The 288,358-nt window shown below is 43.7% G+C and overlaps 1 protein-coding gene, 2 long non-coding RNA genes and 1 pseudogene across 5 annotated transcripts; 2 read left to right on the forward strand and 2 right to left on the reverse strand.

The window, feature by feature from the left end:
• Positions 1–15,491: 15,491 nt before the first annotated feature.
• On the reverse strand, positions 15,492–59,713 carry LOC148477056 (uncharacterized). Its single transcript, XR_015872568.1, has 4 exons — positions 59,631–59,713; positions 32,412–32,478; positions 16,476–16,598; positions 15,492–15,632 (listed from the first exon to the last, which is right to left on the reverse strand). It is a non-coding gene; the product is annotated as an uncharacterized LOC148477056 (long non-coding RNA).
• Positions 59,578–199,429, forward strand: AHCYL1 (adenosylhomocysteinase like 1). 2 transcript variants are annotated; one of them, XM_088457307.1, is made up of 17 exons: positions 59,578–59,746; positions 84,762–84,873; positions 93,028–93,171; positions 93,310–93,410; positions 103,962–104,064; positions 112,220–112,317; positions 112,406–112,512; positions 122,073–122,189; positions 123,503–123,566; positions 139,607–139,695; positions 158,709–158,779; positions 164,148–164,242; positions 164,527–164,625; positions 172,906–172,974; positions 192,923–193,001; positions 195,029–195,149; positions 196,532–199,429. In XM_088457307.1, the coding sequence occupies exons 1-17, from the start codon at positions 59,657–59,659 to the stop codon at positions 196,536–196,538; spliced, it is 1,566 nt and encodes a 521-aa protein (XP_088313433.1). In that variant the 5' UTR covers positions 59,578–59,656; the 3' UTR covers positions 196,539–199,429. The 2 variants fall into 2 exon arrangements, with proteins under 2 accessions (XP_088313433.1, XP_088313434.1); XM_088457308.1 differs by having other exon boundaries at positions 84,765–84,873.
• LOC148477058 (5S ribosomal RNA) lies at positions 187,872–187,990 on the reverse strand (annotated as a pseudogene).
• Positions 199,430–219,988: 20,559 nt separating the features above from the next.
• Positions 219,989–222,256, forward strand: LOC148477059 (uncharacterized). 2 transcript variants are annotated; one of them, XR_015872565.1, is made up of 3 exons: positions 219,989–220,340; positions 220,417–220,541; positions 221,327–222,256. It is a non-coding gene; the product is annotated as an uncharacterized LOC148477059 (long non-coding RNA). The 2 variants fall into 2 exon arrangements; XR_015872566.1 differs by having other exon boundaries at positions 219,989–220,336.
• The last annotated feature ends 66,102 nt before the right edge of the window (positions 222,257–288,358 follow it).

A 288,358-nucleotide genomic window follows, 5' to 3' on the forward strand; every position in this document is an offset into this window, starting at 1 on the left:
TTCATTTTTATGAACATCATCTTCTCCACATTTTGTGGAAGCAACCTCCTACGCCTTTCGCTGACAAGGTTCCCAGCTGCACTAAACACTCTTTCGGAGTACACACTGGAGGGGGGGCAGCTCAGGTAAAATAGAGCCAGTTTGTACAGGGGCCTCCAAATTGCCTCTTTTTCCTGCCAGTACATGTACAGACTGTCTGACATGCCTACTTGGATGCTGTCACCGATGTAATCCTTTAACAGACAGACGCACGCTTGTCTCTGCTGCTTTGAGGATGCAGGTGCGTCTACAGCCCACACATTTCACAAAGACAGAAAAAAAAAGAATTTTTTATTTTTTGTGGAGTGCACTTTGGGGGTTACACCACCCTTTAACAGAAAGACGCATGCTTGTCGCTGCTGCTTTGAGGATGCAGGTGCGGCTACAGCCCACACAATTCACAAAGACAGAAAAAAAAAGAAGAATTTTTTTTATTGTTTGTGGAGTGCACTTTAAGGGTTACACCACCCTTTAACAGGCAGATGCACGCTTGTCGCTGCTGCTTTGAGGATGCAGGTGGAATCTAGATGGGATTTGGAACCGGGGACACACTACCTCCATCAATTGTCTAAATCCCACTGCACTAATGGCGGATACTGGATGCACGTCTAACACCAACATAGCAGTCAAGGCCTCAGTTATACGTTTTGCTTCAGGATGACTGCTGTCATACTTCATCCTCCTTCGCTAAGGACTGTTGGAGGGTCAATTGTTTAGTAAAAGTAGTGGTGTTCCTACTTCCTCTCTGGGATGATGAACAACTCCCAGCAACAACAACAGCACTAGGAGGAAGTGGTTCTTGATCTTTCCCTATTTTGTTTTTATCGGAGAAAGTTTGGTCCTCCATTTATTTTATATTGATATATACGTGCGGCTAAGGCGCACACAAACACAGAAAATTATTTTTTATTTTTGTTGGAGACTAGTGCACTTTGTGGGTTACACCACCCTTTAAGAAATGAGCCACCCGGCCCTTTACTTATGGGACACAGGCGTAAGCTTGGCGATGCTCCTTTGTTGATGCACGTGCAGCCACAATGCACACAATTCACAAACACAGAAAATATTTTTTTATTTTGTTTGGAGTGCCCTTTGGGGGTTACAACACCCTTTAACGAACAAGCCAGCTGGCCCTTTACTTATGGGACACAGGCGCACACTTGGCGCTGCTCCTTTGTTGATGCACGTGCAGCCACAGTGGACACAATTTACAAACACAGAAAATATTTTTTTATTTGGTTTGGAGTGCACTTTGGGGGTTACAGCACCCTTTAATGGTCATGCCAGCCGGCCCTTTACTTATGACACAGGCGCATGCTTGGCACTACTTTGTTGATGCACGTGCGGCTACTGCGCACACAATTCACAAACACAGAAAAAATATTTATTTTTTTGCACTTGGGGGAGCACCCCTGATGGGCAGAGCACCCCCTGGACAACACTACAGCACCCCTTTAGGACTGGGACACTGCACAGGACTTTGGAGTGGACACAGCCCCTATGGACAACTGACTGCACAACACAGTACAGCCAGCCCCTATGGACATTGGAGGACTGGACACAGCCCCTATGGACAACAGCAGCACAGCTCAACACAGCCAGCCCCTATGGACTTTGGAGGAGTGGACACAGCCCCTATGGACAACAGCAGCACAGCACAACACAGCCAGCCCCTATGGACTTTGGAGGAGTGGACACAGCCCCTATGGACAACAGCAGCACAGCGCAGCACAACACTACACTGCACTACACTACACTACACAGCCCAGCCAGCCCTAACTCCCACCCTCCATCTTCACTGTGCACAGCCGAGTGAGAAAATGGCGCTGATGCGGGTACCTTATATAGAATCCAAAACCCGCGAGACCAGGAAGGCGGGATGATGACGTTTTGCCTCGATTTCAGATCCGAGTCTGGTGGGAAAAGTCGAGCCTGACTTGGATCGACCTCGGATCGGGGGGGCTTGGGGGGGTTCGGATTTCAGAAATCCGAACCTGCTCACCCCTAATATATATATATATATATATATAGTGTTATGGTGGGTTATATTAATTATAGGAACCACGTATTTGTGTTTGCCACCCTGTCTTCCCTCCCATATGAACATTTGATATGGAGGTTGGGTATAAAATGCTGACTTTGGTGATCCCCAGTACACCCGGAGGGAGGACAAAGGTCAGAAATGCATTGGTGGTATAGGGGAACCTCTTGTGATTGTGGACTGTGCGCATTCCATCTATTTAGACACCTCTAAACCCACTTATTTCAGACAAGAGGGTAGAGTTTTGTTTATGTAACCACACTCCACTAAAGGCTCTCTAGTGGCAAACACAGGATTTTGAAAGGGGGGTTTCCAAACCAATGGCAAAAATCTAAACACATACAGGCAGCACTCCTCCTCCTCCTCCTCCTCAATAATCCAAGCTTGTTAATTCATTACTGTGCAACCTTTCAGATGCCTTGACAAAATATGTCATAAATGCATCTGAAAAGTGGCACAGAAATGGATTAATAAGCCAACACCTATGGGGGTACTAAGAAGGAGGAAATGATTATTAATGGGATAAAAAAACCTATTGATGATTTTATTACCTGTAATACCAAAAATGTGGTCTATATGATAGAATGTTCTTGTAATTTGGTTTATATAGGCCGTACCTCCAGACCTTTAAAGAATCGATTAGGTGAACATATACGTAATATTAAAAAAGGTCTGGAGAGTCATGCTCTGTCTCATCATTTTAAGCTAATACATAATTGTTCGGTTTCTCATATTATAAGATTTGCAGGGTTATTTTTGGTTAAAGGCAATTGGAGAAGGGATATAGCCTGACAACTTGCCAAAAAAGAGATGCAGTGTATCTATGATTATAATACCCTGAAACCAGGTGGGCTCAATATTGATTTTGAGCGGAAATGGTTTATGATATTTTAACCTACTATTACTGATAATTATGGTTTTATATAGTTTTATAATCATCAATCTTTTAATATTATTGCTTTTTTAATATTATTGTTTATATATTATTATTGTTATTTATCATGATCCACTATTTATAATGTTGTTTTTATTTTTCTTATGAGAGCATGTGCTAATATGGAACTCCCGCTTTGAAGATTTTAACCATCCCCGTTTAGTGTGCTTGAAGAATAGTATAATATCAGCCTTATTCTGAACACGCTGCTAAACCAAGCTCTATATAAACGAAGAATCCCTTTAACAAGGAGACCGCTGTGCTGATGCCGCAGGTCACGTGATCGGGGAAGTTCCCTTGACAACATAGATGCTAAGATTGCTTTGCCGGATGCAATCTTGACGGTCGCCTAGACGATGTGGGCGATGTGGACGCACGTGACCGCTGTGCTTATGCCGCAGCTCACGTGATCGGGGAAGTTCCCTTGACAACATAGATGCTAAGATAGCTTTGCCGGATGTAACCTTGACGGTTGCCTAGACGGTGTGGACGCTGAAGGAGAGCCTTGACGCTGGAGATACTTTCGGAGTCTATGACGTCGGGGAACACGTGATCGGAGCTAAACATAAGCCTATTGGCTTAAATGACATTACCCTGTCTCAATACATGAACATACACATGGAGGGAGGGATAAGACTGATACACCTGTTCTTTATTGGAATTGATTGTCTGTTACTTTTTATTGGTGAATTGCAGTATTTAAGAGAGGAAACCTCCATGACTGCATTCACTTACTCACTTTGCCTTGATAAAGACCCCAGGAAGGGGTAGAAATGCGTTGGATTATTTTCCTGGATCCTGTCACAGTGCTGGCTTGATTCCTTATTGCTGATTGGAATCTGTGGACATCTAAGGATTCCTTCCATACATACCTTTCCAGAACTTTTGCATAGTTCTGAAAGCCTTTATGGTAATTGTATTTTTTTCTTCTAATTAAGGATTTTATATGTCATGTGTGTTTATATGTTTTATGTGTCTATTCATTATTAAAAAGGAGATTATGCTATGTATTGCTTTCTCTCCAGTTTTTTGAGAGACACATCTTCACCCTTGTCCACCGATGACATGATTAAGAAGATCTGAAGTTTTTGAACAAGTTTTTTCTGAACAGAGGATTCGCAATCATTTAAGGATAAGACATTTGAATATATAGAAATTGTGCAATAGGAATTGACTTTCCACCTTTTATTGCTTTATCATTAGAGCGCCGACATGATATCAGTCACCTAATTTGCATATAGATAGTATTTAATCTGAGGTTGTGGGAACAACGTCATAGGTCATTTGATCTGTTGGCTGCTTTAGCACATTGGTATACACTCCACGACTTTTCTTGTTTCTGACTTGGAGGAACCAGACCGAGACCGTCAGGAAGACTTGCTGAACTGGACAGGATATCAGTAGGTGACTTGGAGGAACCGGACTGGGACGGGCTGGAAGATTAGCTGAATAGACTGAAGGAAGGAGTCTTCCAACAATCGCTGAACCTGGAATAGAAACTGTAGATTTGAAACTTAAGTGAACTGGTACTGGATTTCCAGACAGGAGTAACGAGGTTTGAACTTGAAGGATTTCGAACTTGACTCTGGACTGGAATAATGTGCATCGGACTGAAGAACTTGGACTTGGACTCCGGACTGGAGTAATGAGAATTGAACTGGTGAACTTGGAACTTGACTCTGGACTGGAGTAGTGTGAATTGACTTGGAATATCACTCCGGACTGGAGTATCATGGAATGGATTTGAAATATCACTCTGGACTGGAGAATCATGGAATGGACTTGGAATATCACTCCAGACTGGAGTATCGTGGAATGGACTTGCAATATCACTCCGGACTGGAATATCCTCGAATGGATTTGGAATATCACTACGGACTGGAGTATTGTTCGCTGTGCTAGGAAGCACTGGTAATACACAGGGAACTTAGGATCATAAGTCATGCAACAGCAATGGACATTATGCACTGGCCTGGGAACTAGTAGGATTTCTGGATGCTCCAGGTATATTCGTGTAGCAGGGTTACTGATAGAACTAATCTGGGAACCAGCAGGATTTCCGGACGCGCCAGGTATAGCTATCGGCCGGATTGCCAAATGAACTGATCAGGAACCAGCAGGATTTCTGGACAGCCAGATATAGCAATCAGCAGGAGCCTGGAATACACTTGTACATGGATGAAGCACAAACAATATACCACGAGAAGTAACGAGATTTTCAGGCACTGAGTGCTATCAGAGGAGGATCTTTATACTCTGGGTCTAGCAGGAATTGGTGGATACAGTCATGTGGTCTGCCAGTAGCATTCAGAGTAGTGGAGGGCAAACATATCTGCAGCACTGAGAGTCAGAACTACACCTGCAATTTCAATCAAGCCTAGCAGTGTTCACAGACAGAGGAGAGCCCAGGTGAATAATCAATGTGGAAAGGAGCTCAGTCCAAATGCAATCACAGAAGTGTTACAGCCAGTATGATATAGAGCAGATTTCCCAGGTGAATTGCACACACAGATCCATGGAGCAGCTGGCAGAGGTAAGTCTCAAGGCAAAAGGTAAAAACTAGCCAGGGTTGTGACAATCATGTTGACTGCTGTTTATATTCTATCACCTGTATCTTGTTATCTTCAATAAAACCTACTCTGGTTTGGAATCAACATGTGGTATAACCTCCTTGCTCACATCCACTATGCAATTACCAACTTATAGGCAACTGCCAATAAAATTGCAGTCCATAATTCACTCTCAAATATCAGCCATGCCCACAGAAAACTTTCATACAATAATTGTTAATCCATGTGCTACTAAATTTTTTTCATATATAATAGCACAGGGACACAAAAACATATAGGGGCCCATTTACCAATAATCAAATGTCACGAATGGTGTCTGTGAGTTACCTGTCTCAGGTAATGAGTGGGATTCAACGGAGACCAGCATGACTGGAACCACAGATGACATAGATAGCTCTATTGCAAGATTTATATAGCAGTGAGAACTGCCTTTGATGATGAATGACAGGAACTTGGAGGAACCGGACTTGGACCGGCAGGAAGGCTTGTTGAGTTGAACTGGTTTACTTGGAACTTGACTCTGGACTGGAATAACATGGATTGAACTGATGAACTTGGAACTTGACTCTGGACTGGAATAACGTGGATTGAACTGATGAACTTGGAACTTGACTCTGGACTGGAATAACGTGACTATGGCTGAAGGGAAATCAGGTACTGCTGAGATGAGGCCTAAACAGGGTAATCCGGAAATGGTGTGACAAAGGGCAGGAACTCAGGTGCAGGCTGGATTGGGTAATTAGGAATAACAGGTTCAGGAAGGAATGGGTAGGTCTGGGAGTTTAGGTTCAGGGAAGGAGTGAGTAGGTAGAAGGAGCAGGAGTTGATCCACAGCAGGAAGCACGATGCATGTTTGCAAGGGTGCCAGGGACCAGCCAGGAGTAGGTCTTGCAGCAGAACACAGGACTACGGTCAGAAGCACAGGAACTCACTTATAGCTGAAGCTGAAAACACAGGAGTTGCACTGGCCTGAGAACTAGCAGGAATACTGGATTGCCAGGTATTGCTGTAGCAGGACAACTGGATTGCCAGGTATTGCTGTAGCAGGACAACTGGATTGCCAGGTATTGCTGTAGCTGGTTTTCTGGATTGCCAGGTATTGCTGTAGCAGGTTTTCTGGATTGCCAGGTATTGCTGTAGCAGGTTTTCTGGATTGCCAGGGGAGATGAACTGGTCTGGGAACCAGCAGGTTTTCTGAATGCACCAGGGGTTGCTGTCAGCAGGAGCCAGGGATACACTTGTACACAGAAACAGCACAAACCATACACCATGGGAAGTAACGAGATGTTCAGGTCCAGAATGCTATCAGGGGAGGATATATATACCCTGGGTCTGGCTGCAATTGGTGGATATGGACAGGTGATCTGGCAGTAGCATTCTGAGTGGTGGAAGGCACAACATGTATTCATCTCTGCAGCACTGAGTCAGAACTTCATCTGTGATTCCAATCAGGGCTAGCAGTGTTCACAGACAGGAAAGGACCCAGGTGAAATAATCACTGTGGAAGGAATGCATAGAGAAGTGCTGCAGCAGCAAGATCAGAACAGGTTCTTCAGGCAAATTACACATACAGATCCATGGAGACAGCTGGCAGTGGTAAGTCAACAGGCAAAAGGTGAAAACTAGACAGGTTCATGACAAATGTGATCTGGGCACGATATTAACACCCATGAACTAATCACAGTATGTGTTTATACCACCTGGATGTATTAAAGAGCACCTGCATGTACAGGGGAGCCCATGCCTGTGATGTGCTGGGAGTGCAGTGACTGCATCAGCGGTCTCTTCACTCCTGCGTTGGGACTCCTGTGCATGCAAGGACCACGCATGCACAAACCATGCATGCGCGGTTGCCATTACCATGGAGGGCTCCTCTGGAGCTCTCTCCTGGCTAGTATTCCAATATATAGCCCATAGGCTACAGGGGGCAATCTCCGGAAAGCGAAGCAGCCCGAAAGAAACCTATAGGGATTGTGGCTGCTGTCAGAAATGGAGGGGCATATCTGCTGCGGTCTCTCCATAATACATACTTAATATTTGTGGCTATCTCCCAAAAACAGGTGCTTTCAGGGAATATGCCACAAATAGTTAATGACAATGGGCCCCATAAACATGTAATATTATTAGAAGTTTAGAACAATTTTAGCTGTTCTTAATTTGGCCAAAATCTGGGATATTCAAAATTCTTGAGTACATAAGAAGGAAAAAAAGACATACATGGTGCACTAGACTTTTTATCAAACAGTAAATAATAAATACTTATCAACTATATGCAGGAAAGTGATTAGATGTGAAAGCCTTCAGCCACCAGCAGATAAGCCTTTTCTTGTAGTTTGCTTACTTCTGCTTAATCAATAAGCCACCTTCAAACAATGCTTATGTACAGAAAGCTTCCTCCCCTATCTTAGCTTCTTACTATGTGGTTTTGAAAATATTTATATTGGCCATTATATATGTGACAGAGAAACAAATAAAAGACAGAACTTGCATAATACATTTTAAAAGATAGTTATTGACATTGCACTTACAACATCTACAATAAAAAACAATGATATAATAATAATAATTAGACCAAAAGCTGTCTCAAGTATAGTTTGGAGGTTCCTCCTCCCAGAAATGGTAGAATATGAAGGTGCAGGAAACGGATCCACTGATGCCCCTCTCTGTTGCTCCTTTCTAATGATGGAATTGCTCTGGTCACTAAAGGAAATAGTTCCCAATGCTGTCAATGGGCCTGATTCAGAGATGTACACAAACCTCATGGTTTGCTCACATCTCCAATGGTTACTGATCAGCGCATGCGCAGGATCTGTACTGCTCATATGTCGATTAGTCTCTACAGGATGGCTTGCAGGGCCCCCTAAGCTGCAGCATGATTGATGGGGTACGGGGCAGGGGTGGCAACATGGTCCGTTTTTACAAACTGGGGGTGTCATCCATGTTTTCTAGGCATTTTAAGGCCAGGGCCTGCGTCTTCCGACTCAGATTTCCTGCCCCTGGCAGAAGTGTTCTGGTGGCCATTCTGAGTAAGCTTAGGCTTATGCAGATGGTCGATGACTGCCGATTGGTGATTGCCTCTTGCAACATTAGCATATGTTTGTTACTGCATCAATAGACACAGCAGTGATGGTAAAATTTAACAACTCTGAATCAGGCCCAATGTGTTTCAACTCATATACGTTGAAGGCAATGTTCCACCCCTAGTTAGACAAATGAATCAAACTTGGAATAGTCCATTTCAAAATTAATATCTTTATTCTACTGTTTGCAAATATTTAGATAATGATTTAATCATTGAAAGGGGTATTTTAAAAGTTTCCATTTATTTGCCAATGTTATGTTGTTTGGAATGATCAGACATACTCAATAAGTTACCAAACACACAAAATAAATATGTACAGTAGCTGTCTGGCAAAAGTATTTACTAAGCCATTTCTACAACTATTTATATACACAATCAATATGGACTTTTACTTTTCATTAACTTGCCTGTTAACAATAATTAACTTCACTAAACATTATTAGGACACGGGTGGAAATGGAGACTTATTGCATATGCTGAGTACCCACCACCAAAACATGTTTGGTCAATAATTAACATGTCAAACAAGTGGGTCTTGATAGTATTCTATGGTACAGTAAGTTAAGGCCAAGAAATATTCCTTTATATATAATGTGACAGTGCTCATCTATGCCAGCCCTGCCCCCTGAATGCATGATGCCATTATGTAGTGCAGAAGGGACAGGGCTGCCAGCACCCAGTAAGTGCAGCACTGACCCGATCATCCTCAGGACACTCCAATCGACTGTTCAGACTGCAGGGTGCCAGTCTGGAGTAGCCAAAGAATGGGCAGCACTGCAGCAGCAATCCTGGTTGCAGGGTGTCAGAAGCAAGGGCCGTGGGGTAGGGATGGTGCTGCACCCAGAGCCCTGTGCCCTGTCACGACCAGCATTTCTCGGCATGGTGGTCGGCGGGTGATACCTGTGAGGATGCTGTGGCAGGGGGCATCTGGTGGTGGTGCTGGTCCTGGTGGGGAGCATTGGCTGTACGTAGTCCTGTTTGGGCATATTGTCACTCTGTGCTGTTTAGGCCTGGCAGTGCTTCCATTCCGTTCTGGCATGGGCGCCGCCATCTTGCCTCTGGTCACGTGACTTAGTTGCCCTATCCTGGTGGGTCACATGCTCTCTCTGGCCTCTCACAGTGCAGCACTGGGTATTTAAGGGAGTGCCAAGCTTCCTCTCATTGCCAGTGCAACGTATTTCTCAGCGTGAGCTGAGAGAGAGTTCCTGAGCTAGTCTGCCTGCCTGTTGGATTCTGCCAAGTCTGCTATACCTGAACCTGCTCCTAATTCCTGCTAGATACCCCTGCCTCCTCCTATTGCCTCTCCCACTGCCTGAGTACCTGTCAGTCAATTACCTTGCACCCTTCCTCCACTTGCATTTCCTATGGACATTATTGTTTCTACCAGCAATCACTTCAAGTCTGCTAATTCACTTCAGCCTGCCACTCACCTCAATCAGCAATTCACTCCAACCTGCAGTTCTTTTCAGCCTCACAAACCCCGGAATACTGGATTACCTTCTGTTGTCACTACCTGGACTTTTTCCCATTTGCATCACTACAGTTCCCAAGTGCACTTAGTGCTAAACCTGGACTTTCTGTTTTGCCACTTTTATGTCTGTCAAACCACTTATTAAAAATTACACATTTAATTTTAAATCAGCTCCAGTGTCTGCTCCCTATACCACCCTGGGTCCACAACAAAACCAGAACCTCACATGCCCTGTGTGGTGGCACTGCTCGCACACCCCTAATTACAACCCTCAATGTGACAATATTCCTCTTCTAATATATAGCTAGTCAATGGCTCACTAGCAGAGCCAAGATTCAGGTCCTGCTTCAGCAATTATGGATTGACCATGAGCACTTGGTCCTAAAGCTGTAAAGGCAGCCAGAGCAGTGATTTGTTATGTTTTTTTGTTTTTAATGGCACAAGTTGTGTTGTTTATTGTTTACTATACATCAGTGATGTGCGGTGAGGTCAATGGCTGGGAAGGCACTGGCTAGTATCAGAGCCAGATTTACACAGATATATGAACCCAATAGGAGGATCATGTCAGGGAGAGCTGCGCTATGTTGTGCATGTTTTGTTGTAGTGGAGAATGGGACCTTTGCGTGCACCCAGAAAAGGTGACGTGGCCTCACATGAACATGCCAGCGAGCCACTCCCCTACTGTTTTCGTCACTCTGGGGGCATGCCCCCTGTCCCTCTCATCAATGAACAGAAGCTGCGCGCATGTGAACGAGTCTTTTCTTACCTATATGATTTATCTATAATCGGGAACCTTCAGAAGAGATTAATCCTTCCTGGACAGGCAGTGTCTTGAGTCAGTATTCACTATTCATGTAAGAGCTCACATGGTCCGGAAGCCACCTGTTTGCGTATTAATAAAGGAAATGTCATCACCAGACATAGTAACAGAAGTTTTGGGCAGGGCAAAATGTGAGTTTCCCTGATCAAACAATTTTATATTAATAAAATACATTTGCTAATTTGGAATCATTTGTACCAGTAATATGGATTCTTTAGAATTGGTGTCTTACTAAATATTACTGTCCCCCAGCCTTTTCTTCTAATCCTATCAGTGATCCTACTCGTGTGTCTTCTAGAGATGTGCGGTTTGGTTTTCCTGAAAGACGAACACACCTGAACTTAGGGGTTTCAAGTCAAATCAAGTCCCAGTTTGGAATCACTTTGGGCTTCCAAGTGGAACAAATTACCAGTTCAGGTCTGTTGTCAGTTCAGAACTCGACCTTAAAAATCATACTCTGGTTTTGGTTTTCATGTAAACCGGTCCAAACTACATGATTTTAGTTGTTTTTATCATAGTAATTTTTTTTAAAGACTCTAAAACCAAATCCGAACCAAAACACTTAAAGTTGGTTTGATCTCTAGTGTCTTCAGTGCCCTCTCCTCTGTGTCCCCCTAGCGCCATCTCCTATGTATCCCCCTAGCGCCATCTCTTCTGTGTCCCCAGCGCCATCTCCTGACACAAACTGTAGACCTCTAAATCTACTATTAAATACAGCATCTCCAGGATATAGGAGTACCACAGTTTACTGAGGGTGGAGAGACTAAGATGAGGCTACCCACATGATCCATGAGAGCAGATGGATAGGGGGGACCCTGTAATGTTAGTGGAGGGGTCTTTCCTAATGATGGGGGGGTTCAGTGGTGACTGCATTGAGGAGGCAGTGACATGAGTGTGCGGATACTGGGCTGGATGAGGGGGTAAAGCTGGAAGAGAGTGATATGTGGGGGACACTTGGCTGGATGGAAGGAACAGTGATTCTGCAGGGAGCACTGGGCTGGATGGGTGGCAGTAAGATGGGGTGGGAGGGGAGGAATACTAGGCTCATCAAGTGGATACACTGGGATGAATGGGGGGCACTGTGATTGGGCTGGCTGGAGGGTTCTAGGTGGGGGGGCACAGGCAGTCGGCTTGTTAGGGAGGAGACACTGGGATGGGGGTCTAAAATGGTAGGGGACACTGGGCTTGAGAAGGGGGAGACACTGGGATGGAAAGGTCAGTGAGATCAGGGAGGCCACTGCGCTGTAAGGAGAGGGGGGCACTGAGTTAAGGGAATGGGAGCACTACCTGGTGTTGCTGCTGCAGTAGACAGCAAGCCTCCTTTGCACCCCCACAGTGTCCATATCTCTGCTCCTGCTGCTGCTGGGATCTGGTCATGTGTCTGGAAGAGGTGGCTGGCTGCCAGGGAAAGCAGGGGTGTGGCCAGTTTGGTGGGCGGAGACTGGTGTTGTTGTACCCAGCCCCCATACTCCAGCAGCCAGCAGCAGTGGGAAGAACTGTGATTGGAAGTTTGAGCGTCTCTCCTGCCCTCTGGCTGGATCAGTGAAGCAGATTGACAGTTTCCCCCTCTAGTCGTTAATCTCTGCAGTATCATTGGCCCACTCCAGTAAGGCAGTTTGTGAACATCAGAGGAGGCTCTGCTCATTGCTGCCTTACCTCTCTCTCATCTCTCCATATATATGCAGAGGAGCGCCGCAAATGCAGTGAGTTTTGACTGTAAAAAATTATATTAAAATAATACAAACAAGATATGGATAAGTTACAAATATCTTCTTTGTATTATTCTAATCATTGGAATATGGCAGATGAGGATCAGCCTCCCCTGACTGCAAGTCCCTGCAATAAATATGTTATTATACAATTACAGTTTTCTTTTACATATCTTAGATTATCTTTTAATGACTTTCTGACAAATTAACATTACAAAACTGCAATGGTGTCTCCCAGTTGTGTATAGCTATAACAAATACAAACAACAATCTTGCGCGATTGCAAAAAATGCAATAGTGTTCCATGGGTGTGTATCATTTTAAGAAATACAAACATTTATCTTGTGAGATTGCAAAACATCAACATTAACAAACAAGAACAAAAATGCAATAGTGTTCCCCAGGTGTATAGATACAGTAACTTTAAGAACTACAAATATTTGTCTTGTATCTTACACGATGAAACAGTTATGCAAACAAGTGAAAGTAGCGCGGACCCTGGAGTCACACTGTGAATCTGTTTTTTTCTCTTGGCAATCTGCCAATTATTCTGATACCTACAGCTGTAATTGCATCATTGGTGGGTTCTTCCCTGTGCAAGCTAAGTCTGTCTATTGAACCTGTATTGTGCATTCATCCAAACATGTTTGTTGATATAATAATCACTTTCTTATGCATTTTAGCTGACCAAGTTGGACACTTTTAATTGTGTTATTGTCCTTTATATGTGTCATTCATCTTCTATCTTATCTGGCCCCACTTACCCTATCACCCCCTTATTTACTACAATCTGCCTTTCAAATGCGGACATAGTGTGATATTTTCACCTAAATTTGCATCGTGAATTTAGGAAATATCACAGCAAATGTACAGGTATAAAGATTTGCATGCAGGGACAAAGCTTGTGAGAAATTTTTGTCCCTGTGACACCACTTCACACACTTCTCACTGCATTTTTCACAAGAATTACAGTGAGAAGGTGTTCGTGCATGCGCTGCCGCTAGCTAGGGCTACGCCTTCTCACTCTCCCACACCTCCACCCACCTTGCCCCTCCGTTTACACTTACCTGCCAGTCAGCTGGTCTCTGGGATCCTGGTCTGTGACACCAGTCAGCTGATGTGTGCTGTAAACTAAGATGCTGGTTTACAGCACAGCTGATTGGGGTCACAGTGCAGGAGCTCGGCGACCAGCTAACCGGAGGAGAGAGCTCGCCGATCACCAGACCACTGGATGCAGGTACTGTAAGTGTTGTTTTTTTTTTTTTAACCAATTTCTCTTTTTACAGTGATCAGCTTTTTGTCTATTTAGAGCACAAACCTGATCACAGGGGTTGGCTCCCGGCTCTCCAGACCAGGAGTCAGGGAAACGGGGGGGGAGATGAGGGAACCTGGTTCCGAAAGCCCTTTAATACATTCAGTGAATCTAAAAATTGTGAAAATATTTTTTTATGTTTAAATAAATGTGTAAATAGGGCCCTTGATACCTTCTTTATAGTTAATGTGTTATGCATAAAGCATCATTTTTAATGCAGATTATAAAAGTTATGTTTTAGTAGTAGAATGGTAGTGTGCCCCTTTAGCTAGCCTTTTTGTTTACTCATGACATCTATACAAGGAAAATTTAACTAGAGGGCTGCACCTACTTTTACTGAGTATACTATTAACAACAATCATTAGGGGTGATTCAATTCAGCGTAATGTTGAATAGCCCCAGGAAGGAGTTCCAGGACCTATTCAATTGACCGTGCTGTAAACTCACAACCAGATATTCCCAGGATATTCCTGAGTCAGCGCCGTTCACATCGGAGCCAGGTCTGCAGTGACCCGACTCTTCCGGTGTTGCAGTGGACGCTTGGAGATTATGTAATCTCTAAGTGCCACTGAAGCCGGCCAACCGGGTAGTATACAGCACAATCCGTGTCATCATGACCCGGATCACGCCGTTTACACTGCAGGGTGCCACGGGAATGACCCATGGCCAACCTTGCAAAGTCCCAAGTTGGATCCCCGTATCCCTGGACCGGGGTCGATCCATTTACACTGACAAAAAACCCCGGTTTATGCGCATCAACCCAGGATTTTAAGGTCGGTGTAAAAGTGGTACAAGTGCAGGGTGCAATAGGGACAATTGAATAGCTCTGGGAACTCCTTCCCATCGCTATTCAAATCAGTGAATCGCCCCCAATGTAGTAGTTGCATTCATTATTTCTATTAATCAAGCAATCCAGTGCAGGAGATCATCTCTTATCTGTATATCATGATGAAACGTTTGTCTTTGCATATGAATAATTGGCTGATTAAAGTGTTATCATTGAGAAATATGCCAAATGATTGACACCGTGCACTCTGTATTCAACTCTGCATCAGATCCAAAGTGTACACAAAACATATGGTGTATGAATTAATTATGGTTACTGTATAAATTATGGTTAATGACTCAAGACAGGAATCCAGTGGTGTGTAGAAACAGTGTCATAAAAAGTAAAGTAAATTAAAAACAAAAAAACAAATCACAGAATTAATACAATTAAAAATTAATAATACAAGAGTGATATCAGAGAAAATTTAAAATATTAAGGCTAAATAAAAAATAAATATAAAATAATGATAAAGTGATAGGGGCATGTATCACATGAAAGTAACGGGAGACAGAAAAAAAAAAGCATACATGTGTATAGACCCTATCTATCACAATCCGCATCTCAGACACAGGTAGGATGTGATAAATTTGCCCAGAGCTGAGAACTTGCGAGAATAGAATCCACAAGAATACCATTTCCTACAGCTCTTAGTGAAAGGACAGCTCCAACCCCAAACGTAGAGGAATCAACTTCCAGGAAGAAAGTCTGGTTGTCTGAGTATGGGTGCTGAGGTGAAACACTGCTTTAACCGGCAGAACACTTCTTTAGTTTCAGTAAGACAAACTCTGGTATCTTGCAGTTTTTTGTTGAGCGCCGTGATGGGGGCTGCAATAGATGAGTAAGTTTTAATGAACTTTCTGTAGAAATGACAGAACCCCAGATAACACTGTATGGCTAGCAATGAATGATGACAAACTTCTCAAGATACATCATGAGGGCATGATTTAGTACGGATCGCAACTGCGATTGTGGCTGCAACTACACACGCAGTCTCACTGCGATTATATGCTAATTCATTGCAATCGTTATGCCATCGTAGCACAACATGAGGATGCCCACCTTACCTTAAACACATCCATAATATTTAGCAAGATTGCGAAACCATCGGTAACATCGGGTACAATCTCAGCCTCATGCACACTTACACAAGGTTTGACCTTACTCAGGAATTGCTAACCCCATTGCATGTAGTGAGAGCCCAATCTGCGTTTGACATTGCAGTGGCTAATTTATGCACACACCTGTAACAGCATTCAAATGCACTGGCATGCCTGCATTTTTTGCCAAGCACACCCCTGTCGCTTCCTGTCAATCATTCTGCGATGGGTCTGCATAGTGTCTGCGATCGTAATCCCCGGTCATAGTGGCTAGTTCGCACATGCACACTGCGATGCATCGCATGCACAAAACGCAACAATCAGCCAATAGCGTGCATAATCGCAGTTGCGATCCTTGCTAAATAAGGCCTTGAGTCCCTTGTTTCAGACGCAGAATAGCTGATGCAGCCATCCAGTATCATTGAACACTTTTTGAATGCCTCCAGGCAGTGGCGTAACTAGGGTTTTTGGAGCCCAGGGCAAGTTGAAGAATGGTGACCCCCACCCACACACATATAAAAACCTGTTTGTGTATGAATACTTACAAGGTTAATAAATTTGACAAAAGTACCTCTAGTGGAGGATCCGTATGTCCTGATAGATTGTAATTAATCTTCTGTGGGTAATCACCAGCCCAAGCTCATTATTGTGTGTCAGACCTCCTGATCGAGATATCTCTTTCAAGATTTACCAGCTGATAGACAGAGAAATAACACTAAGACCAAACCCTGTCAGTGTTCAAGTATCTCTGTTGTATTATTCAAAAGGTACACAAATTTTGTAGCGTTTCTTACAAGAAGGTTGTTCTCAAAAATGTAACATGCATAGTATCAGTAAGTACAAACATCTATTGTTCTCCAAGGTTAGGGGAGTCTTAGGATGGGAGTTATAGGAGACAGGCATAACAGTTGAGAATACATATTCTATTCATAAGCTTATTTTAGTTAGAAGTAGAACACATCTGCTGAAGCCAAGGTCTTCTGAAACTCAATGACTAGCAAAGATCACTTTCTATAATCTTCCATTCAAAGCTTATGAATAACTTTACAGGCACAGATCATCCATCTTGTTACAAAATGGAGTCTTATGTGGATAGCTTAATAAAAGATTTATCATTTTCCCATCTTTTGAAACCTGCAAAAGCAGGATTCAACCATTATTATAAGGGTTAAGAAGTATCCTAACACTACATCAGCACTTTACAGGGACTAGGTGACAAGAGTTTCCATGTGTTTGTTCAAGGACCCCTTGAGCAAGTGAGTTAGACTCATGACAAAACAGTATAACAGCTTACTATAATTAGGTAAAACCAATTCTGATGCATTAATAATATCTTGTTTTACAACATGATAAACTTCAATTTATTCATATGTTAATGCAAGGGGATCCTGTTGTATCAATCCCTTGTTTGCATTATACAAAAGTTATAATTTATTTGTATGGAATGCAATTTATCTTTAAATACTTTATAATTTTGCTTTACTTGTGCAGAATATTCAATAACACTACTGTTTCATACTACTAATCTTGTTATAAGTTATATATAACTGTAGATAGTCTACATATCGTATAACGATCTGATTGCACTGGCAAAAAGCCAATCCTTTTAATATTAGGACTTATAGTACCACCCCCTTTTGGCAGTTTAGTCTAAACATACTGCTTCTTTTGTTAGGGACTAAAGGGCAGTAAAATATATGAGGTGGGTTGTATGCCATTCAACAAGGTGTGCAGATTAGGTACAATCGATGTATTAAACTTGTATCCTTTTTATAATCTCTATTAAATCATGAATCATCTTAAAGTAGGGTGATCCATCTGTAATTGGGGTTTTCTGTTTAATAAGGAATAAAGGCAAGTTTCAACTGGAACAGTGTTCCCTAGATACCCCTGCTTTCATGTAACCTTCTACCTATTTGGTTACTTGATCTGATCTTAAAGGGTATTGTTTAAATGGCTGCAAATTTTAGTTTTAAGTTTATTTTAAATGGGCAGTAGCCTTCTATCTAATTTACTCTGTGCCCATAACATATCAGGAACTTTAGCAAACATCTCATTTCAGTACAGACTTTCAGTGTTAACAACATTAATGAGATCTATTGATGCATGTTACTTATATCAAAGGCTATATTTCTACAATGTCCTGGCCGGCAGTGCCCTCCTCTGCTGGGCTTGACATGGCGCCCAGAGTATATGCCCCGTTCGCCCTGCCCTAGTTATGCCACTGCCTCCAGGAAGTGTGTACAGTTATCTACTAATGGGTCACTATTTCCCGCAAGGGGGAGGCCCCATGCTAAAGCCAGTTCAGACAATAAAGAGATCAAACAACCACTTTGGTTCTTTTGGAGGAAAAACTATCCACCTGTACCTTAAACTGAATTGAGCACTGCTTTAGGAACCCCCGACAACTTTTGGGGACCCCATAAAATTTTTAGGGTTGGGGCTTTCTAGTGGAGAAAATACCCATGCAGCTTGATTAGGCTCTGCAGCAAGCAGTGTATGTTGTACTTGAGGAGGCTGTAATGCATCAACCCATTGCATAAGTGCCTGCAGGCACTGCATTGTCTGGGACTGGGACTGTTCCTGTTTCTCCACTCTGGTGAAGAGATAGTCCAGAAGCTCCTTTGATCAAGGTTTACCAGCGGAATTCATAGGCCAGAGTATACTGTCACATCTCGAGGATAGATAATGGATGCTGACCTGTACTAGTGGATTGATTAATACACAGAATAGTGGGGAAGAGTATTAAGTGCAGGGTTTTTAACCAAGGATCCCCCACAAGGCCCTCTGCCTAGGTTCCCTGTATGTAGCAGGTAGGCCAGGACTAAGAGGCTGAATGGAACTGGAAAGGTGCAGTAGTCATGGTGATAGCACATTACAAAAACTAATGCAGAATGCTAAGGTCAGGACCAGGTCAAATAGAATCAGCAAAATAGCTGAGAGGCAGGAACGCTGTACCTAATGCTCTGGCATTTGTTTGTGCTCAGTCTCCCATTTATAGGTTGATTGAATTTGGTGCCGAACATGACGTCATGTCCAGAACATGCTTTCACTTTAAATTCCAAGCAGGTTGACGTGTGTGCTCTTAGGGATCTGCAGCTGCCTGCTTGTCACAGGGGGAGCCCAGGGCTGCTGGACTCGGTAAGTGAGCTCTGGGCTTTGACGCACTGCTACAATTATGGTGTCAACATTTTTAATGTAGACACTGTCCCTATTGACATTTTGTACAAGACCCAGCCTATCTTAGTCCTGTCAGATACTAACAGCTTTTGCCACAATGTATGTAGTCATACAGCAGTCATGAAAGGTTAAGAGAGAAGGCAATAGCATAGAATTATTCTCCTCAAACTAGACCTCTATTGTCCTACACTTCTTTCAACTATGTTTAATCCTCACAAGACTTTTCAGTACACTGCCTACATTTGGGTGGGTTGAGTACATGAAGTTTAAGTTGTACAAGAAAAGAGTTTAATAGGGCTGAATAAACTGAACAGCAGCACACCTCTGGGATACACATCTGCAAATGAATTTGAATTTCATAATAAAGCCATTTAAGTTTGAATTATTATTAATTTCTCTTCTGTAATGGCTGGCTACGAAGTGCAAATGACAGCTCAACAGTGAAAAAGTAGTTTTGCATCCAAAGTGCACCCAAATATGCTCAAGGATGCTTAGATTTGTACCAGGGAGTATAGATTTTTGGAGCAACATGGTGACTTTTGCAGATGAGGATAGGTTAGCATATTCAGTGGGGATTAGTGCTGAGTGATGGTGTCTCCTGCAAAGATGGAGTAAGTGTATCCAATTTTGCGAAGCGGAACATAAATAAAATTATTGAAATACGATAAAGTAGAGTTGGCACATTTTTCATTGTAAGTATAAATACAAAAATTATTCAGGCGCTGTTTTTACCTTTTTAGTAGAAAGAGGTCAGAGGCAACATTAATTAATACAGCTGCAGATGCACTTGTGTGCTTACGGATTCACACTAAACTAAAAATGCCTTTACACAGGCACCTACACACAGATTATATTGGTGTGAGTTTTCACTCATAAACCAAAGGTCTGATATGAATGAAAACACCACACATCAATTAACCTTTAGTAACCCTGCGGCTCTCACTATTGACTTAAATGGTGGGAGCCGTTCATTGGCTGAGAGAGCCAATGAACACTCAGCCACGGCACTTCAAAGGGAAATGCCACGTCTGAGCCCATCAGTCGGGAGGTACCATCCTTTGAGGATGGTACTGAGTACGTAGGTCTGTATTTTAATTTTTTTTATTTTTAAGAAGGATGCCTACATGGAGAAGTGGACCTGTCCAGGTATTGTAGGTGAGTATGTGTGAGTGTATGTATATATTAAACGTATACTGTCACGGTGTGTGTATCTTGTCTTTCTTTTAACATTTCTTTACAGGTGAACTACAGGTACCAGCGGGCCCTTAAAGCCCTGCATGGTGGTACTTGTGGTTCTCTAAGTACCAGCATGTGGGGGAGGCTTGCTGGGACCTGCAGTTCTACTGGTAAAGACAATGTTGACACTTGTAATTTTACACTATGCTATTACACTATCAACCCAGCACACACCACCCACGGGTACCGGGCATAGCCCCGGGCTACCAGCCTAGTCCTGGGGTGACCTGAAGAGTCGTACCCCTTTATGGGGGATCCCCAACTCCCCAGGGATCCCCGGCCTGGGCTGACTAGTGGTCAGGGGTAATTGTCAGGGTCGTGGGATTCTGCGACTGTGTTCCCGGGCTGGGCCTTGGACCTGTATTACTCAGCTCGGATGCTCGCTGGAGGAGACTAGGTTTGATGAAGTTCCTCCGCATGAGAGGATGCAGAAGACTGGTAGAGGATTGATATAGCACAGGAGTTGCTTGATGCGGTTGGAAAGCTGTGTAGTGGATGGTGGAAGCACGGACTGCTAGGTGCGGCTAAGGAGCCGTATGGTAAAGATGGCAGGACGGGCTGCTGGATGCGGCTAAGGAGCTGTAGAGTGACGGTGGTAGGTCGGGCACTACTTGGAGCGGCTGAGTAGCCGAATAGAGATGGTGGTAGTGTGGAAGCTACTTGGAGTGGCTGGGTAGCCGTATGGAGATGGTGGTAGTGTGGAAGCTACTTGGAGTGGCTGGGTAGCCGTATGGAGACAGTGGTAGCTCGGACGCTACTTGGAGCGGCTGGGTAGACACCATATGGAGATGGTGGTAGTGTGGAAGCTACTTGGAGCGGATGGGTAGCCGTATGGAGATGGTGGCAGTGTGGAAGCTACTTGGAGTGGCTGGGTAGCCGTGTGGAGATTGTGGTAGTGTGGAAGCTACTTGGAGTGGCTGGGTAGCCGTGTGGAGATGGTGGTAGCGTGGAAGCTACTTGGAGTGGCTTGGTAGCCATATGGAGACGGTGGTAGCTCGGACACTACTTGGAGTGGCTGGGTAGCCATATGCAGATGGTGGTAGCATGGAAGCTACTTGGAGCAGCAACAACACCTATGGAGCACAGTGGTGAGGCTCATTAGTTAACCTAGGGCACTTGTTGCACTGGCAACTTACTGGGAGAAGTGAAGATCCTTTTATAGGGAGCGCTGGATGTTCATTGGAGGAGATCGCGTCACATGGGCACTCGGTACTCGGAGTCTGAGGTTTCGAGTGGAAAGCCAGACCATATCTCCAGTTTCAAGACTTGGAATGGCTCATCTTCTGTGGTCAGCAAATTTCTTATACCGGGCTGATGCTTTAGTGAGAGCGGAGTGAATCCTTCTCCAAATGTTAGAGAATTGTTGAAGGGATGCTTTGGCAGCAGGCACATCCAGAGCCAGGAGTAAAGGGAAGTCGGGAATCCGAGGATGAAGGCCAAAGACTGTAAGAAACAGAGTTGAATCTGTGGATGTATGATACTGATTGTTGTGAGCGAATTCAGCCCAAGGGAGAAGCTCAATCCAATCATCTTGGGAGGAGGAGATGAAGGTGCGAAGGAACTGTTCCAAATACTGATTGACCCTTTCGGTCTGTCCATTAGTCTGAGGATAATAAGCGGTGGAGAACTCGAGTTTCACCCAAAGGGCTGAACAGAGTGACCTCCAAAATTTTGCCACGAACTGTACACCTCTGTCAGAGATGATTTCTTGTGGTAGACCATGAAGTTGAAAGATCTCCTTTATGATGCAGACAGAAGCCCAGTAAGGGGTACAAAGTGGGCCATTTTAGAAAACCTGTCCACAATAACCCAGATTGTGATGTGACCCCGAGATGGAGCAAGGTCAGTGATGAAATCCATCGACAAGTGTGTCCATGGCTGGAAAGGGACGGCCAATGGTTGGAGTTGTCCGGAAGGAGCCTGCCGAGGTACTTTGTGCTGGGCACACTTCACACATGAAGAAATATAGGAGACAATGTCCGCTTTCATTGAAGGCCACCAATAAGATCGCTGAACGAATTCAAGAGTTTTCTCAATACCATAGTGTCCAGAGAAATGAGACACATGTGCCCACTGTAACAACTTTTTGCGGAGATGAGATGCAATGAACGTTTTTCCGACAGTAGCAAAGGACGTTGGGTCCAGGATGGGATGACACTGCTCAGGAAGCTGCTTGGAATCACTTTCCATGGAACGAGAAAGAGCGTCAGCTTTACAATTTTGTGATCCGGGATGATAGGAGAGGTTGTAGTTGAACCTAGAGAAGAACATCGCCCATCTGGCCTGCCGAGGATTCAAACAGTTAGCAGATTTTAAATAAAGTAAATTCTTGTGGTCTGTGTATAGAGCCCCTTCCAGAAGATATCGCCATTCCTCGAGAGCCAATTTCAAGGTGAGTAACTCTTGGTCACCGATGGAATAATTCCTCTCCGCTGGTAGAAATTTCCGGGAATAAAATCCACAAGGATGGAGTTTTCCATCTTCAAAACGTTGAGAGATGACAGCTCCAACTCCCTCAGAAGAGGCATCGACCTCCAGAATGAAGGGTCATGTTAAATCCGGCTGTTTCAATACAGGGGCAGAGATGAACGCCTGTTTCAGAAGTTGAAAGGCCGAGGCAGCTTCCACAGACCAAATGGTTGGAAAGTGATAAGTTTGTGATAAGTTGCCAGCCAATCCGCTCCCAACTGCCATCTCACAGGCTGTGTTTGAAAAATGACAGTTGGGAGCTGATTTGCTGGCACCTTATAACAGACGTATCACTTTTCACTCTGTCTCCTAACACTGCTTAGTAAATAGACGTCTTAAGCTTTTTACACTAAGATACATGCATGCATCTCACTGATGTATGCATGTATCGGTGTCATATAGAACTGCTCATGCTGAAAATGAAACCATGAAGCTCTTCTATTCATTTGGGGATTTGAAGTTCATTTTGGAGTTGAATTTGGTGTTCAATTTGCACATGAACATGCAAAATCGAACATCAAATCCCTTCTTAAACTGAAACAAGATCGAATTCAATTTGAAAATCGAATGCAAAATAGAATCTTAGTAAATTTGAGATTTACTAAGGAATTTTGCTGTTCGATTTCAAGGCCTAATTCAGACTCATTCCCTAGGCTGTGTTCGCACGTAGCCTGCCGATGTTTGCAATCTGCGCATGCGTATAAGCAATCGCCCCTTGTACACAGACACCTCGCTAGATTGAGTGACAGGACGAGCCATTTGTGGGTGGTAACAGGGGTTGGTCAAAAGAAACGGGGGAGTGGTGGTACGAACGCAGGTGTGTCTGATCATCTTAACGCTGTTTCAGAGGCGTGCATAATTAAGATGCAGCGTCATAATACTTGCGGTAGGGTATGGTCAGCCACAAGTGCTGCATATGGTTCCAATGGTACTCGATGTTACAGATTGCATACACTTCCTGGAGATGACATGTTTAACTAAGGGATAGCGGGCGTCTTAAGACAGGTTGGTGGACGTCTAAATACACACCGTGATCGCACGCCAAGACATAGCGGGCGTGCTAATGCCTTTCCTTGTGATCGTGGGATTTGCATACTTTGGCAGCTAATGGCTGTGTGCGAACATATCCAGCGAGCAAGTCTGAATCAGGCCCTCAGGAGATTAAAGAGATTCATAAAAATGTATCTCAAATTGAACTTTAGAAAATTTTCCCCCAGATGTTGCTTTTCCTAAACTGCACTGCGCATGCGACACAGTCAGTCAGTCAGTTTATACAGTATTACTGAACTGTGTTTTGTCATGAATCCAGAGCTGCAGTTGACTGTTATAAAGGATAAATTTTTTTTGTGTGAGTCCTGTGATTTATAAGAATATATATCTGCATTGGTGTGAAGATGCACGCTCATCATTTCATAAAGACGGATCAATTCAAGTGCAACATTTTTAAGGTACTTTGCAGTACTTAACACATTGTACTCATTACGGGCCATCTGTACTGTATACTGTTGGTACAGTATTTCATAAAGAGAAACCATTTCAGGTTCAATACTCTTAAAGTACTCTGCTCAACTTTATGTATTGCTCCACACTTTCCTCATACCTTCATTTCTATTTTGTGCCACGCAGCTGCAATAGACTCTAAACCGCTATTGTCTTTGTATTGTTCACGTTACTTGGTGTAAAGACGCACGCTTAACGTGACATACACAATAGGTGTAACAGTTGCTATGGCTGGGTTGCATGGTGGAGTGGGTAAGGTGAGTGCTTTCTATAGCTGGTGCTGTGGGTTTGAAGCCCGGAAAGGGACAATGGTATTTTGTAAATCAGTATTTAATTTTTTTTAATCTATAATACAGGATTAAATAAATGATTAAAACATTTGCTGTGTGAGGCTCGTGTTTTATAAGAATACACATCTGCAGGGCCGGATTAAGGACTATGGGGGCCCCTGGGCAACAAACGTGTGGGGGTCCCCTTCGATAAAAGTTGTGTATGTATATATAAATAAATATATATACATATATACACAACTTTTATCATACATACACACATGCATATATATACACATCTATGTACGTATATATTTTAACACATATATATATATATATATATATTATATATATATATTATATATATACACATGCAAACATACATCAGGCAGCCTGCCTGATGTGTGTGTGTCTATATACATATATACATACATACATTATATATATTGTGATAGGAACACTGGTAAAGTGGTCAGTGGTAGATAAATTTCTCCTAGGTTTCTGACCTGTGTGTTCTAAAAAACCCCAAGAGAAAAGTCTGCAGATTCGAGTGTCGACTTTTTGAAAACCGGTTTGGGTCTTGGGGGTGTGGATGTGAGGAGGAGAGGGAGGGCTCCATCCACAGGCCACTCCAGGTTTTGGCCTTTTTGGCCTGTTAGCAGGCTCATTAGGGTCAGGAGCTGGAACTGATTGATATAGGCTGTGTGTAATTGTAAGCTAGTGTCTCATACCTGGGAGAGCAAGCAGACTGGCTGGTTCAGAGACACTTGGTGAAAACTACCTGTAAGTGTTGTGCATACGCTTATGTTGATGGTGGAGGCAGTAGGCCCCACATTTCTTTAGAGAGGGAACCTCTTGTCTAGTTAGCGCCCAGACGGGCTGGCGTTTATTTTTATGTTTTGTTTTCCTTTTACGTTGCACAATAAAGACTGTTACCGACCAGCTAGTACAAGACCCCAGACTGGTGTACTAATCATTCTGGCTGCTGTGTGTGTGAAGAGGGAGTCCATCTACCCCAGGAGAAGGACCCCTAATCCGGTTGTGTTACAATTGGTGGAGAATGCAGGCACACACTGAAAAGTGCAGCAAGGAAAATTTGTCCTTTAAAATTTAAAGGGGCAGACACGTGATTATTGAATCCCTGTAGGTGCAGCCAATGCTCAGAGAGGGAAGGTTCAGCTTCCAAACAGCACCTGGAGATAAAATGGAGGACGTTGTAAAAGCCTTGCTTCAAGCTACGGCCGATCAGCAGGAAGCTACCAGAGCTCAGCAAGAGTCCACCCGGGTGCAACTGTTGGCCTTGGAGACAGCCCAGAGGCAGCAACAAGTTACCCTCGAGGAAACCCGCCAGGCTTTTAAGGAGGTGGTACAGCACCTGGCCTCCCGGTCTGGAGATGCCCCACACTGGTCCTCCCACCACCACTCACTCCATACGAGCCAGTCACTTCCTACAAAAGATGACTTTGGGCGATGATGTGGAGGCATATCTCACCGCATTTGAGAGAACAGCCAAAAGGGAGAGTTGGCCCAAGGAGCAATGGGCAAGTCTGGTGGCACCTTTCCTGTCTGGGGAGCCACAAAAGGCCTATTACAATGTATGCCTGGCTGATGCTAAGGACTATGTGAAATAAAAACAGGAGATCCGAACTCGCTTGGGAGTGACCACCTTTTGTTCGTGCCCAACAAGTCCACCACTGGGAGTTCCAAATGGACAGACCTCTGCGCTCACAGATGCACGACCTCATCAATCTATCCACCAAGTGGCTACAGCCCGAGATGCTGACAGGACCACAAATCGTCGGACAAGTCGTGATGGATCGGTATCTGCGATCCCTACCTGCATCCTTGCGCAAGTGGGTGAGCCATGCCGACCCTAAGTCCGCAGACCAGTTAGTTGAACTGGTGGAGAGGTACGTGAGGGCTGAGGAGCTGATGAGTCTGCCCCACCAAGCCCCAATGGTGCATCAGCAAACTCCCATCAACAATGGTAAGACTGTTCCTGGGGAGAAGGGTGCTGGGCGGTGGAATGTGCCTAAGACTGAGGGTGTGGAACTTTAAGACAGGCCTGCCAGTCCAGGAAGGTTTCTACCCCACAACAGACTAGACATTAATATGACTCAATGTTTCCGATGTGGTGGCTTTGGCCATATTGCAGCTAATTGTTCACTTACCTCTGAGCCCATGCAATGTGATACTGCTTCTGTCAACCGCAGGGTGTCTTTCTTTGCACAGCCAGCCTGTACTGCTGACCGGCAGACTGAGACAGATAAACACCTGTGTGTACTCACTGTGGAAGGCAACCGAGTAGAGGCTCTGTTAGACTCTGGTAGCCTGGTTACACTTTTGAGAACTGAGCTGGTGAACCCTTTGAAGCAAAAAAATATGGTAGTTGCTCAAATCAGCTTAATTGCATAACACAGGTATACAAATAGATTTGCCCCCCAGCACACTGCAGCAAAAACAATACTTAAATCCTACATGATAATAGCAATTCAGAGGTATTAGTTAAATACATTTTCAAATATATGAATAAGTGCCAGGCCAATCGTCAAGGCTCCTCTATACTGGTGTCCCTAACATTAAGGGGTTCACGTCTGAGAAGCAAGGCACCCCAAAAAAATTCCAGCCAAGGGTCATCCTCAGGGCATCACATGAAAAAGGGAAAAAGGTGATAGTGAAGTGTAAAGAAAAGATGTGTAAGGATAAATCAATAAGTGTTAATGAAATGAGAAAGAATTAAAATTACATTAATAATATACAAACAAATAGAGAAGTGATAAAAGTAATCTATGTGAATTAAGTGGTGATGCCATGTGAAAGGCCCAGTCAGAACCCCCCCGGGGGCCCCACTCCCAAACGCTCACCCCAAAATAATTATTGCTACATAATGGTAGCACCCACTCTGGGTTATATAATTACAATTGGTGTACTGCATGATAACAGTACATATATAAGCTGAGAGCTAACTTACCTTGGAGGTACCCCAAAAAACCTCCACATGGCACTATAAGGATCAGAACATCCTACTAATGCTGACTCCCTTCATGCCTCTCCAAACTGCAAAAAAATATGGTAGTTGCTCAAATCAGCTTAATTGCATAACACAGGTGCTTGTAAAGGGCAGGGTTTACACTGAACACAGAAAAAAAGAGATTTGCCCCCCAGCACACTGCAGCAAAAACAATACTTAAATCCAACATGATAATAGAGATTTAGAGGTATTAGTTACATACATTTGCAAATATATGAATAAGCGCCAGGCCAATTGTCAAGGCTCCTCTATACTGGCATCCCTAACATTAAGGGGTTCACGTCCGAGAAGCAAGGCACCCCAAAAAAATTCCAGCCAGGGGCCATCCCCAGGGGTTCACACGAAAAAGGGAAAAAGGGGATAGTGAAGTGTAAAGAAAAGATGTGTAAGGATAAATCAATAAGTGTTAATGAAATGACGATTGGCCTGGTGCTTATTCATATATTTGCAAATGTATGTAACTAATACCTCTAAATCTCTATTATCATGTAGGATTTAAGTATTGTTTTTGCTGCAGTGTGCTGGGGGGCAAATCTCTTTTTTTCTGTGAACCCTTCGAAGCATAAGGGAAAAACTGTTGGTTTTACATGCATACATGGGGATACTCGGTATTATATTACTGCTGAAGTGAACATCGAGACGCCATGTGGTTCTGCAGTAGTCTCTGTGGGTTTGGTACCGGGCTTAATGTATGATGTGATATTGGGAAGACACATTGCTCACTTCTGGAAGTTGTGGGAAAGCCAGTTTTGCACAGTGGTAAATCACAATGCCTCATCTGAAAGGGTGACTGATGTAGTGGCAGAGTCAGAGATGTTCCCATTTTCTAGCATGATTGGCGAACTAGAGAATACGGAGCGTGATAGTGGCTCGCCAAGTGATTGTCTACCGGATTTAGAGGCCAGAAGAGAGCAGTAGAGCAGTTAAATGACCCTACTCTGGTGAAAGCCAGGGAGAATGTCAAGGTGGTCAATGGTAAACCCATAGCTCCCGATAGTCCCTTGACGTATCCTCACATGGTAATATGTCAGGATCTGTTGTATCAGATGACTAAGAAAGGGGAGGAGATTGTGGAACAATTAATAGTCCCCAAAGCTTACAGGAGAACGGTGTTAGATCTGGCCCATGGTCATATAACGACAGGCCACCTAGGGGTAGAGAAAACCACTGAGCGAATCGTGCAGAGGTTTTTTTGGCCCGGTGCCCATAAAGACGTATCTGACTTTTGCGCCTCCTGCCCTGAATGCCAATATCATGCTCCCAGACCACATTTCAAAAGTCCTCTAGTCCCACTACCAATTATAGAGGTGCCATTTGAAAGAATAGCTATGGACTTGGTGGGACCCTTGTTGAAGTCTGCTTGGGGACATCAATATATTCTGGTAATTCTGGATTATGCTACCAGATACCCGGAAGCGATACCACTATGCAATATGTCAACCAAGTCCATTGCTAGAGAGCTGGTCCATGTTTTTAGCAGGTTGGGAATACCTAAAAAGATACTAACTGACCAGGGTACCCCGTTCATGTCAAAAGTTATGAAGGAGTTGTGCCTCTTTTTTAAGGTTAACCAGTTAAGGACCTCGGTTTATCACCCCCAAACCGATGGTTTAGTCGAGAGGTTTAACAAGACCTTAAAGCATATGTTAAGGAAAGTAGTCGACAAAGATGGTAAAGGTTGGGTTTATTTGTTGCCTTATCGGCTGTTGGCCATAAGAGAGGTTCCCCAATCCTTCACCAGGTTTTCACCTTTCGACTTGTTATATGGGAGACATCCAAGAGGGTTACTAGACATTGCCAAGGAGACGTGGGAAGGGCAGTCCAGTCCTTATAAAACAGTGATTGAACATGTTTCCCAGATGCAAGAGAGAATTGTGGCTGTAGTGCCGATAGTTAAGGAGCACTTGGAACAGGCCCAACTAGCACAGCAGAGGGTATATAACCGCAATGCATGGTTAAGAAACTTTGCTCCTGGGGACAGAGTGTTGGTGTTCGTTCCCATGGTAGAAAGTAAACTGTTGGCTACTGTAAGTGGCAAGGGCCCTTTGAGATCTTAGAAAAAGTGGGACAGGTCAACTATAAAGTTTACCAGCCAGGGAAAAGAAAACCAGAATAGATATATCATGTGAACCTGATAAAACCCTGGAAGGATAGAGCAGCACTGTCAGCCATCCAAGCCCCTCCTGTAAACCCAGGTCCCGTGGTACCCGAAGTGACAGTGACAAAAATCCTGTCAGCCAGTCAACAGCAGGAGGTCAAGGAAGTTTTGATCAGAAATAGGGTACTGTTTTCTGACCTGCCAGGAAAAACCACGGACATCAAACATGACATAGTCACTGACCCAGGGGGTTAAAGTTAATCTAAAGCCCTAAAGGTTGCCTGAAGCGTATACTGTCGGTACATGAAGACGCACTGGCAGTTTTTCATAAAGAGAGATAATTTCAGGCTAAATACTCTTAAAGTACTCTGCTCAACTTTTTGTATTACCAGTTAATTTATATAGCACACACATATTCCACAGCAGTTTACAAAGAAATCTGGACATTGACATCAGTCTCTGCCCAGTGGTGCTTACAATCTACAGTATATATTAAAGAAAACAAAAGAAAGATAGGATTTACATTGTGCACTGATGGGGTCTAAGTATTTTCAGTTGCAAATGTTTCTCTGAAATCTATTAAAACATCACTTTTATTGAGTATGATTAAAATAGTAATCGTTAGGTCCGAAAAGTTGGCGAAATATTATTAAAACAAATAGATACAGTAAGAATGTGTATACATATGTAGAAAATTGAAAGAAGGTGATTAAAATTCCACCTGACGCCGGACTGCTACACGTTGTTAAGTCTAATGTTTATCCGGTACTAGGATAGGATGACTTATAATGTATTAATAAAATTAAATTGTATCAATGTTAAATTGTAAAGTTGGTCACAAGTGGGGGATGTATTCTTTTTTGTCAGTGTTCTTAAGTTGTTCGCATCCAGAGCTTGTCAGTACCTGGATTACATATATATTATGCTTTAAGTATGTGGCATTCATAGATCGCTTAATACATACTGTGAGATTAATCACAAGTGGGAGATGTATTCTTTTTGTCAGTGTTTATAAGCTGTTCACATCCAGAGCTCGTCAGCATCTGGATTACATATATATTACACTTTGAGTATATGGCATTCATAGATCGCTTAATACATACTGTGAGGTGTGACCGACTACTAATTTTATAATTATACAATAATGGTTCTCATTGGATTTTAAATGGTTAATCCTATAATATAATAGCCTTATGTTGGCAAATAAATCTGCTTTCATATATTTGTCTCTCACAATCACAAATCTTCAAGTCAGTGATAGTATAATGATAGTATCACTATTATGTTGCCAGTGACTTAATACTTATTAACACTTATTAACACTGTACATCCTCTTGCAGTTCAATATTATGTGCACTTGAATGTAGCAATGTTGTAGCAAACACTCTAGGTTGACAAAGCAATGTGCACCAGAGTATTTAAACGGAACAGTCTGGGTAGACTTTAATCACAATGTCCACTCTCCCCACATTAGCGGTACTATAAAACAGTATGACCGCTTTCAGCATCACTCCTTGTTTAGCATACAAGTCCCCTAGTACTCGGTATGAATATGTATAATATTTGGATCAATAACGTGTCTAGCATATGATAGTACTACAGTCCGGCGGCAGCGTGCTTGCCGACGCGCATTTCGCTGATAGCTGCTTTATCGAGGCAGTGCAACCAGAGTATCTGCCGTGTTCTGCTTATATCCCCCCTAACTGAATCTTATAGGTCAGTTTGAATCTGCCTCTCTCTGGTGCCATTCTGATTGGTTCTCCTGCGGGCTCTATGATGTAATGCTCCGTCCAGTTAATTAATTAAAAACGAAGGTGTTTCACAATAGCGTATGATGTTATCAATATTTACAAAGTTTAAATATGATCTCAACATAATAGTTATTATCTTAAGATAATATCGCTATATACAAGCATTAACCATAAGAACGGTTTAAAGGCTGTTAAATACTTCCTGAATATGAGAGAAGATAGAGAATTGGATGGTTTCATTTTACAACTTTTGGAATTTATTCTAACGAAAAAAAATTTCACTTTTAACGAGAGATACTATCTACAAACCCGAGGTACAGCGATGGGCACAACTTGTGCACCAACGTATGCCAATCTATACCTCGGGTGGTGGGAAAAAGAAATGGTTTTCTCATGGAGGAACGAAGGATATACCGACCACATAACATCTTCATTTCAATATATCGATGATATTTTGATTATATGGGAAGGCACGAAAGAGAAACTGATGGAATTTATCACCACTCTAAATCATAATGAAATCAATCTGAAACTTACCAGTGAAATAAGCCAAGAAATGGTAACCTTCCTAGATTTAAAAATTAAAATAACAGAGGAAGGACAGATAATTACGGATATGTTCCGTAAAAAAAACAGTGACCAACAGCATTCTCCATGCCAGTAGTTCCCATTTCCCGGCTACCATCAAGGGCATACCCAAAGGAGAGTTTTTAAGAACCCAACGAAACTGTACTGAGATAACAACGTTTGAAGAAAGATCAAAAGAACTAACAAGAAGATTACAGAGAAGAGGGTACAGCAAGAAGACCATTAAATCAGGATATTATGAAGCAAAAAAGAAAAATAGAGAAACACTCATTTTCCCGAATAAACAAGCAAAAACAAGTGATAATAAAGTTAGATTCATCAGTACATTTTGGAATGAATGGAAACAGATAAAAGATATTCTACAAAAACATTGGAATATACTTACCACGGACAGGGATCTGGAGAAGGTACTTGGGAATAGGACTGATGTCAGTTGGCGGAGATCTGCTAACCTACAAAAAAGATTGGTACATAATCACTTAAATAAACAAAAGTACCATGAAACCATTCTAACAGGATGTCATAAATGTGGAAATTGTACCACATGCAAATATATAACACCTAAGAATAAAATAATTGACAGATTTGGACAAGAAATCGAGATAAAAGACTATATTAACTGTAAAACGATAGGTGTGATTTATTGTCTATTCTGTACATGTGGCTTGAATTATATTGGCATGACCAAAAGACAAATGAGACAAAGAATATCAGAACATGTTCGGAATATAAAGAATGCCAGAACAGATGTAACAAAATTCAAGCCACTTACCAGTGTAGCCAAACATTTTTTAAAAAAACATGATAGTGATCCGAACCATCTGAAAGCTTATGGTATAGAAAGAATCAAATTAGAAATAAGAGGAGGGGATATCAATAAAGAATCCAGGATGATATTCCTCATGAACTGTGTGGACGGCTTGAACGAACAGAATCATTTTGGAGCCTTTTATAAATAATTAGACTATATACTACTATTGACATCAAAACATGGTCTTTAATGTACTAGAAATATCTAACCTTTTGTCTGGGAATCTATTAGAATAATACACAATAGATATTATGACCCATCTTTACAAACGTATTAAGCACAGGAGCATGTCTATACTATATTAAAGAGACTGTATTAACACACACAAATTTATTATTTTCACTCTATAAATTAGGTTGACACCCATTCACACATAACACACTTTTTTCTAAGTTTGATATATATTTTATATTGCTGTTATTGTTTTAAGTTTTTTGTTTTTGTTTTTGTGGTTGTATTCATCACATTAATAGATTACTTTAATGCAAATCTAATAAGACTAGGTATGATTGCACTAACATCTTATTTTTAATATATATATATATATATATTAATGTATTATTGTCACTATACTTTATTACACAGGTCTATTACTCACTTACACTTTTTTCACTAACAATATATTTAATAAGCCTTTTTGAATTTTTATATAGATCCATGTATTTATTATCTAAATAGATTCAATATATTAATGTAATAACTAGGAATTTGGATAGTTAGGAAGGTAGATTTTCTTTAATGGTAACACTAATTTATTAGGTCAATCCATTCTAATTTGCATAGACTTTATTTGGATAACTTTATAATATTAATATTTTTAACACCATAAATATTTATTTGATATTTTTGATCCAAATCCTTCCCCTCCTTAATGTTTTTCACTTCTGAATACCCCACTCCTTTCTTCATTTTCTTTAGTCCTTTTTGGCTATAATAAATATGTAGTACTAATGATAATGTGGGTTTAATCATTATAATATCATGAAATCTATAAATTCATTTTTCCACATCATGGATAAAATATGTTCATTGATATATATAAGTAAATATATATATATATTTGAACTTAAATGACATCATCACTATAAAATGTCACGAATATTCCCTTAGTGACAACAGAGATTTGGGGTTTAAATAAGACTTAAAGATGTCAATTAGGGGATTAATATATGTAAGAGAGTGTATGGAAAGGCAATATAGATCTAGATACACATTAATAAAACCACAGATACTTATATCTGTCATATAATAGACATATGACTGCTTTAATAAAGATTGAATAGATATTTAACAAACATTTCAGATGAATCAGGCTTTTATTCAATTAATAAGGGCATTATGTTTAATATACCTCTATATCTCACCATCCTAAAGAGATATAAAAAGAAAGTAACATCGCGATTATCTTAAGATAATAACTATTATGTTGAGATCATATTTAAACTTTGTAAATATTGATAACATCATACGCTATTGTGAAACACCTTCGTTTTTAATTAATTAACTGGATGGAGCATTACATCATAGAGCCCGCAGGAGAACCAATCAGAACGGCACCAGAAAGAGGCAGATTCAAACTGACCTATAAGATTCAGTTAGGGGGGATATAAGCAGAACACAGCAGATACTCTGGTTGCACTGCCTCGATAAAGCAGCTATCGGCGAAACGCGCGTCGGCAAGCACGCTGCCGCCGGACTGTAGTACTATCATATGCTAGACACGTTATTGATCCAAATATTATACATATTCATACCGAGTACTAGGGGACTTGTATGCTAAACAAGGAGTGATGCTGAAAGCGGTCATACTGTTTAATAGTACCGCTAATGTGGGGAGAGTGGACATTGTGATTAAAGTCTACCCAGACTGTAATCCAGATGCTGATGAGCTCTGGATGTGAACAGCTTATAAACACTGACAAAAAGAATACATCTCCCACTTGTGATTAATCTCACAGTATGTATTAAGCGATCTATGAATGCCACATACTTAAAGCATAATATATATGTAATCCAGGTACTGACAAGCTCTGGATGCGAACAACTTAAGAACACTGACAAAAAAGAATACATCCCCCACTTGTGATCAACTTTACAATTTAATATTGATACCATTTAATTTTATTAATACATTATAAGTCATCCTATCCTAGTACCGGATATACATTAGACTTAACAACGTGTAGCAGTCCGGCGTCAGGTGGAATTTTAATCACCTTCTTTCAATTTTCTACATATGTATACACATTCTTACTGTATCTATTTGTTTTAATAATATTTCGCCAACTTTTCGGACCTAACAATTACTATTTTAATCATACTCAATAAAAGTGATGTTTTAATAGAATTCAGAGAAACATTTGCAACTGAAAATACTTAGACCCCATCAGTGCACAATGTAATTCCTATCTTTTCTTTTGTTTTCTTTAATCTATGTTGATTATAGGATTCCAAGGTAGCACTTTCATATTTATATAAGTATCATATAAGTAATATAATATATATGGAGTTGGGCTTAGAAATAATAAGAAATATATTTGATTTCTCTTGATATAACATATTTATATATATATTGGTGCGAGATCTTTTTTCTGTTAGTTTCAATCTACAGCATATCCCTATCACATGCATACACACACAACATAGGATTAATTTTTGTTGGGAGCCAATTAACCTACCAGTATATTTTTGTAATGAGGGGGGAAATCAGAGTACCTGGAGGAAACCCATGCAAGTACAGGGAGAATATACAAACTCCACACAGGTAAGACTATAGTGGGAATCGAACCCACGACCTCAGTGCTGTGAGGCAGTAATGCTAACCATTACACCATCTGTGCTTTATGTATTGTTCCGCACTTTCCTCATCCCTTCATCTTTATGTTATGCCATCCAGCTGCATTAGACTCTAAACCACTATTGAATTGTATTGTACACGTTACTTGGTGTAAGGACGCACACTTAACATGACATACAGAATAGGTATGGCTACTGCTATGGATGGTTTGCGAGGGCGATTGGGTAAAGTGAGCACTTTCCATAGCTGGCGCCTTGGGTTCAAGGCCCGGAAAGGGATAATATCATTTTGTAAATCTATATTTTAATAATTTTTTTTTTAAAGCTACTATACAGGTTTAAATGAAGGATTAAGGCCCTGATTCAGAGCCGGACGCTCTGACAGAGCGCTCGCTCTGAATCAGGGCCATCCCTCTGAATTTTGGAGCGGCCTCCTGGCCGCTCGCATAGCTGTGGGTGACCCCCACAGCTATAGCGAGCGGCTAGGAAGATGGTCGCGATGGTCAAGACCATCGCGACCATTGGGCTTGCGACGAGACCCTTGTGGTAGGGTCTCGTTGCCGCAAGCCCTGGAGTACTTTCAGCTCTATCAGAGCCGAGAGCACTCCCACTGACATCACTTGTGATGTCAGTGGGGCCTGCCCCAGATGGTAGGCATTCCCATGGGACCGCCTCCATCTGGGCAGCCACGCCCCCAGCACGCCCACCAAAGGGGACGTGCTGTCACTCACCATCGACAGCACGCCCCCTTTGTAGCGAGACCTATAGCGACGGCTTGCCTGTCGCTATCCGGGTCTCGCGCATGCGCACGACAGAGCCGGCTCCCTCGTGCGCATGCGCACTTGGCCAACATCGACCCGCTTGCTAGCTCTCAGCGCTCACGAGCAGGTCTGAATTAGGCCCTAAGTCATTTGGTTTGTGAGTCCTGTGTTTTAAAATAATACATATTGTTGTTCACAGACATATTGTGTCAGCCAGGTCCCTTGTCGCATCAACACATTTCACAAGAATGCTGCTACTAGCTCTGTGGGACTCTACTGCACTGCTGCACGCTGCTGCTGCCTTTGTAGGGCATGGCTACGCCACTGCCAGCTCCAGGGGACATGGCTATGCTGCTGCTAGCTCTGGCAGACTCAGCTGCTTTGTGGCGAGTCTCACTGCTCAGCAGCCATTTTGTGTAAGCGCTTATGTCCCTAGTCACAGCGGCACATCTTTCACTAGTACACTGCTACTAGCTCCGTCGGACTCTGCTCGCCACTGCTACCTCTGAGGTTTCAGCTACACTGCTGCTAGCTCCAGGTGGTTCGGCTGCTTTGTGCCAGGTCTCACCGCTCAGAGGCGATTTTGTCTAAGCAGCCATCTTGTCGTATCCCAAGACACACGCCCATGTATTTAGTTGCACAACACATGTAAACTTGATTGCTACTTATTCCTCTCTTGCAAAGACTATGGCCCTCATTCAGACCCACTCGCAAGTGCTATGCGCTCGCAAACGGGTCGTTGGTGAGGGCCTGCGCACGTGCACCGCTCGCAGTGCACGTGTGCAAGCCCCGGAGCGAGTGACAAATTCACTCACTCCGGGGCCCACTACAAACGCGGCGGCTGTCGATGTTGGTCGACAGCTCACCCCATTATGTAGGTGGGGTGGGGGGGTGGCCGGACAAACGGAGGCATTCCTGAAGGAATGCCTGCTGTTTGTAGGCAGTCCTACTGACATCACCAGTGATGTCAGTAGGGAGCTTCCTGCTCTGTTAGAGCAGGAAGCTACCTGGGGCTTGCGGTAGATGAGACCCTACCGCAAGGGTCTCGTCGCAAGCCCCAATGGTCGCGATGGTCTCGACCATTGCGACTATCACCTGGTCACTCACTAAAGCTGTGGGTGGTCACCCACAGCTTAGCGAGTGGCCAGGAGGCCGGCTTTTTAAACAAAAGCGGCTCCCTCATTCAGAGCGAGCGCTCGCTTTTTGAATGAGGGCCAATGTTCCTAGTCATAGCCCATGTACTCACATTTGTGGAGTAACAGCATATTCAGTCATGTACTTTTGTCTCCCTACATGATCCATTCCAGAAAAATGCTCTTTTCCCTGGACTTCTCTTTCAATTTATGATATCTGTCACTTGTGGTGAAACACCTTTCTTATCAATTAAGTACAGTACTGTAGTTCACAACACAGATGATGGCATTCTGAAATTAAGAGGGATGTCCATGAACACAGCATTTTGTCCCTCCTGGAATGGGTCATGTTGGGAGGTACAGTATGACTTAGTAGCATAGAGCTGTGGCACCCGATCGTGCAATGCAATTATTGCTCCATTCATGGTTTAGTGTTGTGGGGGCAAAGATTCTGGACACAGCCTCCATATGTGCTGGGCAGAAATCTGCCATAACTACTGTACATGGTTTGGGCACCTTTACGTGTTTAGCATCTAAAAGTGGTATATTGGGTGGGAGAAGTACATGAATTTATGTCTGTCCAGAAAATTAGAATTTCTCTAAGGGCATCCATTAATTATAGTGTATCACGGGTGTTAGAACGGAATCGGTATGGAATCCCGGCTGTCACATGGCCAGCAGTTCGATTCTCTGCAGCAGCAGCCCGACAGATCAGCAGAGCACAGCAGCGGAAGCCTGACAGTGCTGGAAATCCTGATCGTCCCTAAGGTAAGTATAAACTAACCTAACCTAACCCCCTAACACTAACCCTCCTTAGGGGTGCCTAACCCTAACCTCCCCCCCGAGTGCCTAACCCTAATCCCCCCTCTAAGTGCCTAACCCTAACCCCCCTTCCCCGCTGCCTGTCTCTCAGGGGGGGTGCCTAACCCTAACCTTCCCCTAGCCTAACCCTAACCCTCCCAGGGGGGTACCTAACGCTAAGTACCCCCCGGGTGCCCTAAACCTAACCCTCCCCCCCTGCATGGCTGTCCGCTCGTGGCGCCTGGCATACCTTCCATTGGGATGCCGGCTGCCGGTCTCCCGGCGTCGGGTAAATGACAGGCATATAGATATAGGCGCCAGTCATTTATCCCACGCCGCTATACAGCTGCCGGGAAGCCGGCTGTCGTATTAAGGCAGCCGGTTTCCCGACTGCATACCGTTAGAACAATTGAATATCACCCTGTGTGTTGTTAAATATAGTATGTGAAACAGTATTCATTGTTTTCAGATACTGGACAGTACAGTAAATATACAGTACTTAATAACAGTATTATTCTTGTTCTCTTCATATTTCCTGCCAACAAATATCATCAAATCCATGAGCAAGATAATTGCAAACATGAAAAAAGAAAACAAGACAACATGACAGATCCAGGCGTGGCTGAAAGAGAGTGGTGTTGTCACTTTACAAACAGTGAGCCTGATTCAGACCTGGACGCTATTTGCAGACGGTCTTTCCAAAAAAGGGGCCGGCTTTTTAAATTGAGCGCTCGCTCTTTGCGGTTTCTTGATGCCTCTATGTCTGAGCGAGCATCCGAAAAATGCGCTCGCTATTTTGTAAAGACGCCCCTTTGCCGTTCGCATCACACGTCATCTCCGGTATTTATTAGATTAATCAGGAACATCGAAAGGCATCTGAACTGCTCGCAGTGCTTGTGGTAGGTTTTTCTTACCGCTATCACTGCGAGCAGTTCAGGCTAAAAGATAACCAAGTGACGTGGTCGATGACACTCCTTTACTAATTATGCACTCCCATTAAACGCCCTTTTGAGCGTTAGGCACGCCTGCGTTCGGATCTCCACTCCCCCGTTTTCAAGCACCTTCCCCTGTTACCACCCACAAACGGTATATTCTGTCAATCAAATTAGCAGCCCCTCGCTGTTTTGCAAGCGCACGATTTCCGACTGCAATGACTGGTTTGCGCATGCGCATTACGACCCATACACATGCGCAGTTGTGCGAACATCGCTCAGAGCGAACGAGCGGCCACTTGCGAGTGTCTCTGAATCAGGCCCAGTGCGCTATCATGCATTTGAGAGGACGTGGTGTAAATATAGAACTCCTTCCAAATGCACATGGTAAATAATTTACTTTTACGTTACTTTGAATACTGTTTACAGTACTGTACATTACAGTATTTTAGATTGCCACAGTATTGTGTTACAATTTCAACAGACTCTAAGGGGTATATTTACTAAAGTGAGAGTTTTAAGAAATGGAGATGTTTCCCATAGCAACCAATCAGACTCTACTAAACATTCAACTAGCACCTTCTAGAAGTTAATAGCTAGAATCTGATTGGTTGCTATGGGCAACATCTCCACTTCTAAAAACTCTCACTTTAGTAAATTTACCCCTAACTGTATAATAATTTCTTATACTGTACTGTAGACAGAGTCAAAAAGATTGTGGAGGAATTAACTTGTGAGCATGATAAGCATACTGCTGGACAAAAAAGACGTATTCTCCATTCAGAATGTGACCTGGACATATCCTGTTCCAGCATCAAATGTATGCATAGGGAGCTGGGATGGAGTTTTGGCCCTGCAAGGTAAAATACTGTATAGTAACCAGTAGAGATGAACGGGTTCGGATCTCAGAGATCTGAACCCACCCAAATTTTGAGATCCAGTGCAAGAACCGAACGTACGTTCGGTTCCTCCACCGGCCCCGGATCTCAAGCTGAGGCAAAACCATTGAGTCGAAAATCTTGCGGCGCACGAGCTTCCGTCTCTATGATCTATGTTGTTTATAAGGGACCATGCGGCGGACGCCATTTCACTCTGGCTAGGGAGGGTGGTTAGTGTAGGGCATACATGCCTACCCTCCCGGTTTTCGCGGGAGGCTCACGATTTTTCGGGTAACCCCCTGCACCCCCGGAAAGGTAGGCATTTCTCCCGCATTCTGCCCACTTCCTAGTGAAGTGGGCAGAATTAGGAGAATACCCGCGGCAATCACGGGTCTCCGTGAAGGGGGCGGGGCTTAAGCTGTGATTCTGCATGAATCACAGCATTTGGCCCCGCCCCCTATGTAAATTGTGCCCAATCGCGGCAATTTTACCACGAGGGGGCGGGGCTTAATGACGTGAATCATCAAGCCCCGCCCCGTCGGCCCCCTGCTGCTTCTCTTACCCGGGCTTCTCCCGGGAAGAGAATATTAAAGGTAGGCAACCCTGGTGTAGGGTTGGGAGAGGTGCTGGTGCTGTGCTGTCTGCTGTGTCCTGGGCTGGTGCACAGCTGATCCATCTGGTGCTGTCACTGCTGTGTTGTCTGCTGTGTCCATCTGGGCTTTTGCATCCTCTGCATGGTGATGTCAGTGGGGCTGCCCACAAACGGCAGGCGTTCGCTTAGGAACGCATCCGTTTGTGAGGCCACCCCCCGGGCCACGCCTACCAAATGGGGCGAGCTGTCAATCACCATCGACAGCTCGCCCCCCTTGGGGCGAGACCCGGAGCGACGGAGCACCCATCGCTAGCCGGGTCTCGCGCATGCGCACAACGGAGTCGGCTCCGTTGTGTGCATGCCCAGTGGGCAAACATCGCTTGCGACCAGGTCTGAATCAGGCCCACAATACTCTGCTGCTGGACTTCCCACTGAATTTATGATTGCCACCACCTGTGCTGAACTAGTTAATTAATAAGACAAGTGTTTCAGCACAGGTGATTGCAATCATAAATTAGGAATATAGACAGGAGCACTGAGTTATGGGCCCCATCCATCTGAGATGGATTGCCACGATCCCGCGATGCTGCAACCCAGCATCGCAGGATCGCAGAAATCCAACATGTTGGATTTAGACGATCGCAATCAAAAAATTATCGCGATCGTCAAATCGGCGATATTTAACATGGCAAATATCTGCGATCCGGCAACGGATCGCAGAACATCGATGGTGGGTGATCAGAAGTTTCTGATGGGCGATCGGCGATTTCTGATCGCTTCCCTGTATCGCGACGATCCGTCGCAGATGTATGGCATCCTTTATACCCCTTTTCACCAAAAACCCAGGTCCGACCTGGTTTTTTGGACATGGTTCCAAACCAAGTCAGATCCCGTTTACACTGCAGCTTCAATCTGGGTTATTCCTAGGTCAGCCCTGTTCACACTGAACCCGGGTCAGAACTGCTAAACTTGTGAGGTCATAAAAAGTGGGAGATGACTGCTCCTCAACCACCGATCAGCTCAATTTCGGAAATGCCCCAGGTCGAATAACCCGGGTCGCGTCATTTACATTGCCCCATTACACGGGTCCATCCTGGGTCCAACCCTGGAAGTTACCTGGGTTGGATTCCTGGGTCACTTGACACAGGATATTTTTCAGGGACCCTTTTCCACTGAGCCGTGACCCTGGTAGACCCGACAATAACCCAGGTTATTGCAGCAGTGGAAAAGGGGTATTAGTAATGGAAGGAGTGAGAAGTGGGTAAGAACTGAAAGGGAAAAACAGAAGCAGTTAGGCACAGACTAGAAAAGGTAGAGAGGTCACTGTGCCAATGACAAAGATAGAGGTACATGGGGACAGTGGACAAAGGAAATAGACAAGATTGGCTCAGAGCAGCCGCTGCCATGGAAACCTTTGATGCTCTCAGCCAATAAACTGTTCTCCTTTGAAGTGAATGGAGTGACCATAAATTACTTTTCTTTGGGTGTGATACAAAAGGTCGACAATAAAAAGGTCGACACTAATTTGGTCGACACCAAAAAGGACATGGAAAATGGTTGATATAAAAAAGTTAAGACAGTATAGAAGGTTGACATGGAAATGGTCGACTCTTTTTTTTATAACCCTAATGTTCACCCTAATGCCTCCTTGGTGTCTAACCCTAACCATCCCTCCTCCTAATTCCTAACCGTAACCGTCGGCGACAGTGCCTAACCCTAACTGTATCTTCTAGTGCCTAACCCTAACCCTTCAATAACCTTAACAAATCATTGTCAACCATTTAATTGTAGGCCTTTTGTATGGATGTCCGCATTTTTTATTTTAGGACTCCTCCAGGGAGTAGGTAAGAATGTAGTGTGACAGGGGGTGAGTGAGTGAATGAATGTGTAATAAAGGAATGTTGTTTAATCTTTTTTTCACAGTGGGGGTACAGGTGCCACGGGCCTGCTGGCACTTGTGGTCCTGGTTTCCCCATGTAGTGTGACACCACCCCTAAACACGAGCAGAAGGGCATCTGAAGCCCAAATCTTTCTGATGGCTCACAGGTGGCCGAAGTGTGTGTACAGCAACTTGCAGACCTCTTAATAGTTCAATATTAGGGACCATTAAAACTTGCAGCATGAACCCCTTAAGTGGAGCTCCTGCTGTCTTACAGTTCTTTTCTAGGTGACAGATGCTCACAGGATGCAGAAAGCAGGGGATGGTTCAATTAGCCACAACTTTGGAGCAGTTGTAGCCGCAGTTCTTTTGTTCATGGGAACCAAATAGCATGTGTTTCTAGTGGGTTGGGTACAGAATACCGGCATTTGGGATCCCGGCGGTCAAAATACAGATGCTGGAATCTCGACAAGGTTAGGATACTGATACCTGTCAGCAGAACCAACGAGAGCCATGCCGGGCCCAGGTGACAGGGGATGTGGCCTAATTGAGAGAGGTGTGGCCATGTCCCCTTAGAAAAAAAGTGGCACTGCGCGCTGGGGAGGGGGTGATTTGTGCCCCTCAGCCCGGCGCACAGCCATTGGGGGGCATGATCAGAGTGATCGCTCCCCCCATAGGCACAGGAGACTGCTCCAGCTGCTGCTTTAGCAGCTGTGAGCAGTCTCCCAGCGCAGCCCAGCACACAGCAGCATGTTCTGGGCTGCTATGACTTAAGAGAGAGGGGGAGTGGTGCTGGGCCCCTGCAGCAAGCCCGGGCCCGGGTAATTTGTACCTGCTCCCCCCCTCTCGGTGCCAGTGCCTCTTGGTGGGTATCCAAACTCTCCCCCTCTCCTTACCTCTAACTGTAACCCTCTATCCCTGATGCCTAAACCTAACCTCCCCCTCCCCACACCTAACCCACCCCTCTTTGTGCCTAATCCTAACCCCCCCAGTGCCTAACCCTAACATTAACCCCACTTAACCTTGATAATTACCTTCGGGATGCGAGCGGTCAGGATGCCGGCGTTTGAGATGCTGGCGTTGGGATTTTGATAGGAGTCTGGATTCTGGCACGGGTATTTTAAGCGCTAGCATCCCCATTTCTAGCCCCTGTGGTTACAAAGTAGTCCTCCCTTGAACTTAACAGCTTGCTGTTCTGGTCCACGTATTCAAACATTTATTTTTGCAGGCCCGTAAAATTCTCTGTTAGGCTTGTGTCAAATTGAGTGTTGCCGACCATCTATATGGGATGCAGTCAGGAAGCCAACGGCCGAAATGCATAGAGATCCCGACGCCTGTCATTTTATCTACGCCGGGAGCCTGATGACCGGCATACCGATCGAAGGTAAGCCAGGTGCGGACAATCGCGAGGGGGGAGGGCTATGGTCTCCTGGGGTTGACCTAGGGTTAGGAACCCCCCAGGGATGGTTAGGGTTAGGCACCCCCATGGGAAGGATACGGTTAGGCACCCCCCTGGGAGACTTAGGTTTAGCCTGCGGGGAAGGGGGGGTTCGTTTTAGGCACTTACAGAGGGAGTTAGGGTTAGGAACTTGGGGGGGTGGTTAGGGTTAGGCACCCCTAAGGGAGGGTAGGTTAGTAAATAGAAAAAATACTTACCTGTCTGGATCTTCACTGCCGGTGTTCCAGCTTCAGGATTCGAACTGTGGTATTTCATGCCGATCCCGTCTGTACAGGGGCTGCAGGGACCGCGAACACTTACATCACACCTAGGCGAACAAATTTAAATGCCTGTCCAGTTGTGATGTCAGCCCAGACATATCGAGCATTGATTGGTAAGTGTGTATAGCTTCCAAATAAGCCGCTCAGATGGCGGACCAGTCTCCTAACTGATCAGTCATTTAAGTGTGTACCCAGCATAAGGATCTGGACAGACTCCATAGTAGTTGTCTGTTGTACACTTATGATCTGATCGCTGTTCAATTTTGAGTAGGACATTGTAGATTGTTAGGACATAGATTGAATGATCCCCTTTCTGGCTATGCATTTAACAAAAAGAAAAAATAACCACTTTTGTATAATTATTGTCGATGCTGGATAATTGGCTGAGACAAGATCAGCTTAAAATTAGATTGAAACGATGCCATCTTGCGACTGGCTGCAAGACACCATCTTGAAAATGAGATCTGCAAGACGCCATTTTGCGAATGTCCGCCCAGCGCCATTTTAGCTAAACTCACACTTAAGTACATATGGCGATGCTATTATTAGCATCAGGCGATCACATATTTTACCATACCACATACACACATTAATACACACAGTTGCGCTGTTAACATGTCGCACATTAGTGAATGCATAATACCCCGCATGCGAACGCTGTTTATTAGCTTCGTGTGTACGCATCTGCCCCAAGTTAACCACCATCTTTTCCCAAACCCCTAACTCTCACACACTGCACATTCACGTAAAAGGTTCCATAGTTTAAAGGTATAAGATTCAAGTTTTATTCATTTATTATAAATGTTGTGAAATAAAGGTTATAATGTATCTTAGGTTTAATACATGATAAGTAAACCGTGTTTGGGGTTATCCTGATATGCACTTTCTCAACAGCTTCCTGGTATAATCGGTGTGAAGATCGCAACATGCATTCTCAACTTATGGACCATAGAAAGTTAAAGCACCAAAATGTACTTTGTAAAACCAACAGCCTAGATTTGAATGAGGCGGGAAAACGGAGATAACCAGCTGTCGGTGGGTGGTCTGTGTCCATTTGAATCAACCTGTTAAATGCCCTGTAACAGAAGCACCGTGATGGGGAACCAATGGGATCGCAACGAACCTCTCTATTGCGTAGTCTATTTCTGTTGGGGTATAAATATGTGTGTTCTGACCCCAGTCTTCAGTCTTCATGCTGATGCTGTTGATGGAGGTTTCTTGCTGATGCTGGAATCTGGTCCCAGAGCGCGTGCGTATGTATAACTGTATCTTGGGTCTGTATAATTTCTTTGCGCTAAATTGTACTTAGATCACAGCGTGTAACTAACAGTACTTTGCTTGAAATAATACTTTGTGCTTTGGAAACACATGTTCAAGGTCTAATGTCTTTATTTTACTGTATGACTGCGTACGCAAATAGCGTCAATGTTAGAAGGTATAGGCAGGTTTTTAGAAGGTATAGGCAGGAGCGTATAGAGGTTTAAAGTCAGTATCCTTATTATAATAATACATTTAGTTATGCTACCACATACAACTGGAATAAGCATTGAATAAATGGAACAGAGCAAGTGTTGTACTAAGGGGGAGCGCTGTGACATTGAAAATATAAGCTGTATTTCATTTTATTAAAATTAATTGTATTCCCTTAATATCATCAGCATGTTTGCAATAATAAAATATGGAGAAGTGTACAAAAACAAATGTATTCATCTTTGTCTTTGTAGGTGTCTGGTATCTAATAAGGTTGATGCTAGAATGTGTGTTAAGCTGTATAAATTACTCTATTAGCAACTGAGAAGTGTGAGTTTCAATTAGGATATACAAGATGTGGGAGTTGAGTAGTTAAAAAGGTATTGTCAGGATGCAGCCTGGGATCGGCCGCTACTCACAGCTGCGCCGGCGGCCTTGAAATTAAGTGTTCATTCACCAGGGGTGGAGGTGAATGGTGGGTTGAGTATTCCCCCCGGGGTCTGATAAGGCTTCCATGCATGTGTCCTGGTTCATGGGCGCAGCCATGTTAGTCTGTATCACCTATGTCTCTCCCAATTGTAGTTCTGTGGTCACTCAGCTGATCTTCTGATCCAGTGACCAACTACATAAGGGTATTTAGTCTGACTACAGGATCAGGAAGCTGCTGTTCAACTTCATTTTCCAGTGACTCTGATTTTGTTATATTGCTCCAGCTTCATGCTATTTATTTCCAGTCATTCTTTCAAGTGCTAATCAGCATCTGGTTCTCCAGTGATTACTTCAGAACCTGCCTGTGTGCTAAACTCCAGTTATAAGACTTCAGCACTATCCTGCGTCTGGATCACCAGCGTGTACTTAGTACAGCATCCGTGTACTGACACCTAGTGCTATTCTCCTGTGTCTATCCTGTGTTCTGATCACCAGTGCGTGTACTCAGTACATCTGAGTACTGACTCCTAGTGCCATTCTCCATGTATACATTCTATCATCCTGCGTTTGGATTTTCAGTGCAGACCAGTGCACAAACTCAGTATTCTTTGCACTCATTATTCTGCGTACTCATCTCCGCTCCATATCATTACACTGCATACGCAGTCTCCTAGTCATCTTACTTATAGTGTCAGCTCCTGGTCCTCGTCACTCCCAGGTACCAAACCACAGGGCCACAACCTGCTCACTCGGTGCGGTGAAACCCAAATCCCAATAGGAGTGGTCACCGGTGAAGACCACAGAGTGGGTAAGACTCCACGCCTCTGGTTAGGTTTAGCCAACAACTGGATTTAACCTTTAAAGGAGGACATTATTACTATAATCCCAGCTGTTGCTTCCTAACTGCCCTAACCCCCAGCTCCTAGTCCTCCAAATGATAGCAGATAGTGACAGGTATGCTTAGTAGTAGATATCTAGTTGCAAGAATCCTAAACCTAGTAATGGCTGAAATGTGTCCTGGGTGTGTGATCATCATACATAACCACATATATAAGAAATAAACATATAGAGACAGTAAATGGAATTAAACTGGTCAGCTATTTATTTAAAGAAATTTATTTTAAAAGATTGTATGGTGGCAAGAAAAGACGGCCCCTAACAGTGCAGCCCAACAATGTGAACTAAACAACCAAACACTGCATTGTGGGCGGTATCTGCCCAGTGGATGCAAAACCAATCACAAGGGTATTGAGCATGAACCTTGAACTCTCCCAATCCCATCCGAAGATGGCCATACTGCCCCTGTAAAGGTGGCATAGCATTCCTCCAGTTACTAGAAGGTGAGTGCACTCAATGCACCAACTGCACCAGGGCTGATAATAAGCTGTACTTTCATGCCAATGCCAGATTCTGCCTAACAGAAATGCAGCACACCACCATACAAAACCTAGACCACCTGACCTATGCTAGTGAACAAACTATCCACAAACAAGACCAGACCCTCATTCGTCAAATGCACCCCAATTGGGCCTATAGAGTTGTTTATCACAGAAATGGATTAAGGGATGCTGCACCACAAAACCACCATGCATCAACACGAATTTAGCCACAGCAGCATTAATCTTTTTTCTAGCCTTGTCTAAAGCACTCAGACAATGTGAACCATGCCAATGCTTCCGAGGAGTAATGCAAGACCACAGAATGGTACAAAAAGGCCAAGCACCCATTATGAGAAAGAGATCTGACACTATCCTAACGCCAAGGAAATTCCCACTGTAGCGGGTAAGTTCAGACGACCAATGGGAGACTGAGATGCTGCAAACAAGTAAGCTTTTTATTACAGACTTGAAAAGGCATAGCCAGTGTAATGGCTTCTTACATATGGCAAACAGTTCAGGAACAATAAATCAGCTTACATGAGGCAGCAGTTTAAACAAGCAGAGTATTCAGAGCAGTCATGGTTTAGATTGTCCAGCATAGATAGAGCTGCTGAAGGTGCAATCTCTTCCTCACATTTCAATGACTAACTAAACTTACCAGGTTTTATACCTTAGCGGGTCTTAATTGAGGTAAGGGTGTGGTTCCTCCCTGGCTACAGAGAGGTTAACCCTTTCCTTAGAATGTGGTAGAGACCCACTCTGTCACATACCTTGCCTGTTAAAGGGCTGTACTGTACTTCAAAAGAAAAAGGCTGGAGAGCCAGGTACCACCTTGTCAGTCTTGCGTTAGAATTTTTCATAGACTGTAACCATGTTAATAGAGTATGATCAATAACCACAGCAAACCTGGCCCCACAAAGATAATATCTCAGTGACTCAAGAGCCCATTTTATAGCGAGCCTTTATTTTTCTATTACATAATACCTAGTATCTCGTGGGATATAGAATCAGATGTTCAATGCCATCAAACTCCTGAAACAAAACTATCAAAAAGAATTAAGGTCCTTCTTGGGTTTAGCAGAACACCCCTGTAATAGCCTGCTAAACCCAAGAAGGACCTTAATTATTTTTGGTAGTCAGAACTGGGGCATCAGCTAGTGCCTGTACCTTACTCACAAGGGGCTTTAGGCACCCACTGCCCCTAAATGTTTCATTTTGACCTAGAACACATTTCTTCAAATTAGCAGTTAAACCTGCCTCTCTCAAAAACTGAAGAACATCCCTAAGCCTATTAACATGGGCATTCAAATGCTGACTATATCGTCCAAGTATGCTGCAACATAATTCTGATGAGGATTAAGCACCCGTTCCATTGCCATCTGAAAAGAGGCCGGGTACCATTTAAGCCAAAAGGCCTTGTTTTCCACTGAAAGAGGCCCAACAGAGTAGAAAAAGCAGTTTTCTTCCTAGCTTACTCTGTCAGCTCAATTTGCCAATATCCCTTCTTAAGATCGAGGGTAGAAATATATCTGGCTGAACCTTACCTATCAAGCAGGTCATCGATCCTTGGCATTGGGTAGGCATCAAGTTTGGACAATGCATTAACTTTGCAGAAGTCTATGCAGAATCTTGTAGAACCATCTGGTTTCAGGACCAAAACAATGGGGCCACACCAGTCACAAGACTACTTCTCAATTACCCCTAACTTTAACATTTATTGTATTTCCTTGATTACCTCTGCTTGTTTTTCCCTTGGAAGCCTATAGGGTCTTTGTTGAACTACTACTCCAGGTGGGGTTAAAATGTCATGTTAGACTAAATTGGACCTCCCTTGGTTATCAGAGAAAACATCTGAGAATTCATTAACAAGGTTCCCCAAGGGAGGCTTCACCTTGTCTGAATTCAAAGGTTCAAGGAGTGGAGAGACACCAATGGACTGAGGAATCTATGGACCAAGGTCAGTATGGCCATTACCATGTTCTACAAAAAACACCTCTGGATCCTTCCATGCTTTCAACAGGTTAACATGTTAAATCTGCCTACCTCTACGGGAGTTAGGTTGAGAGACTTTATAATTTACTTCGTCAACCTTTCTAATTACTTCAAATGGTCCTTTCCACTATGCTAGTAATTTACTTCCCTGAGTAGGTAACAACAAAAGGACTTTATAGAGAAGTTTTCATGCCTCCAGTGCATTGGCCAAATCTTCCCGGGCCAATTGACCTAGTAATTCTATATACGATTACACATCTGGACCGAATTTAAAAAATTGCTTTCACCCTCTATTGGTTGTTCTTCCCATGCTTCCTGCAGAAGGTTGAGAACACCTTGTGGATTCCTCGCATAAAGAAGCTCAAAAGGGACAACGCTACTCTGATTGCAAACAACAGAGAAAAAAGGTGGGATGAGCTTTTACCTTGTCTCTGTAAACTTCTTTAACATAGACTTATTAGAATTTGCGGTTAGCAAATCATATTGGTGGCAGTTCCCAGTCATAGTTATTACTGGGATACTGCATCATGTCTTGTCCTTTTCTGGCTTTTTGCAGGAAGCAGGAAATCCTGTCTTGTATGTTCAAACCATAGCTTGTCATTCATGTCTGTCTGTGTGTTTTGTATCATGTGATCACTAATTACTAGCTGTCTGTGTGCAGAGCTCAGGTGGACACATGCCTTTGATTAGGAAGTGCTCTCTCCAGGAATTGGTTCTGATTGGACCCTGCTTCCTTTAAGTTTCAGCCAGCCTTTCACTCCATGCCGGTTCAACTGTCTGACAACCAGTGTACGCATGTCTCTTTGAAGTCTGATCTTTTGCCAGTCTCCCCAAGTTCCACAGTTCCAGTGTCCTGCACCTATATGTCTGTTTGGTATTAGCCTGTGAAATATACCCTGCTGCTGCCTGTGGCACTTTCATGCCAGAGTTCAGCCAAGCCGTTTCAGTCTGCTTCCTGCCTGTGTTACTGTCGTGCCAGAGTTTACCCGTCTGCCATATTGCTCCAGACACATCATAGCCTGAATCTCATCTCAGCTGTTACAGCCACACCAAGTAGCTTCCGTGCTATCACCATTCTCCAAACGGCTTCCCAGCCACACCAAGTAGCTCCCATGCTACCACCATTCTCCATACGGCTTCCCAGCCACACCAAGTAGTTTCCGTGCTACCACCATTCTCCATACGGCTTCCCAGCCACACCAAGTAGTTCCCGTGCTACCACTATTCGTCATACGGCTTCCCAGCCACACCAAGTAGCTCCTGTGCTACCACTATTCTTCATATGGCTTCCCAGCTGCACCAAGTAGCTCCCGTGTTACCACCATTCTCCATACAGCTTGCCAGCCCCACCAAGTAGCTCCCGTGCTACCACCATTCTTCATACGGCTACCCAGCTGCACCACTGTCCCTGGACATTCCTGAGACCCATTATCTGTCACTGCTGGTGTATCCTGTCCATTACGCCTGTTTCAATATCATTACCTACAGCCTCACTCCAGTTAGCCAGTTGTGGAAGGACTGCCACATCACTGTCCTGTCTTGTCCTAGTCAGCAGTCCTGCGGTCTCTCACCAGTTGTGTAAGCCTCCACTGCTTGAGACGTAAATCCAGGCAGCCACCTAAGTACTGGTACGTAAATAATTCAATAAGGGAACAACGGGTGGCTGTTATTGGTGGAAGATCATCTCCCTGGCCCTAGAGGTCTTACACAACCGTGTGTGCACTGTAACAAGACTTTAGTGTAAGGTTGAATCTTTTGACTAAGCCATCCATTTGGGGATGACATATGGAGGTTCTGACAGATTTAAATTTTTAACAACTTTAACTTAGACAATAAGATTGTCCCTTGGTCGGTAAGAATTTCTTTAGGTAATCCAACCCTGGAAAACAGCTCTAATAACTTAGTCGCTACCTGTTTGGCTATAGCGACTCATAAGGGAAATGCCTCCGGACAACGGGTGGCATAGTTAGCCACAACTAAAATGAATTTATAGCCTTTAGACGGTGGTTCAATTGGATCAACTAGATCAGCCCCTATTTCAGACCACTACAATTGGGAGAAGGATCAGCAAGGCAGGAGACTGTCAATTTACTGTTGTCTTTTGACACTCTGAACAAGCGGAACAGAACCGCAAAACCTCAGCATTAACACCTGGCCAATAGAACCGGGAGGTTATTCTCTCCACCATCTTGTACCATCCCAAATGACCACCCCAAGGAACAGCATGGGCTAAAACCAGAAACTGCTTTCTGAAAGGGCCCAGGACCACCAACTGTTATATCACCTCCCCCGTTTGTTTGTGCTTGTCTAGTTGATATAAAACCTCTTTAAGTAACACAAAATGGGGATATTTTACTTGTTACATATGACAAGAGGACACCATCCACTGAAATAACCTGTTCAAAGGCCCTTTTTAAAGCAGGATCTTCCCCTTGGGCCTTTCATAAATCAGGTTGAGGCACAAAGGTGTTAAGACCTCTTCATGTCACAAGCCGCAGCCATGTTCCGTTGAATGGTGGTTCTATCAGGCCGGTTGCTGGGAGACAGAGATGCCACACTGTCAGCGCATGAAGTCCTCCCTTTAGGCAGTACGTCAACCCTGCTGGAGTGGGATTGGTGTTTCCTCCTTTTTATGTCCTGCTGGAGCGTTGCCCAGGTGCCGGTGATCGTATTTCCGGTTCCAGTTTTTGCATTGTGTTGGTCGAGTGTCCAGTACCTCAGCCTGTCTGTCTCCAGCATCATGCAAGCTTGAGTCATCTTGCGACATAAGCCGCACTCTAGGCTCCTGTGTCAACTTGGCGGCACAGGTCACATTCCACCGACATCTACTGCTAGTGTCAACTTGGCAACATTAGCCGCACTCCTGCTTCCTGCCACTTGTGTCAACTGGGTTGCACAGGTCGCTCTCCAGCGACATCCACCACTAGTGTCAAACCGCTTGTGTCATCTTGGTGGCACTAGCCGCACCATGGCATCAACTGCTACACAGCCCAGTGGCTGAATCCGCTACCAGCATAGAAATACATAAAGTATAAAAGTTCTTGTGCCAAACTTGTCCCAATGGAATAATGTCTGTATATGACCGTCCTTATAGGTGAGTGATGATTAATACTCCTCATTGTAAAAAATCCTCAGTGGATAATATGAAAAAAAAACACATAAAATCTCTGTGTCAATAGGCAGAGATATACTGAACAACATGTGCTGTTAACCCAAAATTGGGTAAAAACTGCCCAAAATATGGAAGATACCAAAACGTGTCTAATTAATGGAACAACATCAAGTCCATGGGACCATAGTACAAGAACACCTCCTTGGTTAAATGGGTGTAATGACACTCATATGGAAGCTAAATATTCGATTTAGTGGTGACTTCATATATAAAAGGTATCTTTATATGACACACGTGTAGATAAATAGCATGCAGGAACCTACATAAAAGTAGATGCTCACGTTTGTAGCTTACATGGATAAATTCAATTGACGCATATCAAGGTATCTTTTGATCTTGAAATAAATCCCTCAAAGAAAATTCCACTGTACAGTGACTTCATATAACGATATCTTAATGTGTCACCCGTGAGAGCAGATGGCATGCAATAACATACATAGAGTATGCAATAACATACATATTGTATTTACTGCAAAATGTATTTATTTATATATAATCAGTTAATTTGGAGTTGTGCACCTGCATTTCTTCTTTGTGTATATATCAATGGTCTCCACAGGTAGCACCTCCAATTATATATATTTATGTCCAGAATGTGCAGTCTGAGATCTATTTTCTTTGTTCCCATGGGAACGCCTACCGTCTGAAGCCGGCCCCACTGACATCAGTAGTGATGTCACTGGGAGTGATTTTGGCTCTGATAGAGCAAAATCACTCCAGGGCTTGCGGCAGCGAGACCCTACCGCAGGGTCTCCGTCGCAAGCCCGATGGTCGCGATGGTCTTGACCATCGCGACCATCATCATGGACGCTCGCTATAGCTGTGGGTGGTCACCCACAGCTATACGAGCGTCCAAGAGGCCGCTCCATTTTCATGTAGGAGGGCCCTGATTCAGAGCGAGCGCTCTGGTCAGAGCGTCCGGCTCTGAATCAGGCCCAGTGTCAGCACGTGACACAGGACAGGTGCTACTCAAAATCCTGGAGAATGATTTATATGCAAAACCAGAGAAATAGGAATTAGAGATCCAAGAGGTGTCATTTTTTGGATTCATCATATCATCCCAGGGCTACTCAATGGATCCAGGCAAAGTCAAGGCCATCTTGGATTGGGTCCAACCAACCAATTTGAAAGCTGTACAATGCTTCCTTTGCTTTTCCAATTATTACAGAAGATTTAGAAGATCCTTCTCGTCCTTTGTCACTCAGATTTTGGAACTTACCAAGAAAGGAGCTTATGTTACAAACTGGTCAGCCCAAGCTCTTCAAGCTTTCAGTACCTTGAAATCCGCCTTTACTTCTGATCTGGTTCGCCATCATCCCAATCCGGATCTTCCATTTATTGTAAAGGTGGTTGCTTCCGAGATCAGTGTGGGTGCTATCGTGTCACAGAAAGATCCTGAGAGTGGCAAATTGCATCCCTGCGCTTTTTTCTCCTGGAAATTCGCCTCAGCCGAGAGGAATTATGATGTATGGAACCGTGAGCTTATGGCCATCAAGTGGGCATTTGAGGATTGGAGGCACTGGCTGGAAGGAGCGAATCATGTTATCACGGTGCTCAATGACCATAAGAACTTGTCTTATATCGAAACCGCCAAGAGGTTGAATGCCGGACAGGCTCGGTGGGCATTGTTCTTCACCTGCTTGAATTACATCATTTTGTTCCAGCCTGGCTCCAAGAACAAAAAGGCAGATGCATTGTAGTTTCAGCCTATGTAACCACTCACTGTTTTGGATGAAATCATTGTTCCTGCTTTCAGCATCCATTTTGCTGTGACAAGAAGTCTTGCGGATCTCGTGTGCCTGTCAATCTGAAGGTCCAGCAGGGATGCCACAAGGGGTCTTGTTTGTCCTGGAGAGATTTCGGAGGGATGTTTTGTTGGATATCGCTAACAGCCGAGTTACTGTCTCATTCAGTTTGGTGGCAGTCCAGGAGTCAAGATGTTCGTGCGTTTGTGTTAGCCTGTGACACCTGTGCTCAAAACAAATCTCCTTGCACCGCTCCTCCTGGTCTCCTGCTTCCTCTTCCTACTCCTTCTAAGACCTGGACCCATATTGCCATGGACTTTATTGTGGACCTTCCATCTTCCAGCCGTTGTTCCTTTATTTGGACTATTGTTGATCGTTTTAGTAAACTGGTTAATTTCGTACCACTCACCAAACTACCGTCTACTAAAGAATTATCTTCCCCGTTTTTTCTACATATCTTCAGACTCCATGGCTTGCCGGTCAACATTGTGTCCAACTGAGGGACTCAGTTTGTGCCACGGTTTTGGAGGAATTTTTGCTCTACCTTGGGTATCAACATCAGCCTTTCTTCCAGGTATCATTCACAGTCAAACGGAGAGATGGAATGAGTGAACTAGTCTCTTGAGCAGTACCTCCGATGTTTTGTCTCCAAGTAACAGAATGACTGGGTGTCTCATCTCCCCATTGCAGAGTTTGCTTTCAACAATTCCTGCCACTCATCGTCTTCTGTTCAGCCTTTCTTCTGCAACTCTAGGCTGCACCCTAGAGTAAACTACTTTGAGGTAGTCTCTACCGGTATTCCATCCTCTTCATCAGTTTTGAGTCTGTCACAATCCCCAAGGTTTGTGTATGTGCGTGTGTGCATGAAGTACTCAAAATACTTGAATAAGGTTAATCACTGCTGTCAGGTGAAATTAAATAATAATTTATTAGCAAACAAGGGTTACTCATGAATGCAGGAATTATTGATTTAAACAGAACAGTACAGGAGTAATACAGATGGATGATCACTGAACATAGACAAAGTTCTGTTTGCTTATGTAGATGAGCAATCACTGAATTCTGAATGGGGATATTAACAGGCAATGTGAATACAGGCTGGACCCGGACTGGGTACACACACTAAAGTCCAAGGTAGCAAATGCGGTGCAAAACAGGTACAGATGGAGTGTGGTAAATGTAGTAATTGCTGATAACAAGTCCAGCGGAATTGGAATACAAATAAACATAGTCCCGGTCAGTTGGTGCAAGGTAATAAATAATAATGTCCTTGAGTACAGATGGAGTGAGGTAGACTTAGCAATTGCTGATAACAGGATCAGAGGAATTGGAATACAAATAAACAAAGTCCTGGTCAGTTGGTGCAAGGTAAGAAATAATAATGTCCTTGAGTACTCACACAGGGAAGCAGGAGAAAACTTTGGTTGCAGTGAGCCAGGATCCAAAGTGATAACAGGCAGAGATAATATGGCAATGGTAAACCTGGAGCACAGTCACAGAGGTAGACTAGATGACCTGGCACTGATTGCTCAGTTCTGAGAAGATATAAAGCTAGTTCCCAGGTGCAACCCACAGCTGCTTGATTTAGGCAATCAGGTCTGCAATCAAAGACTAGCCAGGGTGGAATGGGCTAGACAGGCAAAGAGTGACACCAGAGGCAAGGAGGAAGAACTTTACAGATCGTGACAGAGGCTACAGTTGGTTTGGACGAAGGTTCAACAATGTCTTATTAGGGCATCCTGTCACTCCAAGACTTGGGCAGATAAGCGTCGGAGATCGTGTAATTTTAAAGTGGGAGATCTAGTTTGGTTGTCCTCCAAGAATATTAACATTCCCAGCTGTCTCAGAAACTGGATCCCAGATTTATTGGGCCTTTTAGGATTATCTCCCTGGTCAATCCAGTGGCCTTAGTATTAGGTTACTTACTACTCTCAGGATCAATAATACATTTCACGGTTCATTGTTCAAGCCTGTGTCTTCATCCCTCAGGTTCAGCTCTAGATGGCCAGTAAGACCTTCACCTGTCCTTATCCAAGGACATCAAGAATTTGTAGTTGCAAGAATCCTGGATTCCAGAGTCTCACGAAGAGGTCTTCAGGTATGGGCCAGAAGAGCGATCCTGGGTTCCTGTGAGATCTTTGAATGCTCCTTCCATAATGAGAAGTTTTTTCCAGAAGTTTCTTGAGAAACCTGGAGTTAGGGGTTTCTTAACCCCTCGTCAAGGGGGGGTACTGTCACAAGCCGCAGCTGTGTTCCATTGGATGGTGGTTCTATCAGGCCGGTTGCTGGGAGACAGAGACATTATGCTGTCAGTGCATGAAGTCCTCCCTTTAGGCAGTATGTCATCCCTGCTGAAGTGGGATTGGTGCTTCCTCTATTTTTCTGTCCTGCTGGAGCGTTGCACAGATGCCGGTGATATTGTTTCACGTGTTTCAAGTTCCGGTTTCTACATCGTGTTGGTCGAGTGTCCAATACCTCAGCCTGTCTGTCTCCAGTCTTGCAAGCTTGTGTCATCTCTGCGACATTAGCCACGCTCCAGCGTCCTGCCGATTGTGTCATCCCGGTGGCACAGGTCACAACCCAGTGACATCTTCCGCTAGTGTCAACTCAGCAACATTAGCCGCACTCCAGCATCCTGCCGCTTGTGTCACCTGGGTGGCACAGGTCACACTCCAGTGACATCCACTGCTAGTGTCAACCCAGTGACATTAGCCGCACTGCAGCATCCTGCCGCTTATGTAATCTCGGTGGCACTAGGTGCATCACGGCATCAACTGCTGCACAGCCCAGAGGCTGAATCCGCTACCAGCCCTCAAGGCTGCTATACCAAAGACTTTAAACCACTTTCAGCCCCTAAGGCTGCTACACAACCCAGTTGCTGCATCTTCCATAAGCCCTCAGGACTGCTACCCAGCCCAGTGGCTACATTTTCTACCAGCCCTCAGGGTGCTACACAGCACAATGGCTGCTGCACTATCTAGTATCTGCATCTGCTACGAGCCCTCAAGGCGGTATAAAATCGGGAAACTGGCTGCCTTAATACCGACAGCCGGCTTCCCGACTGTCATATCCCGGCGAGGGTGAAATGCCGGGCATCTAGATGTAGATGCCTGACATTTCCCCGATGCCGGGAGACCGGCGCCCGGCATCCCGATCGGAGGGTTGCCGGGCGCCGTGAGCGGACAGCCACGGGAGGGAGGGTTAGGTTTAAGGCACCCTGGGCGGACTTAGGGTTAGGCACCCCCCGGGAGGGTTAGGATAGGGGGAGGAAGGGTTAGGCTTAGGCACCCCCGGGGGGGACTTAGGGTTAGGCACCCCCCGGGGGACTTAGGTTTAGGCAGCGGGGAAGGGGGGGTTAGGGTTAGGCACTTAGTGGGGGATTAGGGTTAGGCACTTGGGGGGAGGTTAGGGTTTGGCACCCATAAGGAGGGTTAGGTGGTTAGGTTAGTTTATACTTACCCTAGCGACGATCGGGATTTCCAGTGCTGTCGGGCTTCCACTGCCGGGAACTCTGCTTTTGTCGGCCTGCCGATGCCGGGAATCGAATCTCCGGCCATGTGGCCTGGTGGTATTTCATACCGATTCCCTCAAGGCTGCTACAAAGCCCAGTGGTTGGACCATCATCCAGCCCTCAAGGCTGCTACACTACCCAGAGGCTGCACAGAGGCTGAATCCGCTACCAGCCCTCAAGGATGCTATACCAAAGACTTTAAACCACTTTCAGCCCCTAAGGCTGCTACACAGCCCAGTTGCTGCATCTTCCATCAGGTCTCAGGACTACTACCCAGCCCAGTGGCTACATCTTCTACCAGCCCCCAGGCTGCTACACAGCCCAATGGCTGCATCCTCTACCAGCCCTCAAGGACCAAAGAGGACCTGATGCCAGTATGGTGTTATAAATTGGAAAGAGAGGGATGTGTGGAAGTCTTTATTAAATGTATACAACAGTCGGTGTCCGTGTACTGTCTTTATTTTAATTTAGATTACAGGTGCTAGCCACTAGCACACATGAGGGGGGGGGGGGGGGGTCTGAGTACCCAGAAATCCTTCCTGACACACTGGAGAGCAGGCACCATCTTCTTAAGCCGTGCCGCGTTGCATAAAAATGCTGCGATTCGTAGGTCAATCAGGAGGAGGCGGAGCCAATGTGATGTGATTCCATTGAAATCAACATTTGGCTACGCCCCCTCCTTATTCACCAGCGAATCGCAGCATTTTCTCACTAGACAGCCAGGCCTAATGACATGGTGCCTTCCTGCCAGGTCCCATCCTCATCACAAGTCTACAACCCGCAGCTGCTGCAAGGTAAGTGTGTGTGTAATGTATGTGTGACATACAGTAGATGTGTGATGTGTGATGTGTGTGTGTAAGGTATGTGTGACATATATATGTGTATGTATATATATTGGTATGTGTGTGTATATCTGTGTGTGCATTATATATATATATATATGTACATACATACATACATACACGCACACAGTATATATGTGTGTGTGAACCCCCTTGGAAAATTCCTGCGTTTGCCCCTGCCAGCAGTCCCTTAATGTTCGGACATCCTGACACAGCCAGCCACCCTGCTACAGCTTCACATATAGTATGGCAGCATTGGCTACGATCTCATGTTGGTGCTATTACATGTAAAAAAACATTTTCAGGCTAATCTAGCCTAAAACAGTAGAAACAAGGTCATCTGTCCCTTTAACTTTAAGGGACAGTCTCAAGTTTGAAAATATCAGTTTGAAAAAATAACTCCTTTCTATTTAAATTTAGAAATACCCTATATTATTCACATTAACAGATGTAAAAAACAGATAGCTATAAAAGTATCTCCTAAGAATAAGTATTTTTCTAAGAATAATGATTGTCTTTCATACTTACCTCACAATCACTAAACTAATTTATATAATAAATGTATCAATTTGTAGTTTAGTAAGCGCGTCTTACTAGCGCCCTCTAGTGGTTACCTCGCCATAGGACGTCAGTGCGTTGCCAGCACTGAGCGCTCAGATCCCTTTGCCAGTATGTGACGTAAATACGTAGCACGCAGTAGTGACGTACTTTCGACCCGGCCGGTGTACCGATACAGTCATACAATTCAGAATCTAGAATTACCTGGCCGACTCGGAGCTGCTACCACCATGTCTACCCCAGACGTAGCTGCAACAGATGAACCAGAGGCGTCAAACAGATTCACCTTTATGGCTTCCGTCAGCAAGACCCCGAAGAAGGTAATGACGTCACTTGTGCACACCCACACTCTAATCACGCCATTCAACCGTGCCTGTCAGGTGTTTGGGGCTGTATAGTCCAAGCCCCTTTCCCGTGTCCTGTCAGGGAAGGTGGTGTGTTCCCTCAAATAAGGGGCATTTACTAGAGAAAAGAAAAAGGCTGGGGTATTTACTAACAGATGCATACAGTACTTGCTCAGTACAATAGCCCATTGCATCAAGGGTTATTCTTCACTTATCCACTTCTCATAAATTGACACTTCAATAATGCATTCAAGTTAGGGTGTAAGGGTTTTTTTATGATTATGGGCCCACGGACACCGCTGATTTCTAAAACCGTAACACTGCGCTTCAAATTTGAGGACTCGTCACATTGTATTTCTCCTGCGCTAAACACGCTACCAGTATAATGGAGGTACTGGTAATAGAGCAAAGCATTTTAAGTATATGATAAACTCATGTGGTTTTTCCAAAAATGTCACCCCATATGGATGTACCCAGGTCCGTACACCCTGAGCTAGACTGAGCAGTTTGCAGAGTGATTGTTGTTTAGAGTACTGTATAAAACAAGATATACACAAGAGTGTGTAGTATGGGAAATGTTACACTTCCTACTGCTGTTATTCCTGAACAGTCCTGTTTGGAATTCTGCACCTGCTATAATAGACTACATCATCCCTTTATACCCTGTTCACCTCCACACACCACACTACTTGGTTGAGGTTCTCTATTATAGCGGCCGCACTGCGCGTGCGCAAGCTCCGGAGCGAGAGAATTTACTACAAAGGGGCGGCTGTCGATGGTGATCGACAGCTCGCACCGTTTTGTAGGCGGAGCGGGGGGGGTGGCTTGGAAAACGGAGCCATTCGAGGACGGCCCCAACTGACATCACTCGTGATGTCAGTGGTGAGCTTCCGGCTCTAATAGAGCCGAAAGCTCACTGGGGCTTTCGGCAGACGAGACCCTACCACAAGGGTCTCGTCGCAAGCCCCGATGGTTGTGATGGTCTTGACCATCAACCTGGACGCTCGCTAAAGCTGTGGATGGTCACCCACAGCCTAGCGAGCAGCCAGGAGGCCGGGCCGGAAAATAGATGTGGCCGCCCTCATTCAGAGCGAGCGCTCTCATTTTGTGAGCGCCTCTGAATGAGGTCCCTAGGTTGGGAATCACTGGTCTAGTTGATAGGGGCCATAACTGTACACAGACAAACCATGTTGCAATGCAAGAGTTGTAAATACATTTATTATTTTTGCATGCAGGGTAAATATTGGCTGCTTCTGCATGTAGCCCACAAATACTGGACAGCTTTATTTTTACAATCCAATTTAGATTTCAGTTTGGACACACCCCTCCCAAATCTGAAGCTGGGTACACACTAAACGATGCGTGTACCTAGCGATGCGACACATGAAACCCCCCACCCTGCAGACGGCATACCCACACATAACTTATAAGCATACTCATGCACAGCATATACACAGACAAATACATACATCTATGTACACACACACACAAGAATACTTACACACAGGATACATACGTGCATACAGACATACATACACACAGCACACACAAGAATACTTACACACAGGTAACATATATACATACATATACACACACACACACTTATACATACATACATACGGGATCGGTATGAATTCCCACCGGCCGTGAGCCCGGCAGATGTAATACCGACGCCGGAAGCTCGACAGGACTAGATCCCGACACTGTAAGTATCTTATCTATCCCTAACCTTTCTCACCCCCCTAACCTCCCTCCAGTGGTGCCTAAACCTAACACCCCCTCCCCGCACCCTAAACCTAAGCCTCCCCTGGGGGTGCCTAAACCTAAGCCTCCCCTGGGAGTGCCTAAACCTAACACCCCCTTCCCTAACCCTAAGTCCCCCCCAGGAGCCCCTAACCTAACCCCCCCCTCCCCCCCCCCCCGACTGTCCGCTGTCACCGCCCGGCCTACCTTCGTTTGGTATGCTGGGCACCAGTCTCTCAGCGTAGGTCTAATGATAGGCATCGGGATTTTGACACCTATCATTTGTACCTTTCCGCTGTATGACAGTCGAGCTTCCTGACTGCATAACACACACGCGCACACACACACCAGTATTCTTGCTGAGGAGGGAGGCGGGTCACCGCCAGAACCCATGTGAGCAGAGCTGCTGCTGCTCGGCATGCGTAGCAGCTCCCTTGGCAATACCTGTATCCTTTGCAGAGAGCTCTACCAATCAGAGCTCTCTGTCTGTGGAGCTACGGCGGCGATATGTTGGCCGTCGCAGCATAGCGCTGCATGTGATCGTCAACTGTATCGCCTTGTTGGACTGAATGTACAAAAGATCAGGCGATGCGGCTGATGACCCCACGGGAGCGTGCACTCACAATGTAGTGCATACACACACACGATATTAACAATTTGTCGCTACGATGCGTCACCCTATGCAACTTCATAGGTTCCTCTAGTGTTGGCATCAGCTCTGTACTTAGATTGTGCACAGTGTTTACTTTCTAAGCTTCCCTTTGTGTATGTATGTTTGTGGAAGGCCAATCAACTGTGTCGGCTAAACTCTTTAAAAAAAATTACTTTGTCCTTGAGTTTGTCTGCGTTACATCTACCCACAAAGATTTTGAGAAATTTAATAATTGAATTAAATCTCGGGGAACAGCTTCTGCAGCTGAAGTAGACAAAGAGATGTGTTTAGAGTTTAAACTCATTTACCAATCTTATGGAAGCAAACCAGCCCTTAAAGTGGGTACACACTATAGCGATATACAGTGGCGGAACTACCAGAGACAATGGAGTCATTTGCCGCCGGGCACCAGCCCTGAAGGGCGGCACCTGGCTCCATTGCCACCCGGAGCTGCATGGATAAGGAGCGCCGCTGATCGGCGCTCTACCTCCAGTGGTGTAACTACGGAGGGTGCAGGGGGTGCAGTCGCACCCCCTGCACCCTTCATTTGCCGGGCGCCCGCTGAGTGTGTTGCCAGCGGGCGCCCGGCTCCTTCTCTCCCCCCGGCGGTAGCTGGAGGACGGAGCTCACTCCTGAGCTCCGGCTTCCGGGTCCCACAGTGCACTATGGGAGTGACGTCATGACGTCACTACCATAGTACCGAGGAGTGGACGCCAGGAAAGGACGGCAGCAGGCCCTGGAGCGGGGTTTAAGGGAAGTAGATTTTTTTTTTTTTTTTTATGTATGTATGTGTGCGTGCGCGGGGGGGCATTACAGGGGGTTTACTACTGGCAGGGCTTATTGCAGGGGGCACTTCAGGGGGCTTACTACTGGGGGCCCTACAGGGGGCTTACTAATGGGGCACTACAGGGGACTTACTAATGGGGCACTACAGGGAGCTTACTACTGGGGGCATTACAGGGGGCGCACTACTGGGGGCTTATTACAGGGGTCTCTACAGGGGCCTTACTACAGGGGGCATTACATGACAGGGGCCTTACTACTGAGGGCATCATATGGGGGCACTACAGCAGCATTACTACAGGGGCCTTACTATTGGGGGCACTACAGGGGCCTTGCTATTGGGGGCACTACAGGGGCCTTGCTACTGGGGGCACTGCATAGGGGGACCACTACTGGCGGTACTGCATAGGGGGACCTCTACTGAGGGCACTGCATAGGAGAACCACTACTGGGGGCTTTGTATAAAAGGAACTGCATAGGGGGGCGACGGCAGCTGGGGCTGGCATAGGTGCTGGGGGGTGGTATATTTTAATTTGGGGGGGGCACCAACATTTATCTTGCCTACGGGCACCTGGGATGAGGTTTCTCCACTGGCGATATATCTGCAGATCGAGTGATCTGCAGATGATGGTTGTTTATACACACTGAACGACCATCATCTGCAGGCTGCAACGGGTCGGGGCGGGTAGGGGGCATGGCCTAATCTCGGAATTCGTGGTCACGCCCCCTTCAAAAAAAAAACCAGTCGCAGTGCTGGGGAGCGGTGTGCTGTGTGCCCCTCAGCCCGGCGCATGACCAATGTGCTGGGCTGCTGTGACCAAAGAGCGATGGGTACCAAAGAGCCCCCCTCCTCTCGGCACCCCTGTTCATTGCCTGTGCAGCACAGCCAATGCGGTATGTCTAACAGACATATCGTCTGTACACACTGGACGACGGGGGCACGATATATTAGCCGATCAATTGACTGGCCAATATATTGGTCAGTGTGTACCCAGCATTAGTTATACTGGCAAAACTTGGCATGTAAGGGAGAGTAAAGAGGGCAAAAAGTTATTTCTACTTCAGGGTCCATAGGGTATCCACAGGATACCTTGGGGTATAGGTGATGACTTCAGTCTTCAGGCACCACAGAGTTAAAGTTTTCAGCCTCCCAGGATGCATCTGGGTCCCTCTCCTATACCCCGCCCCCGGGCCAAGGCATCTCAGTTTCGTCGGTGCCTGGCCGGAGTCGGAGGCACTGTGCAGAGGGGGGCTGTGAAGAGCCCCTGAAGTTTCTTTTAAAGGCAGCGCTGGCTGCACATCTGGGAGTACAGCATGGACAGTCAGTACTGACGTCCATGCCGTCTCCCCTACACCCCGCCGGTACCAGAACGCCGGTACTGATCCGGGGATGCTGGTAGACATCTGGGGTCACGGCTAGCGGTGTCCCCAGATGTTTTGGACCATGGCCGGATCCAAGGGGATAGCAGGTAAGCAGCGGGGTCCCGCGGTGGGTCCCCGCTGGTCACATGGTCCTGAGTCCCCAGGCAGGGGGCTCCCTGGGGACTGGCTGCAGCGTGGAGCCAGGCGACCAACCTGCGCTTCCACTACCCCCTGGGACAGCGGGCCGCTGCTGAGCGGCATGCGCTGCGGCATCCCAGGGGTTAAATGCATGCCAGGGGAGCGCGCTTTCCCTGTCTCACGGACGGCGCCTCCCCTGCTGCACACAGCCTCTCTGCTCTGCCTGATTGGCCACAGTGTGTCAGCTGTCCTCCCCAGGCCGGCCTCCTTCATCTTCTGCTCCTCGGTGGCCATCTTTAAAGCATGGTGAACGCTGCTGGAAGCCTGTGAGCGGTGGCATTGCGGTCTGGGTCCCCCAGCATACCTCTCCTCTGTTTGTTACAGGTCAGTGTATGCAGCGCTGAGTCCTACCAGCCTGAGGGTCTGAGTAGTTGAGAACCAGCGCTAATAGTGCAGGGATTTGTTTCTTCTGCATTGTATGTGACTGAACTGCTAGTCTGCTGTCTGTACTTTCACTTTCTACTGTCAGCTTTATTACTGTCCCTGATCTTGCTCTGCTCAAAGCCCTTGCGGTGCGCGGTGTGCAGGGTGTTATTCACACTATACCAATACGTATAGGTGTGAGTGTCACATACTTACCATCATGTCTGAGACTGATTTTCCTCTCCAGCTCATGTGTACTAAATGTAAGGTACCAATAGCGGAGGGGGAGGGTAACGCGGAGGGGTTATGTCCCCAGTGCCTGGCACTGTCACGGCCGATTATGGTCCCGGTACAGGAACCTCCCTGGGCTTGTTTCGCTAAGGCGCTTACAACCCTTGTGGGCCAGCTAGCTCCGCCACCTGCGTTTACCCAGACGTGTTTGTCCCAGCAGTCAGTGGTGTCGTCACCCATGCGGGAGTTCCTGAGACAATTGATGGTACCCCACAGTCTCCCTGTCCCTTCCCAGGTTTCTCCGGAGCCTGCGTGGGTTAATACTCTAACTACATCGGTTCTGCATTTGTCCGATGTTTTACAGGGGGAGTCTGTGTTGCGGCCTCATAACGGCCGGTGGCGTCTTTATCTGCTCCTTATGGGGATGACGATGAGACGTCAGATCATGGGGAGATTCTGGATCTATCTGACCAAGAACCTCTCCGTACCAAAGAGCCGGACGCTAAGTCCAGGGTGTATATCCCTGGTCTTATTCGAGCGGTCCGCTCGGCTTTAGTTATTGAGGATATTGATCCTTTGGTGGCCACATTCATATATGCCTTTTTAAGGATATTAAGGGTGAGGCTACGGTGTTCCCTCTTTCTGATCAATTAGTGGATCATTTAGAGGAGGCGTGGAAAAATCCAGGTAAACGGTTTCAGCCCCAGAGACGCTTAGCCGTGGCTTATCCGTTTGCGGTCAATTATTTTTCTAAGCGGGAATCCCCTACGCAAGTGGATTCACATGTCACACGCCTAGTCAAAGGTGCCACGTTGCCTATGCCTTCGATGTCATCCTTGAAGGATGTCACTGACCGCAAGGTGGAGATATGCCTCAAATCCGTTTATTCCCTTGCAGGGAAGCATCCAGACCGGCTCTGGCCGTGTGTTGGGTAGCCAGAGCTATGGAGTGCTGGGCGGATAATTTGGAGGCGTCTTTGGACTCTGACTGTTCGGCTGAACAGACCGAGTTGGTGGTCAATCTCCGAGACTCGGCCACTTACATTAATGAAGCGGCCTTAGATATTTGTATGCTCACCTCTAGGATCTCCTCTGCAGCCGTGGCTGCTCGTCGCACCTTATGGTTGCGTTCTTGGAAAGCGGACGCGGATTCCAAAAAGTGATTAGAAGGTCTGGACAGGTACTATTTGGTCCAGATCTGGACAAAATTGTAGTTACGTTGGCAGCAGCAAAATCTGCATGTCTTCCGTCTGCTACGATTCCTTCTAGTGCTGGTGGGTCGTCCTTTCGGCCTCACAGGGCCCAAGGTAGGCCTAAAGTACAGTCCTTTCCACGGCAGGCTGGGACCAAGAAATTGTCCAAGCCCAAGAAACAGGTCTGGAGTACCAGACGTCCGGCTCCTAGGTCAGATAACAAACCTGCGGCCTGACGGTCCAGGCCTCCTTTTGGGGGACACCAAAGTGGGGGGCGCCTGCTTCAGTTCGCCCGGTGCTGGTCGAGGACTACGACAGACACTTGGGTTCAGGAGGTGGTCTCTCACGGGTATGCCCTCTCCTTTCGGGACAGGCCTTCCGCTAGACCAGAGCAAAGCCTCGGAACTGCAGAAGGTTTTGCACATTATGCTCCAGGCCGGAGTTTCAGTGCATGTTCCAATTTCCCAGAGGGGCCTGGGTTTCTATTCCATTCTATTTTTGGTGCAGAAACCCAATGGGTTTTACCGTTCAATACTAAACCTAAAGGCCCTCAACAAGTCCTTGAAGGTGCCTCTGTTTCGGATGGAGACCCTGCGGTCCATTATTCTGGCACTGGAACCTGGGGACTACATGGTGTCATTGGACATCCAGGACGCTTACCTGCATGTCCCTATTCTTTTGCGCCATCAGCAGTTCCTCAGATTGGCAATCTGCAATGAACATTTCCAGTTCCGGGCACTGCCTTTTGGCCTGGTGACTGCTCCACGGGTATTCACCAGGGTCATGGCGGTCATGGCGGCTCTCCTGCGGACGCAGGGAGTCCGACTGTTGCCTTATCTGGACGACCTCCTGTTGATAGCGGGGTCTCCAGAGCTTCTTTTACACCATCTGGATCTGACGATTGCGATACTGCAACGTCACGGCTGGTTGACAAACTGGCAGAGGTCCACTCTCACCCCGTCTCAGAGGATCCTGCACCTCGGGGCATTATTGGACTCCAGGCAGCAGTGGATCTTTGTAACGGAGGAAAAGATTCTTGCTTTGTAGTTGAGGGTGCGCAGTTGTCTGCAGTGTCGTCGAGTGTCGATACACTTGGCAAAGAGGTTATTGGGCTCAATGGTGTCGGTATTCGACATGGTGGAGTATGCCCAATTTCACTCCAAACCTCTGCTGCTATTGATCCGGTCCAGATGGAATGGATTGCCTCAGTGTCTCAAGTCCCAGACGATGGGGCTCACTCCGGATGTTCGCCTGTCTCTAACCTGGTGTTTGCAGACGACCCACCTCAACAAGGGTCGCCCGTTCTGGGTGGCGAACTGGGTACTGTTAACAACGGACGCCAGTCTCCGGTGCTGGGGACCTGTCACGGGTCCACACTTGTTTCAGGGCAGGTGGACTTGGGCGGTAGCGGAGCTTCCAATAAACATTTTGGAGCTCCATGCGGTGTCAAGAGCTCTCCAGCGGGCACAGCCGGTTCTCCAGGGTCACCCTGTGCAGGTCCCGTCGGACAACGCCACCATGGTGGCCTATTTAAACCAGCAAGGAGGAACCGGGAGAGTGGTCTGTACACCAGGACGTCTTTTGGAGTCTGGTGGACAAGTGGGGTCTTCCAGAGATAGACCTCATGGCGTCCCGGCACAACAACAAGTTGCCGGTGTACGGGTCTCGAACATGAGACGAAAAGGCGTCTCTGGTGTATGCCCTGTCCGTCTAGTAGACGTTCCAGTTTGCCTACCTTTTCCCTCCGTTTTCCCTTCTTCCGCGGGTATTACGGAAATTCAAATCAAGAAGGAGGTACGCTACTGTTGATAGCTTCCGAGTGGCCCAGACGGCACTGGTTCTCCGACCTCCAGAGTCTGTCAGTAGACGTTCCTCTGAGGTTACCATTACGACCGAATCTGCTGTCACAGGGTCCTTGTCTTCACCCGGACCTAACTCGGTGTGGCTGTTGAAACAGTCATGCTAAGGTCCAGAGGGTTTTTCTAGCTCCGTGGTGCAAACCATAATAAGAGCTCGTAAACCTTCCTCGGCAAGAATCTACCATCGTGTGTGGCATACTTTCTTCCGGTGGTGTAGACCTAGAGGGTATTCCCTTAGGGAGTTCCGCCTGTCTAGGGTGTTGGCTTTCCTACAGGCTGGACTGGATCATGGGCTTCGCCTGGCTTCTCTGAAAGTGCAGGTGTCTGCCCTGTCAGTCTGGTTTCATCGTAGGATTGCTGCGCTCTCTGATGTGCACACCTTTATGCGAGGTGTTCTTCGCATTCAGCCACCTTTTGTTCCACCGGTGGCGCCTTGGAATTGGGCTGTGGTCCTGAGAGTTCTCTAGGGACCGCCGTTTGAACCACTGGACTCAGTGGACTTTAAATGGCTTACAGCTAAAACCATATTCCTTCTGGCCATTGCCTCGGCCAGAAGGATTTCGGATTTAGGGGTTCTCTCTTGTAGACCCCCTTTTCTGATTTTTCATAGGAATAGGGCGGTGCTTCGCACTCGTCCGGGATTCCTTCCCGAAGTGGTATCCAGTTTTCACATCAATGAAGAAATTGTTGTGCCGGCTTTCAATTCACCTGGACTTTCAGTGGGTGACGCCACTTGGGATGTTGTGCGGGCATTGAGAATTTATGTTGACTGCACTTCTTCTTTTAGGAAGTCGGACGCCTTGTTTGTCCTCTATGGCTTCCGTAAAAAGGGTTGGCCTGCTTCAAAGTAGACTTTGGCAGGCTGGATTCGTATGGCAATTTCAGAAGCTTATCTTCATGAAGGTCTTCCAGTTTCCTCCTTGGTGAGGGCTCATTCCACTAGGTCTGTGGGTCCTTCGTTTGCAGCTAGACGTGGTGCCTCTGCAGTTCAGATCTGCAAGGCTGCTACGTAGTCTTCTGTCTATACCTTTGTGAGGTATTACGCTTTTGACATCTTTGCCTCTCAGGATGCTTCCTTCGGGCGGCGGATTCTCCTCTCAGCACAGAAGTGTCCCCACCCTTAAAGGATACTGCTTTGGGACATCCCCAAGGTATCCTGTGGATACCCTATGGACCCTGAAGTAGAAAATATGAGATATGGTAAGAACTTACCCTTGTTATCTCTATTTCTACGAAGTCCATAGGGTTCCACAGGACTCCCGCCCTGTCGCACCTGTACTGTACTGCAGATGGGCTTTATTCTGGTCACCGGTTTTTCCGTCTCCCTATGGTGAGAATGTGATTCTTGTGAGTGTCCAGATTTTTTCTTCTCTCTCTTTCTTCTCCTCCTCCGGCCTATGGCTTGTGATGTAACTGAGATGCCTTGGCCCGGGGGCGGGGTATAGGAGAGGGACCCAGATGCATCCTGGGAGGCTGAAAACTTTAACTCTGTGGTGCCTGAAAACTGACGTCATCACCTATACTCCAAGGTATCCTGTGGAACCCTATGGACTTCGTAGAAATAAAGATAACAAGGGTAAGTTCTTACCATATCTCATATTTTACTTAGGTTAGAGAGAGCATAAAAGTGAATAGTGCCACTGTCAAATTTATTTGCGACATCATATTGACTGTTTTTCAATAAAAACTTACTTTCCCTTTAGAATCTAACAGTGTCACTTCCTGCTAGGAGTGATAAACCTCTGTATCCTTCCTTTTTATAACCTTAAAATAGTGGTTTTACTCTATCTAATAAAGGTTACCTATATATATATATATATATATATATATATATATATATATAGTGTTCCCTCTAGCTCCGGCGGGAGGCAGGCCGCCGGAGCTAGAGAGGGCGAAGGCGCGCGACCGAGAAGGGGGCGTGGTCATCGAAAAGGGGGCGTGTCTATAAGACGCGGCCCCTTTTCGTCACTCTTGGGGGCGTGCCTGGCACTTACGGACACGCCGGGCAGCCCCCAAGCCCTGCAGACAGGGAGAATAGATGCCGGGCGCATGCACATTTCTTCACCCACGGGACACTGCGACCCACTGGTGAAGACGGTTCCCGCAGGCTGTTAGGGCAGGGCGCTTTTTTCCCTCCAGAAAGAGGGCAGGGCGCCACGCCCCGCTAAAACAGCCTAGCTGGAACCCTGTATATATATATTTTTTTTTTATGGAATATGCATTTATTGTTTATCTTACTGCATATCTTAGGGAAAACAAAGCATACTTGTTTTACTATAGTAGTGAGTGGTCTGTCTGACTACTGAAGGATAGATATGCTAATGATTGGAATGCCATACACAGTCTAAAATAAGGGCACCCCCCTTACGTAAAGGCCCCCATACATCAGTAATTGATTGCAGCAATTCTGCTATTTGCAATCGATTGTGTATAAAAATCTTTCCCTTTTTCAATCGATTGTGGAAATTCTGCAATCGTTTGAAAAAGGGAAAGATTTTTATACACAATCGATTGCAAATTGCAGAATTCCTGCAATCAATTGCTGATGTATGGGGGCATTTACACACATCCGTAATACTTAGCAAGACTGCGAAACCATCGATAACATCGAGTAACCTCGGAGCCTCACGCACACTTACACAAGGTCTGACCTTGCTCAGAAATTGCTAACCTCATCACACGCAGTGGAAGCCCAAGCTGTGTATGGCATCGCAATGGGTAATTTATGCACTCCACTGTAACAGCGTTCAAACACACTGACATGCCTGCATTTCGCCGACCCCTCATCCCCCGTCACCTCCCCCAAATGGTACTTCCTGTCAATCACTCTGCGATGGGTCTGCGTAGTCACTGAGATCGCAGTCCCGATCGCAGTGGTGTGTACGCGCACTGCGATGCATGCACAGAACACAACAATTGGCCGATTTCATGTGTAATAGCGATCCTTGCTGAATCAGGCCCTCTGTTCTCCTATTTCATTTACAGTATTCTTTTCCTTCTTGACACCCTTGCTTTAATTTATCTTTATTTCCTTTCTTTATTTCTGTGTCTGACAGCTAAGTAGACACACATTTAAATACCCTTCCTGAAAGAAGAACACTTCAGTAAATCATTGGTTGTGTGTAAGTAGTACTCTGGCACAGCTATGCAGATAGCAGAAACCTTTTACAGACGGCCCTGCCCCCATGTTTGGATTTTAAGGACTTGTTCTATAATCTGCAAGACGCTCTGCTGCTCCCCCCTTTGTTCAAATCTCTGACTGATGCTGGTTTAACTGCTGAACCTACTTAAGCTGCTTTGAATATATTTAATATTTTTAGAATTTGTAAAGCATTGCTGAGACCCATGCAGCGGGTAGGGATTACGGTTACACTGTCATAATCCACAACTCCCCCTTGTGTGCCAGTGTGTTGATTCCTGTACTGCAGTGCTGATGCATGACCACGTGGACCTGATACTGACTTTTAATTTTTTTAAGTCAGAGCGTCATTCTTAGCATGCTTTAAAAAGACAGTACTTCTTGTGTTCTTAACACGTCTCATTACAGCATACTGAATAAGTCCTCAGTGTACTGAAGCACCTGGTATTGTGCCCATAAACACAAAGACAAGTTTTTTTTATTTTACTGCACAAAATATTTAAATATGAACAATTAGCTCCTCCTCCTCCTCCTCCTCCTCCTCCTCCTCCCCATAGGGCTTGGAGCTTCTACATGCATCTGATCAGTGGAAACCGGCATCGTATGACACTGGGGGAGTAGGAGGTGTTAGTGAGAGGAACAATCCAAACCCGCAGTCATGGAGGTTCTATTTGGTCCTCTTACACATCCCCTACTGCAGCCATTTCAAAGCGGTGAAAGAAAATAGTGGACATAGGGCCTGAATCAGAGTCGTACGCTAATGCAAACGCATTTGTGAATTTTGCTGCTTAACAATTGCTAAAATATGCTAATGCATCAGCCAACAGATTTTGTATTGAGTCACCCACCGGAGCCCTCGCAGCTGCCCGCAACCGTAGCATTGGACGCAGATCTTCAAAACATCGACTCCTCCAGTGAGTCTATGGTCACTCAGAATGGACGTGGTAATTGAGACGCTGGAGCTTTGTTTTCTGCATGCGCAATTGCAGACACTGGCTAGTACACGCCCAGGAATCAGTCACAACATGCCCGTGTTTTGGTCGGAACGCCCGTTAACCACCCACATGAGGCCTTTTTCTGTCAATCAATTGCGTGTGAACTCTCACAGCGCGCTCGATCGCAATTCATTTGCAGTGCATCCGCGGCTGTGATGCATGTGCAGGCCTCTTATAATCGCTAAACTGCGTGAACTTCGGTATAGCATTCAACTTTGAATCAGGCCCATAGCTCATTAGCAGAGGTTTTTCTGAGTTAGTGGAGAGCCAAAAACAGATTTATCTTTACATGACTTCAGAGATGTTGGCAATTAACGTTTCCTCCTGTACTTTCAATGGAATGCATTGTGGCTCATACTACAGTAAAGCACATTTTTAGGCATATTTCTACTAATGCAATAAAAACATTTACTTCTAATATAGTGACATAAATGAAAGCAGCTCAGATGTCTCATCAAGCAAAGCAAGTATTTGTCATTAATATATACAAACAACTGAATATGTCCACAATGCTCTGTTACATTAATGGGAGGGTGGTGCTTCTTTCTAAACAAAGTGATTGGTGCAGACTTTTGTTTTTCAGAAATGCAGTGGGGGTTGACTGATTTATACACTGGACAAGATCATCACTGTCACAGCAACGTAAGCTGGGTACACACTTAACGACGTGTGTACCCAGCGAGGTGACCCCCCTACCGATGGGCCGACATATCGGGCAGTCCGTAAACACTTGGCGATCCGGTGCATGACCGCCTGATATGGCGCCCCCCGCCTCATAGTGCTGTATGGGATCGTCAGCCACATTGCCTTATTTTACTTCATGTACAAAAGATCAGGTGATGCAGCTTACGACCCCATGGGAGCGTGCACTGCACGATGTAGTGCATACATACTGCACGATATTAACGGTTTGTCGTTTCGATGCATCGGAATTGGACAAATCGTTAACAGTATTGTGTAGTGGGCTTAAGTCTCTGCTTTGTTACCTGTATCAGATTTAGACATCATCAGAGCTAGGGATGGACATCTCATAACATGTTTTGATGTCGGGGCCCGGCAACCATTCATTACCAGGCTTTCGATATCCATCCCTAATAAGAACATGCAAGAAAGATGTGAGAGGAGCTATAGCTGTGTGTAATGGATTGCCAGTTTCATGGTGCACCTTATTCGTTGTAAAACTATGGTTCCTAGCATCGTTTATCTGAATGGATCACTTATCTTTGTCAAATATGTATACAATTCCATGGTGGTTCTTGAATTTATTTTGTGTAACGGAGAACTGGGTTTTATAATCTCTAAACATAGTCACTGAAATTAACACATAATAATGGCTCATATATTGACAAATTCTAATGAATGTTGCATATACTGTATGAAGATACTTGAATGAAGTTTAATCACATTGTTGGATTATGTTGGTGTTTGTTGTGTTTTGAATTACATTATACATTTATTTGCAAATGGTTTTTATGAAGGAAACTAATATGGAATTGCTAATGTTTCATTCATTGATTCTGCAAAGTACATTCTTTACAATAATATGATATATCTATGGAACGACTACCCATTTTACTCCTGACACATACCTGTCCTATCTCTGTCCCACTATCGAGACTTACATTGTTGGTGTCAGGACTGAGTTTTTAGTGGAAGCTAGTTTGGAATGTGAAGAAAAGTAGATCGCTTACGTTAATCGTATGGAGTAAGAACTGAGGAGAAGACTTGGCACTGGATAGGAAATGGCAAGGTGTGAATCCTAGGAGATAACTAATATACACTGATGTGCCAAAAGTCATTGGATAGCAGTATGTAAAGGTAATGGTAGGTGGCGTCACCATACATTGATGTCTTGGAAATGCTCAGACCTGCATCAGTTGTAATCTGGCATCTTGTGAGTCAGTTTGAACACCTGCTAGGCTGCTCATGGCAAGACGAACGTGAATTATCGAAGTTCGAACGGGGCATAATAGTGGTTGCCCGACGGAAGAGACATTCCATTTCTGAAGCGGAAATTCAACATTCCTTGATCTACTGTGTCACATGTGGGAATGCCTCATGGAAGCCATTACCACCCACCGCAGTCAGTGCAGTGGCCGTCCACGGGTGCTTAATGATCGTGACCAGCGGCATCTGGCCAAATTTGTCCGTGGTAACAGACAATTGACACTGGCTCAAATCAAATCCACATTCAATGCAGAAGGTACCAGATGCATATTCAGCAGGTCAGTGCAGCGTTCTATAGCTTCCATGGAATATTGGAGTATAAGACCCACCAGAGTGCCCCTGTTAACACGATACCGGACACAGCACTTTGTGTGGGCGTTGTTAATTCGAACCCGGATGACTGGCAAAATGAATGGTCACGGTTCGAGTTGTTTTAGGCTGATGGTACTGTTTGGGTGTGGTGCGGACTCCATGAGGCCCAGTTGTCAACAAGGCACAGTGCAGGCTGGTGGTGGTTCCATACACACTTCTGAGCAAGCCGCTGATTGCACATAAAGGCGGAGAAACGCGTAAAGAACTGTGCCTTTTTTAAACCAGCTGGTATACACCATTCTTTTATCTCCCGGAAGAATTGTAAATACAAAGTTTTTTAAAGTGTACTGAAGCGGAAAAAAGTGAGTTTCATTGCACAATCACTTCACTAAGCTAAATAGAGGTTTCTGAATGAGTATGGAGAATGAATAAGCACTTCCATTTATATGCATGTATGCGATCTTGAACTATTGCTACTACTAACAAACCTCCGCAATAACCCTACAAAAGCCTTCTTACTATCTCAGCAAACTAACCATCGCTTTTTGCTTAAAGCATGAACACTTACTTGGCTTATTCCTAATTTCAAGCTGTTGACATACTAACTATATAACAGCATTCTGCCACTTATGAGACTACAGCTGTAAACTGATTTTTTTTTTTCTCCCAATTGAAGGTTCTATAAGGGATATATGTGAATTATTATCCTCTAACAATCCCTTAAGGTTCGATATATATTGAATGGAGTTTTTACCAGACGTTATTTATTAATAATGTTATGCTAATTTTTTTAATTGAATATATTGCCATTTATTTGGTTTTATATTTATGTCTATTTTTATTGTAATTGTCTTTTCTACTTGTGCTGTCTGCACCTTTTGTATATTTGGTTTCATAAGGGTGTGTGGTGTGTTCTCGTGGCATTGGTTGGGTCCACCTGAACACGTTATTGACCGGTAGCCGCTATGTAGCATTGCTTGATGACCATTTGCAGCCCTTCATGTACTTTATGTACCCCGACAACAATTAAATATTCCAGCAGGATAATGAACCTTGTCATGTGTTCCAGGTTGTCCAGAATTGGTAAGAGGAGCATTCTGGAGAGTTCCGACAAATGGTGTGGCCACCACGTTCACCCCACAAGAACTCAATCGAGCATTTATGGGACGCTGTGGAGTGCACCTGCAAATATTAGGGAGCTCTGACAAGCTGTCCAGGTGGCATGGGTCAACATCTCTTGAGAGGTCTCCCATCCTTGTGGAATTGATGCCACGTTAAGATGCTGTACTTTGCTGGGCTAGAGGGGGCCCTACACGATACTAGGCATTTATCCCATGACTTTTGGCACTTCACTAACTGGGCTGGGACCAGTATAGCATATGGTAACTAGGCTGGGACTGCCAATGCAACTGGTGACAGATGAGTTGTAGCTGAGAAGGAAGAGTTGTATTTGGAGAACTGCAAGTTTGCTTGTGAGCACTTGCTGAGAGGGCTAGGTTGTATTTAGTAGTTAAGCAGTGTGGACTGCAGGTGGTGTTGATGAGCACTTGATAAGCTGTAGCAGAGAAGCACTTATTAAGGTTTTCTATAGATAGCAGGTTGCCAGGGGCGTAGAGAAGCTGGCCAGGCCTGGGTGAAAGGAGGGGGAGTGTCCTATTTGTGGGAGGCTTGGCCATGCCCCCTTTATGATTTGTTTAAAAAAAAAAAAAGACTTTTGCAGCGGTGCTGCGCACTGGGGAGGGGGGCGCTGTGAACCCCCCCCAGCCCGGCGCAAAGCCGCGCAGGGTGGCGCGATCAGCGTGATCGCTCCGCCCCACAGGCATAGGAGACTGCTGTCAGCAGCCGCAAGCAGGGAGGAGGAGTGGCGCCGGACCCGGGCCCCCCGCCGGGCCCCTTCAGCAGCCCAGGCCTGGGTAATTAGAACCCGCTCCCCACCTCTCGGCACCTCTGCAGGTTGCAGGCTGGATGTAGCAATGTGAGAATTGCTCTGGTATGCAGATTGGTACTGCAGGTGTTTTGCAGAATGGAGTTGTGGATGCTTGTAGCGTGGTTTGAGCTGCAGTGTTATGCAGAAACTACACAAATTTTCAGATACATGAGCCAGGAGTGGCTAGAAAACAAGCTCCTGAGACAAGAACTCCAAGAAGACTAGTTGAACTGGCAAAGCATAGGGGCCTGGGTATGGTTTATGTAGGACACTTTGTACCAGGAGTGGACACTGGGGTCATGTGAGAAGAAAGTATCTGTAAATGGCTGCAATGGTGTCAGCTAATCTGAGGCAAGATGGTGGTTCCCATGCGGCTCTGTCTTGAAGCAACAGGGAATCCTGAGATGACTGGCCAGCAGAGATATGCCAGCCAGTGAATCGACAACACCAGGTGAGGAAAGAGGGTCTAAAATCCCATAGCGTGACAGTTGGGAAGTATGCATTATTATTATTATTGTGTCACTACTGAAAATATCTAATTTCATATCTTAATCTCTATGTTTTAGTATTCAATTGGGGGCGGATATTTAATTGAAAGCAAGGGGATGTTGCTCCCAGGATGAATGTCCGGAGCTATTCAATTGCCCACGCTGTAATTCTGCGACCAGCGGGTTTCTGCTTGTACCCTCCTGAAGATTTAAAATTTTTGCATTTAATGGACCTAAATAAGGGTCAGTATTTTAGAAGAAATAGGTGCACAGTAGTAGAACAGTAGGACATACATGATCATCTAGTCCTCACCATATCCTTAAAATTTGATCAATCTAATTTTATGTGACAAATAATCCATAAATTATGTTACATTAATACTTTATTATTCAGACAGCATAAAATTAGCCAACATGAAGTAAGTACATCCTTACTGAGTAGTGTTGTTACTCAGGTGTGTGTTAACACTTACAGTAGCAAAGATAAAAGACACCTGTAATGAGATCAAAGGGGGCAATTAAGTTGTTTTAGCTGCAGCTTTTTCTTTTGGACGCTCGACGGGTGTGATGGCATACCATATCTGTATTGCGCAAGGAACACGTCCTGTAAGGCGTCAGCCTTAATGATCGTAATTTCATTGCTTTTTGGAGTTTGAGTGGTAGAAAATCAAAGGGTTTTGTGAATTTTCAGATCATGTCTAAGTAGCGTTAATCGGACATATGAAACCGTAAGTTTTTTTGTCTATGGAATTTCATAGCTTTTTTAAAATGTATTAACTATCAGGGTTTGGATGAGCAAACCGGGCTACCTGCAGGGGAGAAGGGCAACAAAATGGTACTCTAATGCAGGTGGAAGAGGGGACAGCACACAGGAGGTTGGTTTGGGAGGTGCAGAGTGCGAGATGGCTGTAGGCGTGTGGGGTAGCGGCAGCAGCAGTGGTGCAGTGCAAAGGGGGCATCAGTGGGCGACAGAGGGTGGAAGAGGGGACCGCACACAGGAGGTTGGTTTGCATACCTCTCAAGAGGGACAGTCCCATTTTTTCTGGGACTGTCCCGCCTGCAGGCCGCAGTGTCCTGCGGTGGAGGGGAAGTTGGGGGGAGCACAAACCGCTGCTCTGTGTGCAGGAGGAGAACATACCGTGCGCATCTGTTCTCTTGTGTAGGGAGAGCCTGGGGGCTGCCCAGCGTCTCGGAGAGTGCTGGGCATGCCCCCAAAGTGACGAAAACGGGGGAAGCCGCAAGGATCCGCCTTTTTTTACAGAAAGCCACGCCTACTTTTTCATCTTTAAATGTTGGGAGGTATGGGTTTGGGAGGTGCAGAGTGCGAGATGGCTGTAGGCGTGTGGGGTAGCGGCAGCAGTAGTGGTGCAGAGCAGTGGCAGCGGTGCAGTGCAAAAGGGGCATCAGTCGGCGACAGGGGGCTCACTGGTAGTGAGTATACACCTGAGAAAATAAAATCAATAAGTCACAGATTGACGAATGCAGCAGTGAGATCTACGCATTTGTTAAAAATTGAATATGTACACAAAAAAAAATAAAAAAAAGCGTAGCCACCCCCCTCAGAAAACAACCAGCCCCGGGCTTTGGAGCCCCAGTACTGGTTGTGCTAAATACAGGGGACAAATGACGTAGGGGTCCCCCATATTTGGTGCAACCAGCACAGGGCTCTGAGCCGGTCCTGGTTCTGGAAATACAGGGGGGAAAAATGCATAGGGCTCCCCCTGTATTTCCCAAACCAGCACCGGATTCCGTCTAGCAGGGGGGTGATGCCACAGCCAGGGGAGCCCTTTCACCTGGCCCCCCAGCAGCAGCATCACCCCTGACCGCTGGTCAGCCCAGGCCGGGGATCCCTGGGGAGTTGGGGACCCCCCAATTAAGGGGTCCCCCTCCTCAGGGCACCCCAGGCTGATAGCCCAGGGCTATCGCCAGCACCCCTGGGCGGTGGGTGCCGGGTTGATTATGTATAGTGTGGTGCATAAGAAAATATATATATTGTCTTTTGCAATAGTACTACAGGTCCCAGCAGGCATCCCCCGCATGCTGGTACTTGAAGAACCACAAGTACCAGCAGGCGGGGTATTAAGGGACTGCTGGCACCTACAGTACCCCTGCAAAAGAAATATTCAAATAAAACACGCAGACACAGTCTTCTAATCTTTTATTTACTGGGACCTTCACCTGGAGCGCGGCAGCCAGTAAACTCTTTTGCGCGGCCATCGCGCATCCGGGGCTTCCTGTCGTCTTCATTCTTCAGCTGGTCTCTCCAGCTCCCTGGCCGACGACTGAATGGACAGGGCTCGTGCTGCTGGCTGTATTTAAGCCAGCCGAGGGGGCGGGGCGATGACATCGTGAGCAATGATTGGCTCGTGGCGGCCATCTTTGAATTTCAAAATTGGCGCTGAGGCGCGATTTTTGAAAAGGGCATGCTCGGTTCTCACCATTGAATTCAATGGTGAGAACCGCTCATTGGCTGAGAGGCGGCCTCTCTCAGCCAATGAGCGCTCCACATCGGGATTTCTGTACTGAAATCCCAGGCAGAGCTGTCAATCGGGCAGCTCCGGTTATCTCCGTTTTTTTTTTTTTTTTGCCAAGACCCTGGATTGTGTGCAGAGGACCTGATCCACGCATAAGAGGAGGTGAGTATGGAATTTTTTTTCACAGGTAATCCATTGGATTGTCTACAGGAGAAGAGGACAGATTGGCTTCAGGGATACATAGGTGAGTATGTGAGATAGTGTGTATGCATGTATATTTTAATATAATTATACTTTTCTACGGTGTGTGTGTGTGTGTGTGTGTGTTTTTTTTTTTCAATATTGCTTTTGCTGTGAAACTAAAGGTACCAGCAAGCCCGTAATGCAGGGGAGGTTTGAGGGGAACTGTAGTTCCACAGCAAAAGCCAATATTTATATTTTCAAATGCACCACACTTTACCGGGGAGCTGGAGAGACCAGCTGAACAATGAAGATGACGGGAAGCCCTGGATGTGTGGCGGCCGCGCAAAAGAGCTTGCTGGTCGCCGCGCTCCTGGTGAAGGTCCCTGTAAATAAAAGATTAGAAGACTGTGTCTGCGTGTTTTATTTGAATATTTCTTTTGCAGGGATACTGTAGGTGCCAGCAGGCCCTTAATACCCTGCCTGCTGGTACTTGTGGTTCTCCAAGTACCAGCATGCAGGGGATACTTACTGGGACCAGTAGTACTATTGCAAAAGACAATATTTCTATTTTCTTATGCACCACACTATACATAATCAACCCGGCACCCACCGCCCAGGGGTGCCAGGGATAGGCCCGGGCTATCAGCCTGGGTCTGGGGTGCCCTGAGGAGGGGAACCCGTTTATTGGGGGGGTCCCCAACTCCCCAGGGATCCCCGACCTGGGCTGACTCGCGGTCAGGGGTGATGCTGCGGCTGGGGGACCCGGTAAAAGGGCTCCCCTGGCTGTGGCATCACCCCCCCCGCCAGACGGAGTCCGGTGCTTGTTCTGGGAAATACAGGGGGATCCCTATGCATTTTTCCCCCCTGTATTTCCAGAACCAGGAACGGCTCAGAGCCCTGTACTGGTTGCGCTAAATACGGGGGACCCCTACGTCATTTGTCCCCCCTATTTTGGCAACCAGGACAGGTTCTCAAAAGGCTGGTGCTGGTTGTGCTTAATACAGGGGACCCCTACGTCGTTTGTCCCCTGAATTTAGCACAACCAATACTGGGGCTCCAAAGCCCGGGGCTGGTTGTTTTCTGGGGGGTGGGGCCACGCTATTTTTTTTTTTTTTTTTAAACACAGGCAGCCAGTCATGGTTGTGCTTAAATGCAGGGAATAAATGACATAGGGTTTCCCCATATTTAGGCACAACCAGCACCGGGCTAGTCAGAACCAGACCTGGTTGCCAAAATACGGGGGACAAATGATGTAGGGGTCCCCCGTAAGTTATGCAACCAGCACTGGGCTCTGATCTGGTTCTGGAAATACAGTGGGAAAAATGAGTAGGGTCCCCCCCCGTATTCTCCAGGACCAGCACCGGACTATTTCTAACGTGGGGCTGATGCCACAGCCAGGGGAGCCCTTTCACCGGGCCCGCCAGCCGCAGCATCAACCCTGACCGCTAGTCAGTCCAGGCCGGGGATCCCTGAGGAGCTGGGGACCCCCCCAATAAAGGGGTCCCCCTCCTCAGGGCACCCCAGGCCCAGACTGATAGCCCGGGGCTATCCCCAGCACCCCTGGGCGGTGGATGCTGGGTTGATTGTGTTGTGTGGTGCATTTTAAAGAATATTTTCTTTTGCAGGTGAACTATAGGTCCCAGCACGCCTCCCTGCATGCTGGTGTTTGGAAAACCACAAGTATCAGCAGGCTGGGCATTAGGCACAAAGCCACCTGTAGTCCTCCTGTAAAAAAAAAAATATTAAAATAACACAACACACTTTAATATTGTAATATTTTATTTTACAGGTCTTCACCTGGGGGACGGCGGCCTTTAAGCTCTTTTGCATGGCCGCCGCCACCACAGGACTTGGGCATCTTCATCTGGCGGGCGCCAACCCGCCAGGGCTTCGGCATATTCGCCTGGTGGGCACCAACCACGCCAGGGCTTTGACGACTTCACCTATTGGACAGCAGCCTGTGATAGCTCTTTTTCATGGCTGCCGACCACTAGGACTTCCGCCGTCTTCTCCTGGTGGGTGCCATTCCGCCAGGGCTTCAGTGTCTTCGCCTAGTGGGCGGCAGCCTGTAATAGCTCTTTTTCGCGGCTGCCTCCCACTAGGACCTCTGGTGTCTTCGCCTGGCGGGTGCCAACCTGCCAGGGCTTTGGCGTCTACACCTGGCGGGCACCAACCCGCCACGGCTTCGACGTCTTTACCTAATGGGCGACAGCATGTTTCAGCTCTTTTTCATGGCTGCACCCACTAGGACTTATGGCGTCTTCGCCTAGCGGGCACCAACCCGCCAGGGCTTCGATGTCTTCACCTAGTGGGCGGCAGCCTGTTGATAGCTCTTTTTCGTGGCCGTCTCCCACTAGGACTTACGATGTCTTCGCCCGGCGGGCGCCTAACCCACCGGGGCTAAGATGTTTTCGGCTGGCGGGCGCCAACCCGCCAGCGGTTCGGCGTCTTCGCCTGGTGGGTGCCCGCCAGGACTTCGGTGTCTTGGCCCGGCGGGAGCCAACCTGCCAGGGCTTCAGCCTCTTCACCTAGTGGGCAGCAGCCTGTGTCAGCTCTTTTGCAAGGCCGCCGCCCACTAGGACTTTCGGTGTCTTCGCCCGGTGGGCGCCAACCCACCAGGGCTTCGGCGTCTTCACTGCCAGGGCTTTTGGCGTCTTCACCTGGGGGATGGCTGCCACCTCCTCAGGGCTTCTATGGTCCTTTGCAGGTGCCGCCGCCTCCAATGACGTCACGAGTCGTGATTGGCTCGCGGTGGCCATCTTTGAAAATCAATCACGGCTTGCGACGTCATCAACGGTGGCAGCTGCGGGACCGGCGCCTGGTTGGGTGTCGGCAGCGGGCCTGGATCTAGTTCCTGCCAGCCATTCTGCCGAATACGACAGCGGCGCCCATTTTAAAATTAAAAGATGGCCACCGCGAGCCGTGATTGGCTAGCGGCGCTTATCTTTGAATTTCAAAAATAGTGCTGAGGCGCCATTTTTTAAATGGGCGCCGCTGTTGTATTCGGCATAATGGCTGGCGGGGTCTGAATCTTCTCGGGTCCAGGCCTGCCGCCAACGCCCTCACCGCCACCGAACCCTCCGCCACCAACACCCGCATCCCCCGTCGACACCCGCGTCCCCCACGACAAACGCGACCCACCGCTGCATTCGTGTCCCCGCCGCTGCTTTGCCTGCTACCGCTCGCAAACGACTCCCATCTTGCTGCACCCAAGTGAAGCCACTATGACTACACCTGCTGGAAGCTCCTACTGCGGCTGCGCAACAAGTTGAAGAGTCCTATCTTTATAATCGTGCATTCTTGAGGTAATAGTTTAAAAACGGTGACTTTCTAATTTACCTGAACCCCAAAAGCACGTACCCTGGCACAATAGCTAGCTAATAAAACAAACCCCAAGTCTAAATTCGCCCCCTACCCTAGGTTATGCTTTCCCAAAAATCCCCCATAGACTACAACAGAAAAAGGTTCCTAATTGACAATGTCAGAAAAAAGTGACAGTTGGAGGTTTAGATTACTCCCAAATCCTCATTTATGTTTTTGCCCTGAAATGGCATGCAGACAGTTCTACCCGGCCGTGCCAAATTTCAGATCCGTACCTCCTATAGCTTTTGAGGTGTAGCCCCTTGAAAACCCTTCCCCCCCCTTGAGAATTCTCTATGGAGAAATCCGTTTTTTTAGATGCAGCCTTAATATAAGGGCACGACTGTGCCCTTATAATACGTAAGCCTAGACCAGTTTGGAGGTGTCCTGCACTCTGGATTTGAACCCTAGTATGTTAGGGACCTACCCGACAGAGGTTACCCGGATGTGGTGTGTAGGCCCATAACTTTGACCAAGATTATACCACAAACCTCTATTCACTGCAAAAAAGTATTTATTTATATACTATCAGTTATGGTGCATACACACGGTCAGATTGGTCAGATCTGTCAGATGAACGATTTTACGAAAGATTTGAACGATTTTTAACTGCGTTGAAATGAATGGAATCGTTCAAGTCTGACTGCAAACACATCAGATTTCGTTATCTGACCATCGGGAACGCGCATCGTTCAAATCGTTCATCTGACAGATCTGGCAGATATGTCTGATATGTCAGATTTTCCTTCAGATATGAACGATTGAACGATTTTTTAAATCATTGTTCAGATCTGAAGAAAAATCTGACCGTGTGTATGCTCCATTAATTTGGAGTTGAGCACCTATATTTCTTCTTTTTGTGCATATTTTAAACAGTATGTCAGTGCACCAGTATATTGCACTGTGCGCGTGACTATGGGATTTTCTTTCTGTTAAAAAATAACATATTTATGGCAAGATGCTTTGCTGAAGAGTTAGGGCCTGATTCAGACCCGCTCGCGAGCGCTGAGCGCTCGCAAGCTGGTCGATGGTGCCCTAGTGCGCATGCGCACGACGGAGGGAGCTCCGTCGTGCGCATGCGCGAGACCCGCATAGCGGCAGCCAAGCCGTCGCTATGGGTCTCGCACCAAAGGGAGCGTGCTGTCGATGGTGAGTGACAGCATGTGTGAGTCGATGTCGATGGTGAGTGACAGCACGGGGGCGTTGCTGCCCAGACAGAGGCGTTTCCATGGGAACGCCTTCCGTCTGGAGCCGGCCCTACTGACATCACTAGTGATGTCAGTGGGAGTGCTTTTGGCTCTGATAGAGCCAAAAGCACTCCTGGGCTTGCGGCAGCGAGACCCTACCGCAGGGTCTCGTCGCAAGCCCGATGGTCGCGATGGTCTTTACCATCACGTCCATCTTTTTGGCCGCTCGCATAAGCTGTGGGTGGTCACCCACAGCTATGCGAGCGGCCAGGAGGCCGCTCCAATTTTAGGTAGGAGGGCCCTGATTCAGAGCGAGCGCTCTGGTTAGAGCGTCCGGCTCTGAATCAGGCCCTTAGTTCTTTGTAATACTAAAGGCATTGTTTTATTATGGTATAATTACTGGTTAATTATAACTCTGCATCTTAGCTTAGATTGTAATCCAAATTTGTAAAAGTATTTTTCTTTTATTGCGGAGAAAACATTCTGGTAATATTTTTATAAAGAATCTTTGTAAACCATAAGTATGATTGAGATGTGCATATGACTTTCACTCCTGATTACTGCATCTCTCACAGACCCATCTTTCTTTCCTGAAGCAGATCCAGTTTGCAGATGACATGCAGGAGTTCAGCAAGTTTCCCACCAAAACAGGACGCAGGTCTCTGTCACGTTCTATTTCTCAATCATCCACTGACAGCTACAGTTCCGGTGAGTTTTCATGTTGCAAATATTTGCATCATTTCTACAATGCTAGTTTTTAGAAGGAGGGACAAGGATACAGAGGAAATGTATTTAATGTTAAATCTGTTTCTGCCTTATGTTTTGCATGTCATGCACTAAAGCCAGGATTCAGTTTTGGACTTTTTAGAAAATACTGGGTTTTTCTGAATAAATATGATTTAGCTTGCCTAAGACAGAATGATGAAGGCTTCTTTATCCTATTTTATAGTATTCAAATTAGAAGTCTGATTTACTATTAGGGTGTATTCTAGAGCTTCAGAACATCCCTTCATAGATCGTCATAGGCCAGAGGTTCCCAAACTTGGTCCTCAAGGCACCCCTACAGTCCAGGTTTTAGAAATACCTATGTTTGAGCACAGATAGTTAAATCAAATTGAATGAGATACTAATTTAGTCAACTGTGGTCAAACATGTATATCCTTAAATCTAGACTGTTAGGGTGCCTTGAGGAGTTTGGGAACCTGTGCCATAGACAATAGCCTATGGCTGTGATAGCCAAACTTTCTTGAATCACGGCACCCTAAAGCATCTTTTCCAAAGTTAAAGTTCCCAAAAATTGCACATACGGCTATTTCACACACGCCGAATTTTCGCTGCGCCGGCAAAAAAACCTGCCTTTTTTCTGCCATGTATTCATTATAATTAATCTTGAAAACAGATTGGTCCTTTCAGACGGCACGGACACGGCACGGTCGCCATGTTACAGTGGGAATATCCACTGACAAGGACGGCTGCTGTGCCGTCCCTGCAAGTCAGTCAAGTATATGTCACAATGTTTCCTTTCACACACACCGACCAACTTTTCTGAGCTTGTACTGCTGCTGCTGCGCATGCCCAATACACAAAGAAAAAATCACAACATTAAAAAAGGCACAAAGCCATTGAATGTGAAGGGCACTGATTGCCGTCAAAAAATAGTTTGGCTTTGTCTTTTTTTTTCCTGGCCGGTGAAAACCGGCAGGTGTGAAATAGCCCATACAGTACACATTTTACAATGTTTTATTTTCTTACTCACATGTTTTTCCTTCATGTGCAGAAATTTTACTTGCTAGAAGTTTTTAACACACTAAACCATTGTGGTTAATTGCAAACTGCTTTTGTGTGTTTTATTTCTATATTTAGGATTTTTTCCTCATGTTACAGATTCCTGGATTTGACACAATTGTTTATCCCCTATTACATAACATTTGGGGTATGATTTAAAATAAAAACATAAAGATTCCTGTAAGAAATATTTAGCATAACATATACAATAGATGGTTACTGCCTTGACATCTATTGACTGTGTGTAATTATGTAAATTGTGATTATATTTTACTTAGGATAGGTATATTCAGTTATTTTAGGAGAACTAGGCTTTTTCAGCTGAAGAAACAGAATAATTAGTCGCACAAACAATAGTGTAATAAAGCCCAACAAATGCAAGCCTCAAAGCAGAAATAATAGAAGAAACACTTAGTGCTGTGTCCTTTTGGATCCTCAGAATTGGGCTGATATACTAGTGCAGACAATAGTGTCCATGTCAACCTTTTTCCTGTCTTGATGGATCTAAACACATCGGCCAAAAGGATGGGCTTGGTGAGGGAGGAGCATGGAGTGCAGGAGGCTTAGCTGAGCAGAGGAGCCATAATTACAAATATTACTGCAGTTCTACATGTAGAGGTTGTCTATTTATACTGAAATCCCTGGTCTGACCCGGAGGTTGGAACAGGGTATTCCCGAGACGGCGCCGTTCACACCGGAGCCGGATCTGCAGAGACCAGGCTTTTCCGGCGTTGAAGTGGACGCTTAGAGATGACGTCATCTCCAAGCACCACTGAAGCCGGCCAATCGATTGTGCCATTTACACTGCAGGGTTTCACAGGTTATTCCCGTGTTAAACCCTGCAAGTTACCTGTAACACAATGACAATTACACCATATTGTATCCATTACATGGAGCCAATGTCTTGCTGCAGCCATTTGTGTTAGTATCTGTTGCAGAGTTGAGGATTAGAGGTCCCCTGATTTCTCCAGCCTGGAAGTCAGAAATCATTCGATAATACTACAGTAGCTTCTATTTAGACCTCATGGGGCCCTAAGCAAGATACTAGTTTGGGGCCCCCCTCCCTTAAATAATACATAGCACTATACCTTGGCGTGTGCACAGTGCGATCAAGGTTCGTGTGCAGTCTACAGATTATCGCTCAGCCCATAATTATTAACTATTCAATATTAAATCAGATTGCACAACATAAAAATGACATAAATCAATCTATATTAGGGAGTAATTGAGAATTAGGCTGGCTATGCACTTGCACGATATCTGCCCGATTTGGCACTCCCGCGGTCGCATGCGATATCGTGTGATTGGCCATGCAGCACGGGCAATCACACGATATCGCATGCGGCGTCATATTGTTAATGAAGGACGGAACAAGTGATCATTCCGTTGTTCATTAAATTGTGTAGTGTGTACCGGCAATCATGCGATGTCCAGAGTGAAGGCAAAACCCCTGAACATCGGCACGATTGCCTGTCATTCAGGTGTGTACCCTACCTGGCTGGCTGCTGTGCTTCCCTGAGATCCGGGGCCTCTGCAGCTCTGCCTGTCCCTCTGGCCTCTGCGTGCTGCTGGTTTATGGTAGCAAGCCTGGCAGTGGCACTGTGCAGAGGCTGATGTGCATGCTTGGGCTGAGCCCTGGGGCGACCCAGGGGCAAACGCAGGATTTTCCTGGGTGGGTTTCTAGATATAAATATATAGACCAGGGGTCCGGCACTCACATTAGTTCGTTGCTGGGGTGCTTTCCAGGGGTGCTTTCCAGGGGTGCTTCTTCAGTGTCCCAAATTATAATTGTGGTGTCATCAAGTGATGAAAGGAAGGCACTCTCCAGACTTTGTAGAGTTTGCAATATTAATCAGTTTTATTAGGCATACCAAATTAATTTGCCAACGTTTTGGTTCTACTGAACCTTTATCAAGTCATCAATATTCATAACATCAGATAGTTTCACTTCATCCTCTAGGTGAATAGTTAGGCATGCCTCAGTGTGTAAATATATTTATAAAAAATCTGGGAGGCCATGCCTCCTCCCAAAGAGAGCCCTGAAAATACTGAACGTGATGTTGCCCACTTTAAAGAGGAACATTTGTCTTCCCTTAGGAGCTGTTCCAGGCCCCGGCCACATTCCATCTAATAGGCTCGGGTAATAAGTGCCTGCTCCATCTTCCCTCTTAGTCCCCCTGCTCCTGTCATCTAAGAACAGAGAACTGATCGGAATTTGGCATAAATAACATGAATCCATGGATTCATACTACTTTCTGTTAATGATTCAGAATGGTGGTGGTGTAGTGGTATGGAGAATATTTTCTTGGAACATATTAGGCCCCTTAATACCAATTGATGTTTTTTAAATACCACAACCTACCCATTCTCTGATGGCTGCTACTAACAGGTCAATTGCCTTATGACAAAGCGGATGTCCTGTAAAGCTGCTTCCACAAACATGACAAGGAGTTCACTATACTCTATTGGTTGAGGAGGAATGGGAGATGCAGAATGAGTATGTAGCCAACACATCTGCAGCAACTGCATGATTCTGTAATTTCATCATTTACCAGAATCTCTAAGAACTGTTTGCAGCACCTTGATGAATTTGTGTCACAATAATAGCAATGGCAAGCATGAATGCTGAAACGATTCAAAATATGGGCGTGGCTTGGCACAGAGTAGGCAGCATCTGGCCTTTTCTCCTGTGCCTGTCCTGTGTTACATTCTGTAATTCTGGCTGTCTTGGCACCTAAGTAGGGGTCACTCTCCTCCCTCCATGGCGTGTTGCAGTAGACATCTCAAGTGCCAGGTCCTCACTTGTGAGCTGCTTTTTTGTGCATCCCGATCCTCTGATGTTATGTGACCTCACTCCATTGTCTCCATCTTTCCTGCCATATTGCTATACCTGCCTCTGGTGGCCTGGTTACTCTATTGCTTCCTGTGTTGCTCCATCATGGGCAAATCCGCACATGCTGTATGTGCAGCAGCTAAACAGGCTGTTGCACCCACAGGCAAACTTTGCTTGCTCTTCTCAGTCCCCTGCAGACTGACCCCCGCCCCCCTTCAGGTGGTCATGCATCACCTCCACACACCTCTGATGTGGCTGACAGTACTCCTCCATCATTCTCTTCAACACTGCCTCAAAACAGAGTGTTACTAATAAGATTGGAGAATTTCAGGTTGATATTTCTCTGCTCAGGCTTAATCTCCAGAAAATTAAAGGGTGAGTCGGGGAGGCTGAGCATCGCATCTTATATAATGAAGACATTACCTCTCCTATGAAAACACAACTGGCCTTTCAAATGGCCGCAGTTTACAAGGTGTCTCATGGGCAAACTTCGGAGGAATATTCTAAAATTTGTGTGTCTCCCTGGTGGAGGCCAATACCACTCCTTGAGGACTGGCTTGTGTCCGCTTTTGGTAATGAAACCTTTACCACTCAGTTTGCAGTGGAGCATGTTGTCCTGTGTTTAGTTTGCCTGCAGGGTCCTCTCAAATTTGATAACCTCTTTTTACTCTGACTTTGCTTTGTATGTTCAAAAGACCTGTTCCCAATTCCTGTAGGTTAAAAAAAATCTTTGTGATTTTATCCAATACTCTATGCTCTTACCTGCTCGCCTGGGGGAGTTTTGTGATGGAACTACTCATTTCTTCAGCACCCTGAGAGAAGCAGAGGCCTGGCTTGAGCAACGTCATAGAATTCCTTGCTTAACTTACTGTTATGTGATGCACTCTGTGGTTTATTCCCCCAACAGTGTGCTTTTTGATCCTTTATATTATTTTGTTCACCATGTGCAGGACTCCGTTAGTTACTGGGATAGGCCTGTTTATTATAACTTTAGATTTCTCAAGCACTCTAGTTACAGTTTATACCCATTTTATGGGTGTGGGTGATATGTCGACATTCATCATGTATACAGTGACGAAATGTCGGCCTGTTAGAATGTCGACAGATCGCCCCTGGTGGCCCTGCAGTGACTAGCCTTACACCTGACTGCTGCAGCAAGTCCAGTATCGCTTATGGATCCCAGTGGTCATGTGACTGTGACTTTTGGTTCAGAGCTGTGATTCTCCAGCGTACTGGTATTACTCCCCTAACCCTAATCCTTACCCCTATCTCGCTCTCTAGCACCTAAGCGCAAACCTGTTCTACTTCTGACAATATTGACACATCTGCTGAACACTTTAACAATGTTGACATTGTCATGGCGACCATTTTATTACAACCCTATTTTACTGGTTCTTTTTTTTTCTGGTTAGCGTAGTGGCTTATTACAGCTTCTGCTCTGATAGGAATGTATCTAGGAAGACTAGTGTAGTTTTTTTTTTTGGGGGGGGGGTTGTTTAGGGAACCAGGTATGCCTAGGTTTGAGTTTAGGTACAGTATATATGGTGGGGGATTTGGAGGGAAGTTGTCTTGTTTCTGGTTGTATTTGTTTAATTTCTTAATATTGGCAGATGTCTTTTGTTGTTTTCATTTATTCTGTCCTGTTTGTTGGTTATGTAGCAGCTAGGTTACATATTTAGGTTGTCCAATCTCCTGTTCAATTTCACTACATAGAAACAGAATGTGATGGCAGATGAGAACCATTTGGCCCATCTAATATGCCCATTTAGGCTTAGCTTATTATGGTTAGTGGTTAGGGATTGGTTAGGAGTTTGGTTAAGGTAGGTTGTTAGGGAGTTAGGGTAGTTTGAGATTTGAAGTTAGGGGTTAGTGTTAAGGAGTCAGGCTATTACTGGAAGGGGTTTGTTAGAGTCGGGCAGTTAGGGTTGTTTGGGTGTTAGGGGTTAGCGTTAGGGAGTTAGGGTATTAGGGTTTGCAGTCTCTTAGGGTCAGGGGTTAAAGACGTTTGGGTGTTAGGGTATTACGTGGACAGATATGGCCAGGACACAGAAGTCTAGCTGGGGAGAGTATCCAGGATATGACTCCATAATATTCACAATATCCAGATCATGCTAGCATTTGCACACAGAGCTCTAAAGGTGGGTACACACCTGACAGTTATATCAGCAGAGCCGACGCGATATGTCTGTGAACAACATCGTTCAGACATATCGCTGGTACACACTGGCCGACAGGCACCCGATATATTGGCCAATCAATTGATCGCCCAATATATCTGCCAGTGTGTACCCAGCATAACAGTTTTGTTAGTGCATCTCTTTATCTTAACCATGTTCAGACATTACATAAACAATGACAATGATTTAGTTGATATTACCTGCTCTCAGATGTTGTTTAGTGTTTGTTCACCTGTTTTATTAACTAATGCAAATCACACTTTGGGGGGGAGTATTCATGAAAGCTTGGAAAGAGATAAATTTGTGAGAGATAAAGTGCCAACCAATCGTCTCATAACTGTAGATTTTCAAACACAGCCTGTACAGTGACCGTTAGGAGCTGATTGGTTGGTACTTTATCTCTCTCCAAGCTTTCAGGAATACCCCTTGTAATGTCCACACTTTGTATTTTCCATAACCAGCTGACCCTACTGATTCTAAAGAAATAGTAAGTCAGATTGGGATCCGGTCAATATCCTGGCAAAGGGGATGCTGGTGCTTAGAATACCGGCGCCAAAATCCCGACACCTGTCAGAATCTCGGCGCCGGCATCACGACTGATGGCATCCCGAAGGCAAGTAGCGGGGTTAGGGGTAGGGGATAGGGTTAGGCACTAGGGAGAGGGTTAGGGTTAGGCACTAGCAGTGAGGGTGAGGGTTAGGTTTAGGGTGCGGGGAGGGGGGAGGTTAGGTTTAGGCACTAGGGGGGAAGGTTAGGCTTAGGGGGAGGGTTAGAGGTAGGAAAAGGGTTAGGATACCTACCGACTGTATGTAGTCAAGTGAAATCCCGGCATGGGACTAATGAAAGGCATCGAAATACCGACAACTATCATTAGTACCATGCCGAAATCCCGACGCCCGGCTTACCAATCGTAGGTAAGCAAGGTGTCGGAAGTGGATAGCCACGGGGGGAGGGTTAGGTTTAGGGTCTCCTGGGGGCGCTTAGGGTTAGGTACCCCAGGAGGGTTAGGCTTAGGCTAGAGGAAGGGGGGGTTAGGGTCGGGCACCCTCGGGTGGAGGTTAGGTTCAGGCACAACCGGGAGGGTTACGGTATGAGGAGGGGGTTAGGTTTAGGCACCCCTGAGGGGAGGTTAGGGTTAGACACTAGGGGGGAGGACAGGGTTAGGCACCCATAAGGGAGGGTTAAGGTTAGGGATAGCCTTTATACTTGCCATGTGGGGATCTCCATATGCCGACCTTCCGGCGTCGGTATTTCATCCGCCGGGCTGACGTCCGACGGCATAACATACCGATTCCCCTACCGACAGGTATCTGTATCATTATCCTGTCAGCATGCCGGCGTCTGGATTATCACTGCTGGGATCCCGAGCACTGGCATCATGTACTCAACTCATCTGTTTATAACAAACTACAGCTGAACTCAAATGGTCAGCTGATCAAAGCAGATACATTGCACTGTGTTAGGTAAACACATGTTCAATAAACTATACTTCCCTCAAGAGCATCCCCAGAACAAGTAATACCAATTACAAGCAAGTCATGAAATCTCATACATTTAAATATACAGATGATTTTGCATGAGGGGAGTAGTAGTCATGTATGATAGAAATGGAAATCACATACCTTTTGATTAACTGTTATTCAAAGCACACTTTGTAATTTCCTCACTTCGCATTTTCCACAACCAGCTGACCCTACATCCCACTAGTATTATGGCTTTATGCCACATGGACCCAAATGGCATCTTCAGATACTGGTTATGTTATTTTTATACAACATGGGCATTCTATTATGATTGTTGTATCATTAGTTATCGCTTATCCATACCCACCGTACGGCTGGGCGATACCTATTTATTCAACTATTTCTGATTTTTACATTGTTACTTGCCATTCTTCATGTCTGTCATGTTTATTGTATGCTGTGTTACTTTATTTCTTTGTGGGTATAAGTCTTTAAACTCTTTAATGAAATTACAAAAGATTAAAAATTTTAGTTTTAATTTTTGCTGATTTCTATTTTGAATGTCATATATAGTTATATATGTATTTGATTTTTCTTCTGTTAGTTGCCTCTTACACAGACAGTTCAGATGATGAAATGTCCCCTCGAGACAAACAGCAAACCACCTCGAAAGGCAGTAGTGATTTTTGCGTCAAGAACATTAAACAAGCTGAGTTTGGCCGGAGGGAGATTGAGATTGCAGAGCAAGGTGACTGCTGATTTTCATGGAGAAGGGGTGAGGTCTGGGCACTGTGATCTCAATGTCCTACAGTGAGGTCAAGGAAGATTAATAATTCACTTTACGTACCTCTTTAGTAATATGTTTTATTATTTGTTATGTTCACAGAAATGACAGCTCTGATCTCCCTGAGGAAGAGGGCACAAGGAGAAAAGCCTCTAGCGGGAGCAAAGATAGTGGGATGCACACACATTACAGCACAGACTGGGGTTAGTACATGGGAGTGAATATGTTATATGATTGTTATTGCATATGTCAAATGTTTGGGATTAACATTGAATCTTTTCTATAGTCACATTACCATTGTTAAACTAATTAAACACAATACCTAAAAATTTTATTTGGTCTTGTTAAACATTCATTGTAGGTGTTTGGGAAACAACCAAGGACCATTTAGTTGAAAACGAGAAGTTTGTAAATGCACTCTGAAGAGACAGAGGTGCTGTGCACAATGTGTTTATATTTTCCATATACAGTCAGGTGCATAAATATTTGGACATTGACAGAATTTCATATTTTGGCCTCTATTCACCACCACAATGACTTTGAAATGAAACAAACAAGATGTGCTTTAACTGCAGACTTTCAGATTTAATTTGAGGGTAATTACATCCAAATCAGGTGAACAGTGTAGGAATTACAACGGTTTCTATATGTGCCTCCCACTTTTTAAGGGGCCAAAAGTAATGGGACTATCAACTCAAAAGCTATTTCATGGACAGGTGTGGGCTATTCCCTCGTATTTCATTATCAATTAAGCAGGTAAAAGGTCTGGAGTTGATTCTAGGTGTGACATTTGCATTTAAAATCAGTTGCTGTTGACTCTCAATATGAGATCCAAAGAGCTGTCACTATCAGTGAAGCAAGCCATCATTAGGTTGAAAAAGCGAAACAAACCCATCAGAGAGATAGCAAAAACATTAGGTGTGGTCAAATCAACTGTTTGGAACATTCTTAAAAAGAAAGAACGCACCGAAGAGCTCAGCAACACCAAAACAGCCGGAAGACCACGGAAAACAACTGTGGTGGATGACAGAAGAATTATTTCCCTGGTGAAGAAAAACCCCTTCACAACAGTTGTCTAAATCAAGAACACTCTCCAGGAGGTAGGTGTATGTGTGTCAAAGTCAACAATCAAGAGAAGACTTCACAAGAGTGAATATAGAGGGTTCACCACAAGATGTAAACCATTGGTGAGCCACAAAAACAGGAAGACCAGATTAGAGTTTGCCAAACAACATCTAAAAAAGCCATTACAGTTCTGGAACAACATCCTATGGACAGATGAGACAAAGATCAACTTGTACCAGAGTGATGGGAAGAGAAGAGTATGGAGAAGGAAAGGAACTGTTCATGATCCAAAACATACCACCTCATCGGTGAAGCATGGTGGTTGTAGTGTCATGGCGTGGGCATGTATGGCTGCCAATGGAATTAGTTCCCTTGTATATATTGATGATGTGACTGCTGACAAAAGCAGCAGAATGAATTCTGAAGTGTTTTGGGCAATATTATATGCTCATATTCAGTCAAATGCTTCAGAACTCATTGGACGGCGCTTCACGGTGCAGATGGACAATGACCCGAAGCATACTGCAAAAGCAACCAAAGAGTTTTTTAAGGCTAAAAAGTGGAATGTTATGCAATGGCCAAGTCAATCCCCTGACCTGAATCCGATTGAGCATGCATTTCACTTGATGAAGACAAAACTGAAGGGAAAATGCCCCAAGAACAAGCAGGAACTGAAGACATTTGCAGTAGAGGCCTGGCAGAGCATCACCAGGGATGAAACCCAGCGTCTGGTGATGTCTATGTGTTCCAGACTTCAGGCTCTAATTAAGGATTTGTAACAAAGTATTAAAAAGTGAAAGTTAGATTTAGGATTGTTTAGTTTGTCCCATTACTTTTGGCCCCTTAAAAAGTGGGAGGCACATATAGAAACCGTTGTAATTCCTGCACCATTCACCTGATTTGGATGTAATTACCCTCAAATTAAATCTGAAAGTCTGCAGTTAAAGCACATCTTGTTTGTTTCATTTCAAAGCCATTGTGGTGGTGAATAGAGGCCAAAATATGAAAATTCTATCAATGTCCCAATATTTATGCACCTGACTGTAACTAAAAACTGTTACCTGACTGGCTTTCCTTCTCACTTGGTATTTGAACTTTTGTAAAAAAAAAAGTGGTGAGAGGTTCCATAGCATAAAATTTGATATTATTGCTGTATAAAGAATATGAAATCATTCTCATCATTCCCCGTATCATTGTGGTTGTAATTGTTTTTAGACTGTCGGAAGAAACCCACCCATATACAGGGGGAACATACAAATTCCCTAGTTGGAATTAACCAATGACCCCATCGCTGTGAGACCACGAAGATAACCAAAATAAATAGCCAAAACTGTTCAAAATTAAACTTACAAACAAGCAGTGGAGAAAAGAAAACTCACCGGTTTTTATTGCCTTATTTAAATGCGCACCTTTTATTAAACACCTAAGTGTAATTCTTCATAAAGGAACTTCAAGTAATGCAGTTTAAAAAAAAAAAATAGATTTACTGGGTGCTTTGAGTTAAAAAAAATCTAGGACTAAAATTGCTGAGCTTTTCTTTCTGTGCTAAATTAGATCAATTATAATGTTCAGAGACTCGATCATGCTTCTCCCATGCACCCTATAAAGCAACGGGCAATGGGCCTGATTCAGCACGCTATCGGCCGATTGTTGCGTTCTGCGCATGCGTATGAATCTAAGTGCGCAAACCGACCATTGCGATCGGGACTATGCAGACCCATCGCAGAGTGATTGACAGGAAGTACCGTTTGGGGTTGGTGACGTGGGGTGTTCAGCGAAACGCAGGCATGTCAGTGCGTTTGAGCACTGTTGCAGGGACGTGCATGAATTATCCACTGTGATGCCATACGCAGCTTGGGCTCTCACTGCATGCGCTGAGGTTAGCAATTTCTGAGTGAGGTCACAGCTTGTATAAGTGCATGAGGCTGCGATGGTACTCGATGTTACCGATGGTTTTGCAGTCTTGCCAAGTATTACAGATGTGTGTAAGGGAAGGTGGGAGTCCTTATGTTGTGCTGCAACGGCATTGGGATTGCAATGGATTAGCATATCATTGCAGTGAGAACGTATGTGTAATCGCAGCCGCGTTCGCAGTTGCAATCCGTACTGAATCAGGCCCAATATCCCCACAAATTGTTCCCGCACTGGTTGCACATTTTATACTTTTATGTGGCATGGTCCGGTGCGGTGCAGTAGGGAAAATTCCATGGCAGAAACATTTCACCCATCGTCTGCCAGTAATAATGTTCTGTGTGGGTTATGCCTTGCCTCTGTACCCTGCTGGGTCTTGCTTCAGTTTTATGAAAAATGTTTTCTCCATTCCATAAGCCCATGGTGTTGGCTAGTTTATGCAGCAATATACTTCTGCAGTTATGGAGGAATGTGGCAATGTTTTGCATCTTCACGAAGGGGTTATAGAGGTGACCCATCAGAGGGATCACTTCATTGGCACATAACACCATAAAGTCTAGGCCTTTGAGTCTGGTGTTGTGAATTCTGGTCTTCAGATAGATGGACATATCCATATAGCTCCCCAGAGTGGAGACGTCATTGGTGTTCATTACCCTTTGTTCTTTGTCTTGAAAGTACATGGTGTCATTGTGCTTGTTCTGTAGGGTGACATACCTAGGTAATGATCACTGATCTTTAACCTCACAAAATGAATCCTTTTCCTTTATACAGTATGTATTGTATATCTGGGTCTGCTACAATGCATGAGAAAAATGTAACCATGGCCAAAAAGCAGATCTGACTAGATTTGTGATGGATTTGGCAAAGTCAGGCACGCTTGGACCGAGCAGTTGGATATTATAAGGCACAGTGAGATAACGGATAAACACTCTGGTATTGTCATCATCTGACCAGTTCCTCCAGCTGCCCTAATCTGATTCCAGTTCCAATTGATTATCTTTTTTTGGTCGTTACAAACTGCAACTTGCAGTTATTTGGGACCTTATAGGCTATCAGAAGTGCATTATGCACGGACACCTTTGGAGCAAAAGACCTTTACAGATAGATGGTTACTTATCCCACTATGGGGCATATTCAAATTGAGGCGAAAAGTCAGAGGTCGGACTTTTCGCCATCATCGCCGTTTTTTGCAGGGATAAAGTATCTGGCACGTAAAGTATTATCCTCGTATTCAATTAGGATCCGGCAAAAACGGCACCTGGTGGAAAGGTAAGTAGCGAAAAGTCCTGTCAGATTTTGGGGAAATCATGCTGTCACCCCCCAAAAGATGTTCTGACATGGAGGGTCACTATGGGTACCCCCAATTTGGCCTGCTGAAGGTATTTGGGGTTTTTAAATAGCCGCGGCAGGTGCATAAATGAGGCTTTATAAGAAGTGGTGTAGAATAGCACTTAGGTTTTTTTTTTTTTTTTTTAAATAACTAGTCCCATCAAATTTGGGGTACATGAAAATGGGTGCAAGCATATTTTTAAGTCCCTAAAGTAATTTTTTTTAATTCTTCAAAAATCCACCTGCCGCTACCACCCGCATTCTAGAAAACACCTGCCACATACTTGGGGACCCCCCTGAGTCAATTTCGCTAGTTTTAAAGCTTGTCCCCCAACATTTTTTTTGCCCCCAAAATGAAAGTATCTTTTTTGGGGTGTCCTAAGGTTTTTTTTTGTTTTTTTTTACGCACATTACATTAAGGGGACATTCCAAAGGCTGCAGGCTATTTTTTTTTTTTTTTTATTCTGCACCCCTAAACCCCAATTCTGCACTTTTTATCACCACCTAAACAGTGGTGAAAACTTATCCCCGTTTTTTAACAAAGACTTTTTGCACCTGCGAAAAGTCTTTGAAATTGAATATGGGGATAAGTCAAAATAGCGAAAATGACGTCATTGGCGATAAATTGTCGCTGATACGGACTTTACGCTTCAAATTGAGTATGGCCCTATATCCTGGATAGTTACCTGCAGAACCACTTGGCAAGCTCTAGTTGAAGCACAAATTAGATTAAGATGTCTCAGGATAAACTTAAATCATTTGGGATATTTTGGGATGCTTAATCCTGTATAAATGTGTACTCACAAGTAAATCCTTTTTTGCTTGGTCTGTACTGTCAGTGTAGTTATTTAATTCCCTGTTGATCTGAACCTGCAATTTGTGATGCCTTTGTTCATCTTCAAAAAGATTTTTTGCTGGACCAAACACATTTTAGATTGCCGAAACAGGAAAAAATAGGGTTTGTTGTTTACAAAGTAATTTATTTATTATGAGTTATTTATATAATGCACACAGTGGAGTTTACAACCTGTAATCTGTATTTTCCATCATATGGACAAGCACATTTAGGGGAGGGGCTCGTTGCTTTATGGTGGTATAAGATAGAGCTGCTCTTGTTTATGTGTTCCCAGTGTCTAGTACACTAATCACTAATCTATACTGCGATGAGTAATGAGATTGTCCCGAGCTTGGCATGCACTGTTTGATATGGTCCTTTGCACTTAGAGGACATTGCTACAGAACTCCAGATCAAAATAATTTACTTGAGCTGGTCTTTTCCGTTTTTAGGGATCTGGCTTTGTGATGGGGGCGCATATCTCACTGCCATGATTGGGGTTTCAGCAGTAGTCTCACTGAAGGTTCTAGTGCAGCTGCACCTGGTGCCATAAAAAACTCTGATTCTGAGTCGCACAATGCTGTGACCGTTTTAGCATCTTTTGCTGTAATCACTCATGATATGATAATGCTAGTAGCATCTGTGTCTGAATGTCCAAGGACGGAGACGTCCATTTTGAGAATCTTTAGATGTTGTAATACCGCTTGGTACGCCACCATGGGTAACACCATTGAAACTTAAACCAGCCCTATGGTAGTTGCAGATTTTCAGTTTTGCTTCCAATGTGAGTGGCTAAGCATCTGTGTACACAACCAATTCAGGAACACGTCTGCGACACGTCCATAAGACAGTCCATCTCTGTGCCTCTAAATAGTCACCTCCCAGGAATGCTTCACACATTGCAACTGTGCCTATGTGCATACACACTGTGGAACACATGAGACATATAAATTTTTAGGTATTTTCGTGTCCGTGCAGTAGCAAAAATATAATCAACTTTGTGAACATCGGCATTGTGTGCAACTCAGAATCAGCTCCCTGTGTGCTTCTTCCTTCAGGGCAATAGAGCAGGCTTACAGTTCCTGATTGGTCAATTTCTAGGCCAAGGTAGATGTAAATATCCGTTTTATTCAGCCCAGAGCCAATGCATTTGGGATAGGTGTCTGTTTGTTTTCTGTCCACTCTTTTAGCAAACCTTTACTTTAGTTTTCATTACATAACTTTTTGCTATGCATTTCAATATTATTGCTGCTTTAAATTTCCAGTTAAACCTTCCCAGCACCATAAATCTAGCATTTAGGGGTAAATTTTCTAAAATGAGAGTTTTTTGAAGTGAGTTTTAAAAGTGATGTTGCCATAACAACCAATCAGATTCTAGCTATTATCTTCTAGGAGGTGCTAGTTAAATGTTAAGTAGAATCTGATTGGTTGCTATGGGCAACATCACTTCTAAAACTCACTTCTAAAAACTCTCACTTTAGTAAATTTACCCCTTAGTCTTTGCTAAAGTCAAAAGTCGTTTGTACAGTATGAGGAGGGGACCTTATGAACTTGGCTGTCATGGCCACACTACTTACATCTACTACTAATGCATTTACTGGAAGTGCAAACATTTCTTTTTAGCATTCACTAATTTATAAAATTTTGCACATACTGGCATTGCACATTCCCACAAGAGAGCACATGCATATGCACCAATACAGATGTCGTAATTGGCACTTGTACTGTTACCACTGGAAAAGTGGAAGGGACATGTAACAGCCAGCAAAGTACAATAAGTGGTTGTTAATGCAGATCTGCAGAATAATGCAAAAGGGTCATTCCATGCCAAATCATCACAGCTTCCAACCTGACCATCTCCGATTTTCATGAAATTTGGTAGGATGGTAGACGGCATAAAGTATCTTTCATTTGTGAAATTTTAGCCCTCAGTGATACACGGTGTTCATGCTACAGGATTGCAAACATGACAAAAAATTAAAAATTTATGCTTGCAAGGTCAACTAAAACGAATATTAACTTTGGTTCTAATTGTGGTAGAACTATCTTTTTGGTCTTGTTTTGAAGCTAAGGGACTAGAGTTTTCATAAAATCTAATTTTATATTTAAATATTGACTTTTACATTTCAAGGTCAAATGATGTAACCTTTGACCCTTGTATATCTAAAAAAGTGTATTGATGCATCCACACGGTCAGATGTGTAAGATGAACGATTGAACGATTTCTGACTGCTTTAAAATGAATGGAATCGTCCAAATCTGACTGCAAACACATCAGATGTCAGATATCGTTATCTGACAAGCGGGAACGCGCATCGTTCATCTGACAAACATGCAAAATGTCAGATTTTCCTTCAGATATGAACGATTGAACGATTTTTAAAATCGTTATTGTACAGATCTGAAGGAAAATCTGACCGTGTGTATGCACCATATGTTTCATTTTTTCGGACTTAAAGTATGTTACACTTAAGTACCATCTCTCTTTGGTATAAGCTTAATTTTGGGAAGCCTTTGGGAACAAAAGTAGAAAAAAGTATTACGCATGGCAGTTGAACCCTTCTTGCACTAACCATGCAAGTTCAGACTTGTCTTGTAGTGTCTCTCTCTCTCTCTCTCTCTCTCTCTCTCTCTCTCTCTCTCTCTGTTCTTAGGATAACCATCAATGGTACAATATATGGTGAACCATCAATGGTTTGCACCACTCAGTCTGGCTACAGCTTCTGCATTGAGAACTAGTGATACAAGACATGCTTGACTCGGGAGGGGGCAGACAGGTTAGCACAGCTGGGGGGTCTTGGCGTGGCTACCTGCCACCCCCTTCCCCGGGAGAAGCAGGCAAGTCTCCTGGGGCACCCCGCCTCCTGTTTTATTTTTAATCAGCCAGCGACTTTGCCAGACACCCTTGAAGCAGTCGCCATCGAGTGGTGCAAACCATTGATGGTTCATCATAGATTGCTATTGTACCATTGATTGTTATCACTGATTGTGTCATCGATGGTGAACATAGATGGCCAGCCCTAAAACACAGAGAAAGACGCTACAAGACATGTCTGAACTTGCCAGTTGCATGGTTAGTGCAAGAAGGGTTCAACTGCTGCACTTCATTTTTTTTTTTTTTTTTTTTACTCCTGGTCCCAAAGGCTTCCCATAATGAAACTTATACCGAAGTGTAAAACATACTTTATGTGCAAAGAACATTAAACATACACTTTTTTTTTTAGATATTCAGGGTCAAAGGTCACATCATGTGACCTTGAAATGTAAAAGTCAATATTTAAATATAAAACATTTTTTTATGAGAACTCTGATCCCTTAGCTTCAAAACAAGACCAACGTTCCACCACATTTAGAGGCAGTTATGATTCATTTTAGTTGACCTTGCAAGCATAAATAAATTTTGTTTTACATGTTTGCAATCCTGTAGCATGAACACTGTGTATCACAGAGGGCTAAAATTTTATATATGAAAGCTACTTTATGCCATCTACCATCCAACCAAAATTCACGAAAATTTGAGACGGTCGGGTTGAAAAGTAATTTTTTTTGTGATGATTTGGCATGAAATCCTCTTTTGCACCTGCTACATGGCAGGTACAAATACACACTGATAATGATGATTTGGAGTAAGGCAGATGCTTATGTTGCCGATCTACGGCAATTTACGCCCATTTTGTGACCAACACTTTTCAGCCCCATCGAGTGTGAATCTGTTTTCAACTTTTCGTCAAGATGTTTAAGTATTTGTTGATTTAGCAAAATAAATTTAGACAATTTTGATATCATGCTTAACTCAAAAAACTTAATGATATTCAACCCCCTAAAGGTCAATAGATTGTCTGTATAACAAATGGCATGCAGATTTTCCAAACAGTATTTTAATTATGAACCATTTATTTTCAAACGTATTCATTATTCGTCTTCAGTTTGTATTTTTTAATTTTTATAAAGACTGAAAATTGCTGCTTGCATATGTATGTATTCATCCCTGTTCTGTGGAAGCTCCAAGTTTACGCAGATGAAAGATAATGCCCGAACAATTGTCTTTCAACTAGCCTATACTTGTAAATCATCAAAGTAGGTCAGCTTTTATGGATAAAAGACACCCTAATTCAAATAACATCGGTCATACTGTGAATCTGAAGGAAAGTTGTGAAAATAAAGACTAAGGATATTGTAAGAGAATTAAAGTTTTAGACATGCATAAGATAGGAAAAGACTGCAAAATAATATCCATGTGATTGGATATCCCAGTGAGCACTGTTGAATCAATTGTGGGAAAGGGATGTAGTCAGGATACCGGCGGGCGCTATCCTGCCCGACGATATCCTGACACTGACATCCCGACATGGTACTAAAGATAGGCGTCGAAATCCCAATCCCTATCATTAGTCCCACTACAAAATCCTGACACCCTGCATACCGAACGAAGGTAAGCCGGGTGTCTTAGCGTTTAGCCGTGTGGGTGGGGGGTTAGGTTTAGGGACCTCCGGGGGGACTTGGGGTTAGGCACTCCCCTGGGAAGGTTAGGGTAGGGAAAGGGGAGGGTTAGGCACCACTAGGGGGGGTTAGGGTTAGGCACCCTCCCCGGGAGGGTTAGGTTTAGGGTGTGGGGAGGGGGGGTTAGGTTTAGGCACTAGTGGGGGGAGGTTAGGGTTAGGCACCACTAAGGGAGGGTTAGGGTAGGGAGAAGAGAGGGTTAGGGTACTTACCTGCTGCAGTCGGCATTTCGATCTATCGGGCTGTCGGTATTTGATCCGGCGCTAGCCGCCGGCATTACAGACCGATTCCGTGAGAAAATGTAAGCTGCATCATACAACTCAGGCACTGCATAGACAAGACATTCCACCAAAGCTCAGCATAACAGCAAGAAGGAGACTTGTGAGGCAAGCCACAGAAATGCTAACTATGACTTTGCAGAAGCTGCAAAATTGACCGAGAGTGGTGTTGCAGATACAACATTCAACAATATCAAGAACTCCTGCATACAACTGGCCAGTATGGGAAGATGGCTGGAAAGAAGCCATTACTGAAGAAAAGCTACATGAAAGCATGTCTGGGGTTTGCCAGAAAACAGAGTGACCCAACTGAAACGTGGGATGATGTTTTGTGGTCAGATAACACAAGAATAAAGCTTTATGGTCCCATTTCAAAATTCAGGACAATGAGTGCAAACACAAGGTCAAAGCAAAACTGGTTTGGTTAACCAACAAAAAGGGAATATTCTACAATAGCCAAGTCAGTCCTGATCTCAGTCCAACTGATAATTTGTGGCACTATTTGAAACATGTAGTCCTATTGCATCATCCAGCCAACTTGGGTTGAATCATTATGCAAGCAGCATTCCTCAGTTTGTAATAGTTTTTTAAAACAATCTAATGTTATGAGTTCTGAGTTTGACAATTTACAGTCCTCTGATTTGTAATTAAAATACTGCGTGGAACAAAATGTTTGTGTCATTTTTAATAAAGACAAATCTGTCGACTTTTTAGGGGTTGATTTCTTTTGCAAGCCGCTGTACGTTACTGTATATGTCAGTGCTTTTAGTATTTGGGCTGTACCATTGTGTTTATATATGCTCCTTAGTAATTCATTTTCTTGGATATACCTTCAGGTGCTTATTGAGACTCTGTGTGCTCTTGGGGCTCAGTGTCGCTGGTCGGCATGTAATATCTACTCCACTCAGAATGAAGTGGCTGCTGCTTTGGCTGAGTCAGGTAAGTGATTTTATTCTGTTTAAGGTGTGTGTATATAAATTATTAAAATAAAAGGCAACTATGACTTTAATTTATGTTCCCGCTAGGCTATGTTTGCGGGGTGCCGCGCCCTGCCCGATTTTAAAAGGGCAAAATGCGCACTGCCCTTTTAGCGGCACCCCACTAAAGCAGCCTGTCCTGTGCTTTTCCCACCCACGGGTCACCGTGTCCCACAGGTGAGAAAGTTGCATGTGCACTGTATCTATTCACCATGAGAGGAGAGCTTGGGGGAAGCCCAGCACCTTCGTAAGTGCTGAGCAAGCCTCCCAAGTGTGACGAATTGGGGGGGTGGGGGGGGGGTCACTAGGACACGCCCCCTTCCAGGTCGGGCACACCCCGTTTTTGGGAGCATGCGTGCAGAGGATGCGCTACCTACGAGTCTGCACCCTGCCCGCATTCTAGCGGGAACACTACTTAATGTATACAAATGAGTTAATATTTCTGATGGATCAGGCCATTTGTTTGCAGCTAATGCTTTATACTATGCTAATTATGTTAATCATCTTGCCAGGGTGTTAATATATGTACTGGAATCAATAAACCTGAAATACAAGTTGCTCTATATAAAACAAACATTCACAAATAGAGGATATATGCTTAAATTTGAATGTATAAAAATAAATGTCCTGACTCAATGACTCATCAACGGCCAGCACAAACCCCTTGACCTAGAAGCATGAAATTCGGGAAGTATATTCCTTCCATGACCTAAGCACCTACTAAGCAGGCATCTTTCGAAATTCGAAGGGGTAAAATGTTTCCTTCCACTGTGCACGGTCCTGAATGACTGACTCATCAACGCCCAGATCTTACCCCTGGACCTGAAAACATGAAGTTGGGGAATACATTCTTTCCATGACCTAAGCACCCACTAAGCAGGAAAAAAGAGTAAAATGTTTCCTCTCGACCGAGGTGATTGGGTGACAAACAACATGGCCCAAGTGCTGCAGGACCGTAAGCTCATTTTGTAGAACGAGCGGTGGCTCCAGAGGTGGGGCTACCACGCAGTCCAATATTCAAATAGGGGAGCCACACCAACTGGCAGTGATGTTTGGCAGGATTTGGGGAGACAGTTGGTGTGGCTCCCCTATTTGAATATTGGACTGCGCTGCAGCCCCACCTCTGAAGCCACCACTGCTAAGGACTTAACACTTGCCTAGGTTTTTCTTTTTAGAAAATTCACTTGATTTGTATTTCAACATTGGAAACTTACCTTAATTTGGATTATAATACGGTACATTTGATTTGCGGTTTAGATTTGCAACATGACAATTGAGTGTTTGAATGTTTATGGGGAGATGGTGCCTCATACCATTGTCCCCATCACAGGGGAGAGAGCCTGCCTATTCTGGGTCCTCTCCTATCTCATGTATGATACTCAGTTAATGGCTACCTGGATGAAACCGGGCACATCAGCTAGTATTATATATTTCTCTTTTATCCATGGGGGAAACTCCCAAATACTCTGCCCCCTGCCCAAAGCAGCCAGTTTTTTCTTAGGGCCCAAATGTGTTGGGCACTTGCTCTGCTTGCTCTGGTAGCTGATTCCAAAAACTATCAACTTTTTTTTATTTCTTCTTTTGTAACCGGACGAGCTGCGGCCCAGTCTGCGGACACTTTGCAGGTAAACTTACAACTGATGATTCAGGTCCTGAAATCCCATAGTTGGCTCCTCAATTGGCGCAAGTCTAGTCTTGGACACTCACAGCCTGATTATGAGATGTATGCTTATGCCACTGCTCCAGCAATTGTGTACGCAACATTTTCTATCAGGATTTGTATTGCGACACCCATCGTCGGCTTCGCAAATCCAGTGACTTCTTACAATGATGCAGCATTGGTTGCAGAACAGTCCATTATCGGAGATCTGAGTAACACTAACTGAAATGTTGGAGCCATTTTTACTGAGTACTGGATCACAGTTGCATGGTCAGACATGCCCAGAAAATGGTTGTGACACGCCAGCATTTGAGTAATACCCACTGTTGCTACCCACAAACCGTCCTAGTCTGTCAATCACTTCGCAAATAAATTGGTAATGAAACTTGGTGCATGCGAAGTGCAACTCGTATGCATGCGCAAATCACAATTACACTGGTTAGCAAAATGTTTCTTACTTTTTGTCACAAGAGGGAATATAGGTGAATCTAATAGTAGTATTTTCTGTGCTGAATTCAAACATTGTTTAAGAATGTCTTTACCGCCTAATTATTTTGAGTGACACACAATGAGTGATTTTGAGTGATTTGCTGGGAAGAAATCCAGGTGTGAGTCCCAAGAAATGGATTTTTAAAGATGTTACATGGTTTTGTAAGATTTTAAAAGAATGGCTACGATTTCTTTGTAGTTGTCTGCCTTATGTTTCCCTAAAAGGTTCCGGCGAATATTATTGGAAGACTCCTATGCAGATTTTTTAGCGTGATTCAACTGACCGCCGAAACCCTCATCTTGAATCATTTCTCTTATTTGAGGTCCTACAAAAATCTCCTCTTTGATCTTTTGCATCACTGAACCTCTGGAATTTTTTTCATCCAAGTCCACTTTGATCCATTGCTTTAATAAAGTTCTTTATATGAGCAAGCTTTATATGGAATGGAGGAGATATTCTTTTTCCAGATCAACAAGGGGTGTACTGACAACATTCTACTTTCCTGGGGTTATTGATGTCCGCTTTGGATCTGTTATCCCACTCACAATGTAAACAACAGTATTTTGTGAAACCAAGTTGTAGTCCAAGGAAAGTGACCACAGAAATTCCATTTGTATTCTTCATATTTGATTTTATCCAGCCGGAGTTTCATGCTCTGATAGGTTTCTTTCATATCAGCAGCATGAGTTAGTGGTACTGATGGAAATTTATTTCCATTGTGGAGAAGCAGAGTTTCCAAGCTAATAGTAATTATAAATTTATACCATAATGTATATTCTTAAAGAGGGCGTAACTTTAAAACTATGTGTGATAAAAAAAGTTAAGATCATTTTTAAATCTCTGTTGAAAATACTTAAATAATACCACCTGTTGTGCCCTGTGGCTAAATCTTTGTTTACCAGTGTAATCGCTCAACTGCATAAACATCGGCATTGCGCCAGCCTCTGAATCAGACCCTCAGTCCCCAGGGACAAGATAGATTCCCTTGCAGACCATGGTGCGATCGCTTCTCTGGATGTGTCTGTACACCTATATTTCAGAGTTCTCTGCAAACTGGTCTCCATTTTTGACATTGTGGAATTCTCACAGTTCCACTCCAGGGCTTTCCAGTCAGAGCTCCTCGCCAAATGATACAGGTCACACTTTTAGGTTCTGTCCCAGTTCCTGACATTATCTCAGGAAATTAGTCACTCCTTTCTGTGGTGGTTGCAAGCCTCTCACTTGGACAAGGGGCATCCATTTTTGATTCAGGATTGGACCCTGCTTACGACAGACACAAGTCTCAGGGGTCCGGGAGCAGTCACTCTTAACTCGGCCTTCCAGGGATGGTGGACGATGCAGGAATCCTGGCGTCAACTTCCGGGGCGATCAATAAAGCCTTGTGCCAGACCAGATCCCTTCTCCGAGGCCCGTCCGATCGGACAACGCAACGCCAATTGCCAAATAAACTGTTCCTCTCAGCTCTGTTAGCAATCTACAGGGGTTGATTGAAAAGTAATGAGACTGCCTCTGTTTTTCTGTCCCATAGGTAGACGTGGCAACACTATGCTGGTTTTTGTGAAGCTTATACATCGATGTGTCTGAACCTGTGGTTGGACTGCTGTACTCTTCTCTGTTTGGTCACAAGATCTTTGTACGTTTTGTCATGGCAGATGAGGAAGAAGTGTCTGTGAGATTACGTCAGAGATGTGTGAATGAATCTTGTGTTAAACTTGGAAAAAAGCGGAAATGAAACTCATGAAATGAAGGAAAGCAAACAGTGGAGAAACAATTGGCCGTGCTGCAGTATTTCGGTATTTCGATGGTGGAGGCACTTCAAAGAAGGTAATACGTGAGTGACTGACGAAGCGCGTTCTGGGAAACCACCACAGTTACAGATGTCAACATTGCCAAAGCTGCGGAGATGTTGCAAAATGACAGAAGGTTAACGTTACGCAAATTTTCGGGTTCACTTGGCATCTCATTCGAACGGGTTCAGAATATTGTGACAAAGAAACTGAAAATCCATTGCGTGTGTGCCAGGAAGGTACTCAGAAATCTCACAGAAGAGCAGTTGCGATGACGAGTTGAATCGTGCAAGAACACCATTCGATGTCGAAGAGGATACTCGATTTCCTGACATCAATTGTGACGTGTGATGAATCGTGGATTCATCATTATGATGCGGAATCCAAACAACAGTCCAGTGTATGGAAACACGCAAATTTGTCTACGCCCCAAAAATTATGTGTAATTCCTTCGGCGAGTAAAGTCATGCCTCTGCTGTTGTTTGATGTGTTACAGCACTGGGTTCCCCGTGGACAGACATTTAATGGTGACTACTATGCAAACGTCCTGAAAACCTATTTGCATGGAGCCATGAGGAAGAAAAGACCAGTTTTGCTGAATAAAGTGTTTTTTGCACCAAAACAGTGCCCGTCCACATGTTGCTGTTGTTACATTGGCAGCACTGACTGAAATTAATGGGACAGCACTGGAACACCCTCCATATAGCCCGGACTTAGCGCCCTGTGAATTCTGGGCATTCCCAACCCTGATAACACAATTACGCGGAAAGATGTTCTCAACAGATGATGAAGTGATAAATGCCACAGCTGCAACACTAAAAGTGATGTCACAAAACAGTCTACTGCACGTCTTTGAATCATTGTTGGAACGCTGTCAAAAATGTATTGAATGTGAAGGACGCTACTTTGAAAAAGAAAAATGTTCAGTTCCTGGAGTCATCTGATTCTGAATAAAAAAAATCAGTCTCATTACTTTTCAATCAGCCCTCGTACGTCCCGGGAGTAAACAAGCCGTCAGTATGTCCCCCCAGAAGAATGGTTCCTCTATCCAGAGGTTTTCCATCAAATAGTGGACTGCTGTGGCCGCCCGTCCATAGACATGATGGCTTCCCACCAGAACCGTGATACGCAGAATGGTAGTTGTGGACCAATAAATTGATCAGTGCAACAGGTGCATGTATTGCTGGATACACACCTTTATGATCACTCGGCTAATCTGGTTAAACACTCCCGATAAGCCAAGAAGTTTGTATCCAGCTTGACCCCCTTTGACCCCTTACACACTGATCTAGAAACAGCTCAATGTGTATGTTCTTCTATGGGATTAGCAGATCGGCATCTAAAATATTAAACAGCACACAAGATGCAACCTCCTGACCCGACCATTGTGGGAGAGTTTTAAGCCATTTATCGGCTGACACAACCTGTATACACAACTGTACAATCATCGGCCCGACAATCGTGTAGGTGTATACCCAGATTAAAGAAGGGGTTAATCTAGTCTAGTAACAAAAAACAAATTTCCCCGGAACACCATAATGGATAGAGCAATACATTCTAGATGATAATAGTAATACAGAGATTTGCAAACATATGGTAAGCCACCAGCCACGGCACAGTGTTTCTGCTCTGATGGTTCTACTCTATATGATATCCTACTTTGGGTCATACACTTGTGTATTGAGGGCCAACTCACCTGAAAGCACCCAAAGTTCCTCTAATGTGGAGCTATAAGGATCAGCATACCCTCCAACTATTGATCCTACCCATGCCTCTCGAATAGTGATACACAGGATGGTAGTTGCTGAAAATTGGTCCCTCACAGGTGCATGTAAGGGTGGGGTTAAACTAGACTAGAAACAAACTGACAAATTGCTTCCAGAACCTTAAGCTGGCCTGATACTGCTCCGGGACTCGGGATCCGAAAGCTCTTCTGGTAGATGCACTCTCCATCCCCTGGACGTTTCCTCTCATATCTCTTCCCACTGTCCCTGCTACCTTGGGTCCTCTACGTGTTGAATGAAGACCATCCTGGTCGCTCCAGATTGATCGTGCAGGGCATGGTGCGCGGATATAAGAAGAATCTGTGGCTCCCCCTTGGTGTATTCCACTCAAGCTGGACCCTCCCACTCGGGGTTCGTTCTTCTACTAGGATCTAGCTGGTCTGACTTTGACGGGGTGGCTTTTGAGACAGGCCTCCTGAAGGCCAGGGTTTCTCTAATGTCGTTATGTGTAGGATGCTTTGTGCCAGTAAACCTGTTTCTGCAACGGCGTATCACCAGGCGTGGTGAGCCTAATTTTTCTGGTGTGCTGTCTGGAAGTTGGATCCTGAGGTTTTCCGGCTCTCCAGGTTTTTGTCCTTCCTTTTAAGGAGGGTTCAACATGTCCCTCCACTTTTCTTCCCTTAAGGTTCAGGTCACGGTCTATTTCCTGAGAGGGATTGTGGTTATTCTTGCCGTGCAGACTTTTCTCCAAGGGGTGCTCCACATCCAGCCCTACTTTGTTCCCCCTGTTTCCCTTTGGGACCTGGTTCTGGTCCTGCGGGCTGTTCAGAGCCATACTTTTGAGCCTTTGTACTCAGTGGACCTAGCTTACATGGAAGACAGTGTTTCTCCTGGCTATCTTTTTTGCCAGGAGGATTTTGGAATAATGTGCCCTGTCTACAGGTCACCTTTCTTGATTTTTCTCCATGAAAGGCCAGTCCTGTGGTCACCCTGGTTTTCTTCCGAAAGTTGTTTGCCAGTTTTATATCAACCAGGATACTGTGGTCCATTTTTGTACCTGTGGTGGATCTTGGGACGTGGCACGGGTATTTATGTTGACAGGACCAAGGAGTTCTGGTGCACGGACTCTTTATTTGTGCATGATATTAACAAACTGGATTGCCTTCAACCAAATAGTCGATGGCCCATTATATTAAAGCAGTCATCAGTTAGGCCTACACTGTGATGGCCCATTTGACCCGGTCAGTGTGACCACCTGGGCAGCTAAGTGTGATGCCTCAGCGGATCAGCTTTGCAGGTCAGTGTGTTCCTCAGCACACATTCTACTGGTTTGACACCTTTACACACCGATATATAAGTGTTGCATATCAAATGAATCAGTACAGTCACCTGGTGTGTCTTAGCATTGCATTGTGACTAAGAGTAAGACACATTTCGGGAAAAAAGACACTCTGCACAAGCTGCCTCGCATGGGATCTGATGGTTCACTCATGCCGGACATCTTGTGCCGCATGGCGTATTGAGGCTAGGTGTATGAGGACACATCTGATATACAAGTGTTGCATATCAGTGCAATCTCATATGCTTACATTACCCATCTCTCCCCCATTCCTCCTAGGTGTATGAAAGAGTAATTGCACTAAATGCACAAATCTGGATTTTGAAAAAAAAAAATGAAATAACATATTAGAAATAATAGGGATGTAGTTATCAGACCAGCGGACGGCATGCAGCTGGACTGAATCCCGACGCTGAAAGTCCGACACGGGACTTAAGATAGGCGTCAAAATACCGACGCCGGAACACAGACAGATGCCAGTCCGAACCAGGTAAGTCCGGGCGTCTTAGCTGTTAGCCGTGGGGGGTGATGAGGTTAGGTTTAGATAGCATAGCGGGGTTAGCATTAGTTTGTTGTTTTTTTTTTTTTTTTTGGGGGGGGGGGGTTAGGGTTAGGCACCCCCGGGGGGTTAGGGTGGTTAAGCACTACGGAGGGAAAGTTAAGTTTTGGTAGCATAGCGGGGTTAGCATTAGGTTGTTTTTTTTTTGGGGGGGGGGGGGGAGGGGTTAGAGTTAGGCACCCCTGGGGGGGTTAGGGTTAGGCACCAGGGGGGGGATAGGGTGGTTAGGCACTAAGGAGGGAGGGTTAGGGTGCAATGTGGGGAGTGTTAGTCTACAAGAAGGGAGGTTAGGGGGAGAAGGGGGGAGGGTAACTATACTTACCCGACCCCTGTCAGGATACCAACCATCGGGATGCCGCCATCGGCATTTTGACAGCAGACTTTCTGACTGCCGGCATTACGTACCAATTCCGAAATAATATTATGTCTATTTGAGAAAAGGTGTTTTCTTTCCCACCATCTCATGTTGATTTTTTCAAGGTTCTGTTCTGTTCAGATCTGCCTCATCTATTTTACTTGCTTATTTGTTCACTCTGACAAATGTCTATGTGGTCGTAGGTGTTGCAGTCTTTGCATGGAAAGGAGAGTCAGAGAATGATTTCTGGTGGTCTATTGATCGCTGTGTGAATGGAGATAGCGGTTGGCAGGCAAATATGGTAAGTTCAGTTAGCAGCTACTATTTTTTGTTGATTGGTCACCTTACTGCGTGTTTACCACCTACTGAATAGCTGTTCTTTTCCTAAGATTCTGGATGATGGAGGAGATTTAACTCACTGGGTCTATAAGAAATATCCAAATGTTTACAAAAATATCCGTGGTATTGTTGAGGAGAGTGTGACTGGAGTGCACAGGTGAGTTATAATGGGTACTTGGTACTTTGGTATACATTACAGTTTTAATTGAGAAAGCCATATACCAGCAATAGCACATTATGATGGGTAGCATGTTATGAAGCTGGCATATTAGAAGAATCACTGGATTTGTGCAATTATATGGGACAAGGGGCCTGATTCAGAGATGTACGGTACAGCAACAGCTGCTGCATCCCAGTATTCAGTGGCTTTGCTAAAATATGCAAAAGCCATAGGAGGAGTCTTAAGTAAAAAGACGCCGACTGCTGTCTTTTCTGATCCGCTGTGTCATCTGATCAACTGCGTGAACATCGGATGTCTGAGTAAACCTCCGGTTACTCGGGATGTCCGCCAAAATTGTGCTGCTAGAACCAGTGAAGCTGCCACTGGCATTTGGCTTTTCGATCCCTGTTGCCGCCCCCAAACACCAGCAGTATGTCAGTCATGCTGCAGCTTTTTGGGGCATTGCGACTGACTACCAGGACCAGATCTACACATGTGCAGTGTGGCTCCTGCGCATACGCAGGTCATTAAAAATCAGAGATTTACATAAATATTGGATACACTAAATCTTTGAATCAGGCACAGTGTTTGGTGGTACAATACTGTTTGTAGATTTTAAACCCCCCTCGCTATTTTTCCAGTTTTTATTTAAGCAATTCTAGTCTAGTGAATAACCTGAAATTGTACAAAGTAAACGTTCAACTGCTAGTTAAAAAAAAATAAAAAAATAAATATATATCTATCTATCTATCTATCTATCTATATATATATATATATATATATATATATGTATGTATATATGTATATATATATATGTGTGTGTATATATATATATATATATATATATATATATATATATATATATATATATATATAATATAAATACACACACACACACAGAAACACACTGGTCCGGCACTCATGTACAGAAGTAACTGCGCCCGGTGCCCTCACAGCCAGAGCTAGTGACAATAAACATAAGTGCGGCACTCAGAGCTATAGAAACCACAGAAACTACAACATTTCAATCTTTAAGATTTTCGTCAGGTATAAACAATAGAAGAAAAAAAACTGCGCTCTGATATTTAGGTTGAGACATGGGAATGACACATCAATATATAAAAAAGTTTAATACTTTAAAATAATAGCAAAAAACAAAAACACACATACAAACACAATATAGTGGATGTGAAATAAATAATCAGCACTGCTAAATTAGCTCATAAGAAATGTAACAGGCAGGTAATTAGCAAGCATTCAGATTTAAGGAGTTGATCAGGCTCCAAAATCTAAAAACACACTCTCCTGTATTATTGGCTAAGCCATATACCTGTATAAATATGAACTATATAATGCTGTAGCAAATTAGATTTATAAAGGCAATGATATAGCCTATAGCTACTGGATAGCTATCCCCAACAATGTATCAATAATGATATTAATGGAACCCGTTGAAAAAATTTTTTTTTCCACTTTAGTATCAAAGTCACAGATGGTATGGCCAATCTCAGATATAGAAAGTGAGGCTGACCGTGTGATCCAAAAACACGCCTGTATATAGCAAGTGGAAAAGTACCCTATTGTGCATTAACCAGTCACGCAGAGTTCTGCTGGGTACTTAGATAATTAAAGCTGCCGATGAATACCTGTAGATAAGAACCATGCCGTCCCTTTACACAAAGGAGATTGGAGCTGGAGTTAATCGATATAATTCAGCGGGAGATGCTGAGCATAAGTGTCCAACACGTCTGTAGCCCGCTTGTTCTCTCGTGGTCGGAGTCAATGCCCGTCTTTGTGCTGACAGCCGCCGAGACCTCCGTCAGCAGTCACGTGACTCAGATCCGCGTCTGGAGTGAACACCGGAGGATGCTGCGGGCAGGACAGTCCGTCCACCAGAAGAAAATACACAGAGGAGACCCACCTAATTAGGCAGTGGTCTAATGATGAATCCAAAACTCACAGGATATCTTTCAGGCTGGTTGTCAATGTAGCAGCATCTGGTTCCAAATGGGGAATAGCTTCAGTGGCTTGTGTGGAGAGCAGCAACGCGTTTCGGCTACTACTGTAGCCTTTTTCAAGCTGTAATGCTCCCCTTCATAGTTGAATGATATATATAGTATTAGGATGGAAACCATTGGGTAATTAGATAATTATTTAATTATTTCACTCATTATCCAACTCTCCTTAACCCTTAGTAATCAGTTCAAACAAGAATGTATCCGTATCATTTACCAATGTGATCTTATTATTTCTTGTAATATAAAAAGAAAATATCTTAAACACAATACATTCAATAAAAATATAAAAAATATATATAAAAATAAAAACTAAATCAGTTAATGGAATCAATTAATAATAAACATATGAATAATGAACATAATATACATATATAAAAATGTGTGTATATAGCACGTATGTGTGCATACATAAGCACACGTACTACAGCCCACATATGTCAACATATGTGAACACATGTTTAGCTGCCTACCCTAATGTCCCAACAATAAACATGACAGAGTAATATAGACCATCGGAGGATATATACTATAATTAAAACACTACTACTAGTGATTAATTAAAACATTGCCTGTGCAATGTACGCTATTTTGCAATATCTAGAGTAGTCCACTAGAATTGATGGAAAGAAGAGAGAGACACAAGGAGAACTATCCTATCTACATGTACACAAAAACATGTACATGGACCATCAATGATCTCCAATTACCAACCAATAGCCTTCTAAATACCAACATAGCTCTAACATATTAAAAATATTGAGTCAAATATCAATGTAGATCCTGATAGAGTAGATAAATCAGTAAAAGCACCTTATATAACAAAATGGCTCGAATTAGGAGAATAGGACCATCTCTAATAGATCCAAACGATATATCAGGGAAACACTCTGATGAAAAACTATATCTGGCCATATGCTAATAGCCCAGATAAACTCGGGCGTATGAGTGAACTAACAAGATGCAAAAGATAGTATATGACCCGCTACAAGCTAAGGATAAAGAAGAGAGCGAACCATAATGATACAGCTATATTAATTTACATTAACAGTATACCAAGGAGGGATAAATGTACACATGTATACATACACCTACACACATATATACACATACACACATACATGTATATATACATATATGCATAGACATATACACACGTAGATAAATAAAGAGGGATCCAAAAATCTCTTAAAGGTAGAGGGAGAAAAAAGGACTGTACTCCCCTGGTGACCGGTCCACTGACCAGACAGTATATATGGACCAGTACAAGCTACTCCCCCATACCCAACAGAGGAGTTAATCACAGAACTCCAACGCTTCATTTAAGCCATCTGGAGAAAGTGATTGAAGTCTAAAAATCCATTTTGATTCCGCTTCACAGAGAAGTTTAAATCTATCACCTCCTCTTACAGTTTTCTTAATGGTCTCCACCCCATGACTCTAAGACAGTCGGGATTATTCTGATGTACCTCTGAGAAATGTCGAGAGACACTATGTGTCTCCTTACCTCTAATGATATTTAGTTTGTGCTCACGAAACCGTTCCTTCAGAGTACGTGTGGTACGACCCACGTACTGCATCGGACAGTTACAGTTTAGTACATATACAACATAAGTCGACTCACAACTAATAAAGGAATTTATTTCAAAATTGGCTCCTGTCTTAACCGATGTTACGTGTTTACTTTTGTTGGCAACATATTTACATGTTAGGCATCTCGTATGATTGCAAGTATAGCAACCTTGAGGTTTTTGGGGAATCCAAGTGTCGATTTCTCCAGATGTTATCTTATTACTATAATAAGTACTAGGAGTCAAAAAACTTTTCAGATTTCTGTTCTTTTTAAAAATAATACTCTGTTTATTTGCAATGAAATTAGGAAGTATTGGATCGGAATGTAAGATCTTATAGTTCCTACTAATTATGGAGCTAATCCGTCTGGATTCGTTATTAAATTGAGAAATGAATAATAGTGAAGTATCTACTCTAGATATCGCAAAATAGCGTACATTGCACAGGCGATGTTTTAATTAATCACTAGTAGTAGTGTTTTAATTATAGTATATATCCTCCGATGGTCTATATTACTCTGTCATGTTTATTGTTGGGACATTAGGGTAGGCAGCTAAACATGTGTTCACATATGTTGACATATGTGGGCTGTAGTACGTGTGCTTATGTATGCACACATACGTGCTATATACACACATTTTTATATATGTATATTATGTTCATTATTCATATGTTTATTATTAATTGATTTCATTAACTGATTTAGTTTTTATTTTTATATATATTTTTTATATTTTTATTGAATGTATTGTGTTTAAGATATTTTCTTTTTATATTACAAGAAATAATAAGATCACATTGGTAAATGATACGGATACATTCTTGTTTGAACTGATTACTAAGGGTTAAGGAGAGTTGGATAATGAGTGAAATAATTAAATAATTATCTAATTACCCAATGGTTTCCATCCTGACATACTGAGTGCCGCACTTATGTTTATTGTCATTACCTCTTGCTGTGAGGGCACCAGGCGCAGTTACTTCTGTACATGAGTGCCGGACCAGTGTGTTTTTTTGGATTGGAACAGCTTCTTACAACACGTGGAGCTGAACCAGGTCAAGGCACCTTGCTGTTAATATTGTATTTTTTCTTCAGCATTTTGTCATCCATTTTTATTTTTTATTTTTGTATTATTTATTTTTCACGTTTTTTGTGGAAGATTATTGTCGTCTGTTGGAGTGGACCTTGCCATACCCCTCTGGAGGGAAGTTTTGATACTATGGCAGAAATTACTGAGGATACCTCGGGGTCTTTTGATCCACTAACTCTCCCACTAGATGAGACATTGACCTGTTCAGAAACTGAAGCTGAACATATTTTACGTAAAGAGTCACTATTTGAGTTACCTGAAGCCTTACTTTGTGATCTTCTATTCTATAATTTAGTATGATTGAAAAAGGAGATCGATTTTAATTATCATGCAATCTCCCTAAGTGACTACTATCATGCTAAAAGAATTCCAAGAGGTTTTAGGATGGATGGATTGCGGTACTTAATAAGTGCCCTATGGGTTTACTTTTATTAGTTATCGAGCAATCCAATAAGGAGATGGAGGCAGTAAAGGAGAAGATTATTACATTTGAGAATGATCATTTACAGACTCTCTCTCAGGATGATAATGAGGATTGTATTAATAAATTGAATCATCAGTTGGCGATCTATAAACGAGATCTCATTAAATTTAAGAGAGAGAAACTAGAGAAGGTCAATAGGGACTATGAACAACATCAAGTCTACAGGTGGTCAGGTGGTTGTCCGGGAATAGATCTGAGGAACGTAGGAAACCTTTCCATAGAAGAGGGAAATATCCCAAAAGCACTTTGGATACGGAGACGTCCGCTGATAGTAACACGAGTGACTCTGAGATGAGACAGCGGGGTAGACGGGATCCCTCTGTCCCTTTTAGGGGTCATTACACGCACCAAAGGGGCCCTAAGAAACGACCCACCTGCAGAAGTGGTCAGTTCAAACGGCAGAGGACATGGAAGACGACCGCCAAAACTACCAAGGAAGAAATAATTTTCAACCTGTCTAGCCATGAATTAACCCTGAGTGAACGCAGTGTTCTATCTAAGGGGCTTTCATTTGTCCCTTCAAATGATTTCTCGGATCTCCGTTGGCAAGCTGAAAAATTTCAACTTAATCGGAAATTGAAACTTAAAGAATATTTTTCTAAGAATGTGATAAGTTCTGTAACACCTACTGTATCTATTCCTGAGAAACTCAAACCCCTACAAAGAAAATCGACTTTTGACCCTCTCTCTAGCAACTCATCTAGTAAGACCTTTATGAGACTTATAGAGAAAGAGACTACTGAGGTAATATCCAACTCTAAAGCCAAACCCCGATATTTTAATTTATCACCTGATGAGAGACGTGCACTGAAATCCCTGAGTGCTAATGATAATTTGATCATCTGCCCTGCGGACAAGGGCGGTGCAATAGTACTGCAGGACATTGATGCCTACCGCTCTGAAATTATGAGACAGTTAAATGAACCTGGAGTGTATAGTAAACTTAATGGTGATCCCACCACTAACTTCACTAGGGAACTCAGAGAAACCTTGAGTGAAGCTAAAGATGCACTACTCATTGTTGAACTGGTTTTTCAAATATTAATTCCTGATTTCACATTGAAGCCTATTTTATACACTCTTCCTAAGGTGCATAAAGGACTTAATCCGCCTCCTGGTAGACCGATTGTGTCAGTTCGCGGCTCGTTATTCCAGCCGACATCGATTTTACTGGATTTCATCTTACAACCCTTGATTCTGGATCACCCTAATTTCTTGTTGGATACGACTATGCTTTTGCAATTATTAAAGTCTGTGGCTATACTATCATCCACAGAGGTTTGGCTGGTGACGGCGGATGTCACCAGTCTCTATACTATTATTCCTCATCAGGACGGTTTAATGTCTGTGAGAAAATTGTTAACTAGCAAGGCCACCCTGGACTCAGTGTCTATTAACATCATATTACGTCTATTGACACTTGTTCTGCTTTGCAATTTATTTGTATTTGATGGTTTATACTATTTGCAAACTAAAGGATGTGCCATGGGCTCATCCGTGGCTCCTACCTATGTGAACATCTATATGTTCGACATTCAACAACAATTTTTCTATAGTGACACGAGGATTGCATCCAGAATTTTGTTTTATAAAGATTTATAGACTATTTATTTTTTATATGGGTTTGTTCTTGTAATGATCTAAAAATGTTTTTTGATCGTCATAATGCTTCAGAATGTCCGGTGGAGCTTACATATAACATTCAGAGTGAGACAATAGAGTTTTTGGATGTTAGGATGAATTTAACCAATTCGTCATTGGAGACCACGGTGTACCGAAAGGACACTGATCGCAATACTTACTTGCATGCGAGTAGTTGCCATCCGAGAGGTCTAAAACTTGGTATTCCGTACTCTCAGATGATAAGACTGATGAGGATAAATAGTAGGAGGGAATTGGCGATTCAGCAAATTGATGAGCTTATTGCACGTTTTGTAGCCAGAGGTTACGAATTGTAATATTTATTACAGCTGAAGCATAAAGTGTTACAGTTTCAACAGAGTGACTTATTATGTAGAAAAATACGAGTTTAGTCCAATGACAATTTTACATGGGTCACCCAATTTAATACCCTGTCCCCTGAGATCAATACCATCAGTAAAAGATTGTGGCACCTTGTGCAGACAGATAAGGATTTGGGTCTACAGAACCAATCATTACGGGCCTGCTATTCTAGAGGTAGGAACCTTAGAAATTTACTAGTGAAGACCGATATCACTGTTATGGGTGTCACATGTAGATACATGTTGGCTGGTGACACATTTTACCATCCTCACTCGGGTAAGATTCTACACATTAGGCATCATCTCACATGTGATTCCATGTTTGTGATCTACCAGATTTTGTGTCCGCGTAAGCCTGTGGTGCTTGGGAGAGGGGGGACCCTTTTTTGGGGGGTCCCCAACTCCCCCCAGATCATCGGCTTGCGCTGACCGACTTGGGGTGTAATGCCTTGGACCAGGAGCCCCGGTGATTGGGTCTCCGGTCTGTGGCATTACACCGCGGTCGGTTGGGTCTGGTGCTGGTCTTAAATATAGGGGGTACCCCACGTCGTTTTTGCCCCCTATATTTAAAACCAGCAATAGTCCCTGCAGCCTGGTGTTGGTTTCTAAAATACGGTGGAACCCTACACATTTTGTTCCCCGTATTTTTAGAAACCACCACTGGCTGGCAAGCCTGGGGCTGGTTTGGCTATTGGGGGGGGGGGGGGGGAGGCCTTATGTCATTTTTTTTTTTTTAATTTTTACAAATTATTTTTACAGGTTAACAAAAACGGGAATTTTTGGAAAATATTCTAGGGACCCCCCTAATGATGTCTAGACATGGGGGATCACTATGGGTACCCCCATTTTTCACTACTGAAGGAAGTCGGAGTTTCTAATAGCCGCGGCAGGAAAAAACACCTGGCAAAGCTATTTAAAAACCCGACTTTCTTTTGCAGGCAAAAACGGGGTTACCGATAGTGATCCCCCATGTCTGGACATCTTTAGGGGGGTCCCAGGCATATTTCCCAAAAATTCCCGTTTTTTTCCTTAAATGGGATCAATGGTCATTTTTAAAAAAACAGGGATAATTTTTCAAAACACTATAGCAAGTGAAAAATGTAGAATATGGGTTTGGGGGTTGTAAGCTTATAAAAAATAGCTTGTAGTCTTGGGAATGTCCCCTTAAAAGGAATTGTAGAAAAAAAAAAATGTCCCCAAAAAATCGGGACACCATTAAAAAAAAAATAAAAAAAAATGTTTTGTGATGTTTTGTGTGTGATGTTTTGCTAATAAGGTCAGTTGTCTAGAGCATAGATTCTCAATCTCGGTCCTCAGGACCCCAAACAGTGCATGTTTTCCAGGTCTCCTCACAGAATCACAAGTGAAATAATTAGCTCCATCTGTGGATCTTTTAAAATGCGCCAGTAAGTAATGAATACACCTGTGCCCCTGCTGGGTGACCTGGAAAACGTGACCTGTGTGGGGTCCTGAGGACCAAGTTTGAGAACAACTGGTCTAGAGTAATGGTGCAGCCAGCATAACCTAACCCATGTGAAAATGTTGTGTTTCATTCCAAGCAAACTTGTATTGGCACATACCGTGTTTCCCCGATAATAAGCCCTACCCTGAAAATAAGCCCTACCCTTACTTTTGTAGCCCGGTCTAAAATAAGCCCTACCCTTACTTTTGTAGCCTGGTCTAAAATAAGCCCTACCCCGAAAATAAGACCTACCTTATTCTCTTTGAGCTGGGAACGCTGCAGAGACCAGCGTTCCCAGTCATGCAGTGCGCGGGTGACGTCATGACGTCACCCGTGCGCTGAGGATCCTGTGCGCCGCGCCTGCTGGATCATATTAGATCCAGTCAGCGCGCAAGTGAGAGGGACATCCCGGACGGCGGCGACTCAGCTAAGTAACGTACTTGCACTGCAATAAGGGGGCCTGCATAAAGGACACCGCTACAGTGGGGGGGGGGGGCTGCATAAGGGGCACTGCTACACAAGGGAGGCTGCATAAGGGGCACTGCTACAGGGGGGGCCTGCATAAGGGGCACTGCTACAGGGGGGCCTGCACAAGGGACACTGCTACAGGGGGGCCTGCATAAGGGGCACTGCTGTCAGAGTTAGATAAAATAAGACCTACCCCGAAAATAAGCCCTATGGTGTTTTTTGGAACCAAAAAAAAAATAAGACAGTGTCTTATTATCGGGGAAACACGGTATTAACATGCTTGCAACTGAATGCACCCGCTGGTACACTTTCATTATTATTTTTATTCTGTAATTATTATAAACTTTGCTGAAATGTTGCAATTTGAAGTATATTCCCAAAAAGAGTATTTGCATATTTGCATATTTCCCTTTCACTTTGTACTGTACTGTACAAATAGTGTGTATTTTTGTCATTATACAGGCTGTATCAGCTCTCTAAGGCTGGCAAGCTGTGTGTCCCTGCTATGAATGTGAATGACTCTGTCACCAAACAGAAATTTGACAATTTGTACTGCTGTCGAGAATCTATATTAGACGGGTAAGAAATCTTTGCTTATAATGGTGGAAAAAGATGAGATGGCGCAAAATTCTTTTCAGCGGATGCCTGTAATCTACAGTTGGCAGTCTGAAGACAATGTGCCTTATCAAGCCTAATTCTAGTCCATGTACAAAATAAGGGCGAGTACCAGTGGTGTCACTAGAGGGTGGGGGGTGCAGGCCGAAATGAGTGACACCAAAATAGCAGAATTGCTCTACTACTTTGGTGTCACCCCCTCGGATGGTGTCACCGAGCAGGAGAGGCTGGGGGGTACCCAGCAGTTCTGGAGGTGTGTCATGCAGTCACACCCCCAATATTGCATATAACAGGCAGCATGGTTTTGTGGACATGGGTCACGCCCTTTTTGAAAACGCAGGTGCCTAAGTTCAGGTTTGGGGATGTCAGGGTGGGTAGGCATACTGAGTGACACCCACCCTAGTGACGCCAAAGGCGTGTGCAGTGCGATTTACTGGACAAGATACATACAGCACACTATATATCAAAAGCTGAGTTGTACATCCATTCTGAAGAACTTTACGCCATCTGACTATATAATTATGAGTGAATTGAAGTCACACTAGACGGTAATTGACAGTCACTTTTTTCTTTATATTTCTTTTACTTTTAAGAAGTTTTATATAACTCAAAAATGTACATACTTTGCATCCCGACTTGAGAGTGTATATACAGTCACGATACCCCGACACTCACATCCCGACATGGGACTAAAGAAATTGTCGAAATCCTGATGCCTATCATTAGCCCCACTACTAAATCCCGGCATACCAAACGAAGGCAAGCCGGATTGCTTAGCGTTTAGCTGCAGGGGGGAGGGTTAGCTTTAGGGACCCCTGGGGGTCTTAGGGTTAGACATCCCCCCAGGAGGGTTAGGGTAGGGAAAGGGGGGGGGTTAGGGTTAGACACCTCTATGGGAGTTTGGGGTTAGGCATCCCCGGGAGGGTTAGGTTTAGGGTGCGGGGAGGGGAGGGGTGGTTAGGTTTAGGCACTAACGGGGGGAGGTTAGGCACAAGGGGGGAGGTGAGGGTTAGAGTAGGGAGAGGGGAGGGTTAGAGTTACCTGCTGTAGTCGGGATTTCGACCCGTCGGGCTGCCGCTTGCGGTATTTGATTTGGCAGCTAAACAGCTACCGGCATTACATATCGATTCCTTTCAATTCATGTATCTCAGATTGCATAATAGGTTGTCCATATTGCTGTCTAATAACAGATATTGGATTGTACTTCATCCTGCAGTTATACTCTGGAAGACACTTTACTTTTTTATGTTCATTTGTGAATTTATTGTAATCTGCAGACTGAAAAGAAGCACAGATGTTATGTTTGGAGGAAAGCAAGTCGTTGTGTGTGGATATGGTGAGGTGAGTAACTCAAGTCATTATACACAATAATGGTATATTGAATTTTAAGAAAATACACCTACAGTATCTTCAAATATCCCAATTTATCGTGCCAAAACACTAATCCTAAATACCTAGTACACTATTTGCGAACTATAGCAAAAAGAAGGGAAAGAAGACTATTTTGTTAATTAATTTTAAATATTTTTATTAATTACAGTTAAAATAAAACAGTACGTCCTTCAAGCATTGGGGAAAGGTGATTATCATAAATGTACCAATTATGTGAGTGAAAAGTAATCAAACCCTAAACATGGGACATAAAAATTCTAAGTTTCTACTTCAGGGTCCATAGGGGGTCCACAGGGTTGACCTTGGGGTTATAGCTGGAACAGGATCCATGGGCACCACACAGTTAAGCTTTTAGCTCCCAGGATGCACTTGGGTCCTCCTCTATACCCCGCCCCCGAGCCACAGGCACCTCAGTGTAAGCTGGTGCCCGGCCGGAGTCGGTCACCGCGCAGGGGGGCTGCAGGAGCAGCCCCCAGAAGCTTTTTATTTTAAGTTAGATTTTATTTATTTTTAATCTCTTTTTACTACAGACGGCAGCGAAGGGCTGTCTGTACAGACGCCCACGCTGCCGCTCTGATCCCCGACTGGCGCCGCGACGCCAGTACTGATCTGGGGATCGCGGCGGGAGGACAGAGTCCGTACTAGCCGGACTCTGTCTACCTCCCAGGACTGCTGCCGGAGTCGCCGGGGATGCAGGTAAGCCGTGCGTCGCTGGCTAGCGGCGGCGCGCGGAATGCCTTAAATGCAGTCCTTTAGCCTCCGGTCCGGGGGACAGACCGGAGGCTGCTGGCAGTGGCGGCGGGCCCCCCCCATAACCCGTGGGACCACTAGACAACCAGGGATAACCGGCAAGCGGGAAGCCAGCATCCCTGGGGTTATGGCCAGCCAGGGGAGGAAGCCTTCCCTGTCAGCGGCTCCTCCCCTCAGCTCAGCGCGCCTTTCAGCACGCAGTCTGGCGTCGCTGAGCTGCAGTTACTCGGCCACTCCTCCTCTGAGGTCTCCAGCGGCCATTTTCCCAGTGGCAGCGCAGATCTCAGGGAGCACGTGGACCGGTCCCCCTGTGTACCTCTCCCCTGATTAAGGACAGCGTACACAGCACTATAGCCCTCCCAGACACTGAATCTGGGCAGGTTGATTGTAGTGTAAAGGTGCAGTGAGTATATCTTCCTGCATGGTATGTGACTTTTTGCTAGTGCTGCCTGTCTGTGCTTATTTTCCGCTTACTGTCAGCTTATACCTATCCCTTTACTTCTCCTACAAGCCCTGCAGGTGTGTGGGGGAGGGGCGTTTCTACTGACCTCACTTATATAGATCACGTATTTGTGAGGTCCGTCACATACAGTAGTGTGCTACTCAGTGCCATATTGTGGGCTGTTGTTCAGCACACCGGTGAGTGCGTTTCACTTCTACCCTGGTGCCAGATATATAATATATTCTGTCATGTCAGACGAGGAGGTTGAGCGCTCAGTGGCTCCGGTGTTGGCCTCCTGCGGACGCTGTTCTGCAGGAGTAGATAGGGAGGATTTGTCACAGGATGGCCTGTGTAGTCGATGCCAGGTGGCTCCTGGCCCATCCAGACCTTCTCTGGCGCAGGAACCACCGTGGGCGATGTTTTCTCAAGTGCTGGTGTCTATTGCGGACCGTCTGTCGGTCCCGACTGCTCTCCCTACTAGGGCGGTGCCCCAGCCGACCATCCCCCATTCCCCGGGTGTCCCGCAGTTATTGCGGAGTCCTCCTGGGTCTCAATCAGTTGGTCCCTATGTGGGGTTGCCTATGTATATACAGGCTTCCCCTGTGCCGCAGCAGCCTGTGGTACCTTTTCAGGCCCCTATGGCGACGCCTCCACCATGGGTGGATGTGCTCTCCAACTCCGTGCAAAATTTGGCGGCCGCTTCCTCGGCTTTTCAGTCAATGTTGCAGACTGACATGCCTTCTAGGATTTCTAAACGCCCACTCATGACACGGGCTGCTCAGGTATCGGACTCAGAGGGTTCCTCAGATGATGGGGAGGTCCCTGATGACACTGACTCGGACGCCTCGGTCCAGGAAATGGATACCAAGTCGTCCATTAATGTGCGAGCACTAGTTAGGGCGGTGCGAGCTATTCTTCTTATAGAGGATGAGGCACCGGTTCCTAGGTCGAAGTTTCCTAGTTTCAAAAAAACTAAGGTGGCTTCTGCGGTGTTTCCCCTGTCGGATCAGTTGACGGATCATATGGCGGTAGCTTGGCAGGCGCCCAGTAAGAGATTCCTTCCTCAGAAGCGGTTGGCTTCTAATTACCCCTTCCCTGAGGCACATTGTAAAAAATGGGAAACTCCACCGGCGGTGGATTCCCATGTCACCCGTTTAACTCGGGGCGCCACCTTACTATTACCGTCGATATCCTCGCTGAAGGATCCCACGGACAGGAAAGTTGAGACTTGCTTAAAGTCTATTTACTCCCTCTCCGGGGCGGTGGCCCGACCGTCCATGGCCATTTCCTGGGTGGCCAAGGCCATTGAGGGGTGGGCCAATGCATTGGAAGATACCTTCCCGGACGACGCTCCGGATGTCCAGCGGGCGTTGTTGGGACAAATGAGGGACGCCGCTTCTTACATTGGAGAAGCTTCTTTAGATGCTAGTCTGCTGACCTCGCGGGTATCGGCTGCAGCGGTGTCTGCCAGCCGATCCTTATGGTTGCGGTCCTGGAGAGCGGACTCTGATTCAAAGAAAGGTCTGGAGGCCTTACCTTTCAATGGGGAATTACTATTTGGTCCGGACTTGGACAAAATAGTGGACACCCTGGCTAAATCCAAGTCGGCCTTCCTCCCTTCGGCGGCACTGCCTGCTAAGGTTCGGAGTTTGGCTTTTCGTTCCTTTCGGGTTCAGGGTAAGGCGAAAGGTCAGTCCTTCCCGAGACAGTCTGCGAGTAAGACGGCCTCTAAACCCAAGAAGCAAGCCTGGAGTGCTCGGCGCCCTTCTTCCAAGCAGGAAGATAAACCTGCGGCCTGATGGGACGGGCCTCCCTCTGGGGGACCTCAGAGTGGGAGGCCGACTTCTTCTATTTGCCCAGTGCTGGCACAATACCACCACGGATGCCTGGGTTCGAGAAGTGGTCTCCCAGGGGTACGCCCTGTCTTTTTGGCACAGACCACCCCACCAGTTTTTCTGCACAAGTCCTTCTCAGAACAAGACCAAGGCGTTACAGGTTCAGGAGGCTATAGAGTCCTTGCTGAAAGCAGGGGTCATTGTTCCCGTTCCTCTATCACAACGAGGGACGGGGTATTATTCGTCTCTGTTTCTGGTTCAGAAACCCAATGGTTCTCATCGCCCTATCCTCAACTTGAAGTCTCTGAACAAATTCCTCAGAGTTCCCAAGTTCAGGATGGAAACGTTACGTTCCATCATTCTGGCGATGGAACCGGGGGATTACATGGTGTCCCTGGACATCCATGACGCCTACCTCCATGTTCCGATAGCATCTTCACACCAGCGGTATCTGAGGTTCGCTATCCTTCAACACCACTATCAGTTCCGGGCGCTACCCTTTGGTCTCTCCACGGCACCGAGGGTGTTCACGAAGATTATGGCGGTCATGGCCGCACATCTTCGGAACCAGAATGTACGGCTGCTGCCGTACCTGGACGACCTCCTGTTGCTGGCGAGCTCCCCGGAGGTACTGCTTCAACATCTCCACCTGACGATCGCTTGCCTGCAAGCACACGGGTGGTTGATAAATTGGAAAAAGTCCTCTCTGATTCCATCACAGCGGATGGTTCATTTGGGAGCCCTGCTGGATTCGCGTCAGCAAAGGATCTTCCTGACTCCGGAGAAGGTCGCCTCACTACAGCTGCGGATACGCAGTTGCCTGAGCCGTTGCCGCCTGTCGGTCCATTCGGCTATGAGAGTTCTGGGGTCCATGGTGTCGACATTCGACATGGTGGAATTTGCCCAGTTCCATTCCCGGCCCCTGCAGGGGCTGATTCTATCAGAATGGAACGGGTTACCTCACCGGATCCGCTCTCAGGTGCTGGTGTTGTCTCCGGACGTTCGGCTATCTTTGGCTTGGTGGCTTCAGACAGCTCATCTGGTCGAGGGGCGCCCATTTTGGATCCCGGACTGGGTCCTGCTCACGACGGATGCCAGTCTCCGGGGTTGGGGGGCAGTGACCGGCTCTTTGTCGCTTCAGGGTCGTTGGTCAGCGGAAGAAGCACTTCTCCCCATCAACATCCTGGAACTGCGGGCAGTATACAAGGCCCTGCAGTCGTCCGGCCCCGCTCTTCACGGAAGGGCGGTACAGGTGCAGTCCGACAACGCCACCACGGTGGCGTATATCAATCACCAAGGCGGAACTCGCAGTCAGGCAGCGATGTCGGAGGTGTCTCGTATCCTGTCTTGGGCGGAGGGTCACATTCCAGCGATCTCGGCGGTCTTCATCCCCGGAGTCCTCAATTGGGAGGCGGACTTCCTCAGCCGTCACGACGTGCATCCCGGGGAATGGTCGCTTCACCCAGAGGTGTTTCAGCTACTCGTGGACAGGTGGGGACTGCCGGAGCTGGACTTGATGGCCTCCCGTCACAATCACAAGTTGCCCGTTTACGGGTCAAGGACAAGAGACGCAGGTGCAAGTCTGGTGGACGCGCTGTCGGTGACATGGACGTTTCACCTGGCGTATCTGTTTCCTGCGATATCCCTGCTTCCTCGGGTTCTGCGGAAATTCAAGCAGGACGGCGGCATGCTCGTGCTGGTAGCTCTGGCGTGGCCCAGACGTCCTTGGTACTCCGATCTGAGGAGCCTCTCCATCGACGCTCCGTACCTTCTTCCTCAACGTCGGGACCTGTTGTCTCAGGGGCCCTGCCTTTACCCGGATCTGGGTCGGCTGTCTTTGACGGCGTGGCTCTTGAGACAGCCGTCTTGAGGTCTCGGGGCTTCTCCAGTTCGGTTATTGGTACGATGCTCAGGGCACGCAAGCCTGCTTCAGCACGGATTTATCACAGAGTGTGGCACACTTACTTTCAGTGGTGTGAGTCCAGACTTTATGATCCTCAGGTGTTCCGAGTTTCTAGGATCTTGGAATTTCTTCAGTCAGGATTGGATCTCGGCTTACGCCTTGCATCTCTGAAGGTTCATGTGTCCGCCTTGTCCGTGTGGTTTCAACGGCGGATTGCAATACTACCAGACGTTCACACCTTTTTCCAAGGTGTTCTCAGGATCCAGCCTCCCTTTGTGCCTCCTGTGGCTCCTTGGGACTTGGCGGTGGTGCTACGGGTCCTGCAGGGTCCTCCGTTTGAGCCTCTTGAGGCGGTGGAGCTCAAGTGGCTGACATTTAAGACGGTTTTTCTCCTGGCAATTGCTTCGGCCAGGAGGGTGTCTGAATTGGGGGCGCTTTCCTGTCGCCCTCCTTTCCTGATTTTTCACCAGGACAGAGCGGTGCTCCGCACTCGTCCTGAGTTTTTGCCCAAAGTGGTCTCGAAGTTCCATATTAATCAGGAACTTGTTGTGCCAGCTTTTCAGTCCCCTGATCTTTCAGCTGGTGAGACTTCCTTAGATGTGGTCCGGGCGCTTAGAATTTATGTAGACCGGACGGCTTCGGTTAGGAAGTCTGATTCCTTGTTTATCCTCTTTGGTTTTCACAAGAGGGGTTGGCCTGCCAACAAACAAACGTTAGCCCGTTGGCTTCGTTCCGTTATTTGTGAGGCTTTTGCACAGGAGGGCTTACCTGTGCCAGCCTCTGTTAAGGCTCATTCCACTCGTTCTGTGGGTCCCTCTTGGGCTGCTAGACGTGGCGCTTCTGCTGTTCAGCGGTGTAAGGCGGCCACTTGGTCTTCAATTCAAACGTTTTTGAGGTTCTATGCGTTTGACACCTTTGCCTCTCAGGATGCATCCTTTGGGCGCCGGGTACTCCTTTCAGCACAGGAGCGTCCCCGCCCTTAGTTGTACTGCTTTGGGACATCCCCAAGGTCAACCCTGTGGACCCCCTATGGACCCTGAAGTAGAAAACAAGAGATATGGTAAGAACTTACCTTTGTTATCTCTGTTTCTACGAAGTCCATAGGGTCCACAGGGCGCCCGCCCTGACGCACCTGGCTTCAAATGGGCTGTGTGGCTGGTCACCGGTTTTCCGTCTCCTATTGCTGTGAGTATGGTTTCTTGTGTGTTCCAGTCTTCCTTCTCTCTGTTCCATATTCTCCTCCGGCCTAGGCTGCTTACCAACTGAGGTGCCTGTGGCTCGGGGGCGGGGTATAGAGGAGGACCCAAGTGCATCCTGGGAGCTAAAAGCTTAACTGTGTGGTGCCCATGGATCCTGTTCCAGCTATAACCCCAAGGTCAACCCTGTGGACCCTATGGACTTCGTAGAAACAGAGATAACAAAGGTAAGTTCTTACCATATCTCTTGTTATTATGTGGAAGAGTGATAGATTCTACTGATCTTTACTGAATGGGCAGGGAACTGTGCTTTTTTTATGGAGGGATACAGAAATGTTATAATTCAATTGATTCAATTACCGTTCCATCTAGTAGGTTTAGTTAACAATGGTGGGCGAAAATATTTGCTCCAAAGATCGTGTCAGACTAAAATAGCTGCAATTGGTGCCCTTATTATATAAATCACGATCAATGATGGAGCTCTTGGTATACATTATTAATATCTACCTGATAATAATAATAATGTCTGTACCACAAAAATTAAGTAAGAAAAACAAAGACAACAAGAAAAATATGAAATATGATACAGATCCTGTGTAAAATGCAGGAAAGTATAGATGGTTGTGGAAATGATGTTAATCTAAAACAGTACGTAATGGCATTTAATATAAACAGCAGGTAACATAGTATTATAAAGTACCCTCTATTTTGGAAGGCATACTGGCACTAGTACAAATTAGAGTTTGCAATGTCTATAGGTTGATAAGTTATGTCTGTTGATGCAATACTTAACCTATTTAAGCAGATTGAGTGTGGTAGTAATGCATAGTTGTCAAACAATGAATTATTTTGAAACAATTTTACAAAAAAATATATTTTTTCAGATATGATGAGTAATAGATGTGTTCTCCTACATCTGTCCTCAATACGCCATACAACTCAACATGGCTGGCATGAGTGAGAAGCCAGATCTTGTCTTCTTTTTGCCGATAATGCATCTAAGTCGCAATGTGATGTGACAAGGACGCACTAGGAGACTGCACTGATTAACTTGATATGCGGCATATCAGCATATGAGGGGTGTGCAAAAAGTTTCCAAATGCACAAAAAGTATTATTTCTCTGTTATCAAGGCTGGGGGACACTGGACCAATGGGTTCTAGATGGGACTGCAGGAGCTGGCACTTAAACTAAATCTAAACAGTAGCTTTAACCCTAAGCTCCTCCCCTCTGCAACCCCAGCGTGCCGGTGTGATTTAAGTGCCTGTGGAGTTCCGCATATTTTGGTAGGGCTGCTCTTCTTTATTTATTTTTTCCTTTCTAGTAGGATTCTTTGTGCTCCCTAGAACAGCGCACAGTTGGAGTGCAGTGGCTGCAGCTTGCCGAGTAGCAGCCGGTGGCGGTGGAGAGGTGCGCTGTCCGGCGACACCCCATAGGACTCTGTTCTCATCAGAGACTACCTAGGCCTGGGGACAGTGTGTGCTCTCACCCTTTTAGAGGATACCGGGCGTCCGCGCTATCCTGGATGGCGGACGCCAGGCTTTGATGCACAGGTAGCCCACTGCGGGGCATACCAAGTGTTTTCCCCACTAGAGGGGAGTAACACTTGGAGGAAGGAGAGTGTATGCACATAGCAGGGGAGGGGCTCCTGTCAGCGCTGGTCTCCCCCCTGCATTACTGCTGCCTGGTTCATCCCTGTTTACTGTGTAGGACTCTGGAACAAGACATCCTATGACTGGCATCTGCCTCTGCGGTGATAGGAGCTGTCTAGAGCAGTTTCATAAAGATATCCGTAACATACTGCGTAAGGTCCGACTGGGAGATCGTTTCAGGGATTCCTCGGATTTTAACATTGTTGTGCCTCGATAGGTCCTCTAGATCGCCCACTTTGTTCTGTAGGGCAGTGACCTCATGGAGTTGCTCATGTATAGTGATAAGGTCATTATGGGATTTAACAACCTACTCAAGATTGTTTTCAAGGTGATCTGTGCGATGGCCTAGATCATCGACCGATTGTTGCCAGGTCTGTAGAGCAAGTTTGAACTCTGTTGAAATGTTGATTTTAAAGGAGGCCAAGGGTCACTTCATAGAGCCCCAGGGTAAGTGGAGCATCATCACTCAAGTCATCTTGCGGAGCGGGACTCACTGACTTGGAGTCCTGCGTCACAGCGGAACCATTAGGCCCTTTCATACCATTGTCTGACATAACGCCACCTTTGGAGCCAGTAGCAGGTGAAGAGAGTTTGAAAAAACCAAGCGGAGGGACCACCACTGAGTCTCTCTGTCGTTTAGGTGGCATGGTAACTTCTGAGAAAGATAATAGAGGAGGTCACCAGTAGAGCAGTATAGTGGTGGTTGCAAGCACAATACGATAGAGCAATAGATGAAGACGTGCCACTACTTGATATATCACAATGAATCGCATTAAAAGAGAATAACGGAGGAGGAAGAACGCAATTAGGCCAAAGGGATCATCACAGGAGTCAGCTAGGGCTGTATGAATACAGTAAATGTAAGTTACAGAGAATTTTGGTAAATGTCCCAGATGTCCAGAGAAGTAGACCAGGGCAGGCAATAGCACTCCCAGGACAGAGAAGAGCACTTACAGGGAGAACCACACTACTCATCCAGCAACACAAGGGTGCAGGATAGCAATGACAGAAGCTGCAGTGTCTGATTCACAGGCTGTCAGTTCAGGCAAGATAGCCACCAACCCCTCTCAGGATCTGCCAGGAATTCTTTCAGCACAGGTAGCCCGGCGCAGTCCAATCAAGGTCCTACAGTGTTAGAGGTGGGCAGGGGCCGCGTATCTGTCCTCCGAGCCGACGGATTAAGTGGAGGCACTATGGGAGGATCCGTTGCTTGCGGCCGGGTGCATTTAGGATCACAGCAGCAGGTGAGTCCGCGGCTGCGGATGGCGTGCTAGGCCCCACCATGGAGACATCGGCGGGACATTAGACGGTCACTGCTGCAGGTCCACCCTGGTCGCCGGAGACAAGCGGGAGCCGGAACGGGAGGTACTGTAGGGTGAGGAAATCCCTGGCAAATAACCTTACCAAGGCGCCTGGAAGCGGGAGCATGTCCTCTCAGGCCGCCAGCCACGCCCCTGATATTAATTTAACGTGACCACGTTACAATATGTGTTCCGGGAATCTCTTATTTTCTTCATTAAAAACTCTTTACCACGCCTACCAATCCAAAATTAGGTTGGCGTATGTAGATGCATAAGCTGCATCCATCGCCGTTCCTCTTCTCTGTAGGTAGAAGCTGTCACAAAAGGTAAAGAGGTTATCATTGAGCACAAGTTCCAATAATTCAATGAGTGGAAGTCACTTCTTCCCTCCATATGGAGGATGTATTCAATTGTCTGGATGCTCTTTGTATGGTCGATGCTCGTATAAAGAGATTCCACATCTAAAGTGACTAAAATATGGTTCTAGTTTGAGATCATGGAATTTGCATAAGACATCAGATGTATCCCTGTATAAGAGCATGCTTAGAACATGGTGAAGTAGCTGTTGGTCCAAAAAAGATACTTGCCTATTCTAGTAGGCCCCCAATTCCAAAGACTACAGGCCTACCTGGAAGATGAATGGTGTTTTTATGAATCTTGTGTAGTAGGTAAAATGTTGGAATTTTGGGTTCTGGGTTTTAAGGTAGTCATATTCCTGCTTCATGATGGTGCTTTCTAATAATGTTTTATCATATATCCTGGTCAGCATAAAGTTATAATTATCTGTTGGATTGAAGAGGATCCTTTTATAACATCTCTTGTCCTTCAACTGTCTAAAGGGGTTGGGTACGAGATGCCGCAGATCAGAATCCCGACGCCGGCATCCTGACTAGGTTAGCATCCCGACGGCTAAAGGTAAGTATATCTAACCTAACCCCTACCCCTCCCCCTCGGTGCCTAAACCTAACCCTCCCCCCTAAATGCCTAACCCCCCAACCCTATTGCTTAACTCTAAACCTTCCCCTAAACCCGCTACTTACCTTCAGAATTCTGGCAGTCGGGATGCCGGCACCGGTATTCCGATAAATGGCGGGATTCCAGTATCTGCATTATGACCGCCGAAATCCCCGCTGTCGGGATATTAAACGTATCCCGTCTAAAGGACCTCATTCATGTACATTTCTACAGGCCAGATTACTATTACTATTACTTTTCAGAGGGCTTGATTACTACATCTTCCCATTCCTGGATATTCTTAATGATCTTCTTCTCTTGATAATTTAAGTTGCCACCTATAACATTTCTTTTCTTAACTTTATGGTATAGAAAAATAAAAATATTTCAAACTATATTCTGAAATATTTTAATTTCTAGGCAAATAAAAAAAAAAGTCAGATTTATTGTTTACCAGAGGTCTCTTTGGCGAGTTAAAAGGGCTCTCAAATTAGATTCAAATTGTACTTCTTCAAGGGCTAGAAGTGCCTCTTTCTCTTCCTGTATTTGGTTTGTTTCAACCAAAGCAGAGTCTGTGTCATATGTAATATGTTAGCAAAAAATTTTGTCTACTGGAGTTTACTGACAGTCTGATGCCAAACTGCTAGCAATATCGCAGACCCATACTACACATGTGCAGTACAGGTCTGGCACATGCATACATTACCAAACATCAGGAATCTGCATACAAAGCTTCTCTGCATCCTCTGCTGAACCAGATCCTATGATACAAGATTGAGGAAAAAGTAGCCTCATCATGCAACATTATGCTTAATCTGCGACTTTACAGTATATCGGTTACATTGCAACAAAAACACCTAGGATGCAATTTGCAAACTAAGGGCCTGAAACAGCTTAGATCGCAGTTGCTCATACGCACGCAATTGGCCGATTGTTGTGTACTGCGTATGCGCAAACCATCCACAGCGATCGGGACTGCAATCTCCGTGACCATGCACACCCATGGCAGAGTGATTAACAGAAAGTGCCGTTTGTGGGTGGAGAAGGGGGGGGGGGTCAACCTGAGGCCTCATAGCGTGCGCTGAAGTAAGCAATTCCTGAGTGAGGTCTGACCTGCCTTAACTGTACATATGGTTCTGATGGTACTCGATTGTACCGATGTTTTCGCAGTCTTGCTAACCATTACAGATGTGCGTGTAAAGTGGGTGTCCATAAGCAGTGCTGTGGCAGAATTGTGTTTGCTATGGATTAGCATACTATCACACTGAACTGCGTGCGTACGCTATATTGCGATCCATAGTGAATCAGGCCCTAAGTCGCAAGACTAAGGAAAAAGTAAAGAGAAAAAAAAAGTACACAGCATAGGAAACGTGTCAGGCTTCACATGCCCATGGCAGAAGAGGGATAGGTGTATGAGGACGATGTATACGATTTATAAATGTGTTAAAATGCCCATAATAAAACAGAAAAAACAATGAGTACACACGTAGTGTACTCTTGTCGAATAAAAATATTAGAATGACGTGCTAAAGCAATCATAAACACATGTACAGTATAATAGCCCACATACTGAGTTTTATAATTATCCAATGTCATGCAGTTTTCAGCTGTCTTAAAAATAGAGTGAATCTTCTTAAACCAATGACGCTGCAAAGGTACATAAAAAGAAATCTATCTATTGAAAGGTTCACAAATAACATAGGGCCTGATTCAGACCCACTCGCGAGCGGCTGTCCGCTCGCAAGTGGGTCGATGGTCTGCACTGAGCATGCGCACGACGGAGGGAGCTCCGTCGTGCGCATGCGCCAGACACGACGAGCGAAGGACTTTCCTTCGCTCGTTGTGTCCGATCACAGGGGGCGTGCTGTCAATGTTGATTGACAGCACGCCCCCTTTGGTGGGCGTGCCGGGGGCGTGCCTCCCTGACGGGGGCGTTCCCACGGGAACGCCTCCCGTCAGAAGCCGGCCCACTGACATCACTAGTGATGTCAGTGGGAGTGAATTTTGGCTCTGATAGAGCCAAAATCACTCCGGAGCTTGCGGTTGAAAACCTCAACCGCAGGCTCCGGCTCGCAATTTCGATGGTCGCGATGGTCACGACCATCGCGGCCATCAAAAAGCACGCTCGTATAGCCTGTGGGTGGTGACCCACAGCTATACGAGCGTCCAGGAGGACGCTCCATGAAAATGGAGCCCGGCCCTCATTCAGAGCGTGCGCTCTGCTCAGAGCGTACGGCTCTGAATGAGGGCCATAGTCTTAAAGTTCTTACAGATAACTCAGGAAATCTGGAATTTCCTATCAACAACTGTTATAAACTATTATCCCAGCAGGGCATTGTAATGAGTAGATTTACTGCGTGAGGAAAAGGGCTTTTAATTAAATAGCCTCAGGCGTAAAAGTCCGAGGCTATCACCCTTTTCCCCGCACAGTAAATTGACAAGGCTATTTGAATCATAAGAATGAATTAAAAAAACAACCCCAAAACGACCTCCGCACCCCTAATCACTTTACCAAAATGCCCCAAACACTCCCCTGCCATTTTCTCTAAAATTCCCCCACATGCTCTCTGATGGCCACTTGCCACAAAATACCACGGCATTCACTCAAACCCCACTTACATAAAATGCCTCCTCTTGCCATTGGTCTCACAAGTATTGTAAAACTCCCCCACATGCCACTCATACCTCCTAACATTCCTCCCTAAACAACTCATGTCCTCACACCCCCAACACACCCCCCTACTCACTACTACTCTCCACCCACATATACATAAATCAGTGCAAAGAAAGGAGGGAGAGCATGTGGTGCATAATGCATGTCATTGCCCTCCTCCGAGTGGATGAGATGTTTCCATTCAAGTTTCCATTCACTCTTCTTTCTAAGAAGGCAGACAATAGCTGAGACTGTTGGGCATGCCATGTGAAGGTTTGTCATACTTCATTTTATTGCTTGCTCTTAATGCCCCCCCCCCCAAATCCTGGCACTCTATGCAGCTGCCAAATGGTAGTGTTGGGCCGTTGCTCAGTCACTACTTTTGTTACTCTTTGGATGCTGAAAGTGACTTTCAGTATACTTTTCTGTCTGCATGCATTACTGCTGAATGATACATATACATTCAGTTCTCAATATCTGGTGTACAAACAGCTACAGTGTCACTATTTGCAGGTTGTAGTTTTCACTATATATCTGTATGAGCTAATAACTATTTAATAATGTGTTCAACTTACAATATAATTGTGCTAAGCAGAAATTATTCTATATATTAATGGGAATTGTTACATTTTTATTTGTTGCTTTTGTGGAGTAGAATGTAAACATACTAGCAAGAACAAATAGAACCCTAGCTGTCTGAAGGAAAAGCCAAAATAACCAATGTTTGCAGAGTGGCAATTATTAACCCTCTATTGCATGAATTGTAAAATAATCCATACATATTTTTTTAAGCATTTCATTTATTTTATGTGGACTAGAAAAATTCAAAATTAACATTACCATTATAGATGATGCTTATAATCCTCATCATGGATTTGGTGATCTACTCTAAAGGACAAAATCTTCTGCGATCTACGAAGCAGGGACATTTGCACATGCAGTATGCATGGTTAAAAAAGGTGGCGTAGCCCCGCTGCAGGGACGTGGGTACTGTCCCTCCAAAATCATGACTGTTGGGAGGTCTGCTCTTTATAGCTCTTTTTTTTTTTTTTTTTTTCTGCTACCCTCTATCCCAAACCCCCCCCACCACTCCCGCCCCGAAAAAAACAAATAAAGATGAAAAAAAAAACTTGGTGGACAACGGCATGCCAGACCGATGGATATTTAGCCCTCGGTCAGCCACACACACACACACTACAATTATCGGAGCAATCCGTGTATATCTGGTGGATCGGCCCGATAATTGTACAGTGTATGCCCAGCATATGAAATTATGTTTCCCCCACAGCTTAATTTACTTTTATTATTTGGTCTTATTTTGCCTAAGTTTAATTTAGTGAGTTGACAGTCCTATTTTCTTTATTTTATTTGTGAAATATATATATATATATATGTGTGCAGTGGCAACTTTAATGTAATTCTGAATTAATCAGAATTCAAGAGGCTGACTCTAGTCTAGTGGATGACATCCATGATATTCAGTTAAAGGATTCAGTGCCTGACTCAGACCCTGTCGCAAGCGCTGAGCGCTCGCAACTGGGTCGATGGTGGCCCACAGCGCATGCGCACGACGGAGTCGGCTCTGTCGTGCGCATGCGCGAGACCCGGCTAGCGACGGGCAATCCGTCGCTCCGGGTCTCGCACCAAAGGGGGCGAGCTGTCGATGTTGAGTGACAGCTCGCCCCCTTTGGTGGGCGGGCCGGGGGGGGTGGCTGCCCAAACTGAGGCGTTCCCATGAGAATGCCTGCCATTTGGGGGCGGCCCCACTGACATCACGAGTGATGTCAGTGGAGAGATTCCGGCTCTGATAGAGCCAAAATTTCTCTGGGGCTTGCGGCCACGAGACCCTACCACAAGAGTCTCGTCGCAAGCCCGATGGTCGCGATGGTCTTGACCATTGCGACCACCATCATGGCCGCTCGCAATAGCTGTGGGTGGTCACCCACAGCTATGCTAGCGGCCAAGATGCCGATCCAAAAAAAAAAAGCCCGGCCCTGATTCAGAGCGAGCGCTTTGTCAGAGTGAGTGGCTCTGAATCAGGCCCTCAGTATCATAAATTGGGCATTTGCAGAAGTATCTGAGTATCAACCTGGTTTTGCCTTTTAAATGACTGCCACTTTACAACATTGGGCAGTCTCACACAGAAATGTAATAGGCTTGAAATCCGAAGCCTGTTAAAGGGATGTGGAGCTTAATCATATATCCTATACATGAAGAGGGTAAACTTGATAAAAATAGAAATGCATGGTTTAAAGCTTGTCTTGTATTTTGTCATTTAAGTTTGACGTGTTTTATACTGCTTCTATTTTGCCTTCTCCAGGATAGTGTGCCAAAGTGCTACTGACCGTTCCAACAGCTGCAGCTATTGATATCAAAAGCTACAGCTGTCGCTTCCCTATCACCGCAGCAGGGACAGCACTGTCCCTGCTGCGGCGGATGCTTCACGCGAGATCTCGCACATGCCTAGTGGAGCCTGCCTGGAGGAGAGAAGCAGCCACACAACTACACTTTCTCATGTCCAAGCGTCTCTCCAGTTAACTGCGCATGTGCGAGCAAACAAGAGATGCGGTTGCTGGGAGACACACAGGTGGCGCATGCGAAGAACAAAGTTGAGATGCTGAACAGAGGAGACATCCATGGGATGGCGCAGATCACCGCACAGGTGATTTAGCGCTCTGTATTTAAAAAAAAATAATAGCATAGATAGATGTGTCCACATACATCTATCCTCCGTGCGCTACACATAACGTTGGACCTCTGTGTGACTCGGTAGCGCAGAGCGACTTTTTACTTTCAAATACATCTTATTCACTCAGCGATGCGAATAGGTAGCACAAGCAGCTTCTGCTGAGTAAAATGATATTCATCATGCCTATGTTCTGTGTGCGACTGCGGGTGTATCTGCATTTGAAACGATACGTTACAGCCGCTGACACTGTAGCGTAGCATTTCGCATGCAGATACACCCGCAGTCGAAAACAGAACATAGGCATACTGCTACCGAGGCACACCATGGCATAGCACGTCTAGTAGGGCTTTTTAACCTGCAAGGAGGCTATATGTTTGAGGACACATCTGTACATGCCTCCGGTAGCAGGACCCGCATTATGGAATAGCACAACCAAACAAATAATATCGTATCATACATCTGCCCCCCCCCCCCCCCCCCTGGGAGTTACAGAACATGGATATACAGTATAGTGCTAGTAACAAATCATGAGGTGACAAAAGTCAAGCAAAAATGTTCAGCCATATATTATTATAAAATAACGATTGTACATCTTTAATCTGTTTTCTTATTCAGGTTGGGAAAGGCTGTTGTGCAGCTCTAAAGGCACTTGGTGCCATCCTGCATGTCACAGAGATTGACCCAATCTGTGCCCTACAAGCATGGTAAGGAGTGATTGACCCTGATAAAAATCACATTGTTCGGCCCCCATATTCTCTTTCCAAAGATTAGAGATGATATGCATCATTAAGCCAGGGCTTGATATATTTTTCTAAAATCTAGGAGCCAGGATGACAGTGCAGGAGCCAGACTACCGTCCCCCCAAAAAAATTACAGGAGTGAGTGAGGAGCACAGCTCTGTGTGTTATTCAACTGTTATACACACTATACTAGTCCACAAAATGGTCGCAGTTGAATGGATACAGTAAAATGGAGGCCCCCTCACTGCTCTGCACAGCTCCCCTGCTCCACCCCCCACCCTCCAGTAATAACGGACCACATTTCACATAAAACAATGGTACCAGAAAGTACAACAAAACCCCCCTCCCCTCGTGGTCACACCACTATCCCTCTGAATCCGCTCCGCAATCCCTGGCCACGCATAGACCCTTCTGCCGGAGAGCTCTAATAAGCCGGAGATAGGAGACAGTAGACAGCCGGGACATACAGGAGGATCAGCGTAGACTGAGACAGACAGCAGGGATCAGAGCAGGCCAGGATGGAGAGGAGTCGTCAGTGCAGGCCGGGACGTACAGAGGCACAGTAGTCACCGCAGGCGACACTCAGCACATGCACTCCTGTGCATGATATGAACACTGCAATACTAAAGGCACGAATCTCTGCCAGAGCTGATGAGGCTCTGCTTCCTCCCTCACTGCAAAATCTAGTAGCCAGGCAGCAAAATCTGGTAGCCATGGCGACCTGGCCCCTGGGATTTGTCGAGCCCTGCATTAAGCTGCAATGTATCATTGGCTGATAAAGACTTTTGTTTAGGGGATGAGACTCTCACCCCAGCTCAACATTCTTAGTCACTCTAAAGTTCCACATGATGTTGTAATAATGTATAACTATTAAAATATTTAAATCTTTATTTATATATTACTAAAACATATTTGTTAGGGACACCAATATTGGTGTCCCTGACAAATATGTTTTTAGTATGATATAAATAAAGATTTAAATATTTTAATAGTTATACATTATTACAACATCATGTGGAACTTTAGAGTGACTAAGAATGCACCATATGGAAAAAAAAACTCTACTCTTTCTCTCTTAAGAATTACATATGTTTATTATCTCCAAAACCTTTACCAACCTTGATTAGCTTTCTTAACTTAACTACAAATAAAGACAGACACCATAGCGTGGCTAAAAAGGTCACAGCTTTTATTTATAATTGAATCAATCAACCTAACCAAGGTGGCAAAGAGACGCTGCAGACTCAGTTCTAGCTTTTAACTTACTCCAAAAACTGATGGGGGCGACTAAGACGTTCCCCTTCTAGACGCACTTAAACTGCAAGGGTCTCACTTCCCTCCTGGGCCAATCCGAGGCGTTTCGTGCAAAACCGCCCGGGTCCCCCGTGTGGAGCAGGACAAATTCGCCATGTACATCGAGGGCAAGTGCCCCCACAATTATCTTGCGTCCCATAAAGCCAGTGAGCTGCAGCGTACTCCCGCCAAAGCCAGGCCCTAAAAGAGACTGGCCCGCCACCTAAAGAAAACTACCTAAGAAAACAAATCCTATACAAACAGACTCATACCCAGAGCATTCAAATGAACACCATCATGACGGAAGAAACGTACCAAATCACCCTCCAAAAAGCCATGACTCACGACCAAACCACCAAAAGACACAACATGCTTAGTCACCGCAACGTTCACCTTCCTTCGCGTTCTGTCCAGAGCACCAAACTTTCTCACTCCTCTCCACGTCAAACGGGGCATCATCTCTGACCATACAATCTGAACGGACGGCCATCGCATGCGAATCGCATCCAAAATCTTGCGCAGTCTCACAATTAAACCAACACCTGTAAGCTGACCGACATCATTCCCACCAACATGCAGGACCAACCAGTCGGGTACTCCATATTTTGTCACAGAGGAAACAATTAGAGCCCACACAGCTTCCACACGCAAACCTCTCACTCCAATCCAACGCACCAAACGACCACCAAGTGACAAACTACCACCCCGACCCGAGACATGCTTTTCAGCCCAAAAAAATATATGAATGGCCAACTAGCCACACCTGCCCGTCTTCCTTCGCCAACACTGTAAAAGAAGAAACCCTGACTATGAGAAACCACACCAAACCTGACTATAACAACACACAGCGACTAACTAGCAGGGATGCAGAAAGGGGGGATAAAACAGGAACCCGAGTGAAGGAGAAAAACTAAAAAACCTACCCGTGAACCAAATTGGGCCAGATCATGGCTAACTGGAGGAAAAACTATAAAATTCCTTCACACCCCCAATTATTGAACGCTAGCCGTTCAACGATTGGCAGGTAAGCAACGTTTTCGGGTTATCGCAAGGTGCGCGCCTACACCTTATCGCAGCAAACATATTTCTTGTAACTCCCTGACTTCCAACGCCCCACTTTTTGAATGTCAGAAGGGGACGCCTCCGCAAGCGCCGCGCAAATGGCTGCCCCAATTCGGAACGAATGGGTGCCGTAGGCCGAATGATCCAATCCCAACTCTGCTAAACCTCGCTTAAAAACTGCAGCGAATTGAAACTTTGTGAGAGGCTTGGTATCTAAATGTACCAACCACTTAAACCCCCCAGCCGGGTTTACCATCATGTACTGAGATGCTAAATGAACTGGGCAAATATTACAATTCTGCTGGTCTGCAAGCGTTACCCATTTTCCCCTGCTAGTCTGGTCCGTTTTAGAGAAGCGAAGTTTGCAAAGCACCGCTGAATCTCTAAACACAATGTCCTTGAACAACAGCCCCGAGGAGACAGAAGCTTTATTAACCGCCACTAATTCGCTGACCCTAAAAGCACCAAAAAATGCAGCAGAAAAAGCCAAACGGAAAAGAGAAGCCTCAAACACGTCAGAAGCTACCTTCTCCATAATCCTAATCAATGCCGCCAAAAGCTGGGTGTCCACCGGCCGACGGGAATCAACACGAGCAGGAACCTCCCTAGCCCAACCCTTACGGGCCTTAGTCAAAAGGAAAGATTTGGTTGGGTCGTGTAAGCCTTTCAGGTCGCAAAAGAAGGAGATTCCTGACAGAACCGACCCCACGTAGGCCCTGGACTTCCCTTGCTGATATCTCTCCCAAACAAAGGAGGAAAGCAACTCCTTCGGGGACTTACCCTCCAAATCTGGGCGCGCGCAGTAACCGCTGCACTCCCGCCATGCAGCCGAGTATTTGCGGAGAGTTGATGGAGCGAGCGATTGCATCGCTAAAACCTCTAAGCCGGCCTGATGATCTGCCACACAAACAAGGGGCACATCAAACCAACAGCAGAAGCAAACTGTGCAAGAGCCCGAAAACGCTCAAATTGAACACGAGACAACGCATCTGCAATCTCGTTAACAACCCCTGGCACGTGACGAGCTCGGAATCAAATATTTCCCTCTAAACAACCAAAATTTAAATGACTAAGCAATCGCAAAACTAACGGAGAGGACGATCGCTGGTTATTGATGGCGTGAACCACCCCCAGATTGTCGCACCAAAAAAATTACATGCCGGTTACTAAGTCATGCTGACCAGACTTCCACGGCAACAACAATCGGAAAAAGTTCTAAGAGCAACAAATTATTTCTTCGCGCCAAACTAAAAGCAAAGCAGCAGCGCACCATTCCCCATTGAAAAAGGCACCAAAGCCAGACGATCCAGCCGCATCAGTAAAAAGTTGCAATGACCCATTTGCCACTGGAGGAGCTGGCCAAATCTGTTCACCATTGAAATGAACCAGAAACCTGGCCCAAACACGAAGATCATCTTTTATCTCTGCCGATAAACGAATATGATGATGCGGCTGTCTCGACCCAGCAGTGGCCCTCTCCAATTTTCTACAAAAAACTCTGCCCATGGGAATTATACGACAAGCAAAATTAAAGGAACCCAGCAGTGACTGAACTCCATGCAATCTAACCGTGTCTACTGCTAAGCAAGCCGCAATCTGTTCCAGCAATCTGTCCACCTTGTCCTTCGGCAACCTACAACAACCCGCAACTGTGTCTATCTCAATTCCCAAATATGATAAACGAGAAACGGGACCTTCCGTCTTGTCACGTGCAATGGGCACACCTAAAACACGAAAAAGAGACTGTGCAGAAAAGAGGTCTGCACAGACATCGCTCTCTCCTGGACCCATAAAGAGAAAGTCATCCAAATAGTGCACCACACCGGCCTGAACACACCAATGGAGAAAAGAGCTGAATCTCTTAAAATAGGCACAGCGAGCCAGCTCAACTAAACAAATAGGGGAATTCGCCTTAAGCAGCTTCTTTTGACCCCTCACTACGATCCTGGGTGGCACCAGCGAGACCCCAACGGCAATCCTTGGCACAATGTTCTCCTCCACAGAGACGACAGGAGTGTCGAAAACGACAAGACAACCCCCGTGTACATCGGGAGTCGTTAAAAGCAACACATTTACCCCTCATAACCCCGGTCACTCCCTGTTTACTGGGAGGATATCCCTTGCGAGGAGGCATCCCATCCAAGGGGGGCCGACGCTGCTGCGAGACCTCCAACCACACCTCTGCGTCCTTTGCTCCAAAAGGAATAATCATGCTACCGTCATGCTTCCGTCTAAATTGCACGTCATATTCCCGCCATGCCAAGGTCAGAGAAAAGACAAACATGTCTAGAACTAAAAAAATATATTTCACTATGTTAGCATGTTCATCTGCCCGTGCCTCCAAATAGCACGCCACGAAAACAAGCATGCCCTTCAACCAAGTGGTGAAACTACAGAAAGCATCCTCACCAATACTCCCCGCCTTTTTGACTTGACTAAAAGCCTTTTTCATATCATCGGTGAGTGAAAAGAAGTCGACAAATTTTCCTTTGCGAATTCGCCCACTCACACTTTTGCGCAAAATGAGAATAACTGCTGTGTTTGCACAATGCACTGAATCTGCACCTGCCGCTACAGTAACTGGCTCAGCAATTGCGCCTTGTGAATTCGCGCTACCTGACTTCTTGGCTAAACGCTTTGCAACCATTCTAGCTATTTTACGCGGGCGCGCAGGGGAACCAGAAGAATGAGAAGAAGAGGAAGAGTCATAAGATGACGAACAAGACAAATCATGCTCACCATCACCAGAAGGACCTGGAACCGCTTCCTCGACTTGTCCCCTCATAACGGCTGGAGGTTCGCTTGTCGGTGTCAACCCCACGCGCACAGGATCAGTGGACGCACCAAGTAACGGATCATTTGAAGGAGCATCTTCTGCCATTCCGCTACCTGTAACTGGAGTGAACTGATGAGAAACAGAGCCGGCAGGCACCGCCGCCGTAGCGGGGGGGTAGGCAATGCGAGGAGTGGGAGGAAGGGGTGGAGGTGCAGTTAATAAACGAGCCGGCGGAACCAGGCCAAGGTCAGATGACGAGGGCAAACTGCCGGAGGCTTGACTAAAAATGACAGGAAGGGGGCAGAGGCATTGAGGCTAGAGACGAATTCTGTTGTGAGCTTGTCACATACGGATAATAAAATTGCGGATGATACCCTGGGTAAGGGTAGGTTCCAAAGGTAGGCGCAGCATAGGTAGGGTAAAAGGGGGAAGTAAGAGACCACTGAGGTGGAGGGGTAAACAGGGCGAGCTACACCCGAGCTCCAGGAAGCCTGACCCCAGGAAGGGCCGGCCATTGACACGGGGTGAGCATTGTAAATAGCAGGAGGGGCACTTGTAGGAGGAAACCAAGGGGGCTGATAAGGGTTAGGGTGTAGGGCACCCATGGCCCCTGTAGCAGTTTGCCCTGTCATCCAAGGTGCAGGGGAATGCTGTGCTAGAAGTGGGCTGTGCGGCTGCATGCTTGCTAACAGGGAAAAACTACCCAAAATTGCCGCCGGGGTTAAGTTGGCCGCTGGGCCCGTCGTGCTGACCAAGCCGGCGCGGCCACCCGCCCCCCGGGGACCAAAACCTGAAGGCCGCACGTGACCCGAGCCGCTAACCGCCGGCGGGTCCAATGCAGAGTACACAGCGGGAGCCGCGAGCACTTGCGCCCCTGCTGTGGCAGCGGAAGGGTCAACTGCCGCGTGTGCCTCTCGCCGGCAAGGGGCATCCGTCGGATGCTCCCGCCGGAGCCGCATCACTGATGGTCCGAATGGGGGAAGCAGAGCAGCCTCCGAGTGGGGCTGCCAAAGGCGCGACCCCCGCCGAAACCACGGGACCCGCAAGGGGAGCCGGGGAGGACGCGGCAGTGGGAACAGCGGGAGGCGCGGCCGCTGAGGCCGCTAACATGCTGGCAGGGGTACTGGGGGGGGAAGGGAGACGCGGGGAAAGGGGGGGTGCCTGGCCACGCTGGTGGTGAAGTGAGGGGCCTGGCATAATCAGCCAGCAGACGTTGGGGGGAGCGGAGCGCTTGGGACGAGGCATGTTAAATAAATATGCTTGATGCACACAAAGTTGTACTGAAATCAGAGGGGTGATACTTAGGCTGATCCTGTTACGAGAATCCTGCAAAAGAGGCTGAACCAAATGACTACGTTCCCCTATATAGCTTGTTTTAACCACTCCCCCAAACAATATGACTGGCCCCTGGCAGCAGCTGACCACATCCACACTGAAAGACACTTACCCAGCAACAAGGCTGTCATTTAAACCCAATCCATCAGTAAAAAACAAGTAATCTTAACTCTCCTCAATCCTATTCATATTTCGTCGGCCATTCTCTTTGTTTGCAAGTTCATGTAACATGTAGATTGATTGGTAGCACCGCCCAAGTACAAGAATCCTTAAAATCCATATGCTTGAATATTAACAACAATTGAATACACTTGCTAATTCTTGGAAGAGGGATATCAAATAATAAATAATGATTGTCAATAACATATGATAATAGAGCTCAAATAATATTCCACATTCTCTGGTGCGGGATCGAATTTTTTTCAATTTACCCAGCTCAACATTCTCTGTTGCTGAGTGCAGGGATTACTGGATTGGTCAATGGCCATGGCTCAACTTTGGGCTAGTGTTAAAAGTTTGGGGTATTTTTTTAATAAATAGATGTATTGAGTTCTGTCTTTAAGTAAAATAGCCTACCTGTGTCTAGCAGCATATGAGATACACACCTCCACTCGTAACTACTTACTGTAGTATTCCATGGTTCTGGTTAACAGTTGCTTGGTACACACAATTGCAAGAAATAATGAGTTTGAAGAGACAAAATGCCTTGCAGCACCATCAGTCGGAATATAAATAAAAACTATTACCATTAGTTAGATATAGTTTCTAGTAGATGGTGCCTAACAGTATGTGAATTTTCTCCTGCGGTGAGCATCGTAAACAGATGTGCACTTTACAAGAGAGTATCCAGAAAACTAGGAAATTTATATCTGCAAAATTCAGCCTATTGTTACATGTAATCTTTATGAAATAAATATCTTTTAAAGAACTCCTAATAATATGGGACAGTCTTTGACTTCTATCTACATTGATTCTTGGCACATATTTCGTGCTTCCGTTATGAAATGCACATAGATATCACAAAAAGGGTCATTTTGAAAGTACGTACACTGTAGTTGTGGAAGCCCAATTACTACCACCTGGTAGATGGTGTAAAATTCCACCTTAACACCAGATTGTTTTTCAGGAACATAAACTCCTGCTTCTAAAACCAGGTGTAACTGTGCAAATATTGAAAATAATGAAAATCTACTGTATATTTTGCTTCTGTATTTTTTTCTGGTTTGTAAGTGATCCCCACCATGTAGTTTGATATCAAAGAACATATTTATACAATGAATAAAATACTGTCAAGGTTTTGTTTTTTAAATAGAATTTATTAGAACACCGAGCATGAACAGGAGCGCACACACACAAAAATCAGAGCCTCCCACGCAGAGAATGGCGGCATGTGATTAAGATAAAAAAATTAAATGAGAAATGCATTGAATTATAAAGCATGAAGTTCAGAATTTCGCAACCCTGTATACAATTACATATTCTATGTGAGTTATGGACAAGAGAAGGAGAGAGGTAAAAGAAAATCGGGGGGAGAAGAGGAAAGGAGAAGGGAAGAACAGTGGTATACATGGAAGAAATGGGACAGAAGTGGGTAATGAGGAACTGAGGAAGAAGATGCACATTAAAGCGAGGGAGCTGGGGGCCCACACTTTAATAAACAAATACGAGGAATCTTATGGAGGAGAGCAGACATAGTGGGCGAGTGTTTAAACTTCCAAAGAGATGTTATTAGGCAGCACTGAGAGGACATGTCTGGCAAGTCTGTTTTGGCGTTTGGACAAATCAGCGTATGGTAGTGGGAGCAAAACGTGTTTGGCAAGGAAAGTGACTGTGGAATCCAGGAGGGAATCAGGAGAGACTGAAACTCTGCCCAGAATCCCTACAGCGCTGGACAGGTCCACCAAATGTGGAAGAAGGACCCTGTATCTGAGCATCCCCTCCAACTAACAGGAGAGAGGGAAAAATGTGATGTAATAGAGTAGGGATGAAGTACCAACGAAATAATAATTTATAAACGTTCTGCTTGATGGCAGCACAGAACAAGGACTTAGCAGCAACAGAGAAAGGGCTGGATACAAATAGCCAAGAAAATCTGAGGTTTGGTGAAAAGTTTACGCACAAAAATGCGTATTGCGCAGTGCGAATTCTCCATATACAAAAAATGGTGAACTGTTTTCACCATCTCCGAGCAGGTGAAAAGTTGTGCAATATCCCTATTTTTGTTTAAAAATGTGGGGACTTGGTTCAGAACCCCTTGGGCACCCCCCCTAATGACAAAATAATTTTTTATTATGTTAATTTGGCCAATAATGAATGTAAATTTTTGGGTGAAAAAATTAAAAGTAGTGGAAAATGGGATTAAAGTAGTGGGTCAGGTATTTTTGGGGCTGTATGGATGGGACATGTGTTTTAAATATTGCAGGTGTCCTTTTTTTTTTTTAAAAGTGTATTTTTTTTGACCAATTTAACTGCAGTGTTTATTTTGTCCAAGATATATTGCTTTTTATAAATTGTCCACACTTATGCAAATATGCATATAAAAGCCATTTTACATAATTTAAGAACCCCAAATACTTTTATTAGGGTCACTAATACACTTCTAAAATGATTACCTATGTCAGTCACCTATTTTAAGGTGTACAGTCAGATTTCTCCAAATTCACCACGTGCAAAAGCTTTTTTGCGTCTTTTGTAATTGGATAGTGCGAAAAACTGAATCGGTAATATCGCACCAAAACACATGCATTACTCAGCCTTTAAGTTTTCACTTTTTCGTGTCTAATTGAATTCCCCCCCATATGTCCATCTAATACTCAGCATCTGGAGAGACTCACCCAGATCCCCCCTCCAAAAAAGCAGAGGGGGTAAGGCGAGGAGGGAACACCAGATTACACCAAAGGGGCAATAAGAGGAATTGGATCAGGAGCTATAGAATGCATTTTATTACAACGAAGCTACAAGTTCGGGAAAAGGTTCATGACTAGGTGGGTACGAGCAGAAAATGGCCAATCGGCATGTGGGGACTAAAGAATAGAGAAGGCTGCCAGAAGGAGGAGTAGAGTCAATTCAGTGTCCACCCAGGATGGGACACGGAGGTGGAGTGCCAGTGAATACATTGCACTAGGTAAGCAGCATATTAATAGTTTTTGAAATTAGTAACATCCAGACCACCCCCAGGAGAGGGGCACTAAAGAACAGAGGCATGGAGTCTTGGTCTCCTGCCCCCCATATTAGGGAAGAAATCAATGTCTGCATAAAGATGAAAACAGGGATGGGAATATGGATAGGTAGGCTTTGAAATAGATAGAGAAAGCGGGTAAGCACATTCATTTTCAGTAAATGTTAGTGCTAATAGGCCCATGCCAGACCCAAAAGACACAAATCAACTCTATAGATAAAACAATAAATTTATTACACTGTAAATAGCAAGTATAGATTCTGGTCTAAATAGACAATCAATAAACAAATATTCAGTGCATATTCATAATCTGTATGCAGAAAATTATACTAATCTAAAAACAGTAGAATAAAAAGTGAGAAGTAATAATCTCAAATTCACAATACACAATCTCATTCAAAATTATATAATATACATGCACTGGTCTGGACTTTTTGTGAAGTAGCAACTCATTTATTATTACAAAAGTAATCGGCGTCCCACCAAGGATTTATTAAGACTGGTCAAGGTTGGATACAGTACATCTGCTGAAGTGATACAGCAATACATTGTTATACGCATATGCCATTTTTTAACTCTTACTTTTACTTAAGGATTGACTGATACTAAACAACAGCTTAATCTGCATAACATTGGAGCATACAGCTGGTGCTCCTTTTATATAATTTTTTATTCTGTTTTTATTATATTAGTATAATTTTCTGCATACAGATTATGAATATACGCTGAATATTTGCTTAGTGTTTAAACCAGAATCTATACTTGCTATTTACAGTGTAATAATTTATTGTTATATCTATATAGAGTTGATGTGTCTTTTGGGTCCAGGATAGGCCTATTGGCGCTGTCATGTACTTATATATTCTTACCTTTGGGTTTAGGGTGTTGGTGGACCCCTAGGAGAGCTGCCGGCCATGATTTAGCTACAAAGAGGTGGGCGTCCTATCACTTTTCTACATTCATTTTCACTGCTTTCTCTAGGAGGCAAGGTTAGCCTTACTGGTGCGAAAAAGTGGGGAAAAGTTGAGTTTATAAAAAGAGTGAAGATGTTTGGTGATAATGGTACCCAAATATTTAAGTTAAGAGGACTGCCAGGCAAAAGGAAAATTAGGGGATAGAAGATGCTTGGTGAAGAGGAAAGGAAGAAGTCAAGGATCTAAGCCAGGATCTGTTTTGAAATTAGAAAAAGTGCCACAGAGATGAAGCTTGTGAAAGTTATGAGATAGAGACGTCCGAGGCTTAGCATTAAGCTAAAGTACATAGTCGGTGTAGTGGGAATCTTATGGTTACGGGAGCTAACCATGATCCCAGGGAAACTTGGATGAAGTCTCAGGCGGGCTGCAAGGGGTTGCTTGAGAAGAGCAAAGATTAGGGGGGGGAGGGGGCCGCCAAGTTACATATGGTAAAAGGTTCTAACAGGATGCCATTGATCAATACTTTTTAGTGTTATTTTATATATTTTAGGGATCATGCTCCAAATTTTAAAAAAGAAAACCTTATCTGAAAAAAGCCATGTCCTAAACATTACAATTTTGGGGGTGCTCAGGCACCCACAGAGCTGGCCGTATGCATACATTTATATGATTTTTTTTAAAGGAGTGCTAATTGCTCAAGATAGTATAGTGTTTTTAAGCAATTGACAAGAAGAGAGAGCATAAATCATTGTTTCATCCAAATGTGTTCAAACGCAAAGTGTAATGTAAGAGTTTCCTACCTAGCTTTCTACTTAGGAACTGTTTGGTGGATCTTCAGTCTAGACTTCCATCTTCTTTGAAAGTATCTTTGAAGGTAGAGGCAAATAAAAAAAAAAAAAAAGTGTAAAGATGGGCACATTTTGTATTTTATAGTAATTGCTTTCTTATCCTAAAATAATGAGGAAACCCCAGGTGTGTGTGACCAGTAGTTGAGAGGGTCAGGTATAAAATCAGTGAATGTAAAGTCTAAAGTACATGACTATTTTTCATTTAGGACCCTATTGCTTAATTGTTATTGTACACATTATAGACAAAAATGTACGAGGAGCATACATGCTAGCGGTTAATGAGTGGATATTAGGGAACCAACTGGCTGCATATATATTGAACAGAACTCTAACTCTGCTCCATGCCATAATGGTGGTTTTCTTGGAGACAGTAAGCTTAGGGTATTGGCAACTACCATAATAAAAGTATATTTTTAAGGTTCCCGAAGCAGCCAACAAATAACATTAAATGAGCATGGGTGGTACCAAATCGGTGTCTTCCGGCGGTTCAAATCCTGACAACAGCTGCCCGACATGGGTGAAAATCCCGATCATCCTCAGGTAAGTATTTACTAACCTAACCTCCCCCCTCTAACCCTAACCCTCCTTAGGGGTGCCTAACCCTAACCTTCCCCCAGTGCCTAACCCTAATCCCCCCTTTAAGTGCCTAAACCTAACCCCCCCCCCCCCTTCCCCGCCGCATAAACCTAAGTCCCCCGGTGGGTGCCTAACCCCCCTTCCCCTAGCCTAACCCTAACCTCCCGGGGGGGCCTAACCCTAAGTCCCCCTAAACCTAACCCTCCCCCAACCGCGGCTGTCCGCAGCGGCGCCCGGCATCACTTAGATCGGGATGCCGGGCAACGGTCTCCCGACGTCGATAAAATGACAGGCATCTAGATTTAGATGCCTGTTATTTAACCCTCGCCGGGATAAAGCAGTCAGGAAGCTGGCCGTCGGGATTACGTCCGCCGGCTACACGACTGCATACCGTGGTACCACCAGGTGGTACAGGTTGAAAGTCATTGTTGAAAATGTTATGTCAGGAAAGACCATATCTCTTCACCTGTGCTGGGAGCTGTTAGGTAGATGGGTTTTTTTGGTCATGAAAGACTAATTTGTAGAATCTAGTCTTTTTTTCTTATGGTACAACATTTTTGTTTGTTTCAATTGTATTGCCCTCTTATGCGCCCGACAGGAGCTATTCAATTGTTGCTCCTGTCGGGCGCGATCAGCTGCCAACCCACCATTTTAACTCGCAGCTCCAGGGGGGTGCGAGCTGAAATGGGCAAAGAGTGACCAGTTTGGGCGATTTTTTTCGCGATTGTGCCCAGCACTTTGGTTCGGGGGTAGCCGATGTACGTGGTTAAACCCGACCACTTTGGGCGCGATCAGCGTGAAAAGTAGTAACAATTGAATAGAGCCCCGCGATCTTCCGTAACTTTAGCCTGGAGATCCGGACTTTGAAAACAATTGAATACCGCCCATAGAGTTTATGACGTGGACTTGTGTCCTTGCTCTACTTCTTGATATACTTATTCAATTATCCCTAAATAATAAGTACTGGTTGAGTCTCCCATATCCAAATATTCCGAAACGCAGAATTTTTTTAGCATGACTGAGATAGTGAAACCTTTTGCATTTTGATGGCTCAGTGTACACAAACTTTATTTAAGGCACAAATTATCAAAATATTGTATAAAATTACCTTCAGGCTGTGTGTATAACGTGTATATGAAACATAAATTAATTTCATGTATGTACACAAACTTTGTTTGATCCACAAAATTATTGCAAATATTTATTAAAATTACCTTCAGGTTAGGTGTATATAAAACATAAATGCATTCTGTGTTTAGATTTGGGTCCCATTCACAAGAGATTTCATTAAGGTATGCAAATATTCCAAAATATGGAATATTCTGATATCCAAAATACCCCTGGTCCCAAGCATTTTGGATATGGGAGACTCAACCTGTAGTCGACAAGCCATTATTTGATATATTTGCTCTCATTGTTAAAAGTGGTTTCAGATGATCCCATCTTTCAGGCATGAGTGCCTGTGCCAGTTAATCATGAGACCCAAAATACTATAGAAATTCCGGACTAGGAAGTACATTAGTTTCTCATACTGGATGACCAGTTATGGGACTATTAATTGTTGTTGATACATGCAACAATAAATGGAAATGTTACCTGATTCCTCTTAACAGTTAGCAATAGCAAAAATAATAAGAGTGACAGTGATAGTACTTAGTGTATGTTTTGTTTTGGGAATATGACTTAATTTTTCCTGTTTTTTTTGTCTTTAAAAACTGTAATGCTGAAATAAAAAAAAGTCTTGATATAAAGATAGAAAAAAAATATTTTTTTCATTTAGTGCCCTATTGCTTAATTGTAATATGCACATTCCAGAAAAGAAAATGTATGAGGAGCAGTACAGTGGGGAAAAGTTATACAGTGAATCCATACACGCACACATTGTAAAAAAAAAAGTTATGACTTGATAAAGAATTTTAAATGTATTGGTAAAAGTAGGGGATAGTATGTAATAGTCCCAGAACAGTCCTTAATAAAATATCCTGGCATGTTGTTACTACTTTTTATTATATACAGCGCCTTGCAAAAGTATTCACCCCCCTTTGCATTTTTCATGTTTTGTTGACTCACAACCTGGAATTAAAATGGATTGTTTGAAGGTGTGTATCATTTAATTCACAGAACATGCCTACAACTGTGAAGTTGTGTTTTTTTATTCTATTGTGAATCAAACAACATTTAGGACAACATAACAGAAAAATTCAGCGTGCATAACTATTCGCCCCCCCCCCCTTAGAGTCAATACCTTGTTGAGCCACCTTTTGCGCCAATTACCGCTGCAAGTCGCTTTGGATAAGTCTCTATGAGCTTGCCACATCTTGCCCCTGGCCGAAAAGTTCAAATTTAGTCTCATCTGACCAGAGCACCTTCCTCCATATATTTGGGGAGTCGCCTACATGCCTTTTGGCAAACTCAAATCGTGTCTTCTTATTTTTATCCATAAGTAATGTTTTTCTTCTAACCACTCTTCCATAAAGCCCAGCTCTATGGAGTGTACGGCTTATTGTTGTCACATGCACAGATACACCAGTATCTGCTGTGGAACTCTGCAGCTTCTTCAGGGTTACCTTTGGTCTCTGTGCTGCCTCTCTGATTAATGCCCTCCTTGCCCGGTCTGTGAGTATTGGTGGGTGGCCCTCTCTTGGCAGGTTTGTTGTGGTACCATGTTCTTTCCATTTGATGATGATGGATTTGATGGTGCTCTGGGTGATCATCAAAGATTTGGATATTTTTTTTTATAACCCAAAACAGAATTGTACTTCTCAACAACTTTGTCCCTGACTTGTTTAGAGAGCTCCTTGGTCTTCATGGTGTGATGCCTCTTGCTTAGTGGTGTTGCAGCCTCTGGGGCCTTTCAGAAAAGGTGTGTTTATACTGACAAATCATGTGACACTTAGATTTCACACAGGTGGACTTCATTTCACTAATTATGTGACTTCTAAAGGTAATTGGTTGCACCAGAACTTTTGAGGGGATTCACAGCAAAGGGGGTGATTACACATGCCAATTTTCAGAGTTTTATTTATAAAGATTCTTTTTTATATATATTTTTCTCATTTCACTTCACCAATTTAGACTATTTTGTGCAGATCCATCACATAAAATTCAGATTAAATAAAATTAATAAATTACCAGTTGTAATGTAACAAAAAATTTAAAAAGCCAAGGGGGGTGAATACTTTTGCAAGGCACTGTATGTTGCATACTGGGAGCACACCTGTTTCAGTAGCTATGAAGAAAGTTCTTCACACAAAGGGTATCTTTTTTTTATAAAATGAGTTTTAACCTTGTAAAACCCTGATTCGCTTATCACATCTGCAGTAGTCACCATCTCGATTCACTAAGACATACAATTCATCCAGAAAGTATTCACAGCGCTTCACTTTTTCCACATTTTTTTTATGTTACAGCCTTATTCCAAAATGGAATAAATTAATTTTTGTCCTCAAAATTCTACACACAATACCCCCATAGTGACATGTAAAAAGTTTTATTTAGACTTTTGCAAATTTAATTAATCCACTGATCATCCTTGAGATGTTCCTACAGCTTAATTGGAGTCCACCTGTGGTAAATTCAGTTGATTGGACAAGATTTTGAAAGGCATACACCTGTCTATATAAGGTCGCACACTTGACAGTGCATGTCAGAGCACAAACCAAGCATGAAGTCCAAGGAATTGTCTCTAGACTTCCGAGACAGGGTTGTCTTGAGGCACAAATCTGGGGAAGGGTACAGAAAAATATCTGCTGCTTTGAAGGTCCCAATGAGCACAGTGGCCTCCATCATCCATAAATGGAAGTAGTTCGGAATGACCAGGACTCTTCCTAGACTTGGCCGGACGTCTAAACTGAGCGATCGGGGGAGAAGGGCCCTAGTCAGGGAGGTGACTAAGAACCCGATGTTCACTCTGTCAGAGCTACAGCATTCCTCTGTGGAGAGAGGAGAACCTTCCAGGAGGACAACCATCTCTGCAGCAATCCACCAATCAGGCCTGTATGGTAGAGTAGCCAGACGGAAGCCACTCCTTAGTAAAAAAGCACATGGCAGCCCGTCTGGAGTTTGCCAAAATGCACCTGAAGGACTCTCAGACCATGAGAAACAAAATTCTCTGATCTGATGAGACAAAGTTTGAACTCTTTGGCGTTATGTTTGGAGGAAACCAGGCACCGCTCATCACCAGGCCTACCGTGAAGCATGGTGGTGGCAGCATCATGCTGTGGGGATGTTTTTCAGCGGCAGGAACTGGGAGACTAGTCAGGAGAGAGGGAGGGAAAGATGAGTGTAGCAATGTACAGAGACATCCTGGATGAAAACCTGCTCCACAGTGCTCTTGACTTGAATCCGATTGAACATCTCTGGAGAGATCTGAAAATGGCTGTGCACCAACGCTTCCCATCCAACCTGATGGAGCTCGAGAGTTGCTGCAAAGAGGAATGGGCAAATTGCCCAAAGATAGGTGTGCCAAGCTTGTGGCATCATATTCAAAAAGACTTGAGGCTGTAATTGCTGCCAAAGGTGCATCAACAAAGTAAGTACTGTGTTGGAATTAGGCTGTAACAAAGCAAAATGTGGAAAAAGTGAAGCGCTGTGAATACTTTCCGGATGCACTGTACATATCCCCCCCTACAAATACGTGCATCTGTCAAAAATATATCTTTTTTTTTTATAAAGAGTTATTTATATAGTGCACACAGTGCTTTACAGAGAATATTTGGTCATTCACATCAGTCGCATAGAAAGTAAGCATATTATACAGTCAGGTGCATAAATATTGGGACATTGACAGAATTTTCATATTTTGGCCTCTATTCACCACCACAATGGCTTTGAAATGAAACAAACAAGATGTGCTTTAACTGCAGACTTTCAGATTTAATTTGAAGGTAATTACATCCAAATCAGGTGAACGGTGTAGGAATTACAACGGTTTCTATATGTGCCTCCCACTTTTTAAGGGGCCAAAAGTAATGGGACTGTCAACTCAAAAATCTATTTCATGGACAGGTGTGGGCTATTCCCTCGTTATTTCATTATCAATTAAGCAGGTAAAAGGTCTGGAGTTGATTCTAGGTGTGACATTTGCATTTGGAATCAGTTGCTGTCGACTCTCAATATGATATCCAAAGAGCTGTCACTATCAGTGAAGCAAGCTATCATTAGGCTGAAAAATCAACACAAACTCATCAGAGAGATAGCAAAAACATTAAGTGTGGCCAAATCAACTGTTTGGAACATTCTTAAAAAGAAAGAACTCACCCGAGAGCTCAGCAACACCAAAAGACCCGGATGACCACGGAAAACAACTGTGGTGGATGACAGAAGAATTATTTCCCTGGTGAAGAAAAACCCCTTCACAACAGTTGGCCAAATCAAGAACACTCTCTCCAGGAGGTAGGTGTATATGTGTGAAGGAAAGGAACTGCTCATGATCCAAAACATACCACCTCATCAGTGAAGCATGGTGGTGGTAGTGTCATGGCGTGGGCATGTATGGCTGCCAATGGAACTGGTTCCCTTGTATTTATTGATTATATGACTGCTGACTAAAGCAGCAGAATAAATTCTGAAGTGTTTCGGGCAATATTATATGCTCATATTCAGTCAAATGCTTCAGAACTCATTGGACGGCGCTTCACAGTGCAGATGGACAATGACCCGAAGCATACTGCAAAAGCAACCAAAGAGTTTTTTAAGGCTAAAAAGTGGAATGTTATGCAATGGCCAAGTCAATCCCCTGACCTGAATCCGATTGAGCATGCATTTCACTTGATGAAGACAAAACTGAAGGGAAAATGCCCCAAGAACAAGCAGGAACTGAAGACATTTGCAGTAGAGGCCTGGCAGAGCATCACCAGGGATGAAACCCAGCGTCTGGTGATGTCTATGCGTTCCAGACTTCAGGCTGTAATTGCCTGCAAAGGATTTGCAACAAAGTATTAAAAAGTGAAAGTTAGATTTAGGATTGTTTAGTTTGTCCCATTACTTTTGGCTTCTTAAAAAGTGGGAGGCACATATAGAAACCGTTGTAATTCCTACACCGTTCACCTGATTTGGATGTAATTACCCTCAAATTAAATCTGAAAGTCTGCAGTTAAAGCACATCTTGTTTGTTTCATTTCAAAGCCATTGTGGTGGTGAATAGAGGCCAAAATATGAAAATTCTGTCAATGTCCCAATATTTATGCATCTGACTGTACCTGCAGCTTTGCAGCTTTGTAAATTATTATTTAAAGAACATGGTTTACCTGTAAATGTAATTTTGTTCCAGAAACAGACTAATAACTAATACCCCTTTTACACCTAAATTCTGGGTCTGACCCGGAGTTGAAACAAAGTTCCTATCCGGATCAGACCCGGAATTTTGCCGGCGCCCGAGTCAGCGCCGCTCACACCGCAGTCGGGTCTGCATAGACCCGGCTTTTGCGGAGTGAAAGTGGACGCTTGGAGATGACGTCATCTCCAAGCGTCACTGAAGCCGGGCCAATCGGCCTGCTAGCAGCGCACTCCAGGTCTTCGTGACCCGGAGTGCGCTGTTCCCATAGCAGGGTTTCAAGGGCTACGCCCGTGTTAAACCCTGCTAGTTACCTGGGTTGGATTGCCGGGTCACTCGACCCGGCGATCCAACCCTCTCCCCTTTTACACCAGGGAGCTGCCCGGGTTAACCCTTCAAAAACCCGGGTTTTAGCTCCGGTGTAAAAGGGGTATAAGTGAGGGAATGACAGAACTACACCAATAGCTGCCTTAATTTCTAGCTTTGAGGTTTATAAACAAACTCCTCTCCCAGTTTGCAGTACCGCAAAATATATTTTTCAGTCACTGTGATTACCTGCAAATTGGAGATTGTTGTGGCAATCAAAAGCTATAAATTGCATTCAGAAAGTGAAAATGATTTTCTTTATACCAATTGACTTCATGTTATTACTTTTCTTTTTATGTATTTATTGTCTCAATGTTTGTGCTCTCAATTTGCATTATGTCTCTTTCCAATATAGCATGGAAGGTTTTCGTGTGGTGAAACTGAATGAAGTTATAAGACAGGTGGATGTGGTCATCAGTTGTACAGGTAACCAGGTATATGAAAACTGGGATTTTTGGGAAACAGACTGTAGACTGATATATTCCATAACCACAAAAAGGCATAAATACATTTTTAACCCAGTATGCACATTGACTCTGCTATATATCGCTGTGCTCTACATTAGTACTCTCTTTCTGTACATTTGACATAATCAGCATTAGTCGGAGTCACGTGATATGTGACAATATATAAACCTTTTTTACGCATTTTGTTATAGCAGTGTTTAATATCTATGTAGCTTCTAGATAATTTTACATATAGTACATACTAAGTTCTGTTCCCAAGTTAAAAAAGGGAAGGTTATTGGAATCATTGGGAAGTTCTCTGGTTAACTCTGTTTGCTATCAGTGATTATTTTTGGGTGTTCATGTAATTTGGGCTCTAATATTTGGGTCCACCTTATTGTGACACGAGGTCAATTGCACTGCAGTTCTTCCGGGTCCCAGGTAATATAAATTGAATTAAATTATATACCAACTCAGACATATGTTAAGGAATTGATTTATGGATTGTGAACTGGGAGTAAACATTTAGATTTATGACTATGATTATGATCTTGGGCTAAATACCTGTATTTGTTTTTTAGGCATGTGACCCACATTAATGTACCTAGAATTAATTGTGCAAAAATGAACAAAGCTTAAATTACCTGTGCTGATTGAATTGGAACATAAAGGAAATGAAAGGGCTGAAGCCACTTATCTTCAGTCGTAATCACATTCAAGATATATCTTGGTCACACACAGTCTCCTCCCAGTGTATAGTTTAGCAAATAGTCCCTTCCACCACAGCATAGAATATATCACTCCACCATTATAGTGATCACACTCTGAGCACTTTCCATCATATATATCAGTCCCTACTGCCTACACTTAATTTCGAGCCAGGGTTCACACTCACTAAGTCTATGTACTAAGCCTTGGAGATAAAGTGGATGGAGATAAAGTACCAACCAATCAGCTCCTAATTGTCACTTTACAGGCTGTGTTTAAAAAATATATTATCCCAAGTGAAGGGAGAAAATGGAGGATTACCGAAGCACAGGATATGTATGTGTGTCATAGAGGTTACGTATTATCCACAGTGTTAAGATAATAAAGCCCATTACGGGTAAGAAAATTCATACACTGGAGGTGCTCCCATGGGTATGCAATCGGGAAGCCGACTGCCTAAATACCGGCAGCCGGCTTCCCGACTGTCATATCCCGGCAAGGGTGAAATGCATTTCCCCGACTCCGGAAGACCGGCGCCCGGCATCCCGATCGTAGTGATGCCGGGCGCCGTGGGGGGGGAGGGTTAGGTTTAGGGCTCCCGGGGGGGACTTAGGGTTAGGCACTCCCCGTGAGGGTTAGGGTTAGGCACCCCCCCCCCAGGGGACTTAGGTTTAGGCAGCGGGGAAGGGGGTGGTAAGGGTTAGGCACCCCTAAGGAGGGTTAGGGTTAGGGGGGTTAGGTTTGTAGATACTCACCTATCCACGATCGGGATTTGAAGCGCTGTCGGGCTTCCGCTGCTTCGAACTCTGCTCATGTCGGGCTGCCGCTGACGGTACATGTGGCCGGCGGTATTTCATACCCATTCCGCTCCCATGAGAGTAAAAGCTCAAAGTGAAATCTGTGCCTAATCAATTATTAGCAATTGTCTGGAAAGATAGATTTGAAAGCACAGACTGTACTTTTTGGACCTGGATAGGTCTGTTTAGTTCTTAACATACTAATATAATTTGTTTGAATTGTGCTGTGGGCCTGATTCAGACCAGTTCGCTAAGCTGCGGACACATGCTATAGGCGATTATCGCATGTTTGTGTATGCGAACCACATAGGCAAAAGCAGGGGGGGTTTCCATCTGCCTGGAAACCCCCCTCCCCTGCCCACACCATGACCACAATAGAAATAGTAATATAATGGAATTTTACTAGCGCTGCATGTTCTTCTCAGTATCATAAATGAAATAAATAGCACCGCCTGTGGATCTTTTAACATGTATCAGCCAGTAATAAATAACGTGTGCACCAATTAGGGGATTTGGAAAATATGCACTGTTAGGGATGCACTGCTATAGAGCCTAATATTTACATATATGTCCAGGGCAGTGCTTGGTTCATCTGCTGCTCCTCTAGGCTCCCGGACTTGCTCCCATGCCCTGGAATGGTGCCCACATCTAAAATAAAAACATTCAGTTCAGGCAGGATGGTCCTACTGCTGCATTTAATGACTTACTGTAATCTTTGGTCCTGTATATGCTGGAATTATGACACACAATACACTTTGTATGACTCATATTAAAGCTGGATAAGTAATAATTATACTCTCTTCATGGACTGGTAACACTCACTCTAATTCAAGCATTTGGAAACCCCCCTCTAGAAATCCTGCGAACCAGTCACTGCGGCCGGAAATCATGCACTTGTAGTACACAGACTGGACGCTATTTTGAGTGACAGTGCCGTTTGTGGGTGGTAACAGGGGAAGGTGCTTGTGAACGGGGGAGTGGTGCTGCAGATGTGTCTAGCCATCAAAACGGAGTTTTATGGGTGTGCATAATTAGCAAAGATGCGTCTTTGTACACGTCACTTATATTTCAGCCTGCAGTGATCGCAGTGCTTGCGGCGGGATAAGGTCTACCTCAAGCGCTGCGTGCAGCTCCGATGGCTCTTGATGGTTGCGATTGTCCATACACTTCCTGGAGATGACGTGTTAAGAGAGAAAAGTGGGCATCTTTATACCGCAGTGCATTCGCTCAGCCGTCGCTCTCCTTGACATAGAGGGTGTCCATTCACCAGACACTGCGGTCGCGGCATTTGCATACCCGGCCCCTTTTAGCTGCGTGACAGCGCAGCTTAGCGTCCGGGTCTGAATTGGGACTCTGTCCCATTTATTTAACAGAATTGTGTGGTCATATTTTCGCCATGGTTTATGATAGATTTATCACCTGATTGAATTTATCTGGGACTATTGCATCCCAGATTATTTGAAGACCGACACCATTTCTCAGGTGGAAAATTGGGGTCACCGTCTGTCAACATTTTTTTTTTTTTATATATTTGTATTTTACTTTTTACTATAGCATTCATTTACAGATGTTTTTTTAATACATACCAATAAACGCTACGTTTTAGCTTCATTATATCGGGTAGGGTGAGTGCCCCAGTAAAGAGAGTACTTTTTCTTTTTTCTCTTCACTGTGTTTGAAAAATGACAGATAGGAGCTGATTGGTTGGTACATCATCTCCATCCACTTTATCTTTTTCCAAGGCTTAGTACATAGACCCCTAAGCCAAATGACCTTTTGTCTGGTTAAGTGAAACCCGAATGAACTAAAGCAAAATGCACCCAGACCAAATTAACTGGTGTTTACATGAATTGATTCCCAACTGAACTGGAATCTAAAATGTAGGTGTACACATGAATGGCTCCTTTCTTAGGGCCAAGACATACACGTAATTTGAAATGGAATCGGTATGAATTACCGCCGGAACCTAATCCCGTTGATGAAATACCGACCCTGGAAGGCCGGCACATAAAGATCCCGAATGAGGTGAGTAAGACCCCTCCCCTCTCCCCCCGCTAACCCTCCCTTAGGGGTGCCTAACCCTAACCTCGCTCCCAGTGCCTTACCCTAACCTCCCCCCAAGGGTTCCTAAACCTAACCCCCACACCACGCACCATAAACCAGACCCTCCCAGGGGGGGTGCCTAAACCTAACCCTCCCAACCCCCCGCGTCTATCAGCTCCAGACGCCCGGCTTACCTACGTTCGGTATGCTGGGCGTCGATATTTCAGCATGGGGCTTATGATAGGTGTCGGTATGTAGTCACCTATCATTAGTCTCATGCCGGGATTTCACTGTTGGTAAGCCGGCGGTTGCCATTTCGACCGCCGGCTTCCTGACTACATCCCATTTGAAATAATGGTTTAAAAGTGCTTCTACAAATTTCTTAGGTATAGTCATCATTGTAATCAATGTAAGGAAAAAAAAAAAAGAAATTAACTATTGTTACTTCTGCAAATGCTGCCTACAGCTGTTTTTATTATTCCTTTTAGCGACACGTTACATTGTAAAGTTTTCTTACCATATGTTTAAAGCAGTGGTTCTCAACCTCAATCCTTAAGTTTTTCTTACAGGTCATGTTTTAAGGATTTCTATTTGTGAAGCATGTAGGATAATAATTGACCTCGCAAAATAGATTAGCTCACCTGTGCATGATTACAGAAATCCAAGAAACATGTACTCTTGGTGATACTTGAGGACTGGATTTGAGAGCCCTGGTTTAAAGGACTATGGCCCTCATTCAGAGGCGCTCACAAGAAGCGAGCACTCGTTCTGAATGAGGGCGACCGCTTCATTTTAGAAGTGTGGCCTCCTGGTCGTTAGGTAAGCTGTGGGTTGCCACCCGCAGCTTAACGACCGATCAGGTTGATGGTCGCGATGGTGAACACCATCGCAACCATCGGGGCTTGCGACGAGACCCTAAGGTTGGGTCTCGGCAGCCGCAAGCCCCAGGGAGCTTCATGCTCTGAAAGAGCAGGAAACTCCCCACTGACATCACTGATGATGTCAGTGCGGCCGCCCACAAAAACGGTAGGCGTTCGTTAAGGAACGCCTCCATTTTGGAAACCACCCCCCCGGCCCGCCTACAAAACGGGGCGATCTGTCGATCAACATCGACAGCCGCCTCTTTTGTAGAGCGCTCCGGAGCGAGAGAGTTTCTCGCTCTGGGGCTTGCACACACGCAGTGCGGCGGCTGTGCGTGCGCAGGGCTAACTATCGACCCACTATCACTATCGGTGCTTGCGACCGGGTCTGAATGAGACCCTATATTTCCACTGTAGGTGTTTCTGGAGCATCTTGCTGTGCTATATAATTTCAGCATTAAGATTACTTTTTGTGACATGTTATCTTGCTTAAATTAAAAAAATAAAAGTACTTTCAACTTTCCATATGTGCATAAGATGAGTTATTAATTGAGATGATTAAGAAAAAAAATAATTAAAATAATTAACAGATATTTCAAAATCCTCTCTCTTTAGCCATACTATTATGTCCTGTGATGTACAAATTACTTGCATATTCCAATAAGTCCAAGAAACAGTTTTTATTAACCATGGCCTGAAGGCCCTCATACATCAGCAATTGATTGCAGCAATCGTGCAATTTGCAATCGATTGTGTATAAAAATCTTTCCCTTTTTCAATTGATTGCAGAGATGCCACAATTGATTGAAAAAGGGAAAGATTTTTATACACAATCAATTACAAATTGCACGATTGCTGCAATCAATTGCTGATGGATGGGGGCCTTTACTTAGGAGGTTAAATAGGAAGGGATACCAATGTTTTTAATATTTGTTCATAGGTAACAAAAATGTGGTTATGAGGGAGCATCTTGATCGCATGAAGAATGGTTGCATTGTGTGCAATATGGGACACTCTAATACAGAGATTGATGTGGTGAGCTATGAATCATTATTATGGTCATTAATGAACAGTAATAGTGTTGTTACATATAGTAGTAATACCGTGACATCCATCGGGTTAGGCATCTTATTTCAGTTTTAATATTATTAATCTTGCTAGTATGTGATTAGTAAACTTAATTAATATGTAGAGTAAATGAAAAGTGAGTTTAGCATTTTAAAATTAGTTTTATTGGACTTTTAAAATTAAACAATGGGCACATGTGAAATAATAGGGCACTGTATCTCATTTCATCCTGCAACTACATTTATTTTCAGACTAGTCTACGCACCCCTGAGCTAACATGGGAGCGCATCCGATCACAGGTGGATCATGTGATCTGGCCAGATGGAAAGAGAATAGTACTCCTGGCTGAGGTAGGCACTAAAGGAGCTAAAAATATTTTACAGATTTACCCAAAAACAATGCTACTTAAAAAAGTTAATACAATCATATATACACCATCAATATGGACTTATGGCACGTTTTCTTTCTTTATGAACTATGCTATCTACCAGCAGGGTAGAAGCAGGCTTCCTCCATCTCTCTCAGCAGTAGAGTTGGATTTCTCTATGCCTCACTCTTCTACCACAGATCAAACTGCAGGAGGCCTGCCCGACCTGCTAATCACATAACACACATGGCAATTTCTACTAACGCAATAAAATAACGGCTGAAAAATGTATTACTTTCAATGTAATTAATTTTAAGTTTCTTTTACACAAAATGGAAGAAACACTGACCAGTTGTGAAATGTCAGCTAAAATGGCTCTTCAAAGGTTATTCATCATTTTATGTTTTTTCCATTTTTATTTTAAGCACATTTTTTAATGCTTTTGATTGTCAGTCATCTTAACGTTAGTTGTATAGAGGTTTGCAAGAAGGGAGTTGAACCATCTGTACCAAACTTGGCAACACAGCCATGATCAAAGTACAGATAGTTTAACATACAGATAGGCTGTAACTGAGTGTTTGCCTTTCCCTAAACCACATAAATTTATTTTCCATGCTGTGTACCATAAAGTAAATCTGTAAAAAGCATAAGCAGATGTACACTGCCTGTAAGAGTGTCTCAAGAATCTCATCCAGTATATCTAACACAAGAGAGATTGTCTGACTACAGTATGTGTAAATGGACAGTTTGCTTTGAATGATGGGACAAGTTATTGCAGGGCTAACATCCAATGCTTGGTTCATGCTAAAATAAATCCTGTAAACATTCCGGAAATCCGCTGGAATGTGCACACTTGCTCAGGAACTATTTCAGCACCAAGCTCGCCAGCAGGAGTGGTATCATTCTCAAGTTTTTCCCCCAGTGGTCTGTCCTATATATGATGTTTGATTAGTCTGCATTTCTACCAGCCAATAGCTTATTCTTTTTCAAGTTTAGGTTCCATTCATGGCAGGCATTGTATCAGGGATATTGCCGTAAAAGCGTAGCCAAAGTAAAAAAAATAAAGCCCCAAACGGTAAAACCAGCTGATTCTTGATAAGGATCTATGTGCGGGATGCGGTCATAATACCAAAGGTCGGGATGCCAGAGCTTAGAATGCCGGCACTGGAATCCAGACACCTGTCAGAATCCCAGCTCCGGAATCCCAACAGTAAGTACTGGGGATAGGTTTAGGCACTAGGGGGAGGATTAGGGTTAGGCACTAAGGAGGGTGTTAGGTTTCGGGTGCGAGGGGGGGAGGTAGGTTTAGGCAGCTGGGAAGGAGGGTTAGGGGGGGCTAGAATACTGACTGTCACGTGTCGGTATTCTAACCCTGTCGGGATGCCGGCCACGGGGTTCTGACCGCTGGGATCCCAAGCGCTGGCATCCCGTACCCAACCCCTATGTACAATTCATATCTCCACCTACCACTGTACATGAGAAAATCATACCAGGAAAATATCATTTGTAGGAACTCTTAAAGCTCTTTGCAGGAGCTCTGCATTTAGCTTTAACAAAACTGCAGAGGTCCCTTACATGTTTGTAATAGGTACAAAGAATAATAATCGTTTTCCAAAACTCGCCTATCATGTTTCTTCATAATTCTGAAATAGTATCCATGTGTAATCCAAAGTGTTCTCAAATTTAGAACACAGAAAACCATACATTAAAATAAAACATTCTGCTTTTCACTAAGCAGGGTGTTGGGGGCCCTGGTCTTGGCCTCTACTTCTCTTCTTCCTCCTTTACTTTTCTACTTTCTTTTCATAATTTTGTTATATATATCAGTGATATGTTATTCTTGCACTGTTTGTAAATGACAGTTATAATATATAGTCCATGTCATTCTACCTAATGTTCTGTACTGTTACCTATACAACCTATCTGGTGATTTGTTTATGTATTTAATCTGTCGCAGAATTAAGCCATAGATAATTTCATGTGGAAACTTCCCTTCCAAGTAGGTACTCCAACGTAAAGATATGCTCAAACAAAAATATACATAATGTGTTTTGCCCAGATAATTGGGAAAATCAAATAAGGTGGAAATTAAACTTGAGACCATCTTGTATAACTCCTTTCTTGTACATTGGATGCTAGAAGTGTTGATGATTTCCTTTAATGAATAAAAAGAAATAAAATAAATATAGTTCAATACTATTTTGAACATCAAAAGAAGGTCCTAAAAGCCAGCAATTATTCTTATGTAGAATTAATATTTATAAAATTATCAATATGTATGTACAGCCATGGCCAAAAGTTTTGAGAATGACAAGTATTGGTTTTCACAAAGTCTGCTGCTTTAGTTTTTATGATGGCAATTTGCATATTCTCCAGAATGTCATGAAGAGTGATCAGATTAATTGCAATTAATTGCAAAGTCCCTCTTTGCCATGACAATGAACTTAGGGCCTGATTCAGACCCGCTCACGAGCGCTTAGCACTCGCAAGCGGGTCGAAGGCCGGGCAGTGCGCACGCGCGAGCGAGAAATCATTCTCTCCGGCGCTCGCATCCAAAAGGGGGCGGCTGTCGTGTTGATAGACAGCTCGCCCGCGTTTGGTAGGCGGGGGGTGGTTGGCCAAACGGAGGCGTTCACAAAGGAACGCCTGCCGTTTGGAGGCAGCCCTACTGACATCACAAGTGATGTCAGTAGTGAGCTTCCGGCTCTATTAGAGCCGGAAGCTCACTGGGGCTTGAGGCAGATGAGACCCTACCACAAGGGTCTCGTCGCAAGCCCGATTGTCACGGCCATCACCTGGCCGCTCGCAAAAGCTGTGGGTGGTCGCTCACAGCTTAGCGAGCGGCCAGGAGGCCGGCTCCAAAAAAAAGCCGCCCTGATTCAGAACGAGGGCTTTGAATCAGGGCCTTAATCCCAAAAACAACATTTCTACTGCCACAAAAGGACTAGCTGACATCATTCAGTGATTCTCTTGTTAACACAGGTGAGTGTTGACGAGGAAAAGGCTGAAGATCACTCTGTCATGCTGATTGAGTTAGAATAACAGACTGGAAGCTTAAAAAGGAGGATGGAGCTTGAAATCATTGTTCTTCCTCTGTTAATCATGGTTACTTGCAAGGAAACATGTGCAGTCATCATTACTTTGCACAAAAAGGGCTTCACAGGCAAGGATATTGCTGCTAGTAAGATTGCACCTAAATCAACCATTTATCGGATCATCAAGATCTTCAAGGAGAGATGTTCAAAAGTTGTGAAGAAGGCTTCATGGCGTCAAAGAATGTCAAGCAAGCCCCAGGACCGTCTCCTAAAGTTGATTCATTTGCGGGATCGGGGCACTACCAGTGCAGAGCATGCTCAGGAATGGCAGCAGGCAGGTGTGAGTACATCTTCACGCACAGTGAGACAAAGACTTTTGGAGGATGGCGTGGTGTCAAGAAGTGCAGCAAAGAAGCCACTTCTCTCCAGGAAATACATCAGGGACAGACTGATTTACTGCAAAAGGTACAGGGATTGGACTGCCGAGGACTGGGGTAAAGTTATTTTCTCTGATGAATCCTCTCAAAACATCCCCCTCTCCCAACTATCCAAGAACAGTTTGATGACGAACAATGCCTTTCCCAGCATGAAGGAGCACCTTGCCATAAGGCAAAAGTGATAACTAAGTGGCTCGGGGAACAAAACATTGAAATTTGGGTCCATGGCCAGGAAACTCCCATTGAGAACTTGTGGTCAATCCTCAAGAGGCAGGTGGACAAACAAAAACCCACAACTTCTGACAATCTCCAGGCATTGATTAGGCAAAAATGGGTGGTCATCAGTCAGTATGTGGCCCAGAAGTTGATTGACAGCATTCCAGGGCGAATTGCAGAGGTTTTGAAAAAGAAGGGTCAACACCGCAAATTTTGACTTTGCATAAACTTTGTCATTGTCAATAAAAGCATTTCACCCTTATGAAATGCATGTAATTTTACTTCAGTATACCATAGTAACATCTAACAAAAAGGTCTAAAAACACTGAAACAGCAAACTTTGTTAAAACCAATACTTGTGTCATTCTCAAAACTTTTGACCATGGCTGTAGGGCTGTTTTCCCAGATAGTTTCAGGTTGTCCCCTTCAAAATTGTTTGTGCGTTATCCACTATTCCCTGATCTAAATAACTCCTTATATAGCAGGTGATGAGAGCCTCTTCTTTTGGAACCCTGGGGGAATGTATGAAGCTCAAAAGCGGTAACAGCGCACGTAAGGTGCGCTGATGCTGCTTCTCCCCGATGTATGAACGGGGGTTTGGACGGTAAATGACAGGAGCACTATGCGCCTCTGTCATTAGCGGCGCTACTATCTACAAGATAGCAGCGCCGTTAGCCTGGGCCATATATGAACGGTCAGATCGCCTGACCGTTCGGCCCGCTGTAGCTGTCACTATTGACAGCTACAGCCTGGTGCTGCCCTATCCCCACAGCAGGGACAGATACTTGCAAGATCCCGTGCATGCCCAGTGGAGTCGGCCGGGACTGACACACAGTGCATCAGCACTAGGCTGGTGCGCTGTGGTCTCTAGCGGGTAGCGCCGGAGGGGGGCCATCTCATCGGTAGTGCTACCTGCTTCGTCTCGGTAAAAAGGCGAAGTAGGAATCGTTATAGCGGCAGGTTAAGTGCCGCTATAATACATCTACCCCCTGTCTGCAGACGCAGGTTCCCAGTAGTGTATGGAGTGATTTTTAATAATGCCCCTTTGAAGAACTTTAAAATATCATAATTATGTAATGATGATGACATTGGCCTGTCCTCCAAAAACCTACCATTGTTTACTCATACATTTGGAAAGTGGCCAACCACGCCCCTGGCACGCCCACCAAAGGGGGCGTGCTGTCACTTACCATCGACAGCACGCCCGCTTTGTAGCGAGACCCATAGCGATGACTTGCCCGTCGCTATGCGGGTCTTGCGCATGCGCACGACTGAGCCGGCTCCCTCGTGCGCATGCGCACTTGGCCAACATCGACCCGCTTGCGAGCGCTCGCGAGCGCGTCTGAATCAGGCCCTCAGTTACTACTTAAGGTGTATACACACAACGATTTTTTGAACGATTATCGTTAACGTTATCATTTATCGTACAATCGTTGAAAAAATCGTTCACTTTTTAAGTTAAAACAATGAACTATTATCGTTCATGCTTGTAGTTTGTAGTTCAGTAAGACTGACCAACTCAACGATTTTCATTAAGGGAATATGCAAAAATCGTTTGCAGTTCAATAAAATCGTTCATTACATTTAGTAAATGAGCGAGTTTAGTAAACGATTTTCGTTCATTTTTCCCTTGAAAGAATGGGCGAAAATGGTTTACTCAAATCGTTCATTTACTAAATCGTTGTGTGTGTATGCAGCTTAAGAGCTAGTTATGCTAGATGGAAGATAGTCAGGTGCATAAATATTGGGACATTGACAGAATTTTCATATTTTGGCCTCTATTCACCACCACAATGGCTTTGAAATGAAACAAACAAGATGTGCTTTAACTGCAGACTTTCAGATTTAATTTGAGGGTAATTACATCCAAATCAGGTGAACGGTGTAGGAATTACAACAGTTTCTATATGTGCCTCCCACTTTTTAAGGGGCCAAAAGTAATGGGACTATCAACTCAAAAGCTATTTCATGGACAGGTGTGGGCTATTCCCTCGTTATTTCATTATCAATTAAGCAGGTAAAAGGTCTGCAGTTGATTCTAGGTGTAACATTTGCATTTGGAATCAGTTGCTGTTGACTCTCAATATGAGATCCAAAGAGCTGTCACTATCAGTGAAGCAAGCCATCATTAGGCTGAAAAATTGAAACAAACCCATCAGAGAGATAGCAAAAATATTAGATGTGGCCAAATCGACTGTTTGGAACATTCTTAAAAAGAAAGAATGCACCGGAGAGCTCAGCAACACCAAAAGACCCGGAAGGCCACGGAAAACAACTGTGGTGGATGACAGAAGAATTATTTCCCTGGTGAAGAAAAACCCCTTCACAACAGTTGGCCAAATCAAGAACACTCTCCAGGAGGTAGCTGTATATGTGTCAAAGTCAACAATCAAGAGAAGACTTCACAAGAGTGAATATAGAGGGTTCACCACAAGATGTAAACTATTGGTGAGCCACAAAAACAGGAAGACCAGATTAGAGTTTGCCAAACACCATCTAAAAAAGCCATTACAGTTCTGGAACAACATCCTATGGACAGATGAGACAAAGATCAATTTGTACCAGAGTGATGGGAAGAGAAGAGTATGGAGAAGGAAAGGAACTGCTCATGATCCAAAACTTACCACCTCATCAGTGAAGCATGGTGGTGGTAGTGTCATGGCGTGGGCATGTATGGCTGCCAATGGAACTGGTTCCCTTGTATTTATTGATGATGTGACTGCTGACAAAAGCAGCAGAATGAATTCTGAAGTGTTTCGGGCAATATTATATGCTCCTATTCAGTCAAATGCTTCAGAACTCATTGGACGGCGCTTCACAGTGCAGATGGACAATGACCCGAAGCATACTGCAAAAGCAACCAAAGAGTTTTTTAAGGCTAAAAAGTGGAATGTTATGCAATGGCCAAGTCAATCCCCTGACCTGAATCTGATTGAGCATGCATTTCACTTGATGAAGACAAAACTGAAGGGAAAATGCCCCAAGAACAAGGAGGAACTGAAGACATTTGCAGTAGAGGCCTGGCAGAGCATCACCAGGGATGAAACTTAGCGTCTGGTGATGTCTATGCGTTCCAGACTTCAGGCTGTAATTGCCTGCAAAGGATTTGCAACAAAGTATTAAAAAGTGAAAGATTTAGGATTGTTTAGTTTGTCCCATTACTTTTGGCCCCTTAAAAAGTGGGAGACACATATAGAAACCGTTGTAATTCCTACACCGTTCACCTGATTTGGATGTAATTACCCTCAAATTAAATCTGAAAGTCTGCAGTTAAAGCACATCTTGTTTGTTTCATTTCAAAGCCATTGTGGTGGTGAATAGAGGCCAGAATATGAAAATTCTGTCAATGTCCCAATATTTATGCACCTGACAGTAGGTATTGCTTATTTGAGTGTGTTGAAGTCTTGGAGGATAACGTATGAAGGGTGGCCTTTTTTCATCAAGACAAAAACTAATACAAATTAGATATGTATAAAGCACTTGTTTTAAAAGATGGATAGCTTTCAAAGTGTTATTTGCTATAATAGCTCCTCACAAATGGGAATTTTTTCTCATACTGTATGGAACTGCCCGATGGCTAGTGCATTCTGGTCTGGCGTCATAAATGTAATTTCATTGAAATTGTTTGCTCCCAAAAGTTATGCATCTTCAAATTCTGAATTATTAGTGAATAGGAAAAAGCAATTTACTTTTTTTTTTTAAATATTGCCGTAGTTATATATTTGTAAAGGGACTACTCCTACTCTAGTTAAATAAATAAAATGTATTAATGCTTCTTTACCACATACATTAGTATAGGGTGTCCTACCACATATATTAGTATAGGCTGTCCTACCACATACATTAGTATAGGGTGTCCTGCAGAGTTTCAGCAAATCTGGTTACGGTTGGGTTTGCTGCTTCTGGATATTCAACAGTTATACTGTGAGTAATTGTACTCTTCTCTAAAAGTCAGTGTATGAATGAATGCTAGCTTTTTAACTGGTTTACTTCATTGTGTTGTTTATTGTTTGAAAGCAGTAACATATTACAAATATATAGTTTATGCCAGAGGTTCCCAAACACTGTCCTCAAGGCACCCTGACAGTCCAGGTTTTAAGGATATCCATGCTTGACCACTGGTGACTTAATTTGTACCTCAGTCAATTTGATTTAACCACCTTTGCTCAACAATGGATATCTCTAAAACCTGAACTGTTGGGGTGCCTTGAGGACCGCGTTTGGGAACCTCTGGCTTATACAGTGGTGATACAACTACAGTACAAATAATGTATATGTATAACTGAAAGAAAAACATATGAGTGACCTGACTTCACATTAGAAAAGGAGAGCACAAATCAGGTGGCAACTCCAAAGCATCCATAATGACACAGTGTGTGTTCACATTAAAACGCTGCATCTTTATGTTTAACTGTAAGTCAGGCTCAAAATGTGCTCCTAACTTTTTTTTTTTTGTATAAATCATTGTGTAATAATATAGGTGTGTTGCTGTGCTTAGTAATACACTTCATATTCAAAAGTTTTCATCTGCACATTGTTTTATATGATGTATTAAATATATTGTCTGTATTTCAGGGCCGGCTCCTCAATCTGAGCTGTTCAACCATTCCTACTTTTGTTCTTTCAATAACAGCAACTACAGAGGTAAGTCGACTGCAGGTATACTGCACAAGACTCAGTGCAAGAAAGATGGGCATGTCATTGTAAATAATTTATAATCAGGAAATAATTTAAATATGCCACTGTGCTTCAGTTACTGCTAGCAAGACATTTTAAATGAATTCACATATACTACTGTAAAGCTACCTTGAGAAAACTGCGATTCGGCCTCTCTCCAATTCAAATACCAGTTTTCTCCATGTCCTGGAGACTACTTGCTAGGCACCCTGCTTGAGCATTGCAAGGAGATAACACTTGCTTGATCCTTAGTTTTTAGCTTAGTGCCACTTTTTCAGTGAGTCACATTTTATGTAAGCTTAGCTTTTAGTTTTATTTATGTATTTCTTTTTGTCACTAATAGCGCTTCAGTCCCTTTTCACAGGTGACTGAATGCGCTGGTGGAGCGGGAGTTAGTCAGGTCACACTTGTAACCCTATTCAACTGTTTGCTTCTGGGGGGTCATGGAACTAGCCCTGCTGTTCTAGGGGCCCTGCTGCGCCAGGTCACACTTCGAGGAGGCATGGGGGCAGGTAAGTGCAGCCGCAGGCTACCCTGGTAGTGCTGGGCTGCAACCTCTTTCATTGCTGCACCTGGGTCATGGTGCTGCAGGGTCCATGATTGGGTATCTGCTGCATACCACTAAATTACGCTGCCACTGCTCAGCTGCTGTTGTTTTTCTTAGCTTGGAGAGGACTATGGCAGTTAAAAAGGCGCCATTATAGTCCCTGCTCCTAGCGGTGCATTACGCTTGGCACTGCCCCTCTTCCCTTCTTGGCAGGCTTCTGGGTACCCAGTCAGCTCCATTTTAGCTGCAGCTTATAACTGGACAGCAGACAGAAGAGATCCTGCAATTTATCTTTAAGGCAATGTGTGGGATTACTTGTTAACCTGCATTATATTTATTTCTTTGACACTTTAGATTAGAGTGCTTTTCTGACAGCAGTTTTATCCTCTCTGTTTAGTACTGTGCAGGCAAGCTCTTTATATATGTTAGTCACCTTGCACTACTCCATAGTTAATGGGTTTAAGCAGCTTGCTCTTTGATCACAGATAGCTCACTGCACTATTCCTTCCTATACAGGATTTAGGCAGGAGTTTTGTTGATATTACTTTTAATATAACAACATGTCAGGGAAGTCAGACATGTTCCAAGGCTAAGCAGTGCTCTGTTCTGTATTTTTCAAGTTCCGCTTGTAGTAAGAAGTTTCCTAAGGGTTGCACAAAACCGGATGCTCTCTGCGTAGCGTGCAATGGGGGGACTGTGGACCCGGAGCCTGGGGGTTACGCTAACGCATCAGTGATTGCAGAGTCGGCTCGATCAATGCCAGGTGCTATTGCAGAGCTCCGGCAGTCCCAGATTAGTGTCTCTCTTCTTGTTCACAAGAGGTCCCTCAACCCATCGCAACTACTGTAGAGGAACCAGCTTGGGCCCATAATATGGGGCGGTGTCTGTCTGAGAAGGCTGCATCTATTAATAAGATGGTAGCATCGGCTGGGGCATGGCTACAAAAAAAAAAGAGACAGCACACAGTTCATTTCCCCGGGGATTCTGATTCTGCTGAATCCTCTAATGATTGTATAGCCCAGTGTACAATAGATTAGGTGGCTATATACGCTAGAGCTTTACCTTGTGATCTTCACAGGTTAGATTCCTAGGGCACACATGTTTTTACTAAGCAATGTTTCAGTAAGCGGCCGTTTTACGAAACGGACCTACAGCCACTCAATCCTGAACACGATCGGTCTCAGATAGATGAAAGACTGCCAGGGAATACCAGGTGCTTTAAGAAGGTGTATAGATCATGTATGCATGTATGTGTGTGTGTGTGTATGTGTATATGTGTGTGTGTGTGTATATATATATATATATATATATATATATATATATACACAGCAGTTGAGGGAGGCACTCCGGGACTTGTAAGTCAAATTGAGCAAATAGACTATTTGCTTCATTTGACTTCCAAGTCCCGGAATGCCTCCCTCAACTGGTGTTTATCTACTTTATCTGGTTGTTACACCTGAGCTATTAATCCTCTGCAACGGGTGAGTGCCGGTTGTGTTTGTGCATAATATATCTATATATATATAGAGATATATATATTTCTACACCAGGGACAATAGGGTATCCACAGGATACCTTGGGGTATTGGTGATGACGTCAGGCATCGGACACCACAGAGATAAATTTTCATCGTCACAGGATGCACTGGGTTCCCTCTCCTATACCCCGCCCCCGAGCCAAGGCATCTGTTTCGTTGGTGTCCAGCCAGGAGTCGGATTACTTGCAAGCAGAGTGGGGCTATAATGGCCCCTGAAGTTTTCTACAAGCAGCTGTGGCTGCACAAATGATCTGTACAGCATGGACAGACAGTACTGACGTCCATGCTGTCGCTCCTACACCCCACCGGACCAGAACGCCGGTACTGATCTGGGGATGCTGGTAGGTATCTGAGGTCACAGCTAGCGGTGACCCCAGATTACCTGGACTGTGGCCGGATTCAAGGGGGCAGGTAAGCGGCGGTGTCCCGCGGATGGTACCCACCGGTAACACAGTCCTGTAGGTCTCCAGGCAGGGGGCTCCCTGGGGACAGGCTGCGCGTGGAGCCAGGTATTAACCTGCGCTTCCACTAGACCACCAGGGACAGCGAGCCGCAGCATGTGTGGTACAGCGCGGCGTCCCAGGGGTTAATAGCATGCCAGGGGAGCGTGCCTTCCCTGTCTAAAAGCCGGCACCTCCCCCGCTGCACAGTGCCTCTCCACAGCGGTCTGGTGGGCTGTGTCAGCACTCCTCCCCCGGGCCTGCCTCCTCTCTGTTCCTTGGTGGCCATTTTCTAATGAAGTGTGCAAACGCTGTTGGAAGCTGATACAGGTGGCATCGCGGTCCGAGTCCCCCCGCACTGTTTCCTACCAGGCTCTGTGTCTGCGTAGTTGATCTCAGTGCTGATAGTGCAGGGATTTATTTCTGCATTGTATGTGACTTACTGCTAGCGCTGTCTGCCTGTACTTTCACTTCTGACTGTCAGCCATTTTACTATCCCTGTTCTTCTTCAGGGTATTCATTGCCTCACAGTAAAAATATTGTCTGTGAGGGGAGTCCCACTCCGTTACACTCATCATGTCTGAGAGTGAACGTGAATTTCCTCTCCAGCTAAAGTGTATCGCATGTACTGTACCAATAGCGGAGGGGCACACTGAAGGTTTATGTCGGGCATGTTATATAATTTCACGCCCGATTTCTGTAACTGCGCCTGTGCAGGAACCGCCCTGGGCTTGTTTTGCTAAGGCACTTACAACCCTTGTGGGCCAGCTGGCGATGCCACCTGCGTTTCCCCAAATGGGGTTATCACAGCAGTCGGTAGGGTCATCACCCATGCAGGGGTTCCCTAGACAGCTGATAGTACCCCAGTGTCTCCCATGTTTGCCCCCCCCCCAGGTCTCCCAGAAACTGTCATGGGTAAACTCATTGTCCAATACGGTACAGCACCTGACGGACGTTTTACAGGGGGAGTCATCATTGCGGCCTACTAAGCGGCCTTTAATGTCTCAGACAGCTCATTATGATGCGAATGACATAACGTCTGATGACGGGGAGATTTTTGACCTCTCAGACCAGGAGCTCCCTCGTACTAAGGAGGTGGAGTCTAAGTCTAAACTATATATATCTGGCCTTATACGGGCAGTCCGTGCGGCCTTGGTTATTACAAATGACGATCCCCCCGTGGCCAAATCTAAATATGGCTTCTTTAAGGATATTAAGGGTGATGCCACTGTATTCCCTCTGTCTGGTCAGTTAGTGGATCATTTAGAGGAGGCGTGGAAAAATCCAGCTAGGTGGTACCATCCTCAAAAACATTTTTCTTTTACATACCCCTTTGCGGATAATTATTTTTCCAAATGGGAAACCCCTCCACAGGTGGATTCTCGCCTAGTGAGGAGTGCTACATTGCCCATGCCCTCCATGTCCTCCTTAAAGGATGCTACGGATCGCAAGATGGAAATATGCCTGGAATCCATTTATTCCCTTGCGGGGGGGGGGGGCATCCAGACCGGCAATGGCCGTGTGCTGGGTTTCCAGAGCCATGGAGCGTTGGGCAGATAGCTTGGAGATGTCTCTAGACACTGACTCGTCACCTGAGCAGGTGGAGTTAGTGGGTTACCTCAGAGACTCAGCTACATACATTAATGAGGCAGCCTTAGATATAGGGCTCCTCACTTCCAGAATCTCCTCAGCAGCAGTGGCCTCACGCCGCACCCCCTGGTTGCGTTCTTGGAAAGAAGACGCAGATTCCAAGAAGGGATTGGAATGCTTGCCCTTTAATGGACAGGTCCTGTTTGGCCCTGATCTGGACAAAATTGTGGCCACTCTGGCAGCAGCTAAGTCTGCGTGTCTGCCATCGGCGACAGTCTCATCAGAGTCTGGTACTTCGGCCTTTCGGCCCTATAGGGCCCAGGTTAAGTTCAAAGTGCAGTCTTTTCATAGACAGGCAGGGGCCAAGAAATCTCCCAAGCCAAAGAAGCAGGCTTGGAGTACAAGACATCCAACTCCCAAGTCGGACGATAAGCCCTCAGCCTGACAGGATGGGCCTCCCCTTGGGGGACCCCAAAGTGGGAGGCCGGCTTCTTCAGTTCGCCCAGTGCTGGTGTCTCACAATCGTAGACACTTGGGTAAGAGAAGTGGTCTCTCAGGGGTATGCCCTCTCCTTCCGGCCTCCCAGACGGTTTTTCACCATGGGCCTTCAGTCAGACCAAGACAAGGCCCAGGAATTCCGGAAGGTGATCCACTCTATGCTCCAGGCTGGAGTTATAGTGCCAGTCCCATTGTCCCAGAGAGGGTAGGGGTATTACTCCAAACTTTTTCTGGTACAGAAACCCAATGGGTCTTACAGGCCCATACTCAACCTCAAATCACTCAACAAATTCTTGAGGGTTCCTCGGTTCAGGATGGAGACCCTGCGTTCCATCATTTTGGCGATGGAGCCGGGGGATTTTATGGTGTCGCTAGATATTCAGGATGCTTACCTGCATATTCCCATTGTCTCAGCACACCAGCGTTTCCTCAAGTTTGCAGTAGGAGACCAACACTTCCAATTTCAGGCACTGCCCTTTGGTCTGGCCACAGCGCCTCGAGTGTTTACCAAAGTCATGACAGTCATGGCAGCCCACCTGCGGATGCAGGGGGTCCGCTTGTTACCCTGTCTGGACAACCTCCTGTTGTTGGCAGGGTCTCCAGAGATACTTCAGTGCCATCTGCAACTGACAGTCTCTGTGTTGCAGACTCACTGCTGGCTGATAAACTGGAAGAAGTCCTCCCTGGTTCCCTCACAGAGGATGCTCCATCTCGGAGCGCTGTTGGACTCCCAACAACAGAGGATCTTTGTGACGGAGGAAAAGATCTCTGCATTACAGGCAAAAGTATGCAGTTGCCTGCAGAGTCGCCGGGTGTCTATTCACTCGGCGATGAGGTTACTGGGTTCCATGGTGTCGATGCTCGACATGGTGGAGTTTGCCCAGTTTCACTCCAGACCTCTGCAGCAGTTGATCCTCTCCAGATGGAATGGGTTGCCCCACCGGATAAAGACAGACAATGGTGCTGTCACCGGAGGTACATCTGTCGTTAGCCTGGTAACTGCAGACTACTCACCTGAACAGGGGTGGGCGCCCTTTTGGATTGCGGACTGGGTCCTTCTGACGATGGACGCCATTCTTCGAGGTTGGGGAGCAGTGTCAGGTCCACACTTCTTCCAGGGAAGGTGGACGCCAGCAGAATCTGCACTTCCAATCAACATCTTGGAACGAAGGGTAGTATTCAAAGCTCTCCAACAAGCAAGAAATGTCTGCCACAGAAAGCCCGTGCAGGTGCAGTCGGACAATGCCAACACGGTGGCTTACTTAAACTGCCAAGGGGGAACCCGCAGTCAGGCGGCCCTGACAGAGTTGTCCCGCATTCTAGCGTGGGTGGAAGGCAATCTCCCTACCATCTCGGCAGTGTTCATACCAGGAGTCCTCAACTGGGAAGCAGACTTTTTCAGCCATCAAGACGTGCATCCAGGAGAGTGGTCTCTTCACCGGGAGGTGTTTCAGCTACTGGTGAACAAGTGGGGCCTTCAAGAGGTAGACCTCATGGCCTCCCGACACAACAACAAGCTTCCTGTCTACGGGTCAAGAACAAGAAACACAGAGGCACTTTCGGTTGACGCTCTGTCGGTCCGGTGGACCTTAAAGTTTGCGTACCTCTTCCCTCCTTTCTCCCTTCTTCCTCGAGTAATTCACAAATTCAAGCAAGAAGGTGGTACGGTCCAGCATGGCCCAGACGGCACTGGTACTCAGATCTCAGGAGCCTATCCATAGACACTCTGATGCTGTTGCCTCTACGTCCAGACCTGTTGTCTCAAGTTCCTTGCCATCACCCGAACCTTGGCTGTCTGTCTTTGATGGCGTGGCTGTTGGCTGGGTTTTTCCAGCTCTGTTGTTAACACCATGCTCCGAGCTCGGAAGCCAGCTTCTGCAAGAATTTACCACCGAGTGTGGCATACTTTCTTTGAATGGTGTCGCCCTAGAGGCTATGATCCTCGGGTTTTTAGGATATCCAGGATTTTAGCTTTCCTACAAGTGGGCTTAGATCACGGTCTTCGCCTTGCTTCACTGAAGGTGCAGGTTTCCGCCCTCTCAGTGTGGTTTCAGCGTAGGATTGCTACACTTCCTGATATCCACACTTTTATGCAAGGTGTACTTCGCATACAGCCTCCCTTGTTCCATCTGTGGCTCCTTGGGACTTGGCTGTGGTCCTTAGGGCTCTCCAAGGACCGCCATTTGAACCACTGGGCTCAGTGGATTTAAAATGGCTCACAGCTAAGTCTGTGTTTCTTCTGGCCATTGCCTCGGCCAGAAGAGTGTCAGATTTGGGGGCTCTTTCATGTCGCCCCCCCATTCCTAATTTTTCATAGGGACAGGGCAGTGCTGCGCACTCGCCCTGGGTTCCTACCTAAGGTGGTATCTAGTTTCCACATCAATGAGGAAATTCTAGTACCGGCCTTTAATTCCCCAGACCTATCTGCTGGTGAGGCCTCCTTGGATGTGGTACGGGCTCTTAGGCTTTATGTTGACCGTACCAGTTCATTTAGGAAATCGGACTCTCTGTTTGTCCTCTATGGTTTCCATAAGAAGGGTTGGCCTGCCACTAAGCAAACCTTGGCAGGATGGATTCGCATGGCGATTTCTGAGGCTTACATTCATGAGGGCCTGTCTGTACCATCCTCTCTTAAAACTCACTCTACTCGGTCTGTGGGTCCTTCATGGGCAGCTCGCCGTGGGGCCTCTGCAGTTCAGTTGTGCAAGGCAGCCACGTGGTCTTCTGTCCATACCTTTGTGAGGTATTATGCATTTGATCCCTTCGCCTCTCAGGATGCTTCCTTCGGGCGGCGGATTCTCTTTCCAGCACAGGAGCGTCCCCACCCTTAAAGGATACTGCTTTGGGACATCCCCAAGGTATCCTGTGGACCCTGATGTAGAAAATAACAGATATGGTAAGAACTTACCCTTGTTATCTCTATTTCTACGAATTCCATAGGGTTCCACATGACTCCCGCCCTGTCGCACCTTTACTGCAGATGGGCTTTGATCTGGTCACCCGTTTTTCCGTCTCCTTCTGGTGAGAATGTGCTTCTTGTGTGTTCCAGACTTTCTTCTCTCTCTTTGTTCTCCTCCTCCGGCTTATGACTTGTTACAAAACTGAGATGCCTTGGCTCGGGAGCGGGGTATAGGAGAGGGACCCCAGTGCATCCTGGGAGGATGAAAATTTAACTCTGTGGTGTCCGATGCCTGACGTCATCACCAATACCCCAAGGTATCCTGTGGAACCCTATGGACTTCATAGACATAGAGATAACAAGAGTAAGTTCTTACCATATCTCTTTTATATATGTATATATAATGTGTGTGTATATATATATGTGTATATATATATATATATATATATATGTATATATATATATATAATATACATGTGTGTCCTGTGGATATCTTGTTTTTCTGTACATGTATATACAGATATGTATTTTACATGGGTGCTCCATGGGCACTAGGTGTCCAGGTACAGCTTAGGCTGGTCTTAGTGGGCATTCTGCACCACATCTCTTAGGCCTTGAGCTATCGCTTCGTGGCCTTTGTCTAAAATCTAGCGTAGTATTCTTCCTATCAGTTAATATCTGATACGCCCTATCTGGGGATCTATTATTGAAATTTGCAGTAATTCAGCTCTCTCTTGGAGGTATGTTCTCCCTAAGAATGTGTATTCTAAGTACCGTATATATTAAGTAGGCTGCAATTGGTAGTTGGACTCACCGGGTGCGGGAGTCTGACACTAAACTAACTCTGCTTAAAACTCTCCCTTACAGTAAGTAGAGAGAGACTTTTCATTACACGCCTTCTGTATCACTAATAGGTACCCTTTTCGGGGTACATTCTTGTACTCTAAACTTTTGACTTGTCGCAGACTGAACAGATCTAGCTCAGCAAGATGTCTCTTATGTAGTAGTCCCCATATAAGTTTCCAATTTAATAATCCTCTCTCAGAGCTTAATTGGTTTATATTAAATCAGACTCCAGTTATGGTTTCTATTCTGCAGGCCCGGGGGCCACCCTCCAAGAAGGTAGACAGGCTTCGGCAGTGCTTGCATAATATTAGTGGGCATAAAGCATGAACTTGGTAGGGTATGTAGTCAGGAAGCCTCCCAACTGTGAAATCCCGGCATGGGACTAATGATAGGCGGCGAAATACAGACGCCTATCATTATCTAGCGCCGAATCCTGACGCCCGGCATACCGAACGAAGGTAAGCCAGGCGTCTGGATCTCTTAGCCGCGTGAGGGGGGGTTAGGTTTAGGGATTTCTGGGGGGACTTAGGGTTAGGCACCCCCCGGGAGGGTTAAGCTAGGGGAAGGGAAGGGGGGGTTAGGCACCCCCCCACCCTGGAGGGTTAGGTTAAGGGTGTGGGGAGGGAGGGTTAGATTTAGGCACCCCTGGGACGAGGGTTAGGCACTAGGGGGGGAGGTTAGGTTTAGGCACCCCTAAGGGAGGGTTAGGGGGGGAGAGGAGAGGGTTATAGTTAGAACTTACCTTAGTCAGGATTTTCAGCTTCCTTCCTTCCGGTGTCAGTATTACATCCGCCGGGCTTAAGTCCAGCGTTATGTCATACCGATTCCCCTGGTAGGGCAGGTTCCTGCTGTTCATTTATATTGTTTGTTTTAATTTGTAACCACTATTTTAATATTAGTCACTGGTTAGAGATCCACGTCATACTGTATATATGATATTTCTATGTACAACTTGAACGCTGCAAGGTATTAGTTAATATCTTACACTAGGCTTCCTGTGACTCTGCCTCTTTAACTAATAAGCATTTGACAATACTACATGTTAGTGTAACAATGTAGGAGATGGTCAGGAGGTACTGTAAAGATTGTCCTCTATATTTCTTATGCACATAGTGTTCAGGCAGACCGTTGTGGGAGTATATGTAAATTCTCTATATCTATATATCCCTAAAGGGCTGTTGGTTGTGCTTCTGTGAGTCAAAGAGTGTGGTCCCTCTGTATAAGCATATATATCTCCATTATAAATACTGCTAGTTTTCTACAGCATCTTCTACTGCATCACCTCCAGGCTGAAGTCCGAGCTGTAGAGCATTGCTCTCAGAACGCCTACGGAACTTCTTGCTACTTTGCATACCTGACAGTGCTGGGAGATTGGGAAGGTCAGTGAATTTATACGAGGTGACTAGGGGGCTTCAGGTCACTCATAGGTAAGTGGGTTTACTCCACAAATGCCTGGGTAGATGCTCCGGATAACGCATACCTGACATGGCACCCTATCTGCTGTGCTAGCAGTCATCCGCCCATATTTGACCTTTTCACGTCAGTGGACTCTACCCTTTAGAGTTTTCCTGGCATGTGGGTCCTTTAGTTCCAACACAGCCACTGTCCTTGCAGTCATTTGAACATGTCCCGTACCTGCTCATGCCAGTTTACCCTTCTTCTTACATTTTTCCTGGCATGTAGGTCCATAGTTCCAGCACAGCTTTATTCCTCCCTCCCGGAGAGATACGTTGTCTCCCTCCACTGGGGTTGTTCGGATCACCCTGCCTTCATTACCATAGATGATGTCACGGATAGGTGTGTGCATTGTTGTCTTCGACACCCAGTTTGGCATCGCTGGTTCAAGTTCCAGTCTTCTGAAAAGACGTATCCCTCTTAAGTAACTCCTCTATTAGGAATATTTTTCCTCCATCTTAGAGGGGCAGTCATTCTCTGACAGGAATCGTATATTTCTCCTTTTCTGCCAGATGGAAGAAGGGTAATCTCTCTTCAGAGCACGAGATAAGCTCGCAGTGCTACTTCACAATGGCTGATGCTTGTTTTGGGGGCCTTTCCTGATTAATTTCTTAGGCTGGACTAGAGGATAGAGATGCACTTACGCTAGATTCTGTTTGGGTTCTGCTACAGTCTGGACTGCCATACAGGAGGCCTTGTTATATTTTACTGTTTGGTGATGTTTTTCATGACACTGATGCCACCCCTTGGTTCCTACTTGAGAGCCATTAATCCCACAGCCTTCTAGATGCGGACTTCTGTCTTATCTAAGGCACCTTCATGAAAGCCCTCCTAGTGTTCTAGCCTCACTGAGTAGGGTGCTTCCCTATATTGGGGATGGCCAGTGTCTCTTGCCTGTAGGCTAGCTCTTCTTATGAAGAGATCGTTAGGATTCTTGCACTCTAGGTGTGGCTGTTGCTTCCATGATTTTCAAGTGCAAGGTTATCCCAGTTGTTTTTCCTGCTATGTTTTGTGCCACAATGCTGGTCCCAACTGCACACTTTCATCACCTTTTGAAAGTTGTCTGTTGTCTGGCTGATACAGGGGGTTTTGGTTGTTTTCTCCCAGACGAGGTGGACACCGGTTTCGCCTGGGCTCGCTGAAGGGTTCATGTTGCCGTCTTATCTATCTGCTATCTGAGCCTCTGCAAGGTGTTGTAGTCTCTGATCTCTCTTGGTACAGCCTCCGCTTCTGCCTTGTGGGATCTCAATTCATTAGGGACTTCCTACTATCTAACCCTTCAACTGGTTGGAACCCCCCTTCTTCTATGGAAAGCAAAAATTATCCTGGCCGACTGTTCTATAGTTTGTTCTGGCCTTCGTGTATACTCTTGCTAGAGTATTGTGGGACCGGAATAACTCTAAATATATATAGATGTGTGTTTGTGTGTGTGTGTGTATATATGTATGTATGTATATGTGTGTATGTGTGTGTGTGTATATATATATATATATATATATATATATACACACACAGTCAGGTGCATAAATATTGGGACATTGACAGAATGTTCATATTTTGGCCTCTATTCACCACCACAATGGCTTTGAATTGAAACAAACAAGATGTGCTTTAACTACAGACTTTCAGATTTAATTTGAGGGTAATTACATCCAAATCAGGTGAACGGTGTAGGAATTACAACGGTTTCTATATGTGCCTCCCACTTTTTTAAGGGGCCAAAAGTAATGGGACAAACTAAACAATCCTAAATCTAACTTTCACTTTTTAATACTTTGTTGCAAATCCTTTGCAGGCAATTACAGCCTGAAGTCTGGAACGCATAGACATCACCAGACGCTGGGTTTCATCCCTGGTGATGCTCTGCCAGGCCTCTACTGGATATGTTTTCAGTTCCTGCTTGTTCTTGGGGCATTTTCCCTTCTGTTTTGTCTTCATCAAGTGAAATGCATGCTCAATCGGATTCAAGTCAGGGGATTGACTTGGCCATTTCATAACATTCCACTTTTTAGCCTTGAAAAACTCTTTGGTTGCTTTTACAGTATGCTTCGGATCATTGTCTATCTGCAATATGAAGCGCCGTCCAATGAGTTCTGAAGCATTTGACTGAATATGGAAGTTCCATTGGCAGCCATATATGCCCACGCCATGACACTACCACCACTATGCTTCACTGATGAGGTGGTATGTTTTGGATCATGAGCAGTTCCTTTCCTTCTCCATACTTCTCCGATTTGTATTTTGTAACTCTGTTTCTTCAATTGTGCACACGTGTGGGTTCTTGCCCGCACCTTACAGCTTGTATTATGCATACATGTGTATGACGTTTATCTTATTATGATTAGTGCTGCACGTCAGTGCTTCACTGTTTATTCACATATATCCACTATATTAAGTGTTTACTCTCCCTCCTATCCACCGGAGGCGCCAGACTGATTTTGCCTGTGTGGTACCTGAGCGTCTGATGCCTGCGTGATGCGTCATCACGTTGGTGACGTCATCGCGCTCGCGTCACGATGCTTGGGAGGCGCACGAGGATGATGTCAGAGACTGGCCCCCGGCAGAATGGAGCACCTTGGACATACTACTATAAAGGTATGTGTATTTGTCATTGTTATTGTGTTATTGATAAAAGTCATGTGCGACTGAAACGTTGAACAAGGCAGACATAGTTGTCAAGTTTGATTCTTTCATTTCACCAAACTTTTGAGTGCCGCCTTTCTCTTTCTGCATATGTAAGTGGGTGTTCCATTGAACCTCCAGGAAGGCACCAAGGCGAGTAATTTATTTTGCATTTACGTGGAGTGCCGGCCATTTGACTATATATATATATATATATATGTGTATATATATATATATATATATATGTGTATATATATATATATATATAATGTGTCTGTGTAGATTTCTCATTATCAATTTTACTGCCCGCAGTGTTGGGATTCTATTGTCAGAGCCTGTTTTCTTCAGCTTGTTCTCGTGTTGGTTTCCCTTCTCCTGCCGACTCTGGTTGGTGCTCTCTGTTACCTGAGTTCAGGGTTGCTCTGTTTCCAGTAACATTACAGTGTTCTGAGGAAGCTCTTCTGCGGTTGGCGTTTTCTTCTGTTTACTTCGGCTTTGGCTTGGAGTTTGTGGAATTATCTGCATTTGTCCTGTGCAGGCGTTCTGATTCTCTCCTGTGCTCTACAGTGCTTGCTCTTCAGCTCTTCTTAAAATATTGTCTTACCGTCCGTGTGTGGCGGTCCCTGTTTGGTTGGTCGCTAAGTCGGCAAGTTCTCAGCGCTCTCCACCCGGGAGGTTAGCTTTGGAACGTTTCCATTGTCTATGCTCCAGTGTCCCCTAGTGGATGAAGGAGAAAATAGGATTTTGGTACTTACCGATAAATCCTTTTCTCCGATTCCACAGAGGCACTGGACGCCCACCCAGTGCTGCTTTCCCACCTTCTTGTTTTTGATTCATTGTTTCCTAGCTTGACTGCGGTTCCTCTGCATTATATTGTTGTGTGACGGCATGTATTCCCTGCAGTGGGTCACTCTGTTCTACTTTAGTCTGTCTTTTTCCGTTCTGTTGAGTTCTCCTTCTCCTCGTCTTCCTGTTGTCCTCCGTCTCCTCTCGAGCTCAGTTTCTTAACTGGGGCTGATGGGACATAGTGGGGAGGAGCCAGTCACACTTCTCAATTATTTAAAGTGCCAGGTTTTACTTTACCACCATCTATACCCCATTGTCTATGCTCCAGTGTCCCCTGTGGATTCGGAGACAAGGATTTATCGGTAAGTACCAAAATCCTATTTTTCCAGGCTACCAAAGGTAAAAGAGCCCTTAACTCCTGGTGTCCAACCCCTAAGACTCCTAGATTTTGTTCCTTCCGCCCTCGGGGTAGTAGGAGCTTTCAGTCCTTTCGAGATATGTGGGGATACCCCAGTACGTCATGCCATCTGCATGATCGGGGGGTCCCGCATCACCCCCAGGTGGTCGGGGCTCGCTTCCTCAGGTTCCGGGACTTTTGGCTTCAGTCCAACCCTAGTTCATTGGGTACTTACTGGACTTGGAGGGTCCTGTGCCACACCAGTTTTTCATCACTCCTCTTCCCCAGGATCCGTCCATCATCTGCACCATAGAAGCCGGGCAGTTTTTAGCTTCCATTGACTTCAAGGATGCCTACCTTCATGTTCCAATGTGGAAGGGTCATCATCATCTGCTCCGCTTTGCGGTGGGGGATCTCCACTTCCAATTTCAGGCCCTACCCTTTTGTCTCTTCATGGCTCCAAGGGTATTCACAAAAGTCATGTCCCATATAGTTTCCTTGCTAAGAGGCACAGGAGTTATCATCATTCCATATTTAGACAACCTGCTTCTCAATGCCCCATCAGATGTCCTTCTGCATCAACATGTGGATATTCTACAGACTCACAGCTTGATTGTGAATTTTCCAAAGTCACATCTCCTCCCATCCCAGTGGATGGTGTTCTTGTGTCTCCTGTTCGACACGCTGTCAGCGTGTTTTTCTTCCCACTCAGAAGATTCGGGACCTCCACTTCAGGGTATTGGCTCTTCTGCAACTGCCATTGGTGTCAGTTCTCCAGTGTATGCAGATGCTGGGGAAGATGGTAGCCGCTTTCGAGGCCATCCCGTTTTCCATGTTTCATGACTGGATGCTTCAGCTCCAAACTCTACAAAATTGGTCCAGGTCGGGTTCCCGCCGACACAAACAGCTCTTCTGGCTATTCCTGCAGACATGTATTAAACAACAAAGGAGAGAAAAGTAGGGCTATTACCTGGGGCACTCTTGTGTAATAATTATTATTTAGTTAAAATATAACTTCTATTGACATCAATAAAATTATAAAGTAGCATACAGTTTACTCAAAATAATCAGACGGCGTGAATCCATCATCTGTAAATATCAGACTTCATAAACATGATGAAATCTGGTGGTGAATTGTTAATACATTACACAATTGAAACGGTATAATTTATTGATACTATAAATAAATACTGAGATGTATTAATATTGCTTGACCGTGTGCAAAAACAATCCCGAATTAATATTTTAACCTACAGCACCTGGTATTCCCTGGAGGTCACCCTTCCAGGTACTAACCAGGCCAATTACAGTTTAGCTTCCAAGATCAGACGAGGTTGGGCAAATCAAGTAATGTATGGCTGTAGGTATTTTATACCTACAGCCATACAGCTGTTTGTTATTTAATACATGTATATTGGGCTTTGGGAGCACCACCAACAATAATTGATGATAGAAATTATTCTGTGAATGTCGTATAGTTGGTATATTGTTGAATTTATCTTTAGATCTGTGCAGAACCTCTCTCTTTTCCCTTTATCCCTGCAGACATATAAGAATTGGGAAATGGGGATTTAGGGGAAGGATTCCTGCACAGGTTTTAGATGAAAAAAAATTGTGAAAAAAATAGTCAATAAACCAACAGTACCTTAGAGTATGTCAATAAGAGGGGACCCTCTATATTACAAAATAGGTGTTGGTGGTGCTCCCAGGAATAAAAAAAACAGAAATTGCCTCCCATTGGCCACGTTGGGAATGTAAATGGCCTATATAGCGGGATCCCAGACTTCTGCCAAACGAAGTATGTGTGACCTCCCACACGGCCCAAACACTCCAAGTGCCACCCTATTTGTTTATGTATGCCACAGCCCTGGCATTGTCTGACTGAATTTGGACAGGCTGGCCCTGCAAAGACCCCTGAGCCTGAACCAGGGCATGCCTGATCACCCTCAGATGCTGATGGGGAAAGTGGACTTTGTGGTGGACCAAAGCCCCTGGAAATGTGGGTCTAAGAGGCCTGTTCTCCATCCAGTCAGGCTGGCATCAGTCGTGACAAGCACCCAGTTCCAGATGGAAAAAAGATTCGGAGTATGGAGCTACCACGGAGCGACTGGTGTGTCTGCAGGGATACGAATGGAATATTTTGCACAGGCAAAAAAAAAAAATATATATTCCTTTTTGGGGCACTCTTATTTGAAATCTTCAATGTATGTGATATGATTGTGATGTTTAAACTATACCTTTTTATTGTTAAGTAACTTAAACAATTGTGTTTATAAAGGAAGAAAAAATTCCTATAGGTGAAAATATATAAGTAAATAAATAAATTGATTCTGCTAAACAGTCCAGATTATAGAAGCTAACAAAACATTTAGGCTTCAAATGAAGTGCAATCACTACCAATCATCTGGTTTGGGCAATGTTGCCTTTTGTACTATAATTACTGCTCCGCTTACACTTTGTGTCAAAGGAGTCTATAATTGCGTGTGTATAGTGTTTGAGATAAGGAAACAAGACTGATATTGCACAGATCAAAATTAAATCAACAAATTGTTTTGCACCAATCAAATTGGCACATATCAAAATAGCATATATCAAAATTGCACAGTATTCAATAGAGTGAAACAATAATGCACAGGCTACAGTACACACTGATATTGCACAGATCAAAATTCAATAGAGAAAATGTGTTTTTGCCCAATCAATTTAGCACAGATCAAAATTGCATCGGTCAAAATTGCACAGCTCCCATGTGGCAATAAAACGATAGGAGTGTTCTAAAGTGTTAACAGTCATATCAATAATCAGTTTCTAAATCAAATTTGCATAGGCCACAAATGCGTAGATCATATATGATCATTTATAAGAAAGGACATAAAACAATATCCGGATCGTATTCCTATCTGTATATCACATTTATCCGTTTAGTAGCAGATCAGTAATATGATGGTGTCACCACCGATAGTAAGATATCCTAAGTATCCCCAACTTCTAATTTTGCCCATTGTACAGTGCCTAGTATTGGACGGGCAATGAGAGGCAAACTTTCTGAGCAGTCACACCGTTCATCACAGAGAGTGGAAACTACACTAGGAGATTTTTCAGGAATTAGACTTGTGGGGACAGCCCAACATAGATCTCATAGCTTCCCACTTGAACAAGGATACTTCCTCGGTACATAACTCAGACTTGTGGCCCTCATGTAGCCTTTGTGGATGCCATGAAAGCTCCTTGGTCTTTTCCCCTAGGATATTCGTCACGTCCATACTGCCCAGTTTGTGCGTCGTGAGGCTCTCCCAGTCATTCTCATAGCTCCGGACTGGCCTTGTCGACAGTTGTATTTTCTTCTTCAGAGTGGAGGTTGAAGGGGTTAGAGTTGGTGGAGTTATCTTTTAACTAGTTCAGTGCCAAACTCCTACTGCTAGACTCTAACCCCAGCTGTAAGTGCTACCGCAGTGTCCCACAGATGGACTTCGAAAAAGTGATTTTATGATGAGTACAAAAAAATAAAGAAAATGTATTTATTTTTATGTTAATCCTTTATCAAAACCTCATAGAAAGTAGAACAAGGTACAGTAGTACAAATCTGGATTGCATCCAATAATGCCCCATTATACAGCCAGCATTTAAACAGCCAGGGCCTGATGCAGATTTGCAGGTCGTATCTTGCGGGATTTACCACATACATATAGGAAGTAGATAGTCAAAAGCATTTTAGTCACTTCTCCACTTATGACTAAAGGGGCATAACTGAGCTGTATCGGGGTATTTTCTGTGCACACAATACGGGAATAAATGCATCTGATTTCTGTCCAACTCAGCATCAGGCCCCCAAAGTCCAAACACATTTTAAAATTTACATGTTTAATAAGAACACCACTTAAACATCTATGTCTTTTTTTTTTTTTCTTTTTTTTTTTACAGTAAAACAGATACAGTTCTGTCATTTAGACCCTATATAAAAATCTTGTATATGATGGAAGGACTACCATTCTGTAGCTTGTCTCTAATCATTGTTTATAGACACAGCTTAATGCATCTTTCCAAAGTCATTGACTCTTTCCAAATCAGATGACTCAACAGGGACAGTGGAAAGTAGACCGTGCTTTGTTTTTTCCCAGCTCGGCTCTGACATACTGTATACCCTGCAAATATGGCAGTGTGCACCGCACAGGTGTTTCTCAACAGATGTCAGGGATTTTGGTTTAGCTTTAATGTCTCACCTGCCTAAAACTGAATTTCTAAATGCTCCTTTTTATCAGAAAATGATACACCATGAAAAGAATCTTTAAAAGGGATTTTTAGCCTACAGTATATTTGTTTTTTTCCTTCTCTTGCCTCAAGGGCAGCATTCACTAGTGGGTTAACTCCAGGGTTAACGAGACAGTAGACAGGAAAGAAGAGAGTCACATAGAAGTTAATAAGGTCTACTCTTCAGTCCCTCCATTTTCTGTCATTCCTGTCTAACTGGGGGTAGATCACTTCCCTAGCTAATTGCGCAGTAGGTAAGACACGCCTAACGCTTGTAACTTCATTAAATGCCTATGATAAGGTTACAGAAGAGTTGTGATGAAATGTGCTATTCGTGTCTTACCACACACACTATGGTCAACTGACTGGAATAGTCTCTCGTACCTGCCACGCTCTACCCTCAGTCTGTCTCCTGTCACGGACACAGACAGTTGAGCACGTAATTTATCTGTTCATGCTATGTATGCGAAAAATCACCATTTGCGTGAGAGATCTGTCTGACTTACAATCAGCCCTAGAAGGAGCAAGTAAGGATCCTTCCCTTAAATTTGCTGTAAATTAAAGCTGTCTGACAAAGAATGCAAGCTATTCAGAGAGAGAGATCTGCCAAAAGTATATTTAAGTGAGGTCAGGCAATTAGAACAGTAGTGTATTTTCTTGCGGCGGGCATGATATATCAACATTTATCATGTAGACATTGATGAAATGTTGGAATGTTGACACATCCTTGGTGGCCCAGTTGTGATTTACCTTCTCCGGATGGCTCCAGCAGCATCTTCCAAGTCTCCCCTAATCCCTATACCTCCATCTAGTGCCTAAACCCCCCCCACACACTGCCTAACCCTAACCCCCCCATCTGCAGCCGAACCCTAATGTCGACATTCTGTCATAACAGTCAACCTTTTGACCACATCCTTCTTTCCTTGATCAAAAAGGTGGCCTGAAAAACTGGATTACTGTATGATATAAAAAGACCAACAATAGATAGAAGAATCTGCTTTTAATCTCAGCGATTCATGCAGCAAGAAAAGACAATTCCACAAATAACTTCTCAGGGTTCACATAATTTGAAATAGGAGACTTCCCTATTTCAAACGAGTGGTATCCCTCAGTCTATGAATGCCAAGCTAGGGACGATAGAGCATTTTTTATTCCTTTCTCCACTAGCTGTTTAAAAGTACTGTTTATCCATGAAGGGGGGGTTAATGACATCATTACAGGCCCGACATTAAGAAAGGGACTTTTTCGTAGGTTTTCTCTCCTTGCAGTTCTTAGGACAAGTCCCACTCTTCCTTAGCATGAAAGGGATTAGTGGGAATGGTGCACATTACTGATTAATCCTGAATGCACCCCTCCTCTCGTCTGTCGGAAAACTTAAATTTTGGAGGAAATTTGTCTTTCAACAAAACAATGGAGAGAATTCAGTTCAATGCGATGTTGCATAGCTGCGGGAGGGAGCCCCCGAAGCTATTCAATTCAACGCGGTGTTTGGGCGGGTAAGGATTTCTTCTCGCACCCCCCTCGGGATGCGAGGAGAAATCCAACAAAAGTGCCGGGCGAGCAGCTGTTTTCCTGCTTAGTGCGGCGCTAACAGCCGCGCGCCCGGCACTTTAGTCAGAGAATGCTGATTCTCGCTCCTAAACACCCATGTTAAGTTGTGAGAACCGGCATTCTTCGACATAACAGATTAGCTCCAGGAGCTATCTCTTGGCGCTATTCAATTCGCGTTGAATTGAATTCCCCCTAATGAGCCATAGTGTAAGCAATTTTGCCAGGAATAATAGGCAAGTATTGGTCCATGCTGGTGTTCAAAGTTAACAGAGACTTATCCAAAAAGACTACTGGCTGCAATATCTTCCAGAGGTGATGCAACTAAGTATTCAATACTTATTAGATTATGCTATTTCAGTTTCTTCATTTGTATAACTTTATGGCTTATTGTTATCTTTCACTTTTGGGTGGCTCAATGAAGATTAATGTGTAACTCACAAATAAAAATCAAAGCTCTAAAATATCCTCTGTCATATCATTGTATTTCTCTAACCTACAGGCACTAGCATTAATTGAACTATACAATGCCCCTGAGGGCAGATACAAACAAGATGTGTACCTGCTGCCTAAGAAGATGGGTACGTTATGGAATGTTGGACACAGTTTTGTATATTGCTTCTGAATTGTAAGAATTTTGCAATCTGTCAAGTGATCAAATCTTGTACCTTTCATACTTTTTTATTTTGAGTCCTAAGAACAATAAATATATAACTTGAAATGTGAGTTCAGAAAGTCCACTAAATGATAGTGAATATTGAAGGTCAAATTATGGATGTGCAAAACATGCGGGCGAAGAGAGACCTTATTGTCTGTCTAGCGTACTGATATTTGTACACCCAAATCTAGCTTTTGGGAAATCAAAAAATCCCTCTTTTTGCAGAATTATGGATGTGACTGGAAATATATGTATTGGTAAGAAAATGTTACTTTAAATACTACCCTACTACCACTGGTGTATTTGCACACTTTGATGTGTCCAGCTAAAGATGCACATGTTAAGATGAGTAAACTATAACTTTAGGGACCACCATCTTCATTGATTTTAACTTTTCCAATTTTCTCCTGAATTAATATTTAGTTTAGTCTTGGATATTTCTTTAATTTATAAAAATGTTTAATTTTACAAGCGAGCAATGGTTCTTTATTACCTGTCACTTTTGGGTTAATATTTTTATTACATTGGTTGATATGCACTTATAAATGTGCTTACTCAGGAAGGTGCTGAAGGCATCTCATTGCAATTTTAGAACAACTTGATGATTAATGACACCTGCTGGGTTACTATAGGCTTCAGATTTTTTGCGCGGGAGAAAAATGGTCTATAGTCCACCATCTTTAGCGGGAACACCCCATAAAATATACCTTCTCCAGTCCATCATTATCCTTTAAATGCTTTGTCCCACACATCTAATTTGTTCCATTTGGCTGTATAACATGTGCCTAGCAAGAAACAACTCCTGTTTGCTCAGCTCCTTCCATCATAAGATGAAACATCAGTGCAGGGGTCACTGTCATAGCCCACATATCCATGTTCTTCTAAGGAAAACTGGGCACATTTGTGTACATGCAGATGTGTCCTCGCTAGTTTTTGCTGCAGTCTCAACAAACAGCCCCTCTCAACGCGAGACTCTGCTAGCGCTTGTTGATTTTTTTGCATCTTTGTCTTTCCCAAAAATACATCTAAGTTGTGTGATGCGAATAGGACACACCAGGAGACTGTGCTGATTAATTTTATATGTGACACTTGTAGTTCTGCCTAGCATTGTATCACCAGACTAGCCTTTTTATACATGTGTAACCTATAGCAGTGCAATATGTATAATCCCCAAATATGCTGTGCATTTTATTAATTTCATGATATATGTACTACCATGAATATATGAATATATATATATAATACACTCAATTTTCTAAATCTGTTTGATAGTTTCCATAAGGTGTAGGGGGTGAGATTATGGACTGTCTTGTCTCAAGGTAAATTGTTAATTAAGGTGTATATATAAATTATTAAATTCTCCTTGATCAAAGTAGATGTTGTGTTTCCAACAAATGGAGCTTTTTTGTTTAATTATCTACCTGTTTTAAATATCAGCAGTATAGCATGGAAGTTCTAATGTGTAATACACTATCACACACATAAACAATCTGGTTAACTTTTACACACATTTCACTTATACCTATTAAATTCTGATTAAACAAAGACACATCCAATTCCGCAATGAAGCACCCTGAACTGAATGGGCACCCATATAATCAAGAGAGCAGTGTTATGCAGACCACTATTCTTAAAATGAAAAGGATTTGTCACCTTCCTGAAAAATGATTTACCAACCTTATTAAATGGCTGGGCTCTTGTTTTTCCGTTTATCACGTGTCATTCCGGTCTTCTTTTGTGGAGTAATGGTTTTATTATGGACCCCTGCTGGCACAGTTGGAGAGCAGAGGTCTGTCAGTGTGGCAGGCTGCATGGGAAAATTGACAGAATATATTACTTTATTTACCATTAAAATGAACATTCAGGTCCAAAGCTCCTGGATGTCGCAGAAGCTCCAATTGAAGATAAATATTGGTGGTAATCCGTAATTCTCCATTATCTTATTTACAGATGAATATGTTGCCAGCTTGCACTTGCCTTCCTTTGATGCCCATCTAACTGAGCTAACTGATGACCAAGCCAAATACCTTGGACTCAACAAAAATGGCCCTTTCAAACCCAATTATTACAGGTAATAATTTCTGTTGCCTTTGTAGGATAGTGGTTTAGTTTGAAAAGAGCCACATTTGATCCTAAAATTCATTGTCAGTTGATCAGCTAAAAAAGGAAAACCACAAATCATATTCCAATTTTCTAAAGGTAAAACATGCTTTCTGACTCAATACTGCCTATAGTCTCTTGGGCCCAAGCATACATGTAACAGTATCCATAGTTTTTGTGGATGAAGGTTCCACTTTATTCAGCTTGAGATGAAGTATATCTTCTCCCAACCTCAAAGGCCAATTTGTGCCCTCTGTGGTACTAATCAGCCTGCTACTTTTTATTTTCTGTTATTGAGACAATTTTATAAAGTAGGCACAAAATACATTGTCGGAGAGCATAGAACAACAGTTGTTAGAACACAATAGAAAATGTATGACCAGCACTAAATAATAAGTTATAAGTTTCTGGGACACTGTAAAGGTGCGTACACACTAGACGATATTCGCCCGATTTCGACGCATCGGAGCGACAAATCGTGTAAAATATGTCCAAATCCGAGTGTCCATTCACGTTGCCGATGCGCGTCCCCGCGGGTCGTACATCGCAACTTCAGATCTTGACTACAGCAGGCAAGATCTGCCAATCTCGTACACTATCCGGTGGCATAGCGTTCAGTGTTTATGCCTGAACGATCTGTCTATCGGATCCACATACGATGCTTCCAGGCATGGATCAGGGAGATACATTCTGCAAGTATCAAGACACAGATGCATGCACGGATCTCCGTCCATGTATCTGTGTCTAATGAATAACCTGTGTATAGAAAAAAAAAGGTAACTTAAGGTTACTTTTGCGGTTCTGATCATTGACTTCAATGGTGAGAACCGCTCATTGGCTGAGAGGCGGAAGGCTCACCTCTTTCAGCCAATGAGCTCCCAGCGGCGGGGTTACATAGGTGAGTATGTGAGCGAGTGTGTCCCGCATACTGGTACTTGTGGTTCTTCAAGTACCAGCATGCGGGAGTAGCTTGCTTGGGACCTGTAGATCCATAGCAAGAGACAATATTTTTAAATTTTATCAAATTCACTACAATACATAACCCGGTACCCAGCTTAGGCCTGGATTGCCCTGGAGAGGAGAAACCATTTATTAGGGGGGTCCCCAGCTCCCCACGGCCCTGGCCTGGGCTGACTAGTGGTCATGGTTAATGCTTTGGCCAGGGGACCCAGTGAAAGGACTCCCCTGGCTGTGGCATTCAAAGTTGGTAACAGTAGGTTCAGGTCAATGAGCTAAAACCAGAGACTGGCGAAAATTGCATTGAAATGATGTCTCATGATTTGTATATATGTTTAGATTGCAGTCATAAGGTTGATCACCATAAATTATGTCATTTATACCATTTTCTTCCAGATACTGATGCTTAAAAACTGGAAAAATCACCTATGAAATATCAAGAGAGCTTTAGCACGAAAATCACCAGCCTCCTTTGTTTATACATTCTGTAATGTTATTGTCTATGCTTCCTTATGTGTTTGCATGTTTTCACTTTCACTTTTACAGAGCGAGGATGCCGTTTATTTTACAATGTGGCAGAACTCCAGGATTCTAATTGCTGCAGTTCTATCACAGTGTTAAAAGTTAATTAAAGGGCAAGTATTATTTATAGTTTTTAAAAGAAGGTATTTGCAATGTAGTTTCATTATTTGAATGCAATTGGGAGAATACTAGAACTGTTAATTTGTGTTTGCTATTTATGAGCATGATTTGCCAAATGTCTATATCACTTCATAGACAACAATAGCATCCATAAAACCTGCAGGCTTTTAGAAGGCACGGCCCCTAACTTACTGAAGAAGGTCATTATAAGACCATGAAGGGTCTCTCACTCCTTCCCTGTATTATAAGGATGTTTTCTTTCATAGAGCAATATCACAATTATGTATTTTATGTCTGACGTTCGATCACGTGGTGTTTTGTTTAAAACTATGCATGTATATCCACTGAAATAAAACAAACACACACTCTCATTCTATCTTAAGAACATACTTTCCCTTTAAGTACCTTTTAATACACAAAATGTCTCCTTGGAGCCCTGCTAATTCTGCTGCCTTAATCTACTATGGCACCTCTCTTGCATTCTTGATTATGTAGTTTGTCTTTGAACAGAGATAGACAATCCCAATAAGGAATTGTACATATTTAATCAATTATATGTGGTACAAAAATGTGATGAAACTAAATATCAAGTATATTGAGGCTTTTCTTCTGGCACCTTGGCTGGAACTCCAGGGATAGGATTACCTAACTGTTTATCTTTTTACGTATATACCACATACTGTATGCTGTCATATGTCTCTATTTCACGCACACAGGACACAATGTGAAAAACACAGGGGCACATTTATGAAAGTCTGATAAACTGGCGTACAAAATTTTGCATGCAAGGTGTGACTGTAAAATAACTGAAGATACTAATTTTTTCCACCGTTCTGACTGTTGCTCCTTTTCTTGTTGTGTGTCTCCATAAAGTTAAGGGCTTCTGAAGGGTATGGATATAAAAAAGTTTAAAAGAAAATGTGCAATATATCTAACATCTTGGTGCTCAATAAGGCAGACTAGTACCACCAGTAGTACATACGGGATGTAGTTATTATCACGGATGCCGGCGATGGAATCCCAACACCAGTCAGAATCCCAGCGCTGGCATCCCAACAGTAGGGGGAGGGAGGGGTAGGGGAAGGTGAGTATACTTACCTCCTGTCGGTATTGTGACCTTGTCGGGATGCCGGCATGGGGATTCTGACCGCCAGGATCCCGAGCGCCGACATCCAGTACCCAGCTCGTACATACACAGAAGCCTTTTACATGTGAAAATGCATGTTTATAGCAACTTTGTTAAAAGTCACACAGGAGGAGTAGCACTATTGTAAACAACTAATATGTCTCCTCCAGTTCTCATAAATAACCCCTACACCAGAGGTTCCCAAACCCAGTCTTCAAGGCACCATAACAGTCCAAGTTTTAAGGATATCCATACTTGACCACCGGTGGCTTAATTAGTACCACAGTTAATTTGATTTAACTATTTGTGCTCAACCATGGATATCTCTAAACCCTTAACTGTTGTGGTGCCTTGAGGTCCGTGTTTGGGAATCTCTGCCCTACACTATTTGACAGTCCATTCTATATTAAACTGTGAGGTTAAATGTGTCAAAACAGTAAGCTTTGCTTTTTTCTTGAATCATCTCAGGCTTGTTAAATCATATTGTTTTTTTACTGTAACTATTTTAATTATATATTTTTTTTTAGATTAGTTTCAAATTACCCTTTGATGTTTTCTGCCATACAAATATTTAGTGATTATATGATGTCTCCAGCAAATGTCACACTTCTGACATGTGAAACAGCATAATTGATTTCACTGTACAGCACTAAGAAATCCTATGCTATGCATTTGGTAACTGCCTTCCTGTAACCTCTAATGCAGTGTTTTCCAAATCCAGTCCTCAGGGACCCGAAACAGTGCACGTTTTCCAGATTTCCTAGTTGGGGCACAGGTGTATTCATTACTGACTGACACATTTTAAAAGATCCAAAGGTGGTACTAATTATTCCATTTGTGATACAGAGGAGATCTGTAAAAAAAATGCACTGTTATGCTGCATACACACGGAACAACATCAACAACCATAGATATCGTGGATAGATTTCCCTCCAACTTTCTGTAGTGCAGGTCAAATAATTTTGGTTGAACACACTGATGAATATTTATGATAGATATTTCAGTGAAGCTATCTTTTTACAGGCAAATCTTTACAAAATCGTCCAAGTTGGCCCACATGCATGAAAGGCCATAGATATCGTTATCGTTCATGCGGGAACGCGCATCATTGGTTGTTGTCAGGTTGGTGACTGCAAAAAAGTGAACGATAATGATATGAACGATATCGTTAAAATATCTCGTAAAAGTCGCACGCACCATTAGCGGTCCCTGAGGACTGGAGTTGGAAACAGTGGATTACTGGGTGGGATGCAGTGACAGCTCTGCGGTGCTTCCCTTCAGCATAGAAATCCAGTTTTGCTGTTTATGTAAATTTTTTAGCCAAGGGCTGAAATCGGATACAAGCCTTGCAGTTGTGGGACTCCTACAACAATTAATGATTATTTTATTGGCATGTTAAAATGATCTGCTTGACTGAGATGTATTTTATTTATATATACATATGAATGATTTCTAATTAATACAAAAATACAATGATCCATGCAGGTAAGCAATACAAAAATAAAGCCAAATTAAGATTCCATTTACATTGTGTGTTTTTTTTATTGTTTTGGATGATGACCATATGCAAATAGTGTATTGTATAATTTTATAAGCCCCTTTTGCCTACTTTGTGTTGTGTAGTCTGTAAAGGGCCTTGGTAGACATTGGCGCAGACATTCTAAAGCTGCGTACACACCTATAGATGTATCTGTCCAAACTGTTTGGTGGGAAGGAAAATCTTGGCCGTCTTTCAGTGTTTGGGAGCAAATTTCTGTTGTTATTTGCTCCCATACATTTTCCATCCCTCCAAACAGGTTGGAAAGATATATCTATATGTTTGTACTCAGCCTTGAGGAAATTCAATTACACCTCTTTTACACCGACCTAAATATCCCAGGTCGATGCGCATCAACCCGGGATTTTTGTCTGCGTAAATGGATCCACCCGGGTCCAGGGACCCGGGCTCCAACTCGGGTACATGGGTCGTTCCCGTGGTACCCTGCAGTATAAACGGTGCAATGAAAAATGTTTATAACAGACATTTGACACACTTTCAGAACCCCAAATAGTTTGCTTTTAGCCACTAATACCTCTTTCACATTGGTTACGCCGGGTCGCACCAGGTATTTTGTTCACAGGTCCGTCCCTGCTGAGACCCCTTTCAGGCTGGCGGCCTGACCTGGCAATAATGCCAGGTCGATGACATCACCGCCATCAGGTGTTGAGCCGGAACTTGGAGATGAGATCACCAGTGTTCAACCTTTTTCGTGACCAGGGTTGAAATGCTGGGGCTTATACCCCTTTTACACTTGCTCCAATAACCCAGGTTACTGTGCAGTGTGAAAGGGCCAGGTTGAAATAAGCTGGGTTGAGCGACCTGGCATTTTAACCCCGGTCACAAGAAGTTTTGAACACGTGTTCAACCCTTATGTAAATAAAAGCCACCGGCGCTGCAAAGAACAATCACTTTGTCTATTAACACACACCAAATGGTGTTAATATTGTAGGTGTTTCACGCTGCTGTTAAAGGTTGCTAACCATAGAAAAAAACAAACAAGAAAGAGGATAACAGCGCTGTGAAACACCTAAGACTTGTAAATATGAGATGAACAATATGTTTAAATAATAAAAAATTAGAAAACTAAAAAATGATAAATTTAAAACATAAATAAAAAATTTAAATAAAACAACTATGTCAATCACAATAAGATCATTTTAATAATACATTATGAAAGATAAAATTCAGTATATGACAAACACCATTGGCTAATGTAAATACATATAAAATAGAGTACAATAAAAATGCAACAAATGACAACTAATTGATAGTCAATCACTATGAGGGGTATTCAATATGAAACGTTAACTTCACTGTCGAAGTTAACGTTTCATATCGGAGTTGTTACCTGCGTTAAAGTATCGGGCGCGCTCCCGCTTATCCCCGTATTCAATATAAAATTAACAAAAACGGGAAACTCCGAAGTTGTATTTGCGTAAAGTTACGAATTTTTCCTTAAAAAAATTGTAAGACCCCCCCTAAAGTTGTAAAAACATGGGGGATCACTATGGGTACCCCCGTTTTAGCCTTTAATTGAAAGTCGGGGATTTAAATAGCCGCAGCAGGTGTTTTTTTTCCGACATTGAAGAAGTGATGCAGAAGAGCACTTAGGTTATTTTTTTTAGTTTTTTTAAGTGGTCCCATCAAATTTGGGGTACATGAAAATGGGTACTAGCATATTTTTATGTCCCTAAAGTAAGTTTTTAAAAATTCTGCATTTGTGCACCTGCCGCTATAATTCTATTCTTCAAAACACCTGCCACATACTTGCAGAATAGCCCTGAACCTATTTCCCTATTCTTAAACAATTTTTTCCCATTTTTTTTTCACCCCAATTTTTAAATAAATTTTTTGGGGTGTCCCTATTTTTTTTTTCAACTTTTTTTTTGACACAGTTCTTTTTTAAATGTCATTCCCAGGGGTGCAGGATCATTTTTTTAAGCCTGCACCCCTAAACCCCAATTCTGCACTTTTTTTCGACACCTATTCAGTGGCGAAAAGTTATCCCCGTTTTTTAACAAAGACTTTTCAAAACTGCGATAAGTCTTTGAAATTTAATACGGTGTAAAAGTCAAACCTGCGATAATGACGTCAAAAGTGCAATATTAACGCAAAAACGATGTTATCGCTCCCATATTGAATACCCCTGTATGTAGGAAATATTGGAACAAAAAAACAGGTAAAAAATTATATATTTATGTTGATATGCTAGGTCACCACAGTGATAAGTTAACTACCATTTGAGGTAGATAATTGCTTTTTCACTTCCCATGAATGGGGAAAAGATTGTTGTTATATTTCTAGCAAAGGTGTAACAAAAGTGTCAGTCAAAGTGAAACAATTTCCACAAAAGAGACTCACTATGTATCAACTTGAATAGGCAAGTGGAATTTGTGATATTCCAAGTCGATTCCTGATCTCTACTGAAGCTGCATCAGTTGAACTGCAACTGATGCATGTAATTTGAATTCTTTCTTATTATATTAACACTTATTGATTATCTTTACACATCTATACTTTACACTTCACGATCACCTTCCTTCCATTTTTTGTGTGATGCCCTGGGAATTGTCCTTGGCTGGATTTTTTTGAGGTGCCCTGCGCTTCGGACGTAAACCCCTTAATGTTAGGGACGCCGGTATAGAGGAGTCTTGATGCTGGCCCGGCGCTTAATCATATATTTGCAAATGTATGCAACTAATACCTATGAATTTCTATTATGTAGAATTCAGGTATTCTTGCCAATATTGCTGCAGTGTGCTGGAGGGAACATCCCTTTTTTTTCTGTGTTATCCTATATTAGTTTGCATAAACGGCAGTGCGTATACAGATTTTTAGAGACATTAACGGGTGATCGGAGCGTTAACACATGCCAACTTAACATTTTATCACGGCTAATTAAATTCACCCCTAAATATGCCACAGGACTTAGACAATAAGGCTGTTTTTATAAAGGTACAGTTTGCACCCAATGAGATTTGATGATTGGGACAATAGCGTTGGACAGCATGCTCACTGGTCAGATACAGTATCTGTGGCTGCTGGATGCAGCCACTGTGTAGCCGCTCGGGGCATCCGCAGGATACTCCGGGCAGTTCTGCACTTCCCTGTGCCAGATGGACCTGCCCTTTCTGCACAACGTCTTTCGCTTAGGGGGCAGGGCCGTCACAGGGCAGAGAGGAGCCCTGCTACACGACCGAGCACAGGTGTATTCATTACTAACACATTTTAAAAGATCCACAGCTGGTGCTAATTATTTCACTTGTTATTTTGTGAGGAAAACTGAAATCAATGTTATGGTTACCTGATTACTGGTGTTGGGAAACACTGTCCCAATATATAATTATAGCCACACACCATTATGCCACCCAAGCCAGCCTTATGTTGCTCAGAGCAGGCCTGAATCCGATGGGGGTTAATAAATATAGCTTAAAGCAGTTCTTCTTAACTCCAGTCCTCCAGTAAAAGGCCCCACACCTCTGCAATGTAATGTGTCATTCCTTGATTCACAAACGCCAGGGTCAAAGCATCAGGGAAATTCAACATGTTGGATTTCATCGATTTGCCGAACACAATCAAAATATGATCAGTGATTTTTAACAAATAATTTCACTGATTCCCCTACAGATTGGCATTTCTGGCCCGATCGGGCAAATGGCCAGCAGATGTATGGGGCCCTTAACCCCAACAAGTCATGTTCTGTGGATTTCTTTACTCATGCACAGGTGAGGAAATCTTTTTTGCTGGGTCAGTAATTATCCCATTGGGGAAGAAAAGAAAAAATGACTCTTTTTTGGTGGCACACTTGTAGGTTTACAGGAATTGGCTAATTTAGTTTGTCGTAAAACTTAACTTTTAATATTTCGAATAAAAAGATGAGCAGAGTAAGCCCTAATATACAAACATATATTCAAAAATTATTTTCCTAAATCGGAAAAAAGCAAAATAAAAGTGAAGTCAATCAATTCCAGGCAAATCAACCCAGTACACAGGTTTTTAACCATAAATCATTAGTTTCAGAATTTAGTATATATCTGGTGAAATACATATATCCTGCCTGCATGCACCATTGGCATTGACAATAAAAATAATAATATAAGTTTAAATGGACCACACTTATGATAAAGATTATACATTCTCACATTTCTCAGTTGTTACTATTGTAATAATTCATTAGGTGCTCATGATAACATCAATTTAGCATGAGTGTCTTGTGCAAATCATACAAATGTTATGAATCCCACTGCCTGCTCCATGTGAGACCCCTAAAACCCGGCTAGCGAGATCTTCACCAATAACAACCGCCCGTTGTTCCCTTAGAACTATGATACGTTCACCGGTACTTAGGTGGCCGCCTGGACTTAAGCTCGGGGTAGTAGAGGCTCACGGAGATACAAGGGAATTCAAGAGCTGAAGTGTACAGTTAGAGCTGATACTGGTAATGGTTCTGATGAGTTAGCAATTGCATCGATATGGCAATGGTACCGATGGTGTGACAAGTGTGCCGATGTTGCAGTAATAGCCGTAGAAAAACAGTCTGAGTCCAAGGTGCGGCAACTGTGCCGATGTTGCAGCAATAGCTGTAGATAAACAGTCTAGGGTTAGCAAATGGCTTTCAGAGCCGATGGTGCGGCAGTGGTGCCGATGTTGCAGCACGGGAGCGGCTTGGAAGCCGTTTGGAGATTGGTGGTAGCACGGGAGCTACTTGGTGTGGCTAGGAAGCCGTATGGTGAGTGTTGGCAGCATGGGAGCTGCTAGCTGCAGCTCGGAAGCAGTTTGGAGAACAATGGCAGCCCGGGAGCTGCTTGGTGTGGCTGGGAAGCCAAATGGAAGCAATATCATGGAGGGAACAAAAGCTGCCCATGCAGCTAGGCTGATGAAATCCACAGACATGCTATAGTCGGCACAGGTGCAATAGTTCAGTGAGTATAAGTAGGCTGAAGCACTTAAGCTGCACCCGTGGATGGAACATCACTTTCTGAGGTGTGCCGATCGCCTAGCAACAGGAACAACAGGAGTAACTCCGTCCTGCCTGTGAAAGCTGTCAGAAAGGGTCAAGTCGTGAACACGACTTGTAACAGTACCCCCCCTTGACGAGGGGTTGAAAAACCCCCAGAAGCTGGTTTATCCAGAAAATCCTGAAAGAAACCTCTTCTCAACCTGGGAGCATGTAATGCAGTATCAGGAACCCAGGAACGTTCCTCCGGCCCATAGCCCTTCCAGTGGACTAAGAATTGCAGACGACCCCTGGATAATCTAGAGTCCAAAATTTTCTCCACAATGAATTCATGTTGACCACGGACCATAACTGAAGCAGGCCTGGGTGAGAACCTAGATTTGAACTTGGCTGACAAGAAGACCGGTTTAAGCAAAGAACAATGGAAAGTTATTAATACGGAGAGAGTTGGGCAATTGAGTTTTAAGGCTACTGGGTTCACCCGTTAAATAATTCGGAATGGACCAATAAATCTGGGAACCAACTTCTGTGTAGGCTGACGGAGCTTGATGTTTTTGGTGGAGAGCCAAACCAAATCACCTTTCTTAAAACAACACGACCTCCTATGCTTGTCAACAGATTCTTTGGAGCGGAGAGATACCTTCCGAAGGCTTTGATGAACCTTGTCCCAAATATGTCGGAGCCGAGAGACAGAAGAAGAAGCTGGTGAACCGGAGTCGGAGGCATTTGACCTCGGATGTTGCCCTGTAACACAGAAGAATGGGGATATTGATGATGTAGAGTGACATGAATTATTAAAAGTGAACTCAGCAAGCGGCAGATGTGATACCCAATCATTATGACACTTGGAATCATAACAGCGTAGATACTGTTCCAGACACTGATTAACGCACTCAGTCTGTCCATTGGACTGCGGATGGTAACCTGTAGAAAGACTAAGAATGCCCAGAGAAGTACAGAACACTCACCAAAACTGTGCCACAAATTGTGATCCTCGGTCCGACACAATATCCATTGCTAAACCGTGTACCCGAAAAATGTGTTGGAGAAACAGGCTGGAAAGTTCCTTAGCAAAAGGAAGATTTTGCAATGGTATGAAGTGTGCCATTTTAATAAATCAGTCCACCACCGTCCAGATAACAGAACATCGAGCAGATATTGTGAGATCAATGATGAAATCCATGGCGATGTGAGTCCAGGGTTTCCTGGGTATGGAAAGTGGAAGTTACAGACCTGAAGGAGCTGTCCGAGGTGTCTTATTCCGGGCACATACCTCACATGCCAAGACAAATTCACGCACCTATTTAGTCAATGACGGCCACCAAACAGAACGGGAGAGTAACTCCGAAGTCTTACTGATACCTGGATGACCAGAAAGTCGACTAGCGTGAAAATCCAGCAGAACTGCTCTTCTAAACTTTTCTGGCACAAACGACCAGATGGCTCCTCCGGAAGTGACTCTGAGATGCCCGAATCAGATCTGCCAGATTACAAGTGAGGGCACAATGGAAGAAAGTCTGGGATGATAGCTTCGTCTGACCTGGACGTCTGTTGTACTGGTGATGTTCTTGGAACCAGGACAAAAGGAGATGAGGAAGTTGAACCGGGCAAAAAGTAATGCCCAACATGCTTGCTGGGAATTTAACCTTTTAGCAGACTGAATATAGGAAAGGTTCTTGTGGTCAGTAAAAACCAAAATATGGTGTTTGGCCCCTTCCAGCCAGTGTCTCCAGTCCTCGAAAGTCCATTTAATATCTAGCAACTCTCGATTTCCTACATCATAATTGCATTCAGCAGAGGAAAATTTTCCAGAAAAGAATGCACATGGGTGCAAATTACTATCTGTCGGGTCTTTCTGTGACAAAATGCCTCCTGCTACTACTGAGACATCTACCTCTACAATAAAAGTGAAAGCAACTTTGAGAGTTTTAAAAGACTGTATCACCTCGATTTGCCAGTTAAAGATATCCGCTCATTTCTTGGTCAAATTTACAATGGGTGCCACTATGCTGGAAAAAGATTTTATGAATCGGCGATAGTTAATAGAAAAGCCAAGGAAATGTTGGATGGCTTTAAGGGAAGTTGGTTGGTCCCACTTAAGTATAGCCTCAACTTTCCCTTGTTCCATTGAAAATCCTTGGGATGAGATGGTATATCCCAGAAAATAGACCTGAGTGACGTCAAAGTCCCATTTTTCCAACTTGGCGTACAGATGGTTCTCCCACAATTTTTGAAGAACCTGACATACGTGCTGATGATGTTGGTCCAGTGACTGGGAGAAAATGAGAATGTCGTCTAGTTATACGACCACGAATACCTCCAAAAAGTCTCGAAGAACGTCATTATTCAGGTCCTAGAATACCGCTGGAGCGTTAGATAAGCCAAAAGGCATGACTAGATACTCATAATGTCTGGAATGAGTACTGATGGCTGTTTTCCATTCGTCTCCACTTTTGATTCGAATCAGGTTATATGCCCCTCGGAGGTCAATCTTGGAGAAGATATTAGCCTGACGCAGCTAATCGAACAATAACAGAATGAAAGGTAATGGGTATGAATTATTTACCGTAATGTTGTTGAGTCCCCTGTAATCAATACAGGGACGAAGAGACCCATCCTTCTTCCCCACGAAGAAAAAAACAGCTCCCAGTGGTGATTTTGAGGGACAGATGAATCCTTTAGTCAAGGCATCTTCGATGTCATAGCTTTATTCTCCGGTATTGAGAGGGAATACAACCAGCCTTTGGGTAATTTGGCGTTGGGTATCAAATTGTGATTGGATTGCGACCCCTGAGCCATGGAAGATCTAGAACGACTGGAGCTAAAGGACAATTAAAGAGGTAAAGGAAAAAAGTCTCTGAGTGTAAAGACCCTACCAAAAAACATAGAGGAGGCGTCTTAAACTTCACATGTCCTAAAGAAATCAAACTCTGTCCAGACCACAAATCAAAATTTTCTGTTCCAAGGGGACAGCTGGTACTCCCAGAGTGCGAAATAAATGAAAATCCATAAAATTGCCTGCCGCCCCACTAACAAAGAAGGCTGAAGTAGACAAAGTGGAATTAGCGAGTTGGATGACTGCTGGGACTAAAACAGAATTCTTGGAAGTAATAGATGCCAGACCCAAGTATAAACCCTCCGAACACTTAGGCCCTGTCTTTTTAACGGTCTGAGCAGACAATTATTCACAGTATGTCCCTTCACACCGCAATACATAGAGAGGCCAAGGGACCATCTTATGCGTCTCTCTTCTGATGATAGGCGAGAGGACCCAATCTGCATTGGTTCCTATGTGACCGAAGATGGAACCCAATCCAGAAAACAAGGTGATTTGATGGGAAGATTTTTGTTCTCGTTTATGTTCCCATAGCCGCCGGTCTATCCTACTGGCCTGTTGGATAAGATCATCCAAGGACTCAGGAGGTGAATGTTGAACAAGGATGTCCTTGATGGCTTCAGAAAGACCAAGACGATATTGGCTACGTAGGGCCAGATCATTCCAACTAGACTCAGTTACCCATCTACGGAACTCTGATGGGTAATCCTCCGCCACGTTCTGACCCTGTTTGAGGGTACGCAATTTGGACTCAGCCAAAGCAGCACGGTCCGGGTCATCATCCAGGTCGTCCAGCTGTAAAGAAAGCCTTGACGGTCTGTAATGCCGCATGGGTTAAAGGCAGTCCGAAGGCCCAAGTCTGTGGATTTCCCTGAAGGAGAGAGATTACCAGTCCCACTAGCTGCAACTGAGTCCCTGAAGAGATCGGACAAAGTCGGAAATAAAGCTTGCAACTTTCCCGAAAGTTTAAAAACCGATGTGGCAAATTTAGATTTGGTTCAAGATGAGGAGCTGCATGTACCGGAGAATGGTTTTCCTCAACTCTTATAGTGAGTTCCTGGACTTTCTGGGTGAGTGTTTGGATCTGGGCTGCAAGCACCTGGGCAGGACTCTGTCCCTGCTCCATGATGCAGAAGCTATAACTCCGATATGACTCTCTCTGTATCTAATTCCAAGTGTACCTGTGTTTTTAGGCCGACTATAATGTTATGAATCCAACTGCCTGCTCCATGTGAGACCCCTAGAACCCGGCTAGCAAGATCTTCACCAATAACAACCGGCCGTTCTTCCCTTTAGAACTATGATACGTTCACCGGTACTTAGGCGGCCGCCTGGACTTACACTCAGGGTAGTAGAGGCTCACGGAGGTATAAGGGAATTCAAGAGATGAAGTGTACAGTTAGAGCTCATACAGGTAATGGTTCTGATGAGTTGGCAATTGCATCGATGATATGGCAATGGTACCGATGGTGTTGCAAGTGTGCCGAAGGTGCAGCAATAATGCCGATGTTGCGGCGATGGCGCTGATGTTGCGGCAATAGCCGTAGATAAACAGTCTAGAGTTTGGAAATGACTTTGAGAGCCAAAGGTGCGGCAACTGTGCCGATGTTGCGGCAATTGTAGATACAGTCTAGGGTTAGCAAATGGCTTTGAGAGCCAATGGTGCTGCAAGTTTGCCGATGTTGCGGTGGTGGTGCCGATGTTGCAGCACGGGAGCTGCTAGCAGCGGCTAAGAAGCTGAATTAAGAATGGTGGTAGCACGGGAGCTACTTGGTGCGGCTAGGAAGCCGTATGGTGAACGTTGGCAGCACGGGAGCTGCTAGATGTGGCTAGGAAGCCGTTTGGAGATTGGTGGTAGCACGGGAGCTGCTTGGTGTCGGCTGGGAAGCTGAATGGAAGCAATGTCATGGAGGGAACAAAAGCTGCCCATGCAGCTAGGCTGATGAAATCCACAGACACGCTATAGTCGGCACAGGTGCAATAGTTCAGTGAGTATAAATAGGCTGAAGCACTTAATCAAGCTGCACCTGTGGATGAGACAACACTTCCTGAGGCGTGCCAATCGCCTAGCAACAGGAACAACAGGAGTAACCCTCCCCTGCCTGGGAAAGCTGTCAGAAAGGGTCAAGTCGTGAACGCGACTTGTAACAAAATAAAGGAGATGTGTGAGAAAATAAATATCAATTTCCCTTTTTCAGGAATGGCTTCCCTGTTTCTAATGTTGCCAGTAAAACACTATGTTTATAGGCTGAAAGTGAGAGCAGGCAGCCAGCAGTGGAATATAATGATAGACAGGGGATGTATCAAGCTGTAAGGGTTCGTGGCCGTCTACCCTGGTGCACTAGGCAGTGTAGGGGGTATGCACCACTTACCTGATCTAGCGATATGACTCTGAAGTTGGAGATAAGTGTGGCAGTCAGTGTAGTGGGTGCATGCTGCATGAAGTTCGGAGAACCTGGGTCACGTGTGCGCATCACAAGAACCGGATACATCTGACGCGCGTTTCGCCGATAGTGGCTTGTTCACCATCCCAGCCTAGAGGTCTCCACTGTGTGTCCATACTCTTGTATCTGTAATCGGCGAGTGTTAAAGCCTATGGAGATTCACGACTTATCCAACCAATGTAGATACGCTTAAAGACAAGATGGACAGTTGTGTTCTCAAATCACACAGCTGCAAACATGGCTGTGTAGAAATATGAGCACATCTTTATATGTTCTAAAACATCCTGTGTTTGGCTTTAATCAAATGGATCTACTGTATAAATTAAGCAGTAATGGAAGAACATATATGGGAGATGTTCTAATTTATTAGGTTGGGAATATTAAAATCTTATATGTAAATGTTGCAAATATTAACAGTACAAAGTACACAAGTTAGTTAACTGACATTAGGAACATATAAGAAGAACATACATAAAACACATTAAGGCAGTGTTGGCCCTATGATATGAGCATCACATAGTATAGAAAAAGAAAGAATAGAGAAGATATTCAAATATTGGTCTCATTCTGTGGGATTAAATGGGTACAAATATTTTGTCTTGTTTCCACATGCAAGATAAGTCCTCAACCTCATATTATAAAATATTAACGATGTTTACGCAGAAAACAATTGCGTCATGATTAAACAATACTATTAAAATATACATGTATAAAAATATTATTACTTATGGATTAAATCAAAATGTATCCTCTGTTATATACTGTCATTCTCCAGAGGTATGGGGACAATATCAAACATATCAATTCTCATTATTGGACCCCTTAAGAAAGGTATGATTATGGCCTTCAAGAAAGATGCAGAAATTTCTCATTAATGTGGGTGAATAACTGTCTAATTGACATTACGTGATGTCATACAAAATTGTCACTATACAGTCGTCGCCAAAAGTATTGGTTTTCACAAAGTTTGCTGCTTCAATGTTTTTAGTCCTTTTTGTCAGATGTTACTATGGTATACTGAAGTAAAATTACAAGCATTTCATAAGTGTCAAAGGCTTTTATTAACCATTACATTAAGTTTATGCAAAGAGTAAATACTTGGGGGTAAATTTACTAAGAATCGAGATAGGTTGAGGTTTTTTTTTTTTAAACTTAATTTGCATCGCCTAAACTCTGCCTTATTTTTTTATTTTTTTTGGAAATTTACTAAGAAGAGAGTTTAGCTGAAAGTGAATTTTTCAATGGTGAAGCAAAACGAGATTTCTCGTTTTGGTTTAACTCGGGGGAGATAGCTCTCTTCTGTTGATAGGTTGTTTTTTGGCGGGGACGTTTTTTTTTTTTCCCTTTGCATCGATTAAAGTGTAATTACTCGCCTGTAAACACCGGATACCTTTTCAACACACCTTTCATGTTCTTTTTGATTGGTGGAAGTGGTCACATGTTTTAGAATGTTCACACAGAATATAAAGAAGCCCTGTGAAGTCCGTACCTTGTGGGTTTGTTGCAGGAGTTAGAGAAGAGAGGGACAGTGAGGACTTGGTGGTATATTGTTTGCGGAGTTTGGTTTTTTGATTGGTGAGTGAATTTTGTCTTGTGCCTGTTTGTAGCCGTGTTATTTTTTTGTACTTGTCTATATTTTTGTCTGTAGTCGTTTTCATTTCATCCTGTCAGTGGTCATCTGTGTGTGTGTGTGGTACATAGGTAGTGGTGGTGGCTTTGTTTTTGTTCATTTGTCTTTGTTTTTTAAGTGTAATTTGTGTGTTTGTGTAGACGCTGATGTCTGCCCAGCAGGAGAGCCAGGTTGAGATAGAGGGTTTGGAGTTGTCGGCTACCCAGCCTCAAGTTAGTTCCAGTGAGGAGAGTGAGGTTGAGGCACGCCACACGGGGGAAACAAAAACCTGCAGAAATGTCAAATTTACATTTGACCAGAATATGGCACTTGTGGGTGAGGTTCTTAAGCACCAGCACTTGCTGTTTAGTAGACAGGCTGTCCTCACCTCTGCCCGGCGGAAAGCTTCTATTTGGTGCCGGAGTGGTGAATGCTGTAAATGCAGCGGGGCCCACTAAGCGTGATGCCAACCACTGCAAAAAGCATTTTTCAGATATAAAGCACCATGTTAAGGGAAAAATGGGAGATGAGCTGAGGTATGCCAGGGCTACTGGCGGTGACTCCCCATATCATGCTGTTTTTTTGGAATATGAGGAACCTGTTAAACAGCTGATCCCTCCTGAGGTTGTCGCAAAACCTATGTCCGTGACACCGATGCCCCTAAGCAGACATGTGAGTATGTTTTGTAATGTACAATACTTGTTTTTTTTTGTTTAAAAATGTCTATTTGTTTGCCTTATTGTTAGTGTTATTGTATAATGTTTTTTTTAATTGACTTTAATATGGGTGTGGCAACCAACAGAAACCAATGTTTTTTGTTTATTTTAGGGTCCACTGTGTTATGCGTACCCTATTCCTTTAGAGGCATAAAGTACATATGCACGATAAGTTTTCGCCGATGAAGTAATTTTCGCCTGTTTGTACTTTTCTGCGTATTGTATTTTAATGACTTCCACATAGGCGGAAAAGTTTTGCCTATGAATAGAAGGCGGAAAAAAGTGCAGTTTTTGTGTTTTGGGGTGCAACGTTGCGGGAACCCCCGTGCAACCTTCAGACAGTCCCCCAAAGGTAAACTGTGTTCTAAAAAAATCCCAAAATGCTTAATTACACCCACAAATTTGAGATTGAATTTGGGTTTTTTTTTATATAAATTTAAGGGCCAAAGTCCTAAACTAGTGAGCTAGACTCTGGGGGATTACCCAAGTATGCCCCAAGTGTTAATGGGATTGCGGGCGCATGCGGCAAGTGGTTTTTACTTGATTTTTGCAAAGTCACTGTAGCAACTTTAAACTATGATGACACCAATTTTCAAGTAAATAACAAAGGAAAATTCGGAGCGCTACACCATGTGCAGTCAGTGTGTGCTTGAAACAGAAAATCGCTCTAATGGGTTAAATCCAATGGTGCATGTCAATCAATGCAACAGTACAATGGAGTATTTATGAACATATCAATGTTTACTGTATCAAAAATTAAGAACAATATTCCAGCACTAGTGTCATGAAACCACAGAAAAACCTCACTGATGCAGTGACGATAGTGAGTATGTGGTATTGTGGCTCAAACAAAATAACAATAAATCACAAATCATGAATGACATAACATAGGTCAGATGCACTGATGATAATCAGCTGTATGGGTAGTGACCACGGTGGGTCACAGGTGTAGAGTGATTGGGGATGAGGCAAAAAGGGGGGCCAAGCAGTAATAGTTGAATGTTAGTTCCAAAGTCTCAAAAAAACGTAGCAGCGGCGTCCCGCTGGTTGATGATTTACAGGTAGGTGCCCTGGGGGTGTCTTCCCGGAGAGGGAGTATGGCTACACACTCTGGTGCCTGGGGGCTAGGTCCTGGACGTGACTGTCGGCTTGCCGTGTATGTGGGCGCGGGCGTGCAGGCCGGGTGAGCCAGCCGCCCACCCGCATCACGGGACACGGAGAGAGCCTACACGTCTGACAGGAGGGGACACAGCAGCAAAAGCTGCGGTAAGCCTAAGCAGTCACCGCTGCGCCCCTCCAATAGACAGGACACTTACCTCCCTCAGTGGTTGCCAGGTGGCCGCTCCTTCTCCTTGCCGGCTCTTACCTTCCTTCGGGTGTCGTCTGGGATGTACGCGGTCAGGGTAAAACCTTGTGGCTGCCTCGTCATATGCTGGAAAAGCAGGTCTCACTGGTGTGGGCAAACTGCTGGAGACACGTGCCTGACTTGGTGCGTGTGATGTCCTCCAACGCGTTTCGGCTTCCGCCTTTGTCAAGGAGTTCTGATGAGTTGTTACTGCTGTCCATTTATAGCTTGATTAATAGACTGCAGGTGTGTTTCAAGTTCAAAGGTATAATTAAACAGGCGTCATGTCCTGGATGGTCACATGGTATCACTGATCTTAAACTGCATGTCTCCTGAATTGTAAATGGGTATCCTCACTTAAACAAACTAAAAATAATGAGCTGCATGTAAAAATTAATAAATGGATGAATCATTTAAACTTAAATGAAAATGAAAAAATAAAGAGAGTCATAATATTGATAATATTAAAATTTAAATGAAATTATTACTGGTGAAAAATAAATGATGAGATGAATAAACAAAAAAATATAATAATAATAAAATAAAATCATACAAAAATAAAGTGTACTGGTAATGATCATATAGATGATGTTCCTGATTAGAAAAAATGGGGGGGAAGAATAAATGAACAAATGAATGAACTGACAAGGCTATTAAGCATAAATGGCATCACTGCTGATGCTAATTTCCCTAATGTAACATGTAACATCACTATGATTTCCCTAATATGTACATACAAGGGTATATCATGATGCTAAACAAAAAAATGGCACTTATAGGGGAAATAAAAACTAGTCTATACCTGGAAACCTAGGGGTGGAGTCAGATTACATTGGGTACTTAGTAATATTTTGTGAAAACATCCTATGATATGGATGTTGTTAATGTATCTATAGGGAAATGGTAAATGTAATGAGGGTTCTGTCCTAATTCAATAGGCTTGCGATGTTGAAATCAATGTTCAGTCCCCCTGGTTCTAACGTCCCTAGTGTATGTATCCACTTTGCCTCTTTTTTGTTTAAAGATTTCCAAAAATTCCCTCCTCTCCAATTGGATTTGGGTTTTTCTATAGCTAAAAAATCAATCTGAGAGGGATTACACTGGTGATGTTCCTTAAAATGCCTGGACACACTGTGGTTTTCATACCCTATTTTTATATTCCGTAGCTGCTCATAGACTCTCTGACTGAATGATCTCGTAGTTCTGCCTACGTATTCTAGGCCACATTTGCATCTAAGGAGATAGATGACTCCTTTAGAGTCGCATGTCATGTGTTCCCTAATTGCATGGGAATTGCCTGTAGTGGTTGATGTGAAAGTGCAGATAGCCTTGGTGTTCCTCTTATTTAGGCTCTTGCATGCATAGCACCTACCACAATAGTGGAATCCAAATGTCCTTATGTTGCACAATGTGCTCTGAACCAGAGCTTTGGGTGGCATGTGATTCTTGATAAGTCTCTGTTTTATATCCGGAGCTTTGGTGAATACAATTTTAGGGTGATCATCTAGAACAGTTCTTAAATCTTGATCTTGTAGGAGGATATTCCAATGCCTACATAGAATCTTCCTAATGGCTTTGGCTGACTCATTGTATTGTGTGATAAAATAAGGACAGTCCAGTGTGTCTCCCATATCCTGTTTCTTCACTTCTAATAATGTATCTCTGTCCAGTGACTTTACCTCTTGGTGTGATCCCTGTACCAAACCTTGGTCCTACTTCTTATCTAGGAACAATTTAGATAGTTCCTTACCCTGTGATTCATAGTCCTCTAACTTGCTACAATTTCTCCTAATCCTTTTGTATTGTCCTTTTGGTATGTTGGTTAACCAGCTCCGTAGATGCCCACTGCTTGCCAGAATGTAGCTGTTAACATCTACGAACTTCTTAAAGTTCCTCGTATGAAGTGTGTTGTTTTCAATGAAAATTTCTAGATCTAAAAATTCCACTTTCGATTGGCTAAAGTGTGTAGTAAACTTGAGATTATTCAGATTATTGCCCATATGTGAAATGAAATCCTGAAGGCTCTCTGATGATCCTTTCCAGTTAAAGATAATGTCATCGATATACCTCCGCCAGAGAACAAGATTCGCACCAAAACCATGCCCCTGCTAAATATGGTCCTCCTCCCACTTACTCATGAACAGGTTGGCATAGCTTGGTGTGAACCTTGTTCCCATGGCGGTACCTTGCATTTGTAGGTAAAATGTATCACTGAACCAAGTGTAATTGTGATTTAAAATGAATGTTATTGTTTGAATGATGAATTCTATCTGATCACTTGGTAGATTTGTGTCTTTCACCAAAAAGTATTGGGCACTGCGTAGTCCCTGATCGTGATCAATTATAGTGTATAGTGATGTTACATCACTAGTAACGAGCCAGAAATCTTGTTCCCATCTGATGTTTGTCAGTGTGCGTAATATATCCGTGGTATCTTTGATGTATGAGGGTTGTATCTTAACTATATCCTGTAAAAATGAATCTATGTATTGAGACAGATTAGTTGTAAGTGAATTTATACCTGATATGATTGGTCGGCCTGGTGGGTGTCTAATGTCCTTGTGAACTTTAGGAAGGTGGTAAAATACTGGGATCACTGGATAAGGTATGTCAAGAAATTCAAACTCTTGTTTTCTTAGTATGCCTTTGTCTAGACCTCTCTTCAATAGGGATTGAAGTTCTTTTTTGAAGGATGATGTAGGGTCTGATTTCAGAATTTTGTATGTGTGGGGGTCATTCAGGATCTTCATTGACTCCTCTATATATTTAGTTTTATCCAAAATAACAATCCCTCCCCCCTTATCAGCTGGTTTGATAATCAAATTGGTGTGTTCTTCTAGTTGTTTCAAAGCCAATCTTTCTTCATGTGTAATATTGTTCTTATGTCTTTTATGGCAATTGCCTAGTCTACTGATATCTTGTTGCACTAAGGTTTCAAAGGTTGTAATGAAATTCCCTTTCATGTAAGTGGGATTGAAATACGATGCAGGTCTGAAATTGGTGTGTTGGTAAATGGATGCGTCACTGGACAGAGATACATTATTAGAAGTGAAGAAACAGGATATGGGAGACACTGGACTGTCCTTATTTTATCACACAATACAATGAGTCAGCCAAAGACATTAGGAAGATTCTATGTAGGCATTGGAATATCCTCCTACAAGATCAAGATTTAAGAACTGTTCTACATGATCACCCTAAAATTGTATTCACCAAAGCTCCGGATATAAAACAGAGACTTATCAAGAATCACATACCACCCAAAGCTCTGGTTCAGAGCACATTGTGCAACATAAGGACATTTGGATTCCACTATTGTGGTAGGTGCTATGCATGCAAGAGCCTAAATAAGAGGAACACCAAGGCTATCTGCACTTTCACATCAACCACTACAGGCAATTCCCATGCAATTAGGGAACACATGACATGCGACTCTAAAGGAGTCATCTATCTCCTTAGATGCAAATGTGGCCTAGAATACGTAGGCAGAACTACGAGATCATTCAGTCAGAGAGTCTATGAGCAGCTACGGAATATAAAAATAGGGTATGAAAACCACAGTGTGTCCAGGCATTTTAAGGAACATCACCAGTGTAATCCCTCTCAGATTGATTTTTTAGCTATAGAAAAACCCAAATCCAATTGGAGAGGAGGGAATTTTTGGAAATCTTTAAACAAAAAAGAGGCAAAGTGGATACATACACTAGGGACGTTAGAACCAGGGGGACTGAACATTGATTTCAACATCGCAAGCCTATTGAATTAGGACAGAACCCTCATTACATTTACCATTTCCCTATAGATACATTAACAACATCCATATCATAGGATGTTTTCACAAAATATTACTAAGTACCCAATGTAATCTGACTCCACCCCTAGGTTTCCAGGTATAGACTAGTTTTTATTTCCCCTATAAGTGCCATTTTTTTGTTTAGCATCATGACATACCCTTGTATGTACATATTAGGGAAATCATATAGTGATGTTACATGTTACATTAGGGAAATTAGCATCAGCAGTGATGCCATTTATGCTTAATAGCCTTGTCAGTTCATTCATTTGTTCATTTATTCTTCCCCCCCATTTTTTCCAATCAGGAAAATCATCTATATGATCATTACCAGTACACTTTATTTTTGTATGATTTTATTTTATTATTATATTTTTTTGTTTATTCATCTCATCATTTATTTTTCACCAGTAATAATTTCATTTAAATTTTAATATTATCAATATTATGACTATCTTTATTTTTTCATTTTCATTTAAGTTTAAATGATTCATCCATTTATTAATTTTTACATGCAGCTCATTATTTTTAGTTTGTTTAAGTGAGGATACCCATTGATAATTCAGGAGACATGCAGTTTAAGATCAGTGATACCATGTGACCATCCAGGACATGACGCCTGTTTAATTATACCTTTGAACTTGAAACACACCTGCAGTCTATTAATCAAGCTATAAATGGACAGCAGTAACAACTCATCAGAACTCCTTGACAAAGGCGGAAGCCGAAACGCGTTGGAGGACATCACACACACCAAGTCAGGCACGTGTCTCCAGCGGTTTGCCCACACCAGTGAGACCTGCTTTTCCAGCATATGACGAGGCAGCCACAAGGTTTTACCCGGACCGCGTACCTCCCAGACGACACCCGAAGGAAAGTAAGAGCCGGCAAGGAGAAGGAGCGGCCGCCTGGCAACCACTGAGGGAGGTAAGTGTCCTGTCTATTGGAGGGGTGCAGCGGTGACTGCTTAGGCTTACCGGAGCTTTTGCTGCTGTGTCCCCTCCTGTCAGACGTGTAGGCTCTCTCCGTGTCCCGTGACGCGGGTGGGCGGCTGGCTCACCCGGCCTGCACGCCCGTGCCCACATACACGGCAAGCCGACAGTCACGTCCAGGACCTAGCCCCCAGGCACCAGAGTGTGTAGCCATACTCCCTTTCCGGGAAGTCACCCCCAGGGCACCTACCTGTAAATCATCAACCAGCGGGACGGCCGCTGCTACGTTTTTTTGAGACTTTGGAACTAACATTCAACTATTACTGCTTGGCCCCCCTTTTTGCCTCATTCCCAATCACTCTACACCTGTGACCCACCGTGGTCACTACCCATACAGCTGATTATCATCAGTGCATCTGACCTATGTTATGTCATTCATGATTTGTGATTTATTGTTATTTTGTTTGAGCCACAATACCACATACTCACTATTGTCACTGCATCAGTGAGGTTTTTCTGTGGTTTCATGACACTAGTGCTGGAATATTGTTCTTAATTTTTGATACAGTAAACATTGATATGTTCATAAATACTCCATTGTACTGTTGCATTGATTGACATGCACCATTGGATTTAACCCATTAGAGCGATTTTCTGTTTCAAGCACACACTGACTGCACATGGTGTAGCGCTTCTAATTTTCCTTTGTTATTTACCTTTTGGGAGATAGGACATCCCCATTTCTTCGAAGCAGCTCCCCTGTGTAATACACGCTTATCTTGAAGCGCAAGGTCCTCTCTTTCTTCTAATTACCAATTTTCAAGTATCCCAAATTTTCAGGGATAATTTTTATCCTGGAAAAAAGACTCCATAATACTATTCTGCACCACGTATATTAAACCACAATTTAGCAGCTATTGAGCCCATTAAAAAACCAAATACCTTCAGCCAGCCAATTCGGGGGGATCCATAGCTAAACCCCATGTCAGAGCATCTTTTGGGTGGTGTCAGGCTGAGTATTAAAAATCTCAGTACTTTTCGCCTGTCCAAGTTTCGCCGGGTCCCGTTTTTGCGTACTTTAAAATTGAATACGAGGTAAATCGCCCATGCGCGCGATACTTTTCCCCCTCCACAAGACGCAATGTTTTAGAAAAGTCTGGGAGGTGGAAAAGTATCGCGGGTACTCTGAAATTGAAATGTCTTAGGTGTTTTCAGCCAGCTTGCTGGGTATTTTGCACTTGTTATGAGAAACGTGTTAACTTTGATGCAGGTAAATTTTGGGTTGTCTAGCTTTAAAAAAGCCAACAATCAAGATGAGAAGCACACATTTGAAATTCAAAATTAATGGTACACACATTTATTAGGCATAAATTAAATGAACAAGTGTACAATTCATTTGTCACAACCACAGGTTCAAATTTCCTGGAAAGGTGAAGTACATACCACAGCAACACACATTAGAAAACATGATTCATTTACATAAAGGACTATGTCATGAATGAGGCATCAGCACACTATTTCTTATGGTACCTTGGGCCTGATTCAGACCCACTCGCAAGAGGCTGTCCGCTCGCAAGTGGGTCGATGTTGTGCACTGCGCATGCGCATGACGGCGGGAGCTCCGTCGTGCGCATGCGCCAGATGCGACGAGCGAAGGACTTTCCTTCTCTCGTTGTGTCTGATCAAAGGGGGCGTGCTGTCGATGTTGATTGACAGCACGCCCCCTTTGGTGGGCGTGCCGGGGGAGTGCCTCCCTGACGGGGGCGTTCCCAAGGGAACGCCTACCGTCAGAAGCCGGCCCACTGACATCACTAGTGATGTCAGTGGGAGTGATTTTGGCTCTGATAGAGCCAAAAGCACTCCGGGCCTTGCGGTTGAAAACCTCAACCGCAGGCTCCGGCTCGCAGTGGCGATGGTCGCGATGGTCAAGACCATCGCGGCCATCAAACTGCACGCTCGTATAGGCTGTGGGTGGTGACCCACAGCTATACGAGTGTCCAGGAGGACGCTCCATAATTATGGAGGGCGGCCCTCATTCAGAGCGTGCGCTCTGCTCAGAGCGTATGGCTCTGAATGAGGGCCCTTGTTAGCACATAGAAATGGCAGGCATTTTGTAAAGTTTAATTTTACATTTTCGTCCCTTTTATATACTAGCAAAGAAAAGGAAAAAAACTTTGGACCCACAATGTGAGCAACAGCAACCCCAGCAGCAGCAAGACCAGCAGCACCACCACCAACATTAGCAACAAGAGTCCGATGAGGTTGGTAAGTTAAGGGCCACTAGTTGTTTGTAGACACACAGTAATGAAAACACAATTTCAATGTGAATGTTGTTCTGTAGGTCCATCAAATTTTCTACCTAAAAAGAGGCGTCTGACACCAGAGACTTTTAGGCAGCCAACCCCACCACCAATATGTGAGGATGTTGTCTTGTTTTCAGGGGCCCCTCTTCACCTCTTCTGGATGGTGAGTTTGTGTGGATCTGTTATTAGAAATATATGCTAATGTTAATATTGTTCCAAAGTTTGTTACAGGTTTTGCTTTTAGTTTTTAATTTTGTAAATGTTTGGTTTTGGGACACAAAGTACTGTATGTTTGCTTACCTGGTGATGGTTTTGCCTCAAATTCATTTGACACTCGTTTTAAGGGGCTACTTATAACTGTCATGTATTGTACAACTTGGACACAATGCTGCTTTTGGTTTGATCTTCCACTTTCATAATTGTGTTTTTTTTTATTTGTCTTAGTTATGGTTCCTAAAATGAAAAAAAAGGAAATTTAGAACATTAAAAAGGTTGACTTTGGTTGTTTTTTCCAATTTTTTTTGGAGTTAGGATTTTTTATTCTGACTGGCGTAGGAATGCATCTTAATGTATACACATATACTATTGGCATTTAGAAAATATTACGGTTACAAATCATCCATAAATGGCACATAATTTTATGAAGTTTATGGTGGGTCTGTTACCTTTGGAACTTCTAGTTTTCCACCAATAGAATAGTATTTCCTGTACACTACATCACACGTTGTTTGTTGATTTTTTCAACTTGGGGATGTCCAGTTGCACCTGTAGAGGGGTTGTTGTTAATTGATTTTTAGATAGGTATTTTTGACAACACTGCCTTCAAATATGTAATGTGTGAAAGTAGCCATAATATGTTGGAAGGATTGTCTATTTCCCTTGTTCTGACAAATGAAACATTTTAGTTAAGGTAACTCACCAAAATAATAATGCAAGTGTGTCTTCTAGATTCGCCAGAACAACCTGGCCTTACACAAGAAGACTTTTTGGATGATGAAGAACTGTCTGAAAATGAAGAGACAATTACATTAACAGTAATCCCTCCAACTCTAATGATGCCAGCAACAAATATACTGCCATCCACTCCACCCATTTTGTGTGTACACCACAAGCTCAACCACCACCTCCCCCTCCACGTCCACAGCCAGAATCCACATACTGGCAAGAAATGTACGTTTGACAACAGCAACAAATTGAATTGTTACGCACACACATATCACAAAATCAAACCATAAATAAAATCTGCCACAGACCCATCAAAAACCAGATGGCTCAGAGGGTGGAGCTTACACATATGGCCAACTCATTGGAGCAAATGAGACAGAGCATAGGTAGATTGGAGTCTACACACTTACGTCAAGCAGAGCTTTCTAATTGGTGCAATGATAATTTTAGGCACATAATGGAAAATCGAACCTCTGCGTTTAGGGATTTTTCGGGTATTTTAGAAAATTTAGGAACACATATTTTAGGGCGCTTACCGGAAACTACAGCAAGTCTGACCTCAAGCAGCACTTCGCAGGCACCAACACCAATTGCCACACCACCTAGATGCACAACTCGAATAAGAGGTGGCAGCAGACAGTCAGGGTGGCAGGGGTCACTCTAATTGAAATCTGGAATAAATGAAAAAAAGAGAAATATGGTGATTAGACAACAAATATTTTGCCATTGCAAACACTCCAAAACCATTGAAATGTACCTGAAGCATTGAAGCTCGATTGAGTTTAATATTACAACAATGAATATAAACATGTGTTGTTTTTTTAGGTTTGTTTATGTGGTATTTCAATTTTGTGAAACTAACCTGAAAATTATTTTGGGATTTATGTTTGTTACAAATCTCACAATGATGCTTTGCAGTATCTTACAAGCAAATACAATGTATTCAGTTGTTATTTTGATATGCTAAAATACTTTGAACATTGTTATTTTTCTGTGTATTCTTCCGCAAAAAAAAAACAACAAAAATAAAGTTTTTGAAAAGCAAATACATGTGTAATTTTTAATATTGCATTAAAAATTAGATGTACTTACGTTAGAGCTAGGTATAAATGTTTGGGATTAGATGCTAAAGTTAAAGGTTACCCCAAAAAACATTATGCAAAATAACAGTACAACAAGCAATGTGGCGACACGTGTGTGAAAGTAACAGAGACAACACATATTATGGGTTTAAATAAAGATGGATACAAACCACACAAAATATAAGGCGGCAATTACAAAGCTAAATACATATTGATGTAAAAATACAATAAACAAAACAGTTTTTGATTATGAATGCAACATGCAGGCATTGGAAAGGGACAACACAATGTCTGTTTAACAAAGGACACTTTAAATTTTGTGCAACAATACACTTCTGATAAAATTAACCCAAAGTTTACAGAAGACACATTTGTGCAAACTGATGAGGAATGACACTTACCAGTAAAATGCTCCTCAATAAGATTCTGCCTCACCTCTCTTCCAGTTTCTGTGCTCACGCTTTCGCCTGATGTATCCAAAAAGCGCCAGGCCGCTGGCTGTCCTCCACATAATCAGCGGTTAACGGCTGCTGCAAACACATATTATGCAAAAGACAGCAGCAGAGCACAATATCTGACACTTTATTGGGCGCATACAATAAAATTCCACCAGAATTATCTAGACAATGGAATCTAGACTTTAACAGGCCAAATGTACGTTCTATCACACATCTGGTGGACTGATGTGCATCATTATACTTGTGCTCAGCTGGCGAATTTGGCAGCGACAGTGGAGTCAGTAACCAAGAGAAGCACCCATAGTCCGAGTCACCTATTGTGCATAAGAGAAAAATGATATTTAGACCAATGTGGGTAGTTAGTAAAAACTTATAGGAAAAGTTATGTTAAAAAAATTACCCAACAGACATCCTTCCTGCATTTGACCAGCCTCGAATTTGTCATGGAGGGATGACTGACTGAGGACATGAGCCAGGATAGCTGACTGCAACACTCATGATATTGAGTTTTGCATCACAAACCACCTAGACGTTGGTCGAATGGGCATGGTGCCTATTCAAAAACATGTGCCCTAGCCCGAGGTGGTCTCAGCTCAATGTGTGTGCAGTCTATTGCGCCCAGGACATTTGGCATGCCTGCAATGCCATAAAAAGCTACATTAACTGCATGCCAGTGTGGCTCCTGGTTAGGGAAGCAGATTGAGGTTTGAAATAGAGGCTGAAATGAGGCCATCACCTGGGTTAAATACCTTGAAAATGTGGACTGTGAAATTCCAATGACCCTATCAGTGACAGACTGGAAGTTTCCTGTAGCAAAAAAGTGCAACACGCTTATGCATTCCTGAGACAGCACTTAAGCGACCTGTCTCAGGGTCTATGTCAAGTTTGACAAGGTCATACAGATGAAATATGTTTGCTCTATTGAGCCTGAACATCTGTATGACCTCGCCATCGACCAATGCATCCAAGTTAAAATGCCCCCTAAAAAAACGCTGCCTGCGCAGCCTCCTTGGTACCTGCATAACCTCTTCAGCCTGCTCAGTTTCTTGCTCCAAATCACCACCAGCCTGGTGGTAGAGCCTCTGGTATCCCAGCCACACACCAGCATTGATAAAAAACCAGGCTCCTTTTATAGTCTCCCTGTGAGTGTCCTCATTAATGGAATTGCAAACACATGTTAACTTTGGAATAACGTGCAAGTTTCGCGGGGAGTTTGCACTATCCAGCTATTTTTCAGTGGTTTCGCTAGAACCCGCAGCTGACAGGCATGTCTGTTTGAATCGAGAAAACTCGCCCGAGATAATGAATTTCAGGGGCGAGTTTCTAAACTCGATTATTTGTAAATTTGAGAGATGTATATCTGTCAATTTAAAAATGACCGATTTTGGACGATGGCAAGTAAAGGCGAGTTTTTTATTACGCCCGCGAAAAAAGATAAACAACATGCCTAAAAACACCCGAGATTGTCATCTCGACCAAACTCGATTCTTAATAAAGTTACCCCTTGCAGTGTTGACCCTTCTTTTTCAAGACCTCTGCAATTTGCCCTGGCATGCTGTCAATCAAATTCTGGACCACATACTGACTGATGGCCGCCCATTCTTGCCTAATCAATGCTTGGAGTTTGTCAAAATTTGTGGGTTTTTGTTTGTCCACCCACCTCTTGAGGATTGACCACAAATTCTCAATGGGATTAAGGTCTGGGGAGTTTCCTGGCCATGGACTCAAAATGTCGATGTTTTGTTCCACGAGCCACTTAGTTATCACTATTGCCTTATGGCAAGGCGCTCCATCATGTTGGAAAAGGCATTGTTCGTCATCAAACTGTTCTTGGACGGTTGAGAGAAGTTGCTCTTGGAGGATGTTTTGGTACCATTCTTTATTCATGGCTGCGTTCTTAGGCAAAATTGTGAGTGAGCCCACTGCCTTGGTTGAGAAGCAACCCCACACACGAATGATCTCACTATGCTTTACTGTTGGCATGGATGATGTGATATTGAGCTGTAATTATTATAGTTCTTTGCCTTTTTCTATATTCCCTTTCCCCAGTAATTTATCATATCAAAACCATAAATAAATATATGTATATATGTAATAATACAAGACATGAATAACACAGAACATATAATAAACACATAATATGCATTGTAACAATGTGCCCGTTATTTATTAAACAAGAAGGTTCTGTAAAAATAAGCATATTATCTACTATGAGATTACCTAAAAATTATTAATATATAATTTATTTAAATAATTAGCACACCTGGTTTTATAAGCTGTGAAATTACTTATAGTGCTGGTAAATGAAATAAATGAAAATAAAATTACTAGGATGAGGTGATACTGTAGCTCATTGAAACAGTGCAAGCTAAAGATGATCATGAGTTGCCATTGTAAAATATACATGTGTGTAAATTAGGGGTGTGCACCGGCCACTTTTCGTGTTTTGGATCTGGATCTTTCTTCGTGTTTTGGATCTGAATTGGTTTTGCCAAAACCACCCTTCCGTGTTTTGGGTTCTGGGTTTTGTGTTTTGGATCTGTATTTTCTATTTAAAAATATTGTTTTTAGTCCAAAAGGTTGCACCGAGGTAGCTGGATGACTATGCTAAGCGACACGAGTGGGCGGCACAAACACGTGACCAATCTAGGAGTGACACTGCAGTGGTAGACAGGGTGGCAGTTTGAAAAACTAGGCCCAAAACAGTACATAATGCAAAGAAAAAAAAGAGGTGCAAGATGGAATTGTCCTTGGGCCCTCCCACCCACCCTTATGTTGTATAAACAGGACATGCACACTTTAGCAAAGCAATCATTTCAGCGCCAGGGTCTGCCACACGACTGTGGCTGAAATGACTGGTTCGTTTTAGCCCCCACAAAACAAGCTGGCAATTAATCTGTCCCTGCACAAACTGGCTCTACAGAGGCAAGATGTCGTCCTCATCCACCGATTCCTCACCCTCTTCAGGTTTGTGTACATCCTCATCCTCACAAAGTATTAATTCGTCCCCACTGGAATCCACCACCACAGGTCCCTCTGTACGTTCTGGAGGCTGGTCTAACTGGAAGAGTTGATAATTCATTTTTATGAACATCATCTTCTCCACATTTCGTGGAAGCAACCTCCTACGCCTTTCGCTGACAAGGTTCCCGGCTGCACTAAACACTCTTTCGGAGTACACACTGGAGATGGGGCAATTCAGGTAAAATAGAGCCAGTTTGTACAGGGGCCTCCAAATTCCCTCTTTTTCCTGCCAGTACAGGTACGGACTGTCTGACATGCCTACTTGGATGCTGTCACCGATGTAATCCTCCACCATTCTGTCAATGGTGACAGTATCATATGCAGTGACAGTAAACATGTCAGAAATTGTTGCCAGGTCCTTCAGTCCGGACCATATGTCCAAACTTGGTCCTGCCTGCCCTGCATCACTGCCAGCGGGTTGCTTAGGATACCTAAGTTGTTTCCTGGCAGCCCCAGTTGCGGGAGAAAATGAAGAAGGAGCTGTTGACATGTCACGTTCCGCTTCAGCTGACAGTGTTTTCACCAGCAGGTCTTTGCACCTCTGCAGGCTTGTGTCGGCTGGAAAGAGAGACACCACATAGGCTTTAAACCTAGGATCAAGCACGGTGGCCAAAATGTGGTCTGATTTCAACAGATTGACCACCCTGGAATCCTGGCAAAGCGAATGAAGGACTTCATCCACAAGTCCCACATGCCAAGCAGAATCGCTCCGTCTTAGCTCCTCCTTCACTTTCTCCAGCTGCTTCTGCAAAAGCCTGATGAGGGGAATGACCTGACTCAAGCTGGCAGTGTCTGAACTGACTTCACGTGTGGCAAGTTCGAAGGGCTGGAGAACCTTGCACAACACGGAAATCATTCTCCACTGTGCTTGAGTCAGGTGCATACCCCCTCCTTTGCCTATGTCATAGGTGGCTATTTAGGCTTGAATGGCCTTTTGCTGCTCCTCCATCCTCTGAAGCATATAGAGGGTTGAGTTCCACCACATCACAACCTCTTGCTTCAGGTGATGGTGGGGCAGGTTCAAGAGTGTTTGCAGGCACTCCAGTCTTCGGCACGCAGTTGCTGAATGGCAAAAGTGGGCAGAAATTTTTCGGGCCACCCAAAGTGTCTCCTGCATGCCCCTGTCGTTTTTCACAAAATTCTGCACCACCAAATTTATTGTGTGAGCAAAATATGAGACATGCTGGAATTTGCCCAGATGTAATGCCCACACAATATTGGTGGCGTTGTCAGATATCACAAATCCCCAGGAGAGTCTAAGTGGGGTAAGCCACTGGGCGATGCTTTCCCTCAGTTTCTCTAAAAGGTTGTCGGCGGTGTACCTCTTACTGAAATCGCTGATACACAGTGTAGCCTGCCTTGGAACGAGCTGTCGTTTCTGAGATGATGCTGCTGTTGCTGCGTAAGGTGATGCATCTACCCAGTGGGCTGTCACAGTCATATAGTCCTTAGTCTGCCCTGTTCCACTTGTCCACATGTCCGTGGTTAAGTGGACATTGGGTACAACTGCATATTTTAGGACACTGAGGACACTTTCTGACGTTTCTGTAGAGTCTCGGTATCGCCTGCATAGTGAAGTGGAATCTAGATGGGATTTGGAACCGGGGACACACTACCTCCATCAATTGTCTAAATCCCACTGCACTAGAGGCGGATACCAGACGCACATCTAACACCAACAGTCAAGGCCTCAGTTATCCGTTTTGCTTCAGGATGACTGCTGTCGTACTTCATCCTCCTCGCTAAGGACTGTTGGAGGGTCAATTGTTTAGTAAAAGTAGTGGTGTTCCTACTTCCTCTCTGGGTTGATGAATGACTCCCAGCAGCAGCAGTAGGCGTAGCAATGCAGGATCCTCCAGAGGAATCCTGGATAGGAGAGTCAGGCATGCCAGTGACATGGCCTGCAGGACTACTTCCGATCCTGACTAAGGAGGAAATTGACAAGGAGGGAGTTGACGGTGTGGTTTGCAGGCACTTTTAATACAACATGACAAAGGGATTTAGGTGTCCCTGGACTGCTTATGGTCTTAGCCAAAGTTTCTGAACTTGACAGTAACTTTTTATGAACACGCTGCAGGTGACGTATAAGGGAGGATGTTCCTAGGTGGTTAACATCCCTACCCCTACTTATTTCACCTTTACATATGGTACATATGGCAAGACAGTTGTTGTCCGGATTTGGATAGAAATATTGCCAGACCAAAGAGGTGGAATGTTTGGTCTTCTGCCCAGGCATGACCGTGATGGGCTTTTTCATCCCACGGACAACAACTGTCTCCCCTGGAGCCCGATTTAAACAAACCACATCATCATCAGAATCCTCCTCAGCGCCAGCTACACCAGTATCCTCATCCTGTTGTACTTCAACAGTGACATCTTCAATTTGCATATCAGCAAGTGGACTGTGGGTGCTCCTTTCAGCGCTTGCAGAGGGTGTGCAAATGATGGAAAGAGCCACCTCTTCCCTTCCAGTGCTGGGAAGGTCAGGCATCGCAACCGCCACCACACTTGGACTCTGCTTGGAGATTTGTGATATCTTCTTAAAACGCACAGTTCTTCGCTGTGCTTTTGTCAGCTTAACTTGTTTGATTTTCGTAGCGGGAGGAGGGCTTCCATCGTCATGTGAAGCTGAACCACTAGTTATGCACATAGGGAAAGACCTTAGCCGTTCCTTGCCACTCCGTGTTGTAAATGGCATATTGGCAAGTTTACGTTTCTCCTCAAATGATTTAAAAGGTTTTTTTAAGGTCATTTTCCTGAACTTTGTCATTTGGGATTTTATATGCCTTCTACTAAGACATTGGGCATCGACCTTGGCAGACGACGTTGATGGCATTTTATCGTCTATGTCATGACTAGTGGCAGCAGCTTCAGCACTAGGAGGAAGTGGTTCTTGATCTTTCCCTATTTTATTTTTATCGGACAAAGTTTTGTCCTCCATTTATATTATATTGATATATACGTGCAGCTAAGGCTCACACAAACACAGAAAAGAAGAATTGTTTATTTTTTGTGGAGCGCACTTTGGGGGTTACACCACCCTTTAACAGACTTATGACACAGGCGCACGCTTGGCGCTGCTCCTTTGTTGAAGGACGTGCGGCTTCAGCGCACACAATTCACAACATAGAAAAGAAGAATTTTTTTTTTTTTTAAGTGCGCTTTGGGGGTTACACCACCCTTTAACAGACCAGCCAGTCAGCCAGCCCTTTACTAATGACACAGGCGCACACTTGGCACTGCTCCTTTGTTGATGCATGTGTGGCTACTGCGCATACATTTCACAACACAGAAAAGAAGAATTTTTCATTTTTTTTGGAGACTCGGATCGGGGGGTCTTGGGGAGGTTCGGATTTCAGAAATCCGAACCCGCTCATCCCTAGTGTAAATAAAATAGATAATGAATAACTCCTAAGAATAAATGTAATGTGTAATATTGGTGACACTATGGGGCATATTCAATTGTGTGTGAGAATTTTAAAAATCCTGCACCTGCGAGGTTTTTCCTGTAGGTGCGGGATTTTTGCTATTTAATAAGGAGCATGTTTTTTTAGGGGTTTTTTTTGTGAGCCGGGAGGTTTTTTCCTCTCACCTCCAAAGCAAGAGTGATTTTTCCTGGGACTTGCTCTGGCACCCCCCCTGAGGACTAATTAAGCAATTGGAAGTTTCCAATTAGCTTAATTAGTCCATAATTACTTACCTTCTGCAGCCGGGTCTTCTGCATCCAGCGTCGGGAGCTGGCTCTTCTGCAGCAGGGTGAGTATATCAGTGTGTGTGTATGATTGTGTGTGTGTGGCCCCCCGGAATGGGCACTGGGGAGAACTACATCTCCCAGCAGCCCTTGCCCCTCCCACCAGCCCCTGGAGCCTACCAGCAGCCCCCGGGACTAACAGAAGCCCCCTCTCCAGTAAGAAGATAGAGGGGAGGCCACCGGGAGCTGCAGAGACCACCGTAGATCCCCTCAGGCAGGTAAGAATACTTTTTTATATATATATATATATATATATATATGCGACGCAGGGTTTTCAGAGCTGAAAACCCCGCGACCACTATTATTTTAATTGGATACCGCGAGTATCATGAGCGCACATACCTGCGGTATTCCAAAATTGGGCGCAAGGTTTTTTCCTCACTAAACCTCGTGCCCAATTGAATCTGCCACTTTGTGTTACTAAATGTGATCAAACAATAATGAAATCGTGAAGTAAAATGTCATACTAAACCAAAGTGAGTGAAGTGAATTGAAACATAGGGCCTGATTCAGAGCCGGACGCAGTTAGCGCTCGCTCGTCCAGAAAATAGGGGTGGCTATTCAAATGAACCATTCGCTCTTTGCGGTCTATTCACGCCTCTAGGTCTGAACGAGCGAACAAAACTTGCTGTCATTTTTTGGAAAAATACGCCCCCGTCCGCTCGCATCCTACGTCATGTCCGCTATTTATTAGATTATGAACTGCTCGCTATTCTTGGGGTTGGTTTTTGCTACCACAATCTTGCGAGCAGTTCTGGCTATAAAATAACCCAGTGACGTGGTCAATGACGCTGCTGTATTAATTATGCACACCCATAAAATGCCCGTTTTGACCTTCTAGCACGCCTGCGTTTGGATCTCCACTCCCCGTTTTCAAGCACCTTCCCCTGTTACCACCCACAAATGCCTCATCGTGTCACTCAAATTAGCAGGCATTCGCTATTTTGCGAGCACATGAATTTCGACCGCACTGACTGGTTCGCGCATGCGTATTACGATCCGTACGCATACGCAGTTGGGCAAACATCGCTCGGAGCGAACGAGCGGCCGCTTACAAGCGGCTCTGAATCAGGCCCATAGGCCCATATTCAGTTAGTTTTGCGTACGCGATAAAGTTGCGCATGCCTGACTTTTCACCTACATTGTGTATTTTAGCCGTGTTCACTTATCGTGCACGTACCTGGATTTTGCCGTATTCAATTCCAAAAGTCGCCAAAACGTAACATGGCGAAAGCAAACCAGGCAAAAAGTGATGTCAGAATTGGGGAAATCAGCCTGACACCCCCTAAAAGATGCCCATAGTGTTGGTAAATACTACTGCATGTGCAAATATTAATTCATATATTCCCTCAGTCAGTGATAATAGATTGTATGTTAGGAAAGGAATATAGCTATAGTATTATGGACCGTACACACGGTCTGATCAGACAACAATCAGATATCGTCGTCTGATCGTCCTACATGTGCTGGATGATTGTTATCGAACATCCAGCACATGCACCATTCCCCCAACTAATTTAATGACCCTCAATCAACGATCGAGGGTCCCTATAGTAACCAGGCTAACCTGGTCGATATCGACCAGGTTGGCCTGCATGCACGGGCGATGGGCGATATCGACCATCCATGCCCGTGCATCGTTTGGTCGTTTGAGAGGGCAAAAAAAGGATGATTTAAACGATCAAACGATATCGTTATAATTTAAATCGTCCCTTAAATCTTACCGTGTGTATGCACCATTAGTCTCATTAATCAAACCAGTCAGATTCATACTATTGCATAAACAGTGTCTTATCACAAGGATCCTTAAGATTATTAGGTAGGAAGAAATGCGCCAAAGTTGATGTATTCATTCATACCATTTGGTGATACTGATCCTAACCTGAAGGTCCACTCACTTTCTTTTCTTAGTAGGACATTGGCAATGTCACCACCACATATCCCTAATTTAACCATCTCCAAACCGCAAACTCTGAGATCCTTGTAGGACTTCTGATGTTGGTAATAAAAGTGCTGAGACACTGTGGTCAGTTTCTTCATCTTTTGTAGATCTGTGGCTGCATTGCATACCGTACCAATATGCTCCACTATGCATTGTTTGAGAGATCTGGTCATTTTTATTGTCAGTGGTGAAGGCAGGCAGGGTAAATGTATTCCACCAGATACACACTAAATTCTGAAACTAATGCTTTATGGTTAAAAACCTGTGTACTGGGTTGATTTGCCTGGAATTGATTAACTTCACTTTTTTTGCTCTGAATTCACTGTTTATAAGGGCACAGTTGTGCCCTTATATTAAGGCTGCATCCAGTGCTCGAAGTGTGTCGGTATGTAACGGTATGACATATCGGCACTTCAAGCACTAACCTTTTTTTTTTTCACTTTTCAGGATGCAGGAGTAGGGAACCCGCTGTGACCTCCCTGACGATCGGATCATCATTGGTGATCCGCAGCACTGACAGTCATCAGACTGACAGCTGTCAGCGCTGCCACCTCTCCGGGATTGCCTCGGACAGTGCAAAATTGTCAGTAGCAATCCCTCTGCACTGTCAGCCGCTGCCTGGCGCCGCTGGGGAGTTGAGCTGGCGAGTGCTGCCGGCGGGAGGAGGGGACCAGTGGCCAGTCTCTCTGCCACCTGCCAGACTGCGGGTCAGTGGCGTCGCCGGTTTACAAGGGGGGTGCGGACCCACCAGGGTGTCAACCGCCCAGGGGTGACACCAAGGTGCAGCCTCCCTCTCAGTGACAGGAGCCGAGTGCTGCACTGTAGTATTAAGTGCAGCACTCGACTCCTGACACCGTGAGGGAGCCGGAACACTACACAGCCCGCACCTCCTGGCTCCTGCACCCCCGGTAATAAACATTAGAGCATGGTTTTTGGGCCGCAAGGCCACGCCCACCTGTGTGGTCACGCCCCTTGTCCATGAGGCCATGCCCCTTACAGCGTCCCTCCCCTCAACAGGTGACACGGCGGGGAGGGATGTCACTGCTGCAGGTTACCTGTCCTGCATTGTTACCGGCCGCTGCCTCCGGCATACGCAGCCACAGGAAACAAACATGCATCAGCTGCACAGTGCACACAGACAGACGCTGCTGCCCAGACTCTGCTCCACAGCGCTGCTGACCTTCTACACTGTACCTAGGTAAGTTCAAATGGTGTCAGTGTTACTGCTTTGTTCTGTCACTTATCACCTTCCTTATGTGACACCCCCAAGGGGTATTACACTTATACTGGTCCTATGTATGTCAATCTGCTCCCTATAATTACTACCCACAGACCTTCCCCCTCTGCCCATCACTCTTTGCCTCTCCCTCTCACCCTCTGCCCATCACTCTTTGCCTCTCCCTGTCACCCTCTCCCCGTCACCCTCTGCCCATCACTTTTTGCCTCTCCCTGTCACCCTCTACCCATCACTCTTTGCCTCTGCCTGTCACCCTCTGCCTCACAGTCACCCTCTCCCCATCACCCTCTGCCCATTACTCTTTGCCTCTCCCTGTCACCCTCACCCCATCACCCTCTGCCCATCACTTTTTGCCTCTCCCTGTCACCCTCTGCCCATCACTCTTTGCCTCTGCCTGTCACCCTCTGCCTCACAGTCACCCTCTCCCCGTCACCTCTGCCCATCACTCTTTGCCTCTCCCTGATATGCTCTGCCTCAGCCTCTCTGTCACCCTCTGCCCATCACTCTTTGCCTCCGCCTGTCACCCTCTGCCTCACAGTCACCCTCTCCCCGGCACCCTCTGCCCATCACTCTTTGCCTCTCCCTGTCACACTCTGCCTCACCATCACCCTCTGCCCATATCTCCTTGGCTCTCTCTGTCACCTTTTACCTCACCGTCACCCTCACCCTCTCCTCGGCACCCTCTGCCCATCACTCTTTGCCTCTCTCTGTCACTCACTGCCTCTTCCTTTCACTCTCTCCCCGTCACCCTCTGCCCATCACTCTTTGCCTCTCCCTGATATGCTCAGCCTCTCCGTCACCCTCTGCCCATCACTCTTTGCCTCTCCCTGTCACCCTCTGCCTCACTATCAATGCTGTGCCCATCACTCTCGGCCTCACCCTGTCACCCTCTGCCTCAAAGTCACCCTCTCCCCGGCACCCTCTGCCCATCACTCTTTGCCTCTCCCTGTCACACTCTGCCTCACCATCACCCTCTGCCCATATCTCTTTGGCTCTCTCTGTCACCTTTTACCTCACCGTCACCCTCACCCTCTCCTCGGCACCCTCTGCCCATCACTCTTTGCCTCTCTCTGTCACTCACTGCCTCTTCCTTTCACTCTCTCCCCGTCACCCTCTGCCCATCACTCTTTGTCTCTCCCTGATACCCTCTGCTTCACAGTCACCCTCTGCCTCTCTGTCACCCTCTGCCCTTCACTCTCACTCTCCCTGTCACCCTCTGCCTCTCCTGTCAACCTCTGCCCATCACTCTTTGCCTCTCTCTGTCACCCTCTGCCTCACCATCACCCTCAGCCCTCCTAGTCACCCTCTGCCCATCACTCTTTGCCTCTCCCTGCAACCCTCTGCCCATCACTCTTTGCCTCTCCATCACCCTCTGCTTCTCCCTGTCACCATCTTCCATTCACTCTTTGCCTCTCCCTGATACCCTCTGCCTCTTTGTCACCCTCTGACCATCACTCTTTGCCTCTCTTTGTCACCCTCTGACCATCACTCTTTGCCTCTCCCTGTCACCTTTTGCCTCACCGTCACCCTCTCCCTCTCCCCATAACTCTTTGCCTCTCTCTTTTACCCTCTGCCTCTTCCATTCACTCTCTCCCTGTCAATCATTGCCTGACACACCCCTTGTGATGTGTGCCAATGCTCATTTTTTTCTGCACACCCTTGACTCGTATCACTGCTGATGTGTTGTTTCTGGTTGCACCACTGCCACGACTTCTACATTTGCCATACCCCCACTTCAAAATTCCCACTTTGACCACTGGCTGCATCTAAAAAAATGGAAATCTCCATATTGAATTTCAGAGGGGGGGTCATGGTGTTTAAGGGGCTATACCTCAAAAGCTGTTGGAGGTACTGAGCTGAAATTTGGCACGGCAGGGTAGAACTGTTGCTCGGTGCTGCATGCCAAATTTTAGGGCATAAACATAAAAAATGAGTATTTGAGAGTAATGTAAAGCTCCAACTGTCTCTTTTTTGTGACATTCTCAATTAGGACCACTTTTCTGCTGTTCTCTATGGGTTTTTTTGGGAAGGCTTAACTCGGGGTAGGGGACAAATTTAGACTTGGGGTTTGTTTTAATAGGTAGCTATTGTGCCAGGGTAAGTGCATTTTGAGTTCAGGTAAATTAGAAAGTTACAGTTTTTAAACTATTACATCAAGAATGCACCATTGAATAGATAAGAAATTTCAACTTGTTGTGCATCCGCAGTAGGAGCCTCCTCCACTCACTCTGGTTTCACTTGGGTGCACAAAGATGGCCATCATTTGTGGACTTTAGCTATAGTGGGACCCGGGGGAAAGGCGCGGGGGGTAGCAGGCGTTAACTGCGGCCAGAACCTCGGGACGGTAGCGGACCTTAGCAGCAGCAGTCGGGCAGGTGTTAGGACCCGGGGGAGGTAGCAGCACACAGAGTGCAGGCTCAGATCTGGAAGATCTGTGATACCTGCTTCTGTGTTTTAAAAAAATGGTGTGGCCCCGCCACGAAAAAAACAACTAACACCGGGCTTTGGAGACCCAGTGCTGGTTGTGCTAAATACAGGTGACAAATGACGTAGGGGTCCCCCGTATTAAGCACAACCAGCACCAGGCTTTTCAGAACCAGTTCTGGTTGCCAAAATACAGGGGATAAATGACGTAGGGGTCCCCCGTATTCAGCGCAACCAGAACTGGGTTCTGAGCTGGCCCTGGTTCTGGAAATAAAGGGGGAAAAAATGCGTAAGGTCTCCCTGTATTTACCAGAACCAGCACTGGACTATTTCTAGGGGGGGTGATGCCACAGCCAGGGGAGCCCTTTCACCAGGCCCCCCAGCCGCAGCATCACCCCTGACTGCTAATCAGCCCAGGATGTGGTTCCCTGGGGACCCCCCCCAATAAAAGGGTCCCCCACTCCAGGGTAACCCAGGCCCAGGGTGATAGCCCGGGGCTATCCCGGCACCCCTAGAGCGGTGCTGCCGAATTGATTGTGTAAAGTGTGGTGCAAGTAAAGAGTTAAAATATTGCCTTTTTCTGTGGAACTACAGTTCCCAGCAATTCTCCCCCACATGCTGGTACTTGAAGAACCACAAGTATCAGCATGCGGGGCATTACTGGCCTGTTGGTACTTGTAGTTCCACAGCAAAAGCAATATAAAAAAACACAGAACACAAACCGTAGAAAAGTAAAATTTTCTTAAAACATACATGCAAACACACATGTACTCACACATGCATACACACTTTCTCACATACTCACCTAATATCCCTGAAGCCAATCTCTCCTCTTCTCCAGTAGATAATCCAATGGAGTACCTGTAATGAAAATTCCATACTCTCCTCCGATGCATGGATCTGTCCTCTTCAGGCAATCCAGGGTCTTGGCAAAAAAAAAAATATGCAATTACGCAGACCCACGGACATTAGTAGTGTCCTCTAAGGGCACTATTACCCAAATGACAGCTCTGCCCAGGATTTCAGTTCAGAGATCCCGGTGCGGAGCGCTCATTGGCTGAGAGAGGCAAGCCTTCCACCTCTCAGCCATTGAGTTGTTCTCACCATTGACTTCAATGGTGAGAATGGAGCATACCCTTTTCAAAAAAGGCGCCTTAGCGCCATTTTTGAAATTCAAAGATGGCCACCGCAGGCCAATCACGGTTCACGACGACTATGTCATTTGTCCCCCGTATTTTGGCAACCAGGACTGGTTCTGAAAAGCATGGTGCTGGTTGTGCTTAATAAGGGGGACCCCTACGTCATTTGTCACCTATATTTATCACAACCGGTACTGGGTCTTCAAAGCCCATGGCTGGTTGTTGTTTTGGGGGGTGAGGCACGATTGCTTTTTCATATTTACAGGTGCTCCATTGGACAGATTGGCTACAGGGTTACATAGGTGAGAATGTGAGATAGTGTGTGCATGTGTGAGTACACGTGTGTGCATATATGTTTTGATAAAATTTTACTTTTCTATGGTATGGGTATTCTATGGTTTTTTAACATTGCTTTTGCTGTGGAACTACAGGTACCAGCAGGCCTGTAATGCCCTGCATGCTGATACTTGTGGTTCTCCAAGTTCCGGCATGCGGGGGAGGCTTGCTGGGAACTAGTTCCACAACAAAAACTAATATTCAAACTTTACTTGCACCACAATTTACATAATCAACCTGGCACCCACTGCCCAGGGGTGCCGGGGATAGGCTCGGGCTATCAGCCTGGGCTGCCCTGGAGAGGGGGACCCCAGGGATCCCTGACCTGGACTTACTAGTGTCCAGGGGTGATGCTTCGGCTGGGGGGCCTGGTGAAAGGGCTCCTCTGGCAGTGGCATTACCCCCCGCTAGAAAGGGTCCGGTGCTGGTTCTCATAAATACGGGGGACCCTATGCATTTTTCCCCCTGTATATCTAGAACCTGGACCGTCTCAGAGCCCAGTGCTGGTTGCGCTGAATACGGGGGACCCCTACACCATTTGTCCCCCGTATTTTGGCAACTAGGGCTGGTTCTGATTACCCCGGTGCTGGTTGTGCTTAAGTACTGGGAACCCCTACATCATTTTTCTCCTGTATTTAAACACAACCAGGACTGGCTGGTAAAAGCCCAGTGCTGGTTATGATTTGGGGGGGGGGCACCTTTTTTTTAAATTTTACACATTACATTTTTAAAAGGTGCATAGGTGGAGCTCACTGCTGCGTTCGTGCATCTGTGACTTATTGATTTTATTTTCTCAGGTGCATGCCTTTTCACCAGTGAGCCCTCTGTCACCCACCGATGCCCCCTTTCCACTACTGCTCTGCACCACCACAGCTGCCGCTACCCCATACGCCTACAACTATCTTGCACTCTGCACCTCCCAAACCACCTCCTGTGTGCTGTCCCCTCATTCCCCGTGCGCTAGTGTACCATTTTGTTGCCCTTCTCCCCTGCAGGTGGCCCGGTTTTCTCATCCAAACCCTGATAGTTAATACATTGTTAAAAAGCTATGAAATTCCATAGATAAAAAAACCTTACAGTTTCACATGACTCATTAAGGCTGCTTAAACATGATCTGAAAATTCACAAAACCTATAACAATATAATTGTCGTTCAAAATATCGTCTAGTGTGTACGTGGCATTAGACATTATCTGAAGTTTGACAAAACCTACTGAATTTCTGCCACTCAAACTTAAAAAAGCAATGAAATTCTGATCATTAAGGCTGATGCCTTAATGGACGTGTTCCTTGTGTAATACAGATATGGTATGCCATGACACCATGTGGTTAACTGCAGATTCAGCACTCTCACAGAGTGAGATTGCTGTCACTCACAAAATGTTGGCGCTGTTAATTCACAGGATTGTGTGCTCATTGGAATACACACATGCAGTCTATGCAGCTGAGGTCTGAGCAGAACATACAGCTGTGCAGATGGGATAATGGGGGGTATCCACTTAGTGATATACAAACGAGAGCACGATTGTGACATTGCAATCATGCTGTCATTTGTATAGCTAGTGATGTGCCTAGACTGAACGTTCACTCATTCAGTCCCGGCACATCCCCGCACATGCAGAATCTGATGAGATCGTCAGGTTGACATGCATGTACGGGCGATGTTGGATGCCGGAAGCGACCCGTGGGCACGCACATCGCGCATCGTTTCCGTCCAAAACATGCCCGAAACATGCACTATGAATGCGCGATTTGCAAGTGATTGCACGATAATGACATCATTATTGTGCAATCGCTTGTTTAAATCGCTAAGTGGATACCCCCATAAGAGTATGATGGATGGGGGAACAGGGGCAGAACTATGGGAGACAATAGAGGCACCTGCCGTCGGGTGCCAGCACTGAGGGGGCACCTTCATTGCCCATAATATATTCACCCCGCTTAAGGCTATTTTATATTAGTGTTTTTGTGCATATGTAATACATAGATATGCACAATATATATTTTCCTTTTTTTAGGGGGGGCACCAAAATAAAACTTTTGTCTGGGATGAACTTACGCCACTGTGGGGGAAGGAGATATAGCAGTGTGGATGGGGCAGACAGAATGGTGTGTAGAGGTGAAGATTAGGCAGTACAGATGGGGGCAAGCCAAAGTAATGCACATTGGTGGAAATTGGTGCACATGGGAGGGAGATAAAGTGGCACAGTTTGAGGGAACAGAGCAACATGAATGGGGGAAGACAGAGCAGCGCAGATGGGTAAAGCCAGATTAGCATGGATGTGGGAAGACAGAGCAGTGCAGATGGGTAAAGCCAGATTGGTGTGGATGAGGAATACAGACTAGCACAATGGGAGAACACACAACAGAAGGGATTGGGGAAGACCGATTGGTGCAAATGGGTGGGAAAACAGAGTGGTATGGGTGGGAGGGGAAAGACAGAGTTGCACGGTTGGGAGGGACAGAGTGGTATAGATGGAGGAATAAAGAGTGACAGAGATAAGGGGAAGACAGAGTGATGTGGCTGGGGGCAAGGTAGTGGTGCAGATGGAAGGAAATACAGTGGAACAGATGCAGGAAGACAGGGCGGTGCACATGGGGAAAGACATATTGGTGTGGATGAGGGCATGCAGACTAGCACAGTTGGGAGAACACACAGCTGTAGGGATTGGGGAAGTTATAGCAGTTATGGAGGTCAAGTTAGTGTACATGTATACACAGAGTATGATAGTTTTAGCAATTGGGAAGCTGAATGTGTATAATGAATGAGATTGATGTATGGAGTGAGAAGGATGTTGGAACTCAGTGAAAGTTTTGTGGTGACTGAATGGGAAAATTGTGGGCATTGAGTGGAATGTGTGTGCCACATAACTGCTCAGACCTCAGTTGCATAGACTGCATGTGTGTATTCCAATGAGCACACATTTCTGTGAATTAGCAGCTCCACCATTTTGTGAGTGACAGCAATCTCCCCTTCCAAAGTTCTGTCTTCCGCATCTAGTGTCGGGACCCGGTCTCCTGCAGCAGCGGTGAGTATGTAGTATGTGTATGAGTGAGTGTGTGTATGAGTGCGCATGTGTGACCCCCAGTGTATGTGTACCCCCCAAGTTCAGTGTGCCACCCCGGAATGGGCACTGGGAGAACTACAGTGCCTTGCAAAAGTATTCATCCCCCATTGGCTTTTTACCTTTTTTGTTACATTACAACCTGTATTTTTTTGTTTGTTTTATCTGAATTGTATGTGATGGATCTGCACAAAATAGTCTAATTTGGTGAAGTGAAATAAGAAAAATATGTACAAAAAAGAATCTTTATAAATAAAATTCAGAAAAATGGTATGTGCATATGTAATCACCCCCTTTGCTATGAAACCCCTCAAAAGTTATGGTGCAACCAATTACCTTCAGAAGTCACATAATCAGTGAATGAAGTCCACCTGTGTGAAATCTAAGTGTCACATGATCTGTCAGTATAAACACTACTTTTCTGAAAGGCCCCAGAGGCTGCAACACCACTAAGCAAGAGGCATCACACCATGAAGACCAAGGAGCTCTCCAAACAAGTCAGGGACAAAGTTGTTGAGAAGTACAATTCTGGGAATGGGAATGAAATACCGCCGGCCGCCCGACAGGAGCAGAGTGCGACGCAGCGGAAGCCTGACAGCGCTGGAATCCTGATCGTGGATAGGTAAGTATCCACTAACCTAACCCTCCTTAGGGGTGCTTAACCCTAACTTCCCCCCCAAGTGCCTAACCCTAATCCCCCCTCTAAGTGCCTAACCCTAACCACCCCCTTCCCCGCTACCTAAACCTAAGTCCCCTGGGGGGGTGCCTAACCCTCCCTCCCCCTAGCCTAACCCTCCCGGGGGGGTGCCTAACCCTAAGTCCCCCCTGGGAGCCCTAAACCTAACCCCCCCCCCGCGGCTGTCCTCTCGCGTCGATTGGCATCACTACAATTGTGATGCCGGCCTCCCGGCATCAGGGAAATGCGGGCATCTACATCTAGATGCCCGGCATTTCACCCATGCCGGGATAAGACAGTCGGGAAGCCGGCTGCCGGTATATAGGCAGTCGGCTTCCCGATTGCTTCCCCAATTCTGGGTTGGGTTATAAAAAAAAATATCCAAATCTCTGATGATCCCCAGAGCACCATCAAATTCATCATCATCAAATGGAAAGAATATGGTACCACAACAAACCTGCCAAGAGAGGGCCACCCACCAAAACTCACAGACTGGACAAGGAGGGCATTAATCAGAGAGGCAGCACAGAGACCAAAAGTAACCCTGAAGGAGCTGCAGAGTTCCACAGCAGAGACTGGTGTATATGTGCATGTGACCACAATAAGCCATACACTCCATAGAGCTGGGCTTTATGGAAGAGAGGCCAGAAAAAAGCCATTACTTAGTGATACAAAATAAGAAGACACGATTTGAGCTTGCTAAAAGGCATGTAGGCGACTCCCCAAATGTATGGAGGAAGGTGCTCTGGTCAGATGAGACTAAAATTTAACTTTTTCGGCCACCAAGGAAAAGGCTATATGTCTGGCGCAAACCCAACACATCCCATCACCCCAAGAACACCATCACCACAGTGAAACATGGTGGTGGCAGCATCATGCTGTGGGGATGTTTTTCAGCAGCAGGAACTGGGAAACTGATTTGAGTCGAGGGAAAGATGGATGGTGCTAAATACAGGGATATTCTTGAGCAAAACCTGGTTCAGTCTGCCTGTGATTTGAGACTGGGAGAGAGGTTCACCTTCCAGCAGGAAAATGACCTGAAGCTTACTGCTAAAGCAACACTTGAGTGGGGAAACATTTAAATTTGTTGGAATGGCCTAGTCAAAGCCCATATCTCAATCCAATTGAGAAGCTGTGGTCAGACTTGAAGATTGCTGTTCATAAATGGAAACCATCCAACATGAAGGAGCTGGAGCAGTTTTGCCTTGAGGAATGGGCAAAAATCCTAGGGTCAAGATGCAAGGCACTGTACATCTCCCAGCAGCCCTTGCCCCTCCCAGCAGCCCCCAGATCTTCCACAGCCCCCTCTCCAGTTAGAAGATAGAGGGGAGGCTACCGAGACCCATGGAGATGCCTGGGTAGGTAAGTGCAGAATATTTGTAAAAAAATTTTTTACGCTGCGCAGGGTTTTCAGAGCTGAAAACCCCCGCACCACTTTTTTTTTTATTGGATATCGCGGGTATCGGGAGCGCGCATACCCGCGGTAATCCAAAATTGGGCGCAAGGTTTTTTCCTTGCTAAACCTCGTGCCCAATTGAATTTTCCCCATAATGTTAATATATTTTAAAGAGCATAACATATGATTCTAAGACCGACAATGAGTCTGCGATTGTTATAATTTGTGATAGATGTACACCATTACCCCAAATTGATTGATAATATTTTGCCTAGCTTTTTTCTTTTCCAATTTAGCCAAATAATTTTTTAATATCTGTGTGTATATTAGTGTTTATTTTGCTCATCTTTTTATTAGAAATATAAAAAGTTGTTTTACAGCAAACTAAATTAACCAATTCCAGTAAACCTACAAGTGTGCCCCCAAAAAGAGTCCTTATTTTCTTTTCTTCCCCAATTGTTTATACATTATAAATTGACACTGGGGAGCAGCAAAGATTTACCAGTAATAAGGTCCTTTTTTGACTGAGTCATATGACCGCATGGGAACATAGTAAATATTTCATAGTACCAATTTGTCTGTAGTAGGTTACATATATACAATTCATTATACGCAGGCAGAATATTATCCAGTGCGAAATTCCTCCAGGGTTTGCTCTTTTGTTAGTAATTATCCAACCTGCTCCCATATACAAATCCTGTAACTAGCTAGTTCCAATTTTGATCTGAATATTGGATGAACCAATAAAGGCAACAGATAAGCCCTTAGAAAGTTTACGTTTGATACGCATATACAGTCAGGTCCATAAATATTGGGACATTGACAGAATTTTCAGATTTTGGCCTCTGTTCACCACCACAATGGTTTTGAAATGAAACAAACAAGATGTGCTTTAACTGCAGACTTTCAGATTTAATTTGAGGGTAATTACATCCAAATCGGGTGAATTGTGTAGGAATTACAACAGTTTCAATATGTGCCTCCCACTTTTTAAGGGGCCAAAAGTTGGGACTATCAACTCAAAAGCTATTTCATGGGATATTCCCTCATTATTTCATTATCAATTAAGCAGGTGAAAGGTCTGGAGTTGATTCTAGGTGTGACATTTGCATTTGAAATCAGTTGCTGTCAACTCTCAATATGAGATCCAAAGAGCTGTCACTATCAGTGAAGCAAGCCATCATTAGGCTGAAAAATCAAAACAAACCCATCAGAGAGATAGCAAAAACATTAGGTGTGGCCAAATCAACTGTTTGGAACATTCTTAAAAAGAAAGAACGCACTGGAGAGCTCAGCAACACCAAAAGACCCGGAAGACCACGGAAAACAACTGTGGTGGATGACAAAAGAATTATTTCCCTGGTGAAGAAAAACCCCTTCACAACAGTTGGCCAAATCAAGAACACTCTCCAGGAGGTAGATGTATATGTGTCAAAGTCATCAATCAAGAGAAGACTTCACAAGAGTGAATATAGAGGGTTCACCACAATATGCAAACCATTGGTGAGCACAAAAACAGGAAGACCAGATTAGAGTTTGACAAACAACATCTAAAAAAGCCATTACAGTTCTGGAACAACATCCTGTTGACAGATGAGACAAAGATCAACTTGTACCAGAGTGATGGGAAGAGAAGAGAAGGAAAGGAACTGCTCATGATCCAAAACATACCACCTCATCAGTGAAGCATGGTGGTGGTAGTGTCATGGCGTGGGCATGAACTGGTTCCCTTGTATTTATTGATGATGTGACTGCTGACAAAAGCAGCAGAATGAATTCTGAAGTGTTTCGGGCAATATTATATGCTCATATTCAGTCAAATGCTTCAGAACTCATTGGACAGCTCTTCACAGTGCAGATGGACAATGACCCGAAGCATACTGCAAAAGCAACCAAAGAGTTTTTTAAGGCTAAAAAGTGGAATGTTATGCAATGGCCAAGTCAATCCCCTGACCTGAATCCGATTGAGCATGCATTTCACTTGTTGAAGACAAAACTGAAGGGAAAATGCCCCAAGAACAAGCAGGAACTGAAGACATTTGCAGTAGAGGCCTGGCAGAGCATCACCAGGGATGAAACCCAGCGTCTGGTGATGTCTATGCGTTCCAGACTTCAGGCTGTAATTGCCTGCAAAGGATTTGCAACAAAGTATTAAAAAGTGAAAGTTAGATTGAGGATTGTTTAGTTTGTCCCATTACTTTTGGCCCCTTAAAAAGTGGGAGGCACATATAGAAACCATTGTAATTCCTACACCGTTCACCAGATTTGGATGTAATTACCCTCAAATTAAATCTGAAAGTCTGCAGTTAAATCACATCTTGTTTGTTTCATTTCAAAGCCATTGTGGTGGTGAATAGAGGCCAAAATCTGAAAATTCTGTCTATGTCCCAATATTTATGGACCTGACTGTATATTATAGGGTGGTGCTTTTTCAAATAAGATTTGCGTAAACATTTTTTTACACATGATGAAAAGTTTTATGCACATGGTGATATTGATTATATGTTTGCGCAGTACTCAGTTTTACAGAGTTGCACCATGATTTATTATTGATATTTTTCAGATGACATGGAAACAAAATCAACGTCCTATTAAAGATGAGAGGAAAAAAAAGCCCTTGCTTTGAGAAAAGAAACCCAGATAAGTAGCACTTCATTTTTATTTTAGGATGAGTTTAATATACTGGTTTTTCACAGTATATTTGAGCAAAATTTATATATATTTATATATATATATATATATTGTGGAAAACTAATTTACAAGAAACATATTTTACATAATTACATATTTACATGTGCTTTATAATGAACACAGTTCATGAAATTCAATATGGCCTTTGCATAGCCATTTTGCTTTGTACACGTTTAAACAAAGAAATGAGTTGAGATTACTTTAAGGGCAACTCCCTATGAAGTTGTTTATCTGAAAAAGTGTACAAGATGCTTGACCATTTATGTATAACTCTGGGCAAGTGAAAGATTTGCACCAAATATAGAGATACCGAACAATGATCATCTCATAAAGGAATCTGCTTCTCTTTGATTGCCAAGTGAAGGGCTAACAAGAACAAACTTTGTCTATCTGATGATGTCAGTGGGTGCATAGGGGGCGTATTAACTTAATAGAGTTAATAGGAAGGTATAAAATACTCTGTAATGAAATCTATCATTGTTATTCTAGCATCATAACCCTAGGGGATATGCGCTCCCAGTTAAGGGCTAAAACTATTTATTTAATTAATTAATAAATTACAAATTCTTAAGTATACTGGATTGGAGTCTATATTACTTTGTGCAACAATGGAACACAAGGTAAAAGTTAGTATTAGACAATTGGAGGCACTGCTGAGCTTTGAACTCAGGATCTCCTGTTTCTTTACAGCGCCTACACCTGTTGGTTTCTTCACTACCTCAACAAGTGGAGAGAAGTGGCTGTGCCTGCTGTTTGGCCAGCAGCTGGGACATCCCATCTCCCATATCTAGGGGGGTATAAGAGCCAAAATATGTATATTTATGCATATTTCTGTACTCCGAGATGTTATGTAAGAGGAAACAGGTGACAGTGGATGTAGCTAAAGTTGAACTCCGAGATGATTTTACATTGTGTATTGAGATACTGTAAAATTTTAGACTGTGGACTGATCACCCACAGCTCAGGTTAAGAGAAAAAGTTATTTAGAGATTATGTATTTAATATTTGTGTAGTGAAGAATATATAAAGTTATTGAGGAGTGGGTGCTAGTGTTACAGATTTTGATTTTAGTAATCAAACAAATAAAATACTTAGAACCTGTGCAAACAGACACTGTCACGGTATATGTGTCATTAGAAACTAAGGCTTACATGGTTAAATACAAGATGAGTCAAGAGAATATGCAGGCTGAATTTATGTTATTGTTGCCAAGAGAAAAAAGTGCTTGGAAGTTCAGAATGTCCCACACAAAAGTCAGAGGCCCTCATTCAGAGCCGGACGCAAGTGGCCGTTCGTATGTTCGGCGTACGTAAAAAAATATTAAATTCAAGCACTCGCTCGTATTTTCGAACGCAGACAAACATCCTCCCCAAACTCAACCGACCCCTCCTCTAACTAACGAGCGTGCCAAATAGCGAGCGTACATCCCCGAAATGGCTTGAAGGGAACGCACGCACAAGTACAAACCGGAAGTGGGACTGTCAGATTTCGATTAACTGCTCGTTTATTCTGCCTACCTCCCTCAATCGTATCATGCCAATCAATATATCAATTAGCTTAATTGTTTTTTTTTATTTTTTTAACACAATGCAATAAACTTTAATCTTGTCCGTGTTTGTGTTTACCCGCAGAATACGTACGGCTTAAACATTCACTTTTATTTGTCAAAATACATGTTAGCCACAATTAAACAATTGTTTTATTTGTTTTTATCCCCGCATATTTCCCGGGGTTCATTTCTTTATTTAAATTTGCTTACGCATGTCACTGCATCAAGCCTATAATATCGCTCAAGAGATTTCTGGCCCTCTCGAACACATTACTCATACACTAACCAATAGAATTGGTCCTGTTAATTACCCAAATACATTAGCCAATCAAAATTATTTTTGGGTCTTTATTAAAAATTATTTTTAACAAATACACCATTGCCATCATGAGAGCCTCGGCATTCACCAGGCGCGAGCTGCTGGTGCTAACCGAGGTGATGGATAGGCAGATCACCAGCCAGCCTCCACCCATCACAAATCGCGAGAAGCGTGCCGCATATGCGGAGGTATGTGGCCGCCTGCGCTCCTTCGGCTCACGCCGCCAGATCGCCAGCTGGAGCACAGGTGGTCGGACCTGCAACGGCGGACGCCCCGCTTGCTGGCATGCTTTCACATGCAGATCGCTGAAAGTAAGTTTTAGGGACTGTGGTTTTCATGTTTATCTTTGTGGCCCTAACTGTGTGTGCATGTTTTCATGTATGTCCTATTTATTCATTGTACTCATATCTGCATGGCCATGTTTTCATGTATGTCCTATTTATTCATTGTACTCATATCTGCATGGCCATGTTTTCATATATGTCCTATTTATTCATTGTACTCATATCTGCATGGCCATGTTTTCATGTATGTCCTATTTATTCATTGTACTCATATCTGCATGGCCATGTTTTCATGTATGTCCTATTTATTCATTGTACTCATATCTGCATGGCCATGTTTTCATGTATGTCCTATTTATTCATTGTACTCATATCTGCATGGCCATGTTTTCATGTATGTCCTATTTATTCATTGAACTCATATCTGCATGGCCATGTTTTCCGATTTGTGTTGTCATAAAATAGTGTTTTTCTCGGATTTAGGTTGAAACTAACCACAATTTGTTTCACATCTTTTAGGGGCACAGCGAAGACTACGGCGTCATCGTCATCCAAGACGGCGCTCTCGCCCACTCTCCCCAACCCCAAGCCAACCCTCCACAACCCCAAATTCCCCTATTTCCCCCTCCTCCCCAGCCTGCCAAGACCCTGTGGCGGATATTTCGGGGCTCCTTCCCCTCCATCCCAATTCCCCCTCTCCTCCAACCACCCCTCTTCGAACTACCCCCTCCCCGGAATCAGAAATCACCCCGCCAAGATCTTTGGGGAATGGAGGCACCTCCGAGGAGGATGAGGGAGTGCATTCTGGAGCTGCCGTTTTTTCGAACGGTATGTTTTTTTTTTTTGGTTTTTTTGCGCCACAAACTGTTTGTATGTAATCATGTGTCGTTCCCTTTTTTTGTGTTTTTTGGTAGACTTTTTGGGAATTTTCGGGTTGTCTTTACCTGTTACTGCTGATTTCACCATACACATATCACACCTGTCGGAATCTGTTTTTTGGACTTGTATTTTTGGGCTAGACCATTTTGGGGGGCTGGGTTTTATCGGTGTAATTATGCTTTGTGCCCCAATATTTTCATTTTTGGTTTGCTTGTTTTGGCTTGTTTTTTAATTTGGTTTCATTATTGATGTATTAATCCCCACACTTTTCTAACCCACAGAGGAACAGAGGCGTAGGGCTGAATTAGCCGGCTGTGTGGGCCGTATGCGGGAACACATCATCAGTCTGCTGGTGGTCCTTGACCATATGTCGGTCCTCCTTAGGAACTAGTTTTTTTGGGGTTTTTTTCAAAATGTAAATAAATTAATATTTTCAACTTAACGTTCTGTCTCATTCCTTGTTTCAAAATCAGAGATTGTTTACACTGACATAAGTAGACTCTTCCAGCAAGGATTTGCAATTATTGTCACTAAGATTGTGTGTTGTATTTTTAAGGAAAACAGGCACAAGAAACACCTAACAGTAACAATCTCATTTCCCTTTTTTGGTGTTGTCAAAATTATATATTACTACATTTTACAGGTTCCTATTTGGGGGCAAGCTGCTTAGGCCGATATTACAAAGCCAACTGATTGTACAGGATTCCTTTGGGTGTTGGTTTGGACCCAGAAAACATATTACATTTTAGCTCAACTTGCGTCATTACTGGATTACCCCTTAGGCAAATGTAACGTGTGTGAACCTGGTTACACTTGCTTGTAACGTGCAAAAAAGGAACAAAATTACACTCTCAAGACATTTATTCACAACATAACTAAAAAAACAAAGTGGTCACTCACAAACAAAACACACAGTGATAATCATAAATACAACACATACCAAAAACTATAAAAAAAACACACAACAAATCAAGAACTGGTTGACGAAGGACCATGCCAACATGATTCCACAAATGTGGCGTTGCAATATGGGTTCCATAATATATTCCCAAAGTTTCCACATGAAGGTTTTTTAAGGGTAGCAGGAAGTAGTCATCGTTGGAGTGCCAAAGATTATGCAAACAAACAGAAGATGGAGAAAAAAACCAATTAATTAGATGTTCTCAAACAAACCGTACCACATTGGGTATAAACACTGTTGTTTTGACAATAATTACCTAAAATATCTGGCCACCACATCATCGCGTATGGCCCCCCCACATACTGACCTCCGACCAACCTCGGGGGGGCCATCCTCAGGTAAGGCATCCTCTGGCTGCATTGGGACACCACTCCTTATGGCAATGTTGTGAAATATCCCACACAGGACCACAATTTTCGAAACCATATCCGGAAAATACATGAGCTCGCCACCAGAGCAGTGGAAGCATCTGAATCGGCCTTTTAAAAGGCCGATACAGTGCTCCACCACTTGCCTGGTGGCTGTAAGTGCGGCATTAAACTCACTTTGTGGCCCTGGTGTGGGAGCCAAATAAGGAGTGAGCAGCCAGGGCGTGCAAGGGTAGCCATTGTCTCCTGTGAAAAAGAATAGACAACATCAGGATCACTGTGTATCAAGCTTAACATTGTTATGTACTAAAGGTCTCCACTTACCTAGAAGCCACGCATCACCAGCTTGTAGGTTGTTTAATTTGTGCCATATCCCTGATTGCCGGATGACGAAAGAGTCATGTGCACTTCCTGGTAATTTTGCATTCAGGGACAGGATCTGGAGGGAGGCATCACATACCACCATTACATTCAGGGAGTGATAGTGTTTCCTGTTGCGAAATATGGCCTCCAGCCGTGCTGGAGGCTGAAGTGGTATGTGAGTACCATCCACAACCCCTATGATGTGTGGGAAGCCAGCTATTTGGTAAAAATTGGCCTTGGCCACACTAAGGGCACCCATATCCAAAGGCATTTGAATAAAATGATGGAGGTGCTTGAAAAGGGCCTCCATCACTGCCCTCAGGATCCGGGAAAAGGAAGATTGTGAGATGCCTGCCACTATTCCCACCGTTGTTTGAAACGATCCTGAGGCACAGAAATGTAACACCGCCATAAATTGCGTAAGTGGTGGTATTGCTGTAGGACTGTCAATTTGCTGCTCAAGATCACTCTCTATTAATGAGAGAGTGTCTATGATGATTTTGGGAGGAAGACGGTAGCGTCTTAAAACCTCATCATCGGGCATTCCAAAAAATGGTGACACATGTTCGAAATATCTGGGGCCTCGCACGCCTACGATGCCTACGCCTGGGAAGAGATTGAGGTTGGTCGGCTTCCGGGAGCATGGCCAGAACAATCCGACCCAGATCAACCTGAAATGGCAAGATTTGAATGTAAGGCTTTTAAACCCACCAACAAAAAAAAATTTAACTTAGCTTGATGATACCATCCATTGATGCTTACATGCCGGGGTATTGTCATGATATGTGCAAACTGTAAATAATCACAATATAAAAATACATCATTTTATGCTGGGCATTTCTGTTTCAAAATTTTGTGCAAGACAAAACATAAAAGGGGAGAAACACACATTTGCCCAAAGAGCAAAACGACATTGCGCACACTATGTCAAATTGGGGCCAAATGTAAACAACAAATGCTAAAGGGAAAACACAAACAATTTAACGGGTATGAATAAACATTTAAAAATGCGCTAATTAGTTCGCAAATACAAGTCACAATAGAAACAGATAAAAATGCGCTAATTCGTTCGCAAATACAAGTCACAATAGAAACAGATAAAAATGCGCTAATTAGTTCACAAATACAAGTTAAAAAATACGCAGCTAGAAAAACACAACATTTTAGAAACATTTCTGACTAAGAAAAACAAAGGTTACAAGTGTAAGGTCCAACAAAGTTGCGTAAAGACAAACATGAACATTTACTAACCAAGTGAAAAAATTAACTTACCAAGAGATAATATATAAGATTCCGGATCAAAAGGTCTTTGGGGCAGAGCCAAAAAAAAACCTAACAAAGATGAAATTACGCAAAAAAACCGTTAGAAAAATCAGAAAAAGAAGGAGAGACAAATTGAACAAAAGTTAGACTGCCAAAAACTTACCAAATAAAGAAACGCCAAAAAGAAAACCAACAGAAAAAATGCGAACGGAAAAACAAAAAGCAAATATAGCAAACAAAAACTACTCCCACCAACGCCAACTCCAAAACCCGCCAACAATCAACTCCGACCAACGTAACCTCCAACAATCCAAAAACGCCACCTCGACTCGAGACGCCCCAAGCCATAAATAGTGTTTAGTTTCCCGCACAAATTAAGGAGGGATCATAGGAATGCACAATCAATGATGCGGCTGAAAAATAAGGACGCATGTATAAATACGTCACGAGCCAAACCAAAAATTCTGGTGTATTTCTTGTTTTGAGCTAAGACATGGCTACAGACCGGGGAAACAATGGGCAACAGTCTGGCGGTAAGTATTTCAGGCATTTGTAAAAAATGATTAATTTGAAACATAATATAGTGCAAGTTGTAAAGTTTACAATTCTCAACATTTAAAAAAATAGGTGAGGAGGATGACATGGAAGAGGCTGCTGGGCCCAGTATTCCGGCCAAAGCTGGCAAAAAGAAAAGGCAGCCACAATTCACAAGAAAGGAGATGGAGGTTTTGGTTCAGAAGTGTGTGGACATCCTGCCACAGGCAGACAGGAATATGAGTGCAAGCCAGAAGTGGAGAATGTGGGAGGAGGTAGCCGTTGCAGTCAATCGGGTGGGTGATTTTGTCCGTCTAGCCCGGGATGTCAAACGGCGGTAAGTTAAAACTTGACCACCCACAAAAACTGGGGGAAAGAATGCATTAATAATGGCTACTTTTTCACCAACAGATGGCAAGACTTCAAATATCGCATGAAACAAAAAATGGCTGACAGGGCTAGGCATGCAAGGGGGACAGGTGGGGGTCCCACCCCTGTGTCATTGGAGTTGAATGATTTAGAAGAGCTGGCACAGGGGTGTGTGCAGGATGTGGAGGTGTTTGGCGTGTCCAACATGGATATGGACATGCCAGACTTTGCGGCTCCTCATGTTGTCCAAGGTAAATATTGTGATGTCACCAACTCTGAAATGTTATTGGGCCTATATGTAGATTCTAATGTGAGTCTTTTCTCATTTTTCCAACAGAGACACAGGCGGATGAGTCTGCTCCAGAGGGGAGCCTTGGCCGCAGAATTTCTGCTGGCTCTGCAGGGGAGGAACCAGTACATCCGGCTGAGGACCCTGCAGAAGCCAGTCCAGGGCAATCCCCCTCGCAGGCAGTGTCCCTCCTCACAGAACTCAATTTTAAATCGGATTTCCATACGGAGATTCTGCAGAGGATGGACGCCAGTCTGGTATGGGTGGCTGAGGCCCTGGAGCAAAATGCTGCGGCCAACGTGACCATTGGTCAGGCCCTGGCGGAAAATACCAGGGCCAACATCCGCATCGCCAATGCCCTGGAGCAGCTCGTTCGCCAGCACATGGTGGAGCCGACCTCCCTTCCTGCCGGAACATCAGGATCCTCCACCTCTGGCACAACATCAGCCAATCCTCCAAATGTGCCTAGCCCTGTGCCTAGTCCAGAGGCCACAACATCTGCCTCTGGACAGGCCAGCCCGATGACATCCCGGACCCAGTCTGGCGCCCTCCCTCCCCCAGCCAAACGGGGGGAAAAACGTTGACAGCACTGGCTACTTTTCCCACACTCCTTCTGTGCTTGCCTCATATTCCTTTCTGGCCAAAACTTCCCTCTCCTTTCTTGTGAATTGTTTTTAATTTTTAGCTTTACGTTTCCAAAAACTTTTATGTTTGCACAATTATTAAATATTTTGGAATGAACACTGCAAAAAATGTTTGTGTAAAATATGTGCATGAAATTGTTTTTTTATAGCAATAAATTTTCCAAAAATGTACTACTTTATATTCTGACATTATTGTAAAAATGGGTTACATTTAACCCTGGCCCACAAGGCAACAACGTGCAACAACAACATTTTAAATGAAAAAAAAAGGGCTCTTTAAGGAACGTTTGAAAATTTACATAAGGAAGCAAATTCACCAGGCAAAAGCAAAATGGCCAAAAAAAGACAAACATGATGACATTATTGTTACAATAGGCCAAAAATTTAGCACAAAATAAACCCCCACAAATGTACGCAAATTGACTGTGTAATCCTGACATTAGCAGCTATGATTTCCACCTGCGTACGGTTTTGTGCTAACCCAAAAAACTGATTTCAAAACACATACCAAGCCGGTTTTCAATCCAACACTAATTGATTTTCTGACAAGCCGTGATTAATCGATGCTACATCGTGGAGTGCCGGGACGGAGGAGAAGGCCATCGCCAATGTGGTCGAGTAATCCAGACCCTAAGCTGTGCGAGCATTTTGAAGGGAAAGAGGATCATCCAGTGACGTATGAGTTGGTACGAACACATTTGACGTTCGCATCTGATAATGTATGTACGCCCCAAAAACGCCTCGCCACGCCTGCGTTTTTCCATCTCCACCCCCGTCAACACCCAAAAACGCCCTGTTCTCTCAATCACATTTGACATGTCACTTCCTGTACGCTATTTTACGAATGAGACGAAAAAAACTCGCAATCTGCCGTACGCACATGCGCAGTGTAACACCGAATGCGCGGTTAGTCAACATCGGAACGCAACGAGCGTACTGCTGTTAACAAACGGCTCTGAATGAGGGCCCGAGTTTGCAAAAGAAAAAGAGCTGTAGATACTGTACTTAGAGTTTGTTATTTACACTGTGTCAAAAGTCAAATTGGGTATGATCGCTTTACAATTATTATCTGATATAGTCATCTATAGTCTGATGATGAGTTACTTGGACGCTACTTTGCGTCAGTGCAATCTGATGCGCACATATGTGAATTCCAAACACAGACGCACATAATCAAACGCATATGAATAACATGGTTCCCACACATTGTAGATAATAACCAGAGTTATTAACGGTATTGTTAGCTAATAATTATGATGTGAGATGTACTTAAAAGAGATCTAAGGTTCAGAATACAGTGGACATGTCATGTTTGGTATCATACTAAACCCCTGTTTATTTGCAGAAATCCTTTTCTATCGGCAAAGAAGTCGCATAATGCGTCCGCTAGTTATGGATGATAGGGAGTTATTGAGTAGAATGTTATTACTTGTATGCAGTGTTGTAGCCAGTTTTAACCAGTTCTTCAGCGGGAGCTACACAATGTGACTGTTGGAAGACTGAGCCATACCCCTGATGACACTGTATTGACTGACCAATGACCAGATTGACCAGAAGCAAGAACCAATGAAAACCTGTCAATTTGTCCCTTTGTTAACTCTGAAACCTGTAAGGTATATAGGCTTGTGTCCTGACCCCAGTGTACAGACATCTTCTTTGCGACCACAGACTTCTGGACTGAATGACTGTATACTGGGACCAGTGCGCATGCGTATGTATTGGCTGTACTATTGTTTATTTTATTGCTTTTTACTCTAATTGTTAAACTTACATCGTGTTACCCCTTTTTACATAAATAACTTTTTGTGCTTTAGAACTACACGATTAGACTGGAAAGCAATTCTTTCTTAAGTGACTAGCAGCGCGAAATAGCAGCTAAACGGCATTCATAGATGGGGGCTCGCGACTGCTATCACGCTACTGGAGATCATGCATATCGTATGGATTTCAGTTCCTCAACAAAGGGTGGACGTGTCATATACAGGTAAGAACACAATCTGTTCAAGTGTTTAGCACTTTATGTTGTGAAACAGAATATCCGTTTTTGTGTAATTTAAGGAGCACTGATTATGACCTAGGACATGAGAGAATAGTCTGTTTCTTTTATTGTCACTTTCGGAAATAGTGTATGCGTCTTCCCTGTATTGCTGCCACATGTTTAAACAATCGTTTTGATAGATCGTCTTGTATTTATAGCGTGATTACTTGTTAAAACTTCTGAATACTTATTGTTACTTGGGAAAGCAATTTTTCTGTGCAGAAAACAAGGTGGGATAAGAATGTGAACGTGTGCTTGTGATGTGGAAAAAAAACTTTTTTATTTTGTACTGTTGAAATGAGACAGGACCGGTAAGGTGTCCAACAGGTGGGTAGGACAGCCATAGCAGTATACATAGCAGGTTATAACTGGGCGAGAAAACTGAGGTTTCTCGGCTGAACCCCCAATAGTAATCGTAAAGTCCATTGATAAGTTTTAGTGTGTCTGGGCAATGCCATCGGATCGCATGGTGGTGTAAACCGTGATTGTGACTCGGGTGTCATGGGAGGAAATTGCTCGCAATGTTAAGTGTTAAAGGAATACTTAAATTCTACCAGTTGGAGATTACTCAAATTAGGAAGCGGTCAAACAAAGCTTGGTGTAATTTGTCTGGAAGGCAGAATAATTGCATAGGCGCTATTCTGCTCCTCATTGTGTAAGCTGACAATCACGCTTAAGTGGTCGGTTGTGCACAATGGGAGGAAGTGAGTGGATGCAGCTTGTAAGATTCGTCCACTTGTCAAAGTCCCTAGTGAAAGAAGTGAAAGCGTTGTCCCAGATGGGTGCTAAGCAGTCGCTAGGGATGGTCAATGAGGTGCTGCTTATGGATTGGCCGATTGGATCAGCAAGGTATATAATGCATGTGAAGTATGGCGCGTATGCTACGGTGTACTGCGACATATGGATGTATGAAACAATTTCCCAAGGTTGGCAGTTTTGATTTGGAGGTATTAAGTACTGTTAGAGATAACATATGTTTAGTCAAATCGTTGAAGAAAAGAGTAAAGTACAATGATTGTTTGAAGTTATGGCAGCATGAGGGGAACTTGTGGCAAGGTGGTGTATGCACACTGCAAAGCAGCATACTCACACCGCTAAGTAGCGTGTTCATGCCACAAAGTAGCGTGCACATATGGCAAAGTAGCACATTGCAAAACAGCATACTCATGCCGCAAAGCAGTACACCAACAGGTAGCATACCCATGCTGCAAGGTAGCGGTACCGCTCATAAAGAAGAGAGCGCATGCGCACCTCCGCTGCCCTATGCGGCCACAGGTGAAAGTACAGCCGATACCAAAAAATAAAAAAATTTGACAAGTAATTCATATCCTGCGTGAAGGCATTGTTAAGGTAATGTTCTGAAGATAATGAACCCACTGTAATTTTAGCCCATTGCCCATGCTATTAACATGTAAGAAGTACCATGCAGGCAAGGAAGGGGAGTGGTCCCACCAGCAGGGGCAGCGGCTGAAATTAGTTTAATGTGTTGTCAATCAAAATAATTTACCATGGCCATAAAGGGGCAATTGTTATAATTTTAGATATTTAGGTAATTATTCATAATTTTGAAATGTTAGGATTAAAAGGTAATTCTGACTATAGTGGATGTTTTACATACATAATATTTCATAGAAACAATCTTTTTTTGTACTGAATGTGTTAAAGTGTATGCAGCTTTAGTCATTGTGCATTTTGGGAAGATCAGGTGTCCTTGTTTACAGTAAATATTAAGATTAGGATATGTTAATAAGAACAGGTTTTTCTTTGGTCTACTTGGAGGTTTAGACAATAGATTCATTTGTTGTTTACAAGAGGTTCACTGTGATCAAGTATTGACCAAAATTAGGATTCTAGGTTACAATAGATGGAATGTTAACTTGGTTATAAGGTGGTGTATCAATAGAAAGGCAATCCAGCAATGAATTCTAAGTTTTTTTCCAAAAAGAGTATTTTTACAGGACTGAAGTCACACTGAACAGCAGGCTCTATTGTTGAAGAAATGGTGTGTCGAAGCTGGAAAATTGGCTGAGACAATATCAGTTTAAAATTGAATCGCGGCTGCGACATCTTGCGACTGGCCGCAAGACGTCATCTTGGAAATAAAATCGCAAGACGCCATTTTGCGAATGGCCGCCCAAGCGCCATTTTAGATAAACTCACAATTAAGTACATATGGCGAGATTACTATTAGCACCATGCGATTGCATCTTTCATCATTTCTCATATACACAGTAATACGCACAATTGCGTTGTTAACTAGTCGCATATTAGCGAATGCATAAGATCCTATTGAAAACACCGTTTAGTAGCTAAATGCGCACGCATCCGCACCAAGTTAACTAGCATCTTTATATCAAACCCCATTACATATTCACATACAAGGTTTCATAAGCTTTAAGGTATAAGATTTAAGTTTGTTCATTTAGTATAAATGCTATGAAATAAAGATTGTTTGATAACTAAGGTTTTATACATGATAAGTAAGCCACGTTTGGTTTTGTACTGATGCATACTCTTTCCACAGTATTCCGGTGTTATTGGTGGGGAGATCGCATCATGCATTCTCAACTTATGGACCGCAGAGACTTCAAGCAACAAAATGTATACGATATGAATAACTGTTAGGATGTTGCATGTGGCGGGAAGCTAGGGACCCTCAGTTGTTGGAGGCTGTGTCTATTTGAATCAGCCTGTTAAATGCTCTGTAACAGATGTATCCCCCTTGGGAACCAATAGCATCAGCAACAAACGTCCCTATTGTGTTGTCTATTCCAGGGGGGTATAAATATGTGTGCTCCAACACTGGGTTCTTAGTCTTAGTGCTGAATGCTGATAGACGAGGGGTTTCTTGCTGATGCCTAACATCTGGTCCGGAAGCGCTGCGTATGTATACTGTATTTGGGTCTGTACAATTCCTTGTTGCCGAATTGTGTCTGGATCAATAGTGTGTAACTGACTGTACTTTTACTTGAATAATACTTGTGCTTTGGAACCACAGATTCCAGGTCTTAAGTCTTTATTTTACTGTATGACTGCGTATGCAAATTAGCATCACCTTTAGAAGGTTTGGGCAGGATATTAGAAGGTATAGGAAGGAGTGTATAGAGGTTCTGATCTGGTATCATTAGTTGGGGGCTTGTAGTGAAGTCACATACCTGCTCACACAGTACATACGGCTATCGATATTTCAGCAAAGGGTGGAGTGGCCACATGCAGGGTTTACCTGCAAACGCTTTGTGCTGAAAGATCGCTATCCGTTTCCATGTGAATCAAGGAAGCTGACTAGAATCCAGGGACAAGAGAGGAAAAAGTTTGTTTTCCTCTGTTGATAGAACCTAATGTTTAAAGGGGTGCCGCAGTACTGAGTACGCGGCTGAGTTGCAGGTTTGCACACAGCAAAGACACACTTTTGCATATGCAGCTAAAGGTTGTCATACGGTTGTGTGGTAGTCGCATTATTGTGTATGCGACTGGTCGCACAATAGCGTATATGTACTTCCGGTTGTGCTGCCACGTGTTTAAATAAAGCCGTTGAGGTTTACATTTTTTCAATTGTTATCAATATCAGGGTTAACGTGTATTTTTCTGCGCAGGAAAAAGTGTGTAACAGTGAGTGTTTGTTGGTAGGGGTAACTTGTTCCCTACAGTTAAAGGTACCGTATGACCTTTAAGGGCTAAGTGCTAGTCGCTCGGTAAGCAGCTTTACCGTTCTATACACAGTAGCAGGTGTACATGTTGTCTTTGTTGTAGAGAGGTGCGTGGAAGTAGCCGACATACAAACTTCCATAGGTGTGGAAGTTGCCTTACTAAATCTTATCCGGGTGTGGAAGTTGCCTTTTTCAAATCTTATCCAGGTGTGTGGGCGCCGCCGACTTAAATCGTCCACAGGTAAGTGAAAGTATCTTGATTGTCTTTCACCAGTTTAAATCTTTATTGAAAAGCGTAGGATTTTGTCTCAGAATGGGAGCCGTGCAAACAGTAGAGATGTTAGACAATGATGTGCTGCTAATGGAGGCGCCGATCAGCTCGGCTTATCGTATTATGCATACTAAGTACGGTACTTATGCGATAAGGTATTGTGATTTATGGTTTCAAATGACGATGAAGAGTATTAGACCGTTTCCCAGAATTGGTAGTTTTGATAAAGATGTATTAGATAATGCCCGGGATCACATCAGTCTGATGCGCTCCCGAGAGAAAAAGGTTAAATATTATGAATGTTTAAAACTGTGGCAGCATGAAGGGGATGCGTGGCTTAAAATGTGTGAACGATGCAAACTAGCGTCGCGTGCACATTGCCAGAGAATACATCCGTGATGCTAAATTGCAATACGGGCGAGCTGCAAAATGGCGTGCATGTGCGGCAAGGTAGCATTGTGGAGAGTATTGCCAGCAGTTCACACTCACCTCCCCCACCTTATGTGGATGGAGGTGCAAGTACAGTTACCAAAAATACTCATAAAAATGTAACAAGTAATTTGTACCCTCTCTTAAGCAACCATAAAGGAAATGTTTATGATGTGGATGATGAGCCTATTGTAATGTCTGCCATTTCCCATGCTGTGCAAATGATAGATGCTGCATCACCACAATCACGAGTGGTGCCGCCATCTCTATTGGTAACAGCAAGGGAAGTGTTAACACCCACTGCACCCGTAGAGGAAGTTGTTCATACCATACATAGCAGCAACAGATTAAACCCCCAGCCAGGTAACAAGGTCAAAGGTAGCAGCGCTACCGGTCTGCATCCCATTCGGACAATAACCATTCCAAATGGAAATGCAGATGCGAACGGTGTAGTGCCCACGAGGGAAGTAGAAATGCATTGTCCTTGGACAAGAGCAGAACTAAATTCCATCATAAATGATTTCCCCGATCCCAAAAAGGAACTAGCCAAATGTCAAAGATTTTTGAGAAATTTGGGTAGTTCACATGAGCCCACTAATAAAGATTGGCGTATGGTGTTAAGGGCCTGTCTACCACGCAATACCGACGTGACAAAATTTATCACAGATTGTGTATTGGACGGTGACGTTCCCTTAACAGACCAAGTAAACCAAGGTAACATTTCCCGCATTGTAACTCAATTGGGTATATATTTTCCAGTAGTAGTTAACTGGAACCAAATTTTCACCATTAAGCAAAAGGAGAGTGAATCTGCAGAAGATTATTGCGACCGGGCTCTGCAGGCTATCACCCAGTACACTGGGATAGAAGATATTAAAGATAGCACTCACCACAGAGGAATGATAGTCACGGTACTCGTGGACGGGTTCAGACCTCACAGCCTGGCTGGCGGGGACTCACAATAGATACCCTCATAGAATCCGCCATCGAACATGATAAAAACATCTCAAAGAAGAGAGAAGCCCAGAGCAAGAAACTAATGGCTGTCAGTATCCCAGCTCTAGAGGGAATGATGGTAACATCACAGCCAACAGACACATTTGCACCTGCACACACACTTACATCTGAACAAGTATATGCCCTCACTAAGCCTACGCAACAACAATCACAGCCCTATCCCACTAACCCAATACAACCACAGGTCCCATACTACTCACAAACTTCATATCCCCCACAATACCCTTACCCTCCCTATCCTTACCCATATCCACCACCATTACCCTCTGCTCATACCTCACAACAACACATGCCTTCACCCGATCCACGAACATGTTTTAACTGTAAACAAACAGGACACTTAAGTAGAAACTGTACAGTAAAAAGAGTAGGAACCCCAAGTCAGGGAAGACCTGGATATCCCCATAAGGGATATGGACAGAGACCAGCAAATGTCCAGCAGGCACCAGCTCCAATTGTGGCCGTAAATGCTTTATTGGAGAATGGTAGCCAACGCTAGGGGTCAGGTCATACCTGTAGTCTACAGATAGTCAGGTTAATGGGAAGTACTAGGGAAGAACCGGTCATGATGGTTGATGTAGCTGGTACTGAATATCCTTTTTTTGTAGACACAGGGGCGACCAGGTCAGTGAGAAAATCTCCCATTAATTTACAGGTGACCAATGAGACAGTACCAACAATGGGTGTAACAGGTAAAGTGGAACATTATCCTTTAACAAAGTCCACAGAGGTTACTATTGGGCCATTGCATACCAAGCATTCTTTCCTTCTGGCTGCTGCGGCTCCTACTAACCTGCTGGGTAGAGACTTGTTATGTAAGATGGGATGTGTTATATACTGCACCCCTGATGGTGTATTTTTAGATATCCCAGAGAGAGTTGCACACGAGGTGCGGGATATATTGAACACTCCCCAAAGGATAATGTATCACTCTACAAGTTTAAATGAAAATCCATCCCAGGTAGATGAAATGTCCCAAATTCCAGATTCCCTTTGGACTAAGGATGCACTGGATTAGTGGCAAACTTAAGCCCTGTAATGGTAAATTTAAAAGGCGGTAGGCAAGCTCCAAAAATTCCCCAGTACCCATTAAAACAGGAGGTAGAATTAGGAGTTTTTTCAATAATTGAGCGATTATTGCAACAGGGAATTTTAGTTCGTACAGCTAGTATAGCCAACAGTCCAATTTTTCCAGTGAAAAAGAGTGGTGGGAGGGGTTATAGGCCGGTACAAGACCTTAGAGGTGTTAATAAGGTGGTAGAGAGCCAATTCCCTGTAGTGCCAAATCCAGCTGTCATTCTGATGCAAATCCCACCAAATGCAACCCATTTCACTGTCATTGACCTCTGTTCTGCTTTCTTCTCTGTGCCTCTCCACCCTGACTGTCAGTATCTATTCACATTTACATACAGAGGTTTACAATACAAATGGACACGGTTACCCCAAGGTTTCAAAGACAGCCCCAGTATCTTCTCCCAGGCATTGCACGACTGTTTACAATCTTTTCAACCTGCCAATGGATCTATTCTATTTCAATATGTGGTTGATTTATTGCTATGTTCTGACTCGTTTATGTCATGTTTGAATGATACTAAACTTATGTTACTTCATCTCTCGCATACAGGACACAAGGTGGCTAAGGACAAACTACAGCCGTTCCAATCCAGAGTAAAATATTTGGGACACTGACTAACCCAGGGTTTGCGACATCTTACAACGGATAGAATCCAGGCCATACAAAACACGACACTGCCGCAGAATCAACAGCAAATTCGTACCTTCTTGGGAATGTGTGGATCAAAGGTTTTTCTATTTTGGCCTTACCTTTACAGGAATTATTCTCTTCCTCAAAGCCTGATCGTGTCATACACACAGAGGAATCAGAGCACGCTTTCCTTAATCTTAAGGATAGTCTGACAAATGCTCCTGCATTGGGAATACCCGATTATGAAAAACCTTTTGATTTGTATTGTACGGAAGCCGATGGTGGTTCTGCAGGTGTCGTTACACAAAAACATGGTGATGCCAGTAGGCCCGTAGAATACTACAGTGCCCAATTGGACACTGTGGCAAGATCACTCCCCACCTGTTTGAGAAGTGTAGCAGCTACCACTCTATTGGTGAGTAAAAGTGAGGACGTAGTATTGGGTCATGATATGATTGTCTACACTCCCCATGCTGTATCTGCTCTGTTGAACTCAGCTCAAACCAGACACGTCTCTTCGGCTAGGTTTACCAAATGTGAACTAGCACTAATCGCACCAACAAACATTACTGTTAAACGTTGCAGCACGCTGAATCCAGCAACGTGTTTACCATATGTACAACATGATGTACAAAGGGTGGAAGGAGGCGAGTTGCTGGTGGGAGGCGAGTTCAGCAGACATAATGATACGCACGATTGTATGAAATATCTGAATCAGACCTTTACTGCTAGACCTGACATACATGACACACCTTTAGAGAATGTGGATATGACTTTTTATACGGATGGGAGTTGTCATAGATAAACAGACACAGGTGAATTATGTACAGGTTATGCTGTTGTAAATGACACAGACATCATAGAAGCTAAGCCTCTTGGTCCTCCTCACTCAGCCCAGGTGGCAGAGTTAGTAGCACTAACTAGAGTGTGTGAACTGGCAGCAGGCAAATCTGCTAACATTTACACTGACTCGAGGTACACGTTCGGGGTGGTGCACGATTTTGGGGCTCTATGGCGTCTGATAAATTTTATGACAGCAGCAGGCACACCAGTTGCATATTCCCAACACATAAAACATCTTTTAGAAGCAATCCAACTGCCCAAAGCAGTGGCAGTAATTAAATGTAAAGCCCATACATGTGAGGATGATCCGGTGTCACTGGGCAACAACAGAGCCAATGAAGCTGCAAAATGGGCAGCAGGGTTAAAAATGTTTTCTCAAACTGAAAAAATTATGTCTTTCCAAACAATTGATATGCTGAAATTAATTGAGATGCAAACTTTGTGTTCAATTCAAGAAAAATCCATTTAGAAGTCCAAGGGATGTGGGCAAGAGTCCTCCGGGCTCTGGAGGGATGGACAAAGTAAGCCAGTAGCCCCCAAGGCATATTACCCCAGCCTGGCTTAGGCGGCACATGGTCTGACTCATCTGGGCAAACAAGGTATGTGCAAGTTGGTGAGAGCATACTGGTGTGCACCAGGTTTTTCTTCTCAAGCAGAAAAGATAGCAATTTCCTGTCTGACCTGCTTGAGGAAGAACATAGGGAAAGCGATCCCTACTGAACCGTCCCACATTCCACCGACTGATGGACCTTTCTAGGTGATACAAATTGATTTCATCCAATTACCACCCTGCAGGAACCTTAAGTATGTATTGGTGTGCACTGTCGTATTTTCTAACTGGGTTGAGGCTTACCCAGCGGCCACTAATACTGCGGCGTTTACTGCCAAGAAAATAGTTCAGGAATTTGTATGCAGGTACGGTATCCCTTAAATCATTGAGAGTGACAGGGGTACTCATTTTACAGGTGATGTTTTTCAAAATATGTGTAAGCTGATGAGTATTAATAGCTGACTTCATACCCCCTACCGACCACAAGCCAGTGCCAAGGTAGAGAGAATGAACGGGACTATTAAAAATAAGTTAAGTAAAATCATGGCAGAGACTGGACTAGGATGGCCAGAAGTGTTGCCTTTGGTCCTACATAGCATAAGGACCACTCCTAGACCCCCTCTAAATCTGTCCCCATTTGAAATATTGTTCGGTAGACAACCTCATTTGATTATAAGTGCACAGGAAGACCTGAAGGGTAACTGTAAAATATCTTATATCAATGAGTAAGCAGTTAAAGCAACAGCAGCAGAAACTGAAATTGTTGTCTAATGATATGCCTGAAACTAACTGTCATGATGTTGAACCAGGAGAATATGTAATGATCAGAAATTTCTTGCGTTCAGGTTGTTTGACTGATCGGTGGGAAAGTCCGTACCAGGTGCTGCTGACAAGTACTACATCTTTGAAGGTGGCCGAGAGAGATACCTGGGTCCATTCCACTCATTTCAAAAAGGTCAATCAACCGGTGGAGAAACAAGTCGGGGACAAGTCTGATAGTGTGGACCTGTCGCTCGCGAGCTTGTTCCGGGAGGATTGAAAAGGTTGTAGTGAGATACCTGAACTAAAAGAAACTTGCAGGTTTTGTTGTGACAATAGATGGGCCTGCTGTGTTCATTTTCATATTCTCTTTTAGAGTGTTCACCATCTTGGTCGGTTCGGGGATATCCAGTTTCTGTGATGGGAGACCGATTGAGGAAATGGGAGCTGATGGCAGTGCGGATGGAGTGGAGTCAGGAGGAGTGCAATGCCAATCAGGGGAGTGTCTGACCAATCTTAGTACTGTTATTGTTAAGAGAGCTATTATTCTGGATACACGGGGAAGGTGTGGAGGTTTATCGTCTGAAGATTCCTGTATTTGTGAGCTTTGTGGGTCCCTAGTTGATAAGAACTGTATCCAACGGTGCCAACCTAAATATAGCCCGTACTGGGGTGGGTATCCATTAGAGGATTATCATAGTATGGTAGGCAAAGTATTAAATCAAACTGATTGCCGGGTGTGTTCACATGTGCCACAGGGACAGCATAACGTAGGGTTGGTGCCATTTCCGCTGAATATCACGGAAATTTTAGAATTACAGAAAGGGAAAACATTGGATGGAAAGTTCCTCTCATCCAAACCACCTCATTTCAAACTCTATCATTTACAATTAGATAGATCACTTTTGTGTTTAAACATAACCAACCCCAATAAACCCGGGAGTTGGGAAGTGACGGGGAATAATCAGACGATGACCTTCTCATAATGAGTCCATAAACCATGATCTGTTACGCTCAATTAAATCTGGTGGTAAACATTTTAGGTATCGGTATACATTGAGTTCCACCAAAGAAATTATTGGTAAGGTGCCAAATGGTTATTGTGCTAAAATAAAACAGCCAGAAACTTGCATGTACCAGATGGAAGACCCAGAAATAGGATTGTTTGCAAGGGAAATGTGCTTAATGATAATGATGCATACCATTCCTTATGTTCTCCCTGATAACGTATATTTCATATGTGGAAGAAAAGCGCATAAATGGCTCTCCCCGAGTTCCGAAGGTTTGTGTTACCTGGGAAGAGTAGTCCCAGAAGTTATGACCCTCACACATGTTGAAATGCTTGGTATACATAAAAACACACCGTCACCATATCTTCACACACAATATGAACACAGAGGCAAAAGAAATTTGATACCTGGTGATGTGCATAAAGCCACTCAGTTAATCAGTGAGACAACTGGCTTTCAAGTTTGAGTCGCATTGGATCCCACCAGGATTGCTCGGGGTACATTCAATTTTAGGTATATTCAGGAACTTGCTAAATTGATAGATAATATCACCGAGATGTACGATGACACATTCAGGTATACAGGGAGAGAATTGCAAGCATACAAGAAAGAACTGGTGCAACACAGGCTAGTGTTGAATTATTTAACTGCTGTTACTGGAGGGTATTGCGTAACGTTAGCCACCCAGTTCGGAGTAAAATGTTGCACTTATGTCACCAATGATACCAGCGACCCCAAGGAGGTGATAGACCGAAAGATGGATAAAATTCTGCAGCTAAAATGGGAGTTTCGTAAGAACCATAATGCTTCAGTGGCTGAAGTAGGGGAAAAGATAGAAGGATGGGTTTCATGGCTGAACCCAATAAAATGGTTCTCAGGTCTAGGGGAATGGGTCCAGGAAGTGACCGCTAGCACAGGCAAATTCTTGATCCTTATACTAATTGTCATCATAATAATTGGCATATGCATCTGGTGTGTTCCTATTGTGTTGAAGTGTGGAAAATGTAAAAATAGAGTAAAACGCAAGAACGAAACTATGATGGTGGTCATTAATGACAATATGAATACCGAGGTAAATATAGAACTGCATTATAACCCTGAACTAGGAAATACCATCATTTGATGTATTATATTTAGACGTGCATAGAATGTATTATTGAAATGTTATTTCTAGAACACCTCAGATAATGTAAAGTCTCAATTCCCCTCCAAGACTGCCTTTATAAGACTGGTGCATTCCCACACCTTTCACATGATCTTCCAAGATCTGCGGTGTGCGTATAATAGTAGTTTTATGTCCCCACCCAGAGACACATTATTGATGGATTAACAACCACCTTGTGCCATCCCACAATAACACTAAATAATATGTAAATGTAAGCCTAAATTAAACTCAAAGAGTAGATTGTGATAGCATGTTGTTTGCTATCAAAGGGTGGACTGTCAAAGCTGGGAAATTGGCTGAGACAATATCAGTTTAAAATTGAATCGCGGCGACGCCATCTTGTGACTGGCTGCAAGACGCCATCTTGGAAATGAAATCGCAAAATGCCATTTTGCGAATGGCCGGCCAAGCGCCATCTTAGATAAACTCACAATTAAGTACATATGGCGAGATTACTATTAGCACCATGCAATTGCATCTTTCATAATTTCTCATATACACAGTAATACGCACAGTTGCGCTGTTAACTAGTCGCATATTAGCGAATGCATAAGATCCTATATGAAAACACCGTTTAGTAGCTACATTGTTCGGTAACTAAGGTTTTATACATGATAAGTAAGCCATGTTTGGTTTTGTATGATGCATACTCTTTCCACAGTATTCCGGTGTTATCGGTGGGGAGATTGCATCATGCATTCTCAACTTATGGACCGCAGAGACTTCAAGCAACAAAATGTATATGATATGAATAACTGTTAGGATGTTGCATGTGGCGGGAATCTAGGGACCCTCAGTTGTTGGAGGCTGGGTTGAATCAGCCTGTTAAATGCTCTGTAACAGATGTATCCCCATTGGGAACCAATAGCATCAGCAACAAACGTCCCTATTGTGTTGTCTATTCTGGGGGGGTATAAATATGTGTGCTCCAACACTGGTTCTTAGTCTTCATGCTGAATGCTGATAGACGAGGGGTTTGTTGCTGATGCCTAACATCTGGTCCGGAAGCGCTGCGTATGTATACTGTACTTGGGTCTGTATAATTCCTTTGCGCCGAATTGTGTCTGGATCAATAGCGTGTAACTGACTGTACTTTTACTTGAATAATACTTGTGCTTTGGAACCACAGATTCCAGGTCTTAAGTCTTTATTTACTGTATGACTGCGTACGCAAATTACAGTCACCTTTAGAAGGTATAGGTAGGATATTAGAAGGTATAGGCAGGATATTAGAAGGTATAGGAAGGAGGTTTACACACAATCTCAGAAAACAGGGATCTGTGTCACATGAGCATTGCTGAACACACACATGGCTGCAATACAGGAGTATTGAGGTTAATTTGTGCTATACACATGATTTTGGTTTTCTGTGTGGAGTTTGAACGTGCCGCATATGAAAGTCTTCTGTGTATAGTTTGTACTCATCTGTGTGCAGTATGTAAAAATTTTCTTTGTGGAGTTTGTATGTGCTCATCTGTGTGGTTTATATGAACATTTTCTGTGTGTAGTTTGTATGCACTTCTGAAAAATCCTTGCAGTACAGCAGTTTATAGATTTATTTTAAGGTAAGAAATTCAATTCTGAGTAAGTTATAACATGTGGTGTGTTACACTGTATCATCTGTATTAGATCGCATGTAAACCACATATAATATTGCAGTTATAACTGAGTATGATTTGAAGGTTTGCGTAATATGCATAATACATTAAGATAATCAGGGACTTGATGTATCTTGAAAAAACTAAAAAACAAAGCGCTATCGATACAATCCAGAGAAATAAATATACACCTAAAATAATACGTAATTCTAGCGCTGCAAGGCCAATGGAAACCTACTGTGAAGGTATCATAACAAACAACTAGAACTAACAAACAATAGTCTTACGCAGCAAGAGATAGTATTCGAAAAATTATTTAATATTTATAATAAAAAAACACAGATAAGCTTATACATATATACAAGCTATGATATCGATATCATCATAATAAAAAAACCTATACAAAAAATAATAATAATAATAATAATAATAATAATAATAACAGCATAAAAGATGGATATCTATTCCAAATGTAGTATATAAAAAAATAGAGACAATGTAGCTCCTCATGTGACAGTTAATAACTTTGTAACAAGTCAATCAGAGGACTCCTGTGAGAGGAAACAAAATGTGTCTATTTGAGATATACTAGTATTCCTAATACAGAGCAAACAATTCAGTTAACGTACTGAGTGGTCCTGCTAATTAGATGGTACCAGCTGGTATGATACACTCACGGTTCAGTAGACAGGCCCGGTATTCTGATATAGGCCGTAGAAACCTAGATAGGTTGTGGGCAGGAGAATTCCTTGCCAATTAAATAGCATGTGCACACAAATAAAGTCCAGGTGACTAAGTCCAAAGAGGATAACTATTCTGTCCGAGCATCCTCGGACTAGTGCAGGGACTGGGAATCCACTTACAACTTTATCATGGTGGATAGTAGCTCTCCGGAGCTGTAAGACAATGATCTGGATTAGAACCGCCGGTGTTTGAATGTCCTCTCGACAGAGTGCTAAGTTGCTCTCTGTCTGTGTGTAACACAGAACGCCACCAAGCCAATAATATGAGCAGGGACAGCAACTGCTGTCAGCGAAAACAGCACAAGTGGCAGTGTAAGCCGGTATTAAAGGTCCTCTCGATAGGGTAATAACCTTTTACTCCGGCTTTGTGCAGGACTGACCGCCGGTAATAAGCAGTAACTGTGGGCAGAGACAGCAACTGCTGTCAGCGGGAGCAGCACGAGTAGCTGTGTTAATCCGACTCAGATGGATGTCAGGTGGTGGTCAGCCCATGTAAACCACCAGTAAGTACTGGTACAAAGCAAGAGCAGCGGTGACTATAATTCGGGAGCAGCAGGATAACCGTGTTCTTCCAGCACGAATAGAGGTCGAATGGTATTAACCCTTAACGCATTTCGTCACTGACACGTGACTTTCTCAAAATGTGTATCTCCAGACCTCAAATGAACCTTATATACGGCCTCTATTAAGTGCTAACAGGTGCAAGCTTGGCAGAACAAAAAAATTTAAAATATTAACAGGTGCAAAATTGGCTTAATGCAATCTCCTTACTATTATAAGGAGAGATATGATACCACAAATAGTATTCATTCAAAGTTAAAATTACTATTCACATAGTTATAATAGCTATCTTAAAAGTATATAAATATAAATATACAATACCAGCAAGAAATACATACTATATATTAAAAAATATATAAATATAAAAAAGGGGAGAGGAAAAACAAAAAATTAATAAAAAATGAAAAATAAAAAATAATACCAAATTAACAGATAAATGTAACAAAAATAAAATATAAAAAATTATCTATTTAAGCCAGATATCGCAGATAAACATCTAGATTATATAGATACCATTACGAACACAAAAAGGATTCTGATGAAAAAACATTTATACAAATCTTTAATAAATAAATAAACACATATAAGTGTGTATCTCCACAAGGGACCTATTCTCACTTATTCTCACTAAGTAATAGGCATAATTCAGGGTTGAGACATATCACATGTCAGAAGACATACATAGAGAGAAGAAATCAGATAGTAATAAACTATTTATCATATCCATCACATATAAAGGGACAAACAAGTACCAGAGACAAAAAGACAAACATGAATCTAACTCATAGATCTAATCAATTCCAGAAGATGGTATAATGAAAAAGAAAAGACAGAAGCACACATTCAGGGGTCAAATTCTATACATTCATTCAATCCCTCGGGAACGAGAGTCCTAAGTTTATGTTTCCAGAAATTTTCCCTTATACATAATTTTTAAAATCTATCGCCTCCCCGAAGTGTGGGTTTAATCCATTCTATTCCTACCAGGGATAATCCAAGTGGATTTCTCCCATGTAATTCTACAAAGTGTCTGGAAAAACCATGTGTACAAACACCTCTTAGGATATTCCTCCTATGTTCGAGGAATCTTATTTTCAGAAACCGTGAAGTTCTACCTACATAGATTAATTTACACTTACATATCAGCATATATACAACAAAGGTGGACCTACAATTTATATGTGACTGTATCTCAAATGATTCACCATCTCCAGAGATGCTAAAGAAATGTATGTTGTTCTTGATAAAAGAGCAAATGATACAGTTTGTAGCCCCACAATTGTAACAACCCTTGACTTTATTTGGTAACCAAGATAAATGAGAAGTCAACAAAGGTGTTGAAGACTTTCTTCTATCGGTGAAAAAGCTCTGTGTTAGTCGATCCCTCAGATTCTCTGCCTTTTTAAAAACAACTCGTGGTTTATTTGAAATACAGGTATTCAATACACTGTTGGTTTGGAGGATACTATGGTTCCTCATTACAATGTTCTTAATCTTATTAGACGCAGAATTGTATTTAGAAATGAACATAGGTTGATCCAAATTAAAAGAGGTTTTGTTATTCCGATATACTAATAAATCCTCCCTATTTAGGTTCCTGGTTTCTTTTATAGCCGTTTCCAAAAGGTGTTCAGGATATCCTTTGGATCTAAAACTATCAACTAGCTCTCTTGCTTGTTCTTCAAAGGATTCGTTGTTGGTACAATTTCTACGTATGCGTCTTAGTTGGCCACGAGGTATACTATAGATCCATGGCTTATGATGTAAACTGTCAAAATGTAGAAAATTTAAATTATCTACCTCTTTCCTGAAGGTTCTAGAGACGATGGTGTCATTCACTATAGACAATGAAATGTCAAGAAACGAAATAAATTCCTTATGCACACAAGTGGTAAATTTTAAATTGAAATTATTATTGTTAAATGTATTAGTGAAATGTGATATAAAAGTATGTGTATCTCCATCAAAAATAAAAAATAAATCATCTATGTATCGGCTGTATAGGACGAGGTCCATGCCCAAGCTCCTCCCCCACATGTGCACATCCTCGAACGCGCCCATATAGATATTGGCGAAGCTTGGCGCGAACCTCGTCCCCATCGCCATCCCCAGTGTCTGTAAATAATATACGTGATTAAAAATAAAATAATTATGTGATAAAATAAACGTGATGGAGTCCAAAATAAATTTACGCAGCCCCTCAGTCAGATTATCAGATCTTACCAGACGATCCCTCACAGCCTCAATACCCTTACAATGCGGAATGTTGGAATACAATGCTTGTACGTCGCTTGTAACAAAAAAATATGATTTTTTCCATTTAATTTTGGAGATAAGATTCAAAAAAGAGGTAGGATCCTTATTATGAGAATGTTGAGAGGCTGCGTAAGGTTGTAAAAAATAATCTATAAAGTGTGATAAATTAGCTGTGAGGGACCCAACACCAGAAATTATGGGACGCCCAGGAGGTGCACTTAGTGATTTATGAATGTTGGGAAGGTGATAATACGTGGGAGTAATGGGATATTTAGGTACTAAATAATGAAATTCATCAGAAGTGATTACACCATCGTCTCTAGCCTTCTCTACTAGATCACTAGATCTTTTAATTCTAAGGTATACTCCCTTGTAGGGTCAGTCTTTAAGGGGAGGTATATATTAAGATCATTCAATTGCCTCATAGCTTCTGCAACATAATCTTCTGTATCTTGTAGCACAATTCCCCCTCCCTTGTCAGCCACCTTGATGACAAGGGAGGGGTCAAGTGTCAACCTTTTAAGTGCCTGTCTTTCACTCTGCAACAAATTATTTCTATATTTGAAAAGTTTTTGTTCCTTTTTGCAAAGAGAGTTAAACTCATCTAAAGTTTTCTTATAAAAAATATTAATCTGATTGCTTCTAAATTGTGATGGAAAGAAATTAGACTTCACCTTAAACTTACTTCTACCATCCCCAGACCTGTCTACATCATAAATTTTAACATCGTTTTCTGTGAAATTTCCTTCTAGTTGTAGAGATTCCAGAATATTAAGTGCTTCTTTAGTTGTAGAGATTCCAGAATATTAAGTGCTTCTATCTAGGTTTCTATGGCCTATATCAGAATACCGGGCCTGTCTACTGAACCGTGAGTGTATCATACCAGCTGGTACCATCTAATTAGCAGGATCACTCAGTACGTTAACTGAATTGTTTGCTCTGTATTAGGAATTCTAGTATATCTCAAATAGACACATTTTGTTTCCTCTCACAGGAGTCCTCTGATTGACTTGTTATAAAGTTATTAACTGTCACATGAGGAGCTACATTGTCTCTACTTTTTTATATACTACATTAGGAATAGATATCCATCTTTTATGCTGTTATTATTATTTGTATAGGTTTTTTTATTATGATGATATCGATATCATAGCTTGTATATATGTATAAGCTTATCTATTTTTTTTATTATAAATATTAAATAATTTTTTGAATACTATCTCTAGCTGCGCAAGACTATTGTTTGTTAGTTCTTCTTGATGTATCTTGTCAAGGACTATAAGGGCAGTTATGGGCCCTGTGAAAGCTGGCATGTTTAGCTTACATGAAGCTTCGGTCACTATACATATATAGTATAGTGATGATGACCCGGTGTCTGGGGTCTTGTACCCCTATGGCTCAGTCTGACCCTCTACACTAGTCATAACTCAGATAGACATTGATTTCTGTAGATAGATTAAGGAACTTGCAAAGGGAGGTATTTGTGTTTAACCCATTTATTCAATTCTGTGACAGATATATAGGTAACACCTGTATGAGGCTTAGAATCAGGTGATGTATTGCTAAGCAGGGTATGATTAATTTGTATCATATGACAGGTTTGCAATGAGTCTGGTAATAATCATTCTATATATACTGGTAAGCAGAATGGTTGAAAAAGACTGAATCGCAAGTCGGCAAATTCTGTAATAAAGGTAAACAGGTCAGGTGGTAAGTATATATGACTGCAGGAAATATGATTTTTAGACAGCGATATACGTAACATTATAGATATTGATGAACAATGTGATATGTGTAATACTCAGAACGTTGGACATGGGCTATTCCTTAGAATTAGAGATATATGAAAAGCAGAAATAAGGAAATCTCGATTTGTCATTACTGGTATATGCAATTGTTCTTAAAAAAGTATAATGGTATAAATATGTATATCGGAGTAAAGGATTCCAAAATTCCCCTAGTGGTAGACAGTAAGTATTGCAACCCCTGACCAAGTTCATAGGAATTGGAAGATGGATGTACACGGTCCTTTTTGTAGAATCTTGGAAATATCAATACCTGAAAATACTGTGTATATCCTATGAAGTGACGTATGTGAAATGACATCGGAACTGTTTTAAGTGGCAACAGTTCATAAGAAATAGTTTTAGAGATCCCATGTGATTGTTAGTAGCAAACACAAACGTGATATTTTTTGTGTTTATAAACCCCTGTAAAATCTAGTTAAATTGTGGTGTAGGTATTCTGGATAACCCAATGGTGGAGGTTTCATTCACCAGAACAGGGGGATTGCCATAGATCATAAAAATATGCATATGGTCATACGGTTTTAAATTGTTGTAGTGACAAAAACACAGTGGAATGTAAGGTTTTTTTTTCTCAAAAACACCTGTTGTAATTTTGATGTTTTACCTCTTGTGGCCAGTAGGGACACTCACAGGGGAAATACACATCAATTTCCCAGCAGAGGTGGTAATGCCTGGAATTACTATGGTTTTAAATGAAAAAAATTACATTTTAAGGTTGTTTTAAAATGGTTTTATATTTAAACAGATTCCACAGGATGATTTTCTGTTACTAATAAGTAATTGGGTATATCTATTAACAGTTTTGTATGTTTAGAATAGATAAGAATTAGTTACATATTGACATGCCTGTATTATGAATACTAACATTTCTTGCTATTTTTTCTGAACATCGGAGTGCAGGTCAAAGTGTATCAAAGAGCCAAAGACTTCTCTGATTCTCCTCAACAATTAATACACAGATTATTGTCAGGAGAAAAGGGGGGTGTTATATGGGTATTTGAAGGTTGGAAATTCAGAATTTCCCAGATTAGGGATATTTTTTGGATATGCAATGCAAAGGCATTGTAGGATCTTGAATGCCACCTAGTAGAGAAAACGATGTAACGTTCAGTCTGTAAACACTCGTCAATGTTAATATGTGATTTTTGAAAACTCCAATATGGAGCAGACAATATTGTAAATGATCACAGTGGGTGGGGAGGGACCGCTACTTCTCGGAGAATCTGTTTTTCGTCCATGTAGGCAAATCAAGTCAACAACAGGATATCTGAAGACTGCAGATGGATCGGATGGAAGACAAGACGTCAGATTTGGTAGGAAAGATGGAGACATTCAAAAGCACTGATATCTCCTAATTTCTTATTTAGGTGCTGAGGAAGCCTAGCTGCAGACAGACGATATTCCTGGCAGATGACTCGGATGGAACACAGATTGGAAGGACGGGATACAGATTGGAAGGACGGGATACATATCATCCAAAACAGATGTCCAAGATGACAACACTCCAGAAGAGCGCCCTCACCCCAGTTGGTGAAGATAACATCATAGGGACAAATATAGGCTTTTGATTCCAAATGTTAAAAGAAAAATTAGGACACATTTTTTTATCCTTACATACACTCAAACAAGGTTTTTCCTTCCATCTACATATGCGAAGCAGGAGAGGACCGTTACTTCTCCGCCCTTTCATTACTTTTATTTTGAACTGTGAAAATTACATGTGAATTTTCTCTTTTACCACCTGTATGATCAACATACATAACACATACGCTAATATAATGATGAACTGCATTACAATCCTGAGATTGAAAGTACCAGCAGATAATAAAATGTGAATAGGATTAGTCATTTATAATATGTATTGTAAATGTTACATCAAACATCATAGATGATGTAGTCTCAATTCCCCCAAACTTCCTTTATAGGTTAGATGAGGTCCCACATCATACCAATGGTCCCCTATAGATCCACAGATGGAGTATAAGGGTTGTTTTACCCTTTCCTGAGGCGCACTATTGATGGTTCAATGACCAAATTGTGTCATACCATATAGAACATTCGATAATTTATTATGTTTGACTAAATAGATTAAGAATAGAATATGATAGTGTTATGTTTGCTATCAAAGGTTGGACTGTCAAAGTCAAATAATTGGGTATGATCGCTTTACAATTATTATCTGATGATATAGTCGTCTATAGTCTAATGACTAGTTACTTGGACGCTACTTTGCGTCAGTGCAATCCAATGTGCACATATGCGAATTCCACACACAGACGCACATATGTGAACGCATATGTATAAAATGGTTCCCACACATTATAGATAATAATCAGAGTTATTAAAGGTATTGTTAGCTAATAATTATGATGTGAGATGTACTTAAAAGAGATCTAAGGTTCAGAATACAGTGGACATGTTATGTTTGGTATCATACTAAACCCCTGTTTATTTGCAGACATTCGTTTCTATCGGCAAAGAAGTTGCATCATGTGTCCGCTAGTTATGGATGATAGGGAGTTATTGAGTAGAATGTTATTACTTGTATGCAGTGTTGTAGCCAGTTTTAACCAGTTCTTCGGCAGGAAGCTACACAATATGACTGTTGGAAGACTGAGCCATACCCCTGATGACAACGTATGAACTGACCAATGACCAGATTAACCAGAAGCAAGAACCAATGAAAACCTGTCAATTTGTCCCTTTGTTAACTCTGAAACCTGTAAGGTATATAGGCTTGTGTCCTGACCCCAGTGTACAGACATCTTCTTTGCGACCACAGACGTCTGGACTGCATGACTGTATACTGGGACCAGTGCGCACGTGTATGTATCGGCTGTACTATTGTTTATTTTATTGCTTTTTACTCTAATTGTTAAACTTACATCGTGTTACCCCATTTTACATAAATAACTTTTTGTGGTTTGGAACCACAGGATTAGACTGGAAAGTAATTCTTTCTTAAGCGACTAGCAGTGCAAAATAGCGACTAAATGGCATTCATAACTGTCATTGTTGAACCTATATGGAAAGATTGGAAATGTGATTAATGAGATATATAGTGTTGATATTATTACTGACCATAAACCAAATGTTTAATGCTGTATTATACTAGACTAAATAAGAAATATGATAATCAGCAACTGATTATCACAAGAGATTAGAAAATCTTAAAGATTACATAGGTTGCTTATATGATTAAGGGACTTTTTATGGATAGGTTGAATTATGCATTACATAATATGGTAACAATTAAATTTCTAGAGTGGAAAGAACAATTCTTTAACATAATTGTTAACTTTAAAACGGCATGGTTGAGACATCTTACAGAGAGGAGAAGAGAAAAAAAAACTTATGAATCTTTAGATAAAAGAGTTTAGAAAAAATCAGTTGAAAGTGAACTAAAAGTAGATTAGGGACAGAAATATGATCCTATATACTTCCTATGTACAGAGCAGGTGTTATGTTCTGGGTTGTTTGTGGACCCGGGATGGTAGCAGGAGCGATCACAGAAGTGGGTTTGAATATAATACTAGGTTTTTTAATATGTGCTTGAGTAGACATAAAATATGGCAGTAAATAAAAGTCCAGGAATATATAAATGTGCACAAGAGTTCTGTGGTGGGAGTAATGGGTTAATGTCCAAGTAGAAACAATTAGAGCTGTCCAGGTGTGCCGGATAGTGAGACTGAAAATGATCAAGGAGGAATGCAGGTAGTGATGCAGGAAATAATAAGCCAGGTATGCAGGTAGTGAACTAAGGCAAATGAGCAGGATGTCAGCAGGCTCAGGCACTCAGGTATGGGCAAGGGTGATGGAGGAAGCGGGGTAGTCCAGCGGAAGCTAGGAGCTGACAGGCAGACTGGCAGACAGCGAATTCACAGGAACAGGATAAGCACAGAGAACTCCCTCTCAGCTAGGCTGAGATACACGTTGCACTGGCAAAGGAAGGCACTGAACCTTCCTAAATACCCCATGCTGTGCTGTTACTTGCCGGAGGGAACATGTGACTCACCAGGATTGGCCAGCCGCATCACATGGCCAGAAGGCAAGATGGCGGCGCCCATGCCAAACGGAACGGAGAAGCCGACCAGGCCTTACCAGCGCAGAGTGACAACAGGCCTGCACAACAACGCGCGCAGCCAAAGCCCCCCGCCAGACACCAGCTCACAGGTAACACCCGCCTAGCGCCATGCTGAAATACCCTGGCCGTGACAGTAGAATTATAAACTTTCATCCAGGTAAATGTGATCATAATGGTAATTGTTTTAGTTGTTTGAAAATTTTCAGAGTGAGAACTGTTAGTCTGTATACTTAGTACGTCAGTGTCTGTAACCACTCTCTCTGAATACCCCTCTCAGACCTGAGAGCTGCACTGAAGAAAAAAAAAAGAAGTTTGGTTTCAAGTGGATGAAATGCTTTAACTATCTCATAGCATGAGATTGTGCTGTATTCTTGCATCATAAGGTTTCTTTTGTACCTGAGCCATGAGTACTAATGAAAGTAGATTGAGACATACTTTTTAGTAGATACACGGTATCTACATAGTGTTTTCAAAAGACAGGGGTGTAATATAAAATAAATGTCAACAAGCAGTTTATAATATTTGAGGGATAATCTGAATTTTTTTGTTCTTACAGATTCAAAGTCATTTCAAACTTCAGTAAGAGATACTAAACAATTGTTTCTTTTGCAGAAGCAATTTACAAAGTTTAATGGGACAAAATCAACTGTATACTGATCATTTTAAATATACAGGTCATTGTTTTCCAGCAGGTTGAAGATATTTATATCCTTAAAGAGTGACATTAATTGTTAAGTTGAATTGCATCTATTTGTTTTACATATTATTCAGATATTTAATAATGCTAAACTTAAAAATGTTTCTACAGCCAGACTGTCTCGATGGGAGATGATACTATTGACTCCTATCAATCTTACAGATCACAGATGTCATATTTTGAATCATGCTACATTGATCTTCTTTATCCTCAACAGGGGGGAATATGGGTGGATTATGGTTGATGGTGAGGAAAAAGGAAGACAATGAACATGTTTGCAATAATGGAATATAAAAAAATATTTTTCAACAATGGAAACTTCAGCAATGTTTGTTCTAGCTGAAGTTCAGTAGATATTCTTGACTAGGTAAGTTAGCTCTGAGCTCATACATGTACTGTTATCATGCAGTACACCAATTTGTAATTATATGATCCAGAGTGGGTGCTACTATTATGTAGCAATAATTATTTTGGGGTGAGCATTTGGGAGTGGGGCCCCCGGCGTTGTTCTGGCTGGACCTTTCTCATGGCATCACCACTTAATTCAGATTTTTTCACTTCTCTATTCGTTTGTATATTATTTATGTCATTTTAATTCTTTTACATTTCATTAACACTTATTGATTTATCTTTACACATCTATCCTTTTACACTTCACTATCACCTTTTTTCCCCTTTTCGTGTGATGCCCTGGGGATGGTCCTTGGCTGGAATTTTTTGGGGTGCCTTGCTTCTCGGACGTGAACCCCTTAATGTTAAGGATGCTGGTATAGAGGAGCCTTGAAGTCGGCCCAGTGCTTATTCATATATTTGCAAATGTATGTAAACCAGTACCTCGGAATTTCTATTATCATGTAGGATTCAAGTATTTTTAATTTAGCTGCAGTGTGCTGGGGGGCAAATTCCTTTTTTCTGTTCAGGATATGCAGTGACCACACTCAACGTAGTTAGCTGAACATACAGCATTCATTATAGCAATTGAAAGCATAGGGGTTACCATATAGATTAGGGAACTCTCATTTTCCATGCACAAACAGTTAAAGAACTGATGTGTTTACCAACAATAAGTTGCAGTAATTAAAATGTCAGACACATACTAAGCAGACTGATATTATTTCCATGGGTAATATATTAGCTGACAGGGTAGTATGAGAGGCAATTTTAAGTGCATATGATGAGCCAGTTATAGACACTCAATTGATGTTGTTTAAGGATATCACATTTGTCCAATTTAGATAATATCAGGAAAATACTTCTCACAATGTGTGGAAATGAAAGCATTGTTACAAGAGAAGATGATATTGGCTATTTGAGTTGAAATACAATTATTACCAGCCCATGCAGAGATTGTTCATTGGTTAGTACATTTAAGAGCAGACAATATGAATCGCATTGTATAATCATACTGGTATGCTCGAGCCAGAGCTAATGTGAAAGTTATGTAATTTGGTTGAGAAACAATGTAGAGAAAATGGTACCTACATTTGCCAAGTATTACAGATACTGTAAATTGATTTTATTTAGCTAACAAAGAAAAAAAAGGATTAAAGCATGTTCTTGTCATGGTTTCAGGATGTTTTAAAACATAGTGCTAGCATGTTTTTAGATACTGTGGAGTTTACCGAATTTACAGCTCCGAGATGCTAAGGAAAGAGATTTTGCAAGAATTTGTATGTAAGGTATAGTTTACCTAGTGTTATTGAAAGTGACAGGGGAACTCATGTTACAGGGGAAGTTTTTCGAATAAGTGAAATGATGGGAATAGAACCAAAGTTATATATGTCATATTAGTCTTAATAGTGTTATAAAAAATAGGCTAGTTAATCTTACAAAGGAGACAGGAATGGCATTGTCTGAAGGCCTACCTTTGTTGCTTCATAGTATTAGAATCACACCTAAGCCGTATCTCAATCTCTCTCCTTATTAACTGTTTTTTTGGACTACAATCAAGATGTGTTACTAATCCAAAAACTGATTTGAAATGACAACATGATTTGACTGTTCGATATTTTATACAATTGCCTAATCAAGACTTTCAGGAAAGCTCAACAAAGATGTTCAACCAGCATCTGCAATTGGTCCAGAAGGTGAAATGCAGTCTAGGTATGATGAGAAGTTTTTGTTATGTTCTGGTTCCCTTACAGATCAATGGGATGGTCCTTGGCATGGCAAAGTAATGCTGACAACAGATACAGCTAAAAAGGTTGCTGAGGACACCTGGATCCATGGCTCGCATTGAAAAAGGTCAGAGAAAGATCCGAGCTTAAAGGGGACTAAAGTCTCAGATTCAAGTGCTGATATAAAGACTGAGATATAGAGACTAAGTTGCATATATGAGAATTCTTCAATCAAGATGGAGACGGTTGTTTACAATAGACTGTATACATATAGACTGATGACAAAGAAAACTTTAAATTTTTCTTAGCTGCTTCATGGAAACAATAGTGTTTATTGCAAGATTGAGACTTATTTTTTTTTGGAGAGAGGGCGAGCAAAGGTTTATGGCATAGGTACACATCCAGTAGTGTAGATGATGGGGTTAATTCTAATAAATCCTTTCCTTGCTCTTTTCTAAGCAGGGAAAATGATCGGTGTCAGGAAGCTGATTTATCATCTATTGAAAAGTGCATTTGCATTTCCTGTACTAAACCAGAAGAAAGTGTATACTATGGTGTATGGATATTACTCAAAAGAATTCTACAAAATTATTAATTGATGGGTAAAGTATTAAATGCTACTAATTGTTGAATTTGTGCAAGAACCATTGTTGAGTTTAAATTATTGAGATAATTACTATAAAAACATGTGAGGATTGTGCAATTAAAAAAAGGGGTTACTGATAACTATAACTTGACAAAACCCCTAGTAATTGTGCTATTTCCATATGTAAGTGAACACATTCCATTTTGTTTTAATAAGATAGTTAATGAAATGAAGCAGACTACACCTCAGATTTGGACGACTGCAGGAATGTTTACTATTCCAATATTATTTAGAACACCCCATACAAGTAGGAAATGTTGAGTCCGAATATGTAATAAGATCATTACTGTGTACAAACTTTAAGTTTATTGCTGTACTGAATGTAAAGAAGATTTTAAAAGAGCTGAATGTATAACATGTATAGTAGATTTTTACAATGAGGCATTTGATTATACACTACCACTGATTAGTTCCAATAGTGTTCCAAATAGTGAGACAGATCATATAGCTCAGACATATTAGGAATGTTAGTTACTACCATGATATTTAGGATTCGATGTTCCTTTCCTTTTACCAAATGATCCTTTTTACCTATGTGGAAAGTATGCTTACAAATTATTGCCAATTAATTCAGAAGATATTTGCTCTTTAGGCAAACTGATACTACAATTTTATTTTATAACTCATAATAATTTGTGATAAGTTCTTTTGCAGGATGCCAGACATTTTACAAGAGATATTGTTCCAGTGGATAAAAAAATACATTTCCCTGACTGATACTTCAGTGAAACATCGTGTTGGTACCACCTTTGCTAACATCCTTACGTATGATAATTGGGGATATTTTGAAATTATTGAACTGGACAAATTTATTGACAATGATACTGGACTTTATGATGAGACATTCAGATATGTTGGACATTTATTAAAAATATTCCAGAATGATCTGTTACTACAACACTACCCATCATTGATTAATTGTACAGACTGGAGGATATTGCCTAACTTTGTATACAACTTTTGGAATTCACTGTGGAAATTACTCGACCAATGATACTACAGATGGAGAAGCCATTATTATCAATTACATAAATGAGGCTTATACTATAAAAGAAGAATTTATATGAATACATTATGATAAAGACTCTAAAATGATTTATAGTGGTCATGATTAGATCCTAGTGTTTGATTTTCAGGTTTAGAAAAGTATTTTCAAACATATTTTATGTACAAAGTTTATTCTTGAGATCATAATTCCGATTCTTCTTATTCTATAGATTTGGCCTATATGCTGTATTCAGATGGCTACTTTAAAAATGAAAACATACAAGAGATGGAGATGAGATATAGCACATGTAAAATGTGTATATCTAAGGGTGGAATTGTGGAAAACTAATTTACAAGAAACATTATATTTTACGTAATTCCATATTTACATGTGCTTTATAATGAATACAGTTCATGAAATTCAATATGGCCTTGCAAAGCCATTTTGCTTTGTACACATTTAAACAAAGAAATGAGTTGAGATTACTTTAAGGGCAACTCCCTATGAAGTTGTTTATCTGAAAAAGTGTACAAGTGCTTGACCATTTATGTATAATTCTGGGCAAGTGAAAGATTTGCACCAAATATAGAGATACCGAACAATGATCATCTCATAAAGAAATCTACTTCTCTTTGATTGCCAAAGGGCTAACAAGAACAACATTTGTCTATCTGATGATGTCAGTGGGTGTACAGGGGGCGTATTAACTTAATAGAGTTAATAGGAAGGTATAAAATACTCTGTAATGAAATCTATCGTTGTTATTCTTGCAACATAACCCTGGGGGATATGCGCTCCCAGTTAAGGGCTAGATCTATTTATTTAACTAATTAATAAATGGCAAATTCTTAATTGCACTGGATTGGAGTCTTTTGCAACAATGGAACACCAGGTAAAAGTTAGTATTAGACTATATATTTATATATATATACCAGACAAACTGGCGGCACTCACGCGGCTTGTATAAACAGTGTATACATTTCGAGTTTTGTTTATACAAGCCACGTGAGTGCCACCAGTTTGTTCAGTATCTGTTTCAGACCCAAAAGGTGGAAGGCACCAGCGCACTACACTCCATTCTCTTACGAGTTCTGGGACCACCTGGAAATATATATTTGTTAACTGCTTTGTACCAGTGCCTCTTTCTAGATCTTTACCTAATGCTAGAAAATAAATGATTGCCTTTTAAATAAACAACCTGGGATTTTTGAGGCTCCCTATTGAGAACTGTCAACATTTGGAAACACTCCTGAGACTGTACTTGTCTAAGTAGAAATTATTTTTTTATGTACAGATGTGTCCTGATACATCTTAGCTGCAGTTGCGCTAAAAAGCCTCTCTCGGCACACAAGGTCCTGTGAGACTCTGCTAGCGCCTGGCATCTGTTTTGCTGAAAATTAGTCTAATGCGACTAGGATGCACCAGGAGACTCTGCTGATTAATTTGATATGTGACACTTGTATTTCTGTGTGTGACTGAGTCTCTAAATCTGTATACATAGGGCCCAATTCACTCCGCACGCACGATTACGCACGCAAGTCTGCTGCGAAAATATGCTAATGTCTGCATTTGCAAAACAGTCACACAGCCAGCATAGATGCCCACTACTGCTATTTCACATCCGTAATAAATTGCAGTCCTGCGTATACATTGGTCCCTCATGCCCAAATACAACAGGTCTGACCTTTTTAGCAATTGCTAACCTCGTCGCACATAGTGAGTATTCGAGAGGCGTATGTCGTCGAAGTCAAACGGACAGGCACACCTGTGTTTCTCCAACCACTCCACCCTTACCACTGTCCCTTGGTCTGCGATGGATTTGTATCTGCATAGGTGATCACAATGCTAGGTCACATACGATGTTGCTATCCGTAATGAATCAGGCCCATAGTGCTATATTGTAGTGTCTGCAGCTTTTTTCATTCCAAGTTCTGTTGTGCTTCATATACAGACTCAGGTGCACACAGATATACAGTACAAGTGTAGCATACAGTATCAAATTAATCAGCACAGTCTGCTGGTGCGTCCTAGTCACATTGCATTGCAATTTATACACAAAAAAGACGTTCAAAGCTAAACGAGTTGCACGAGGTCTGGTGGCTCACTCTCACCAGGCAAATTGCTCTGAGTGGCTTTTTGAGGCTAGGGGGTATATTTACTAAGATGGGAGTTCTATTAAGAAGTGATGTTGCCCATAGCAACCAATCCGATTCCAGGTATTATCTTCTAGAAGGTGCTAGATAAATGAGAAGTAGATTCTGGTTGGTTGCTATGGGCAACATCACTTTTTAAATAGAACTCACATCTTCGTAAATTTACCCCTAGATGTATGAGGACACATCTGTATAATCTATTACTGGTAGAACTGGATGTACCTTTTAGATCTTCCCCAGTATATGCAAGTTTTCATTTGTCTTTTCCTGCTTGCATTTATGCACAAATGCATGCAACTCAATTATGTACCCTTACAATAGAAGGTGCTGTGGTAGCCAGATGAAAAGCAAAAGCCCCGTGAGCAACTCTAGCCCCTTAACTTGTTGTCTCTTTCTTCTTCAGGGTCCATAGGGAGAAAATGGGGTGTAGGTGGTAGGACAGTGACCAGACACCAACAGCAAAGCTTTTTCTATCCCACGATGCTCCAGTTCTTCCACCTATAACTCACCACAGCCTGAAGGCAACTCAGTTTCGTTGGTGTCCGGCAGGAGCTGGATAATGGTTATACAGTGGGGCTGCTTTTAAGCAGCCCAAGCTTCTTTTTTTTTTTATTTTGTTATAACTGAGCAAGCAGTGCTAGACAGTCCTCTGGACGTCTGCATCACCCCTCCGTGGCACCGTGACTCCAGCCATAGGCTAGGTACTCTCAGCGGGGCTCTGTGGGGACCTAGCTTGCGTGGATCCTCGGACCCCAGACTGCAGCCGGGACTCAAGGGGACAGTTAGGGTGCAGTCTTACCTACGGACTCAAGAGATAGACTGGAGGCGCTGATGTAGACACCGGTTACTCCGGAACTCCAATAGATCACCAGGGCATAACTTATACTGGCACAATGGATAGCTGAGCCCAGGGACCCGGTGGTTGATGTCAGCATAGGGGGACCTCCCTCTTCCTGCAGCCCCTCCCCCAGCTCAGGGCACCTTTCCACTGCAGTCTTGCCACCCCTGAGCTGCTCCTCCATCACCCTCCACCCCCTCAGAGACTCACGGTGGCCATTTTCTGCAACATCCTCAAGTCTCTGAAAATGCTGGGTCCAGTCTCCCTGTATACCTCTCCTAGGTTAGGTTATCCAGTGCTATTTCCTACCAGCCCCTGCGGTCTGTGTAGTTGAATTCAGTGCCCACTGCAGTTATATTATAAACTCTGCATTGTATTTTTCTCTCAACTGTTAGCTTATATTTTTCCCTTTCACTATAACCCTAGAATACTGAGGTATAGGGGGTTCACTGTACCTCACATGTAGTTGTATTTATGAGGGCTGACACATACTGTATATCTGTGTTGCACACTGCACTGCGAAATATTGTACATATGTGTTGCCCACTGCAGTGTGCCAAATTGTGTGCTATACTATCCTTGCCGCTATGTCTAGCAAAGCCAAGAGTAACAAGCAGGCTACTGCTCCTATTCTGGTTTCTTTTTCACAGGTGTTGGCAAAATTTGTGGACCACCTAGCAGTCCCTGGGGTAGCTCCCCCTATGGAATGGCCACAACAGGTACTCCCTGCAAATCCAGTGCCTCCTTTATGGGTAGACGTACTTTATACCTCAGTACAGAGTCTGGCGCCTACCTATCCACCCAGCTATCAGAATCTGAGTTATGGTCTGGGGAGGCAGAAGACGCAGATCTACTCTGACTCTCCCTCGGGGGAGGAGGAGCTTCCATCTATATTGAATATACAGTACCTGTACTGGTGAGAGCTGTAGAATCAATTCTTCAAATAGAAGATACAGAACCCACTCCTAAGGCAAAAGAGCCACTCTTTAAACAACAGAAAGTAGTTTTGCCGGAATTAGCTCACTCTGATCAGCTTTTTGATCTGAAGCATTGAATATGCTAAATAAAAACTTTCAGCTGCCTAAACGCTTGATTTCTTTTTGTCCTATTCCAGCTACTGATTGCGCTATATGGGAAGTTCCCCCAACCGCAAATTCCTACGTGACATGCCTGGTTAAGAACTCTACCTTACCTATCCATAGAGCAACCTCCTTGAAGGAGACCACGGATAGGATTCAAGCTTGCCTGAAGTCTATATGGTCTCTTACAGGAGCTATTACTCATCCTCCCATGGCTACGTCCTGGGTGGCAAAAGCCATTGAGAGCTGGGCTGAGGCCCTAGAAGATACATTTCCCTCTGATGCTTCTTGGAAACAGCTGACCTACATCTCTCACATTAGGGATGCAGCCTCCTCTTTAGGAGAAGCAGCTTTGGATAGTGGTCTCCGAGATTCAAAATCTGCTACTATGGTGGTAGCCTTCCGTATCATTTGGCTTCGTTCCTGGAAGGCAGACTCGGACTCTAAAAAAGCTTTGGAGTCTCTGCCTTACTCTGGGGATATCCTGTTTGGCCAGCATTGGACAAGATTGTGACTATTTTGGCAGTTTCTAAGACTGCTTTCTTATCCTCTGCATCTACTACAAGGCCTCAGATGTTGACCTTTCGTCCCCAGGGAACAGCTAAAGGTCAAGCCTTCAATCTGATGGGGTGGGCCTCCCTTGGAGGCTCCCAGAGTGGGAGGCCGACTTCTTTAGTTCACACAGTTCTGGCATCAGACCACCACAGATGCCTGGGTACAAGCAGTGGTCTCTTATGGGTATGCCCTCTCATTCCTGAAGCGGCCCCTCGAGCAGTTCTTTTGCACAGGGCCTGCAACAGAACCCAAGCATAGCCCTGCTCCTCCAGAAGGCTATTCAGTCCTTGCAGCACTCGGGTATAATAATTTCGGTGGTCTCATTATCACAGCGAGGAACGGGGTATTACTCTACCCTTTTCTTGGTTCAGAAGCCCAATGGGTCTTATCGGCCCATCCTCAACCTCAGGTTTCTGAACAAGTTTATCAGGGTGCCTAGGTTTTCGTATGGAAACCCTACTCTATTATCCTGGCCGTGGAGCCTGGGGAGTTTATTGTGTCTCTGGACATTCAGCACGTTTATCTACATGTACCTATAGTGGCCTCTCATCAGAGATATCTCCGGTTTGCTGCCCTACAACATTACCAATTTCTACAGCTCCACAGGTTTTTACCAAGATCATAGCAGTTATGGTGGCCAATCTTCATTGTCAGGGGATCAGACTGCTCCCATACTTGATAGATCTCTTGCTCCTAGCAAACTCTCCAAAGGTCATTCACTCACAGCTGCGTGGAAAACATTTTCCCTGACCCCTTCTCAAAGATTGGTGATTCTGGGAGCCTTCCTGGATTCTAAGGCTCAAAGAATCTTCCTGACTGCAGACAAAATCTCCGCACTACAGCACCAAGTGCACAGGTTACTCCACAGTCACCGAGTATCAATTCACTCTGCAGTGCAGACCTTGGAATCCATGGTGTCCACCTTCGACATGGTGGAGTTCACTCAGTTCCACTCCAGGCCCCTACAACACCTGATCCTCTCCAGGTTGAATGTGTTGCCCCCTCTGATCAGATCCCAAATAATGGGCCTCTCTCCAGAGGTTCACCTGGCCCTCTCCTGGTGGCTACAAACATCCCACTTAAACAAGGGTTGCCCCTTTTGGATCCTGTAATGGATACTCCTCACCACGGATGCAAGCCTCTGCGGGTGGGGCACAGTGACCAGCCAGCACTCCTTACAAAGACACTGGACACCAGCCGAGGCGATCTTACCAATCAATGTCCTAGAACTCAGAGCCATCTACAGAGCCCTCACTCTGGCTCAGGATATTCTTCAGGGCAGGCCAGTACAAGTACAGTCTGACAACGCCACAGCAGTAACCTACCTCAATCACCAGGGAGGCACTCGAATTTGGTCAGCAATGGCAGCAGTGTCACTCATTCTCACATGGGCCGAATGTCATCTCCACAGTGTTCATCTTTCAGCTCCTGGTGAAGTCTTTCAGCTCCTGGTGAACAAATGGGGTCTATCGGATGTGGATCTCATGACACAACCACAAGCAAGGGATCCCAAAGCAGCCTTCATGGATGCATTTCCAGTGAATTGGACCTTCCATTTGGCGTACATCTTCCCTCCAGTCTCCCTTCTTCCTCTGGTTCTTCGGAAGTTCAAGCAAGAAGGTGGCACAGTCCTGTTGGTAGCTCCGCCTTGGCCCAGATGCTATTGGTACTCTGATCTTCTGTCTCTCCATAGACGCACTTCTCCAACTTCCTCAATGGCCAGACCTGTGTTGTATCAGGGTCCCTGTCTACATCCGGACCTGGCCCGTCTGTCTTTGACGGCTTGGCTCTTGAGACATCCCTCCTAAGGTCTAAAGGATTATCTAGCTCTGTGGTCCAGAACATGTACGTAAGCTGGCCTCTGCCCAGATTTATCACCGGGTGTGGCATAGATATTTCCAGTGGTGTGCTACCCGAAACTATGACCCTCAGGTTTTTAGGGTTTCTAGAATCCTTGCCTTTCTTCAAGCTGGATTGTATCTGACTCCACCTGTCCTCTGTGAAAGTGCATGTCTCTGCTATCTGGTTCCAGCGCAGAATTGCTCCATTGCCGGAGGTTCAAACCTTCCTGCAGGGTGTTCTCCATATACATATGGGGAAGGTAATGTAAAGAACAAAAACTAAAGAGAAAGACAAATATGTCTTTGTAGGCGCACTCTTGAGACAATATATAGAAGTAATGAATAGAATATTACTAAAACTTGGTGATACATACAAAATTGAAAAAAAATTTTTTTTGACACTTCAATATTTAAATAAATATCGACATATTAATGCTGTAATCAGAATGAGAGAGAATCATGGTGATACATAGTGGTTGTATATCATGCATAAAGAACCAAGGGATAAATAGAAAATCGATCAGCAGATTAGACCCCTATCTACATCTGACATGCACTGGTCAGTGTAGAAAAAGGGAAGGGTGAATACATGAAT

Source organism: Taudactylus pleione, unplaced genomic scaffold, assembly GCF_031769625.1.
Source record: "Taudactylus pleione unplaced genomic scaffold, aTauple2 ptg000755l, whole genome shotgun sequence".
Classification (NCBI taxonomy): domain Eukaryota; kingdom Metazoa; phylum Chordata; class Amphibia; order Anura; family Myobatrachidae; genus Taudactylus; species Taudactylus pleione.

Excerpts from the sequence above, each read along its gene's own strand:
- AHCYL1 (XM_088457307.1), top strand. The coding sequence starts at position 59,657 with ATGTCTACCCCAGACGTAGCTGCAACAGATGAACCAGAGGCGTCAAAC. Across the intron at positions 84,874-93,027 it reads CACTGACAGCTACAGTTCCG|TTGCCTCTTACACAGACAGT; the intron begins GTGAGTTTTCAT and ends TTCTTCTGTTAG. Across the intron at positions 112,513-122,072 it reads AGTGTGACTGGAGTGCACAG|GCTGTATCAGCTCTCTAAGG; the intron begins GTGAGTTATAAT and ends GTCATTATACAG.